The 288,358-nt window shown below is 35.1% G+C and overlaps 3 protein-coding genes and 3 long non-coding RNA genes across 26 annotated transcripts; 2 read left to right on the top strand and 4 right to left on the bottom strand.

Annotated features, from left to right (window-relative positions):
* Positions 1 to 11,012: 11,012 nt before the first annotated feature.
* aub (piwi like RNA-mediated gene silencing protein aubergine) lies at positions 11,013 to 61,932 on the top strand. Of its 4 annotated transcripts, none has more exons than XM_073968800.1 (10): positions 11,013 to 11,335; positions 11,445 to 11,560; positions 24,420 to 24,633; positions 48,169 to 48,671; positions 48,729 to 48,921; positions 51,443 to 51,570; positions 51,641 to 51,795; positions 59,640 to 60,029; positions 60,092 to 60,202; positions 60,307 to 61,932. In XM_073968800.1, exons 2-10 carry the CDS (start codon positions 11,453 to 11,455, stop codon positions 61,205 to 61,207), a joined length of 2,703 nt encoding a protein of 900 aa, XP_073824901.1. In that variant the 5' UTR covers positions 11,013 to 11,335; positions 11,445 to 11,452; the 3' UTR covers positions 61,208 to 61,932. The 4 variants fall into 4 exon arrangements, with proteins under 4 accessions (XP_073824901.1, XP_073824904.1, XP_073824903.1 ...); XM_073968803.1 differs by having other exon boundaries at positions 11,027 to 11,381; XM_073968802.1 differs by having other exon boundaries at positions 11,078 to 11,381; positions 11,448 to 11,560.
* On the bottom strand, positions 42,104 to 48,161 carry LOC141394462 (uncharacterized). Its single transcript, XM_073968845.1, has 2 exons — positions 46,451 to 48,161; positions 42,104 to 46,249 (listed from the first exon to the last, which is right to left on the bottom strand). The coding sequence occupies exon 2, from the start codon at positions 43,973 to 43,975 to the stop codon at positions 42,932 to 42,934; it is 1,044 nt and encodes a 347-aa protein (XP_073824946.1). The 5' UTR covers positions 43,976 to 46,249; positions 46,451 to 48,161; the 3' UTR covers positions 42,104 to 42,931.
* A 7,508-nt stretch (positions 61,933 to 69,440) lies between the features above and the next one.
* LOC141394466 (uncharacterized) lies at positions 69,441 to 73,797 on the bottom strand. Its single transcript, XR_012410425.1, has 2 exons — positions 73,216 to 73,797; positions 69,441 to 73,151 (listed from the first exon to the last, which is right to left on the bottom strand). It is a non-coding gene; the product is annotated as an uncharacterized lncRNA (long non-coding RNA).
* Positions 73,798 to 107,128: 33,331 nt separating this feature from the next.
* On the bottom strand, positions 107,129 to 196,889 carry TTLL4A (Tubulin tyrosine ligase-like 4A). 17 transcript variants are annotated; one of them, XR_012410416.1, is made up of 12 exons: positions 196,542 to 196,804; positions 182,823 to 183,369; positions 181,846 to 182,450; positions 181,489 to 181,785; positions 177,850 to 178,191; positions 177,583 to 177,769; positions 177,185 to 177,480; positions 176,652 to 177,091; positions 176,427 to 176,594; positions 126,422 to 126,700; positions 107,667 to 107,874; positions 107,129 to 107,606 (listed from the first exon to the last, which is right to left on the bottom strand). XR_012410416.1 is itself a non-coding variant. In XM_073968789.1 (12 exons), the coding sequence occupies exons 2-11, from the start codon at positions 183,293 to 183,295 to the stop codon at positions 107,688 to 107,690; spliced, it is 3,288 nt and encodes a 1,095-aa protein (XP_073824890.1). In that variant the 5' UTR covers positions 183,296 to 183,369; positions 196,542 to 196,802; the 3' UTR covers positions 107,256 to 107,606; positions 107,667 to 107,687. The 17 variants fall into 17 exon arrangements, 12 of the variants coding, with proteins under 12 accessions (XP_073824890.1, XP_073824898.1, XP_073824888.1 ...); XM_073968789.1 differs by having other exon boundaries at positions 107,256 to 107,606; positions 107,667 to 107,888; positions 196,542 to 196,802; XR_012410417.1 differs by having other exon boundaries at positions 107,267 to 107,606; positions 196,549 to 196,786.
* Positions 196,890 to 197,807: 918 nt separating this feature from the next.
* On the top strand, positions 197,808 to 211,812 carry LOC141394465 (uncharacterized). Of its 2 annotated transcripts, none has more exons than XR_012410423.1 (4): positions 197,808 to 198,677; positions 198,764 to 199,021; positions 199,160 to 200,412; positions 211,796 to 211,812. It is a non-coding gene; the product is annotated as an uncharacterized lncRNA (long non-coding RNA). The 2 variants fall into 2 exon arrangements; XR_012410424.1 differs by lacking the exon at positions 211,796 to 211,812 and having other exon boundaries at positions 197,817 to 198,155; positions 198,263 to 198,677; positions 199,160 to 199,440.
* Positions 211,813 to 252,521: 40,709 nt separating this feature from the next.
* Positions 252,522 to 259,938, bottom strand: LOC141393019 (uncharacterized). Its single transcript, XR_012409975.1, has 3 exons — positions 259,905 to 259,938; positions 259,592 to 259,703; positions 252,522 to 252,837 (listed from the first exon to the last, which is right to left on the bottom strand). It is a non-coding gene; the product is annotated as an uncharacterized lncRNA (long non-coding RNA).
* Positions 259,939 to 288,358: the final 28,420 nt, after the last annotated feature.

Raw genomic sequence — 288,358 nt, forward strand, 5'->3', positions numbered from 1 at the left:
TGTCACCAGGGGCACACCACAAGGAGGCGTATTATCACCACTGCTGTGGCTCCTGGTGATTAACGAAATACTTAAGGAATTTGACCAACTACGTATAAAGACTGTAGCTTATGCTGATGACGTGGTCATAATGATCACCGGGAAGTTCCCACAAACGCTATCGGAACTCATGCAAGGAGCTCTGGACAAATTATCAAGATGGGCACACAACAATGGACTTGGGGTGAACCCATCTAAGACAGAGCTGGTTCTATTTACGAACAAGAGAAAAGTCAAACCATTCACCCTACCAACGCTGGATGGAGTGGCCCTAAAGCTCTCCCTAGAGGCCAAGTACCTTGGCATTATCCTGGACCACCAACTAACGTGGAAAAGGAATGTCGAGGAACGTGCCAAGAGAGGAACTTATAACCCTTTATTCTTGCAAGAACTCTATTGGTAAGAGTTGGGGTTTGAAACCACAGGTCATACACTGGATTTTTACGGCCATAGTTCGCCCCATTCTGACTTATGGTTCATTGGTATGGTGGAATGCTTTGAGTAAGACATCCCTTCTCCGTAAGATTAATGTCGTTCAAAGAGCGGCATCTCTCCTAATTACCGGTGCCATGAAAAGCACTCCACAGGCTGCTCTCAATGTATTACTGGATCTTCATCCGATGAATCTCGTGGTACAGGAGTTGGCAGCAAAGAGTGCTCTCCGACTCAAGGAGTTAAATTCATGGCGTAACTTCGACTACGACCATGCTGCTATCTTACGACAATCTGGACTATCAGTGGGTTTGGAGGTAATCAGTGACTATATATCACCACAATTACACTTCGACGACATTGAAGTTCGGATACCTGACAGAGAAGCCTGGACCCACAACTCCCTACCTCTACCCGGTATAGAGATTTATACCGACGGATCCAAGATGGAAAAGGGAACAGGAGCGGGCGTCTACAGTGATACCCTCAACTTACGGATCTCGTACAAGCTAAGCGAAAATTGTAGCGTCTTCCAAGCCGAAATCTTTGCGGTCACGAAAGCAGCAGAATTGATTAAAAACATGGAAGGGGATATAGCCGGACCGGTGACTATCTATGTGGATAGCCAAGCGGCCCTAAAATCACTTAGATCCCATTCAATCAAATCTGCTGCGGTCTTGCACTGCAGGAAAGCTTTGGAGGCCCTACGATCAATCGTTACCTTGTGCTGGGTCCCGGGGCATTGCGACATCGAGGGAAATGGAAAGGCGGATGAACTGGCACGTCGCGGATCTGAGTCAAACGACATCGAAATCAATAACTCAATCAGGCCACCCCTGTGTCACTTCATGCGTCTCCTAGAACAAACATACAGGGAGAAGGCTGGTCAGATTTGGAATAACGAACCTGGCTGCAAGGTATCAAAGGCAATCTGGCCCAACCTCTCCAAACGGAAGACCACTTCCCTACTCTCTATGAGAAAACCCGACCTAAAACTAATGATTGGAGTTATCACGGGACACTGCAGGATAAGACCAATGACCTGCAAATGGGATAGAGATGACCCCACGGACTACTGCAGATTATGCGAAGACGAAGAAGAAACAGAGACGATTGAGCACTTATTATGCCGTTGTCCAATGCTCAGGACCAGGAGAATTCAAACAATGGGTGAACATACGTTATCATCTCTGACAACATTCTGCCAAGCCGAGCCGACAACACTGCTTCTTCTCGCCAAGGGTCTGAAGTGTCTTCAACACGAACAAACTACAGCATCTTAATACGGCAAACCTCCTTACTCGCTCTCTCTCTCTTTACAAATAATCTCTCAATCCGTAGCACTTACTTAATCATTCTCAACTATCTTCTAACTTACTTAATTATTCCTTTTTCTTACTTCTAAACTCGATATGCTATTATTTCTTTTCTTTTCTCCTACCCTTACTATAGGATGAACACAATGGACCATAAGGTCTCCGAGTGGAGTGGCTGTCCAACACGACAGCTGCGCGTCCTTTAACCTAACCTAACCTAAAATCATAAAATTGCTGTAGTGCTGAATTCGATTTAAGAACGCCTAGTTTCATGAAATTTTTTAATGACATTCACGCTAGTGTGGACCGGGACTTATGGTTTAGGAGGTGCTTGATTTCATTTTTTGTTGTTGGATTGTTGAGTATCTATGTGTTAAATTTACGGGATGTTTTCTTTTTTTCGGATTACTGCCAATTTTATTCGCATATTCATCATCAGTAAGTTGTGATCTGAGGGTACGTCCGCTCCTGGATAGGTTGAGCATTTTGTCACAGAGGATCTAAAACGTCTATTGATGATTATAAAATCGATTTGGTTCCGTACTATGTTTCCTCTATTATCTTGTGACGATTTGACGTTTAAGCTATGGAATTGACAGTTGAAATCGAGTGGATTTCGTAAATGTAAACCAAGCATTAGCATTATTCCACCATGTTAGTCCCAATTTACATTGGGCGAGTTTACTTGCGGCAATTGCCATTTTGAAGGAGAGAGAGGTGAGGCATATGGTAACCCTTTGCCTCTCAGCACCCTCTCTCACCTACAAACTTACAATTGCCGCAAGTAAACTCGCCTAATGTAAATTGGGACTTATCAACTAATTTTACTTATGCTTGGTTTACATCGGCATCATTTCGTGATTTCGAAGGTGTTTCGTGATTTCGCGCGGAATCAAGCAAAATGTATCATGATTTCGCATACAAAAATAAAAGCTGTGTTCCTTTACTTACCTGAGGTTACCATTTTTACCATTTGTTACCATTTTTAACCTGCAAAGCGTTCCTTAACCCCGAAAAGTGGCAAAACTGGAAGCAATTTTTAAGAGAGTGAGAGTGGAGAGAGAGCGAAAATGGCTTTCTCTTCTACCACAGGCTACCAGCAAAATTTCTGCAGGTAAAAAATGGCAGAACTGATTTTTCGACTTTTGTTTGACGATTATTTCACAATGAAAAAGAAAATTTACGAAAATCAGACAAAAAGTCGAACGCTGACAAAACTAAATTAAAAACTGTGAAATAAAAGACGAAAATTGATTTTTTATTTTTCTTTTTGACATTGCTGCCATTTCTACAATTTTTCCGTTCCTTTACTTTTCTGGTAAAAATGTTCATGAGAGAGTAATTTTGAGCAATTTTGACACTTTTCTCTTTTACCACTCTTACCATTAAAAAAGTAAGGAACAAAGCTAAAATCATCTCATTTCGCGATTTCAGCGAATTCACAGTACACATGATATACAACCCTGATTTTGCCTAAAAAAGTACCAAAAGTTGCAACACTTTACACGTATCACAATAAACAAGGTAGATGGTCAATTGATGCGACAAAAAATTTAGTATCAAAATTTGTAAACAATGTGAAAAAATATGAAATTACAATGGGTGTTTTCATTTATTCGACCTTTTTATTGTTAATAAAAGAAGTGTGTTTTCGAGCTTGAGGCCTTTGTTGTTGTATTTATTTAATTTCCAATATTTCGAAATTTCATCCTCAGGGGAAATGTTGTGTAAATACTAAAAAATAATAAAAACTTAAAAAACTGCTGTAGCGTTCCTACTCCGTCAAGTGCAATAATGAAACTTTTTTTTTAGTATTTACACAACATTTCCCTGAGGATGAAATTCACAGAATTTCGAAATATTGGAAATTAAATAAATACAACAACAAAGGCCTCAAGCTCGAAAACACACTTCTTTTAATATGAAATTACTTTAGTCCCAATTTGCATTAGGCGAGTTTACTTGCGGCAATTGTCAGTTTGTAGGTGAGAGAGGGGGCTCAGAGGCAAAGGGTTACCATATGCCTCACCTCTCTCTCCATCAAACTGACAATTGCCGCAAGTAAACTCGCCTAATGTAAATTGGGACTTATTACAATGCCATTTTTCATTGTGTTCCCGTACTTTTTGTCATTATGTTGGAAAAAAGAGCGAATTTTCAAAAATTGCTTCCCCATACAAATTTCTTAAAAAATACGGGAAAGAAAAATGACGGAAATGGCAAAAACTCCAGCAGAAATGTCAAAATCAACGCATCAGCTACATTATTTAGATGCCAATGAACCTGCTGCTACTTTCTCTTAGGCCAAAATTGTATGGCAGAAAACTGGAGAAGAGGGTGCTATTCGGCGCTATTTTTGTTTAAAGAGAAGTGCAAGCCTTGCTAGATTTCGGAGTATGGGAACGCATTTTTAGCACTAAACGGGAAAACTACTGCAAGTAGTAATATTTTGCAAGTTCTGAACACAACTTTTATCTACCAAAATTTATTATAATGATGTCTCAACGATAAAATGTTTTTTTTTTTTTTTGTTTTCATTTGCTGGTACTATACACAATTAATACGATATATAAATAATTTTATGATAATTTTCGAAATAAAGTTGTAAAGTTCTATATTGTCGTATCTTTTTGATGACTAATACAATTTACAACAACTTCTTTTGAAAATTCATGTTCGATTAGCTGCGCATATGCATCTACCTTGATTATTGTGACAAGTTTGAAATCAACCAAAAAATAAGTGTAAACACCGGGGTGTATTTCAGGATTTTGTGAAATCCATTGGCTTTTGAAGCGCAAGTGTAAACTTGGCAATAATTCAAAAACAAAAAACATCTTGTTTGCAAGTTTTTTAACCATTTATTTTCACTTTTGTTATGGTTTGAGCATGGTACAATTAAAAAGGTAGAAGCAACGGCGAATTGCTACAACAAAGCAACTTTTTTTGTAATGTAAAATGTCAAAATTTTCGCCAAATGATCTCTTGTTGTCTCTTTTTATCGCTTGTGTTTGTCTATAAATTGAACACATGCTATCTCTTACTTACCGAATCATATGGTTTTTTGTTTTGATTTTTCATGGCGAATTCCTAGTTTTTTGACGTTTTAGATTCGATCAGCTGGGCTGAGGCATCTACCTTTTTAATTGTATCATGGGTTTGAGTATTTTTGTTTTTCTCCATCATATAACAACAATAGCTGTGTCTGGTTACCCTAAAATTTGTAACAATTTGTACCAATTGTTGCTGGAAGCCGTCTGTTAACACAAAAAACCAGCAAAAGAGAGCGATTCGAGAGAGACATTTTGACAGTTCTTTCACTGAGAGCTTGCAAATTCTTGCTGGACAAATTTCTTCTAGCAAGCACTTGCAAGCTCTTCTTCTTCCTGAAAACAATCAATCAGCTGTTTTTAGTTTATTGTTGATTTATGTTTGTGAACATTAAAAACAATTTTATTGTGGAAATAACATAGTCTAATTGTATTGTTTTATGGAGAACAAATTTGTAAAGTGGAAAAAGACTTTTTTGTTTCATTTTTCTTTTTATTTTTAATAAAATACAACGTGTTTGCTTCCTTTGTTGGCGGACAAATTGTTCTGTTTTGGCAAGTCAGCTGATAGCTTGCTGGTTTTTGCTGGGAAGGTGTCTGTTTACTTTCTAAAATTTTCTAGCAAAAGAAAATAAAAACCCAATATAAAACAGTTTCATTTTTCGGTAGTTTATGACAAAATAGCAGAGTCGCTTAAATAGTATGGTGTTTTCGTGCGTTGTTTAGAATAAATAGTCAAATGAAATCGAATGGATTTCAGATGAGATTTCATTTGACGTTTAAGCTATGGAGTTGACAGTTGAAATCGAGTGGATTTCGTTTTTTCATTTTTCTTTTTATTTTTAATAAAATACAACGTGTTTGCTTCCTTTGTTGGCGGACAAATTGTTCAGTTTTGGCAAGTCAGCTGATAGCTTGCTGGTTTTTGCTGGGAAGGTGTCTGTTTACTTTCTAAAATTTTCTAGCAAAAGAGAATAATACCCCGGTTACACTATTGAAGGTTAACCCACTGGGTTTAATAGATCCAGTGGGTTAATCTTTGCTGGTTACTCTTAGCTTTTCGAGGATATAAACTGTCAGCTGTTGTTTGTTTACGTATACATACAAAATAACTAATAAAGTCGTGTTTTACACTTTTACGATTTCTCGTATGAGATATCGTCCCTCTTTGGTCATATTCGATTATTTTACATGCAGGGATACATTTTTTGTAACATGGTATCAAGCGTACTTTTTGTTAAAAAATTGTATAATGTAAAAAATAAATAATTTTATGATTTTCAAATAATTTTAGATTTATTAACTCCATAACATCGCATGCGACCTATCGTGAATGTGTAAAACACGACAAACTCTGTTGCAGAAACAGTTGCAACGTACTTTTTGAGTAGAGTTGGATTTTTTTGCACAAATACCGAATACAACACTGTATTTTTGGTGGATTTGTGCCGGATTTAAAATAAACCCAGCCGTCAGAGGATTTAATTTTTGTATGGCAAATCTGGTCAGATTTGACCAGATTAAGCAATAAATCCTCATGAAGTGGGTTAACCCGGCAAAAAGCTGTAGTGTAACCGTGCTATAAAAACCCAATATAAAACAGTTTCATTTTTCGGTTTATGACAAAATAGCAGAGTCGCTTAAAATAGTATGGTGTTTTCGTGCGTTGTTTAGAATAAATAGTCAAATGAAATCGAATGGATTTCAGATGAGATTTCATTTGACGTTTAAGCTATGTAATTGACAGTTGAAATCGAGTGGATTTCGTAAATGTAAACTTATGCTTGGTTTACATTCGGCGTCGTTTCGTGTAATGCCAAGTTTACATTTGCGCTCCAAAATCCACAGGATTTCACGAAATCCTGAAATACACCCCTGAGTTTACACTTATTTTTTGTTGATTTCAAACATATCACAATGATCAAGCTAGATGCATATGCGCAGCTGATCGAACATGAATTTTCAAAACAAGTTGTTGTAAATTGAATTAATCATCAAAAATATACCACAGTATAGAACTTTACAAATTTGTTTGGAAAATTATCGTAAAATTATCTATACATCGTATTAATTGTGTATAGTACTAATAAATGAAAAAATAAAAAAATGATTTTATCGTTGAGACATAATACTAAATTTTAATAGAAAAAGTTGTGCTCAGAACTTGCACAATATTAGTACTAGCAGTAGTTTTCCCGTTTAGTGCTAAAAATTAGAGCTGGCAAACTATCGATATCGGCCCCATTCGATTTTTTCGATATATCTGTTAAAAACAATCGATAAAATCGATATTATCGTGGATTTGTCACCCCTATTTATTTAGAATCCAGAATTACCAAAAACGTGTTTTGTTCACATTTCTTGTTAAATTGAAATACCGTTGTAATTTTAAAACGTCGAGGTGGAGGTTGAAAAGATTTGTTCCAGCCCAATTTGACGAAATCATTTTGGAGAATAATATTATTTCACTTTCTGTTGTTACTGACTTGCCGGCCGTGTGCGGATATAGTTAAAAATTTAATACAAAACAAAAATAATCATGGGAATTACCCCCTGTTTTTGTAATTTTTTATTCTTTTCACACGAATTGTCAAATTTTGTAGATCGATTTACTCGTATTATGGCTATATAACATCATATGCTTTTTCACATGTATGACATCAGCTAGTGTGTATATACCCAAAATGACAACATACATGTGAAAAAGCATATGGTGTAATATAGCCATTAGTAGCACTGACGAATTCTTAACTATGGTGATCCATCTGAAAGAGGTGCTGGTGTTTGCTTGTTGATCATGATTCAATTATTTTTCGCAGGTTTGATTGTGTTACTTTTGGATGAATTGTTGCAAAAAGGTTATGACTTTGGCTCTCTCTTCATCGCCACCAACATTTGCGAAACCTATTAGGCCGTTTATATATAACAAGGTTAACCCAGTGGGTCTGGGTTTCAAATGTCATTTCCATTGTATATACTTCAAACAAATCCTCATAAAGAAGGTTAACCCTGCAAAAAACTATAATATAAACGCCGTATATGTATGTGTAGAAGGTCTTCTCAAACACCACCGGTACAACTGGACGAGATACGTGAAAAGTGATACGTGAAAAGTGTTGCAACATTTGGTACTTTTTTAGGCAAAAACAGGGTTGTATATCATGTGTACTGTGATTTCGATGTTGATTTCGCTGAAATCACGAAATGAGATGATTTCATTTTTGTATGCGAAATCATGATAAATTTTGCTTGATTCCGCGCGAAATCACGAAACGCCTTCGAAATCACGAAACGACGCCGAATGTAAACCAAGCATAAACTTGGCATTAGCATTATTCCACCATAGCTTTGTTCCTTTACTTTTTTAATGGTAAGAGTGGTAAAAGAGAAAAGTGTCAAAATTGCTCAAAATTGCTCTCTCATGAACATTTTTACCAGAAAAGTAAAGGAACGGAAAAATTGTAGATCTGGCAGCAATGTCAGAAAGAATCATAAAAAATCAATTTTCGCCTTTTATTTCACAGTTTTTAATTTAGTTTTGTCAGCGTTCGACTTTTTCTTCTTCATTGTGAAATAATCGTCAAACAAAAGTCGAAAAATCAGTTCTGCCATTTTTTACCTGCAGAAATTTTGCTGGTAGCCTGTGGTAGAAGAGAAAGCCATTTTCGCTCTCTCTCCCCTCTCACTCTATTAAAAATTTCTTCCAGTTTTGCCACTTTTCGGGGTTAAGGAACGCTTTGCAGGTTAAAAATGGTAACAAATGGTAAAAATGGTTACCTCAGGTAAGTAAAGGAACACAGCTCATGTTATCAACTAATTTTACTTATGCTTGGTTTACATTCGGCATCATTTCGTCATTTCGAAGGTGTTTCGTGATATCGCGCGGAATCAAGCAAAATGTATCATGATTTCGCATACAAAAATAAAATTATCTCATTTCGCGATTTCAGCGAAATCACAGTACACATGATATACAACCCTGATTTTGCCTAAAAAAGTACCAAAAGTTGCAACACTTTACACGTATCGCAATAAACAAGGTAGATGGTTAATTGATGCGACAAAAAATTTAGTATCAAAATTTGTAAACAAATTCAAGTGCAATAATGAAACTTAACGGAGTAGGAACGATACAGTAGTTTTTTAAGTTTTTATTATTTTTTAGTATTTACACAACATTTCCCTGAGGATGAAATTCACATAATTTCGAAGTATTGGAAATTAAATAAATACATCAACAAAGGCCTCAAGCTCGAAAACACACTTTTTTAATATGAAATTACTTTTGGCCTGTTCCCGTACTTTATAAAGTGGCAAAAGTCGTAAAAATTGTAAAATTCGTAAACGATTTTCATATAAACTTTGTGTACGGGAACGCAAAATGTGTAAAAGTGGTAAAAATTGTAAAAACTTTTTAGTTCTGGAACAGAACTTTTATTACAATGCTATTTTTCATTGTATTCCCGTACTCTTTAGTGGTTATGTTAGGAAAAAGAGCGAATTATCAAAAATTGCTTTCCCATACAAATTTCTTAAAAAATACGGGAAAGAAAAATGACGGAAATGGCAAAAACTCCAGCAGAAATGTCAAAATCAACGTATCAGCTATATTATTTAGATGCCAATGAACCTGCTCTACTTTCTCCTAGGCCAAAATTGTATGGCAGAAAACTGGTGAAGAGGGTGCTAGTCGGCGTTTAAAGAGAAGTGCAAGCCTTGCTAGATTTCGGAGTATGGGAACGCATTTTTAGCACTAAACGGGAAAACTACTGCAAGTAGTAATATTTTGCAAGTTCTGAACACAACTTTTATCTATCAACATTTATTATTATAATGTCTCAACGATAAAATCGTTTTTTTTATGTTTTCATTTGCTAGTACTATACACAATTAATACGATATATAAATAATTTTATGATAATTTTCGAAATAAAGTTGTAAAGTTCTATATTGTCGTATCTTTTTGATGACTAATACAATTTACAACAACTTCTTTTGAAAATTCATGTTCGATTAGCTGCGCATATGCATCTACCTTGATTATTGTGACAAGTTTGAAATCAACCATGGCACAATTAACCAGGTAGTGGCATCGTATAATTGTGAATATGTTATGTCAAAACTTTCTTTATGTTGTTGGGGAAATTACAACAAAAATAATTTTTTTATAAAGGGATTTGACTTTTCATATTCGATCAGCTGGTGTGATACCACTACCTGGTAGTTCTGCCATGAAATCAACCAAAAAATAAGTGTAAACACCGGGGTGTATTTCAGGATTTTGTGAAATCTATTGGCTTTTGAAGCGCAAGTGTAAACTTGGCAATAATTCAAAAATAAAAAACATCTTGTTTGCAAGTTTTTTAACCATTTATTTTCACTTTTGTTATGGTTTGAGCATGGTACAATTAAAAAGGTAGAAACAACGGCGAATTGCTACAACAAAGCAACTTTTTTTGTAATGTAAAATGTCAAAATTTTCGCCAAATGATCTCTTGTTGTCTCTTTTTATCGCTTGTGTTTGTCTATAAATTGAACACATGCTATCTCTTACTTACCGAATCATATGGTTTTTTGTTTTGATTTTTCATGGCGAATTCCTAGTTTTTTGACGTTTTAGATTCGATCAGCTGGGCTGAGGCATCTACCTTTTTAATTGTATCATGGGTTTGAGTATTTTTGTTTTTCTCCATCATATAACAACAATATAAAACAAGCTCTCTTCCTTTACGTGCAAGAATCTTAAAGTTTTACCACTTTTTACTCGAAAAGCGTTCCTTTACTTCAGGCACCATACAATTCATATCGTAGCAGTTTACAACCTTTACTACTTTTGCCGGTTTTACCATTTTTAAAAGTAAAGGAACAGATCATTTTTCGGTAGTTTATGACAAAGTAGCAGAGTCGCTTAAAATAGTATGGTGTTTTCGTGCGTTGTTTAGAATAAATCGTCATTTATTTGTGTATGGTAAATGACGAAAAAATTGCCTGTTTTAACAAATAAATGACGAAACGGTCCTAAACCTGATTTTTGTTCTAATGTAAAAAGCATATTAGATTATAATGCAGCTTGATGTTTGAAATCCAGAGGATTTATTATATCCATTTATATGTAAACGCACTATAAACTTGCACATATATGCGGGAACACGTCTATTGCTTTTAACACTCAAACATAATACATTTTTTAGAGTGTATTTTCAACATATGTTTTCATCTGAACTGTTGCTACACATATTTTATTTGATTTACATGTTTATATTGAGCAACATCGTATACATATTTTATTTAAGTTGTAAATATCGTAAAATCTGAATAGCAACGTGGATTAATGTCCTTTCCCAAAAATAATTTAAAAAATACTTGGCAACAATTTGTTTTGTAGTTTTGCTAGGTAACCCTAGCGCGTCAGTCATTCAAGATTTCGCAAGCGCGTCGTCTTTGTTCAAAAATCTTTCAAGTTTTCGCGCTGACAAACGCAGTTTGTGTGAAGTAACGGTAACCTGACACCTCGAAGGCGTCATAGCATTCATTTATTAAGAAAGTGTGTAGAAAATATACAAATTCTTTAATCTTTTTTGGTAATTGTGTATATTCTGGACGCAAGAAGATAATATGGATAAGCCGTCTGGAAGTGCTGGTCGTTCCCGCGGCCGAGCCAGTGCAAGCCAAGCTCAATCTGGTGGAGAAGGAGTAGCACGCGGTAGGCGTCCCCAACAATCGGTAAGTTTTTATAAACCACGATTATCAAATCCAGCACCATAAACTAAAAAAGTGCTTAGATATAGCGTATGAACATCAATTCCTGCCACGCTTAATGTACCATTTCAGCAATTTCATTTTTGCTAATCAAGGTTATGTCTCAATTCTGAACATGAAATATTCTATTCAATTTCAGTAAGTTATATATAATATTAGGTTAGGTTGGAAGGGGGCATAGCGATCCATAGGTCCATACCTTTTAGAGAGGAACGCCCAATTCTTTTAAATTTTCATCATAGGTTAGTATCCTGGTCACAAAAATGTACATTTTGTTCGGGGAAGTTGATACTTCCCGAGATATTTACTAGGGTAGATTAAATATCAGAAGAACCGATTGAATTGTTTTCTGAAGAAACTATGGAGCAAGTTGAGTTTAAGCATTAAGCTCGGATAAAATTATTTTTTTCTATATAGCTGGCCTTCGGCCGGGGATTTAAGACTTTCTGCTAAGGACAGGAGCCAATCTAGGAAACGGGAGCAACATTTTCTTTTAAATTAAAATTTTTATCTAAGTAGCCGACATTTAACAAGGGAATTTTCGGAACTTCGGAGGCCCATATCTCGGGAAGTATGGACTTCCGCAAAAAATGTTATATATATTTTGCATCAGGGTAACAAGACCTACCTGTGGAAAAAATTTGGTCCCGATCCGAGCTTAATGCTTAAACTCATCTTAAGCTGAAACGGGTACGCGATTTTTCTATAGGTAAAAAGTCTTCTGTGAACTTGAAAAATGTCCACAGGTAGTGTTTTTTGTACTGATTCCAACTATATATTATTTTCCTTTGTGAAATGTAAACATCCCAAAAATTCCTTGTTTATAGACTAAGTAGCCGGACGAACATAATTAAAATTTAAAAGACATTGTGTTCCCTTACCCGAGTTTTGCACCTGTCCATAGGAGAAAGTCTTAATCGCGTCCAAAGGCCGGTAATGACTGTTGTCATAGTGCGTAGGTTTGGTTTACTCATATGTAGGGATTTTGTTAGTTTCGTTGATACACATAATCAATCGGTGCTTGGTTTATTGTACAACTCGCAAAGTGCCCGCTACTTCGTATGCGGAAAGGATATAAAAAACAAATAAACAATATATAATATGAAAATGGCGAACACTGAAAATTGAATTGTACTTATACCAATTTTAATCAATATTTATTGTTATTTTAGTACTGTTCGTACCGCTTTAGTTCGATTTTCAAAAAGATCAGCCGTATCTCACCCTTACATGTTAACAGCTAGACCAACATTGTACACCAGTACTCACACTAAATCCAAAAAATGCAGTTTCCAGCACTGTTCCTACACCCAATAGTACGATTTTCCAAAACTACCTCAAACCTTCAGATTTGATTCCAGCTCTATCCGTTCCCCCAAATACCCACTGTACCAAATTTAGTATCATTTAGTACTTTTCGTACCCTTAAGTACGAATTTTCAAAACTACTTCCATTCTACCCTCCAACAGTAGCCTTAATTCAAAATTTCAGGATTCCAGCTCTATCCGTTCAACCTAAATCCAAATTGTACCAAATTTAGTACCATTTTGTACTTGTCGTACCCATAAGTTCGAAACTGATTCCATTCTACTCTCTAATTCAAATTTCAGGATCCCAGCTCTATCCGCTCAACCTAAATCCAAATTGTACAAAATTTAGTACCATTTTGTACCTGTCGTACCCATAAGTACGAATTTTCAAAACTACTTCCGTTCTACTCTCCAACAGTAGCCTTAGTTCAGGATTCCAGCTCCATCCGTTCGCCCAAATCGTAATTATTCCAAATTTAGTACCATTTAGTACTTTTCGTACCCATAAGTACGAATTTTCAAAACTACTTCCATTCTACCCTTCAACTGTAGCCTTAATTCACAATTTCAGGAAACCAGGTCTATCGCTTCAACTTAAATCCAAATTGTACAAAGTTTAGTACCATTTAGTACTTGTCGTACCCATGAGTACGAATTTTCAAAACTACTTCCATTCTAATCTCTAACAGCAACCTTAATTCAAATTTCAGGATTCCAGCTCTATCCGTTCGCCCAACATCGTAATTGTACCAAATTTAGTACCATTTAGTACTTTTCGTACCCATAAGTACGAAATTTCAAAACTACTTCCATTCTACCCTCCAACTGTAGCATTAATTCAAAAATTCAGTATTCCAGCTCTATCCGTTTAACCTAAATCCAAATTGTACCAAATTTAGTACCATTTAGTACTTTTCGTACGCATAAGTACGAATTTTAAAAACTACATCCATTTTACTCTCCAACAGTAGCCTTAGTTCCAAATTTCAGGATTCCAGCTCTATCCGTTCGCCCAAATCATAATTGTACCATAGGTATTTAGTATCATTTGTTACTTTTCGTACCCATAAGTACGAATTTTCAAAACTACTTCCGTTCTACTCTCCAACAGTAGCCTTAGTTCAGGATTCCAGCTCCATCCGTTCGCCCAAATCGTAATTATTCCAAATTTAGTACCATTTAGTACTTTTCGTACCCATAAGTACGAATTTTCAAAACTACTTCCATTCTACCCTCCAACTGTAGCATTAATTCAAAATTTCAGTATTCCACCTCTATCCGTTCAACCTAAATCCAAATTGTACCAAATTTAGCAAATTTAGTACCATTTAGTACTTTTCGTACCCATAAGTACCAATTTTAAAAACTACATCCATTTTAATCTCCAACAGTAGCCCTAGTTCCAAATTTCAGGATTGCAGCTCTATCCGTTCGCCCAAATCCTAATTGTACCAAATTTAGTACCATTTAGTACTTTTCGTACCCATAAGTACGAATTTTCAAAACTACTTCCATTTTACTCTCCAACAGTAGCCTTAGTTCAAAATTTCAGGATTCCAACTCTATCCGTTCGTCCAAATCATAAGTGTACCAAATTTAGTACAATTTACTACTTTTCGTACCCATAAGTACTAATTTTCAAAAATACGTGCATTCTACTATCCAATAGTAGCCTTAATTCAAAATTTCAGGATTCCAGGTCTATCCGTTCGCAAAAATCATAATTGTACCAAATTTAGTACCATTTAGTACTTTTCGTACACATGTGTACAATTTTCCTAAGCCACCTTCTTATGTTAACCGTACCTTTTAACCTTGATTCTCACACCAAATTTCAACCTTTAACCTTTATCCGTTCACAAAATACGAATTGGCACCAAATTTAGTACACTTTAGTACTTTTCGTACACTTATAGTTCGAATTTCTAAAAACCTTTTAGCACATCTTTCCTACACTCCATCAGTGACCTTCATTCCAAATTTCAAAGTTCTAGCTCTACCGGTTCGCCAAATACAAACGGTACCATATTTAGTACCTTTTAGTACTTTTCGTACCCTTCCAGTTCGAATTTCCAAAAACCCAGCCTTATCTGACCCCTTCGGACCAAGAGTGACCCACACCCAAAATTTCAGGATTCTAGCTTCAGTCGTTTCGTCTGGGCGTTGATGAATCATTAAGTCAGTCAGTCAATCACTTTACTCTTTTATTAATATAGATGGTTATTCTACTTTTCTATCAAAGAGCGATTCAATCTAATATAGTGACAGGTAGGGGCTAGGGATAGGTAATGGAAAGCAATAATCGATTTTTCGACTTTTCGATTTTGGTCTAAAACTAAAAATGCGATTTTTCGGTCTTGCGATTATTTCAGTTGTCTTAAAACTCGACTTTCGACTTTTTCATAACCGCAGAAAATCGATTATAATCGACTATTCGTCGATTTTCGAGTTTTCTTTTGAAACTGTAAAACCGCCAAAAGTGTAAAACCGCCAAGTCCACAATCTATAGGCAAACTCGAAAATCGATCACAAGATAATCGATTATGCGATTTTCCCTCCAGACAAAAGTCGACTACGATTTTTAGATTTTTGACTGCAAAAAGTCGATTAATCGATTAACCGAAAGTCGACTTACCTATCCCTAGTAGGGGCTTGATAGGGGTGTTGATTTCTAAGCTTGTTGAGTGAGAACAATTCCTAAAAAGCTAATCTGCTTCTTTATTTCCCACGATGTCACAGTGTCCTGGTACACAGCAGAGCCAAAAAACATTTTGTAGCTTCCACAAGGCACTCCAGGACAGCATCACATGTTGTCAGGCTAGAATATGTATACGCAAATATAGGCATCGGTTCTAAGATTTCAGCATCCAGAAATTTGACCGCAATGCGGAAATAACCCAAACTCATTTTGGTCATTATGTCCGGGCACCGTTGGAAGATATTGAATAACATCAAAATGCTTTTAAAATTTACAAATATATATTGCCGCTTGAGCTGTCCTCCCAAATCCTCTCAGTTGTCTCATATTTTATAGAAATCCCTATTTTGGATCGACCCTAAGAAGATAATTTAAAAAGCAGAGAAAAACAAGAAATGAATTGGCTTAAGTTGAATGTTTTCGGTAAGCTCTAATCGGGACCAAATTTTTTCACAGGTTGGTCAATTCACTCACCATGATCACAAATATATACCTATAACAAAGTTTCGGAATTTCCTTTGTGTGTAACCTCGCAATGATAATATGGGTACCTTTATAAAGCTTATAAAGTGTATTGTATAGTTCTAGTTCAACGAAGAGTCCAAACTTTCCGAAATATGGGTCTTTGCTATTTTTTGAACGGATAATGATAATATGGGTAAATGCGTTGTATGGATTAAAGATCAAGTTATGATATAATAAAAAAATTGCTCCCGTTCTCGAGATTTGCACCTGTCCATACGAATAAATGTTAAATCACCGGCCGAATTTAAAAGAAAAGTTTGTTCCCTTCCCGAAATTTTCACTTGCCCTTAACTCTCCCAGTCCATTTGTCGAATATATTTGACATCTAACAATGTTTTTACATGGGCGGAAATTATTTTTGACACTGAAAAGGTTAAATCGAATGCCGATGGCCGGTTATTTACAGAAAAACTTATGATTTAAAAGAACATTTTGTTCCCCTTCTCTTCACATTTTTTGAGAAAAATGTATGATTTAAAACAAAATTTTGTTCCCGTTTCCGAAATTTGGACTTGTCCATAGGAGAATGTCCTAAATCCCAGGCCGAAGGCCGGCTACATAAAGCAAACAATTGTGATTTTTAGAACATTTTGCTCCCGTTCTCGAAATTTGCACTTGTCTATAGGAGAAAGTCTTAAATACCCTGCCGAAGCCCGGCTATTTAGATAGTAATTACAAATGAAAGTCTGGATAATTTCAGAGGCCCATATTTCGGAAAGTTTTTTCTCTCGATACAGCTGGGTTTCGTTATCTCTACAATATACTTCATTTCTGAGCTTAATGAAAGTATTCAACTTGCTCCAATGAATTTAAAGAATTTATAACAGTTCCAGTCTTAAACGTCAAAGAAGTAAGTCGAAAGTATAATGGTAGTAATACATTGACTAAGGAAAAGTTGTCGAGATGTCAGAGTATGCTGCCGCAGCGACGTAATAGGTGATCGATCGTCTCTCGTTCGTCTTCATCTTCATAATGTCTTGAGTAATCATCGTTCCATTTGTATTTCAATCATCGCGCATATGGTGCAGGAATCAGAAATTATAATAGGGGTCTTGTTTTTTTATAGACAGTCTTACAAAAATATACATACGCCAAATAAATCTCAGGTTTTAGGATATGTAATGATAATTATAAAATTCCAAGTAGGGCAAGTGCACCAATAGTCGACACTTTAAGGGTTTGCCTAACATACATCCTTCGCCATTCCGAGCAGATTTGGCCAATTAAAATGAAATAAAGCTTATTTGCTTCGAAATTTAGTTTACTTTTCGATATAAACAAATTTTGAATTATTTCTTTTAAAACTTGTGAAATTTGTGCTTTTTTGCTAGTAGTCGGCACCATTTTCCAATAGTCGGCACCTTGTATTTTAGTATATAAATGTTCGTTTTTATTATTTTAAATAACAAAAAGCATACTTTTACAAAAATAATACATATTTTAACCGATATTGCTTTTAAAAAGTAAATAAAATTGCTTCTAAAAGCAAATAAATAATGCGACACTGCACTCTAAACTTTGAATTTTATTAAATTGACAACTGAAATATGAAGAAATTTACATTAGTTTTGAAAAAATTTACCCTTGGACTCATATGCATGTTTCTCCCGAACGACCCGCCACTCCCCCGAGGAAGTACGTACAGTGTTGGTCACAGAATTAGCACACCCCTTTGCAGCAAAATGATTTCAGTCAGCTAAGAGTTTTGATAGGGCAAATTAAAATATTTTCGTAAAAAAATCCTTTTCTATAATGTATTTAACTGATTTAATGATATAAGTGAATAGTATTATCAGTAGTTTTTTGAAAATAAAAATTTTGTGAATACGCCCAAATTATCAAGGGGACATATAATTAGCACACCCTACGATTTTTTAATTTAATTCAATTAATATACAAAAATTAATTTACATTGAAGTTAATTCATATTCAAAACGTATTGAACAAATCATTTTTTGAAAGAAAAAATAATTTATCACTCCGGAATCTCAGAATATATCCGAATAGCGGACCATTTTTCGTAATGTACACTTAAACCTCAGAAAGTCGCCAAAACTTTAAAAACAAATGTACAATTGGATCTGAAATTATTGGAATTGTTAACCGATTACCGAAATTTAAATATAAAGTGCAAAAACTTTTCAAAAAGTGTTTAAGGCAGCGTCGCCCAACAGAATACCATCAAACTGAAGCAAGTGTTTATTTGTAGGTGAAAAAACAACAACCACTTGATGTTTATCAGTCGTGTTTTGCTCACGTACACTGTAAATGAGGGAGAATGGCAAAAGCAAAAGAACTCAGTGGGCGCCCGCAGTATACAGATGGGCGACCCTGGTTTAAGGTCAATGATTCATTCAAGAAATTTTCGACTTGGAAGAGGTTTATAGAAAGAAGATCAATAAAATGCACCCTTATGTGAAGGAGGATCAACTTATAACACCATTTGTTATTCCAAATTAAAACTGAATATGGACGAAAATATTGAAACTACCCAGCAAACCAAATGTCGGATGTCCGACATATCGGAACAATTTCGGAAGCAAAATCGTTCAGATTTCGTATCGATTTCTATACAATTTTTCGTAGAGGAATTCGTTCAGTTTTCGTTCCGATTTCGGAGAAAATGTCGGAAGTAAATTTCCCTTCGAATTTGCTAAAGTTTTTCTTCCGATTTCGTTACGAATTAGGATCGATATGTCGGAATAAAATTTCCCTTCGCACAACAACCACCTTTTGTATATATCTAACAAGCAACATTTTAGTTTGTTGGCGAAAAACAAAATGGTTGGTTATAAAATTCGCATATACATTTTTTTTAAATATTTTAAATATAAATGCAACATATAATAATTCAAGCTAGTGCTGATAGACTCAACATATTCGTACACAAAGTTTACATTGTTCTACTATAACTACAAAATAATAACAACAGTGAAAATCATAAGATATCTTTGAAATTATAATCTTCCAATAAAAACATAACAAAGAAAATTTATCAATAAACAAGTAAAAAAGCGTTAAGTTCGGCCGGGCCGAACTTTTCATACCCTCCACCATAAAATATTCTGAACTAAAATGGAATAATTAGTTCTCATTCCTGTCCCCAACTTTAAGTGGTACGTTAAAATGTCAGATAATGTACATAAAATGCTTCATTCGGGAGGCCCTTTTTTATAGTGCCTATATCTATGTATGTTGACAATTTTTGGTGGGCGAGAAATTGGGGGTACCGTTATATAGGGGTTAAAATAAAACATGGACCTATGTTGACAGTTTTTGATGGGAGCCTTTAATGTCAAATAACTCCTAATTCGGTTAAAAATTTTAGCTAGAATCCTCAAAATACCGAAAATCGGTACATAACGTGGAAACTTCAAATGTCATTAACAGCTAGTTCGGAGGTATGTGGGCTATACGAAAATATGAAATTAAATGAACAGTTTTTGTTGCAGAATTTTTGTTGGCTCTTAAATTTCAAATTAAAGAAAGTTCGTCCAAAAAATAAAGCTAAGGTACGGAAAATCGAGAGGTTTGTTTTGGGGCTATACCATGGTTAAACATTTTAAGTAAAATCCTCAAAGTACCGAAAATCGGGAAGTATCGTTATATTGGGGCTATGTTGAAAATTGTTGATGCAGATGTGTGGTGACGACTACAAACTTCAAATGTCAAATTACAGTTAGTTCGGTTAAAAATTGTAGCTAAAATTGCCAATTACTGGACCTATGTTGACAATTTTTTATGGAGAGGTGTTGTGACCACTAAGGACTTCAAATGTCAAATTACTGCTAGTTCGGTTTAATATTGTAGCTAAAATCATCAAATTACTGAAAATCGGGAGGTACTTTTATATGGGGGCTTTATCAATACATCGACCTTTCTTGACAATTTTTGGTGGAGAGGTGTGGTGACCACTAAGAATTACAAATGTCAAATGTTCAAATTACAGATAATTCGGTTAGAACTTGTAGGTAAAATTTTCAAAATACCGTAAATCCGTTATATGGGGATACCGAAATCCGTTATACCGAGGTACCGTTATATGGGGCTATACCAAAACATGGACCTACGTTCATAATTATTTCGAATATAAGTTTTTTGGTCACTAAGAACCCTAAATATCAAATTATAGCTAATTCGGTCTAGAAATGCGACTTAAATCGTCAAAATACCTGAAATCGGGCGGTAACGTTATATGGGGGCTATTCCAAAACATTGATCTACGTCCACTAGTTTTGTTATATAAGTTTATTGACACTTAAGAACCCTAAATGTCAAATTATAGCTAAATCGGTCTGAAAATGTAGCTAAAAACGGCAAAATACCGTAAATCGGGGGGTACCGTTATATGGGGGCTATACCAAAACGTGGACCTATGTCCACAACTTTTGTTATATAAGTTTATTGGCACTTAAGAACCCTGAATGTCAAATTAAAGCTAAATCGGTCTGAAAATGTAGCTAAAAACGGCAAAATACCGTAAATCGGGGGGTACTGTTATATGGGGGCTATACCAAAACGTGAACCTATGTCCACAACTTTTGTTATATAAGTTTATTGACACTTAAGAACCCTAAATGTCAAATTATAGCAACATCGGTCTGAAAATGTAGCTAAAAACATCAAAATACCGTAAATCGGGGGGTACCGTTATATGGGGGCTATACCAAAACGTGGACCTATGTCCACAACTTTTGTTATATAAGTTTATTGGCACTTAAGAACCCTGAATGTCAAATTAAAGCTAAATCGGTCTGAAAATGTAGCTAAAAACGGCAAAATACCGTAAATCGGGGGGTACTGTTATATGGGGGCTATACCAAAACGTGAACCTATGTCCACAACTTTTGTTATATAAGTTTATTGACACTTAAGAACCCTAAATGTCAAATTATAGCAACATCGGTCTGAAAATGTAGCTAAAAACATCAAAATACCGTAAATCGGGGGGTACCGTTATATGGGGGCTATACCAAAACGTGGACCGATATAGCCCATCATCGAACTTGACCTACCTGCAAACAAAAGACGCATTTTCCCAAAATTTCAGCGTTCTATCTCCATTTTTGTGGATGCTAGAGTGATTACCACAGACGGAGGGAGGGACGGACGTGCACAAATCGACTCAGAATTTTACCCTGATCAAGAATATATATACTTTATAGGGTCGCAAATGAGTATTTCAATGCGTTACAAACGGAAAAACAAACTTAATATACCCTCCATACTATGGTGGAGGGTATAAAAAGATGCATCAGAGAAAAATTTTTTGCTTCGATAATCATACGAAATTATTCCAAAATCGTTCAGAAATCATTACGAAAGTTCGGAAGGTACCTTAGATTTTCATACGACATTATTCCGAAATCGTTCAGAAATCTGTACGAAAATTCGGAGGAAAAAATTCGAATTACGAATTTCCCAAGGATTTTCTTCCGATTTCGTTGCGAATTCTGACCGAAATCGATCCGATTTCGCTCCGACATTTCGTTCCGAAATTATGTCTACCACTTCATACAACTTTCGTTAAGATATCGTTACGATTTCGGATCAGATATCGGACGTCACGTCCGAAATTTGTTCCGATTTCGTTACGATATCGGTACGATTGGTTTGCTGGGTTAGTACAAATACTTTATTAAATACTACTACTTTTGAAGGTCTATCTAGGCAAAATAAATGTAGGTAGTGGGGTGTGCTAATTGTGTGACCTACACTGTATGACTGATATCAGTTTCAAAATTTTATTCACTTTTAATCTTCCCAAAACAAATACAAATGGTTTGAATCATACAAAAAATTATATTTTACAAAATATAAATATTATGTATTTTCATATTTTTTAAATTTTGTTGTTGTATAACGTGTCAAAACTTTTTATACTCTTTTATTTTAGACATTAAATAATTGCAAAAATTACATAATTTTACTTTCATAAAAATATTTTAAGTAAAAATGTCTAAAACGTGAAATTTTGTTGCAAATGTATTGGCCACCACTGTACCTTCCTGGGTGTCGATAAATGCACGTTTTTCCTGAGATTTCTCAGGAAGTTAATAGATTCTGACAGAATTAGAGCAATCGAAACAAACAAAATAAAAAGATATGATGCGAAAACACTACAGAAGTGGGAATTGTGGAAATATTGTGTTTAATGAAAGTTTTTTGTGCGCAAAAAAGTTAATTTCCCAGCAATATGTTCGTTGACAAATCATGAGTTAAATCATGGGTGCAAATGATCTGGCATGCCATCTTTTTGTAATTTTCACTCATAAATTTTATATGAGCGTGACCCCCAAAAGATGACATTCTTTTCCGATCCTAAGCATGTCATTTTCACCAATGCTTTGACATGTCATTTTAACCAATGCTTTGACATAAAATTTTCACCAATGTTTTGACATGTCATTTTCACCAAACATTGGCATGAAATTTTCATGTCTTGTTTGGAAAATGAAAAATGCTGTATTTAAATACGATTTCCATGACAAACAAAACCCTTTAATAAATTCAAGCGAATACATGAAATAATTACAACTAATTTATCAGCAAAAAAAAAAAAAAAAAAAATATATATATATAAAAAATTTCAATTTATCACCGTCTCTGTAACGCAACAGAGTTTACGGATATTCAGTTTATCATTGTTGAGGTAGGTGAGGCGGGCATTATTGAAAGAGGTGCATCCTTCTAAAATATGTAGATCTGTGCAGATGCTATTACAATTTGGACATTTGTTGTCTACATTTTTGTTTAATAGGTTTTGATGTGTAGCTATACTATGTCCTATTCGAAGACGTGAAAATATGCGTATTTCATTTTTATGAACGTTGGATATACAGGTTTTATATTGTTGGGATTGACTTGGTTGTAGTGGATATGATTATATAACAGTTGCTCGTGTTTGCATTGTTTCTTTAGTTCATGTTTGATATAAGTTTTCAAATCAATTTTGTCGATTATGCTATCGAACATCACAGGTGCTGAGCATGCATATTTAGCAGCTTTGTCAGCAAATTCGTTTCCTTTAATACCGACGTGACCAGGTATCCAGTATAGTTTTATATTATTGTTGTCGGTAAGCATGTCACGAATTTTGTTTACTGAGGCCCAGTTGTTGTTTGATATACACGACACAGCCTTGAGAACGGATAAGCTATCAGTGAAAATAATAGTTTCATGTTTGGAAGAAGCTGCTATGTTAATGGCTTCCAAAATCCCAGCAGCTTCGGCAGTAAAGATGGATGTAAAATCAACAAGAGTTTTAACGGAAAGGATTTCTCCTTTGGAATTGACAGTAGGCCTATTCTGTAACTTTTTAACAACATTACTCATTGTTTATTTTACAACAATTTCATTTGTTTGTTTTGTAGTTGTTACAAGAATAAAAGAAATTTAAACAACTTTTCAATCGATAAAAGTTACAGAATTCCTATACTGGAATGTTCTTTCTTCAAATCAAATTATAAAACTCGCGTTACTAAAAGTGCAAAAAACGACATTTTGTCTAAAACCTGTACAAATTACCTATAGCGTACTGGTTTGTATTTAGGTTGGCTTCATCGCTGTGCTTAAAGATAGCTGGTTCATTAGTATTAGGCATCCACACTTAAAACAGCCGAATCACAATCACTTGATATCGAGGACGCATGGCTTGTGGTTTCATTATCGTTTGACGTCGGTACTGGGTTATTTAGGCCCTGCACCGTAACTTTATTCCTCCCCATCATAGTTGTTTATTTTAGGGAACTATCCCGATCCATTTGTGGCCCAAGAGGAATCGTATGGGGGTCAGCAGAGTGCAGAGGAGAGATGGGCAGACATCTATTAGAGGTTACCTCTGCTAGAAGCCATTTCTCTCATTTGGCGACATTCCTGAGTATTTCAGCCATGTAAAACATCTCTACAAAGTGGTGTCTTAAGACACAATCCGTTCGGACTCGGCGATAAACAGTAGGTCCCATATCCCATAAAAATGAATCGGGGTGCACTCATTGATACATGTGAGAGAAGTCTCCCTTGTCCCGTATGTGATGTTTGTGGAACAAACGCTAATTTACCGAAAACATATGGTAATAATACATGTTATGGACACTTAAAATTGTCCACTTATCTACAATTGTCGGCAATTCTGCCGTTAACTAGTTACAAAATCACGCAACAGTATCTTTTTCCAATAAACTGATCCATCAAAAAGTTGATTTTGATAAGATTAAATGATACATTATAATCAAAACCAAGTTTTTATTTTGTTGATTTCTGATTGAATATACCATATAATATTTTTAGGTCCATCCTCCAGGTGGCGGACAGCCCCCCATGGCAGGCGCAGGCGCCGGTCCATCTGCCTGGGGACAGCGTCCCGTAGGTGCTGCTCGTGGAAGTTCAATGATGAAAGCGACAATGCCAACTGCAAACCCTCAACAACGTCCGCCGGCACCGGCAGCATTAGGACGTGCTACAACTCATAGGGATGTTCCTGTTGCAGAAGCGCCAGCGGGCGGTAAACCAAATTTACAATATTTTTTACATACATATCAGTCTATTTTACATTTCATATTTTAATACATATTAGCGTTATTCACTTATGTTGGTAGATCTACAACTCTTGTATATGTATCACGGGTTTTACAACGAAGTGCGATCGTCTCAAGCTCATCGTCAGTTGATCTTTTAATTTCAGTTTTATTACGCCTTTTTCCCATAAATAAGCTTTTTTACAATTACATTTTTCTACCACAAAAAAAGACGTAGAACAAAAAATGCAGGAAAACAAACAGCTGCTCCACACCCTTGTAAAATTAAGTACAATGTTTACAATAATTTTTGGTAGAGGAAATTAACAACCCTATGGTAAATGTAAACGGTTGTATATTTACAATATTAACAAGATGTACTAGAATTAAGGTAGAATTAGACGTGACATAACCATAACGCCATAAGGCCATATCAATCAGCTGATTGGACCAAACCTGTGGAAATCAATGTATTCGATTAGTAGTGACATAACATAAAGCCATAGCCATAACCATAAGAAGCCAATTGCGTTTTGGCTTTCTATGGCTATGGCGTTATGGCTATGTCACGGCTAATTCTAACTTTACATTACAGCTTTATCACCATTAGTAAATACATCTATTGTTGGGATAATTGACGGAGCACGTGGATCTACAGTTATGCAAGAAATGTATTGCCATGACAAAATTATAGAAAATTTCATATTGTTCGTTTATGGCAACAAATTAAAAACTATAGGATTTTTCGTGCAAATCTCTTATTATTAGTCCTCAAAACCAGGGTTTAAAAGCCAGCAACTAAAAACATTAGCATTAGCTGTACACTTCAACTGCTACACAATATTCACGCACACGGCTAAATAAGCAACCGAACGCATATTTATTTTTGTACATTTTTGCTTATTTCGTTTTTTACGCCTAATCTTTTTTTCGTAGGCATAATCGACAACCACGCTACATATTTAGCAGTCGGCTGACCATTCGTCGCAGCGAATTAGCCAGAGAGGGTGTTTTTTGTCATTAGAGTTGCCAACGCAGTAATAAAAAAGATGTAATTTAATGTCAAAATGCTCCCATCATATGGTAGAACTTAAAGAATACCATGATACAATAAGAAGGTAGTAGCAGCAACTGCCGTTTTTGGTAACATAAGATGTCAAAATTTGACATAAATTCAATGCAATTGACACATTATGTTACCACCAGCTGGGCTGATAATGCTACCTTCTTATTGTATCATGAAGAATACTAATTATTATTGTTTAAAAATAAAAAAATATATTTTGAACGGCTTCACCAAAAATTCACATGTCATTTGAACGAAAAAGTGGAATTAATTATATCGTGATTTTGAATGCATAACCCTGATCTCAAAAAAAATGGTTTCTGAAAACATGGCTAAGCCGTTGAAACTTTGTTGCTTATTCTCTTTTCTGATATGTGTTGATCATGTGTGCTGCAAAATATGAGTATGCGTGTCCGATGCTTTTTTATTAAAGCGACAATATTCAATAGCATTAGCATCGCTAGGAATATTTTTGTGAAATTTGTTGCTACATGTTGCCGTTTTTCATTGTTGCTAAACATATTTCGAGGAAATTTAGCAGGCAAAGCTGCAAATATTCGGTGCTTTTGCTAATATGGCGTTAGCATTTTAAACCCTGCTCAAAACAATATTCCGTCAAAATATAAAAAGTTTATATTCGATTTATAACAAATACAGACGAAAATAAGAATTACCTACTACTTTGAGGTGACAAATGTATTGAAACGGGAAAAGCAGTACTATAAAACTAATAATTTTTGCAAATTTTTGTAGTCGTTATGCATTTTTATGGCTTTTGCGGCTAATCAATCTTACAGTATTGAATGTGAAGTTCATTGATAAAAAAAAACCATCATGGAGAGTCTACAGGTAGAAAAATGCATGAGGCATATTAACTATAAACAATGACGAACCGGTTAAAGACAAGTATGCAAAGAATGAATATTTAACTCAATATGTATTGTCGGAAAATGGACCAATGTATAAAACGGTCTGATTCTCGCTTTGAAAACGTCAAACTATCTCTGCAAAGTATAGGGAAAAATAGACCCTCTGTGCAGCATTTTGAAACGATAATAGTAATTATTCTGAATGTCTTACCGACTTTCACAGAATCCAGAAAGTTCAGAAAGGCATATTAATCTAATTTATGTAAATTGCTGATCTAATATAACATATATAACAAAATCCTGATTATTAACCTTTATAAAATTGTTTTAAGAAAAAAATTCGAAAAAGATCCTTCAACGAAATATCAAGACTTAGTTTTTATATAATTTGTTGGCATAAACGGACAATTAATAATATGAAATTTTCTACAATTTTGGTTTCTGCAATAAATTTTATTGCCTAACTGTATCTTTAAGATTAGAATTTTATTGTAGATAGTTTGTCGTCCATGGGCGGGTTTTATTGTAGATATATACTACTAGTCTCACTCCAACAGAATGATACAATAAAATGATTTGTGACAAACAACAACCATTACTTCGCAATATGAAATTCATAATGGATAAAAATTTTTAAAAATAAAAATTCGCCAATTTAGACGATTCTACACATCTGCACAAAATAATAGATACACCTTATTCTTGATAACTTCAAAAAAATTAGGCAATCAACAACCAACTTTGGTTTTATTTAAAATGCAGGTGATTTTTCAACTAATGGTCATAGAAATGATGCACATAATATATTCAGATATCCGGACTTTTTCTGGCATTCACCTCTGCGCCTCAAGTGTGTAGTCATGTTTGAGCCGGGTGTAGTCATGTTTTTTTTTTACAATCTAAAATCGTTATGACCGAAGTTTAAAATGTGTGCAAAAATTCAACCACAAAGAATAACAAATTCTATTTTTCTGGAAATGGCAAATTCCAACATTGAATTTGTAGTTAACTACATATTTTCTTGTTTGAATATGATGGCAGGGACACCTGCCGTTGGCCAAGGGTTCGATTATGGATACCCAGCAAAATGTTCGATGCCAAAGATGACATTCAATCATGGGTGCAAGTGATCTAGCATGTCATCTTTTTAGCATCTTCATCGATGAATTTTATATGAGCGTGGACCCCAAAAGATGACGTTCTTTTCTGGATCCTAAGCATGTCATTTTAACCAATGCGTTGACATGTCATTTCCACCAATGCTTTGGCATGTCATTTCCACCAATGATTTGACATGTCATTTTCACCAATGCTTTGACACGTCATTTTCACCCATGCTTTGACATGTCATTTTAACCAATGCTTTGGCATGTCATTTTCACCGACCCCTTGGCATGAAATTTTCATGTATTGTTTGGAAAATGGAAATGCTGTATTGAAATATGGTTTTCATGAAAAACAGAACTCTTTATTAATTCAAACGAATTCATGAAATAGCTACAATTAATTTATCAGTTTAGTTTTTCAAAAGTTTACATCCAAAATTGCAATGTAATCACCACCGCTGCAACGCAAAAGATTACTTCCTCCGTTCTCCGCAACTGATATTCTTTCATCTTACAAAAGGTTTTTTCAATTATCTTCCCATCACCAGTTCAGATTTCGACATGGACTCCAAATGCACTCCTTTAAGTATTTTTATTTCGTAAATTACTTTTATTTTATAATTTCGTTATTTTATAACAACATTTTGGTAATTTATACTCTTTTGTTTAGTGACGGAAATATGTAGGGATCTAAAACCCGGCTTGCTTTAGGGATCTTTAAGAACAAAATGTAACGAACGGGGAGGAGACACTTTTTATGGAAAATACCATTTATGCTTAATTAATTTATTTTTAATTGTTTCTTTCCAAAAGTAGTTTCTTCTTTATTTTCAGATTCTTGTTCCTTTTCCTTTCGGACTTTTTTTTTCAAATTCCAAGAAGCGAGATTTGATTGATTTCATTCTATGTCAGATTTAGAACAGACAAGGGAACTTTTAAAATAGCAATGTGTGCAGTCCGATTCTATTTTTAGCTCGATGGTTGGGACTTCATATAATACCAATTGTTTAGAAGTTTTAGTTGTTTGATATGCAGGAAATGTGAGACAACATCACGACGACAGTTCTAACAACTTTGGTCTGTTCCAGAAACTGCAAGAATCTACTTATTTTTACTACGATAACAATTTTTCCTTTATGTTATCGGAAAAAATAGTAAAAATTAGTAGATTTTTGCAGTACTGGAACATACCAAAATGAAAATAAACAGGTGTGTAAATAAAAACACAAACATCATCTCTATTGGATCGATGGAATGGGTACAAATGCTGATGAAAAGATCGGATCTTTCACGACTTCCTTTGCATTGGTTCAAATCCTAATGAAAAGATCGGATCTTCCACGACTTCCTTTGAACCAATGCAAAAGATGACATGAAATCACGTCATCGCAAAGAACCCCTTCCGTCAAATTTTGCTGGGTAACAACTCAACTGTAGTTGCGTTGAGAGTTGAGCAAATCATACAAATAAAATAACTAAAACGACAGATATGTTTGTCAAATCCATTCAATATCAGTGTATTGAACCTTACACTGGTGTGCGAAATAATATAGCCACAGAAGTTACAAAACATTAAACGTTTCTAAATCAATTTTGAAAAGTGTATTATGTTGCAATTTGCATTTTTACAGTGGAACAGTATCCCATAAATAAAATTCAGTCGACATTTGTCGAATTTGCGTGTTGACCTTGTATTAGGCAGAGCAGAACCTGTAAAGAGGAATATTACTTCCTGTGAGTAATATTACTCTTTGTAGATCCCTTGCTCCAATAAACGAGTAAATAATTATTGATTGTTATCAACTCCAACAGATCTTAGGTGTTATTTAAGAACAACCTAAAACAATTTATGGGTGCAGAAATCACGAATCTTAAACATAAAGACAGAGTATGTTTATAATTCTTCTCGAAGAATACCCATCTGTGGCAACCACCTTTATTGCTGAGTATTTCTAGCCTTATATAAAAAAACATATATAAAAAACATATATCCGCAATCAGTTCAATCGTTGGAAATATGAATGAAACCGATCGAATTTTGGTTCTGGGCGATTTTAATATGCCCTCTGTTAAATGGCTCTTATTACCAGATTCTGAAGCTCTAACACCACTAACATCCCGGGCGAATGCTAATCAAGATACATTCGAAATTGTTAGTCGATTTTGTGACCTCAATCTTCATCAAATAAACGATATACTGAATAGTTACGATAGAATCCTTGATTTAGCATTTGTAAATGTTACTCAATATTTTGAAATAATTAGAATTCCACCAATTTCTATTCCTGAAGATATTCATCATCCCTCATTATGTATAACCATGACCCATAATCATTCCTTTGGGGAAAATCAGTCCAAAGTGTTAAAAACTGTCCCTAATTATAAAAAAACAGATTTTCGGAAACTCAATTCTCTTATTTCTTCTGTTAACTGGACATCGGTATGTCTTTGCAGCAGTGATATTGATCTTGATATTATAATTAACTAATTCTATGAGATCATAAATAAATTTATGCTTGAATGTATTCCAACTATTAAAGTCACAAATTCTTATAAATTTCCATGGATTACTCCTGAGTTATCAACTATAAAAAATTCCAAAAATAAACTTTTTCGTAAATATAAAAAGTCAGGTTCTTCAATTGACTACGCCAATTATTCTGTAGCTAGGTCTAAGTATACGCTAGAATCTCGTAGATCATATAATGAGTACCTTAACAAGATTAAAGAAAATTTTAAGTCCAATCCTAAGTCCTTCTATGACTTTGTTAATTTAAAAAGAAAAACACCTTCTAAGCCCTCTTTATTGAAATTCAATAATCAAGAATTTACTAAAAACACAGATATTGCTGAATGTTTTGCAGAATTTTTTGCTACAACTTATTCAAGTGCATCTTGCCAAATTAGAGATACATATCCTTATAAATTATCTCAGATTGATGAAATTTACATGCCTTTCTTACAATACCAAGACGTTTCCAAAAGTCTGCGATGTTTAAAACCCATTAAAAGTCCAGGTCCCGATGGAATACCTAGTTTAATTCTGAAGCATTGTTCAGTTGCATTGTCAACCCCTTTAACTCTATTGTTTAACTATTCCCTTAAATTCGGTCATTTCCCCGCAATATGGAAAAAGTCTTATATTGTACCTTTACATAAGTCAGGCAGTCTGACTAATGTATCCAATTATAGAGGAATTGCAAAATTAAGTGCAATTCCTAAATTGTTCGAAAAATTAATTACTTCTGTAATTTCCCATAAAATTCAACCCATGCTAAGTCCATATCAGCATGGTTTTCGTAGTGGTCTTTCGACCATAACAAACCTTATAGAATTCACATCGAATGTAATAAAAGGATTTGTTCGGCATAATCAAATTGACACAATATATTCAGATTTCAGCAAAGCATTTGATAGGGTTAACCATAGGCTTTTGTTGTATAAATTAGATTATATGGGCTTTAATACTAATTTAGTAAGATGGATATCTTCTTATTTACAAAATAGATCACAAACAGTTTTGTTTGATGGATGTGTCTCAAAATCGATTGACGTGCCATCGGGTGTTCCGCAAGGAAGTCACCTCGGACCGGTTCTCTTTCTTTTATTTATAAATGACTTGCCAAACTCAATAATGCATTCTAGATTGCTAATGTACGCTGATGATGTCAAGCTATTCATTACTCATAAATCGGAAAAGCAGGCTGATCTTCTCCAGAGTGATTTAAATAGCCTTTTTCAATGGTGTAAAATCAACTGTATGGACTTAAACTTAAAAAAATGTAAACATATGTGTTTTTCCAGATCTTCTTCTTTAATAAGGCAATACAATATTAACGGTTCTCAATTATTAACTGTAGCATCATTTGTTGATCTTGGCCTTTTGATGGATCGAAAATTAAAATTTAATAATCATGTAATTTCTATTGTTAATAAAGCGCATGGAGTTTTAGGATTTATAAAAAGATGGGCCAAAGAATTTTCAGATCCCTATATAACAAAACAACTATTTACGTCACTTGTAAGACCCATATTAGAATATGGTTCTGTTGTATGGGACCCTCAATACGCAATGTTTTCTGATAAAATTGAATCAGTGCAGAAACAATTTTTGCTTTTTGCACTGAGAGGTTTACATTGGAATAGCGATTTTGTCTTGCCTTCATATACAAGCAGGTTAAAATTAATTCGATTACCTACATTAAAAAGTAGACGCACAATGTTAAACACTATGATGTTGCATAAAATTTTAATGGGTAATATTCCCTCGGATTTCTTAATATCATCTATTAGAATAAGTGTTCCTTGTAGAACAATTAGAAACTATCAACCCTTATTTAGAGATTTCCACCGCACGAATTACTCTATGGGAGATCCTATTAACAAAATGTGTGTAGATTTTAATTCCATGTATTGTAATGTAGACTTTGGCATGAGCCTTGACCTTATAAAATCTAACATAATTTTATTTTTAAATGAATAGTATATAAAAATGTATTAGTAAGTAACTAACTAGCTGATGAAGTAAATTCTGTAGCTGGTTTTCAATTTCCCTCTCATACCCCATCATGATGCGGATCATGGTGTGTACGCGATCCCTACGTAAAAGGGAGGTCGCCCCCTCGGTCGGCAGGGGTGGGAAAGTGAGGCGTGGGAACGTTCGAAAAAAAAAAAAAAACATCGAGGTTAGCTTTATTAAATGTCAAGGCTACCAGTGGTGAATGAAAATGATATACGAAGCTGCCCGTTCAAATTAAATAAACATGTATACCACCTGTCAAATGTTCAGCCGTAGGCCAAACCACGCGTTCGTCTACGATCACGTGTGAACGTATTATGTCTTTATGTTTAAGATTAGTGGTTTTTTTACCCATAAATTGTTTTAGGCTGTTCTTAGGTTAGGTTAGGTTAAAGGACGCGCAGCTGTCGTGTTGGACAGCCACTCCACTCGGAGACCTTGTGTTCATCCTATAGTAAGGGTAGGAGAAAAGAAAAGAACCCAGCAAAATTTATTTGAAGTTGTTCTATGTGAAGTAGTGATTGAATAGCTTTTTTAGAAGCAGTCAACGCAGAGTCATGAAAAATGCATTCCGTTCTTCACATTTTGACAATGTCCGATTTGAATCCATTTCATAAAATTTTCACATTTTAGCAATGTTTACATTTATAATAACTTTTTGCAAAAAAATTCTTAAGAATACACGAAACAATTTATTTTATGGTATTTTAATTACTCAGCAAAATGTTTGTATCCAAAAAGATAGTCATAGGTGTAAGAAATGTCAGACTGCATATTTGTTTGTAGCCAAAAAAGTAGTTGAATCATGATTGCAAGTGACTTTTGGAGTTATCATGAACGGCAATTCCCCGTGAATTTTTTCAATTTCTCCCTTCAGTTGCAACGGCGGAAGGACGAAACTCACGGGGAAATTTCATTCATGATAACCACCTATGTCTTTTTTACGTGAAAGAAGTCAGCAATCAATTTTAGATATTTATCACATATTGGCATGACTCTATGCAAGAAGCGTTTTAAGATGTTTTTGGGTATTTTTGAGTAATAAAAGCTAACTTTCTAGAATAAAAGTATTTGATTTTTATTTGCACTCAGTCGCTTTTTAAAATGATTTATTTGAGATATTCCATTGTTTTATATTCATTATATTTCAATTTTATTAAGACTATCGAACTATTATCAAACTACTGTTTTTTCAAACAAAAATTTTCTACAAAAACATGAGTTTGGTAGTAATTTGAACGAAACTAGAAAAAGAGGCCATAAATATTAATTAGAAGTTACCACAACTCTTTTAAATACCTTTTCCAAATGGCCCTGAGGTCTCAAATCAGTGAAAATCCTCGCTTAATAGATGTTAACTTCTCCCATATCCTCAAATTGCATGCTTGCGAATCAATTTTTAAATGAATCGAAAAATCAATTCAAAATACTTTCCATGGAAAGTATATTTATTCACTACAAAGAACTAATGCAAAAAGTGTGCTTAAGGGGCAAATTAGACAGTATCCTCACTGCACCATGCCCTTGTAAAAATCATGACTTCTTTCACGTAAAAGGTTAGCTGCTTAACTCGGAGACCTTTTGGTCCATTGTGTTCATCCTGAAAATATATAAGAGATTGGAAACAGAAAGATTCCCAGCAGGAGAAAAGAGTTTTTAGAGTAGGGAGATTGATACATATAAGAAAGAGGAAGAAAGGAAAATGATTTTGTTAATGTATATACATATATTGTTCGACCTCATAATAAATGAGAGAGTCAGATTTGCGGTTGTGTCGCATAGTTTTCCCATAGCCATTTACAGGCTCTGGTAAAGTTGACAATAATCACAGGATCTATTGAGGAGAGACCGGTAAGAGTAGGGATTTCGTAATCACCCAGTAGTCTCCGCCTCATGCTTCTAAGCATAGGGCAACGACATAGCAGATGTTCGATCGTCTCCAATTCCTCCTCATCCTCACAGAGTCTGCAAAAATCGACATTGGTTCCATCCCACCCACTTACAGCTTCTGGATCTGACGCGACAGTGGCCGGTTATCACCCCTGTAGCAATTCTGATCTCAGGTTTACTGACTGAGAGTAAGGATGAAGTTCTACGTCTCGAAATGGTTGGCCATATTAGTTTCGCTATCCTATATTTGGGTTCATTAGACCAAATTTTACCAGCTTTATCGGAGAAGAAGCTCGTGAGCTTACCAATAAAATGGCACAGCGGCGGTTTAACAAGGCTTTCTGCATGAATGCTATCGGACTGTGAGCCTGTACGTGCCAGTTCGTCAGCGATTTCGTTTCCTTCTATATTATAATGTCCGGGCACCCAACAGAATACGATTGCATTTTGAATGTTCTCAAGTTGGTGTCTACATTTGCTAAAGATCTCAGACTTTATTGTGTATGACGTAAGTGCCTTCAGGGCAGCCTGACTATCGACAAAGACAACTATTTGTCTGTCTGCGTCCACTTCATCGCTGCCGATCAGATCCAGAGCCTTCACTATGGCGAACATCTCCGCCTGGAAGACACTACAGTTGTTGTCCAATTTATATGCATGTCGGATGCTGAACTCTTCACAATAAATTCCGGAACCGGTTCCCTCCTCCATTTTCGAGCCATCTGTGTAAACGGCTAGCCTATCTGAGAAGGGTTGACCATTTCTCCAAACATTTCTCTCTGGTATACAAATATCCGCCCTGTTGAAATTAAGGGTAGGTGCAATATAGTCACTAACTTTAAATCCGACTTGACAATTTGTTACTTGAAGGATGCTGGCATGCCCCAGTTGTGAAGGACGCCAAGCCTGAATCTCGTTGAGCCTCGTTGCACTCCTAGAGGCTAGGAATTGTAATGCTATGTCCAGTGGTTGAAGGTTGAGTATCGCATTTAAGGCAGCCTGCGGTGTACTTCTCACAGCTCCAGTGATGAGCAGTGAAGCTGCTCGCTGCACGCCTGCTAACTTAGCCAAGTATGTTCCGTTTTCGAGTCCTTTCCACCAGACAAGACATCCATATGTTAAGATTGGACAGACTACAGTTATATACAACCAGTATATTATGTGTGGCTTGAGTCCCCAACTTTTACCTATCGAATTCTTGCAGGAGTATAGTGCGATTAAACCCTTCTTAGCCCGTTCCTCAGTGTTCCTCTTCCATCTTAGCTGCCGGTCAAGGATTACCCAAGTACTTGGCTTCCAGAGAAAGACTTATCGCAACTCCGTGTTGTACGGGAAGGGTAAATTCGGCAACCTTCCTCTTCCTGGTGAAAAGGACAAGCTCTGTTTTTGTCGGGTTTACGCCTAGACCGTTCCGATGAGCCCAAGTCGAAAGTTTAACCAGGGCCCTCTGCATTAATTCTGACAGAGTGGATGGGAATTTTCCACTGATGAGAATGACGACATCATCAGCGTAGGCAACAATCTTCGTACCGACTCTATCAAAATCTTGTAATATTCCATTTATCACCAGGAGCCATAGCAGAGGTAACAGTACACCCCCCTGGGGTGTACCCCTGTTTACAGACTTCCTGATGGAGCTCATCCCTAAATGCGAGTTGATAATTCTGCTCTCCAGCATCCTATCAATCCATTCGATGAGGAGAGAGGAGATACCCATGTAAGATAGGGAATCATGTATTGACTCGAGTTTGACATTGTTGAACGCCCCCTCGATGTCTAGGAATGATGCTAGTGTAAAATTTGAGGCATAGATGTTCTTTTCGATGTGGGCCACTACGTCATGTAGTGCCGTTTCGATAGATTTGCTCTTAATGTACGCATGCTGCCCGTTACATAATAAGTTGGGATTTAGGTTTGATCTGATTTCAAGGTCTATTAGCCTTTCCATAACTTTTAACAGAAATGAAGAGAGGCTAATTGGTCGGTAGTCCTTGGGTTGGGAGTGACTGGGTTTACCAGCCTTGATATAGGTCACCCTTACCTCCTTCCATGGTTTAGGTATGTGCGACAACAACAAACAGGCTCTATAAATGTCCCTTAGGATCGGGATTAGGATTTGAGACGCATACTGCAGCATCGCCGGGCTTATCCCATCTGGACCAGGGGATTTATAGGGCTGGAATGTGTTGATCGCCCATATAATCTTAGGTTCACTGATCAACTTGTTGACAAGATCCACTTCCTCGTCTGTGCGGGTGGGGCATCTACACCACGATTTAGTGGTATTATCCGCATCCTCACACCCGGGGAAGTGGGTTCTTGCCAGCAAGTCCAGGGTCTCAAGACCGGAGTTTGTCCATGATCCGTCACTTCGCATAATGCTCCCTATTGTTTTGGGATCTTTAGAGAGTATCTTGCGGAATCTGGATGCGGCGTTAACTCCCTCTACCGACTCACTGAAGTTAACCCAAGAATTCCTTTTAGCTTTCTTAACTTCGCTTTTATACATATTAAAACTTCCCTTATAAAAGTCCCAATCAGCGCCTAATTTGGTACTGTTTGCCTTGTTATAGGCCCGCCTGCTAATCTTCCTGAGATTAGCGAGTTCCTTATTCCACCATATTGGTTGATTTTTCTTGCCCGGATAAGTAAGTGGGCATGAATTTTCATAGCAACTCCGAAGAACGTTGGTTACATTTTCCACCGCGTTGTCAATTGCAACAGCGGAGCAAACATTAAGATGATCTGAGAGATGAGAAGTTGTTGGGGTTTTAAATTTATTCCAATCAGTCCTTCTGGGGTTCCTATGTGGTTTTTGCCGTTCACCGCTAAAAGAAACATGAAAGAGTATCGTCTTGTGGTCAGAGAAGGAGCACTCCTCCGATACTCTCCAGTCCCTAATATACGATTCATCCATATTAGTTACGGTTATGTCTATAACCTCCTCTCTAACCCTATTATGGAATGTGACCGAATTCCCCCTATTGCATATTCTAAGATTATTAGTTAAAATAAAGTTGAATATTGACTCACCCCGTGTGTTAGTGTTGCTGCTCCCCCAGTGAAAGTAATGAGCGTTTGCATCGCAACCCATAATCAGATTACAAGCGCTCGGTAGTTCCGCCATCAGGGTTCGCACACCTCGACTAGGAGGTTCAGGGTCTTCAAATAGTAAGTATACTGCGGCAAGGAGAAGTGCTCTACCCGAGCTCGACTCCAGCCTAACAGTCGTCATATCTCCATCACTAAAATTAGGTAGATAAATAAGATTTAGGTTCTTTTTGGCAACTATGCAAGACCTTACCTTCTCTCCCCTCGAGGAGGCAAAAATTTTATAGTTTTTATCACTTAGTCCAGCAACCTTATTTTGATACAGGTAAGGTTCCTGGACTAATGCAATATCAATTTCCGATCTTGAGAGAGAGAGTAAAAGTTCAGCTGCAGCAGCCCTGCAGTGGTGCAGATTAATCTGAGCCACTCGGATTGCTGATAACTAGACATCGGATTTTGCATATTTTTTAATAATAAAGATACGAAGATTCTGATTGGACCAAAATTCGTTTCAAAGAAATCTAAATTCAATGGCAGGGTCATATTTTGTATTTATTTTGCATATTTGCATATTTTGCATATGCACAAAATATGCAAAAAATATGCAAAATATGCAAAAAATATGCAAAATATGCAAAAACTATGCAAAATATGCAAAAAATATGCAAAATATGCAAAAAATATGCAAAATATGCAAAAAATATGCAGAATATGCAAAAAATATGCAAAATATGCAAACAGTTTTTGGCCGAAAATCGTCATAAAAGTCGTAAAATTGACAATTAAAGTTGGAAAAAATCATCAAAGTAACTTCAAAGTGTCCTAAATTAAGACTGTTGGCCATATAAAATCGATTTTTTTAGCAGATTCCCAGCAAAATAAATTGGAAGCAGTGCAATGTAGACTACTTCTATCACGGCATGTTTTGATGCAGTTCAAACGGAGTCATGAAAAAGGCACTCCATTCCTCACATTTTAACCGTTTTTGGATGCAATCCAAAGAATCACATCCATTTGCAGTTAAAATGCAGTGCCTAGGGTCAGTTAAAATGTAGTGCCAAAGGATTAGTTAAAATGCAGTTCTATGGAGTGCATCTTTCAGTAGTCACGCTCTTGTAAAAATCATGAGTGAAAATGCATAATTGGATGCACTTCCAGATTACTTGTACATATAATTTAACTGCATCTTTGGAGGCAAACATTTTGCTGGGTTATTATGTTATTGACACCTCTTACCACAGTGTGGATTTAAAAATATGGTTATATGTATATTGTAATACTATTTTTTTATTATTAACCTATTAAAAAATATAAAATTTGTTAAATTGTCAAATATTTTATGTAAAATTCAATATTTTCTTTGTCTTAATTTGTTGCATTAGTCTGGTTTTAACTCAAAGGGAAAACATCGATGTCGGATTTTTTATGCCGCACTCCCCTAAAGTGTTTAGTTTGGTTAGATTTTAAGATTGTTAAAGTTTGAGCACCATTGGAATATGTTAACACATGCCACTGGGGCCTCGTAATTATGAAAATCTCGATTTTTGGCTATTTGACGACTTCAGCGACCCATATCTTTGAAACGGTTAAAGTTATTTGCCCGTGTTTTGCATTAAATGCCATACTATTCTTAATAATGCTTGCCGAAAAACAAAATATGTAAGTAGTACTGAATTCAAGATAATAAAGCTAATTTCCTGAAAACGGCTTAGGTTGAAAATTGAGTCTATTGTGAAAAAACCCTTATTACGAGTACAGTGTTTTATTTAACTTGTTTTGGTGTCTGTTTAGTTCAAATCTAGTAACTTATTTTCCACACAGTTGTAGTTGACCAATCGAACTAAAACTTTGCACAGTTTTCAGACTTGGATGACAGTACATGAATATGAAACCAAAACCAATATGGATCCATTTTTGCTTAGAGCCCTCATATAGCGGTACCACCCGATTTAAAGTATTTTAAGGATTCTGTTTTAATTTTTAGGCCGAATTGGCTATAACTTGGCATTTAAGGTTCCCAAAGGTACAGAAACTTCCTCACCAAAAATGTTGGACTCAGGTCAAGGTTTCGGTATAGCCCCTATATAACGGTACAACACGATTTCAGGTATTTTAAAGTTTTTATCTACATTTTCGGCCTAAATTGACCATCATTTTGTTATGAGGTTCTCAGTGGTGGTCACAAAAAAATTAAATACTGAAAAGTTAAAAATAAAAAATAGTTAAAAAAATAAGTTACAGTGTTTTATTTATAAATGCACTTAAAACTAGAAAATAATTTTTAATGATGAAATCTCTCAAATAAAACGCTTGCATTTGAATTAAAAATTGTGGCAATATTAAACGGCAAGCGTTTTATTTGAGAGAATTATGTTCTAGTTTTAAGTGCTTTTATAAATAAAACATTTCTTCCCATATTATAAATTTTTGGGAATGAAAACAAATGCCGTTTACATTTTGTTCATATTTAAATTTATTTAAGGGACATAATGTGATTTTGGAGCCATCTGGGTAAAGATGACTACTTGCTCTGCTATGTCGTTCACAAGTTGTTTGCCATCCTTTACCCTTAATGGTAATGGATGTTCTGTGGTCAAGCTGCAGGATCTTTTTCAAGAAATTCGGAGTTAATGCTTAATCTCTTGCTTTGTTAAGATATTTGTCGCATTTGGCTCTTTACGGTGGTTTGAACTATCAGATCAAACAATGCCAGGCCAACAAGTTCAGGACTAAGATACCACAGATGATTTATCATTTTGTTATTTCTTTTATCTGATATTTGTTTGGTTTTTCAATAAATCTTCAATGCGGTTTAGGTCTTATTTTGGACCTAAAAAATATTTCTGAATTTCGTTTTCACTATTTTTTGTATTAAACTCAATCTATTGTATCTAATCCTTTTCAACCTATTGATTATGTTTACCCAATACATCCTATATTATATCTATATAAATATTATCTTGTTCATTATACGTTTTGTAAAATCAATAAGCCACACTCTCATTTATAACACTCAGTTGTTGTCGTTTAATACAAAATAAATAAACAAAATAAAAAAAACTTTCTGGGCGCATTTAACCAGGCTCGAAAGATGAAAACAGAAAGTGCTTCTACGACCTCTTGTTCTTGGGTAGTCAGCTGGGAAGTAGTTTTAAAACATTCTCGCGTACATCGAACTTGGATTTGTCAATCGCAAACTATTCTTATAGAAATCGCGTGAATATGTTTGATTGATGTCCGGATATGCTGCCAAACTTGCAGTCAAAAATCCCTCTCAACAATACTTCTAATAAGTCTGTACGCAGGTACAGAAGCTCTCGACCTAACATCTGCTCAAGCTGGTAAAACCCCATTATTCTAGGCATTCGTACTCTGCTAAGTCTTGTTTCTCCCCTGAGCTACTGTCAGTTTCAGGAACGCCCAGGAGTTGTTCTTTACCCCCATACCAGATGATACCAGAACAGCAACCCGTTCTTTCTGCACTGTTTTGGGAATACCTGGTAATAGTTTTCCATGCCAGTGCACGCAAATAGCCTTGTTTTGGGGTATCTTAACCCTTCCTTGAAGTTGTTGCGAGCATTTTTCACGGTTTATTCTCCGGAATAAACGGATAAAGCTCCTAAAGATCTCATATTTGTTGGGGTCCTCTCCGAGAGCTTCTACTGTAGATAAAATGATACGACTTACGTTCCTATAGGACACTATAAAGGGGTCCAGCAGCAATGACAATGGTTAGGTGTTATTGTTGAAGCCGCGCATGAATATTTTCGGGGCAGATGGTTCTTCAGATTCTTCGAAGCGTTTAGCATCAAAAGAAGACGTAGACCTCATTGAAAATCTATTGAAATACGAAAACATAGACAGAAAAAGGAAATAACAAAATGATAAATCACCTGTGGTCACATTAACCACAGATTACAACCAAGTAGTCGGCTGTACCCTGATAGGCTCCATTTTCGCCCTAAGGCGTACATAGTCAAGTTAATCGGGACACTGGCTTTCTATGTCGAATTCAGTAATACTTACGCATTTTGTTTTTGGATATAAAATAAACAGAATGGCCTTTAATTTAATGCATAATACGGGCAAATAGCTTTAACCGTTCCACAGATGTGGGTCGCCGAGAGAGACGAGATTTTCATAACTTCGAGGCCCCAGTAGCACGTGTTAACTTATTCCAATGGTTCTCAATTGGCAATCTTAATCTTAAATCTATCTAATATCTAACCTAAGTAAACAGCTAAGGCGGCACCCCCGCCTTAAAAATATCCGACATCGATTTCTTCCCTTTGAGTTAAAACCAGCCTAAAGCTACAAATTAAGACAAAGAAAATATTGATTTTGCATAAAATTATTGATATTTTATCAAATTTTATATTTTTGCATAGTTTAACAATGAAAATTAGTATTACAATATCATATACCCTACACCACACTGTCGTCAGAGGTGTCAATAACATAATAATCTGCTAAAAAATCGACTTTAAATGGCCAACAGTCTTAATTTAGGACACTTTAAAGTTGTTTTGATGATTTTTTCCAACTTCAATTGTAAATTTTACGACTTTTATGACGATTTTCGCCCAAAAACTGTTTGCATATTTTGCATATTTTTTGCATATTCTGCATATTTTTTGCATATTTTGCATATTTTTTGCATATTTTGCATATTTTTTGCATATTTTGCATATTTTTTGCATATTTTGCATATTTTTTGCATATTTTGCATATTTTTTGGCATATTTTTTGCATATTTTTTGCATATATTTTGCATATTTTTTGCATATTTTTTGCATATTTTTGATATGACCCCAAATATCGAAAAATTGACCCATAAAACGCCTAGATCCAAAATTTGAGTCCAATCGGATAAGAAATAAAAAACATGCAAAAATCCGATGTCTACTGATAACTTAGCTTTGTGTGCCATTACTTTGGAATACGGAAGCGCACCCATCCCGACCCAAAGTTCAGCACCCCCTCACAAGTCCGTAAGTAATCGACACTCTCCTTGTCGATAGCGAATTTTACCACCAAGCCATTCCGTTCTCGGAAAGAGCTGACTACCCGCCAGTCATCCGTCCGTAGCCCGTGATTTTGTTTTCCCAGTATCTTTCTAACCTCTCCCACCTCCATTATCGGGGGTGGGACCCAGGCTGAGACTACTTTTCTGCAGGGGATTTCCGCCAGAGTTACAGCTGCTAGAGCGGCGCCTTCCCAAGGGGGTTCAAAACCATTGACTGTCTGGGTGAGGAAATTTCTCGACTCTTCATCCCGACAGTTAATTATTTTAACCCCCTTATGAAGGCTCGCTCCGCCGAAGCACGTCTTACTTTTCTCCACGCTGTCAGTTAGGACAACTCTCCTCAGAAGACTTTCCACAAGTAGCCAGTGGTCATCGCTGATCTTTCCTTCGGGGTCGGCTTTGTCAATGACTGCCACGCGCAGGTCGGCTGGGGTCGCCGTCATAACACCTTTAGTTCTGGATTTGCCCGCACCTCCGGATGTGTCTTGCGAGGTTTGTTTACCTCTGACGACCGCATTGGCCCTTTTTTGGAAGACATGCAGTGGCGCTTTCACATGCGAAGACGATGGGTGTGCAGTCTGTTGTGCCATGGGTCTCTTGGGGGTTGGAGGGGCCTCCTCAGATGACCTACCTCTTTTCACGTTCTGTAGGTGTGAAGAGGGGTTTGGCTCAGGAGTCGACCCCATTCCCTCAAAGGGAGCTGTTTCAACCAACTGGTCCTCTACCCGGTTCTTTGCAGTGATACTGTCATCCTTGCTTTATGAAGATGGAAATACACGAGATGATGCCTTCTTGTTCCCTGACCGTGATATTAAAGATACCAGATTAGCAGACTTCGGTGGAATCGCTGCCACGGGACCAGACGGTGGCCTTTCTATGCCCGGCCCAGTCTGTACTTCGGCATGTGGTCTCTGTGTATTCGCTATATTTGGCGTTGCAGGTGCCACAATCCTAACAGCCTCTTGTTGCTGTTTTGGATTTTGTACTTCTTTCGGAATCAGGAACTCAGGTGGGTTAGGTTCACCTTCCGTCAATGTCCTCAACGGAGCGGGAGCCCGGCTCACTTGAATTCCTGGATCTATTGTGCTTGTTTTGCTCATCGGAATATCAACCCTGCTATCCGACAAGTTCGTAGCATGTTTAGAGAGAGGGATTCGATTTAATGGAAGGGTTCTCCTAGGAATATGGGGATACGTGACCTCAAACTTTCTCATAAACCCAAGTTTCAGCCTAATTTCTCTAAAATCCTTATCCGTCAACATGTTGGGATCCCTATCGACGTATCTATATAGATAGTTATAGGATCTCCTGTAGGTTCGTTTATGATTTTTCTCCTTGATTTTAGCCTCCCTTGTAGCGGTGGGCGAAGAAAGGGGGTTTTGCCTCTGCTCTTCACTCACCTCCACAATGGCGTTTTGTCTGGAGAGAGAAGGATTTCGACTGGCCGTTGCCGACGCAGTCGCTGAGGGAGTGAGTGTAGCAGTCTCTTGTGATGCAGCGGTTTTTGTGCCAACTGAGGATAAGGCCTGCCCGCCAGAGGGGGTATGAATTACGGTGTTGTCCATATCCTCATCTGACAGTGGCGTGTTGTCCCAGTATCCATCCGGATCGCTATCGTCACTGAGTCCAATAGTGTCACTTCTTTCCTCCAGAAGATTCATCAAATCGTTTTTCAGCTCCTCACTATGTCGCCTAAGTCTTGTATTTAGTTCGTCAAAAGTCGAGGCGTCCCCACCCTGAGAGTTTGAGTTTGGTGTTTTTTTTTGCTCTTTGTCCGTGTCAATAGCCTGATCCGTCAACATTTTTTTGGGGGGTGTATTGTGTGTTTGTTTGTTGGTTTTTGAGTTTTAATAATCAATCCATGAGATATAGTGTTAATGGGGGAGAAGGGGTAGATCATGGCATAGCCCTCCTTTACCATGACAAGGGCTTATTACTTCGTTGATTTGCCCAGGTATCAACGAGGCTCCGTTATACTACAGTCGGTACCCCACTGCAAACCTTTAAAAACGCCGATGGGCACGTGTTCGCTTAACACCCCGGCATTGGGGGATCTCTAAATTCTGCAGGAGATCACTGCTGGATAACCTTTAGTTCGTTCACAACTTTCCCCATGCAGTACAAGGAAAGCTGTGACCTTAAGCCCCCACATCGCGTCAAGATCCCTGGTGGGGGTTCACGTAAAAAGATGTAGTCCGAAATCACTTGCACTCATGATTCAACTACTTCTTTGGCTACAAACATTTTGCTGGGAAATAATAGCATAGGAGGTATCGAGTTTAGAAGTAAGAAAAAGGAATAGTTAAGTAATTTAGAAGATAGTTGAGAATGATTAAGTAAGTGCTACGGATTGAGAAATTATTTGTAAAGAGAGAGCGAGTAAGGAGGTTTGCCGTATTAAGATGCTGTAGTTTGTTCATGTTGAAGCCACTTCAGACCCTTGGCGAGAAGAAGCAGTGTTGTCGGCTCGGCTTGGCAGAATGTTGTCAGAGATGATAACGTATGTTCACCCATTGTTTGAATTCTCCTGGTCCTGAGCATTGGACAACGGCATAATAAGTGCTCAATCGTCTCAGTTTCTTCTTCGTCTTCGCATAATCTGCAGTAGTCCGTGGGGTCATCTCTATCCCATTTGCAGGTCATTGATCTTATCCTGCAGTGTCCCGTGATAACTCCAATCATTAGTTTTAGGTCTGGTTTTCTCATAGAGAGTAGAGAAGTGGTCTTCCGTTTGGAGAGGTTGGGCCAGATTGCCTTTGATACCTTGCAGCCAGGTTCGTTATTCCAAATCTGACCAGCCTTCTCCCTGTATGCTTGTTCTAGGAGCCGCATGAAGTGACACAAGGGTGGCCTGATTGAGTTATCGATTTCGATGTCGTTTGACTCAGATCCGCGACGTGCCAGTTCATCCGCCTTTTTATTTCCCTCTATGTCGCGATGCCCCGGGACCCAGCACAAGGTAACGATTGATCGTAGGGCCTCCAAAGCTTTCCTGCAGTGCAAGACCGCAGCAGATTTGATTGAATGGGATCTAAGTGATTTTAGGGCCGCTTGACTATCCACATAGATAGTCACCGGTCCGGCTATATCCCCTTCCATGTTTTTAATCAATTCTGCTGCTTTCGTGACCGCAAAGATTTCGGCTTGGAAGGCGCTACAATTTTCGCTTAGCTTGTACGAGATCCGTAAGTTGAGGGTATCACTGTAGGGAGTTGTGGGTCCAGGCTTCTCTGTCAGGTATCAGGTCGAATTTAAATTTCCTTAAGAAATTGTGTTATTTATTTAAAGTGGCTCTATTATTTCGCACACCTCTTTACAGGCTCTGCTCTGCCTAATACAAGGTCAACACCCAAATTCAACAAATGTTGACTGAATTTTATTTATGGGATACTGTTCCACTATAAAAATGCAAATTGTGACATAACACACTTTTCAGAAGTGATTTAGAAACGTTTAATGCGTTGTAACTTATGTGACTCTATTATTTCGCACACCAGTGTAAGCTATTAACTTAATTGTAAAAAATTATGAATTTCAATGCGGAAATGGAAATTTCTATTTTTAAATTTGCTTTCGGCAACACAGCTGGAGTTTGGTTGCTATCCATAATCGACCCCCAAGTGCAGTGCTATTTCAATGCTCGCAGCATAGCAATGCAAAAATTTTTGTTTTCGCCACAGCACACAAGGATTATACATTTTAATGTTGCTGGCTGTTAATACACGGTGTGCCTTAACAAATTTAAATGGAAGATGCTTACACCTCGGAAGTTTTTGCTGATTCTGAAACTACAATGCTCATAGATGAGAAATATCAAGAAACAAAAAAAAATCGCCGGAGGGATTTTAAAATAAATCGCGATTTAAGTTCACATTTTTAGGGGTTCTTTAGGTTTTCACGATTTAGCTTGGAAACCGCGAGTTCTATGTAAATGGGTCTAAAGAAAATGTTGTAGCAGAGAAAATTCTCCACAAGATTGGCCTTTATGATATTTTCGTAGGTTTTACCGTTTTTGAGATATAGAATTTCAAATTGAGTCAATGCATAAACGCCAATCTTGTGCAGAATTTTCTCTGCTACAACATTTTCTTCAGACCCATTTACATAGAACTCGCGGTTTCCAAGCTAAATCGTGAAAACCTAAAGAACCCCTAAAAATGTAAACTTCAATCGCGATTTATTTGAAAATCCCTCCGGCGATTTTTTTGTTTCTTGATATTTCTCATCTATGAGCATTGTAGTTTCAGAATCAGCAAAAACTTCCGAGGTGTAAGCACCTTCCATTTAAATTTGTTAAGGCACACCGTGTATATCCTATTCTTTTTCCATCACCATATACATACAGTGTACCACAAATGTCTTCGTACTCCTTGTAACAAAATATTTATTGGTGATAATCAGTAGTTTGCGAAATAGTTTTACAAAATATTTAACTGTATTTTTCCTTTTTATACATTTCTTTTATCTTTTTAAAAAGAACTGGCGAATTTTGCGATTTAGTGCAAAAGTTATTAACGAAATACTAAAAAATGTGCCCTAATTGATCCCACAAAAGTCTTCGTACTTTTCAGAATTGATTTGATTTTGTTCATATTAAAGATTCTTTTATAACGATTCCTGTTAAAATACAATAAGAGGGAGATGTGCGAATACATTCCTGTCTTGCTGCGCGAAATCTGTCATAAGATTTGTCAACTAATCTTCAAAATACATGGGAAATGTTTGTCGTACTTTGATGATCAAGTTAATCTTCAAGAATAAAGATTTCGCTCAGTGTGTTGGCTCTGCTAATCTCAAAGAACGATCTGATCATATTTTTCATATGACCACTTAAGATCTATTTATTTTTGTGTCGAATACAAGGAAACACCACTAGAAATCGCACTGGAACAACATTACTGATGTAACTGTACAAAATTCGGACATAAATGCTGTTCGAAAATATAGAAAATATACCAACCATCCTTTTGTAAATGGTGTAAAAAGTAAATAAAACCAAGAGATTATACGTTAATGCAAAAATGCGACTTTCACATTTGGGAGGGACTTCATATACTTCCTTGAAGTTAAGTACTCAATTTTGCGCTCATTGGTGGATTGAAAGTGTGAATAAATGACAATAAAACCTGATTAACTAAAAATAAGAAATTTAGTCGATAGGCATGTACTAATATTATAGTGATATTGAGCCATACCGCAGTTGGTGGTGTTTACCAATTGGAATGAATAGGTGGATCACCCTAAAATCTATGATAAATTTATATTATTGAGATAAATTTATATCCCCATTCAGAAATATTTGGATGGCTTAAGACACAACTACAAAAATAAACTGAGTAATTGAAGTAAATGACCTCTAATATTAGGTTACATCTGATGTTTATTATTTCAAAACGCCAAATACAGGAGAATGGTGTTAACTCCGCCAAATGATTAAGAAATTTAAGAAATTTGCTTGTGAAAAGTGTCTAGATTCAAGATAAGATTTAGGATTCTCTTTCAATCAATGGGCCAATATAAGATCTCTCTACGTTGAAGACACAATTAAAACCTCCAAAATATTGAGTTTGTAGGAAACACGTCGCGACAAATCAGTGACATCAATTTTAAAACATTTTAGTGTCCGTTTTGATAAATTCTGTTAGGAGTACGAAGACTTTTGTGATGTCGAAATATCAAACTTTTTGGTTTTGGCGTCATAACTTCTTTATGGTTCATTAAAATACACTCTTCTTTCGAAATTCCATTCAAGAACTGTGGTAGCGAACAGCCGCACACTATTACAATTTGCATTTTTGCTTTATCATCGTATTTTTACATAATTTAAGGAAAATGCTATAGGAGTACGAAGAGATTTGTGGGACACTGTATGTACAAGCAAGAGAATAACAATCAATTTTTATTAATTTTTTTTAATTTCTGTATTATCTTTAATGAAATACTCGATATATGTATACGCTTACATTCATTTCTATCGATAAATCATTATTTTTAGCTGTCGGCAAGGAAGATAATCGCGGCGCAGTACGTGGAAAACGCGTAATTACCGAAATTGTACATTCTCGACCACAAGGTCTTGCTACGAAATCCGGCCAAACTGGAGCAAGAGTATCCGTCCAAGCAAACTATTTCAGAGTTCTTAAGAAACCAAAATGGTCCATTCACCAATATCGTGTGGATTTTAGTCCCGATGTTGATATGGTTCGTTTGCGTCGTGCCTATTTGGCTAGTCACAAGGAACTTTTCGGTGGCTATATATTCGATGGAACTGTTCTATTTTGCACAAAACATTTCATCGAACCATCGGATAATGGACAAAAAGAACTTTTAACCAAAAATCGAGAGGGCGAGACTATTCAAATCAAATTGAAACATGTTGGCATTGTTGATTGTACGGACGTTCAGCTATTACAAGTTCTCAATTTAATATTACGGAGATCTATGGAAGGTTTAAAGTTGCAGCTAGTTTCCCGAAATTTCTTTGACCCAGCTGCAAAGGTAACATTTTAAATCTTTCTAGAAGCTTTGGCGAATTTGAAACATTCATTATTTCAGATAAATATGGAAAATTATCGCATGGAAATTTGGCCGGGATATCAGACATCTATTCGTCAACACGAACAGGACATCCTTCTCTGTTGCGAAATTACACACAAAGTAATGCGTACCGCAACGGTTTATAATATATTGACAGAATGTCTTCGAGATTGTGGAGATTTTCAAACATCCTTTAAGCAACAGGTAGTTGGTAAGTATTCCGATATTACAAATTATTGACACAAAAGTATTTTTAACGTTTTAACGTCGTTGCAATTTTTTTTTATTTATTTCCCATGGTTTTTCTCACTCTCTCCTATAAGTTGAAACTGCACGAGGAATTTACTTTCAGAATAAGACTGTATGTGAGGTTTTTGTAATTATCAAGGGTACAATAACTCAAAAAACAATAACTATATTCGTTTATTTATTTTTGATGGGCTTTTTGGTCAGATTTATTAATGAATAAAACTAATGTAAATTCATAGTTTTTTTTCAACATTTCGTCAGGTTATTTCCGACTTCTTAAGGGCATATTTATTGGAAACTTAATTAAAAACATGCTAAAATCCGATGTCTACTGATAACATAGTTCAGTTCAGTGACAGATTTTTTGCCGATAATATTGATATCGAATTTATGTAAATTTTTAGTTCTTTACTGAATTTATTATTGATCAGGCAAAAATGTTCTCTAATAAACACTTCAAGCTATTATCCCCAGCCTTAAAAACCTTTTAAAAGCATATACCATATATTTTTTTCAATAAATAGGTCATCAAATGACCCTAGCATAGTGTATGTGATTGTTTTTCTAACGTAGTAGCAGGCTTAAAATTTTGGGTGTTATTCGCGAGTTCACGTTCTACTCGACAACTATAAACCAAGTGAGTGATTCTGACATTCTCTTTCTACAAAAGACAGTACTTTCGAAATACATAAACCAAATTTACATGGAAAAGTGTACGTTTACGTGGATTACCGGTCGCATAGATTTTCGTTTCGAAGGTGTTTACATGAACAGTAAACGATTTTTTACACTTTGGAAGCGCAACAAACCGGTTCTCTAAAAAGACTGTCAACCACAGTCAGCACAGTACGATTTTCGTTGTGGTCCGGTACAGTATCACTAAAATATTTTTTAGTGTTTGTGTTCCGGACCATTGTGGAAAAATATACAAACTTAATTTTCGGTCCAAATTTTAAATTCTGTGGCCTATTCCGACAAATTAGTGCGATTATATCAATAATAATACGATTATATCAATAAACGCACCGACTGCGATTACTAAAGCCCTTTTGATATTTTTTTTTTCTATTTAAAAATTTTAAATTTGCTTTGTTTGAATAAATATTTATAGAGAACAAATACCATTCTCACAGGAAAAGTCATTAAAAACAGTCTGTAACTTTCGCGAATTCGTTGCAAATGACCACATATTATCTTGTCCGATATGTACAATAAATATAAAATTCGCGAGTTTATAAAGAAAAACTAAAAATTGCAATATTGTTAAAGGTGCATTAAGTGCTCTGAAATATCGCGATTTTATAACAAATTGGCACAGAATGGTTTGATATTGATTTTAAATAAGATTAAAACTACTAATAAGTTATTACGAAAAGCGTATATGCCATTATAACAAATAAAATTAAAAAATGCATTATTGAACTTCAATGCATTTGGTGCGGAAACTTTTTTCGCGATAGAGAAAAAATGACCGTATTTCATAGTAGTTTTTCATGCTCTACACGCCTATGCGGTGGTATTTCTGATATTTGGAAAAAAAAGTTATAACCCTAATGCACACTTAAATATATTTGATTATTATTTATCCACTTAGCGCCGACATTTTTCCGAGAAAACTTAATATTTTATATGAAAATAATATTTTGAGACTTTTTAAGCATTTAAAAAAGTTGGTTCTTCTTTTAAAATACCTAAAACTATGAGGTATATTTTTTTGTATGTAGGTATATTCTTAAATGACAATCTCTTGGTTTTTGATTGAGAGAATTATATTACTACATTCCTACAATATTCAATAAAATCCACAAAAAAACAATTTTTGTAGCTATTTTTGGTACTTTAAGTGGGTTTATTATTATTAAAATCAACTACAAATACTTGATTATTCATGTTTTACAAAATTACTTACGACTGTATTAGTAAAATAACCAAAAATCGTAATTTTTTGGGTAAAAATCGTCAAATCGTCATTTATCAAATCATACCAAAAATCGTCAAATCTGGCAGCCGTGGTGAAAATACCGGACGCTCACTTTTTTTAAATATATGTCTTGAAAACTGTGGTCATCACTACTTTCAATAATTTTTTCAAAACTATTGAACATAATTTCATAAAATTTTCAGGAATGACCCGTGGTTCTAAATACTATATATTTGTTGATGAATTTTGGGGTCTGTTGTTTTATAATCGGTATATTTGCTAAACATATGAATGCATCGGCTTGCAAATTAATTTTCGACACAACTGTGGTTGTTTTGACAAATACTACACAAAATGGCGCGCCGTGTAGCATTTATGAACTCGATGAGTTGTCTATAAAAAAATACCGCGTTTATAAACGCAACACAATGCCACACGGCGTTATTGTGTTTATTTGAGAAAAATCTTTATAATCCCGCAATAAAAATATTAATGATAAGTGATTTTGCAAATATTTTGTATTAAATAAATTAAATTGGAATATTATAAACACCAATTTTAGGTACTATTGTTTTAACTGACTATAACAATAAGACATACCGCGTTGATGACGTAGATTTTCAGTCCTCGCCAATGTCTAAATTCTCTACTAAAAATGGTGAAATTTCCTACATGGAGTACTATAAACAGGTAATTTTTTTATTCAATATATGTTTATAAATCATTATGTAACATAACAATTTCTTAAATGCATTTTTAGCGTTACAATATACAAATACGAGACCAGAAACAACCGATGCTTGTATCACGCCCAACAGAGAGAAATATACGCGGCGGTCAGGATGAATTCATTATGCTCATACCAGAAATTTGTCGTGCTACTGGAATAACTGATGCCATGCGAAACGATTTCAAGTAATTATAACAAAACCTGTTAACAATTTAAAGTGTAGTTACAAAATTAGTTGCTTTACATACCAAGATTTTTTAAAATATGTAGACCATTTAGTTCTATTCATATGTATTAACGGTTAATTTATTAGAGGTTTCCCATTGATAATTTCATTTCGAAAATGCTTCTTTCAGTATAACAATAAGCCACATTTGAAATGTATGATTTCGATTTATACAAAATCGATTCGAAATGGTTTCCATCACATATCAGAGCTAAAAAAATGAAAGAAAGCTGATCGATCATGCATAGTATTGCTGTATAATTTTTTCCAGGTTTTGCAAGTTCTCAGTTACTATTAAAAAAATTGTAAACAACACTTAAAGAATAAGCCGGTCTTCTCTTTGTGAAATACTAATGAGAACTTATTGTTTTCTACCCAGAATACCAAATTACAGCCATACCATATGGGCTATATGCTTAAAACCGTTATTTACTATGTTCTTAATGGGTACTTTACACGATATGTATTTTACATATGGGTTGTCACTTTGCGTATACATTTTGTATATAAAAAGTGACAACCCATTTGTAAAATACATATCGTGTAAAGTACCCATAACAAAACACCTATAATTACCGTTTTTCGAATAGAGCTATTGTACCCACTGATCCAATAATTCAGATGGAAAGTGTGGCTAACATTTTCAAAATACCATAAATTAGGTGCTACCTTTATAATGCGGGTTACACCAAAACATAAGTAGAGATGGACAGTGGGTAAATACCCGGTAAATTGGGTAAATACCCATTTGTGGGTATTTATTTGGGTATTTATTACTATATTGAATCGCCAATACAACATCTTACACCCTATTTCTGGGTTTAGGTTGTGAAATCGTTTCAAAATGGATAGTTTTACTATACTTTAAACAAGTGGGTAAATACCCAAATGTTGGGTAAAAATTCTTTAACTGCCGAACCACTTGACGTAGCCTGACGAAATTGGGCTTAAATCTGACTTATATCAAGAGAACATCTGGTATTGAAAATGGGGTCTCTGGGTCCATGTTTTTGTATAGCCCCCATATAGCCGTACGTCCCGATTTAAGGTATTCTTCACCTATTAACCACATTTTACAACCAAATTGTCTGTAATTGGGCACAGTGAGTCCTCCCGGAGTATAATATATCCTTGCACAAATTTGTCAACGTAGGTCCACGCTTTCTTATAGCCACCATATAAGGGTACCACGATTTCGAGTATTTACCCAAATATAGGGTAAAAACTCTTTATCAGCCGAACCACTTTGGCTCAAAACATTCTTATATCAATAGTATTAAAGGTATTGAAAATGGAGTCCTTGGGTCCATGTTTTGGTATAGCTCCCATATAGCCGTACCTCCCGATTTAAGGTATTTTTCATCAATTAACCACATTTTACAAACAAAGTGGCTGTAAATTGTAATTGGTATCCTTGCACAAATTTGTCATCGTAGGTCCACGTTTTCTTATAGCCTCCATATAGGGGTACCCCGATTTCGAGTATTTACCCAAACCTTACCCTCCCAGGGGCTCCATTTTTAGTACCTTTAATACTATTAATATAAGAAAGATTTGAGCCAAATTTTGTTATCCTACGTCAAGTGGTTTGACAGTTAAAGAGTTTTTACCCACTTTTGGGTAAATACTCGAAATCCTGGTACCCTTGTATGGGGGCTACAAGAAAACGTGGACCTACGATGACAAATTTGTGCGAGGATATATTATACTCCTTGAGGACTCACTGTGCCAATTTACATCCAATTTGTAAAATGTGGCTAATAGGTGAAAAATACCTTAAATCGGGATGACAAATTTGTGCGAGGATATATTATACTCCTTGAGGACTCACTGTGCCAATTTACATCCAATTTGTAAAATGTGGCTAATAGGTGAAAAATACATTAAATCGGGAGGTACGGCTATATGGGGGCTATACCAAAACATGGACACCGGGAACTCCATTTTCAATACCTTTAATACTATTTATATAAGAAAGTTTTGAGCCAAATTTTGTCAGCATACGTCGCGTGGTTCGGCAGATGAAGAGTTTTTACCCAACATTTGGGTAAATATTCGGGTATTTACCCAAGTATTTACCCACTTGTTTAAAGTATTAAATACTCAAATTACTAGCAAATGCCCGCTACTTCGTATGCGGAAAGGGAACAAAATATATATAAACAATATTTAATACGGGAATGGTGAATACTGGAGATTCTGTTGTACTTATACCTATTTTTATTACCAATATTTTTTCGATTTAGTAAGAATTACAAAAAAAAAAAAAAAAAAAAAAAAAAAAAAAAAAAAATCTGCCGTATCGCATCCCTACACAACTACCATATTTTTTATTTCGAATTTTCGAAACTACGTATCATATTGCAAATTTTAGATTTGACTCCTGGTTTTAACCCTTCACTAACACAGCACTCCCTTTTAGTACGAATTTCCAAACACTAAACTTTATCTCACCCCTTCACAACAACAATCACGCATATTTACAATGCAAGGTTCTAGCTTTAGCGGTTTCGCACAGAACCCGAGTAGGTCCGTTAAATTTTCGGAATTCAAAATGAAAGGTTAGAAAAACTTTTTTACAAAAAATTGTACTTAATGTGCACGGGTATGTCAACCGTATATAACGGAACATTTTTTGGAGCCATTTCAATTTAGGCTTTTTTATTATCAGGGGGTAAATAACTTCTAGTTAACAAAATTGTCGCATTGGACCACGTTTTTAAATTAACATACCAAAGCAGTCAGAACAAAAAACATTTTTTTGAAAAGATACTTCACGTTTGACTACTTAATTTCAGTACATTATTTAGAAACGCCTTGGCGTTAACATCAAATCAATGGAACAATATTCAGTAAAATTTTTCAAACTCAGAACTTTGTCTCGAATTTTAGAGTGATCTTCATAACAAATATTTTTCCATTTCGTATTTTTTGTACAAATAGCGTATTTCCAAATTATATAATCCCAGCTTTGTTCCTACACCCAACACCAAATTTAGTACCTTAATTGTTTACACAATACTAAAATGGTTTTGGTATCAACATGTTACCCAACTTTTCGTACACATACATAGGTAAACATTTCAAAAATTACTTCCTTATATTCAACATATATCCTAACCCCAATTCACTTTTCCAGCTTTATCTGTTCCCCTGAAACCCATTATAGTACTATAAATAAGTACGAATTTTCAAAACCTCCTCCCTACCTCCACTCTAAACACCAATTGCTAATCTAATACCGAATTTCGAAATTCCAGTTCTACCCTTTACAACATCACAAATTGTACAAAATTCTATACCATATAGCAAATACCAAAAGGTACCAAATTTTGTACCATTTAGCACTTTTCGTACACGATTTTCCGAAATGTACTTTCATATCTCAGCTCTATCCGTTCACCTAAACCCAATTTATTGATAATGTAGTTCCATTTAGCACTTTTCCATAAGTTTCCAAAACTACCTCAATCCTACACTCCAACAGTAATCTGTTCACGCAAATACAAATTGTAGCGAATTCCGTACCATTTAGTACTGCTTCGTGCACATTAGTACGATTTTCCAAAGCTACCTCCATATCTCGATTCTTAATCTTAATTCCAAATTTCAGGATTCCAGCTCTTCAAATCCAAATCATACTAAACTTACTACCATTTATGACTTTTCGACCTTTGGTACACCTTTCTTACTCTTCATCAGTGACCCCCATTCCAAATTTCAGGATTCCGGCCTTATTCGTTAACCCATATCCAAATTGTACTATTTAGTACTTTTCGTATACTTTTAATTCGAATTTCCAAAAACCTTTCCATTTTACTCTCCATCAGTGACCTTCATTCCAAATTTCAGGATTACAGCTCTATTCGTTCACCCAAACCCAAATTGTACTTAATTTAGTACTATTTATTACTTTTCGCACACTTATAGTTCGAATTCCAAAAACCTTTCATTTTTACTCTTCATCAATGATTCTCATTCCAAATTTCAGGATTCCAGCTCTATCCGTTCACCCAAATCCAAATTGTACTAAATTTAGTACTTTTCGTGCACTTATAGTTCGAATTTCTAAAAACCTTTCTTTGTTACTCTCCATCAGTGACCCTCATTACAAATTTCAGGATTCAAGCTCAATCCGTTCACCCAAATCCAAATTGTACTAAATTTATTACCATTTAGTACTTTTCGTACCCTTATAGTTCGAATTTAGAAGAACCTTTCATTGTTACTCTTCATCAGTGACCCTCATTCCAAATGTCTGTATTCCAGCTCAATCCGTTCACGCAAATCAAAACTGTACTAAATTTAGTACCATTTAGTACTTTTCGTTCCCTTATAGTTCGAATTTCCAAAAACCTTTCATTGTTACTCTTCATCAGTGACCCTCATTCCAAATGTTTGTAATCCAGCTCTATCCGTTCACCCAAATCTAAATTGTACTATATTTAGTACCATTTAGTACTTTTCCTATACTTTTAATTCGAATTTCCAAAAACCTTTCTTTTTTACTCTCCATCAGTGACCTTAATTCCAAATTTCAGGATTCCAGCTCTATTCGTTCAGCCAAACCCAAATTGTACTAAATTTAGTACCATTTATTACTCTTCGAACTCTTATAGTTCGAATTTCAAAAACCTTTCATTTTTACTCTTCATCAGTGATCCTCATTCCATATTTCATGATTCCAGCTCTATTCGTTCACCCAAACCCAAATTGTACTTAATTTAGTACCATTTATTACATTTCCCACACTTATAGTTCGAATTACAAAAACCTTTCATTTTTACTCTTCATAAATGATTCTCATTCCAAATTTCAGGATTCCAGCTCTATCCGTTTACCCAAATCCAAATTGTACTAAATTTAGTACCATTTAGTAATTTTCGTGCACTTATATTTCGAATTTCTAAATACCTTTCTTTGTTACACTCTATCAGTGACCCTCATTACAAATTTCAGGATTCAAGCTCAATCCGTTCACTCAAATCCAAATTGTACTAAATTTAGTGCCATTTAGAACTTTTCGTGCACTTATAGGTCGAATTTAGTTAAACCTTTCATTGTTACTCTTCATCAGTGACCCTCATTCCATTCCAGCTCTATCCGTTCACCAAAATCCAAATTGTACTATATTTAGTACCATTTAGTACTTTTCCTATACTTTTAATTCGAATTTCCAAAACCTTTCTGTTTTACTCTCCATCAGTGACCTTAATTCCAAATTTCAGGATTCCAGCTCTATTCGTTCACCCAAACCCAAATTGTACTTAATTTAGTACCATTTATTACATTTCCCACACTTATAGTTCGAATTACAAAAACCTTTCATTTTTACTCTTCATAAATGATTCTCATTCCAAATTTCAGGATTCCAGCTCTATCCGTTTACCCAAATCCAAATTGTACTAAATTTAGTACCATTTAGTAATTTTCGTGCACTTATATTTCGAATTTCCAAAAACCTTTCTTTGTTACTATCCAGGATTAACCCTAATTCCAAATTTCAGGATTACAGCTCTATCCGTTCACCCAAATACAAATTGTACTAAATTTAGTACCATTTAGTACTTTTCGTACCCTTATAGTTCGAATTTAGTTAAACATTTCATTGTTACTCTTCATCAGTGACCCTCATTCCAAATGTTTGTATTCCAGCTCTATCCGTTCACCCAAATCCAAATTGTACTATATTTAGTACCATTTAGTACTTTTCCTATACTTTTAATTCGAATTTCCAAAACCTTTCTGTTTTACTCTCCATCAGTGACCTTAATTCCAAATTTCAGGATTCCAGCTCTATTCGTTCACCCAAACCCAAATTGTACTAAATGTAGTACCATTTATTCCTTTTCGTACACTTATAGTTCGAATTTAAAAAAAACCTTTCTTTTTTACTCTCCATCAGTGACCTTAATTTCAAATTTCAGGATTCCAGCCCTATCCGTTCACCCAAATCCAAATTGTACTAAATTTAGTACCATTTAGTACTTTTCGTTCACTTATAGTTCGAATTTCTAAAAACCTTTCTTTGTTACTCTCCATCTGTGACCCTCATTACAAATTTCAGGATTCCAGCTCAATCTGTTCACCCAAATCCAAATTGTACTAAATTTAGTACCATTTATAACTTTTCGTACACTTATAGTTCGAATTTCCAAAAACCTTTCATTGTTACTCTCCACCAGTGGCCCTAATTTCAAATTTCAGGATTCCAGCTCTATCCGTGCACCCCAATCCAAATTGTACTAAATTTAGTGCCATTTAGTACTCTTATAGTTCGAATTTACAAAAACATTTCAGTGTTACTCTTCATTAGTGACCCTCATTCCAAATGTCTGTATTCAAGCTCAATCCGTTCACCCAAATCAAAATTGTACTAAATTTAGTACCATTTAGTACTTTTCGTAACCTTATAGTTCGAATTTCCAAAAACCTTTCATTGTTACTCTTCATCATTGACCCTCATTCCAAATGTTTGTATTCCAGCTCTATCCGTTCACCCAAATCCAATTTGTACTAAATTTAGTACAATTTAGTACTTTTCGTGCACTTATAGTTCGAATTTCCAAAAACCTTTTTTGTTACTCTCCACAATTGACCCTAATTTCAAATTTCAGAATTCCAGCTCTTTCCGTTCACACAAATCCAAATTGTACTAAATTTAGTGCCGTTTAGTACTTTTCGTACCCTTGTAGTTCGAATTTCCAAAAACATCCGTTCACCCAAATATAAATTGTACCAAATTTAGTACATTTAGTACTTTCCGTTCCCACAAGTATGAATTTCCAAAACTTGCTCAATCCTACACCCCAATAGTAATCTTAAATCAAAATTTCAGGATTGCAGCTTCATCCGTTCAACTAAATTTAAATTGTACCAAATTTAGTACCATTTAGTACTTTCCGTACTCATAAGTATGCATTTCCAAGACTAACTCAATCCTACACTCCAAAATTAATTAAATTCCAAATTTCAGGATTCCAGCTCTATCCGTTCAGCCAAATCCAATTTGTACCAAATTTAGTACCGTTTACTACATTTCGTACCTATAAGTAAGAATTTCCAAAACTACCTCAATCCTTCACTCCATCAGTAATCTTAATTCCAAATTTCAGGTTTCCATGTCTATCTAAATCCAAATTGTACCAAATTTGGTACCATTTAGTACTCTTCGTACACATAAGTATGAATTTCCAAAACTACCCCCATATCTCAATCGTACACTTCTACGGTAATCTAAATTCCAAACTTCGGGTTTTCAGCTCTATCCTTTCACCCAAATCCAAATTGTACCATTTAGTACTTCTCGTACACATAAGTACGAACTTCCAAAATCATTTCCTTAAATCAACACCACTTCCCTACCTTGATTCCCATACCAAATATGAAGATTGTAGCTATATCCGCTAAAAATATACAATTGGTACCAAATTTAGTAACTTTTCGTACACTTATAGGTCGAATTTCCAAAAACCCTTTGGTATATCTCTCGAACTCTCCATAAGTGACCCTCGTTCCAAATTTCAGAATTCTAGCTCTTCCCGTTTGCCTAATACAAAGGGTACCATATTTAGTACCTTTTAGTACTTTTCGTACCCTTCTAGGTCGAATTTCCAAAAACCCAGCCTTATCTCACCCCTACACACCGACAGCAACCCACAGTCAAAATTGCAGCTTTCTAGCTTCAGCGGTTTCGGGCGATGATATGTCAGTCACTCACTCACTAAGCTCTTTTATATATATAGATAATGGATATACATGTATACATAATGACAAATGTGTACTATTTTTAAAAATTTTTAGATTGATGAGAGCAATGAGCGAACACACTCGTCTAAATCCAAATCGACGCATTGATCGCTTGCGAACATTCAATACTCGTCTTCAGAATTCCAAGGAAAGTATGGACGTTCTAGCTTCATGGAATATGCAACTCGACAGGCACTTGGTAGAAATTCCAGGACGCGTTTTGCCACCCGAAAAAATTAATTTCGGAAACCAGAGGAAGTACGTTTGTGACCAAAATGCAGACTGGACACGAGAGTTTAGAAACACTTCCATGTTTTCACATGTCGACATTAAACGTTGGTATGTTATAGTAGCTAGACGTAATTTACGCGAAGTTCAAGATTTTGTAAAGATGTGTATTCGAGCTGCAGGATCAATGAAAATGCATATCTCCGAACCCAGATAGTGAGTGTATATGTATACTTAAAGATAGGTACAATATTTACCGAACTGTTTTCTCGTTTAAGCGATGAAATGCCAGATGATCGAAATGGATCGTATTCTACTGCAATAGACAGAACTACATCTCAGGATCCACAAATATTGATGTTGGTTTTACCAAACAACAATCAAGAAAAGTAAGTATAAAGTTAAAACATATAAATGGGAAAGAATAAAGTTCAAGAATGTAAACTTGTTTTTATAATACCATTTTGTAATTTTTATATTTTTTTCTTTTTAGGTATTCTTGCATTAAGAAGAAATGTTGTGTAGACAGACCGGTGCCATCACAAGTCGTCACTCTAAGAACAATCGCTCCGCGTGGTGATAAAGCATCTGGTTTGATGTCCATTGCAACTAAAGTAGTCATTCAAATGAATGCCAAATTGATGGGTGCTCCTTGGATGATAGATATGCCGCTATCCGGACTAATGACAGTTGGATTTGATGTTTGTCATTCAGCCAAAGAAAAAAATAAATCATATGGTGCTTTAGTGGCTACTATGGACATAAGATCGTCAACGAAGTATTATTCAGCTGTCACACAACATTTGAAGGGGCAAGAACTTTCCAATGAAATATCGTTAAATATGACGTGTGCTTTAAAATCATATCGCGCTGTTCATGGAACTTTACCAGATCGTATCCTTTTCTACCGCGACGGTGTTGGAGATGGACAATTACACCAAGTGTTCAACACTGAGGTACAATTTCTCAAAAAGAAGTTGGATGAAATTTACAAATCTGCTGGTGTAGAAGCTGGATGCCGACTCGCTTTTGTGGTTGTTTCTAAAAGAATAAACACTCGTTATTTCGTCAATGGTAAAAATCCCGATCCAGGCACTGTTGTAGATGATGTTATAACGCTTCCCGAACGTTACGATTTCTTCCTCGTTTCACAATCCGTCCGCCAGGGGACAGTGTCTCCAACAAGCTACAATGTAATTCATGACAATATGGGACTTAGTGCCGATAAAATGCAAATATTGACATACAAAATGACTCATTTGTACTATAATTGGTCGGGAACACTGCGTGTGCCCGCGGTATGTCAATATGCACACAAGTTAGCATTTCTTGTTGCAGAAAGTATTCATCGTGCTCCCAGTAATGGTTTGGAAAATCAATTGTATTTCCTTTAAACTACGAAGACAATGAAACACATTGCGGCCTTATACACACAATATGTACCAAATGAAAAATTCTAGGATTAAAGAATCTATCTAATTAATGTTCATGTTGATCACAATTTTTAATTAACAAATGACAAAACGTTCCTAATAGTTTTTTACCAAATGAATATACTTTTTACTAATTGAATAGTTTTAACATACAAGCGTTATTTTTTTATTACAATCTACGAAATGAATTTTTATCAATATTTCTGTTCTATACGTAAAACTAAATTAATAATCACAGACGCTGAACAATTCATAATAAAATTTTTAATCTTTTAGAAGAGAGTGACATCTCCTCCCTTTTGACCCATAACCTGAAAAAAACTTATGGATTTTTCTGTGTCTAACACAAGGCTATATTAAAGTCAAAATCAATAGTCGGAAGAACTAGAACTTGGAGAAAGATACCAAAAGTGACAAATAATAATAGTCGTTTTTCCAAATTTAAGTTTACCCTTTGTGAATATTTTTATTGACACTGAAGTAATAGTTGTTTTTGTTTCTACCTATGCACGTAAGTCGAGTGAAATTTAAGAATATTCTTAATTATTTTTTATTATATACGCAAATACAGCGATTGAATTCATTAATCAATTCATTTTTATTATATGCCTATCTTAACTCTACATATTAATATGTACTTATTGTTTAGTGTAACAAAATTGAATTAATAAAAAGTTACTTTAAAATATTGTTTTTTTTTTATGTATTTATTTGTACCTAGTAAAGAGTAATTAGTAAAGGACATGTTAGAACAATATATAAGGGGTCGATTATCGATAGCAATTATCGTTGAGTGGAGTTATCAAAATTACTTTATGTATGGCAACCTTCAACTGAAGTTGCGAATCTCAGTTGACGAACCGGCTATTTTTCAGCAACCAGTTAATCACCCTTATTAAGGGGTCGATCATCGATAACAATTGTCGTTGAGTGGCGTTGCCAGTTGTCAAAATTGATCCACGTATGGCAACTCTCAACTAAAGTTGCGAATCTCAGTTGACGAAGCGGCTGTTTTTCAGCAACCACAAATTTTCAGTTGCACTGAACATTTTCGAAGAAACAAGAAGTAAAATAGAAGGAAAAATAAACATTTTATTAACAATTATTGATTCTTTGCATCATTAATTAATTTTGTTTATCAATATGGTGGTCCATCGCAATAAGTGAATTTATCGCGTTTGGAGCGGACAGAAGCAAATCTTTTGCAAATGAATTTGGTGACAAATACAGTAGGTTCAGTTTAAGTACAAATGACGAACATCCTCCATCTATATAGCCAACTACACCAGGGAATTTCGTTTTTGAATAAAAATGGTTTTTATTTTGCCTTTTTTCCTCCTCTGTCAAGTTCGAAACGATCCAATTTTGGCACAATTTGTCCTCTATCAAGTGGACAACTTCCTTCAAAACAATGTAGATTGAGCCATGCAATTGTTGAAATCGTTGCCATGGGACTTTTGGAAACTTCCCTCCTCCAAGAATCGCAACGCTGCGCACACTTTTAAAAGTGGGGGTATTGCTGTTGATCTGTAACTTACTTTGAAGTCATCCTTTAACGTTTCCACAACGTAAACTACGGCATCCTTTGGCAATCGAAAATATTTAAGGCGTATTTTGAAATAATTTACTGATTATACAGATCTTTCCACATGATCATCAGCTTACAGTGCAGATGGCAATTCCAATGGATTCCACTTGTCCCTCAAATTTCTTCTAATAGATGCAATGTCCTGTACATTTTCTTCATCATCAAAAAATAATTCCACCGAACTTATCATTTTTTGGGACAGCAAATAAAACTTGACGATCCGAAGATTCAATGGGCAGGTTATATTCCAATCTTGGGTTGTTTTCCAAATTTGCTCGAAAACTCAGCCAAAATATTAAAATATTGTCCAGAATACACAAAAGAGTTATCCAAAGCGCACTTATTTTTAAAATGTTTTTTTTTTTTTTGAGAATAGAGGTCACAAGTTTGAAAAAACACTGATCGAAAACATGTTTATCGACCACCCAGTTGAGTTGACATTAATGGTACAACATTTCGTCTCAGTCGCGCAGACAACTGACAACGCAACTCAAGTTTAGTGGCAATACAAGATAGACCCATAAGGTTGGCGTCCCCCGCCGGGGATAACAATCTTGAAGCGATGCGGGGGCTAGACGTCACATCTTCTCATTTGACTTCTTGTAGTGTTGAACTGGGAGGCTGTGATCGACCAAAGGTTATCCACTCTCTGTCACGCACCAATTTAGTGCACTGGAATTCAAAGTGTATCTCTGGATTGAGTGACATATATTTGGTAGCGATCTCCTACCAAAGTAATTGTGAGATCCCCTAACACCGGGGTGTTATGCGACCTCGTGCTCATCGGTGTTCTCAAGGTTTGCAGTTAGGGTACCAACTGTATTCGAACGGAGCCTCGCTGATACCTGGGTACCTCAGCGAGTAGTCAGTGCCCTAGTCATGGTAGTGGAGGGCTATGCCATGTCCGTCTTCAGTTCCCCCATAAACTCATCTACTTATGGATAAAGAATTTAATATAAAAACAAACAACCCCAATTCCGATACACCCTCATCATCGACCATGGCTATGAACCCGGACAATGTTGCACCTCGTGCGAATAATCAATCCCTGGGCGGGGACGTTGATAGAACGACAGTGGACAGTGTGAACGACGCCATCAATAAGCAGAGCAGGGAATTGCTCGAGCTCCTGAGGGACAGCGATAGTCTCCGACTAAGTCAGGAGAGCCCCCCTCCATGGGACTGGGAGAGTTGGGAGGATGATGAGATGGATATTACAATTATCCCATCTCAATCATCCACCGCTACTCTCTCTCGTGCACTGGAGAGCTCCAACCTTACGGTCGGGGATCCGGCTCCCTCGGGGGCTGAAGTGTCGGTCGATTCCGATAAACCCCCCCTAAACAGGCAAGATGCCTTGGTGGAGGATGCTTTGGAGGAGGATACGACGACGGCCTCTCCAAAGTCTCCCTCAACCAAAGCCAATAAATCTCGGCAGAAAAAAGATAGATACAACTATCGTAGAGCTGTCTTCTACTGCCAGAGGTTTATTGGCAAAGACCCTTCCGAGGTGACCCAGTCGGAATTTAGGGAAATTGGCCTGAAGATCCGATTTGTGAGGCGTTTCGAACGGAAATACCCTCACATTGAAAAGATCTTCCTGCCAATCGACCAAATTCCGACCCCTGTCGAGGCTGCAGTCTCCAGCCCAGCGGCTGAGACAAAGGCAACCTCTACAGGGAAAAATGCAAATCCGGTGCTGTCAAACTGCTCGAGCCCTTTGCGGACGTCCTTGACGACCGCGGTAGGATCGAGCAGGTTGGCTCCACCGGCCCCGAAAACGACGGAACGCAAGGGAAACACTGGTGTGATCCCTTCCGTTTCGAAGTTGGCGCAGGGAAGATCGCAGCCACAAGCTAGACAGCCGCCAAAGGTACCGCCTATGTCGACTGTCTCGTCGGTGGCTGCCATCGGACCCGCCGGGGTAAAGAAAGGTGCGGATCTAGTAGGGGCGACTGTGCAGAGGACTGGGCAACAGACCACTGTTAAGCCATCGTCACCTGCTAGACCTCACCCTTCTGATGTGAAGGGCGGTGCTGGCACTGTGAAAGGCCATGGGGTGGTGGCGGGAGATGGACCATCGACCTCTAAGCAGAGCGGATACTCAAGGACATCTGCGCAGGAATGCGTTAAGAGGGTCAGGTCCTCTGAGGATCCGCATCCTGTTGCCAAGAGGGTGGTGGATCGTCGACCGACCAACCTAATGGACCCGCGCTCACAGGGGACCGGTCATATGAAGACAGTAGGGGCTCAACCTGGGAGGGCCAGTAAAGCTGACCCAAGTCCGATGCCCTCACGGTCTTCAAATGACAGGACACCGAAGCCAGCGAGCCTAGAAGGCGTGATCGCCCCGGAGAATCTCCGTGTGGCAATCATCAATAAGGCTGATCTGGATGGGAGGATCAGCGATACGCACTGGATCGCAGTGGAACGCCTTCTCCGGAAGGCCATCACCTCCGATGAGGTTGACGCCGGCAAGACCGGCTTCGGCAGGGCGGTTATCCAAAGGGGAATCAGAATCCTCTATTGCCAGGATGAGGAGTCGAGAGACTTCCTCATCCAGTTGATAGAGGGTGCTGGTGACCTCTGGGACGGCTGCATGCTGGCTGCTGTCCCTGTTGACGAGATACCCAGGAGGAGTGTAGCCACAACGTGGGTGCCTCCTCCTGACTCTGATGCAGGGGAAGTAGTCAAGATGCTGAGGAAGCAGAACCGGGGCCTTTCTGTGGATGGCTGGAGGCTCCTCAAGCACTTTAAGGAGAGAGACGGCATGGTGATGCGATTCACCATAGATGATGAGAGTGCGGACTACATCAGAGACTGTGGGGGAGTGCTGTTTTTCGGGTCCGGAGGACTTCGGTTCCGGCTCTCGAAGTCGCAGTAAGGTAGTTCAGCAGCATGGCCTTCGGGTGCTGCAGATCAATCTGCATCACTGTAAGGCTGCGGCTGCTGAACTCCTTCTCTCCCTCACAGACTCTGCAGTAGATATTGCTTTGGTCCAGGAACCCTATTTGTATAAAAATAGGGTTTCTGGACTAAACAATGAGCACTTCTCATTATTCTATACGAATAATGGAGACAAGGTAAGAACCTGTATTGTAGCTAGGAAAAGTCTAAACCTTATTCAACTCTACAATTACAGTGATGGCGATACGACTGTAGTGAGGCTAGACGAAGTTACCGGTAGGGCTTTAGTTCTGGCCTCGGTCTACATGCCGTATGAGGCTCCCGACCCACCTAGCGGATTGGTGCGCAAACTAGTGGAGGAGACGACGGGCAGATGCAGGTTGGTGATGGGCTGCGATGCAAATGCACATCACTTCCACTGGGGAAGTAGAGACACCAATGCGAGAGGTGAGTCCATATTCGATTTTATTTTAGCTAATAATCTACGAGTATGTAATAGGGGTAACACTGCCACCTTCCATAATAGGGTAAGGGAGGAGGTTATTGATCTCACCCTTACAAATATGGAAGATACAGCCATAGTGGACTGGAGGGTATCGGAGGAGTGCTCCTTTTCAGATCACAGAGCGATACACTTTCAAGTCCACCATGGAAGTAAAAGGCAACCGCCTCATAGGAATCCAAGGAGGACAAACTGGGAAATCTACAGCTCCCTCGTTTCCTCGAGGTTGTGTGAGTTCCCTGAACCACGCACAACGGAGGAAATAGATGGCCAAGTTGCAGATCTCACGCGTGTCCTCCAGGGTTGTTATGAGAAGTCTTGCCCATTATCTTATCCTGGTAGGAGAACTCAACCAGTCTGGTGGAACAACGAGCTAGCAAAGCTTAGGAAAAATAGCAGGAAAGCCTTTAATAAAGCTAACAGCACCAAATCTGATACCGATTGGAACCTCTACAGAGAGAGTTTCAATCGGTATAAAAGTGAAATCAGGAAAGCTAAGAGAGACTCGTGGAAAAGCTTTAGTGAATCCATAGAGGGGGTTAATGCAGCAGCGAGATTTCGTAAGGTGATCTCGAAGGACCCTAAACCCTTTGGGAGCATCAAACGGGATGACGGTACCTGGACTAACTCCGCTCTAGAGACTCTAGATCTGTTGACAGGAACACATTTCCCCGGAAGTGAGGATGCCAGCTCGAGTACACCTTGTGTGGACAGAAGCAGGACCCGCACTCCGGGGGAAGTGGCTCTTGTCAATAGATTAATAAGCCACCACAAAATCTCATGGGCGATTAGTACTTTTCAGCCATATAAGTCTCCTGGACCTGATGGAATCATTCCAGCGATGCTTCAGAACGCACCGACTGTTTTGATAACCATTCTTCAGAAGATTTTTAGGGCTTGTTTACTACTATCGCACATACCGGCACTGTGGAAAGAGGTAACAGTGACCTATATTCCCAAAGCTGGGAAACCAAGTCACTCACTGCCGAAGGACTACAGGCCGATTAGCCTTTCCTCCTTTCTCTTAAAGACTTTGGAAAGGTTGTTAGACTTAGAAATTAGAACTTTCTTCAGACGAGACCTTATTAGCGAATCACAACACGCTTATATTAAAGGGAAATCAACAGAAACAGCGCTACATTGTGTCGTGGGTTATATAGAGAAGAATATGGTTGAATCGAATTTCACCTTGGCTGCCTTTCTGGATATAGAGGGTGCCTTTAACAACGTGAAACTCGAATCGATCCACTCCTCTCTTGAATCGCTGGGTGTCCCCCCTATCCTAATAGATTGGATTGACAGCATGCTTAGAAGCAGGCTTATCAATTCAAATATTGGGGAGAGCTCCATTAGGAGATCTGTCACCAGAGGCACACCGCAGGGGGGAGTCCTATCGCCCTTGCTCTGGCTACTGGTGATAAATGGGATACTCAGGGAATTCGACAATCTAGGAACTAAGGTAGTTGCTTATGCGGATGATGTGGTCATCCTGATTAGCGGGAAATTTCTGTCCACATTGTCTGATTTAATGCAAAGAGCACTTGCCAAACTCTCACGCTGGGCTCACACCAATGGACTTGGCGTGAATCCGGCAAAGACAGAGCTGGTGCTCTTTACTAGAAAAAGAAAGACAGCCGAGTTCGTTCCACCAACACTAGATGGAGTGCAGCTAAATCTTTCTACGGAGGCGAAGTACCTGGGAGTGATTCTTGACCATCAACTTAGATGGAAAAGGAACACGGAGGAGCGCACTAAGAGGGGTCTAATTGCACTCTATTCTTGCAAGAACTCAATAGGTAGGAGCTGGGGTCTGAGACCACATATCATACACTGGTTGTTCTTGACAGTGGTATGCCCCATTTTGACCTATGGGTGTCTTGTTTGGTGGCAGGCCCTGAATAGCAAGTCCAATTTGTCCAGGTTAGCTACTGTGCAAAGATCTGCTTCAGTTCTTATTACAGGAGCAGTGAGAAGCACCCCTCAAGCGGCACTGAGTGCAATACTGAACATCCAGCCACTGGACATTTCTGTTCAGTATCTAGCATCCCGTAGTGCCTTGAGGCTCAAGGAGCTTAATCTTTGGCGATCCTCTGGGTCTGGACATGCTAGTATCTTACACCAGCTCAGCGGTCTGATCGGACTCAGTGACGTAGGGAGTGTAACTGACTACATTTCGCCTTCGCTGGATTTCGATGCAGCGAAGGTCTCTATCCCTGACAGAAGTGAATGGGAGCATGGCAGGCCACTACCCGATAGCCTCTCCATCTTTACTGATGGTTCTAAGATGGCTGAAGGTACTGGAGCGGGGGTGTACTGTGAGGAGTTGAACATTAGGCGTTCATATAAACTCAATACAAATTGCAGTGTTTTTCAAGCGGAAGTCTTCGCAGTATTGAAGGCCCTGGAATTGGTAGTAGGACTGACGGATCAAGTAGGTAGGACAGTCACAGTCTACGTAGATAGTCAGGCTGCCCTTAAGGCGCTTGGGTCATATACTATCAAATCTAGGATCGTTCAAAATTGTAGGTCCACCTTAAAAACATGTAATTTAAGCGTAAACCTTTGTTGGGTGCCAGGACACTGCAATGTTGAAGGAAACGAGATTGTTGACGAATTAGCAAGGCGTGGTTCCCAGTCCCCTGACCTTACGGTAGAGGAATATGTCAGGCCACCGCTCTGCTACTTCCTCGGCAAACTCAGTCAGTTCTATGCAGAGAAAACCGTAAGAATTTGGCAAGACGCACCTGGTTGCAAGGTGTCGAAGTCAATCTGGCCGGCAATCTCAGGGCGTAGAACTGCGTCCCTTCTCTCACTATGCAAGTCGGAAATCAGAATAGCTACAGGGGTCATTACTGGCCACTGTAGAATAAGATCTTTGACATGTAAGTGGGATGATAATAACATTGAGTACTGTAGGTTATGCGAGGATGAGGAGGAAACGGAGACAATCGAACACCTTTTATGTAGATGTCCTAGACTGATGGCCAAAAGGCATAGACTATTTGGTGCACATGTGATTGACTCTCTATCTTACTTCTCCTCTATTGACCCTACTATCCTGGTGGTTTACTGTAAGAGTCTAAAGTGGCTCTGGGGCGGGTCAGAACAGGCTTAACACAGTCTAGGAAAATAATCTCTTTCTCTTCTTCTTAAAACAATCTGTTACTCTCCTTTACAAATACTCACTCTTCTTATTCTTTTCTCTTTTGTCTTATCATTTTCACCTTCCCTCCTTCCCATCTTTCCACCTAATCCACAATCTCCTCCCACATAGCTCACCATATCATCATAAACAGCCTGCATCATCATCTGCAGGCCTACAGCACCGTTCAGAATATAATCTGCAGTCTCACAACATCATACAGAATCGCTCACAACAAGGAACACATCACACCATCTGCACTCACGCACCACCGTATACCGTATGCACAAATCACCATATACCCATCAGTCACACAACACCATAATCTGTAGTCACGCAACATTATGCAGTCTCGCCAATAACAAGAATCACATCACACTTTCCACTACACATCAACATCATCAGCACTCACACATCACCACATAGCAGCATCTAATATCATCTCATCCATAGTCCACATTGAATCTTCCCTTCAACACTATCCGTCATCCATCCATAAAATCCACAACCGCACACTTTATCATCATCAACAGCCTTGTATCAACATATGCACCATTCAAAACATACATCATAACTCATGACTCCTGTACACCATCATCACCACACGTAACATCAAATAACAAATCCATAATAATAAACAACATATCACACTTCTACTTCACACCATCACCTACTATGTACACTTCACCATACAGCAGCATCTATTATCACTTCATCAAATACGACATATATACTTCAATAGTCAGGATGATCACAATGGACCTCAAGGTCTCCGAGTGGAGTGGCTGCCAGCACGGCAGCTGCGCATCCTAAACCTAACCTAACCTAACCTAAGGTTGGCGTAGTCGTAAGTTACATTTTTCATGTGATGAAAAATGATATGCAACGACAATTTTTTACTTTTATAGCATGTTAAAAAATCGGAAGAAATACATTCGTAATTCCCAGAACAGATTTCTCATTTTAAATATAACATTTTTTTCGATACGACAAATCGGTATTACATATGGCGTTGAAATACGAGGAAAGAGTCGTGACCGATTTTGTAAACGCCAGCATATAAAAAGAGAAATCAATTTCAAAAGATTTTTTGGCAATGATTATTAAAATATATTGGAAAATAACTATAATAAATACAAACTTTACTACTTTTATTCATTTGCATAAGATAAATTTCGTGTTTTTATCAGATGACAAACTTTCTATTGAAAATCTGTTAGAGTCCTCATACAACGATTCATGCAATGCTAATTTCTTAGGGGTCGATTATGGATAGTAACCCAACTCCAGTTGCGTTGCCGACAACAAATTTAATAATAGAAATTTCCATTTACGCATTGATATTCATACTTTTTTACAATTAAATTGATTGCTGACGGTTCAAAACGCTGATATTCAGGTATGTGATGAATTTCGAATCGATTTGCAATGAAAACGATTTGCGCAAACGAGTGAATTGTTTTTAGATGTGATAGGATCCGCATCGAATTTCAATTCCACGTTGTTTCAATTTCATTAAATTCCCACAAACAAAAAACGGACTGTTGATCCCTAATCACCAGTCGAAAGAAGAAAAATAGAAATAAAAAACACTTTTTTAGTCTTGGCGATGGCAAAAGCCGAAAAAAATTTAATAACAAATAAAATAAATTTGTGTTCTTGTTTAAATTGCCCTATATGGAAGTTTAGTGTGGAAATTCTTGTCCAATTACATGAGGAGAACTTTACAAACAGTGCAAAAAATATTAAGCGGATGTCTAATCTAGAGGAAAGAAACATGTTCAAAGTCGATTTTTTGATCCGTGTTTTTTTTATCGAAATATCAAATATTTTCTTAAAAAAAATACTAAATATCAGCCCAATCATGAACATCATCTCACCGTGAGTTTTCTCACTCTCGCCTCCTCCCTTATTATAAACATCATAAGGGAGAACAAAACTCACGTTCGTGAGAAAAGTAGCTATCATAAATGTCAAAAAAGTGAGAATGTGAGGCAATTTTCTCTCACCACAGAAATCAAGGTGAGTTGAACAAAAAAATGTAACTATGGACATTTTTTATAGAAAAAATCGACAAGAAACGAATCTTTTGCAATGATAATCAATTGTATTTATTTGTGTTTTGCGTTAAAGGTAACAAATAAAAAACAATTAGAAATTCTTTTGGCAACTGTACATGTTCATCCGTGTATCAATGAAGCAAGGAAGACCTCAATCGAATTTGGCGTAATTTGGAGGTGGAGTTGAAGTTGGCCAAAATTTTTCAGATATGGGACGCGGTTCAGAATCATATGATGAAAACAGGAATGGAAGAGAATCCAATCAGGAGCAACACCTTTCTAAAATTTTTTGTAGGTACTTCCAAACTTTGCGGCCACTCAAGATGATAAGTGACATATCTTAAGTGCCTTTGTATTGTTCTTTGTTCGCTAAGGTTCCCAGCAAAATATTCGATGCCAAAGATTCTATTCAAGCATGAGTGCAGTTATATGTCACCTTTTTACAACCTTCGCCCATTCTTTTTACAAGACTGTAACCTCTAAAAGATCCAAATAATTTTGGATGGCATCTTCAATAACCCAGTGGAATAGTATCTTAACCACCACCTTGGCATGGCATATTCCACGAACAAGCCACAATGAAAGGGCATGTTTATATTATAGCCTTTTGCAGGGTTAACCTTCTTGAAAATTGAGAAATTGTATTTAAAATCCATGAAGTTGTTTCAAATGTTGAATCCGAATTTCACGAATTGTACTTAGCAATTATATAATTGGTCCTATTGTGGAGAAAAGATCGGATGTTTCACGTATTGTATTTATTTACAATTCTTGAAATTCCTTCCAAATGCTGAAAATGGGATCTTTCATAAATTCATTTGAACTAATACAAAAGATCCAGTGAGATATTGGCATCGCATGGAACGACTTCCACAAAATTTTGCTTGGTTTTCTTTGTATTCCTCAGCGTTTGTCGTTTCGCACATCATTCAAAATGCAATATTAAAAATTTTCATCTCTTTTTGCCATTTAATGACCTTTAAACGGTTTTTGTTCACTTTTTTGCAAATTGCAGAAATTCTTCGGGCGTAAATAAACAATTTTTACATATGTAGTATGTATCTGTCAAAACAAAAAAACAGCTGTTACAGATGTTCCCACATATCAAACATTTAATATTTTTTATCAATTACCAAGTATTTTAAAGTGGATTGTTGATAAAAATTATTTTTCGTTTTAGAAATATTAATTTAATTTAAAATAAAGTAATGTTTTATAAAAAAATTACGAATTTAGTTATTGCAGAATTATTTGTAAATAAAATAACGATATGGCAACGCAAATTATATTTTCAAGGGTTCACAAAATGCGGCACTATTTTCAATTTTCAAACTTGTGAACCCCTCTTCACTTTTTTCGCTCCTCCCTTGTCATTTGTGATAGGTCGAGACGTGAGAAGTGAGCTGCAACTCACTCGTGAGAAGCTCCCTACGTGAGTATTCATGATCGCTATGTATAAGGCAGATAAATGTAAATTTGTCTATTCTATATCCGTGTTTAAATTTCAAGCTTTTTTTCCTACAAATGTTGCGGGAGGCTCACCAAAACCTCAACAGGAAAATATGTCACGCCATCACAACAAACCCTTTGCCGGTTTTTTCGAGGAATTAAGGGTGAAAAAAATTAAGTTGAGAGATTCAAGAGATTATGGGTTGTCTGCTAACCAAAACAATAACAAATACCCCGTGGCAACATTATTTGATTGTCTGGAAATAGAATAATTGACTAAAATAAAATAATTGTTTTGTTTGGTTGTTTGTTTTTACTTACCATATCTGCATTATTGTGAATGGTCATTTGGCTGCAAAATAATATTTTCATTTATTATTCCACATATCAGTGTGGGGGTGGCGGATGGTGTAGTTTTCTACCACGAATCCATTGATGGTGCGGCTTACCATGATTTGGAGTGTCCAAATGGCAATTATATATATTTATATCGAGTTTTTAAAACAATAAATTGCTCACAGCAGGAATAGACTTAAATGTGTCTGTCTTTGTTTACATTTGGTCAGCTGTCATAGAACAGCTGTCAAAGCAATGTATGTCAGTAACCACCCGTACTAAAAAGTACTACCTCTAGCGACAAACGTTCCATCCCTGAATGTCGACGTATGGGAGAGAGGCTTTACGCCATGTTTGAAATATAAAAAAGTGCATATTTATGGAAGATGTGGAAAGAAAGAGAAAACATTTAAAATTTACACCAACATAAAATGCATTATGGGAATAATAATGCGTTTGGAAAATTCTCATATAAAATGATAGGCAGCATGGGAAAAAGTTCATAATTGTGTGAACGATTCAAAGTGCAAACGTATAAGTTATGTGTTGTTGGTTATAATTTTTAAAACTCAGACCAGAAATAAGGTTATAAATTCAAACTTATTGGCTATACACGTTAACAATCAAATTTACTTCAAGTAAACTGATAAAATAAGTTTAAAGTGAGTGTAAATCTTGCCGAAATATCAGTGTTTAAGACCAAATGGCTTAGATTAGTCTTAATTTCACTTCTTAGGCTGTTTGGTATGCGAATTATGCCCATACGTCTAGCTGCCGAAGGCACAAAGCTGTGATTGTTAGCCTGACGTAAGCAACATTTTAATCATATATGCGTAATTACCCACAACAATTGTCCTAAAATAGAGGCAGGCTTACGGGGTTAAGCTTTGTAAGCGCTAAAAAACCATAAAAAGCAGTTTAAACTCGTATTAAACCCAACATTATTTTAAAAGCTGTTACCTTACGCTCCAGCGGGATACGCTCGGCAGCTAAAAGCGTGTGGGATAGAATTAAAGATTGCGTAAAACCATGATACAATAATTCTTAGGTTGGCCACAGCTAACAGCTGATTACAATTTTTTTTTTGTTATGGCTTAATCTGTCAAAACCGTGTTGACATGCAGAGTTGATATTTATTATTGATCAACAAATTCAACTCTGTTTTGTTTTCATTTCAACATTTCGTTCTTCTTCTTCTTCTTTGTATACTCATCCGTTATCATTCATCAAAACAATTTTGACGTTTTAAGCCATAGCGACAGGGTTGTATTTTTTTGGCGATTCTCATACCTGGCCTACCTATGAATTATTGTACCATGCGTAAAACCCTGTTAGTGTGAGCAGTACATGTTCTAAAAGTCAGCTGCTGAAAAAGTGCAACTCTAGTGGAGAGTCATCATATGGTCGAAACACTCTATGGTAGTATTCCAGTTTTCTTCTGGGGACAGCTGAACTGGCATATGAGAGTGGTTCGGGAACGCAATTGGTATGCCACTAAGCAGCTAGGTGTTATAAAAATCGAACAATTTATGAACTGAAAAGTAAGTGAAGCCGGCCGTTAGGCGCATAAGAAAATTAACCAATCTTAGATCGTATTTTGTCAAATTTAAATTTTTTTGCCAACATCAACATTATTGTGATTTTTATATTTTTTTTGAGACGACTAAAACTTGATTTAATTTCATTTAATAATTTAATATTAACTTTATATATTTATTTTATTGTCTTTATAAATTTTTTTTGATCTTTTGTTCAATAATATATATTTGTAAGGGACTAAGGGTACAAGAGTGATAGGGGTCATTATTATTTGGTTCATTTGGAGACGTTAATGGTCTCTATGTTATCAGTACCACTTAATTGAGCTCGATTAGGTAGGGATCTTAGCGTAAAAGTAATTCCGGTCAAAATTCATGACCACAAATAAGCAACCCCGTTGCTAAAGTATCGTAAGTCCTATTTTGTTCAATTTTTTTGATACCTAAGTTTATAAAAAGACATGTTTCATGTTTAGGGTCATTTCGACTTTATTTGTTTTAACTTTTATTATATATTTTTTTGTTTTATAAATAAATATGTGACTATATGATAAGGTTTAATAATGAATATGGAGTGATTTGAATTATTGGAATGGGTTTGGTCATGTGAGGGGGGTGTTTAGTTGAAGGAGGTTTGTGGGGTCCATTTAAAAATGCTAAGGAGGCTATGGACCATGGTTGGGCGGGCCGAGTGGGGGTTCCATACATCAAGGAGCCTCAGTATATTCGACGAATGTCCTCCGTGTTGTGTTATCGATATCGAAAACAATTCGATGTCGGAAAATGTACATACACCACAGTCGTTTTTGACTCGTTTTGAGCTCGAAAACGTTTTCCATCACATACCTCATTGAATGGATTTGACAAATTTTTCTGTAATTTCAGTTATTTTAATTGTATGATTTTCTCATCTGGCAACGCAACTACGGTTGAGTTGCTATCCATAATCGACCCCTTAGTTTTTGGTCTAGAGATGATTTCAAATGAATTGTTTTACAATTAAAAAAAAATATATATTTTTAATTTTGTATGAGAAAAAAATTGTCGTTGTCGTAAATGTTACGTGGTACCAAAAAATATCCCTACGCCAACGACCACAAAAACGTCTTCGCCGAACACTTATTTTGATTATAAAACTGTAGGGTTAGTCGTTCTTCTGAATTAATAGTTTAAAAATGATCTACTAATAATTCTATTAATTTTTATTACCAAAAGAATTCTTTAAAAATTTAAATTTTTGCTTTTTTGTACAAATGCATACATAACACCAATTAGACGTTACGACACGTCAGTTTGCAATTTTGGATACGACAACGCCAACCGTAATAAGGGTGAATGGGTCGATTCCGTATTGCGACGCGAGTCGTGTCGCGTTGCCAGTTGCAATTTTTCCATTACGTATGGCAAAAGTCGCCCAACGACGTCAAATTCTGTCGCCATAAAGTTCATTTTCCGGCGACAACAAATTAGCTGTCGCCGTGCATTTTTGCAAACGAATAAATACGAAAAATGAAACGTAGATCACATTTTCATTTATTTTAAGTGAATTTATTTAATTTTATATACATTTTTTGGGTTTTCAGTACTTATATAGGTAAAAATTAATACAAAACAGCAATTTGAATGTAGCTCGTGGAGTCAGACTTTTTGGCGAAACTAAAGCCACTTTTGATGAGGTGAGGAAGGATGTTGTGGAGCAATTAAATAGTTGTGTGCGTACACCAGATGAATGGAACAGAGTATGAACCAATTTTAAATCAAAACAAAAGAAAAAAATTTCTTAAAATAAGAACATTACAGCTACAGGAGGTGGACCATCACATGAAATGTCTTTGTCGTCGATGGAGAAAGCGGTAGCAGACCTACTGCAAATTAATATGGTTTCAAATCGTGCAGGTGCGATCTGCGGAATTGAAGAGACATGGGATGATAATAACAGTGAAATTGGACAATCTGCTGAGGTAGAAAATGAAAAACGTGCAGGAGGTTTTGTTGGTAATGACGACAATCATGAAACGAACTTTGATGCTACAGTCTTGAATGACTTCTTTGTGCAAAATGATATTGTTGGTAGTGCAGTTGTAGTAGATTCAAGCAATGTGAATGGTAACTATTCATTTTCATTTAATTGTGTTTATGAGTTGGATGTTTTTCAAGCCTTGTCGCGGATAAAATCTCAATCCTTAGGTGTAGACGGCATACCTATAAGATTTATTAAATTGATTTTTCCATATATTTCTAGACATATCACCTATTTTTTCAATACTATATTGACAACTTCAGTCTTTCCAAAAGCATGGAAAGTGGCACGCGTAGTGCCAATACCCAAAGATAGGGAGTTAAATGGTATTGAAAACATGAGGCCTATTAGTATCTTGCCAGCCTTATCTAAAATCGCTGAGCACCTAATTAAGGAGCAAATTGAGCATTTTATTGATAACCATCGTCTTCTTAAATCATGCCAGTATGGTTTCAGACGAGGGCTTAGTACTACCTCGCTCCTGATTGATTTAACTGATGCCATTAGAGAGACAGTTGAAAGAGGTGAAAATGGAGTTCTCGTAGCATTGGATTTATCCAAAGCATTTGATCGAGTGGATATTTCGAAGATGATAAGTAAACTTCGATCCAATTATTTATTCGATTCATCTGCTTGTGCATTAATTTCATCTTTTTTATTGGGTCGCTCCCAATTCGTTACATTCAATGGTAGTGTTTCCAATATTCGTAATATATACAGTGGAGTACCCCAGGGTTCCATCCTGGGTCCCCTTCTGTTTATTTTATACATTAATGATATTGCCAACAGTGTACACAGACGTGGGTGTACTCCGTTTTTGTATGCTGATGACATTCATCTATTTTTTAATGGTAAAACTGCTGCCGAATTGCAGTCTAATATTAATTCTACATTATGCGACATATCACATTGGTTAGATAGCAACAATTTGGTGATTAATGTTTCTAAATCTAAGTCGATGATATTTGGTCCCACTAGTCGTCTAGGTGGTGGTGTAAATATACTTATTGATGGTTCCCCTATACATTTCGTGGACAAGATGAAGTGTCTAGGTGTCATTATCGATTCTAAACTTGATTTTTCCGCACATATTGATGCTTTGTTTCCTAAGATCATAAACGTTCTTCGTAAATTATATAGCACGGAGTTCTACCTGCCCCTCTTTGTTAAAAGGAATCTGGCTCACGCACTGCTAATGTCAGTTATTTCTTATGGCATTGAGGTTATATCAGGTACAACTGATGTGCAGTTGAAGAGAGTAGAAAAGCTTTTTAATATGGTTGTCAGATTTGTTTACAGTTTGCGCAGAAGGGACCACATTTCTGCTCATGCGCACAATTTCTTAGGAGTACCTTTTAAAGTTTTTATCCAACAACGTGTTGTGTCTTTTCTTTATAAATCGATATACTTGGATCTGCCAGTATTACTTCGGGAACGATTTTCGTTTTCAAGATATACTCGTAACATACAGATAATTCTGCCCATTTTTTTCCACATCTTGGTTAGAAAATTCTTTTGTGGTTCGTGCTGCTCGGCTGTGGAATCACCTACCCAATGAGCTACGTAACTTCTCTTTCCCATGTTTTGAATTTCGGCGTAAGTTTGAAGCCTTTACTATTAATAGTAATACTAATACTTAATACATATATGGTATTTTACTGAGTAGTACATTGTTCTGAATACATGCTTTTTCGATCATGTTGAATTACCAGCAATATATATTTTTTTTTCTCTCAGTTTCAGTTTTGATTCTTCTTTTAGGCTGGGGAGCCTTTTTTGCAATTTTTGTTTTAATAATTTTAAATTACATTGTGTAATATATATCTATTTTGTCTTATCTCTTTTCTGTAAGTCATTTTGTAATATGAAATAATGTTGTAGTTTCATGCTGTGTTGCGATGCCAATTGGCCAATAGGCTTCTATCGCAATGTATAAATAAATAAATAAATAAATAAATAAATAAATACCGTTTTCTTTAAAACCTCAAAATGAAGTAGAAATTGATAACGTACTTGCCAACAAAACGGTTAAACTAAAATATCCTTTTCTATTCAGATATAAATGGCGAAAATCTTCCTTTGGTCGCATTATATGTACATACGTGTGTTCCGTCAATGCAAAATATTTTGTGGTTGCATGATGAATGACAAAAATAAACGGCCACACTAGCAAGCAAACGCAAAGCTGTCATTCAAAGCTGACAATGTGTACCCAGCTTCAGGAATTAGATTTATCTCTTAAGTTTCGTCTGGTAGATGCTACGTTAACTATATCTTCTTCACTATCATCAGAAAATAGTTCCACTGAGCTTATCATTTTAGAAAACTATAACTTTTGTGTACAACTTGTTCTTATATTTTTTTCTAATTTATTGAAATCAAAACAAAAAACGCTCCGCTACATCAACTATAACTTGTTATCGACGATTATTTGCTATCGCTTTACGTAGTGCATTCCGATTCCGTACAGCGAGGCGAGTCATGTCGCGTCGTCTATCGTCTCTGCGACAAAATTTAAAAAATGCACTACGTACAGCGATAGAAAATAATCGTCGATAACAAGTTATTTTTTTTTTATTTTATTTTTATTCGTTAGTAAAAATGAACGGCGACAGCTAATTTGTTGTCGCCGGAAAATGAACATTACGGCGACAAAATTTGACGTCGTCGTGCGAATTTTGCCATACGTAATGGAAAAATTGCAACTGGCAACGCGACACGACTCGCCTCGCTGTACGGAATCGGCCCATTAAATTTTGTCACAGAGACGATAGACGACGCGACATGACTCGCCTCGCAATACGGAATCGACCCATTATACTGTAGAGGCATTAAAAAATTACTTTAAAAAACCCTACAGATCAACAGCAATACAACCACTCCTTAAAGTGTGTGCTGCTTTAAGGTTTTTTGCAGAAGGAAGTTTTCAAAAATCCCATGGCAATGACTTTAACCTCGGGATGGCTCAACCCACATTGTCAAAGGTATTAAGTGAAGTTCTGGAGTTAAAAGAGGAAAAACTGTAAAATTTGGATTGTTTCCAAATTAACAGAAGAGCAAAACGTCAAAATAAAAACTATTTTTATTCAAGAACAAATTTCCCGGGCGTTGTCGACCAAAGGAAGATGTTCGCCATTTATATCTGAATAGAAAAGGATATTTTAGTATAAAAGTTTTGTTGGCAAGTAATATTTTACCAATTCTGAAAAAAATTCTAAAGTGTTAATTGTTAGTTAGGTTTCATCTGGTGTACGCGTTGGAGGACCACAACTATTTAATTGCTCCGCAACATCCTTTCACACCTCATCAAAAGTGGCTTTAGTTTCGGCAAAAAGTCTGACTCCACGAGCTACGTTTGGCTGGGCTTCCATTTTTCAACCAGCATTTCAAATTGCTGTCTTGTAGTAACATTCACCATTATAAGTACTAAAACACCAAAAACGTATATAATATTAAATAAATTCACTTAAAATAAATGAAAATGTTACTTACGTTTCAATTTTTCGTTTTTATTCGTTAGTAAAAATGTACGGCGACAGCTAATTTCTTGTCGCCGGAAAATGAACATTACGGCGACAAAATTTGACGGCGTCAGGCGAATATTGCCGTACGGAATCGGAGTTGCATTTGGCAACGCGACATGACTCGCCTCGCAATCAGTGTTGCCGAATTTGACGATTTTTTGGCCCAAAATTTGGAAAATGACGATTTTATGCTGAAATGACGATTTTTCATGTTAGCCAAAATTGCATGAAATAACACAGTATAACTATATTTTAACCAAAATTTAACGAAAGAATTTAAAGAAAATAATGTTGCAAATTCGATTTTATGAACTTTTTAATGTTCTTAACAATTTCCCGCCAGATTGGCTATATTTAGGTACATATCTGAAATACAGGTAGTTTGAGCTTTTTTTGCCACACAGTCAATCGGGCAATATTTGAGCAAAACTGGCAGTGTATTTACCTTGCTGCATTGTTGCAAACTCGATAGCCATTGCGGGAACTATCATCTGGTGGAAGCTTTATTATGGCGGTATTTAAGTGAGATTAAGTTAGCTTTACTGCTTTGAGTCTCATTGTCATAACTCTAAGCGAAAAATTCACATTAAGCGGCAACATACCCATTTTTGGACTATGTTGACGATTTTTCAATTTTTTTGACGATTTCCGATCAAAAACTGTCGGCAACGCTTTTTCAGTTCATTATTAAGAAAACGCCTTCACGTTAGCACAAAATCAATGGAACAATATTCAATACAATTTTTCAAACTCAGAACTTTATCTTAAATTTTATACTGATTTTCATAACAAATTTTTGTCATTTGGTATTTTTTGTATAAATAGCGTATTTCCAAGTTATATAATCCCAGCTTTGTTTCTCTACCCAATACCAAAATTAGTACTTTTCGTTCCCCTATAGTGATATTTTCAATACCAAATCCATAACTCGCCCCACAGCGATCTCCATACATAATTCTAGATTTCATACGCATTTCCAAAAACTTCTTACCTAATACAAAGATTCGGAATTCCAGCCCTAACCGTTTACACACTACCAAAATGTCACCAAACTTTTCGTACACATAGGTAAACGTTTCAAAAACCTACCTATATCCCAACCGCATTTCACTTTCCAGCTTTAACTAAACTCCAACAGTAATCTTAATGCCAAATTTAGGGATCACAGCTCTATCCGTTCACTCAAATACAAATCGTACCGAATACCATTTAGTACTGCTTCGTGCACATAAGAACGAATTTCCAAAGCTACCTCCATATCTCAATTCTACATTCCAACATTAATCTTGATTCCAAATTTTAGGATTCCAGCTCTATCCGTTCACCCAAATCCAAATTTACTATCATTTCGTACTTTTCGAACATTTATAGTTTGAATTTCCGAAAATCCTTTATTGCATCTTGCTTACTCTTCATCAGTGACCCTCATTCCAAATTTCAGGATTCCATCTCTATCCGTTCACCCAAAACCTACTTGTACTAAATTTAGTACGTTTGTACCCTTTTAGTTCGAATTTTCAAAAACCTTTCATTGTTACTCTTCACCAGTGACCCTCATTCCAAATTTCAGGATTCTAGCTCTATCCGTTCACCCAAATCCAAATTATACTAAATTTAGTAATTTACGTACCCTTATAGTTCGAATTTCCAAAAACTTTTCATTGTTTCTATCCATCAGTGACCCTCATTCCAAATTGCAGGATTCGTGCTCTATCCGTTCACCAAAGACCAAATTGTACTAAATTTAGTACCATTTAGCACTTTTCGTACAGTTATAGTTCGTACAGTTATAGTGCCACCTTGGTGCAATGGAATGCACACCCGCCTTGCACACATAGGGTCGTGGGTTCGATTCCCCGGCCAGGCAACATCAAAAAAACTTTTCAACGGTGGCAAAATTCCCCTCAGTAATGTTGGCGACATTTCCTGAGTATTTCAGCCATGTAAACTTCTCTACAAAAGTGGTGTCTTAGACACGCCGCACGTTGGGGCAAGATTCCAAAAAACGGAGATTAATTCAGGGAAGCATTTGGGTGATAAAATCTTAATATTTTTCGAATGTTTACACTTCAATCAATATAACGGAACACAGTTTTGGTGCAAATTGAGGGATTGGAACTATGAAGTGTCTTTACGGTTTTGTCTACATTTCTTATTTGATTAATCTAAAATCTTCCAATATGATTAATTTTTAGTTAAGCTAATATTTGGCAAAAAAGTATAAAGTTAGGCCAATATTTTCGTGTAGCTCCCATACAAGGGTATCTCATGATTTTATGTTTTTCGGGGGTCTGATCACATTTTTTAGTATATTTATCTGTAAATTAGAATTTATAGTTCTGAATTCCTAAGAATTCATCGTGCGAAAATTTGTCAATATACACAGTCTTACATAAGTATACGTACGCCCCATAAATCTCGGGTTTTAGAAAAAGTAAGGATATTTATGAAATTCCAAGTACACAGGTTTATTTCGTCTCACTAATAAACAATATTTAATACAACAAAAGTATATTCCATAATATAAATAACGGTAAATTTTACAAAAACCAAAAAATGATACTTACAAAAGTATACATACGCCCCAAGGAAATATGATTTTTATCGTACAATTTATGGAATTAGCAGCAAAATTTATACATTTTATTGTTTTGGCGAATGTGTCTGGGTGTCCGAGATATATTTTAGAGAAAAAAAAATAATTTTTGGGTGTTAAATGCCGTTATTTAATGCCAAACTTCTTGTATAGCTCGTTAAAGCGGACCCTTGCCGATTTCTTTCCGTTTTAGGTATTTGAGTATATAAAAGCCACAATATTAGTGTCAGATTATAGATTTTGATATCCTAGAAAGCTTTTTAGTTGACCTTGTGCATAACACACCTTCCTGGGTGTCGATAAATTCACATTTTTCCTGGGATATCTCAGGAAGTTAATAGATTCCTCGGAATTCTTGGCTCAAATTACATATAGACGACCTTGAATTGTGTTTTAATATGGTGTTATATAATCCTTGGACACCAATTGAATCAGAAATGTGAACTATTCTGTTAAAAAACTGCTCCCAGAGCATCAAAATATAATCACTACCAAAAAGCATGAAATTTACACTGTGAACAACGTAGTTTTCGTATTATGACCATTACCGTCAATATAAGGTCGGAAAGTATCGGATAATTGTACATTTCTGATTCAATTGGTGTCCAAGGATTATATAAGACCATATTAAAACACAATTCAAGGTCGTCTGTATGTAATTTGAGCCAAGAATTCCGAGGAATCTATTAACTTCCTGAGATATCCCAGGAAAAATGTGAATTTATCGACACCCAGGAAGGTGTGTTATGCACAAGGTCAACTAAAAAGCTTTCTAGGATATCAAAATCTATAATCTGACACTAATATTGTGGCTTTTGTATACTCAATTACCTAAAACGGAAAGAAATCGGCAAGGGCCCGCTTTAACGAGCTATACAAGAAGTTTGGCATTAAATAACGGCATTTAACACCCAAAAATTATTTTTTTTTCTTTAAAATATATCTCGGACACACAGACACATTCGCCAAAACAATAAAATGTATAAAGTTTGCTGCTAATTCCATAAATTGTACGATAATACTCATATTTCCTTGGGGCGTATGTATACTTTTGTAAGTATCATTTTTGGTTTCTGTAAAATTTACCGTTATTTATATTATGGAATATACTTTTGTTGTATTAAATATTGTTTATTAGTGAGACGAAATAAACCTGTGTACTTGGAATTTCATAAATATCATTACTTTTTCTAAAACCCGAGATTTATGGGGCGTACGTATACTTATGTAAGACTGTGTAGGTCAAAGTGTTGGTATAGCCCCCATATAGAGGTACAGTCAAATTTGGAGGATTTCGAACATTTTAGGCATACATATATTGCAACTAAACTGGCTCAAATTGTGAATTGTGCATTTTGAAGATATTGAAAATATTTTTATCAAACATTATCTCCATATATTCTCGTTTTGGAATAAACCCCATATAAAAACCCCATACAAAAACACCAAAATGCAAAAATTTTACCCAAGGATATTTCCATCATTTTTGGCATAACTCAAAATGCGCAAGCAAGACGCAAGTTTTGTTTGCCCAATATTAAAGACAACAACCAAGAGAAAAATACAAAAAAATTCCTCACGACCTTCTCGACACTCTTTTTTTAATACTCCAATACATTTCAAAATTATGCAAAATCTGGACACATTTGACGAATTTTTTAAACCCATTTCTACAAGACTTTTTCAGAACGTTTTTTTTCCCTAAAATATTAAGAATTACCTCTGTTTGAAATATCCATTTTGAAAATGCCAAGTTTATGTAGCAAAATCAATTTTAATGTCGAAATCAATTTTAATGTACCTTCACGTAATACTCGAAACTACATACCACTTAAATTAACGTTAGCGAAATCTAATTATGAAATAAGTAATCCACTCCGATCTTTATGTGATGAATATAACAAATTATATAATAGGATGTCTTTATCGGAACCTCTGCATGCCATAAAAAACTTTATCTTACGTTCTTAGTATTGTTGTAGCAGTTGCCAGGCAATATGTTAGATTTGACCTATTTTATTTTTTGATGTGTTTGTCTTTGTCTTTCTAACCGGCTGATGTTTTGCTGTAGCTGGTTTTCCCTAGTCTACTAATCCCCCATATTCCGGAATATGAGGTGTACGCGCTCCCTACGTTAAGGGGAGGTGGCCCTCTCGGTCGGCAAGGGCGGGAAAGAGTGGCGTTGGGAACGATCGAAAAAAAAAAAAAAAAAAAAAAAAAACTACGTTACGGCTATTTAAAAGCAGCAAAAATTAACAGTATGTGATGAAAATCGATTTCGAGCTCAAAACGAGTCAAAAACGACTGCAGGTGTGATGCATGTACATTTTCCGACATCGAATTGTTTTCGATATCGGTTTCATATTCCATTTTGTTCTATGGAAAAATTGATCAAAAGGGGAGTACACACCATCACTCAAAACTGACAGTCAACGAACTTTTGCTCGAATTTTCTGGCAAATAAAAACTTTTGTTTAGGTAATACTGTTAGATATACAATATGTAAAGTATTATTTAGAAATCAGGAAAGTAATTATTCAGCTAGACTTTGACATTAACAAAATAAACCTCGTTGACTGTCAGTTTTGTTGGCTGGTGTGTACTATGCTAAAAAGACGTGTGATGCAATCCGATAATCATTTATTTTTCTCGTTTTGAAAACGGTCATATTTTTGTGGTCGATTGAAAAACGATGTAATAAATTTGGATAGATTTTTTATGAGAAAAAGTATGAAATGTAAAAACGGGAATAAAAAGATAAATTAATATTTATTTTCCTTATTTTTGGAATATTTTGTTAACAAAATATTTGATATTTTGATAAAAAAGCACAGAACAAAAAATCTACTTTTAACATCTGTGTTTTCTCCAAATTGGTGAAGACACCCGCTTAATATGTTGTTATGCGCTGTTTGTAGTTCCCATCATGTAATAGCACAAAAATTTCCTCACTAAGCTCTCATATAGGCCAATTTAAAAAAGAACACACATTTATTTTATTTTCCATTAAATTTTATTTCGGATTTTGCCTTCGCCACAACAAAAAGTCTTTTATGTCGCTTTCAGCTGGAGATTCGGGATCACTAGTCCGTTTTTGGTATGTGGGAATTTAATGAAATTGAAACAACGTGGAATTGAAATTCGATGCGGTTCCCATCACATCTAAAAACAATTCACTCGTTTTGGACAAATCGTTTTCATACCAAATCGATTCGAAATTCATCACATACCTGTTTCTTGTTGTTTCACAAGTTTCTTAAATTTTTAAAATATGTTCAACTTTAACATTGTGCTACACGAAAAGTAAACAACATACGACTTTGATATTTTGGCTAGTGAGGTAGAATTTTGTACTCGTTAACCGTCAAGACAGATTATCAAAAGTTTGTTTCAATTTTTCAATTAAGACCCGTTTTTTATACCCTACACCACTATGTGGTGAGGGGTATTATGTGTTAGTGCATTTGTATGTAACATACAAAAGGAAGCGAGATAGACCCATAGTTCCTTCTAGGGATATACATAGAATCACTTTCTGAGTCGATTTATGCATGTCCGTCCGTCCGTCCGTCCGTTCGCAACCTACAGGTCGCATTTGTTGACCGATTTCGCTGAAAATTGGGGAATACCATTTTTTTATCCGTCGGAAGATCAAGTTCGAAGATGGGCTATATCGGTCCAAGTTTTGGTATAGCCCCCATATATATTTTCGGCCGATTTCACGTATTTTCTGTAACACACACGCTATATATGTCCGATTTCGATGAAATTTGGAATGTGTGACTGAATTTGGTATAAAAATAAATGTGCCAAATTATATCGAAATCGGTTCAGATTTGGATATAGCTCCCATATATATTTTCGGCCGATTTCACGTATTTGCTGTACCAAACACGCTATATATTTCCGAATTCGATGACATTTGGAATGTTTGACTGAATTTGGTATAGAAATAAGTGTGCCAAATTATATAGAAATCGGTTCAGATTTGGATATAGCTCCCATATATATTTTCGGCCGATTTCACGTATTTGCTGTACCAAACACGCTATATATTTCCGATTTCGATGAAATTTGGAATGTGTGACTGAATTCAGTCTAGAAATAAACCTGCCAAATTATATCGAAATCGGTTCAGATTTGGATATAGCACCCATATATATTTTCGGCCGATTTCGCGTATTTGCTGCTCCAAACACGCTATATAAGTCGGATTTCAATGATATTTGGAATGTGTGACTGAATTCGGTCTGGAAACAAATGTGCCAAATTATATCAAAATCGGTTTAGATCTGGATATAGCTCCGATTTATATTTTACATATTCACAGTGGTGTAGGGTATCATATAGTCGGCCCCGCCCGACTTTGATCCTTTCCTTACTGGTTTTTTTTGCAATTCTGCCCCATATCATTGAGCTAATATGAATCGGGATGCACTCATTGATATGAGAGAAGTCTCCCTTGTCCCTTATGGGATGTTTGTGGAACAATTATATATATATATATATATATATATATATATATATACTAGCAAATGCCCGCTACTTCGTATGCGGAAAGGGAACAAAATATATATAAACAATATTTAATACGGGAATGGTGAATACTGGAGATTCTGTTGTACTAAGACCTGTTTTTATTACCAATATAATCACTACCAAAAAGCATGAAATTTACACTGTGAACAACGTAGTTTTCGTATTATGACCATTACCGTCAATATAAGGTCGGAAAGTATCGGATAATTGTACATTTCTGATTCAATTGGTGTCCAAGGATTATATAAGACCATATTAAAACACAATTCAAGGTCGTCTGTATGTAATTTGAGCGAAGAATTCCGAGGAATCTATTAACTTCCTGAGATATCCCAGGAAAAATGTGAATTTATCGACACCCAGGAAGGTGTGTTATGCACAAGGTCAACTAAAAAGCTTTCTAGGATATCAAAATCTATAATCTGACACTAATATTGTGGCTTTTGTATACTCAATTACCTAAAACGGAAAGAAATCGGCAAGGGCCCGCTTTAACGAGCTATACAAGAAGTTTGGCATTAAATAACGGCATTTAACACCCAAAAATTATTTTTTTTTCTTTAAAATATATCTCGGACACACAGACACATTCGCCAAAACAATAAAATGTATAAAGTTTGCTGCTAATTCCATAAATTGTACGATAATACTCATATTTCCTTGGGGCGTATGTATACTTTTGTAAGTATCATTTTTGGTTTCTGTAAAATTTACCGTTATTTATATTATGGAATATACTTTTGTTGTATTAAATATTGTTTATTAGTGAGACGAAATAAACCTGTGTACTTGGAATTTCATAAATATCATTACTTTTTCTAAAACCCGAGATTTATGGGGCGTACGTATACTTATGTAAGACTGTGTAGGTCAAAGTGTTGGTATAGCCCCCATATAGAGGTACAGTCAAATTTGGAGGATTTCGAACATTTTAGGCATACATATATTGCAACTAAACTGGCTCAAATTGTGAATTGTGCATTTTGAAGATATTGAAAATATTTTTATCAAACATTATCTCCATATATTCTCGTTTTGGAATAAACCCCATATAAAAACCCCATACAAAAACACCAAAATGCAAAAATTTTACCCAAGGATATTTCCATCATTTTTGGCATAACTCAAAATGCGCAAGCAAGACGCAAGTTTTGTTTGCCCAATATTAAAGACAACAACCAAGAGAAAAATACAAAAAAATTCCTCACGACCTTCTCGACACTCTTTTTTTTAATACTCCAATACATTTCAAAATTATGCAAAATCTGGACACATTTGACGAATTTTTTAAACCCATTTCTACAAGACTTTTTCAGAACGTTTTTTTTCCCTAAAATATTAAGAATTACCTCTGTTTGAAATATCCATTTTGAAAATGCCAAGTTTATGTAGCAAAATCAATTTTAATGTCGAAATCAATTTTAATGTACCTTCACGTAATACTCGAAACTACATACCACTTAAATTAACGTTAGCGAAATCTAATTATGAAATAAGTAATCCACTCCGATCTTTATGTGATGAATATAACAAATTATATAATAGGATGTCTTTATCGGAACCTCTGCATGCCATAAAAAACTTTATCTTACGTTCTTAGTATTGTTGTAGCAGTTGCCAGGCAATATGTTAGATTTGACCTATTTTATTTTTTGATGTGTTTGTCTTTGTCTTTCTAACCGGCTGATGTTTTGCTGTAGCTGGTTTTCCCTAGTCTACTAATCCCCCATATTCCGGAATATGAGGTGTACGCGCTCCCTACGTTAAGGGGAGGTGGCCCTCTCGGTCGGCAAGGGCGGGAAAGAGTGGCGTTGGGAACGATCGAAAAAAAAAAAAAAAAAAAAAAAACTACGTTACGGCTATTTAAAAGCAGCAAAAATTAACAGTATGTGATGAAAATCGATTTCGAGCTCAAAACGAGTCAAAAACGACTGCAGGTGTGATGCATGTACATTTTCCGACATCGAATTGTTTTCGATATCGGTTTCATATTCCATTTTGTTCTATGGAAAAATTGATCAAAAGGGGAGTACACACCATCACTCAAAACTGACAGTCAACGAACTTTTGCTCGAATTTTCTGGCAAATAAAAACTTTTGTTTAGGTAATACTGTTAGATATACAATATGTAAAGTATTATTTAGAAATCAGGAAAGTAATTATTCAGCTAGACTTTGACATTAACAAAATAAACCTCGTTGACTGTCAGTTTTGTTGGCTGGTGTGTACTATGCTAAAAAGACGTGTGATGCAATCCGATAATCATTTATTTTTCTCGTTTTGAAAACGGTCATATTTTTGTGGTCGATTGAAAAACGATGTAATAAATTTGGATAGATTTTTTATGAGAAAAAGTATGAAATGTAAAAACGGGAATAAAAAGATAAATTAATATTTATTTTCCTTATTTTTGGAATATTTTGTTAACAAAATATTTGATATTTTGATAAAAAAGCACAGAACAAAAAATCTACTTTTAACATCTGTGTTTTCTCCAAATTGGTGAAGACACCCGCTTAATATGTTGTTATGCGCTGTTTGTAGTTCCCATCATGTAATAGCACAAAAATTTCCTCACTAAGCTCTCATATAGGCCAATTTAAAAAAGAACACACATTTATTTTATTTTCCATTAAATTTTATTTCGGATTTTGCCTTCGCCACAACAAAAAGTCTTTTATGTCGCTTTCAGCTGGAGATTCGGGATCACTAGTCCGTTTTTGGTATGTGGGAATTTAATGAAATTGAAACAACGTGGAATTGAAATTCGATGCGGTTCCCATCACATCTAAAAACAATTCACTCGTTTTGGACAAATCGTTTTCATACCAAATCGATTCGAAATTCATCACATACCTGTTTCTTGTTGTTTCACAAGTTTCTTAAATTTTTAAAATATGTTCAACTTTAACATTGTGCTACACGAAAAGTAAACAACATACGACTTTGATATTTTGGCTAGTGAGGTAGAATTTTGTACTCGTTAACCGTCAAGACAGATTATCAAAAGTTTGTTTCAATTTTTCAATTAAGACCCGTTTTTTATACCCTACACCACTATGTGGTAAGGGGTATTATGTGTTAGTGCATTTGTATGTAACATACAAAAGGAAGCGAGATAGACCCATAGTTCCTTCTAGGGATATACATAGAATCACTTTCTGAGTCGATTTATGCATGTCCGTCCGTCCGTCCGTCCGTCCGTCCGTTCGCAACCTACAGGTCGCATTTGTTGACCGATTTCGCTGAAAATTGGGGAATACCATTTTTTTATCCGTCGGAAGATCAAGTTCGAAGATGGGCTATATCGGTCCAAGTTTTGGTATAGCCCCCATATATATTTTCGGCCGATTTCACGTATTTTCTGTAACACACACGCTATATATGTCCGATTTCGATGAAATTTGGAATGTGTGACTGAATTTGGTATAAAAATAAATGTGCCAAATTATATCGAAATCGGTTCAGATTTGGATATAGCTCCCATATATATTTTCGGCCGATTTCACGTATTTGCTGTACCAAACACGCTATATATTTCCGAATTCGATGAAATTTGGAATGTTTGACTGAATTTGGTATAGAAATAAGTGTGCCAAATTATATAGAAATCGGTTCAGATTTGGATATAGCTCCCATATATATTTTCGGCCGATTTCACGTATTTGCTGTACCAAACACGCTATATATTTCCGATTTCGATGAAATTTGGAATGTGTGACTGAATTCAGTCTAGAAATAAACCTGCCAAATTATATCGAAATCGGTTCAGATTTGGATATAGCACCCATATATATTTTCGGCCGATTTCGCGTATTTGCTGCTCCAAACACGCTATATAAGTCGGATTTCAATGATATTTGGAATGTGTGACTGAATTCGGTCTGGAAACAAATGTGCCAAATTATATCAAAATCGGTTTAGATCTGGATATAGCTCCGATTTATATTTTACATATTCACAGTGGTGTAGGGTATCATATAGTCGGCCCCGCCCGACTTTGATCCTTTCCTTACTGGTTTTTTTTGCAATTCTGCCCCATATCATTGAGCTAATATGAATCGGGATGCACTCATTGATATGAGAGAAGTCTCCCTTGTCCCTTATGGGATGTTTGTGGAACAATTATATATATATATATATATATATATATATATATATATACTAGCAAATGCCCGCTACTTCGTATGCGGAAAGGGAACAAAATATATATAAACAATATTTAATACGGGAATGGTGAATACTGGAGATTCTGTTGTACTAAGACCTGTTTTTATTACCAATATTTTTTTCGATTGTAGTCAGAATTTACAAAAAAGATCTGAAGTATCGCATCCCTACACAACTACCATATTTTTTATTTCGAATTTGCAAAACTACGTATCATATTGCAAATTTCAGATTTGACTCCTGGTTTTAACCCTTCACTAACACAGCATTCCCTTCCAGTACGAATTTCAAAACACACTTTATCTCACGCCTTCACAACAACAATCACGCACATTTACAATGCAAGGTTCTAGCTTTAGCGGTTTCGCCCAGAACGCGAGGTCCGTTAAATTTTCGGCATTCAAAATGGCCATAAAAATCCAAAATGACCATAAAAATCCACGTTTTCGTATATCCCCATATAACTGTACCTCTCGACTTAGTGTATTTTAAAAGATTACTTCCTTATATTCAACATATATCCTAATCCCAATTCACTTTTCCAGCTTTATCTGTTCTCCTGAAACCCATTATAGTACTATTTAGTACTTTTTGTATAAAGAAGTACGAATTTTCAAAACCTCCTCCCTACCTCCACTCTAAACACCAATTGCTAATCTAGTACCGAATTTCAAAATTCCAGTTCTACCCTTTACAAAGTCACAAATTGTACAAAATTCTCTACCATATAGCAAATACCAAAAGGTACCAAATTTTGTACCTTTTAGCACTTTTCGTACACGATTTTCCAAAATGTACTTTCATATCTCAGGTCTATCCGTTCACCTAACCCCAATTTATATCCAATGTAGTTCCATTTAGCACTTTTCCATAAGTATGAATTTCCAAAACTGCCTCAATCCTCACTCCAACAGTAATCTGTTCACGCAAATACAGCGAATTCCGTACCAGTTAGTACTGCTTCGTTCACATTACTACAATTTTCCAAAGCTTCCTCCATATCTCAATTCTATATTCTAACAGTTATCTTAATTCCAAATTTCAGGATTCCAGCTCTTCGAATCCAAATCCAAATCATACTAAACTCACTACCGTTTAGGTCTTTTCGACCTTTGGTACATCTTTCTTACTCTTAATCAGTGACCCCCATTCCAAATTTCAGGATTCCGGCCCTATTTGCTAACCCATATCTAAATTGTACTATATTTAGTACTATTTAGTACTTTTCGTATAAGTTTAGTTCGAATTCCAAAAACCTTTCATTTTTACTCTTCAACAGTGATTCTCATTCCAAATTTCAGGATTCCAGATCTATCCGTTCACTCTAATCCAAATTGTACTAAATTTAGTATCATTTGGTACTTTTCGTACCCTTATAGTTAGAATTTCCAAAAACCTTTCATTGTTACTCTTCATCAGTGAACCTCATTCCAAATGTTTGTATTCCCGCTCTATCCGTTCACCCAAACCCAAATTGTACTAAATTTAGTACCATTTAGTACTTTTTGTGCACTTATAGTTCGAATTTCAAAAAACCTTTCTTTGTTACTCCCCATCAGTGACCCTCATTACAAATTTCAGGATTCCAGTTCTATCCGTTCACCCAAATCCAAATTGTACTAAATTTAGTACCATTTATTACTTTTCGTACACTTATAGATCTAATTCCAAAAACCTTTCATTTTTACTCTTCATTAGTGATCCTCATTCCAAATTTCAGGATTCCAGCTCTATCCGTTCACCCAAATCCAAATTGTACTAAATTTAGTATCATTTGGTACTTTTCGTGCACTTATAGCTCGAATTTCTAAAAACCTTTCTTTGTTACTCTCCGTCAGTGACCCTCATTACAAATTTCAGTATTCAAGCTCAATCCGTTCACCCAAATCCAAATTGTACTAAATTTAGTACCATTTAGAACTTTTCGTGCACTTATAGTTCGAATTTACAAAAACCTTTCTTTGTTACTCTCCACCACTGACCCTAATTTCAAATTTCAGGATTCCAGCGCTATCCGTTCACCCAAATCCAAATTGTACTAAATTTAGTACCATTTAAAACTTTTCGTGCACTTATAGTTCGAATTTACAAAAACCTTTCTTTGTTACTCTCCACCACTGACCCTAATTTCAAATTTCAGGATTCCAGCGCTATCCGTTCATCCAAATCCAAATTGTACAAAATTTAGTACCATTTAGTACTTTTCGTACCCTTATAGTTAGAATTTCCAAAAACCTTTCATTGTTACTCTTCATCAGTGAACCTCATTCCAAATGTTTGTATTCCCGCTCTATCCGTTCACCCAAACCCAAATTGTACTAAATTTAGTACCATTTAGTACTTTTCGTGCACTTATAGTTCGAATTTCTAAAAACCTTTCTTTGTTACTCTCCATCAGTGACCCTCATTACAAATTTCAGGATTCCAGTTCTATCCGTTCACCCAAATCCAAATTGTACTGGGTAGTTACGTTGTTATCGGTCATACCGCTTAAAAGAGCATGTTATAAAATAAATAAATAATAAAAATCAAGTTGAAATGGAATAATTAAAATTTTTGAAATTACAAACTGAATAATTTATATAATATTTTTAAATTTCGAAACGTGCAAAATTTAATTTAGCTATATTTCGAATTCTTATTTTTTATGTATTTATTAAGACTTTTTTTATAATTATATTTTAATTTTGTAGCCAATTGTATAAGGTTTGACCGCTAAAATAAAATAAATCGCCTACTCATTAAATAAATCTTCAATAGGTACTCTTAAATTATTAAAGAAGTTATTCGAAATTCCATTGAAAGTTTCTAAACACATTGGATTGTTTCGGTTTGTTACGAATTCTTCGAATTAGGCCGCCATCAGACCATCTGCTTTTTCACATGTATGACATCAGCTGTTCTGTAGTATTAGTATAACCAAGGTGACAACATACATGTGAAAAAACAGATGGTCTGATGGCCGCCTTACATGCTAAAATGATGTAGATAGTATTTGATGTTTTAGGATAGCTAGAGAGATATATTTTAGGATATATTGATGTAGACATGGTCATTACATGAATTAGTTATGCAATAAAATGAAACATATGCATGTGTTAATCTATGACAAAACTTACTTATTTGAATTTGTTTGATTATACGATTTTTCATTCTCTTAATTTTTAAAAATACATGTAAAAATCCTCAGAGACTTTTAAAGAATATGTTTACTAAATAATGTAGATAAATAATTCGAACAATAAAATAGCTATAGATCTGGTAGCAATGTCAAAAAGAAACATAAAAATTCAATTTTCTTCTTTTATTTCACAGTATTTAATTTTGTTTTGTCAGCGTTCGCCTTTTTCTTCTGTTGTTCGTTCATTTTTTCTTCATTGTGAAATAATCGTCAAACAAATGTCGAAAAATCACTTCTACAATTTTTTACCTGCAAAAATTTGTATGGTAGTCTGTGGTAGAAGAGAAAGGCATATGTGCTCTCTCTCGAATTGGGAATTTGTTCCCATGGGAAAAAAGTATACATTCTCCATCTTGAATTGTGGGAGAATTTGGTGTCTTTTTGTGTGAAAAATCTCCCCAGCAAACAGTGTGGGAGTTTGAAAAAAAGTTTCAAGAAATTTTATATTTTTATAATATTTTATATTTTACGACTTCTACATGACAAAATTATTGCAAATATTTATAAACGGCTTGTGTTTGCTTAATAAAAGCATACAAAATGTACTGTAAAATATGCCATTAGCAGGGTTTAAAAGCCAGTATCTAAAAACATTAGCATTAGCTGTACACTTCAACTGCTACACAATATTGACACACACGGCTAAATAAGCAACCGAACGCATATTTATTTTTGTACATTTTTGCTTATTTCGTTTTTTACGCCTAATCTTTTTTGCGTTAGGCATAATCGACAACCACGCTACATATTTAGCAGTCTGCTGACCATTCGTAAGAACGAATTAGCATCCGAGGGTGGTTTTTTGATTAGAGTTGCCAACGCAGTAATAAAAAAGCTGTCATTTAAGCTTCGTTCCAGAACTAGAAAGTTTTTACACATTTTTGCACTTTTTTCCCCGAAATGCGTTCCCGTACACCAAAAAAGTTGCAAAATGTTCACTTCTCGTTGAACAAAAATAGCGCTGAATAGCTTTCTCTTTAGAAACTATTTACACGACAAATTTGAGCGAGCAAAAATGTGCAACATGTTTGCCGGCCTCTGATTCGCTGACACGCCGACTTTGACATTTGTTCTAGATTTTTTGACGTTTCTGCCATTTTTCCGTTCTCGTACAATTTGGAAAAATGTGTGTGTTGGACTCATTTTCAACAGTTTCCTCTTTTGACACTTTTATCATTAAAAAAGTACTGGAACGAAGCTTTAATGTCAAAATGCCTCCATCATATGGTAGAACCTAAAGAATACTAATTATTATTGTTTAAAAATAAAAAAATATATATTGAACAGCTTCACCAAAAATTCACATGTCCTTTGAACGAAAAAGTGGAATTAATTATATCGTGATTTTGAATGCATTACACTGGTAACCCTGATCTCAAAAACAATTGTTTGCTGAAAACATGGCTAAGCCGTTGAAACTTTGTTGCTTATTCTCTTTTCAGATATGTGTTGATCATGTGTGCTGCAAAATATTGGCCTGTTCCCGTACTTTATAAAGTGGTAAAAATCGTAAAAGTTGTAAAAGTCGTAAACGATTTTCATATAAATTTTGTGTACGGGAACGCAAAATGTGTAAAAGTGGTAAAAATTGTAAAAACTTTTTAGTTCTGGAACAGAGCTTATGAGTATGCGTGCTCGATGCTATTTTATTAAAGCGACAATATCAAATAGCGTCAGCATCGCTAGCAATATTTTTGTGAAATTTGTTGCTACATGTTGCCGTTGTTCATTGTTGCTAAACATATTTCGAAGAAATTTTAGCAGGCAAAGCTGCAAATATTCGGTGCTTTTGCAAATATGGCGTTAGCATTTTAAACCCTGGCCATTAGTAGACTTCGGATTTTGCATATTCTTATATTATGGAAAATTATATACTACGACAATTGTTGTAATTTTTAACGTCTTAGATCCATGAAATATCGAAACAACTTCATCATTACTAGGACGGATTTCTTGGGTTAAACAGAGCATTTGTTTTTTGATACAACAAATCGAATTTATATGCCTGTTTCAGAACCTGCAAGAATCTGAAATTATTTACTTTGATAACAAATTGTCCTTTATGTTATCGAAAAAAAGTAAAATTAGTAGTTTTTAGCAGAGAAAAAGAGTCATGGTTGATTCTATTAACGCAGCACAGCAAATAAAAACAAATCAATTTCAAACGAATTTTGGGCAATAATTATTAAAATATATTGGAAAGCAACTATATAATCTATCTATATATATAAAAGAGCAGTGAGGTGAGGTATTCACTGACTGACTGATTCATCAGCGCCCAGACGAAACCGCTGAAGCTAGAAAGTTGAAATTTTGGGTATAGGTTACTACTGTTGGTGTGTAGGGGTGAGATAAGGCTGGGTTTTTGAAAATTCGATTTAGAAGTGTACGAAAAGTACTAAAAGGTACTAAATATGGTACCCTTGGTATTAGGCAAACGGGAAGAGCTAGAATTCTGAAATTTGGAATGAGGGTCACTGATGAAGAGTTAAAAAGACGTACCAAAGGGTTTTTGGAAATTCGACCTATAAGTGTACGAAAAGTACTAAAATTACCAAAATTTAGTACCAATTGTATATTTTGAACAGATATAGTTTGAATATAGGAATTTGGTATGGAAATGAAGGTTGGGAAGTGGTGTTGATGTAATTAAATGGTTTTGGAAAATCGTACTAATGTGTTCGAAAAGTACTAAATGATACTAAATTTAGTACAATTTATATTTGGGTGAACGGATAGAGCTGGAAACCTGAAATTTGGGATTAAGATTACTGTTGAAGTTTAGGATTGAGATATATGGGTAGTTTTGAACATTCGTACTTACGGGTACGGAGAGTACTAAACGGTACTAAATTTAGTACAATTTCGATTTGGGTGAACGGATAGAGCTGGAATCCTGAAATTTGGAATTAAGATTACTATTGAAGTGTAGTATTGAGATATATGGTTAGTTTTGGAAATTCGTACTTATGTGTACGAAAAATACTAAATGGTACTAAATTTAGTACAATTTGGATTTGAGTGAACGTATAGAGCTGGAAACCTGAAATTTGGAATTAAGATTACTTTTGAAGTGTAGGATTGAGACATGAGGGTGGTTTTGGAAATTGTTACTTATGTAGACGAAAAGTACTAAATTTGGTACAACTTGGATTTGGGTGAACGGATAGAGCTGGAATCCTGAAGTTTTGAATTATGATTACTGTAGGGATATAGGATTGAGGTAGTTTAGGAAATTCGTACTTATGGGTGCGAAAAGTACTAAACGGTACTAAATTTTGTACAATGGGGATTTGGGTGAACGGATAGAGCTGGAATATCGAGATTTGGAATTGAGATTACTGGTGCAGTGTAGGATTGAGGTAATTTTGGAAATTGGTACTTATGTGTATGAAAAGTGCTATATGGTACTAAATTTGGTATAATGGGTACAATTTGGATTTGAGTGAATGGATAGAGCTGCAAAACCTGACATTTGAAATTAAGATTACTGTTGGAGTGTAAGATTGAGATATGAGGAATTTGGAATTGAGATTACTGGCAGAGTGTAGGATTGAGGTAGTTTTGGAAATTGGTACTTACAGTGGCTCCAAGCGAAAGTCGTACACCTAATGATATTTTTTAATTGACTTATATCTCCGACACAAAAAGGGATATGAAGAAAGTATTTGAGCAGCCTTGTAGTGCATTTAGTCGACAATTTAAAAACGCGATATAATAAAATAATCAACCCGTTTACATTGTTGAAAAATTAAATTAGCTAAAATACTAAGAATTTTAGCACCAAGCGAAAGTCGTACAGCAATTATAAAGACAAAGTATTTGTTAATATAATTAATTCTAGTACATGTTCTTGTTTTTTGTTAAATCCTACGATCGATTTAGTGTAACTTCAGTGCTACTTTACAATTGATAGGGTCAATTCTGGAAACTTGTAACAGATTAAATGACAAAGAAGCGTAAAAATAAAATAAAAATTATTTTTATGAAACCACATGAGAAAATGATTTATTCAACTTTACAAAAACACTTTTTTTTTTTGATTCAGCAGGTATCGAAAATTAAAACTGCAAAGCTATTCAATACTTTGATGTCTACTAATAAGAAAAAAACACATGAAATATTTTAAATAATTCAAAAATTAAATTAATAATATTTTCTTGTGGATAGTTTAATACAAGAAGTGCGAAATGAGTTGATTTTTAGTGTCCTAACACTCTGATCGATTGAGAAAAATATTTGAAAGCTTATTTTTCCAATGTGCAGTCAAAATATACAACATAAATACCTTGTCAATTGGTGATAAAAAAGGCTTAAAAAAGCTATACATAAATTTATCCAAGAGCGATGTTTAATATGCAACAAGCTCTGAGCGAAACCTGACATTACATTGTGAAAAATGACACAAATTGCTTTATGTCTAATATACGAATAATCCCCCCATACCAAGTGCGGATATTATTCGAATGTTCGGCACAACATTCGAAAACGATATCACATTCGAAGGATTGGCAAATGTTTTTCGGGTGTACACAAGCACGTTGTTCTTTTGTTCGTCAAAAGTTTAAAAACGATATCGTTTTCGAACATTTGGCGAATGTTTTTTCTTCACAAGAAAAATTGTTTCGAGAAACATTTTTTACTTTAAAAATTTTTTTCTTTCAAAAAAAAATTTATATTGTTTGTAAAAAATTCCCATTTGCTTTTTTCAAATAATTTCGATATAAATGCTACGTATAATGTAGACAATAAGTGTTGATAAAGACAACATATGGGTAGGTTGCCAAACACAAGACAACAATGTTTATCAACAGTTACATATCGAGTCGCAAACATAAAGAAATAAAAACGGAAAAGGTACATAACAGAAACATCAAGAAACTCCACAAAAAATGTTTTTCGCCACTATCGCAAAAACTATCATCTTTCATTCGCTAATAATATTATTAACGATATTCGAATTCGAAGGTTTTCCTGCCACAAACTGAGCGACGAATGAATCGTTTTTAATTCGTTCTCGTGTGTCGTTTTCGAACAAAATATCCGCAAAACTATCGAAAAACATTCGAAAACGAATCGTTTGCGATAGCAATGGTATGGGGGGATAGAACATAACGCATCAGTGTATCTGTGAGTGTGTGGGGCTTATCTTTCAGATTTGAATCTTTGTTTTATAATTTTTATTTGAAGTCTTTGGGAATCGAAAAATGAGTTCTTACTATCAGGTATGTGATGAATTTCGAATCGATTTGGTATGAAAACGATTTGTCCAAAACGAGTGAATTGTATTTAGATGTGTGTTGTTTCAATTTCATTAAATTCCCACATACAAAAAACCGACTAGTGATCCCGAATCTCCAGCTGAAAGCGACATAAAGGACTTTTTTTTTGTTGTGGCGAAGGCAAAAGACGAAATAAAATTTAATAAAAAAAATAATAAATGTGTGTTCTTAGTCCCGGTCCACACTAGCGTGAATTTCATTAAAAAATTTCATGAAATTAGGTGTTCTTAAATCGAATTCCCCACTACAGCAATTTTATGATTTTACTCTACTATGGACGTCGATCTAGAGACGCATAATTTCATATCAAAATTTCAGTGAAATTACTGTAGTGTGGCCCGGGACTTATTTAAATTGGCCTTTATGAGAGCTAAGTGAGGAAATTCTTGTGCTATTACATGATGAGAACTACAAACAGCGCATAACAACATATTAAGCGGGTGTCTTCACCAATTTGGAGAAAACACAGATGTAAAAGGTAGATTTTTTGTTCAGTGCTTTTTTATCAAAATATCAAATATTTCGTTAACAAAATATGCCAAAAATAAGAAAAATAAATTTTAATTTATATTTTTATTCCCTTTCTTACATTTCAAACTTTTTTCATAAAAAATCTATCCAAATTAATTACATCGTTTTTCAATCGACCACAAAAATATGACCGTTTTCAAAAGGAGAAAAATAAACGATTATCGGATTGCATCACACGTCTTTTTAATCAATTTTTTTATAGAACAAAATGGAATATGAAACCGATATCGAAAACAATTCGATGTCGGAAAATGTACATGCATCACACCTACAGTCGTTTTGGGCTCGAAATCGATTTCCATAACATACCTGTATATGGCGAATAATGTATTGGTCAAGGTAAGCGTTGTTCTTTCTGCCAAAACTCTGACTTCAAGCATAAATGCTTATTATTTGCGACCACTGGTATTAAATAATTGTTTCAATAACATGGGTTGGCTGGACTGTAGTCCAAACTTGAACTATAATTCGTCTATAGCGGTTTTATAAATGGAAAATGTCTCCAGGCGACTTATACTTCCAGACATCCTTATAGGAGAGATTTTCAAAACAAGCGGCGACATACACTACAGTTGTACAAAATTTGTCAATAATATTCTTAATCTATTGCAGAAATCAACTGAAACCAGAAATATGCGGAAGGATTATCTATATTAATAAATATTTTGTCTTTATAATTGCTGTACGACTTTCGCTTGGTGCTAAAATTCTTAGTATTTTAGATATTTTAATTTTATAATAATGTAAACGGGTTGATTATTTTATTATATCGTGTTTCTAAATTGTCGACTAAATGCACTATAAAGCTGCGTAAATACTTTCTTTATATCCCCTTTTGTGTCGGATATATAAGTCAATTTTAAAAAAATCATTAGGTGTACGACTTTCGCTTGGAGCCACTGTATGTGTACGAAAAGTGCTAAATGGTACTAAATTTGGTATAATGGGTATTCGGAATCTGGAATCCTGAAATTTATAATTGAAATTATTCTTGAAGTGTGGGAATGAGGTAGTTTTGGAAATTCGTACTTATGGGTACGAAAAGTACAAAATGGTACTAAATTTAGTACAATTTGGATTTGAGTGAACGAATAGATCTGGAATCCTTAAATTAGCAATTGAAATTCTGTTGGAGTGTAGGATAAAGGTAGTTTTGGAAATTCGTACTTATGGATATGAAAAGTACTAAATGTGGTACAATTTGGATTTGGGTGAACGCATAGCGCTTGAGTCCCGAAGCTTGAAATTAGAATTACTGTTGGAGTGTAGGACAGAGGTATTTTTGGAAATTCGTAGTATGGGTACGAAAATTACTAAGTGGTACTACATTTGGTACAATTTGGATTTGGGGAACGGATAGAGCTGGAATCCTGGAATTTGGTAAGACTACTGTTGGAGACATGGAGTTTTTGAAATTCGTACTTATGGGCACGAAATGTACCAAATGGTACAATTTGGATTTGAGTGCACGGATAGCGATGGAATCCTGTTATTTGGAATTATGGTTACTGTTCAAGTGAAGGATTGAAGTAGTTTTGGAAAATCGTACTTATGGGTACGAAGAGAACTTAATGGTACTAAGTTTGTTACAATTTGTTATCTGACAAACGGATAGAGGTGATATCCTAAAAATTTGGAATTAATATTACTGTTATTATTTGGTACTAATGTCAGTGTAGGGTTTATATATGTGGTTGTCGAAATACGTACGAAAATTACGAAATGACACTCAATTTGTTATTGAAGTCAGGGTGAGTGTTGGTGTGTAGCGTTGGTATATGGAGGTGGTTTAGGAAATAAGTGCATACCATAAATATATGAATAGTACTAAATACTTCTAAATTTGGTATCGGGTGTAGGAACAGAGCTGGAATTCAAAAATTTGTTCTTAGAGTCACTATTTGTTTGTGGGGTAAGATATGCAGATAGATGACTTTGGAAATACATACTATGAAAAGTACTAAATGGTATAGAATTTGGTACAATTTGTTTGTAAAGGGGTTTTTGGAACGCCGTCCTAGAAAGGTACGAAAACTACTAAAGGGTACTAAATATGGTATCCATTGTATTAGGCAAACGCGAAGAGCTAGAATTCTTAAATTATGAGTGAGGGTCACTGATGGAGAGTTATAGAGATGTACCAAAGGGTTTTTGGAAATTCGACCTATAAGTATATAGCTACAATCTTCAAATTTGGTATGGGAATCAAGGTTGGGAAGTGGCGTTGATATAGGGCCTGTTTCACTATGTCGAAAGAAAATGAATGCGAACGAAAAACACCTAAACCTAAACTTCGTTCGACATAGTGAACAAGTAATGGTTTTGGAAGTTCGTACTTATGTGTACGAGAAGTACTAAATGTTACTGAATTTGTTACAATTAGGATTTGAGTCAATGGATAGAGCTGGAAACTTGAAATTTGGAATTAAGATTACTTTTGAATTGTAGGATTGAGGTAGTGTTCGAAATTCGTACTTATAGGTACGGAAAGCACTAAATGGTACTAAATTTGGTACAACTTGGATTTGGGTGAACGAATAGAGCTGGAATCCTGAAGTTTTGAATTAAGGTTACTGTTGTATTGTGGGATTGCGGAAGTTTTTGAAATTCGTACTTATGAGTACGAACAGTACTACATTTGGTACAATTTGGATTTGAGTGAATGTATAGAGCTGGACTCCTGAATTTTGGAGCTAAGATTACTGTTGAAGTATACGACTGAGGGAGTTGTGGAAATTCATACTAGTTTTGGAAATTCGTACTTGTAAGTACGAAAAGTTCTAAATGGTACTAGTTTTTGATTTGGGTGAACGGTTAGAGCCTTAAAAGTGGAATTAAGATTATTATTAGGATGTGGGATTGAGGAAGTTTTGGAAATTCGAACTTGTGGGTACGAACATTACTAAATTATATATATATATATATATATATATATATATATATATATATATATACTAGCTGAACCCGGCGCGCTTTGCTGCCCCGTTTCAGGAGGTAATACTCCTTCGAAAGCCTTTCCGCCTATAAGTATTCCTAATGATTTTGATATATGTATCATAATAAAACATAAATCTTAAGAAGTCTCCCAAAGATATGATACTTAACAGCCTTGGTCAATTCCTTCCCAACTATAAGTACTTCTGTAAATAATGATGACTTTTACTGACTGCTAAGTCTTCAAAATTTCATTGAAATTGAACATACGTAACAAAAACATTAAATCGACCGAAAATATATATGGGTAGCTATATTCCTATATCAACCGCTCTCGATATAATCTGTCATATTTATTTTTAGACCAAATCCCGTCTTACTTTCACATTTTGTGCATAAAATACGGAAAATCAGCCGAAAATATATATGGGAGCTATATTCTAATCTGAACCGATTTCGGTATAATTTGTCCCATTTATTTCTAGAACGAATTGCGTCACGCATTCCAAATTGCAGTGAAATTGGACATATGTAGTGTGTCCAAATCTGAACCGGTCTCGATAGAATTTGGCACATTTATATTTAGAACAAATTCCGTCAGACATCCCAAATTTCAGCGACATTGGACACATATAGCGTGTTTAGAGCATCAAATACAGAAAATCGGACTAAAATATAGATAAGAGCAATATCCAAATCTGAACCGATTTCGATATGATTTGGCACATTTATGTCTAGACCAAATCCCGTTACGCATTCCAAATTTCACAGAAATTGGACATAAATAGCGAGTTTGGTTCATAAAATACAGGAAATCGGCCGAAAATATATACAGGAGCTATATCCAAATCTGAACCGATTTCGATATAATTTTACACATTTATTTCTAGACCAAGTTCTGTAACACATTCCAAATTTCAGCGAAATTGGACATATATAACGTGCTTGGTGCATAAACTACAGAAAATCGGCCGAAAATATATATGGGAGCTATATTCAAATCTGAACCGATTTCGATAAAATTCGGCACATTTATGTCTAGACCAAATTCCGTTACACATTTCAAATTTCAGCGAAATTGGACATATATAGCGTGCTTGGTGCATAAAATACAGGAAATCGGCGAAAATATATATAGGAGCTATATTCAAATCTGAACCGATATCTATATAATTTAGCACGTTTATTTCTAGAACAAATACCGTCAGACCCTCCAAATTTCAGCGAAATTGGACATATATAACGTGCTTGGTGCATAAACTACAGAAAATCGGCCGAAAATATATATGGGAGCTATATTCAAATCTGAACCGATCTCTATATAAGTTAGCACATTTATTTCTGGAACAAATTCCGTCAGACCCTCCAAATTTCAGCGAAATTGAACATATACAGCGTGTTTGGTGCATAAAATAAGGAAATCGGCCGAAAATATATGTGTATGGGAGCTATATCCAAATCTGAATCAATCTCAATATAATCTGGCACATTTATTTCTAGAACAAATTCCGTGAGGAATTCAAAATTTCAGCGTAATTGGACATATATAGCGTGTTTGGTGCATAAAATAAGGAAGTCGGCCGAAAATATATGTGTATGGGAGCTATATCCAAATCTGAACCGATTTTGATATAAATTGGCACGTTTATTTCCAGATCAAGTTCCGTCATATATTCCAAATTTCATCGAAATTGGACATAAATAGCATGTTTGGTGCATAAAATAAGAAAATCGGCCGAAAATATATGTATGTGGGAGCTATATCCAAATCTGAACCGATTTAAATATAATTTGGTAAATTTATTTCTACATTAAACTCCGTCACGCATACAAAATTTGGAGATTGTATCTGTAACAGTTCTAAAGATATTTGCATACAAAATCTAAATTTTTTGGAGGTACCTCCGGTTTTGATGCTATATCTCCAGATCAACGCGAAATTTCAAAAAATGATATAGCCTATTTTCATTCCAGGCCATGTAGCAATGTACCCTAAACATTTCAGTAAGATCTGTTCAGCGGTTTTCGAGTCTATAAGGCACAAACAAACAAACAAACAAATTTCAATTTTATATATCGTCACCTGAAATGCCCAAAGACGTAACCCTCAAAGGGTTACGTTGAGGGTTACGTCTTTGGGCATTTCAGGTGACGATATATAGATACCAAATTATTGTTTTGATTGTAAAAATGTAGGGTTGGCTTTTCTTTTGATTTAAAGGCATACAAATCAATCTGTTATCAATTCTATTAATTTTTGTTGCCAAAATAATTTTAATTTTATTTTTTTCATAATACGGATTAGGCGTAAAAAATATGTCAATATAATAAATGTGAATATGTACGCAAAAATACATATGTAATAATCGAGAATAAATATCAGAATTTATCTTTTTGAATTTTTTAAAAATATGCAATATACGAGGTCTAGTAATTATGAATAAGTAAAACTAGCGATATATTCGTTAAACCCCTACCTCAAATTATTCCGAATGGACATCAACATACAATTTTTAAATTCGCTACAAACTTAAAAAGTTCCTATTATTTTATACAGAAAAAGTATGTTTGCTCAATAATTAAAAAATTCTTACACCAGTCACGGTGCGCCTTAACTAATTTTAAATGGAAGGTGCTTATACCTGGGAAGTTTTTGCAGATTCTGAAACTACAATGCTCATAAATGAGAAGTATCAAGAAACAAAAAATCGCCGGAGGGATTTTCAAATAAATTGCGATTTAAGTTCACATTTTTAGGGGTTCTTTAGGTTTACACAAAGAAAATGTTGTAGCTGTGAAAATGCTCCACAAGATTGACCTCTATGATATTTTCGTAGGTTTTACCGTTTTTGAGACATAGAAGTTCAAATTGAGACAACGCAATGACTGTATCGCCTCCGCTTAACTTTTAAAACCTCTGTTCCCGCAAAAACGCGAGTGATGTGTCGGTTTCCTAACTGAAAAGGAAACGATCCACAGAAAATTCGAATTAATCCGCGATATTTTCAAAAACATTTTTCGCAAATTTTTCAATTTTTGCAGTAGCCGTTTTCGCCGATCTAGTGGATGGATTTTCACGATCTATGATTTATATGATCCGGGCCGCCGAAAAACTAAAATCTCGCGGGGTACCAGCACACTCAAAAGGATACTATACCCAAAATATTTTTGTTTTTTTTTTTAAGAAAAAATATCGCACAAAATTTTGGCCTTTGGCAGTAGATTACTGTGATGCTGTGTGGGCTACATATCAAATTATGTGTAATCGCGAGTACTTTAATCCTACGATTGGTTTTGTGATATACCCGAGTGCGCGTCCAAGTTAAATCAAAAATACAAAAAACTCCTAAAATCCGGCTTCAAAATGTCAGCATCCATAAAAGTTGGATGCAGTGGAAATTTTGAAAAGTGACACATTAGAAGTGTTATCTTCATTTTGTATTTTTCTACTTTTACTTTGGACAGATGTCCGTCATTTGAATGGTTTAACCAGCAATCGAATAGCAATGTAATAAACCTCTATAGCTTCAACGTGTTTTTGCCTATGTTTATTCGTGTACGCGGTCATAACATCCACGCAAATTTTTTTTTTTTTTTTTTGCTAAATGTTTGAGCTTTGTTCAAAAACACTTAATTTGATCCAGTAATAGTCATAGTTACTGGTAAATTATAATAGTTCACGTATTATAATAGTACAAAGCTTGGCTTCATGGAAACTAATTTTTTTTGTCCTTTAATCATACATTTATATTTTTTGTTTTTCAATTTTGCTTTTTCTATAACAGTTTTTATATATATATATATTTATGAATTTGCTACTACAAGTGTAAAAAACAGACGGAATAATTTATAACAAATTTGAATATGTATATTCGTATGCACATAGATGATGATACAGATATATGTACATATACGCCGCCTTCATTATTGTTCATTAAATATTTTACAATCGGCGTGGAACATATGAAATGTTAGTGTTACAGCCTTTGTATGACACAACAATTATATACAACGACTTTCTCCTTGTTAGTCAGTCTTAGCATTATGAACACCTAGAAATCTAAAAAAACAAATTCTGTATGAAAATTGAATATATGTAACATATTATAAAAGTACTTACTTGAATTGTGGATTTGTAATTTTATCTTGATACAGACACATGTTCATCGTTTTGAAGAGCTTCAGTGCTGTCATTGGTTATTGGCACCCCTGTAACCTCCGAATCAGATGAGCGTGCTATTACTCTCGATAATTTGCGTTTATTATTTATCAACGATGTTGTTAGCGATAATCTGCTGGTCCGATTTATCTTCATAATCGCTCGAGTCCTATATTTTAGTGGCTGGATTAGTAATTGGCAATAGAATAGTACAAAGTGGGAAAAGGGATATGAGGAGGATCGGGAAATGGTTAAGATGATATAAGGGAAACACAAATAATAATTTAAATATTAATAAAAAATAAAAATTTTATATTTGATAAAAAATAAAAAATGTGTACAACAATTAAATAAAAATGTATATATTTAGGTAAAATACAAATACTTATATGTATATAGTTTTCGAAATCATAGATCCATGCGTAAAACTCATTGAAACTGCGTGACAATGTTTTATTGGAGGGAAATTTGAATTACGGAAAGGTAACAGAAACTGATGACACAAAATCGTAATGAAGAAAAATCTATACTGAAGTACAACGTTTTTAAACAAATATCAATGAAAACTAAAAGTCAAAAACTGTTTCGAAATATACCATGGTGATTATGAGACATTTTCGAGTTCCATGTGTTTTCACACATATCACATAAATTTCCAATACTATTTGTTAATGCGATGTAAAATATTTTAAATCAAATTATTATATACCTACATACATATGTTACCACCATTCGTAAATACTATTTATTGCCCGTAGAAACTGATTAAGCTTGTAGAAATTTTGAAGAAATTGGCAGTGAAAAGCGTTGTTAATTGCTAAATAATGGTTTCCCATGTTAATGAATGGCATGTCATATTATTTTCTTCTATGTATTTGGCCCTAATAAGAAAAAATAAAAAAATTATGGCCACCGGATACTTGTCATGCCATATGACATAAACATTTTAAGGCATTACTAGGCGTTTACACACAAACACAAACAATTGTCTTGCAAATACTGGCAATTGTAAACGCAGGGTAAGAAAACTATACTGCCTAGCATACAATTAAACAAAATGTTACATGTTCATAATATTAAAATAGAACTATTTTATTTTTTTATATTATGTCTACAAGCAATCGGTTGCAGTGTTTCTGTGTAAATATTATAATTGAAAATATAACATCTACAATAGGGTTATAAGCAAAACGTTTTCTAAAGGTCATTGGATACTATTTTCTTTGTACGTTGTTCACATATGATTTATTAATCTATATATATAAAAAAGGATGATGTTAGTTACTACGCTTATAACTCAAGAACGGCTGAACAGATTTTGACAATTCGCACCAATTCGGAATGGTCTCATGGCAGAAAAGGATAAAACCTTAAAAATTCGCGAAAATTTTGCAAAAATATTTTTTCATGAAAGTAAATTTTTCCACAAATTTCTATCGAGATTCGCGTTTTGATTATACCTTGACGCTTATTTGGACAGTTTTTGGCGAAAATTGTATATGCACCAACTGCGAGGGTCCATTGTACGACTCTGTTTTGTCAATTTTTGAAAGTTTTATCGAATTTTTTATTCGCAATCAAATCGATTTTCATTTATTTTCAAGCGTTTTTTTAGGAAATTAACAGCGAAAAATGGTTAAAAGGAGAGGGCTTAGTTTAGAGTTTGTAAAGGTTAGTGGTGGTTTCGGTCAGATGCCGATTGAAAAGATGAAGATGATAACGCCGAAAGTGGTTTCCACAGTTTTGAGGAAAAAAGTACAAATCCACAAAATTGGTGGGTTATGTGAAAAATCAAGAGCTTCGAGGTAATTTCATTGGAACTGAGGTTGTGGGATATATGTATACTTTTAAACTGTAAGTAAAAACATCTTCGAAAGACCAACTTCCGATTTATGCCGATAAAATTTACGCTGTACCAGATATATATTGTACCGCACTGAAAAGGTGTATGAATTCAATCAGTTTAGTTCCCGCAGAGCTGGAAGGCAATTACAAATGACCAAATACATACATATGTACATTGGTACTGTTGATACACTGTATGTATGTACATCGAAAAAGGATGATATTCAAAATTGGAAAGAAAGAAAACAAGAAATCGGAGGTACTGTAGATTTTTTTGGTCTAATTATCTGACAACTATTCTTTATCGGGCAACATAAATAGGTAAATACTTATTAAACGTTAAAAAGTTTGTGATATTAATTTGACTATGTTATTTACGTCGAAATTAAATATAGGGTGACCAAGTAATCGACAACAATCACGTGTCAGTGTGACAAGACTTCAAGCATCCTAAACACACAGAGAACGGCAACTAATAGAATAGCCCTGCTAACAAGGATCAATGTACCAAGTACTGAATAGTACAGTCTCAGTCAAAATTCAATTTCCGCATTTGTCCGTGTTACCAGAGCCATTGCATCTAATTCCAATGCAAGCAGAATTCGGGAGATCACGTTAAACAGAGAAGTCAGGAAAAAAGCTGACGAAGGTGGTTACTTGATAACGATCGGATCTTTCTGCTCAAAATAGGTTAATTGATTAAAACGCAAATTTAAATAAGCACTATATTCAGCATTAAATTTAAATTCCTACGATCGCATTCCTTCCTACGAATTCAATTACTTGAATGAAATATCGTGTTCAGTGGTGAAAACAAGAATTGTAGAAAACCATCGATTATGAAACGAATACGGCGTTATGATATTATTTTGCTTCAACTATGCTACCGAATATTTTTATTTAAATCGCAAAATGTGTTATTTGCTTAAAAAAATATATCTTTGTCCCGATTTAGAGAGAGAGTCGAAGAAAACACAAAACACTTTGCCTCTCAGTACCTTCTATCTTCGTCAAACTGACAATTGTCGAAAGTACAATTATCTAATGCAGCGTCAGGCGATTAGGCGCCCGTGTGCGCTCATTTAACGTTGCTCTCACCACACACACAATTCAACCCATTGAAAAAGCATGCACTCACACAATGACACCCCGTAAAGTATGCAAAAGAAAAGTATGGTGCCTGACGCTGATCTAATGTACATCTGCTTCAAAGATCATCCTAAACAGTTCAAAACAAAGAAATATTTGCCACTGAACAAGGTGATAGCAATAATAGTGTTATAGGTTTGAATCAAAGCCATCAAGTTCTGTACCTAACAAACTGCGAGACGAAGTTCGCCGGGTCTCCTAGTTTAAAATAAACTATTAATCAGCCTTATTACGGTTGGCGTAGTCGTATCCAAAATTGCAAATTGACGTGTCGTAACGTCTAATTGGTATTATGTATGTCGTACACGACATTTTCGCAACGACTAATTGGTATTATGTATGTCGTATACGAGATATTACAACTCTGTATGCCATTCTTTTACAATTTTGCTACCACGAGAGGCGTTTTATTACGAGAAACGCTGTGAAATTAGTCGTTAGAGATTTTGTTGACGACAACAGACAAATTTCTTAAAACGTTAATAAAAACAAACAAATAAAACGGATTTAAACAAAAGGTATGTGTCTATATAACAAAAAGATTATATATTCGTATAAATTGTATAATATTGCACATGTTTTAGAACAAAAGTCACCACAAAAAAGCAGTTTGACACAATGGTCCAGATTTTGAACAACAATTAAAATTTGGCCGGAGGTTACAGCAATGGATTAAAAATTATCGTGAAAGAAGAGTGGAATAAAATTAGTACGAAACTCAACATTTTAGGACCGCCAGTACGAACAGGTGAGGGTTGGATGAAAGTCTGGGCTGACTACAAATTCAAGTTAAGGAAGAAGTTAGTTCACAATAAGGCGGAATGTCGTGCTACATGTGGAGGATCCTTCAAGCAGTACATACTAATAGACACGGAAGAAGCAGCATTAAGCTTGTTACAATTGGATACAATTGTAAACGCGGGCAATCAGTCAATTGGAATCCAGCAGCCTTCAACGCTTCGAGAAACAACCACTGAGGAAGAACTGTTTGAAGCATGTATAATCCATGAAGATTTAGAAAATCACGATCCCTGCACAGTTACTCCCCAAAGCGTAAGCAGGTCTCATGCAAAAGAGCCGCAGGTCGTAGTGAATCAGGATCCCCGCACAATAACCCCTGTAAGCATAGGTATCACTCATGGAAATGAGCAACAGGTCCAAGTGAACCAGGATCCCTGCACACTAGTCACAAATACCCCTCACAGAAATGGATTTCAGCAACAACAACTGAGTATCAGTCATGGAAAATATGTTTGATTCTTGTCGTAACTGTTTTCGTCTTACGTTTAAATCGTTCGGAGTATATTCATCCTCATCGTCAGATATAAAATAACCCACCCTTAAGATTTTTATGGTTTATTAATAAATAATTGTTTTATTATTTTAACTGACTCTATTTTTTGTTTTCTTTTTTATAACAGGGTGGCGCGTAATAGTCGAAAATGTTAATAATCTTCAACACCCTGTATTTTTGCAATCTATTACAAAACAGGCGTAGTCGAAAATTTTACATAACAGCTATACCTAATTTAAGTCGTGACGTACAAAAAATATTCACCTACCTACTACAACAACGCTCTCTGAGCGTCCGTATTACCCAAATACGTTTAATCCGAAATCCCATTTAAAACACAAAAACCGCGACTGAAATTTTATTAAAACAAACATTTTTCCTTGCAATAAATTGTACTTCATGTTTTGTTGGGCTTTTGTTTTCAAAATACAAAACACACACATACATACATACAATAACATATCGTACGTTCTGTCAAAGTTGAAAATGTTCAACTTACAAAAAGTATACGCTCGACGTATTTCGGTATTCCTCATAAGAATACATGTGCTCTACTTTTTTCACCACACACGCCCTGGGAATACGGTCGTATTTAGGCATAGCAGTAATACCAAAAATTATTGACTACGACAACGCCTACGACTACGTCTACGACACTTGAACGCCTACGACAACGCCAACCGTAATAAGGGTGAATATATTCCGATTTGGCTCGAATTCTGTATTATATTCAATTTCAACCAAAGATTATATTCAATTTCAACAACAAAAAAAAAAAATGGTATTATATTCAATTTCAACCAAAGATTATATTCAATTTCAACAAAAAAAATGGCTTATTTAAGAACGATTTTCTGGCGTAACAGAGAAATAAAAGAAATAACAACAATTGAAAACTTGAATTCAATCGAAAGGGGAACTTTTTTAAATTGATAACGTATTTCTTAAATATTTTTCCATGCTCTACACATCTACATGGTGGTATTTTTGATATTTGCAAACAGTTATAACAATGAACCAACAAATTATTTCTACACGCCTTATTTTTATAAAATAATCGTATATGTACTAAATAACAAGTGAATTAACTTTTGCCTAATTATGTCATTCGATCGAGAAAAAACGGCATGATGGGATTCGATCGATATCGTTGAAGCAAAGTTCGTGAAGTAGATGCCAAAAAAATTGTTTTTTAACCCATTTATTGCCACTGGTTGTTTTAACGCCACTGAAATTGTGCAGGTGATGGCAATACCATGACTTGGCTGAATATATCTTGTTATTTTAACAAGAATAAAAGAAACGAATAATATTAAAAAAAAATACAATTCGTTATTTTTTATTGTTGATAAAAATTGCAAAATAGGCCAGCAACGTAACGTAAGTGTTTTGGAAGTGTTAGCGAAAATTTGTTATTTAACAATGGTACAAATGTAAGACCTAGAATTTTGTTATTATTGTTAGTACATATATAAACCAAATTTGCAAATTTTCAGGAGAGCAAAAATAAGAATTTTAATAATTTCTGAAAGATAATCGATTTTGTGCTTCTTTTTTTAAATACAAATGGAGCATAATTAACAAATGCATTATGCGAAGAAAATTGTAAAATTGTATATCCTCAGCATTTAGGCTAAAGACCAACATGTGCCTCATCGAAATGATAATGGTTTTAAACCCCAAGTATGTTTGGACGAAATCTCTTTCAGACAATTTTGAGTCGATTTAGCCATGTAAGTCCGCCTGTCTGGCAGTCGTGCTGATTATTGCGTACCTATAATGCATTTTGATCAGCCTTTTGTAATCAAATTTCCAAGCAGAAGAGAATGGAGTAATGGATCACCATTGATAGCATATGACACTAAGGTATACACGGATGGCTCCAAGATGAAATGTGGAGTCCGATCCGGTGTGTTTTCAGAAGAAGCAAACATATACACATCTTCAAAGCTATCCGAGTACTGTAGTGTCTTTCAAGCGGAGATACTGGTAATAAAGGAGGCCTGTACTGAACTTTTACAGCATCACACAGTAAACTCAATAGGAATCTTCGTCGACAGTCAAGCGGCGCTCCTTGCACTAAAATCCAGCGCTGTCACATCAAAGCTAGTGAAAGATTGTAAAGAAGAACTTGCCAAACTAGGGCGTCTGTCAAGAGTAGTTCTCACTTGGATCCCGGGCCACAAGGGACTTGCTGGGAACGAAAAAGCAGACGAGTTAGCTAGAGCAGGATCCGCCTCTAACGAACTCAACTCATGGCCTCAATAACAACAACAACAACAACATGCAACAACGATATAGCAATCTCTGAACGAGTGGTGTGGTTTTTCAAAACGGTATCTCTTACATACTAATTGAGGCTATAAAGTATAACCAACCAACCAAACCCCAAGTATGTTTGGACGAAATCCATTTCAGATTTAGCCATGTAAGTCCGCCTGTCAATAATATTCCAATTTACAAAATAAAAAAATATGTCTTCCAATTGAATTTTATGCACAATAAGTGTGGAAATTAATTTGATTTGCTATTAAATATATTTTACAATAGTTTGTGAACGAACGTGTATAAGAAAAAGTTATCTAAATCAGCAAATTTTTGGAAGGGAAAAAATTGTTCGTTTCGTACTGCCATTGCCATTTGTAACATTATTTTGGTTTTACTTTTAGTCTTTTACCTAACCTCGTCTTCCGGTGGCAGAAACACAAATTGTTCGTACGTCAAAACAAATTGTGTCAATTTACAAAATAAAAAGATATTTCTTCCAATTGAATTTTATGAACAAAAAGTGTGGAAATTAATTTGATTTGCTATTAATTTCCACATGATGGCAGTCGTAATATTTTGTCAAAACTTAGATCAAATTTAAATATGGGCTATAGTTCAACATTTTTCGCTAAAAGGGTGCGCCGCTAACTCTGGAAGGGAGTAACCGAATGCGAACTATATCGGTCCACAGCAACGTGTACCTCCCACACAAAATTTTGGACAGCCTTAAAAGCCTGCTCTCGATTCTGATAGCAAATAATACTGTGCAACACTAAAAATGCAAGCAACTTCTCTGTCTCTTTAGATGGCGTTTGGGTTCTATGGCAATCTCTAAATCGGGCTAAATGTGATGGGGGCTTTAGAATTTTGCTTTGCATTTTTCAGCAATATTGTATTAGAACTTATTAGAATATAGAAAACTTTACATAATTTCGGGAAATATTGTATTTAATATCATACCTTCTACAATACTTCTTTCAAACCCAGTAAACACGGGCAGTTTATTATCATATTAGGGATTTCTCTATTCTCTCTATCTAACAAATTGTCGTTGAAAATATACTAGAAACAAAATATACCAGAAACAACAACATACACAATTACTTTGGAAAATTAATACTGGTCAATAGTAGTCATCTCTGTCAGAATTGAAAAAAAGAATCAAAATGAACACAAAACGACTTTAAACATCCCACCGTACTAGTTGCTGATATTTTTCGAATGTTCGCAACAAATTTCAAAAACGGCTATCACTGTTTTTTTTTTCTTGTGTTCGCTATCATCTTCGAACATTTGGCAGTTTTTTTCAAAAGAAAAATTTATTCGAGATACATTTTTACTTTGTTTTAAAAATAATTTTATGTAGTTTGTATAAAATTCCCATATGCATTTTTTAATAAGAATGTTTTGATATTCAAACAAAAATTGCTACCAAGTACCAAAAAAGTTAGCATCTTTTAAACAGAAAATTTATTTTTTATTTTACTCTTTATTTATTGATATTAACTTAACTTAATAAAAATAAAATACGAATTGATACAAAACGTATTTTATTGCATAAGAGAAATTATAGAATTTGAATCCAAATATATTTCGATATCAACGTAATGCAACCGTTGTATTTTCTACATATGTAATTCGAAAAAATATTAAAATTTTGATTATCACTTAACTTCGATAGCTACAATTAAACAAATACTTTTGGAGTTAACACAACCAGATGTACCCTTAATGAAAAGACAATATTAATTGATATACCTTGGTTTATGAATGTAGTAAATACATTTGTTATGCACTTTTAAAAACAACTCGTATCCGTTGTTGGCATTTTCCTTCATTGTAGCATTTGCTGAATCAAGTCATCGTTATCAATAATATTCCAATATTTTTTTTTACAATGTCCACTTTCCATACGGATCAAGCCTTAAACCTGTAAGAATGTGTGACGCACTTTTTTGTATGCCTCATCATTAGTTGAGTGGGTGCATTAGGAACAAACAAATGCTGTCATAAGTGACTGACGCCATTATGACTTCAATATCCATCTCAGAAATTTTACGAAAAAATCCTGCAAAAGTTTATTTTTATATAATATTTCAAAAAGTATTTAGCACTTTGTGTAGTTTGAGTGAGAAAGAAGGGGGAAGCCAATTTATATACTGAACATTTAAATGTTTGAGGTTTATGTATATTTTCGTAAAGAAGCAAATCTTTTCGTTTGGAAATTAAAAACAATAATCAATAAAAGAGTTTTATTTTCATATTTAATCTGCTCATGTACTTTTAAAAGAGAATAAATACAGTATAGTCTCGATAATCTAAGATTGTCCGGATTATCGTGATTTTTTTCTTTTCGATACACGCAGATCACACACATAATTTTTTACTTCTACATTTCTTTTAAGTGTTCGATTTTAGCAATTACAATTAAAAATATATTATTATGCACCTAACACAAGTGGTTAATTCATAAAAACAATGTTTTTCATTGCTGATCGGTAATCCGTACAATTCGATAATTCGGACACTTCAATATTAATGAGTTACCAATATAATTTATGGGTCGATTCCGTATTGCGACACGAGTCGTGTCGTGCTGCCAGATGCTATTTTTACATTACGTATGGCAATTTTCTCCTGACGCCGTCAAATTTTTGTCTCATTTTCCGGCGATAACAAATTAGCTGGCGCCGCACGGTGACTAGAAATGGATTTTCCTGGCCAAAAATCAAAATTTTGTTTTGTCAAAGATATTTAATTTCTATATGGGATTCGATAGTAAACATATTGAAATTAAGGTCAAAATATTTTCCCCATTTTTGGGAAATACGGAATTTTTGCAAATATCTGGAGAAAGAAGTAGCTATTTTTCGGAATCTATTACAGATATTGTGTTCATTGTTTATTTGTAAGTGGTAGGATTGTAGCCTTTAAAAATAGTTTTAACAAATTACCGTAGCGTTTACACAACATCAGCTATTTTACTTTTCCTCCGGTACTAAATTTTATGAAATTCCAAATTTAGTGGACTAGAACTTTTGTGGAATAATGTTCTGTTTTTACAGAAAGATACCGGAGAGTCTCCTCTTTTAGCCCATCCGTCCGTTTTTTTTTTCTTGAGTATATGAGTTTTTATACGAGTTATATAAGTTTTATCAAAACCCAAGAGTATTTTTGTTTTTAATTTTTGAAAAAAATTAAATTTGTTGGAAACTTAAAAAAAAATTGAAAAAAATGTTGAAACATTTTTTTTTAGTTTTTTTTTGGTATTATTATAGTTTAATTATTGGTGTTTGTAAAAAACACAAAAGCAGTCATATTTTGATGAAAAATAGTAAAAAAAAACTCAAAATTTTAACTTTGACCTTGAATTTCTCTGCAACTAGCTGAAAGCTGATTGTTGTGTTATTTACTTTGAAAATATCTCTATCCGTTCAAAAGTTAAAGAATTTCGACCAGGAAAAAACGATTCTGAACCACTGTGCGCCGTGCATTTTTAAAAATGAATAAAAACGAGAAATTGAAACGTAAGTAATATTTTCATTTATTTTAAGTGAATTTATTTAATATTATATACGTTTTTTGGTGTTTCAGTTATTATAATGGTAAAAATTACTACAAAACAGCAATTTGAAATGCTGGTTGAAAATATGGAAGCCCACCCAAACGTAGCTCGTGGAGTCAGACTTTTTGGCGAAAGTAAAGCCACTTTTCATTAGGTGTCGAAGGATGTTGCGGAGCAATTAAATAGTTGTGGTCCACCAACCCGTACACCAGATGAATGGCACAGAGTGTGGACTCATTTTAAATCCAAACTAAAGAATTAAATGTCTCAAAATAAGAAGAACATTACAACTACAGGAGGTGGACCATCACAAGAAATAGTTCCACTGAGCTTATCATTTTAGAAATTACAACTTTTTCTGATATTTGTTTCTCATTTATTCAAATCAAAACAAAAAACGCTCCGCTACATAACAAGTTATCGGCAATTATTTTCTATCGCTTTACGAAATACAAATTTTAAATTTTGTAGCAGAGACGATTGACAACGCGACACGACTCGTGCCGCAATACGGAATCGATCCATTAACTGAATGAAATGATTTTTTGATTGAAATGATTTTGGGCGGACATGAGTCCGTGAGGCAAAGCGGATATAACTGCAGACGATTTTTTTCTTAATTTCTAACATATTTTTTGTTTAATTTTGAAATTCATATTTTTTTCTATTGATCCGGCAAAGAACCTTTATTACTTTAGATAAGAAGTTAGAATTTAAGCGGAATTGTACATTTGAGTGCCAAACAATGCCGAATTTTCCGCAAAATCCTCCCGAATTCATAAAATTAACATTAAGCACAAAATTATGTCAGTAAGAATTATGTCGGAGAAGTTTTACCAGACTACGGTACTCGAGGAAGACATTTCGTATACCTATTAATTATTTAAATTTTTTTAATATAGACATGTAAATATAATTTTTCTTAATTGGGAATATTAAGAAAAAATCGTTATTTTAATCTAGCAATTTTTAAAGTAATATACTAATTCTTCCAAAAATTGTGTATTTTCATAAATTGTGAAAATATTTTTCAAGAAAATCGCGCGATTTTTTAGAAATGTTTTCGCCTGCGGCTTTCTTTTTGCCGTATTTTTAAAAAAAAAATTTATTTTATTAAATTGTAAAAATATTTTTTTAAATAATTTAAAAAAATGTTTGCCCGCGGTGCTTTCCGTTTTCAGAAAGAATTTGCATATTTTTACAAAAACTTTTTATTTTCTTAAATAGTGAAAATATTTTTGTAAAGAATGGAGCGATTTTAAAAAATGTTCTCTTGCGTTGCTTTCCTTTTTTAGAAATGGTAATTGCATACATATTTACATATTATTAAAATAAATGTACATTTTCTTAAAATGAGCAAATATTTTTGTAAAAATCGCGCAATGTTTTTAAATTTTCGCCAGCGGCACTTTTCCACTTCCCGACACATCACCAATTAGCTTCAAAAGCTCGCATTGTTTTATTTTACGCCAACAACAATTTCGAGTGTAGGTTATAGGAAATTTTTACTGGAAGGAAACCAAAAGGGTTGAGATTTGGCGGCGTTTTTGAAAATTCGAACTAAAAGGTTACGAGCTGGTCGAGATTAAGAGTTGATTTTGGTGTAGAGTTGAGAGCACTAAATTATTAAGGTCAATATTGGCTTATAGGTTTGAAATGAATAGATAGGTTTTGAAATTGGAACTATCAGCGTACGATATATACAAAAATGGACTAAATTTGGTATTAGGTGAAAGCATGTAGCGGAAATTTTGAAAGTACTAAATGATACTAAATTTGATATTAGGTGGAAGGATAAAGCTGGAATACTGAATTTTTTTGTTAGGGTCACCGATGTGGTTTGAGAAAAGGATGTCGCTTTGGAAATGCGTACTTTAAGTGCACCAAAAGTACTAAATGGTTACTAAATACCAAATGAAGGTCAGTGACCTTAATTTCAAGGTTAACATGTTAAGATAAGAACATGGTTTTGAAATTAAATTTGCAATTTTTACTTTTTGACTACTAAATATTCTAAATATGGACATAATGTGAACTAATTTCAGTTTATCCTTTTTTTCTTAATTTGGACTTTTCACTGAGCAAGTAGCGGATACATGCTAGTATTTAATAAGACTCGAACACTTAAAAAATGGAATTGTGTCAGTAGAAAAATAAGAAATAATACAACGCCTCTGACTCGAACGGAACCCTTTCATGCAATAAACTACAGAGATACACTTTTTGCCCTAATGAATAGAGGTGGGGGTGTTGGCCTCCTTATCTCAAACAAATCCAAAAAGGTGTTTCAGACAAAAAATGGCAATGTTTGAAAAATTGAGAAAATGAGAAATTCATGCTTATCCAAGCCTCAATTTATGCATAACAATAAAGAAATGCAAGATCGCAATTGAATTAGGTAGTACCTGGCCTTTATTCATTTACATGAAATTGAGCGTGAAGCAAGCAAAAAAAGTCCTTGTGTTTCTACCTTATGATATTGGTGAAGTGGTGTAGTGGGTTTCTCTAACTCATTTTTTGTTACCGACAAAAATCGGTAAAACTACAATGCCTGTTTAATGTTTGCCTCTTAGGGCGATTATGATCATTCATATTCAGTCATTTTTTGTTTTTCTCTTTATCTGACATTCTTTTTCATTTTGATCATTCAGCTCATCTTGAAAGGGGAAAAAAAAAACAAAATCATATGAACCAAAATCGCTTTAAGAGGCAAACATAAAATAAATGGGAGTACTCACTATCAGGTTAGAAAGACTGTCAACGTATTTTTAGGTCAATTTTCTGGTGAAAGAAAACTTTTGTTTAGCAAAAAATGATTGAAATACAATATGTAAATTGTTATTTAGAGGTTAGAAAAGTAAATGCACAGCTAGACTTTGTATAACGAAATCGACCTCGATGACTGTCATTTAATTATGTATTTTTGGTCAATTTGTACTATGCCTAAAACTAGCAAGACCCAGGTTTAACAAAAGTACCAACATAAAATTAGCAACCAAATAGCTGTTGTTGTTGCGTTCTAAAAAATAAACATCCTCTCATCTAGCTAGTACAGTTACCCACAACTTCTAGAGCTACATTGATCATTCCAAATAAACGGATCAAAGTCAAGACCACATTTTGTCTTTTCCCTATTTTTTTATACCCTCAGCATTTATGCTAACGAGGGTATATACACTTTCATACGGACAAAATGTGCCTCATCGAAATAATGGTTTTAGACCCCAAGTATGTTTGGACGAAATGTGTTTCAGACAATTTGGAGTCGATTGAGCAATGTCCGTCCGTCTGTCTGTCTGGCTGGCTGGAGCGCACGATAACTCTCGAACGGATGAACCGATTCGGTTCAAATTTTGGCTTTCGTAATATTTTGCCCAAACTTAGTTTAAGTTCGAAGATGAGCTATATCGGTCCACTCCTTCCGGTACCTCCCCCACAAAAGTTCGAAAATGTTCGGAAAATTTGTACGCACGATAACTCTTGAAGGGAGTAACCGATTTTGTCCATACTTTGCCCATCGTGGAGCGTGTACCAGACCTAGATCAGGTTTTAATATTGACTCAATCGGTCCACTCCGTCGGGTACCTCCAACACAAAATTTTGGAAATGTTCAGTTTAGGAACATCTCTCGAATCACTTTGATTTTTGCTTTAGCAACTTGTATTCACTGCCCTCCATACGACGGTATAAGTTTCATCAGGGGCAAGTCCATACTTCCTGAGAAAATAGCCTGAAAGTTGCAAAAAACCCCTATGACACCGTGTGAGGAGGTTGGAGGGCAAAATAACTCTCGAACAGGTCTGCTGATTCGGTCCATAGTTTGGCCTTAGTAATATATTGTCCAAACATAGTTTAGGTTTGAAGATAAGCCATATCGGTCCACTCCTTCAGGTACCTCCCCCACAAAAGTTCAAAAATGTTCGGAAAAATTGTGCGCACGATAACTCTTGAAGGGAGCGGCCGAATTGGTCCATACTTTACACGTCCTAATATATCTACCAGATATAGATCAGGTTCAAATATGGACTATATTTGTCCACTCCATCCGGTACCTCCCACACAAAATTTCGGATAAGTTCACTTTAAGACGTGACATCGAATCACTCTGATTTTTGTTGAAGCAACTTGCATTCGCTGCCTCAATTGCGATGGTAAAAATTGTTTCAGGGGCAAGTCCATACTTTTTGAGCAAACATCCCTGAAGTTCTAAAAAACCCCTATGGTACCATATGTAGTGGCTGGAGATCCATTCTTTTTAGTATCTCCTCCGCAAAACTTTTGATATTTTACCCTAATCAACATTTTTGTCAGTTCAAACGCCCAAGATTTTTAAAACTCCCTAAATACATGCGTTTTTTGAAAAAAAAAAAAACTGTTTCAATATACACAGGCTGAGGGTATATCTCTGTCGGCAAAGCCGACTGATACTTTCTTACTTGTTTTTTTTTTTTTTTTGTTCGAAAGTAACAATTAATTGTCTCATCTTTTGAGAATTGCCTCGTCTTTTTACATAACCTAACCTTAATATTTAGACGCGGTTGGTATAGAAACGGAACGTATTTTTAAATGAACACTGTGCGTTCAAAACTCAATATATTGCGTAAATCTGATAATTGAAGAAAAACTACTTTTTAATAAGTAAGGTAGGCGATTTCTTGCAAGTTAATACATTATAAATTCCAAAAACGTATTATATCAACATTGGTATCTATCATTTGCTTTCTGTTCATCGTAACATCAACAGATATAATATATGTATAACATCAATTGTTTAAAAAAAAGTTGCTATTATCTCTAACTCTATGCATTCAAGTGAATCGATAAAATAATTGTATTGGTACAAACAATAATCCTACATCATTTTCATATGTAATTCAAAAAATTTGGTAATTTCTTGTTGTATTTAATTTGTTTATTTGAATGAATTGAATACAAGGTAAAGTAAATACTACAAGTACAACTCAACAACAACCACATAGAAATGCGTTTTTGTTTGTAGTGTTAGTGTCACCAATATATCACCATAAATGCCCGCAGACGTAACCCACAAAATCGAAAGTTTACAGGAGAGGCAAAAAAACGTTATAAAATGAAAAACTGTTTTATGGAATATAATTCTTATGAGGGCGAGTATTCGGGATATTATCAATCCTATACGAATGGGAGTAATAAATGAAACTAAATCAGCGGAAACGCTTGGTTTTGGGATTCATCAAAATCTGCAATATTATCCCATTTTCCGAAATGCCATTTCTTGAAAAGGATCGTTGTTTTTGAACGTTGAAGCCTGAAATTTTGCCAGAGCATGTATTTTAACTTTATGTATAAGATCCCATCAAAAAACGAATTTCGATTTGCGTGTGGATTTCGTCTTCGGGCATTTTTGGTGACGATATGTAAACTAGAAAGAATCTATAATTTATGTAGTTTAAAATATATAATATATCTAAAATATATAATATAAAATATCGTACGGAATTTGAGACTAAAATTACAGACCAATTCAATTTGTATTATTCCATTCGTAATTTGAATTTTTATTTAAATGATACAAATCCATTTAATGCAAATCCATAATTGGAATTACAAATGAAATAATTCAACATTTTAAGGAGCAAATTACAATAACAAATATTTTTTTTAAATTACAAATACAAAACTTTACATATTGAATAAATAATAAAAAAAATAAAAAAAATAATAATAAAAATCAAGCTATAAATATAATAATACAAATGAGAAAACTGAAACTACTCAGCTTTACAACTGAAAATCAAAATGTACCAATATTTATGCATTCCCTACATCAAAAAATCTAAAAGGCAGTTTTACCAGTTAGATCTTTTTAGATTTTGTCTTTCTCAATTATCCGATGTTTTGTATAATATACATATATCATAGGCGTATTTTTAAGATAAAACTTTTATAATTAGCATTGTTCCTTTACTTTTTTAATAGTAAAACTGGTAAAAGAGAAAATTGTCAAAATTGCTCTCTCATGACCAGTTTTACCAGAAAAGTAAAGGAACGAAAAAATTGAAGATCTGGTAGCAATGTCAAAAAGAAACATAGCAATTCAATTTTCTTCTTTTATTTCACAGTTTTTAATTTTGTTTTGTCAGCGTTCGCCTTTTTCTTCAGTTTTTCGTTCATTTTTTCTTCATTGTGAAATAATCGTCAAACAAATGTTGAAAAATCAGTTATACCATGGTTTAATAAGAAAGGTTAGCCAAAGCTTTATGTCAATTTAATTTTTTTCATTGGAGTATGCCTAAAACTTCAAAACAATATAAACAAACTGTGTATGTGTGTGTGATGTTTGAGTAATATGCCAAACAAATTTAAAAACAATCGAATTCATTGATTTTTAAAATTGTTTTTAGACCATTTGTATGGAAGAAATCGGTGAGATTTGCATTGAAACAATCAGTTTATCATATTCACATCTCGATTATGTGGAGAAAACTTAACTCTTCATTCATTTTTCGCGTTTTTTATAAAATGCCCAAAAAATGCATTGTAAACAAACCCACTTGTTGCTTTTATTTTGAAGTTTTAGGAATTCAAGAAAAACAAGGGTTCTATAGATTTTTTTCATTTAAATCTACCTCTTTACTTATACCATGAGTTATACAATTTTTTACCTGCAAAAATTTGTCTGGTAGCCTGTGGTAGAAGAGAAAGGCATATGCGCTCTCTCCTCTCTCACTCTCTTAAAAATTGCTGCCAGTTTTACCACTTTTTGGGGTTAAGGAACGCTTTGCAGGTTAAAAATAAGTAAGTAAAGGAACACAGCTATTGTAATTACCCTAAAGTAGTTACGTTTGCAATTTCATTGTTATCAGTCATACCGCTTAAAAGTACATGTTATGAAATAATTAAATAATAAAAATCAAGTTTTAAATGGAATAATTCAAATTTTTGAAATTACAAACTGAATAATTTATATAATATTTTTGAATTTCGAAACGTGAAAAATTTAATGTATGTAGCTATATTACGAATTCTTAATTTTTTTATATATTTATTAAGACTTTTATATTTATATTTAAATTTTGTACCCAATTGTATAAGGTTTGACCGCTAGGTTTAATACAAAATAAATCGCCTAATCATTAAATAAATCTTTAGTAGGTACTCTTAAATTATTAAAGAAGTTATTCGAAATTCCATTGAAAGCTTCACATTGGATTATTTTGGTTTGTTACGAATTCTTCGAATTACATGCTAAAATGATGTAGATAGCATTTGATGTTTAAGGATAGCTAGAGAGATATATTTTAGGATATATTGATGTAGACAAGATCATTACATGAATTAGTTATGCAATAGAATGAAACATATGTATGTGTTAATCTATGACAAAACTTACGTATTTGAATCTGTTTGATTATACGATTTTTCATTCTCTTAATTTTTAAAAATACATGTAAAAATCCTCAGAGGCTTCTAAAGAATATGTTTCCTACATAATGTAGATAAATAATTCGAAAAATAAAATAGCTATATCGTGAAATAAACATCAAGATTATGTAATATTACTGGCTACTTATTCAATTTGTACTCATTATAGAAATATATATACCGCATATGCACATCCAATTGTAAAAATATTCCCGAAAATCGAATACAAAATTGAAATCTATGAATTTCATTGACAATTACATTTATATATTTATTTGCAATTGGATTGCATTCGAATTTAGTTTGAAAAAGTATGCGACTTTTTTTAGACTTTAGACTGTGCTAAAGTATTGACATTTTGCTCTAATAATAGATCAATATAACAGACTAGTGGCGTTTCAAACATATAAAACGGTCTGTTCTAATTTGCCTAATTCAAAAGTGTTGAGAATTTTTAGCCTCTATTAGAAAATGTTCAGTTTTATCTAAGTTAGGTAATACTCTCAGTCAGTGTACCATACCATGTTGGTAGTCACATAGCTCAAAGGATTTCCTAGTCAATTACGATTAAAGTCGGAAACTAATCATTAAAGAAAAGTTTAAACTATAGTGTTTCCGGCAATTTCCGGAAGATAAATTATAAATTATATAAATTTTAAATTAATCTGTTCTTATTAATGCCCTGAAGGCTGTATAGGCATTTTATAATTCATATAGAGCTGTCTATACAGATCTTTTAATCTACCTACAGCTGTCAGATTAGCAAAAACTATCATGCCTTTAAATAATTCCTTTTAAAACATTCTTAATCCTCTGTATACTGTACATACAAATTTTTCTGAGTTTGGAAGTATCGCATCAATGTTCTTACATTGGACGTGTGCATACGCTTTCATTGCATAAATCATCTATCCTTTGCAACACTACCGACTCTACCGAGAAATGATAAACTTACGAGAATATAAAGCACGACAGCGCCAATACAGAGCCACGATTGCTCTCCAACATCCCTCAATAATTTAAGATTTTAATACAATATTTGAACACATGTACCAGTGAGTGTGTATGGGGATAATATTTAAAATATTTTTTTGTAATTAATGAATTTAATGACAAATTTTAACGATAGAAATCCTCAGAGCGAGGTGTAGTTTGTGTGTTTTGAATTTTGTATTTAGTAGAAATATTTACCTTCTTGGTGGGTATTTGCGGTACTTGAAGATGATATTTTTCTTCGCAGTATTGTCGTAATAAATTAATACCCTCAATGCGATTGTAACTGTAGCGAGTTTCCCATGCATCCAATAGGCGATTATAATAACGTGGAGTTTCAGTATATTTTAAGTATTTGTGAGTTTCTGATGTTGGAAAGATACGTTCCAGAGGTGAACTGCGGGCCAATTCATCTTCAGCTACTATAAGACAACGAACATCGTCAGGAGTCAGATTTTCCAATATTGCATCAAGGTACTAAAAAAAGAAAACAAATAATTTTAAAAATTGCGATATTTATTTATTTCATTTTGTGCAATATAAGCCTATAGGTCGATTAAAGTTCAATTGCATTTTGAACTACTATATGGTAATTACAATTCATATATGTTAAAGTTTAAAACTAATATACAGTATTCAAATTTCATATTCGTACACCCCTAAAAAATGAATAAAATCGTTATTAATTCCATATTTTATGTGCAAATATAAAATAATTGATAACGAAGAAAGAATTAAAGGGGTGTTTACACTATCTATGAATGTCATATGAGATGTCAAATTTGCTACCTGTAAATGTTGTACACAGAGTGTGACCACAATGAACATTTTCATCTATCAAAATGATGTGGCAAGTCATATGTAAATTTTTCGTTTAGGGAGCGCTCTATTCGGCTATGTATTTTCGTATGTAGTTGAGAAATAAATTGTTGGAAGAAAACAATTTTACCAAAATATGAAGAAAGTAGGTAAAGGAAACGAAAATGTTAGTGCGATTATAGTTTTTAACAAAATAAATTGTGTTTGTTGCATGATTTATATTATGTGGTCATACGAAATTGTATGCTAGTGTGAACGCAGAAACTAAAAGTGGTATGGACTTTGACAAACATAAGCTTTGTTCCTTTACTTTTTTAATGGTAAGAGTGGTAAAAGAGAAAAAAATATTGCTCAAAATTGCTTTCTCATGAACATTTTTACCAGAAAAGTAAAGGAACGGAAAAATGGTAGATCTGGCAGCAATGTCAAAAAGAAACATAAAAAATCAATTTTCGTCTTTTATTTCACAGTTTTTAATTTAGTTTTGTCAGCGTTCGACTATTTTATTCTGTTTTTCGTCCATTTTCTTATTCATTGTGAAATAATCGTCACACAAAAGTCGAAACATCAGTTCTGCCATTTTTTACCTCTCTCTCCTCTCTCACTCTCTTAAAAATTGCTTCCAGTTTTGCCACTTTTCGGGGTTAAGGAACGCTTTGCAGGTTAAAAATGGTAACAGGTAAGTAAATGAACACAGCTATAGAGAATGTCAAATGGATAACCCGGCGTTTACAAATTCCAGTATTGGCAAGACAATAGCAAAAATACAAACCTTCTTCGCAACTACATTTATAAATTTTTAAATATGTATAGAGAAAAGTATGAATGGATTGGTGAAAATGGTTTGTAACTTTGCTATTATCTTGCCAATACTGTCTGTGTGTAAACGCCTAGTAAAGGAAGTGATAGCTCTTATGACATTGATAGATAGTGTAAACACCCTCTAAGAATAACAAAATAAATGTTTAATTTATTCCGTCATTTAGGTATAGATGGCGTTCGTATTCGTACACCTATAAACACTATATATTTGGAGTTTTTAAGGATTTTCAAAGCAAAATACCGCAAATTTTTGTTCTTTTCTTCTTTTGGAATGCCTCTGCTATAGAAATATGTAAAAATAACGGTAATTTTATTAAAAATTTTGCATGAATAAAAAGTCGGACGAATATTTGAAATACTTAAGAAAAATGTGCTATATATGATTAACTATTGCAATTTATTCCCGAATTTTGGACGAAAATAGCTAATAGCAGTCCTTCTGTAACAATATTCGAGGCCTAATATGAAAATAAATGTTGTCAGCGTTTGGAAATGCGAAGAAACGTAATCCGGGCTTATGCCAAATTTACACTTGCGCTCTAAAATCCACTGGAAATACACCCCGGTGTTTACACTTATTTTTTTTGTTGGTTTCGAACATATCACAATAATCAAGGTAGATGCATATGCGCAGCTGATCGAACATGAATTTTCAAAACAAGTCGTTGTAAATTGAATTAATCATCAAAAATATACGACAATATAGAACTTTACAACTTTATTTCGAAAATTATCGTAAAATTATCTATATATCGAGAGAAGTCTCCCTTGTCCCATATGGGATGTTGTGGAACAATGTTTTTGTTTTTTGTTTATCTATATATCGTACAAATTGTGTATAGTACTAACAAATGAAAAAATACAAAAAGGTTTTATCGTTGAGACATTATAATAATAAATTTTGATAGATAAAATTTGTGTTCAGAACTTGCAAAATATGAATACTTGCAGCAGTTTTCCCGCTTAGTGCTAAAAATGCGTTCCCGTACTCCGAAATCTAGCAAGATTTGCACTACTCTTTAAACAAAAGTAGCGCCAAATAACACCCTATTCTCCTATTTTCTGTCACACAATTTTGGCATAGTAGACACTAGCAACATGTTCACTATCATCCAAATACGATAGCTGATACGTTGATTTTGACATTTCTGCTGCAGTTTTTGCAATTTCCGTCATTTTTTCGTTCCCGTATTTTTTTAAGAAATTTGTATGGGGAAGCAATTTTTGACAATTCGCTCTTTTTTCTAACATTACCATTAAAAAAGTACGAGAACACAATGAAAAATAGCATTGTAACAAAGCAATTTAATATTTTTTTTCACATTGTTTACAAATTTTGATACTATTTTTTTTTTGTTGCAGCAATTTACCATCTACCTTGTTTATTGTGATACGTGAAAAGTGTTGCAACTTTTGGTACTTTTTTAGGAAAAAACAGGGTTGTATATCATGTGTAAATCACGAAATGAGATGATTTCATTTTTGTATGCGAAATCATGATAAATTTTGCATGATTCCGCGCGAAATCACGAAACGCCTTCGAAATTACGAAAAGACGCCGAATGTAAACCAAACATTAGGTAAAGTAAACACATTTTTGGTTTTTACTTGGTGAAAATCGCAAGATTCGTTTTATATTTGACACTAAATGTATTGAAGTTTTAGAATATGGTTTCGAAAATCATTGTATGTCAAGACATATCGGAAATTACTAGGAATAATAAATTTTTAAGGGAGAAAATTTGCCCGAAAATAATGCAGTTCTTCAAAAGGTTACCCACGTCCTTTCCTGGACAATTTACTTCATTCTTTGCATATTTTTGTACTCATTTTGAATCCTTCGGTAAAGAAGTATAATTTTCAAGAAGTAGAAATCATTATTTTGGCAATTTTGGTGGCCATAACCATCGTTCATAGTAAGCGTGGAATTTCAGTCGTACGCAGACAGTATGAAAACTTGTCCAGCTTCATTTTCCTTGATAATTTCTCACATTTTTCGATATAAAATGATTTTCGAAACCGTATTCTAAAACTTCAATGCATTTATGTCAAATATAAAACGAAACTTGCGATTTTAACTAAGTAAAAACCAAAAACGTGTTTACTTTACCTAAGCCCGTATTACGTTTCTTTGCATTTCCAAACGCTGGCAACATTTATTTTCATATTAGACCTATTTTCGTCCAAAATTCGGGAATAAATTGCAATAGTTAATCATATCTAGCACATTTTTCTTAAGTATTTCAAATATTCGTCCGAATTTTTATTCATTCAAAATTTTTAACAAAATTGCCTTTATTTTTACATTTTTCTATAGTAGAGGCATTCAAAAAGAAGAAAAGAACAAAAATGTGCGGTATTTTGCTTTGAAAATTCTTAAGAACTCCAAATATATAGTGCTTATATATACGAATACGAACTTTGCCACCCACACAGGCACCACCCAGCAAAATTTGAAGGAAGGGGTTCCATGCGATGACGTGATTTCATGGCATGTTTTGCATTGGTCCAAACGAAGTCGTGAAAGATCCGATCTTTTCATTAGCATTTGAACCAATGCAAAGGAAGTCGTGAAAAATCCGATCTTTTCATCAGCATTTGAACCCATGCAAAGGAAGTCGTGAAAGATCCGATCTTTTCATCAGCATTTGAACCCATGCAAAGGAAGTCGTGAAAGATCCGATCTTTTCATCAGCATTTGAACCCATTCCATCGATCCAATAGAGGTGAATTTTGTGTTTTTATTTATACAATTTTTCTTAATATATAAGATTAATTATTTACAATAGGCTTGATGTTGTCGGAGACTCGAAATCACAACCAACGTTGTTAAAACGCTCGTCGTAATGATAATGTCATTGCAAAGGGTTGGTGAAAATGACATGTCAAAGCATTGGTGGAAATGACATGCCAAAGCATTGGTGAATATGACATGTCAAAGCATTGGTGTAAATGACATGCTTTGGATCCAAAAGTGAATAACATCTTTTGGGGTCCACGCTCATATAAAATTCATCGATGAAGATGCTAAAAAGATGACATGCCAGCTTACTTGCACCCATGATTGAATGGCATCTTTGGCATCGAACATTTTGCTGGGCATCTATACCTTACCCAGCAAAATTTGAAGGAAGGGGTTCTTTGCGATGACGTGATTTCATGTCATCTTTTGCATTGGTTCAAAGGAAGTCGTGAAAGATCCGATCTTTTCATCAGGATTTGAACCAATGCAAAGGAAGTCGTGAAAGATCCGATCTTTTCATCAGCATTTGTACCTATTCCATCGATCCAATAGAGATGATGTTTGTGTTTTTATTTACACACCTGTTTATTTTCATTTTGGTATGTTCCAGTACTGCAAAAATCTACTAATTTTTACTATTTTTTCCGATAACATAAGGAAAAATTGTCATCTCAGTAAAAATTAGTAGAATCTTGCTGGTTCTGGAACAGACCAAAGTCGTTAGAACTGTCGTCGTGATGTTGTCTTACATTTCCTGCATATCAGACAACTAAAACTTCTAAACAATTGGTATTGTATGAAGCTCGAAATGTCTGCAATAAAAATTAAGTCCCAATCAACGAGCTAAAAATAGAATCGGACTGCACACATCGTTTTTTTAAAGTTCCCTTGTCTGTTCTAAATCTGACATAGAACGAAATCAATCAAATCTTGCTTCTTGGAATTCGAAAAAGTCCGAAACGGAAAGGAACAAGAATCTGAAAATAAAGAAGGAACGACTTTTGGAAAGATACAATTAAAAATAAATTAATTAAGCATAAATGGTATTTTCCAGAAAAAGTCTCTCCTCCCCGTTCGTTACATTTTGTTCTTATGGGTTTTCTACACGGTATGTTTTTTTACATATTCATGCATAGCAACTGTCACTTTTTTTCGCCCATATGTGATTCCTTCTGCACCGTGAAATTTTATGTTTTCATTTCTTTTCTGTAGTTTTCTTTATTTATTCCGCGTACAAACAAAACAGCTGTTTATCTTTGGTTGTACAGACGAGAATAGAGTGTGTTCTATTCGAAAAATATACATATGTATGCACATAACACTTTCATGCATTGAAATTTCTGTATGGTTCACACCATGTGTACAAAATTCAGATTTGTAAAAAGTGACAGTAGGTATGCACAAATATGTAAAAAACATACCGTGTAGAACAGCTTTTAGAGGTCCCTAAAGCAAGCCGGGTTGTAGATCCCTACATATTTTCGTCACTAAACAAAAGAGTATAAGTTTCCAAAATCTATATATATAAAATAGAAAAATGTTTGTATGTTTGTTTGTTTGTTTGAAATTTATAGACTCAAAAACCGCTGAACCTATCTTGCTGAAATTTTCAGGGTATATTACTACATCGCCTGAAAGTAACATAGGCTATACAAAGTTTCGAAATTCCGCTCTGATCCGGATATATAGCATCAGAATCGGAGGTACCTCCAAAAAATTTTAACTTTGTATGCAAATATCTATAGAACGGTTACAGATACAGACTCCAAATTTGAAATATGTGATGGATTTTAGCCTAAAACTAAATGTGCCAAAATATATCGAAATCGGTCCAGATTTGGATATAGCTCCCATATATATTTTCGTCCGATTTCAAGTATTTGATGTACCAAACACGCTATATATGTCCGATTTCCATGAAATTTGGAATGCGTGACGGAACGTGGCTTATAACAAAATGTACCAAACTATATCGAAATCGGTTCACATTTGGATATAGATCCCATATATATTTTCGTCCGATTTCAAGTATTTGATGTACCAAACACGCTATATATGTCCGATTCTAATGAAATTTGGAATGTGTGACGGAATTTGGCCTATAAGTAAATGTACCCAACTATATCGAAATCGGTTCAGATTTGGATATAGCTCCCATACATATTTTCGTCCGATTTCAAGTATTTGGTGTACCAAACACGCTATACATACATGTCCGATTTCAATGAAATTTGGAATGTGTGACGGAATTTGGTCTATAACTATTTGTTCCATTATACATCGAAATCGGTTCAGATTTGGATATAGCTCCCACATATATTTTCGTCTGATTTCAAGTATTTGATGTACCAAACACGCTATATATGTCCGATTTCAATGACATTTGGAATGTGTGATAGAATTGGCCTATCTATATATCGACACCTCCATATAATAGTATGCTAAGTCTAAAAAGTGAGTTTTGAAGGAGAAGCTCTCAAAGTTTGGCAATTTCTTTGAACTTCAGTACTATGCTAAGTCAATATTTGTTTATAACTTCTGTTCGGATTGACCAAGATCTATTTATAAGGTCACGTAAGTAGCACAACAACAACTCTATTTTGGCCGAAAATTCTTCAATATGTCAAAATGTTTGTTTACGTTTTCATACAAATTATTCACAATAACAAAAAAATTGACAGATTGAAACCAATCAGCTGGCCATTTTACGCCACCTTATCATTTCATCATGGGATTGACCGATCATTACCAAAATTAGACAGAATTTAAGTTAAAGAACGTTCGACACCTCCAAATAATAGTTTGTTAATTCTGAAAAGCGAGTTTTGCAGGACAAGCTCTAAAAGTTTGGAAATTTCTTTGACCTTCAGTACTATGCTAAGTAAATATTTGTATATAACTTCTGTTCGGATTGTCCGATCATTACCAAAATTTGACAGAATTGAAGTTAAAGGACGTTAAATATAAAAATGTAAAGAACTTGAAAACATGCTAAGTCGACTTAGCATACTATTGTTTGGAGGCGTCGATATATAAAATTGAAATTTGTTTGTACGTTTGTTTGTTTGTGCCTTATAGACTCGAAAACCGCTGAACAGATCTTACTGAAATTTTTAGGGTACATTGCTACATGGCCAGGAATGAAAATAGGCTATATCATTTTTTGAAATTTCGCGTTGATCTGGAGATATAGCATCAAAACCGGAGGTACCTCCAGAAAATGTAGAATTTGTATGCAAATATCTTTAGAACTATTACAGATACAATCTCCAAATTTTGTATGTGTGACAGAATTTGATGTAGAAATAAATTTACCAAATTATATCCAAATCGGTTCAGATTTGGATATAGCTCCCACATACATATATTTTCGGCCGATTTCCTTATTTTAGGTACCAAAAATGCTATTTATGTCCAACTTCAATGAAATTTGAAATGTGTGACGGAACTTGGTCTGGAAATAAACGTGCCAAATTATATCAAAATCGGTTCATATTTGGATATAGCTCCCATACACATATATTTTCTGCCGACTTCCTTATTTTATGTACCAAACGCGCTATATATGTCCAATTTCGCTGAAATTTTGAATGTCTGACGCAATTTGTTGTAGAAATAAATATGCCAAATTATATGGAGATTGGTTCAGATTTGGATATAGCCCCCATATACATATATTTTCGGCCGATTTCCTTATTTTATGCACCAAACACGCTATATATGTATATGTAAAATGTGTGATGGATATTGGCCTAGAAATATATGTGCCAATTTATATCGAAATCGGTTCAGATTTGGATATATCTCCTACGTATATTTTCTGCCGATTTCATGTGTTTGAGGCACCAAACACGCTATTGATATCCAATTTCAATAAAATTTGGAAAGTGAGACTGAACTTGGTCTAGAAATACATGTGCCAAATTATATCGAAATCGGTTCAGATTTGGATGTAGCTCCCATATATATTTTCGGTCGATTTTCCGCATTGGATGGACCAAACACGCTGTATATGTCCAATTTCGCTGAAATTTGGAATGTGTAACGGAATTTGGTCTAGAAACAAATGTGCCAATTATATCGAAATCGGTTCATATTTGGATATTGCCCTTATATATATTTTTGACCGATTTCCTGTAATTTATGCATCAAACACTGTATGTATGTCCAATTTCGCTGAAATTTGGAATGTCTGACGGAATTCGGTCTATATGTATATCAATGTGCAAAATTATATCGAAATCGGTTATAATTTGGATATAGCTCCCTTACATATTTTCGGCCGATTTGCTATATTTTATGCACCTAACACGCTATTTATGTCCAATTTCAATATAATTTGGAATGTGTGACGGAATTTGGTATAGAAATGAATGTGCCAAATTATATCGAAATCGGTTCATATTTGGATATTGCCCCTATATATATTTTCGGCCGATTTCCTGTAATTTGTGCACCAAACACGCTATGTGTGTCCAATTTCGCTGAAATTTGGAATGTGTGACGGAATTTGGTCTAGAAACAAATGTTCCAAATTATATCAAAATCGGTTCAGGTTTGAATATAGCTCCCATATATATTTTCGGCCGATTTCTTGCATTTTGTGCACCAAACACGTTATGTATGTTTAATTTCATTGCAATTTGGAATGCGAGACTGGATTTGGTGTAAAAATAAATGTGCAAAATGATATCTAGATCTGTTCAGATCGGAATATAGCTCCCATATATATTTTCATGTTTTTGTTACATATGTCTAATTTGAATGAAATTTTGAAGATTTAGAAGTCATCATTATATACACATGTACGAGTACTTATAGTTGAGAAGGAATTGACCAAGGCTACAGCATTAAATATTATATGTTTGAGAGACTTCTTAAGAATAATGTTTTAATATGATATAACTAATCATTATTTGAGTAAAAATTTTGAATACGAGTGGGAGTTATCCTAAGAGTAATTTCAGATATCACAATATGTTAATATGTATATGACCTGGAAATAATAAGTCCCATTTATAAAATAAATTACAACTATCCTCAAACCTAAGGTTCTCAAACCTGGTTCTATTCTTAATTTTATTCACTCCAAATCCAATCTGTACAAATAAAGAGAAATTAATATTGTAAGAGTATATAACTACCGTAGGAATACTTGTAGTCGAAAAGGCTTTAGGAGTAGTGTTACCTCCTGAAACATACAAAAATACCATAGTAGCTCCAAAACAGCCCTGAGTGGGTAGAGAACGCCTTCATATCTCCTATATTTATACGTTAAAATATTAAAAACGCATTGCATTATATTTTATTTAAGTCGGGGTAGCAAAGCGCACCGGGTTCAGCTAGTGTTGTTATAAAATAACAAAATTATAAAATAAAAGTAATTTACCAAATAAAGAAGTGCATTTGGAGTCCATGTCGAAATCTGAACTGGTGATGGGAAGATAATATAAAAAACCTTTTGTAAGATGAAAGAATATCAGTTGCGGAGAACGGAGGAAGTAATCTTTTGCGTTGCAGCGGTGGTGATTACATTGCAATTTTGGATGTAAACTTTTTGCTGATCAATTAATTGTAGTTATTTCGTGAATTCGTTTGAATTAACAAAGAGTTTTGTTTGTCCATATTTCAATTGAGCATTTTCGTTTTCCAAACAAGACATGAAAATGTCATGCCAAGGGGTTGGTGAAAATTACATGTCAAAGCATTGGTTAAAATGACATGTCAAAGAATGGGTGAAAATGACGTGTCAATGCATTGGTTAAAATGACATGCCAAAGCATTGGTGAAAATGACATGTCAATGCATTGGTTAAAATGACATGCATAGGATCCAAAAAGAACGTCATCTTTTGGTGGCCACGCTCATATAAAATTCATGAGTGAAAATGACAAAAAGGTGGCATGCCAGATCACTTGCACCCATGATTCAACTCATGATTTTTCATTGAAGATTTTACTGGGTAATTTCTATCAATTATTTCATATTTACACATAAAATATGGAATTAATAACGATTTTATTAATTTTTTAGGGGTGTACGAATATGCACTTTGCATACTGTATGTATACACAGTCTGTTTAAAAAAGTAATGTACTACTCCTATGCATAAATATAGCAATGTGTATGTGATAGATTGAGAACTACTCCAATAACATTTTTTATAGATAATACTCTCTGGATATGTATATGACAGATTGAGAACTACACCAATAAATTTATAAATTTTACATTTGGTTTTTTCTGAGATTGATATATAGATATTGAAAGTTGACCTAATTTTTCGTAGACGCGTTCCATATTTAGTAGAGAATTCCTCATTTAAAAATCTAAATTTGACAATTCGTGTGAGAAGAATAAAGTTTTTTTTTACAAAAACTGGGGGTAAATATGAAAAAATTTAATAAAATAATGTAGGTGATCTAAAGTCTCTCAGAGTGCCAAATTAGAGAAACTGTCTGTTATGTCCGCACCATGATTAATAAAACTGTGATACAAAAGTTGACAAAAAAATTTGCAGGGGTTCTGATGCATAAATTCGTTTTTGTGGGAGTCCATGGAAGATGAAAGTAACTTTGCTTTCTTTGGGTCACTTTGTTTTTTGATTTTATAACGGTAAATGTAGTGAAAAACGGGTTTTCTTGGATTTTCAACTTTAAACGAGAATAACTTATATTTTCCACAACGGATTTCTACACCTTATTTTTTTGAAAAGGGAGAATGTCTTTCGAACAAGACATCTATTTTTAAAATCGGTTAATAAATGGCTAACTTATAGTGGTTTAAGTGTGACAAAAACGCATTACAAAAAAAGAAATTATTTACTTTTGGCAAGAAGCAAATTTATTTGGCTTTCTAAAATGCGAAAAATCAATAAAATCGGTTGAAAAATTGATGAGTTCTGCCATTTTTTGTGTTTTCACTTTTTTGTTTTTGTATGCTTTCCTTTATAAAAGAGGGGTACCTTGTGCATAATTACACTGTGTGTAATTTTTTGAGTCATGTTTTATTAACCATATTCTGACTCCACAGTGTGATAAAACACCAAAAATGAGAAGACACGTGTCTCGCCGTTTTTGCCTATCTCATCAACTTTCGCGGTTATAGGCCTCCAAAGGTTTGAGGCTTTGATGTAAAAAGGGTCATTTAGTCAGGACTATATCTTCCAAACTGTTAGGAAATTTGAATTTATATCAGAGGCAAAGTTGTAGCTCTTGTCTTAAAGAACAAAAATTGTGAACACATATAACCCGTCAAACTTCATCTGCAAGATCAAAATCGCCATTGTCAAATTTCTTTTAAATTTTTTCTCAAGTTTTATTATACAGCTTTCAAACCGATCAAATTCGAAGCAAACAACCAACTACAAACATGTACCTCAGATCTCAATAAACATCTTTCTAGAATATACGAACTCTGTAGAAACGAATCTTAATGGTCAAAATAGCAAAACAATTGGGATTTTTATCCTCTTTTCTAGGATTCTGCTCCATAGATACTAAACCGTTCAAAATTCAAGAAAACAATCAACCACAATAGTGTAGCAAAGGCTTCAATAAACAATTTTCTGGAATATGCGATTTGTCTATGAACGGTTCTTAATGGTGAAAATAGCAAATATCTTTTGAAAATATCCAATTTTTATACTTTTTTCTCCGACTCTGGTCCAAAGATACGCAAAGATACGCCCAAAAATTAAGGATACCGTCAACAACAAAAATGTACCTAAGATTTCAGTAAACAAATTTTTAGAACATATGAAGATTCTAGGAATGATTCTTAGGGCTGAAATTCACGAACAATTAAATTTTTAACATTCCCTTTAAAAAACTCAAGGAAATTTGAAAGGTTTGTTATTTACGGACCTGAACCGGAAAGAATGATCTAAAATAATCGAATTTTGAGCTTGAAGAATCTTTCCTAGAATCTTCGTTTGTTCTAGAAACTTGTTTGTTGAAATCTAGGGTACATTTTTGTAGTTGCCTGTATCCTTAATTTTTGGGCGGTTGCGTATCTTTGGACCAGAGTCGGAGATAAAAGTATAAAAATTGGATATTTTGGATCGGTTGCGTATCTTTGGACCAGAGTCGGAGATAAAAGTATAAAAATTGGATATTTTCAAAAGATATTTGCTATTTTCACCATTAAGAACCGTTCATAGACAAATCGCATATGCCAGAAAGTTGTTTATTGAACCCTTTGCTACATTATTGTGGTTGATTGTTTTCTTGAATTTTGAACGGTTTAGTATCTATGGAGCAGAATCCTAGAAAAGAGGATAAAAATCCCAATTGTTTTGCTATTTTGACCATTAAGATCCGTTTCTACAGAGTTCGTATATTCTAGAAAGATGTTTATTGAGATCTGAGGTACATTTTTGTAGTTTGTTGTTTGCTTCAAATTTGATCGGTTTGAAAGCTGCATGACAAAACTTGAGAAAAAATTTTAAAAGAAATTTTACCATGGCGATTTTGACCTTGCAGATGAAGCTTGATGGATTATATGTGTTCACAATTTTTGTTCTTTAAGACAAGAGCTACAACTTTGCCTCTGAGATAAACTCATATTTCCTAACGGTTTGGATGATATAGTCCTGACTAAATGACTCTATCTACATCAAAGCCTCAAACCTTTGGAGGCCTTTAACCGCGAAAGTTGATGAGATTGGGAAAAACGGCGAGACACGTGTCTTCTCATTTTTGGTATTCTATCACACTGCGGTGTCAGAATATGGTTAATAATTTTCGTGTTGCACAGTGTTATTAACCCTTTGAAACCCAACTTTTGCCGTAGAGATAAAAATATTTTTCGTATTTATTATGATTAGTAGTCTCAAAAATAAGACCTCTGCGAAAAAATTCTTATCAACTCCTCTGGGTTAGGTTGCCTGTGGGCAACATTAGGCCATTGCGGTTTTAAAAATTATGAAAGTTTGTTTCTTAAGTCTTTGTATTATCATTGTATTTTTTATTATTCATGATGTGGAAGCATCAACTGATGAGTTCGTTTAATTCTAGAGGAAAATTGATGGAAATGGAATGGAAAATTTGTCTACATTTATCATATATAGTTCACAAATTAGACAATTTTGAAGTATATGGTGGTGTTCATATAATTTGAAATGCTCACATTGACATTTTTCATAGTAGAAGTGTTTGAAAAATATTTTCTATTGTGTATGCAGACTCTAAACCTAATAATATTGCCATTCATCCAAAACATAACATCATCATCGATATTTGAACAGATATCCGCTTGTTATCTTAAAAATCCCTAATATTTAATATGTATATTGTACGAAAACATGTGTCAATCTCCTTTTAAGTCAAGCCCAATCTTCGAATAATAACATAAATACAATATTTTTCACAAGCCCGAATGACCCAATGACCCTTTATATTTCATTGAATACCACTAACCAGCATTTTCGACTTCCACTAATGTAACCACTTTATTACCACAATGGCCCAATGTTGTCTTTTCATTTTATTAGATCAACATCTCAGTAAGAGTTTTGAAAAAGTGTTGGCTGCAACTATTCAGTTCATTTGACATTTAACGGCATTTTATAAAATCACTAAAATATTTCATGCAAACATACTCAAACATGCAAAATTGCCCACAGGCAACGTCGGGCCTCAAAGGGTTAGGTAGAAAAATTCAACAATCATACGCACTACGTTTCCAATCTTTTATAAAGGAACCCAGCAAAATTTTAAGGAAGGTGTTCCATGTGATGGCGTGATTTCATGGCATCTTTTGCATTGGTTCAAACGAAGTCGTGAATGATCCGATCTTTTCATCAGCATTTGAACCCACGCAAAGGAAGTCGTGAAAGATCCGATCTTTTCATCAGCATTTGAACCCATTCCATCGATCCAATAGAGATTTATTTTGTGTTTTTATTTATACACATTTTCTAAATATATAAGATTAATTATTTACAATAGGCTTGATGTTGTCGGAGACTCGAAATCACAACCAACGTTGTTAAAATTCTCGTCGTAATGATAATGTCATTGCAAAGGGTTGGTGAAAATGACATGCCAAAGCATTGGAAATGACGTGACAAAGCATTGGTGAAAATGACATGTCAAAGCATTGGTGTAAATGACATGCTTTGGATCCAAAAATGAATAGCATCTTTTGGGGTCCACGCTCATATAAAATTCATCGATGAAGATGCTAAAAAGATGACATGTCAGATCACTTTTACCCATGATTGAATGGCATCTTTGGCATCGAACATTTTGCTGGGAAAGTATATAAATACCAACAAGTTAAAACGTTTATTTATTTATTTTTGTTTATATGTTGCGAAGAAGCCATCCGGCCTATTAATGTCACAACATGCAAAAAACTACAATTATGTTCTTCGAATTAGGAAATGTATATTAAAATATTATAATTTAAATCTTATAATTACATATATGTATTTAATTAAATGTACATATGGGTAAATCCTGCGTGACGAACGCTACATTTGTACGCGTTTTCGGGCATAAATATTAAAATTTTTTGAACTTTCCAGATAAATGCATTGAACCTATACATGGTATTTAATAGAATTTGAGAGCACTTTCGAATGCTATAAAAAAAATTTGTTTAACAAGTATAATTTGCGAAAAAATTTACTATAAGTTATTGTGACGCACGCTACAAAAAGTGGAAGTAGCTTTCTGCGTTGTGGTATGTTTTCACAATTTTTAGCAAATTTTGCATAATAAAGCACACAAAATGAAAATTTTAAAAGAAAGATGAGTATAAGGTAATTCTAAAACAAGTTATTTTTGGACAAAAAATTTTGTATTTATTTTGCAAAATCAGCGAACCTAATGTGACGCACGTTACGTGATGCACGCTACATTTTTTCCAGTATATAGTAAATAAAAAACAGTGTATTTATTTTAACGAAACAATTTATATTTCTTGTAAATAACGTTATGTAATTCATATTTTATGTTCATAAATAAGTTTATCAATGCGTATATGTTTATAAATAAATTTTATGTTTTAATGAATCTGCCGTTAGTGCGATTTCGAGCGCATTTTCGATATATGACGAAAAATAATGTTTGCTTTTAATTCCGGGAATGCTCTTAATGTTAGCCCATCTCTCCGAAAGAATTCCAGCTGATTTTTGTATATAACTACTGCTTACATATAAAATCAAAATACCATTTATATTCATTTTTGCCAATTTAAAAAAATCATGGGCATTATTAAGAACAATATTCTGAGCTTTCACCATTTGCCAAATTTTTCTCTTTACGACAGCTCCGATTCCGTCTACAGCACCCTTTCCGTGAGCAGTTGCAAAAATATTCCACTCAAAGTGGGACAAATCAAATTCTTCTTTAAAAAGGGTATACTACTTAGAATGAACTTATTTTTAAATTGAGTTTCTAACTTAAAGTTTCTTTACAATTAACTGAAGAAAACAGTAAACATCATATTTACTGCGTGATAGTTCATCGCTCGTAATAGCAAATGATCTTGTACAATTGTACAACCAGGCAACGCAAGTAAATATGGTTACTTGGGAGTAGCTAAAATGAGCTGATTGAATTTCATTTTGGGTGAGGAGCCTATAGTTTTCCGCAAAATCGACTTGCAGAATGACTTCATCTTGTTTAATAGAAAATTTTCGGTCTTGGAAGTATTTTTGTTGAGTGTTTTTAACATACGTATGTAGTTTGAAGGAAGGTAACTGAAATTCCAATTCATTTATCAAATCAGTTATTGATCCTTTCGTATGACAAAGGACCATGCGTTTATCAACAATTCTCCAATGCTTCCATTCAGTAAGCTCTTCGAGCCGATTAATGTAAATTAAGGGGACAAAAGCATCTGTAATGTCTTTAATGCACTTGTTGCAATTATTCGTCATACAAACTTCATTAGTTTCGCAACAACAAACTGTTTTTAAAAAATTGCCAAAGTTAGATGGGAACGCAGGAAAAATGCGAAGCATAGCTTCCAATAAAAATGAAAAATTTGCGTGATACTGGCAAACACACATGTTATGTGGAAGCTTGCTAGATAATTCCACGTGTTTTGATATAAGCGTGGACTTTCTTCCGGCAGTTTCCGTAGAAATGTCATCATTAGTGTAAAACTCATAAATCTTTTTAACATTTTCCTCAACAGGTATTTTTGCTTCTTCTTCCTCTGTCAAGTATTTTTTTGTAAGCATTCGAAGAATTTCCTTTTTTTGTTAATGTTTTTTGGTAAAGCTAATTCCACTTTTTTAACGGCCTTGTATAAGGTACATTTGGACTTATATGCTTGATCCAACGATGTTGTTTGCTTTTGCAGCTTTAGTTTATTTCTATATCTTTGCATACGGTTTCTGTTGTCAGCTTTCACTTTTTTAGATAAAGAACTATTATTTTTAAGTATTTCTTTGCGTTTTTGTCTAAACTATTTCATTCTTGTAGCATTTTTCAAACGTTCTATTTGTGATAATGTTTCACTTGATCGTATTTTTTTTCGGTAATTTCGAGCACGCTCTGCACACGTCTTCATTTTGTCAATATTCAGCCTTATTACGGTTGGCGTAGTCGTATCCAAAATTGCAAATTGACGTGTCGTAACGTCTAATTGGTATTATGTATGTCGTACACGACATTTTCGCAACGACTAATTGGTATTATGTATGTCGTATACGAGATATTACAACTCTGTATGCCATTCTTTTACAATTTTGCTACCACGGGAGGCGTTTTATTACGAGAAACGCTGTGAAATTAGTCGTTAGAGATTTTGTTGACGACAACAGACAAATTTCTTAAAACGTTAATAAAAACGAACAAATAAAATGGATTTAAACAAAAGGTATGTGTCTATATTACAAAAAGATTATATATTCGTATAAATTTTATAATATTGCACATGTTTTATAACAAAAGTCACCACCAAAAAGCAGTTTGACACAATGGTCCAAATTTTGCAGAACAATACAAATTTGGTCAGAGGTTACAGCAATGGAATAAAAAAAATTAACGTGAAAGAAGAGTGGAATAAAATTAGTACGCAACTCAACATTTTAGGACCGCCAGTACGAACAGGTGAGGGTTGGATGAAAGTCTGGGCTGACTACAAATTCATGTTAAGGAAGAAGTTAGTTCACAATAAGGCGGAATGTCGTGCTACAGGTGGAGGATCCTTCAAGCAGTACATACTAACAGACACGGAAGAAGCAGCATCTTTTTTGGTAACTGCCTTCAGCAAGTATCCGCATTGTTGCTGAGAGTTTCACTACATTTGGTTACACACGTCGCCCTTATCTGATCATAAAAATCGGGATCAATTTGCTCGAGAACATATTTGAATGCATCCTTAGTAAGCCTGAAGTAACTAACAAATATAAAAAAAACATGAACATTTTTCCTTTTTCATTTAAGTGTTTACTTACTGAGTATCAGTCATGGAAAATATGTTTGATTCTTGCGTAACTGTTTTCGTCTTACGTTTAAATCGTTCGGAGTATATTCATCCTCATCGTCAGATATAAAATAACCCACACTTAACATTTTTATGGTTTATTAATAAATAATTGTTTTTTATTTTAACTGGCGCTATTTTTTGTTTTCTTTTTTATAGCAGGGTGGCGTGTAATAGTCGAAAATGGTAATAATCTTCAACACCCTGTATTTTTGCAATCTATTACAAAACAGACGTAGTCGAAAATTTTACATAATACCAAAAATTATTGACTACGACAACGCCTACGACTACGTCTACGACACTTGAACGCCTACGACAACGACAACCGTAATAAGGGTGATTATACGGTAAGCAAACAATGTTGTGCAAATATGTCGATGATTTAAACTGACAAAAACACTGTGATAGTTTTACAAATGGAAAAGAAAACAGAATAAAACAGAAATAGAATAAAAGAGAAAGTGAAAACAGAATTAAAAGTGCAAAGTTTTTTTTTGGGAGAACTGAAGTCGTGACGAAAAGAGAATAAAACAAGAATAGAATACAAGATAAAGTGAAAACAGAATAAAAACTGCAAGTTTTTTTTTTTTTTTTTTTTTTTTTTTTTGTGAGAACTCAAATCATGACGAACGCTACAGAAATTAATGCACTGTATTTTTTTTTTTTGTTATTATTGACGATTTTTTTCTATTTCCTTAAAAGCAGGATATTAATTTAATTTAAATTTATAGATGAATTTAAAAAAAAATAAATTTATGCCCACAGTATAAAAAAAACATTATTTTTCGTGACGAACGCTACACCACTTGGATCTGTCTTTTCATACCTGATTTCACTTTTTCCAAAATAGTAAAAGATTATCAGGTACAGTGACACAGAAAAGTATACATACACCCTACAAAAATGCAGTTTTGGCTAAATCGTTGGGCTTTTTACAGCAACAACTGCACTGTGTGGCTCCTTGGTGACAAAATAACCATAATTACACAAATTTATTTTAATCTAATGCGTATATTAATACAATTGAAGAAATTCAGTTTTCACAACACAGAAAAGTATACATACACCCCAAGGAAATACGAGTATTATCGTAAAATTTATGGAATTCGTAGCAAAATTTATACATTTTTTAGTTTTGGCGAGTGTCTCTGCGTATCTGCCTATCAAATGCCGTTATTTAGGGTCAAATTTCTTATATACCTCGTTAAAGCTTACCCTTGCTTATTTTTTTGCGTTTTTAGGTATTGTACCTTACAAAAAGCACAAAATTCGTATCACATGGCAAATCTTGAGACCCTAGAAAGCTTTGAAGTTGTTTTTGTGCGTAATATACCTTCCTGAACGTCGATAAATGCACGTTTTCCCTCAGATTTCTCAAGAAGTGAATAGATTCCGCGGAATTCTTGGTGCAAATTACATATAGATGGCCTTGAATTGCCTTGTAATATTGTCGGATACAATCCTTGGGCATCAATTGACTCAGAAATGTACAATTATACGAAACGTTTCGCGCCTGTAGGATCGGTAATGATCATAATACGAAAACGACGTTGTTCATAGTACAAATTTCATGCTTTTTTGGTAGTGCTTATATTTTGTTGCTTTAGAAGCTTTGGGAACAGGTTTGTAACGAAATATGTCTCATTTCTGATTCAATTAATGCCCAAGGATTGTATCAGACCATATTACAAGGCAATTCAATGCATTTTGTATGTAATTTGCGCCAGGAATTCAGCGGAATCTATTCACTTCCTGAGAAATCTGAGGGAAAACGTGCATTTATCGACGTTCAGGAAGGTATATTATGCACAAAAACAACTTCAAAGCTTTCTAGGGTCTCAAGATTTGCCATCTGATACGAATTTTGTGCTTTTTGTAAGGTACAATACCTAAAAACGCAAAAAAAATAAGCAAGGGTCAGCTTTAACGAGGTATATAAGAAATTTGACCCTAAATAACGGCATTTGACCCCCCAAAATTGTTTTCTTTTCTCTAAAATATATCTCAGACACCCAGAGACACTCGCCAAAACTAAAAAAATTTATAAATTTTGCTACTAATTCCATAAATTTTACGATAATACTCGTATTTCCTTGGGGTGTATGTATACTTTTCTGTGTTGTGAAAATTGAATTTCTTCAATTGTATTGAATATACGCATTAGATTAAAATAAATTTGTGTAATTATGGTTATTTTGTCACCAAAGAGTAGAGTTTCTGGTCGGGAATTCCCGGCCCGGGATTTCCCGGGAATTCCCGAAATTTTTTGAACGGAATTTCCCGGGAAAATTTTTTGAAATTCCCGGGAATACGGGTATTTGTATATTCATGTATAAGTCATATTAATATTTGCCTTATAGTTGTTTAATATTGGAAATATAGTACCGTGCACCGATTATTCGTAATTGCGGGTCCACTGGAAAAATCGCCATAATTCGTATAAAATATGTATGTATTGGTCCTCTCGATAATTGGTGTTTTTGTCTGGAATTCGAAGTCTGTATAACCTCACATAGTTCTTAATTTTTAGGTTATCACGGTTGTTCTAGTCTTAATTTTTATTGGTGGCATTCTTGAAGGATATTTATTTGGTAAGATATAAAAGCTGTGATCCATTCGAATTGTTGTTTTCTCCAAAATTATTATTTGAAATATAAAACACTGTATAATGTGTAAGTGGCAAATAGATCATATTAGGATTGCAAACCAGTAATAACAATGGTATGTATGTTCACATAAGTACGACTCTATATCATTGGTGCCACCGTGTACTCAAAAGCCGTGTAAAAATTCGTTATAAACGGATTTGTTATGTGATCAACACGCATTTCGAACCATAAGAAGAACATACGATATCGTTGATTTTAAAAATATTATCGGACAGCACTCTTAGATATCAAGGAAGCTTTACTAGGATGGTAGTTAGAAAAATATATTTTATATAACCTCCGCTAATTAGTCACGAATAATTGGATTTTGACCGCATACATACATACATACAGACGTCGTTTAAGATGTTTGCTATTGCTTTTTGACCCTATTGCTATTTTACCTTAATATTGTTCCAAAGAGAAAACTAATGACACAACTACACATAATGTTTGCTTACTCTCTGTCAGGTCTATGCCCCACGATTTACCACAGTCCCGGGAATTCCCGATTTCCCGGGAATGAAAAAAAGTCGGGAATTCCCAAACTCTACCAAAGAGCCACACAGTGCAGTTGTTGCTGTAAAAAACCCAACGATTTAGCCAAAACTGCATTTTTGTAGGGTGTATGTATACTTTTCTGTGCCACTGTATGTGATGAATTTCGAATCGATTTGCAATGAAAACGATTTGCCCAAAACGACTGAATTGTTTTTAGATGTGATGGGATCCGCATCGAATTTCAATTCCACGTTGTTTCAATTTCATTAAATTCCCACAAACAAAAAACGGACTGTTGATCCCTAATCACCAGTCGAAAGAAGAAAAATAGAAATAAAAAACACTTTTTTAGTCTTGGCGATGGCAAAAGCCGAAAAAAATTTAATAACAAATAAAATAAATTTGTGTTCTTGTTTAAATTGCCCTATATGGAAGTTTAGTGTGGAAATTCTTGTCCAATTACATGAGGAGAACTTTACAAACAGTGCAAAAAATATTAAGCGGATGTCTTCACTAATCTAGAGGAAAGAAACATGTTCAAAGTAGATTTTTTGATCCGTGTTTTTATTATCGAAATATCAAATATTTTCTTAACAAAATATACTAAATATATGGCAGATAAATGTAAATTTATCTATTCTATATCCGTGTTTAAATTTCAAGCTTTTTTCCTAAAAAATTTCAAAATTCATTACATCGTTTATAAATCGACCACAAAAATATGACCTTTTTCAAAACGAGAAAAATAATAAATAATAAATCAATTTTGCCATAGAACAAAATGGAATATGAAACCGATATCGAAAACAATTCGATGTCGGAAAATGTACATGCATCACACCTACAGTCGTTTTTGACTCGTTTTGAATAACAATATGGCTTTCGAGTGTACCACTTATGTTAACACGAAAGTAATAATATGAACATGTAAAAAATGTACAATTTTTGTATAAAATTAAAAAACCTGAGGTAGGGTAGAAATTTGTAATAATTTTTGTGTTAATAATGATAGAAAAAAAGTTAACATATTTCTAAAATTAGATATCCAGTCTAATCTTCTGTGAGAAAAAAAAATAATTTGGATAAAGTAAAAAAATTTTTGGCTGGTAGACTGTTTCTGGGATTTGCCCATATGTGTGTGCGTAAAGGCAAAAATAAGGCCCCCAGGTAATATACAAAATGAAGCAATGCATCAGTAATTCCAATACAGTAGAATCTACAAAACAAATTACAAGTTATGTTCGCGACTATAACATCACGTCAGTCCATCGTATTATTAACTGCAAAGCTTTCAAACCTTCGTCAAAAATACACTTCTGGAAAACGAAAACTGTCGTAGCTCTGTAGGAAGTTGATTCCAGAAACGTGCAGAGCGAATAATGAAAGATCTTCGTATAGAGATATGGAAATCGTGCATGATGAATGACAAAAATGAACGGCCACACTAGCAAGCAACAACAAAGCTGTCATTCAAAACTGACAATGTGTACCCAGCTTTAGCAATTTGTTACAACAAAGTCAAAAAGTTTTACAAAAATAAATAATTTTGTACAGTTTTCTAGCACAACTTCATTCCGAAATTATTACCCAAAGTATTATCCAACGATTTCAACAAATATTAAAATTGTTTCGTTAATTTTGTTTTTTAGTTTTTGCTTTTAAATAAACACATTTTTTACCACCTACCTTCTTAATGTTCTTTGGAGCAAAGATGTAAATATACTAAGATAGGAAAAGTCTGTGGGGATAAATGGGAATTAAAAGCGATTGAAATTGCTGTTATCAATTCCAGTAAGTTGTTTAGCCATCTGTTACCAAAATGTGGAACTATTGTCATATGTTGTTGGAAAATGCATTTGTTCAAGTCTTAATTTCTATACGTCTTTGTTTGGAGAACACATAGGTTTTCATAGTTCAATTTTTTCATTCATGAGCAAATTCTCGATCGAATCGAATGTCGTAATTAGGCACATGTTCCGAAATATGGTCAGATCGGCGCATGTTATAAACATATCTTACAATCATGTTGAACAGTTTTACTACTTTTACAAAATGTTCATGCGTTGTACCCGATATCACTTCCATACCATAAGAAATGATCGATATTAACATAGAATAAGCAAGATTTTTCTTGAATAGAATTCAGTAGAATACAATTTCCGAATCATATTAACTACTACCTATTATTAACTGTTGCGAATGCCATCAGGGACGCTAAATGATCTAAAGCGTTGGGCCCTGATGGAATCTCGATGGTAATGCTGAAGCAGCTGGATGAGCCGGGAGTGGAGTATCTCACTAAAGTGCTCAACTTGTCGCTAGCCACCCTCATTGTTCCCGAAGTCTGCAAAATGGGAGGGTGGTCCCGCTACGGAAACCAGGTAAGGATGCTAGTAAAAGTGAGTCGTATAGGCCGATTTCGCTCTTGTCGCCCGTAGCAAAGACCCTTGAGGCCTTAGTCCTCCCCAGTATCAAGAATAGCTATCAAGTTACCAATCATCAGCATCGATTCCATAAGCAGCACAGCACGACAACAGCGCTGCACGCCATCTCCACATATACTTGTCAAGGACTCAACCAGAGACCGCCGTGTGATAGGACAGTGATGGTGGCGCTTGACTTATCAAAAGCCTTTGAGGACATTGAGCAGACAACCCTCCGGCTAAGCCTGAAAAGTTGGATAGTCAACTATATGTGTGGACGCTAGTCGTACGTGAAATTCAGGAACAAGGAGTCCAAATCCCGTAGGGTGAAACAGGGAGTTCTCCAAGGTGGGGTGATATCTGCGGAACTGTTTAACCTCTATCGTAAGAATTCCGACCACAAACTGCCACAAAATTTGGGGTCACATTCGACTCTACTTTCAAGCCTTGCGCGCACGCTACTGCTATCTCCGACAAACTGAAAAGTAGGAACAAGGTCCTCAAGTCCCTAGCCGGCAGCACTTGGGGTGCAGATAAAGAAACCTTGTTGACCACATATAGCGCGATAGGTCGGCCTGTGGTGAGCTATGCGGCTCCAGTTTGGTCCCCGGGATTATGTGATACGAATTGGAAAAAGATTCAAACCTGTCAGAATGCCGACCTGAGAACAGCAACAGGATGCCTTCTCAAGTCTTCAGTGGACCATCTACATGAGGAGGCAAAGATTCTTCCAGTAAAGCAACACAATGAGATGCTTTCGTTGCAGTACTTGCTTGGATATTACCGTGAGAGCCATCCCAATCACAATCTGCTGGCTAGGCCCGACATATTCAGGCATATCAAGAAGGATGTTCATTCTCTAGAGAGGGAGGTCCAACAATATAGGAGAGAACCCCTAGATCAACAGGTATATCAAGCAGGCTTAAATAACATTCACACGGACGCAGTTACTAAGGCCATAAGCAAATATAGTGTGAATAAAGTCATCGGAGTACATCCCCCATCTATCGCAGCTCAGGAGCGTCAGCTGCCACGACAAAGCAGAGTAGTTTTGACACGACACAAAACACCTTTTCAAATGTCCCGCCAAACGTACTCATCTAACTCCAGTGGATCTCTGGTTACATCCCATCGAAGCACCCACTTTCCTGGAACTGGAGATAGAGCCAGATTGAACAGAAGAACGAACATACAAACATAATAAACACTGTTACAACAACAACAGAAATACCTCTTTTAGATTATATTTCAGAGTAAATTTAAAGTTTATTTTTTTAGCATTTGAAGAATACACATTTTTGTGTTTTTAAATCGAAAATAAGCACGAGTTGAAAAATGTTTAAATAGATATTGCTTTATTTAATAAATAGTAACAACAAATATATAAAAAAGATGAATTCGAGCGCATTGATCTGTTTGATGGTTGAAATCGAAGTGAACAAGTTAATCACAACTGGTAACCAACATGGCAGTTACTAAATATGTTCGGAATGCTAATTAGTACAAAAGATACATTAATATGTACTATACATAATATATACCCAAAAATTACTTTTTTGAAAGACTCCCCCATATTTGTATGGGAGACAAAGAGGAATTTTCACGAAATTGCTGTAAAGGGCGCAATTATTTACAGGACAGCAAATTTTTTGTAAAAGTTAACAGGTGATTAGGTACCAAATTGACAGAAAGATACAAAGAGGAAGTAGTGAAAGAAAATAGAATTTCTACAGTAATAACTGAAAGTGGACGAGTCGTCCTCAAAAGTCACATCAGAAATTAATCGCTATTTACTTATTACATTGTGGAGTACCATTACTGCTGCTATTATGCCGAAATGCAAATACTGGATTATTCTAACCCTAAATTAATGACCATGTACGCAGGTCTAGCAAAAATCCAATACCATTTTTAGAAACAGCAGCCGTCATCCCTTAATCCCATACCTTTCCTTTACCATATCCCAAATCAAATCCCATATCTCAAGAATCAAACCTAGAATAAGATCCAAAAGATCATTGGATTTTATTGGAACAGCTTGGAAATGGCTGGCTGGTAGTCCAGACCGCCATGACTTTGAAATAGTTCAGAAAAAATTTATAATACCCTAATTAATAGTAAAAATCAAATTATAATTAACAAATTGTCAATAGAAAAAATTAATCAACTTACTACGAGTAATATGTATGTTTTCCACTAATAAACTACAGTCGAAATCGCTTATAACGTCGTCGTTTATAACGTCATATCGATTATAACGACGATATCCAAAAGTCCCAAATCTCTGGGGCCCTTTATAGCCCTATCGCTTATAACGACATATCGGTTATAGCGACAAATTCCGTCGGTCCCTTGACCGACGTTATAAGAGATTTCGACTGTAGTTGTTTTAAAATATTAAAACAACAACAATGGGATTAAGCCAGACTATTTGGAAAAAAACAAAATTGCAAACGCTATCCCAATTAAAAAAACGCCACAATGCTTCAAATTGAAGACACTGGCACGACGTGTGTTGTTTTTGCTGTAAAGCAGACCAACCAAATTTTGGTGTGTGCATTCGTCCAAATTTGACGACACATACAAGTGGAAGAGGTTTGAATTGTTTTCGCAGACACTTTCGTCGGAGTTGTGTGAGGTTGCCAAGGAAAAACTTCTCATTGAACTTTTCGAGCTGACGATTGATGTTTGGGTATAAAAAGCTTCTTGTTGAAGAAGTTATTGAAAAATAACTTCGGTGGAGAATATCCACAAACAAGAAACAAGGGAACTGATGAGATCCAGGGTCGTGGATCGAAACTATAGTATTCCCTGCCTTACCCCTTGGCGAACAATGCCAAATCTTTTCCACTAATAAACTAGTTGTTTTAAAATATTAAAACAACAATGGGATTAAGCCAGACTATTTTGAAAAAACAAAATTGTCAAATGAAATAATTAAAATTATAAAATCGGAAGACTATCAAGAAAATGAAAAACTAATCGAATTCAAATACAAGCTTGAAATATTAAAGGATGAAATTGTAAATGTTGAATTGGCAATCCATTTGGCCAAAGTTAATGTCGTAAATTTCTTTATCTTATCGTCCATTGAAATAGAAACAATAAATAACATATTCGATAAAGAAAATATCCCATTTAGTAGTATTGATGAATTATTACATTTCTCTAAAGTTAAAATTGCCTCAGAAGGACTAAATGTAATTTATATCATAAGTATTCCAACGACCAATGAAGAAAATTGTAAGAAGAAACTAATTAAAGGTTTAACAAGTAAGAAAAGCGTTAAGTTCGGTCGGGCCGAACTTTTTATACCCTCCACCACCAATTTCAGCCATTTCGGTGGATTAAGGTGGCCACAACCTTCAAAATACCGAAATTCGGAAGGTACCGTTCTATGGGGGCTATATGATGTAGGTCCACGCCATCACCTACAAACCTACCTACCTACAAATTTCTGGGAGAAAGTTTTATACGACTAAAGAAGACTAAATACCAAATTTCAGCCATATCGGTGTGATAATAAGGCTAAAACGTTCAAAATATCGAAAATCGGGAGATATTGTATTATGGGGGCTATATCAACACGTGCACCTATATAAACATTTTATGGTAGAAATGTTTATTAGCCTGTGGAAACACAAAATACAAAGTTACAACCGATTCTTTGGTCAAATGGGTCTTATACATTCAAAATATATTAAAATGACGCGTACTTCATAAGGGGTCTTATGTGGGGACTATACCAAAACGTGGACCTATATAACCCAACTTTGGTAGGAATGTTTTCTGGCCTCTGAAGACACAAAATACCAAATTACAACCAATTCTGTGGTCAAATGGGTCTAATACATTCAAAATATATTAAAATGACGCGTACTTTATATGGGACCTTATATGGGGGCTATACCAAAACGTGGACCTATATAACCCAACTTTGGTAGGAATATTTGTTGGCCTCTGGAGACACAAAGTACCAAATTACAACCAATTCGGTGGTAAAATGGGCCAAATATCTTAAAAATTCCTTTAAAACGACGACGCGTCACGCGTCATTTTGTATGGGGGCTATACGAAAGCGTGGACCTACATTGCCCGCTTTCAATACCAAAAGTCCTACGTAAATATAACATATTTTCCCAAAATTTCATCAACCTACGTCAATCCGTTCGGACGCTAGAGTGATTTCCACAGACGGACAGACGGACAGACAGACAGACGGACAGACGGACAGACGGACGGACATGGCTATATCGATGTAGAATTGCACGCTGATCAAGAATATATATACTTTGTGGGGTCTACAATGATTATTTCGAGTAGTTACAAACGTAGTGACAAACTTAATATACCCCCATCCTATGGTGGAGGGTATAAAAAAAATGGAGAAAAATTTTTGAAAATAGATTTCGATTATATTGTCGAATGCAAACAAAGAATTTTTTTACTTAAAGAAAATTGTAAAACTTATAATTCTCTATATATTTGCGAAACAAAAGTTATTGATGTCACTAACTCTAATTGCATTCCAAAGCTGCTCAATAGCCAACATCCAACTTGTACTAATGGACAAGTCGAATCCATTGGAATTGCCATCTGCACTGCTGTAAGTTGATGTGCATGTGGAAAGATCTGCATAATCAGTAAATTATTTCAGGTTTAAGGCGTATTTTCGATTGCCAAAGGATGCCGTAGTTTACATTGTGGATGACTTCAAAGTAAGTTACAGATCAACAGCAATACCCCCACATTTAAAAGTGTGTGGTGTGTGCCCAAATGTCCCATGGCAATGATTACAACAATTGCATGGCTCAATCTACATTGTCGAACGTATTGAAGGAAGTTGTCCACTTGATAGAGGACAAATTGTGCTAAAATTGGATCGTTTCGAAATTGTCGGAGGTGGAAAAAAAGACAAAACAAAAATCATTTTTATTCAAAAACGAAATTCCCTGGCGTTGTCGGCTGTATAGATGGAACCCATGTGCACATTGGATTTGCACTCAATTTATCAATTAATATTTCAAACTGTTGTTTTGTTGTCATTTTCACCATATTTTTGATACACTAAATTAATTAATCATGAAAATAATCAACAATTTTTAAGAAAATGTTTTTTCCTTTCAATTGTTGTAATCATTGCCATGGGACTTTTGGAAACTTCCCCCACAAAAAATCTGAACGCAGCGCACACTTTTAAAAGTGGTGGTATTGCTGTTGATCTGTAACTTACTTTCAAGTCATCCTTTAACGTTTCCACAATGTAAACTACGGCATCCTTTGGCAATCGAAAATACGCATTAAACCTAAAATAATTTACTGATTATACAGATCTTTCCAACATGAGCTTCAACTTACAATACAGATGGCAATTCCAATGGATTCGACCTATCCCTCAAATTTCTTCTAATAGATGTCATGTCCTGTAGATTTTCTTAATCATCAAAAAATAATACCACTGAACTTATCATTTTAAAAAAGTTTTTTTTGGCGAATTGTGCCTTTTGGATTTAATAGAGTGAAAAAACACCAATAATACAACATTTCATCTCAGTTGTGCTGACAATTGACAACGCAACTCAAGTTTAGTGGCAATGCATAATCGACCGCTTAGTTTAGTTGCAAATTGGTACGAATAAAGACAGTCGGCCTTAAAACCGCTCCGGTAATCTTTAAAAAAAAATTATTAAAAGAATTTTTAATTTAATTTTGAATATTAATTTAAATGTTGTCTATGAAAATCATATTTATTTATATTTATATCCTTCCTAGTTGGATGGCTATCTAGGAATTTGTTTCTTTCTATGACCACTTAAAATAGTTTAATATTAAACAAGCACTATGCCTGAGTAGCACGCGTTTTTTGTTTGACTGATCGAACTCTTGATAATTATACATTTATTGATGAAGATTTGGATGATTATTGTTGTAAATTGTGGAATTATTGATTTATAACTACGATTTCAACGGGCGATATAAAATTGTTGGAAGTTCTACTGTGTTTTACTTGAATATAATTGTTGATCTTCGAATGCTGCTCACTCTTTTGTTTACACTTGTTGTTTACACGATCAATCGTTTAATATAACTTAATCGACAATGACGTCAGCAGACAAGTGTTCTGTGTGTTCTGCAAATCGAAGGGAGGGGCTCAATGTTGCCGCTGTGAACTTTGGGTTCATCCAGTATGTGTTGGGTTATCTAATGACCTACTGGATGCCTTGTCTACCAATAAGTCGCTTTGTCATACCTGCGTAAATAATTGCCCATATGCTTCTACGTCGTCATTCCGCAGTGATTTTAACCCGCTTAATGAAACAATTGATAGTTTACTGCGAGTGCATGGTGAAGAAAGGAGTGAGGTTAAAAAGGCTCTGGATGCTGTTGTGCAAATGAAGAATGATATGTCTATGTTCTTTAAGAATGTTGAATCTCAAATCTTGAAATGCCATGATGTAATCAAAAAAGTTGATTCTAATACTGATGCAAAATTGTGTCAACTTCGACTTGAGAACAATCTTTTGCATAGGAAAATTAATAGAGCTGACAATGTCATCAGTGGTTTCCCGAGGGGTTGGATAATTTTATAGAGCCAGTTGTCAAGCTTGGAGAGTTTTATGACATATGTACCAATTATTCGTCATATATTAATTATGCGTGCTACATCAATCGAAAGAAATCCCTTTTAATAAAATTCAACGATGTCTTTATACGTGATAACATCATGAGGAAATATTTTAGTGGTCTTAAAACAAGAACTCCAATGGTGTCCGATCTTGTAAATGCTGGTATGCCAGCTGAAGTTTCTGTTAACAAACAAAATTATTTCAACGATCACTGCTCGCCGGCTCTTAGTAAATTGCATGCTGACTGCAGAAAGCTTCTTAGAAACAAGATTATTTCAAGGTTTGTTAGGGATTTGTTTTGACGATAAAAAAAAACGCCAAAACTATAAAAAAAAAAACGCTGTGTGTGCAAAGAGATCGTATTCTCCGTTCGCTGTGATTGGCTATTTTCCCGTTGTTTTTTTTTTGCTCACTATCCGTTATCCCAGGGACATAAGAGATCCGCTGGCAGAGACAACAGTTGATTTTCTAAAAAAAATGTACAGGCAATTGATTCCTGAACGTTGACATAAGTAGTCAAGTAGTCTGGTCGTTCCGTTGTCGTGCTCGGAAAGATTTTTAAGTGGAAGTCTTTGAGACTTAATGGAAGAGAATGAGACAATACATGTGATTTTGCTGCCAATAAATTAAAATGTTGTACATTTTTTTAAATGCAGTACACTTTTTACTATCAATCGTCTAAGTGCAATTCACATTGAAAACCAACAATAAAAAAAAATAACTAATTTTTACAAAATTTTTTTAATGTTACCTGAAAAGAAAACACAAAGAGAAAAGAAAGCAAAAATTGAAAAACACATGCGAAGAACTTTGTGCAAAACTGAAAGAAATAAAATTCTAATTGAAACAAAATGAAATTAATGCATTGGAATGAAAGAAGAAAACTGAAAATTTTCCCAACTCAATCATAATTACAACTGAAGGAAAAACAAAGAAAAACTGAAAATTTTCCTAACTCAATAATTAGTCTCTCAACCCATTCTCTCGTACTGAATATTTGTGGAAAAAAAATTAATAAAAACAACATTCAGTAATAATTTGTGATAATTATTACAAATTATCGAGTACGCAGGCACACTTATTGTAATTACCACTGAAAAAAACTAAAAAACTGAAATTTTTCCAACCTCAACCTTAAGAAAAAAAAATAAATAATTCTCAACAAAAATATAATGACAACCACTGGACACCCCAGGACTGGGTCAACAACAACACCAACGGCAGAATTATTATTAATACTTAGTTTGTAAGTAGTTTATAAGTAACCCAGCAAAATTTGACGGAAGGGGTTCTTTGCGATGACGTGATTTCATGTCATCTTTTGCATTGGTTCAAAGGAAGTCGTGAAAGATCCGATCTTTTCATTAGGATTTGAACCAATGCCAAGGAAGTCGATCGATCCAATAGAGATGATATTTGTGTTTTTATTTACACACCTGTTTATTTTCATTTTGGTATGTTCCAGTACTGCAAAAATCTACTAATTTTTACTATTTTTTCCGATAACATAAAGGAAAAATTGTTATCGTAGTAAAAATAAGTAGATTCTTGCAGTTTCTGGAACAGACCAAAGTTGTTAGAACTGTCGTCGTGATGTTGTCTTACATTTCCTGCATATCAAACAACTAAAATTTCTAAACAATTGGTATTATATGAAGTCCCAATCATCGAGCTAAAAATAGAATCGGACTGCACACATTGCTATTTTAAAAGTTCCCTTGTCTTTTCTAAATCTGACATAGAATGAAATCAATCAAATCTCGCTTCTTGGAATTTGAAAAAAAGTCCGAAACGAAAAGGAACAAGAATCTGAAAATAAAGAAGAAACTACTTTTGAAAAGAAACAATTAAAAATAAATTAATTAAGCATAAATGGTATTTTCCATAAAAAGTCTCTCCTCCCCGTTCGTTACATTTTGTTCTTAGAGATCCCTAAAGCAAGCCGGGTTGTAGATCCCTACATATTTCCGTCACTAAACAAAAGAGTATAAATTACCAAAAAGTTGTTATGAAATAACAAAATTATAAAATAAAAGTAATTTACGAAATAAAAATACTTAAAGGAGTGCATTTGGAGTCCATGTTGAAATCTGAACTGGTGATGGGAAGATAATTGAAAAAACCTTTTGTAAGATGAAAGAATATCAGTTGCGGAGAACGGAGGAAGTAATCTTTTGCGTTGCAGCGGTGGTGATTACATTGCAATTTTGGATGTAAACTTTTGAAAAACTAAACTGATAAATTAATTGTAGCTATTTCATGAATTCGTTTGAATTAATAAAGAGTTTTGTTTTTCATGAAAACCATATTTCAATACAGCATTTCCATTTTCCAAACAAGACATGAAAATCTCATGCCAAGGGGTTGGTGAAAATGACATGCCAAAGCATTGGTTAAAATGACATGTCAAAGCATGGGTGAAAATGACGTGTCAAAGCATTGGTGAAAATGACATGTCAAGTCATTGGTGGAAATGACATGCCAAAGCATTGGTGGAAATGACATGTCAACGCATTGGTTAAAATGACATGCTTAGGATCCAGAAAAGAACGTCATCTTTTGGGGTCCACGCTCATATAAAATTCATCGATGAAGATGCTAAAAAGATGATATGCTAGATCACTTGCACCCATGATTGAATGTCATCTTTGGCATCGAACATTTTGCTGGGAATGTATTATATAATAAATATACCTGCTTGAATTAAATATGAAAAATTAAATTTATTTTATTTTGGGAGAGAGTAGCTGGACCATGGGCATTGCTGACTAACGGTGAGCAGTATTCAGGGGTAACACAATTAAATTTAGAGTGCTCATGTTACCATAGGCGTATAATCAGGGGGGGAGAAGTGCACTCTCGTGTCAAATACACCAGACATCAGTAATGTTGTTTGTATTTAGCTCATGGAAAAAACGCAAGTTTCCTTTGTTTATTTTTTTTTAATATGTGGTTATGTTTACTGGCATGAGAAACTCTAATGTTGCGAGTCGGCAACCCGGGTCAAGTAACCTCACCACGGCGGAGCTAGTCCAGAAAATATTCATTCATGCCCTTGACTTTAGATTGTTGATAAGGCGAATTGGTAGTACCACGCTCGTAACATAGATGGCGCCCAACGTGGGGCCTTATTGATTAATTCGATGCAAAAGTTTACCCTATATTTTAAAATGACTGACGTCAAAGTCAAATATTAAGTATATATTATTGCTTTTAGGGTAAGCTTGGACCGAGAATTATCAAGAAAAAATTCATGAGAACGAATTGAATCAACGTACATTCCATTTTTTAACACGGTTGAGGATAGATGTTTCCATTTTAGAATAGGATCATCTAAATCCAGCCGTCACATTTCCGATTTTTTTTTAATCTTCAACACACTTGATTTGGCCTACTGGCGGTTTGCCAGTCAGTACTTTTGATGAAGCAAAAGATTAAGAGTGCTCTGCGGCAGATACGGCCGTGGGCAGGGTTGAGTGACAAATCTTGCTTCACTGATCAGTCTGAGCCCGGTGAATCCTAGTTCACTTAGTATTATTGCGGCCAGTGATGCGAGATTTCAAAAATAATTGGGGATCTATTACATAGCTTCTAGGTTGACCAAAAGATCAATTGTATATATTTGAAAAGGATCGGAAAATGCTTTATTCCAATACTATAGACATCATTTTTTTTTTTTGCATCTAAGAAATAAAATGAATGATCATAGTATATTGTTCAAGGATCAAGTTATCAACTATTTTGTTAAAAACAGATTTTTTTGAACAAATTCACGAAATATCCTCATCACTGTCAGATGAATGGACAGCTGCTCTCTCTCTCAAAAATAAAACATATGTATTTTGCCACCAACTATTGTAAATATATCAGAAAAAAAATAATATCAGTGTAGAACATAAAAAAAAACAAAAAAAAAAAACTTAAAAGAATACTACACGATACTGTACACATGTTTTAAATAATAAATTTACATGAATTATATAATTGAGAACAAAACAAAGAAAGAAAAACTATTGTATATATATCCACTATAAGTGAAGGGCGGTTGCTCTACAATAACATACTGAATTAATTATAAAAATTTATTAACTTTAATGTCATAAGAATTAATCATATCTCTATTTTGCGAATCAACACAATAGCTTTTGCCAGAATAACACTTCTCACATTCCAATTAACATTACATTTCGATCTCTTTCTGTGGTCTAGTCATTGCTAAAGATTCATATAAAAGCAACGATTCCAGCTTTTATGTTATGTACCTTCGTAGTGCTGCGAATCTGTCTCCTAACAAATTAAACACGTCAAGAGGTCGTGGTAAACGACCAAGTACTCCAAGCCATTCATTACTAAATACATTTGATTCTACCGCACGTAGACCATTGGTAGTTCATTCTCCACCGGGTTCTTATACTGTACCGTCATCTAAGTCTATACTAGACGAACCAGTACCTCAATTCGGGAAATCCTTTTTACAAACGGCTGAAGATTCCGATTCGTCTTCCACTAGTTCAAGGTCACATATATTAGACTCAGATAATCCTAATACGAATCAGGGTCATCAACTGGATAACTCCATAAGCCAAACTTCCACTTTACTAGGATTTGACGCTAGCACAACCAATACATCGATAGGCCCGATTATGAACTTAGAATCAAGTAACGATAATACAAGCAGTCAGGGAGCGGGTGAACAAGAGATGAATCTCAATAGTTTGTTGTCTGTAGTGGAAAGTATAAGAGATGAACAGCGTTCTTTAGCAGCCGAATTAGGTTCATTGAAGACAACTGTATCAGATCTGTCTCAGCGACCATCAAGTTCGAATATGGCTGCTGGTCCTAACAATCAGTCTAACCAGGAACCAACTGATTCTATTCAGGCTTTTCTCGCTTCTCAAGGTACAAATAGGCAGAAATTAGATTTAGAGAAGTGGAAAAAAAATTTTGATGGCTCGGGAAATGTGGATGATTTTATTTTCAAACTTGATACCCTCGTCGAAAGAACGCGCTGTACTCATGAACAACTAGAGTCAAAATTCCAAATTTTCCTTAGTGGAAAAGCAGAGAAGTGGTATTGGGAATTTGTTAAGAGGAATAATGATCCACCTTATCGCCTTATTAAGAATGGGTTGCTCAAGGAATTCGCGGTTGTGGAAACCGATGACCAACTTTTAATGCAATTAAATTCCAGAAAGCCACAACCTCGCGAATCCTATGACGACTTCCACACTGCCCTATTGGCTATAAGCTACAAAATGAAGGAACCTATGTCAGAAGAGCGCTTGGTAAACATTATAAAGAAGAATGTAAGTACTGAGCTGAAATTCATGCTATTTACTTCAGAAACAACAGATTTACATGCTCTTAGGGAAGTAGCACGAAAGGCTGAAAAAATTATAAAAGAAACCAAGCAGACGCACCCAATAAAAACCCTTAGCCGGCAGGTACATGAATTGGAGTTAGAATCGTCCCAAGGTAATAGTTTAGACAGTGAAGAGGATCCTCAGATAGAAGCAATACAATTTTCGGCACGTTCCAATAAAACTGATTATTCCCACATTAAATGTTGGAATTGCTTATCCTTTGGCCACTCTTATATCTATTGTCCTGAGGAAACCCGTGCTCTCTTTTGCTACAAGTGTGGTGAGCGTGATGTTGCAACAGTTCGTTGCAAGAACCCTCATCCGGGAAACCGGAAACGGAGCGAGATGGCTACCGGGGACTCTCGTTCCCATCCGTCTCCCCCGAGTTCACACTAAGGCTAAAGACTAGTCTTCCACAGGAAGACAAATCTGCATTGCCACTACCAAGTGATGATGCTTTACTAACTATTCAACAACCTACTCAAATTGTACCCCAACTTACCAAACGCATTCTAAACTGCCGCGAGCGTTACAAAAAGCGTAGAAAATATCGTCGCTTAATTGAATCTTCAATTTTATGTGGTGTAGAAGATGAAAGACCTTTTGCTAAAATTTTGATACTGAATGAAACTTTTTTCGGCTTGTTAGATTCAGGAGCCAGTGTATCGGTTCTAGGCATGAATAGTAGAGAGTTTATAGACCGCCATGACATAAAAATTAGTCCCTTTAAATCTACAATCTCCACTGCAGATGGTTCAAAAAACTCAGTATTAGGGCACTGTAAACTACCTGTAACATATAAAGGAGTCACTAAGGACATAGATTTTTATATTGTGCCATCGTTGCGTCAAGAAATATATCTTGGCCTGGATTTTTGGCGAAGTTTTTCTATAGCTCCCGGGATTATACCACCCATCGAGTCGGTCGAATTAGAACCTGTTGAAGCAAACCCATCGTTATGTTTTCATGAATTGTCTCCCGAACAGAGTTTGCAACTCCAAGCCGTAATGGCAGAATTTCCGTCTTTTGAAAAACTTGGTCTGGGCAGAACCACACTTTTAAGCCACCATATTGACACCGGCGAAGCTGTGCCAATAAAGTGTAAACATTACCCGCTGTCACCTCCCAGACAGGCAGAAGTATATGGAGAACTCGATCGGTTGCTACAATTAGGTATAATTGAGGAGTCAAATTCACCCTGGTGTTTCCCCATTGTGAATGTTCGGAAACCAGGTAAAATTCGACTTTGTTTAGACTCAAGGAAGCTAAACGCCATAACCAAGAAAGATTCATATCCCCTGCCCCACATTAATGGTCTTTTGTCGAGATTACAGGATACGCAGTTTATCAGTGGGATAGATTTGAAGGACGCATTTTTCCAAATACCTCTCACGGAAGCATCAAAGGAAAAAACGGCTTTCGCTGTACCGGGTAGACCCCTCTACCAATACACCGTTATGCCGTTCGGACTTTGTAACGGTCCTCAGTCAATGAGCCGTTTAATGGATAAATGCATTCCCTCTCGGTTAAGAGAGAAAGTATTTATCTATTTGGATGACCTCCTTGTTTGTAGCGCCACATTTTCTGACCATCTTCAAGTCCTTCGTGAGGTAGCCCAACTGTTAAAGTCTGCTGGACTGACCATTAATGTCTCAAAAAGTAAGTTTTGTCAGGCCGAGATAAAGTATTTAGGGTATCGAATAGGGAGAGGTTGCCTTAAGGTTGATCCAGACAAAGTTTCAGCAATTGTTGATTTCCCATTGCCAAAAACCCCCAGACAGGTACGTCGTTTTATTGGTATGGCAAATTGGTACCGTACCTTTATCAACAACTTCGCTGATATGTCCGGCCCACTAACTGATTGTTTGCGTGGTGGAAAAGGGAAATTTAATTTAACGTCTGAGGCAATAAAAAGTTTTGAATTGATTAAAAGGGCACTTAGTGAAGCCCCAGTACTCGCTCAACCCGATTTTTCTAAGGAGTTCATCATCCAGTGTGATGCCTCCCGTGTTGGAGTAGGAGGAGTTTTATATCAGGTCGACGAAAATGAAAGGGAAAAGCCAATAGCATTCGTATCACAAAAAATTAAATCGCGCTCAGCGAAATTACACAGTCACAGAACTGGAGTGTCTGGCGGCAATTGTCTGTGTAAATCGTTTTAGACCTTACGTGGAAGGCTTACCTTTTAGGATAATAACGGACCATTCGAGTCTCAAGTGGCTCATGGGCCAAAAAGACCTGAGCGGAAGATTGGCCCGTTGGAGCCTAAAACTCAAGGGATTTGACTTCCGCATAGAGCATCGTAAGGGATCTTTAAACGTTGTTCCAGATGCGCTATCGCGTTTTGATGATGTAGATGCTCTAAACATTGATTTTAGCTTCCCTGAAATAAACTTATCGTCCAGCCATTTTGATAGCCCTGACTATCAGGCCCTCAAAAATACCGTTAAGGAAAATCAAGATTCTTTGCCAGATGTTCAGATTCAAGACGACAGGGTATTTAAAAGAGTCAAGTTCCGCATGGGTGTTTGTAATGAAGAAGATAGTTTATGGAAGCTTTGGCTCCCACAATCTTTAAGAGAGACTGCAACTAAGCTTGGTCACGAAGTAAGTTGTCACGGTGGTTTCTTGAAGACATTGAGTCGTATACGTGAGAAATATTATTGGCCCTCAATGACCAAAGATGTCAAACAGTACGTTGAATCCTGCGATGATTGCAAAATCATTAAACCATCCAATCAGATACTCCGTCCCCCTATGGGCTATTCTTTCAAAACCGTACGACCAATGCAAAGGTTATATTGCGATTTTTTAGGTCCTTATCCTTCAACGAAGAACAGAAGCACATACCTGTTTATTATTCTAGATCACTTCACTAAGTACATATTCCTCAAGCCCATGCCATCAGCCACTTCCATCAATGTAATTGACTACTTTCAAAATTATATATTCAATACTTTTGGGGTCCCACAATTTATACATTCGGACAACGCCAAACAATTCATTTCTAAAGAACTGCAAAATTTTTTTGAACTCTACGGCGTAACCCATATTCGCACAGGTCTGTACTCACCGCAGGCAAATGCGGCCGAAAGGGTAAACAGGGAGATAATTTCTAAGATCCGTTTTCATTTAAAAAACCAGCCTGATCACTGTAGTTGGGACAAATGTATTCCTCGTATTTTGGGAACTCTACGTAGCGATTTTCATTCGTCAATCGAATGCTCACCATATTACGCCATGTTCGGCCAGAACATGTGCATGTATGGTTCCACTTATACCCTGTTAGATAAACTAAATATACTGGTGGATGACACTATAGTGACCCGAACAGACAAGCTATCCGACATCAGAAATAAAATTTCTGACAAATTGGAAAAGGCACATGAAAAGGCTTCTAAAATTTACAACACCAGGGTAAGGCCCATAACGTATCGAGAGGGACAAGAAGTTTTCCGAAAATCTCACAATCTTAGCAACTTTGGAAAGGGCGTTAACGCGAAATTTACTCCAAAATATGTTAAATGCCTAATAAGAGCAAAAGTCGGTAATGCTTCATATGACGTAGAAGACCTTCAAGGAAGGCTAATTTGTAGATTTCATGCGGCAGATCTCAAGCCGTAGATCATTTAATGGGCATACCCCATCAAATCAAACCCCTCTACAACCCGAACATTTTTCTTTTCGCAATTACACCAACCAAATTTCTGAAAAACACTTTTATAATTGTTTTGCCCGGCTTGTCGTGGGTCGAGCCACACGTGTTTTTTGAAAAAAAAAAAAAAAAAAAAAAAAACAAATCCTTTTTTCTGTTCGTTTCTCAATTGGAAATTTTCATAACGAAGCAGTTTTGTTAGGGATTTGTTTTGACGATAAAAAAAGCCAAAACTATAAAAAAAAACGCTGTGTGTGCAAAGAGATCGTATTCTCCGTTCGCTGTGATTGGCTAATTTCCTGTTTTTTTTTTTTTTTTTTTTTTTTTGCTCACTATCCGTTATCCCAGGGACATAAGAGATCCGCTGGCAGAGACAACAGTTGATTTTCTAAAAAAATGTACAGGCAATTGATTCCTGAACGTTGACATAAGTAGTCAAGTAGTCTGGTCGTTCCGTTGTCGTGCTCGGAAAGATTTTTAAGTGGAAGTCTTTGAGACTTAATGGAAGAGAATGAGACAATACATGTGATTTTGCTGCCAATAAATTAAAATGTTGTACATTTTTATTAAATGCAGTACACTTTTTACTATCAATCGTCTAAGTGCAATTCACATTAAAAACCAACAATAAAAAAAATAACTAATTTTTACAAAATTTTTTTAATGTTACCTGAAAAGAAAACACAAAGAGAAAAGAAAGCAAAAATTGAAAAACACATGCGAAGAACTTTGTGCAAAACTGAAAGAAATAAAATTCTAATTGAAACAAAATGAAATTAATGCATTGGAATGAAAGAAGAAAACTGAAAATTTTCCCAACTCAATCATAATTACAACTGAAGGAAAAACAAAGAAAAACTGAAAATTTTCCTAACTCAATAATTAGTCTCTCAACCCATTCTCTCGTACTGAATATTTGTGGAAAAAAAATTAATAAAAACAACATTCAGTAATAATTTGTGATAATTATTACAAATTATCGAGTACGCAGACACACTTAATGTAATTACCACTGAAAAAAAAACTAAAAAACTGAAATTTTTCCAACCTCAACCTTAAGAAAAAAAAAGAAAAAAAAAAATAAATAATTCTCAACAAAAATATAATGACAACCACTGGACACCCCAGGACTGGGTCAACACCAACGGCAGAATTATTAATACTTAGTTTGTAAGTAGTTTATAAGTAATGTATTATATAATAAATATACCTGCTTGAATTAAATATGAAAAATTAAATTTATTTTATTTTGGGAGAGAGTAGCTGGACCATGGGCATTGCTGACTAACGGTGAGCAGTATTCAGGGGTAACACAATTAAATTTAGAGTGCTCATGTTACCATAGACGTATAATCAGGGGGGGAGAAGTGCACTCTCGTGTCAAATACACCAGACATCAGTAATGTTGTTTGTATTTAGCTCATGGAAAAAACGCAAGTTTCCTTTGTTTATTTTTTTTTAATATGTGGTTATGTTTACTGACATGAGAAACTCTAATGTTGCGAGTCGGCAACCCGGGTCAAGTAACCTCACCACGGCGGAGCTAGTCCAGAAAATATTCATTCATGCCCTTGACTTTAGATTGTTGATAAGGCGAATTGGTAGTACCACGCTCGTAACAGGTTTAAGGTCACTAATTCTGATAAACTCATTGTGGAGTTTACAATATCTGATGGAACTAAGATTACCAATGATGCTGCTGCTTGTGAAGAATTTCCTAATGGAACTCATTCCGGTGCACTATAGGTAATTTGCCCTGTTTTTGAGGCAAAAGATCGATTTTGCAACTTTTAATAATAATAATTTTTTAGTTGGCATTGAAAAAAGAACATGTCAAAATTTATTAATATGAATGACATTTTTCAAAATAGCGTCATTATCGCGGTTTTAATTGCAGCCAAAATGAGAATTTCGAAGAAGAACTAAAAAAATATATGTTGTAAGGTATATTTCAATGTACTTAAAACCGCGGAAAAATAGACCAATTATAAATATATGTACAATGGAATATATTGGCAACTGCGAGAGGAATTTATTTCATATATAATATAGCTTAAACATTTTGGGTAGCGACCAAAAAACACAAAAAGTCAGAAATAAATATTTTATTTTTCTTAAACTCACTTCATATAGACTTATACTAAATTGGCCGTGTATGGCCGTGATTTCGCCACCTAGAACAAATTACTGAAAGTCTTCTGCGTTGGTATTACTAGGTTTCAAAACCCGATTTTGCCCGTTTTTTGATATTTATGAGATTTTATTAGGCTACTTCTCAATAAAAAGTCTTAAAATTGTGGAAGTTTGGTTTGAGGAAATAAATAATAAATGTAAAAAATATTGTTGTTCACAACTACATTGCAAGTAAAATAAGTAATGGCGACAAATTGTTCGGTATATCCGGGTTTTCTATAAACGGTGCGGCAGTAGTAAGTTTTATTTTATCTCTCTATTACATATTAATCATTGATACGGTTTAAAGGAATACTAAACTCGTCTTTATTAACGTATATTCAAGAAATATACAAAACAGTAGTAACAATTCGTTGGAAAATCTACTCGCGGGGACAAAATTTGTGTTACTTACTACCGCGGTCGTTTTCATCAGTTTGTTGTGTATAAGAAAACTAATAAAAATTGCATTGGAAAAATAGCCTTGTTCGTTATATACGTAGTTGCTTATAACCGTTGTTCCTTATATCCGAATTTATCTGTAAAAATCTTTGTTTTATCTCACTTTTACACATAAATAATTTAAAAATTTAAAAAATCCTTTAATTCCGCTGTTATTAATTTTTGTCTCAAAAACAGGGCAAATTACCTATAGTGCGGTGTATCAGTTCTATAGTATTTATTACAATTTGTGATTTGTGTCCGTTTTATAAATACTGCCCTTATCCGTCCGAGTATGAACTGTGCATTTGACTCTTGATAATAGTATAGTCCGCCCATTTTTGTTGCCAGTTCTCGTAGTCATAACGCTTACAATTCCGGTTTAAATATATTGGTTCCTCCGTTTGTATATAATATTGAAATTCTATAATTTGTTCCTTTCACCTAATTTAGTAATTCTCTTGTACGTATACACTTATATATAATTTTGTACATTACTTACTGGCTTTTGGTTATTATGATCCAAAATTCTTTCTCAAATATGAACCACCGACGTAGTCAGGACCCACCGAAATGATTTTGGTTTTCATATGATATTAGCCTATTATAAAATTTTTTTTCATTTCTAAGTAAATATTTAATTTTTTTTTTAATTTGTAAAGAAATATGTAAATTATTGGAGAAAGTATTTCAGAGGATATAATTTAACTACATATGTATATTATCAAAAAATATTGGAAAGTATAAAAACTATGAACAATTTATACTTTTTAAATATTTTTGCCATTGTTTATAACAAACTTAAAGTTGGTTTGAAGGGTATAATAGTAATTTTAGACTGGCAGTAGTGTTTCTGACTAAAAGCAATACGTCTATTTGTGTTTATTGGACGTGCAACACTATGGCTTATGAATAACATTTAGAAAAACATTTTTTTTTTTATTTTTTGTCTTTGAAATCTTTGCTTAATTTTTGTGGTTTTTAATTTTTGTATATTTTCTCTAATATGTTTTTGTAATGAACTATTTTGAATATCATAATTACAAATTCTTTATTGTGTTTAAAATTTGCAAAACAAAAAATATTTCAACCATTTTTAATTATATAATTTCTGTTCCACCGCAGTGATGTCTGTTAAGATTATTTTTAACTGGTCAAACAACTAATTTCCATTACTTCGAATAAGTTTCCGAGATATAGTCTTTAGAAAGTAAGCCGTATTACGCACTATCTCTACTAAAATATCTATTGGGCAAAAAAGAATTTTTCTTCCGATTATTCTTTGAACAAAAGCAGAAGAGACCAATTTAAAACGACTGCATCTCGCATTGAAACCCACAGCAACTGCATTTTGGATAAAATAGGACGCTATCGAACGAACAAATACTTCTAATAGATGCATATATTTAGAAAAATTTCGTTTTTCCGTTTTCCGTAAAGGACTTTGCGAACAAGTAAAAAGAATATACGGAGATATACCCTTGGCCTGTGTGAATTCAAGCGTGCATCTGTTGACAGATCGAATACCGGCTAAACAACCAAAATCCCCTTTCCCAAAAATTATGTATTTAGGGGATTTTCAGAAGTATGTGGCCCTTTTCGGACGTATGAACCTGTCGACAAATATGGATTTGGATTAATGATCACAAGTGCTGCGGAGGAGTTACATGAAGAAATTGGCCGGATCGACGTAGGCCACTTCGGAAGCTGAACTTATTTTGGGAATTATTGCTTTCAAAAGATATTGCGCCCACCAGTCATTTCAGTTGGTCACCGCATAATTTAGAGCTTTCGACCATAATGTCGGAAAATATAGACTTGCCCACGAAAACATAATATCGCTGTAAACAGGACCAGAAAGAGTACCTTCGGTACAAATTTCCAAAGGATCCTCGAACAGACATCAAACAGCACATAACCAAAAATGTTGACCTTTTGTGGGGAAGGTATCCTAAGGAGCTTAAATTAAGTTTGGGGAAAATTGCGTTTCTACAATGCTTTATTTACTTTATTACAATTATTCTGAACCGACTGTAATTACTAAGCACACAGCTTCTCTCTAGTTAGCACGCAGCTATTCTTTCACCAACTGTTCTCTTTAACGACTAATGGGTCTATCTTGTATTGCCACTTAACTTTAGTTGCGTTGTCAGTTGTCTGCGCGACTGAGACGAAATGTTGTACCATTAATGTCAACTCAACTGGGTGGTCGATAAACATGTTATCGATCAGTGTTTTTTCAAACTTGTGACCTCTATTCGCAAAAAAAAAAAAATAAAACATTTTAAAAATAATTGCGCTTTGGATAACTCTTTTGTGTATTCTGGACAATATTTTAATATTTTGGCTGAGTTTTCGAGCAAATTTGGAAAACTACCCAAGATTGGAATATAACCTGCCCATTGAATCTTCGGATCGTCAAGTTTTATTTGCTGTCCCAAAAAATGATAAGTTCAGTGGAATTATTTTTTGATGATGAAGAAAATATACAGGACATTGCATCTATTAGAAGACAAGTCGAATCCATTTGAATTGCCATCTGCACTGTAAGCTGATGATCATGTGCAAAGATCTGTATAACCAGTAAATTATCTCAGGTTTAAGGCGTATTTTGGATTGCCAAAGGATGCCGTAGTTTAAGTTGTGGAAACGTTAAAGGATGACTTCAAAGAAAGTTACAGATCAACAGGAATACCCCCACTTTTAAAAGTGTGCGCAGCGTTGCGATTCTTGGAGGACGGAAGTTTCCAAAAGTCCCATGGCAATGATGTTGAGGCCTTTTCTTTTTCAACTTTGCTTTAAAGTGAATCCAGACTCTGCCACTCTTCAGGTGTTCGTGTTAGAGGTTCATGGCTGTTTAAACTGTCCGAAATGGACCTCCACGCTTCATCCGCTGTGGCTTCGGTTTCACCAAAACTCCCGAACTCCTCGGGCTAAGTTTGGATTTTCACTCAGTTTATCAATTAATATGTCGAACTGCTGCTTTGTCGTTATTTTCACCATATTGATACACAAAATTAATTAATGATGCAAAGAATCAATAATTGTTAACAAAATGTTTATTTTTCCTTCTATTTTACTTCTTGTTTCTTCGAAAATGTTCACTGCAACTGAAAATTTGTGGTTGCTGAAAAACAGCCGCTTCGTCAACTGAGATTCGCAACTTCAGTTGAGAGTTGCCATACGTGAATCAATTTTGACAACTGGCAACGCCACTCAACGATAATTGTTATCGACGATCGACCCCTAAAACACAACTAACCCGCTGTTGCTGATCCCACATGTATTTATCCCAAAATGATGTGATTAAGAAAATTCTACATGGTAGTTGTTGTTGCTTAAATAAAGTAACTGCGTAATAAAACTTTACGTTACACTTCAAAATTTTAAATTTACGCAAATTCAACTAAATTAACTTAAAACTATCTATCAGTTACATTCGTAACAATATTATGATACTGTACCAACGTAGTATCCGGTTCGAAAGTTGTCGTGCGCACTAACCAAAACACATGGTGTAAGTATGAACTTGGATTGGGCGCCAGACTTTCATTTTAAAGAATTCAAGTCTGGTTGTCAGAGGTTTGCAATTTATGAGATAGGAAACCAGAAATTCTCCAAGGGAAGGCCTCGTATGTCTAGAACGACAAAGTTCTATTGCACATGCACGATTGGACGAAACAATTTGTCATTAACAAACCCACGATTGTGTGCCAGAATTTCAGGTTGTGAATCAATTTTCCTGGAGATTACTTATGGCGATCCTACATTTTTATTTGGTACTGTTTACCTTCCTAGTGGTGATTTGCAGATATTTGAAAATAACTGCAATCTTTTCAACTCCAGTAAGGCTAACATGGTGCGTTCACTTTGTGCAAGACTTGATTTGTCAGTAGGTCATAATTGTCAGCCAACACATTTCGATTTATGTTCTCGGTCCACATCTCTTATTGACTTTCGGCTTGTCAGTGATATTAATTTGTTTTGCGTTGTGGGCCAGTTTCAGTGCCCTTCTATATCTGACCATGTCATGATTTTTTCTAGCTTGAGTTTTAATTTTTGTCGATTAGAGTGGATTACGTGCGTTCATGTATGAATTTGACCAGCGTTCTTTTTTTCCAAAATGTTCATGCTAAATGTGCGGCACTTGATTGTCTTTTTAAAAGCTTATTCACTTTCGTTCCTATTGTTAGGAAGAGTATCTCTTACTATGATGACCCTTGGATGAAATGTAGGAAGGTTGTATTTTATAGATCTTTAAGGGACCAGGCATATTCTGCGTATTTATCTAACCAGTCTACTGACAACTGGAATTCTTACTGCGAAAAGTACAATACATAAAGAGAGAAGAATGCATTTCACTAATTTTTTTTTCCAGATTAAATTCTACGGGTTTGTGGAAGGTCCTTAAGGCTTCTGGTTGTATGAATTTTTACGATGTTTCTTTTGATGAAGATGTGAAAGCTATCAATGAATCTTTTGCCATGTCTACACAGAATGATAAGACTATTGATTTTGATGGAATTTTTGATTCCGATCATTCTCGATCTTTGTGCATTGGTGAACAAGAATTATTAGAGGCTCTTTTAAAGGTCATATCCAGATCCATCAGTATTGAAGAAATCCCAATTCACTTCATTAAGCAAACTTTTCCCTTCATCGCGTCATTTGTACTAAATTTGGTGAATTCTATTTTATTGCAATCTACTTTCCATAAAATCTGGAAAACTGCCCGAGTGGTTCCCATACCCAAAACTAAAGTCGTTCATGGACCTGATGACCTTGTCTAAGGTAATTGAACAGCTAATCAAAAAGCAATAGCTAGAGTTCACTACCCATAGTCCAATGATTTTTCATTCTCAGTATGCTTTTCGCTATAGGCATAACACTTCTTCCTTATTCCTACATCTTACTGATTCGATCCGTTTGAATATTAACTGTAACAAGATTAATGTTTTGGGATCGCTTGATATGTCTAATGCATTCAACAGCATTTGTTATAAAACTATGGTCAGTAAACTTAACAGGGATTACTGCTTTTCTAGGTCTGCTTGTAGGCACATATATTCCTATCTAGTTGGAAGAAGGCAATTTGTTGTTTGGAATGGTGTAGAGTCCAATTTGATTGAATTGTTTTCTGGGGTCCCACAAGGATCAGTTCTTGGGCCGTTGTTGTTTGTTCTTCATATTAATGACCTTCCAGACATGTTTAACCCTCGTACATGCGCCACCTTCCTTTTTGCCGATGATGTGCTACTTTTTTCTGGTACTACGTCTAGTGTTGACATTTTGAAAAGTTCGATAAACTCCTATTTGGAACGTTTTTTGAACTGGACCCACTTAAATTCTTTAAAGGTCAATGTCTCTAAAACGAAAGCCATGATCTTTTGTGAATTTGAATCTTTTTCTTGGTAGTGTTCAAATGGAATGTGTTAATAGACATAAATGTCTGGGTGTAGTTCTGGACTTACTTACTTAGCTGGCCCATTACAGAACAATTCCCTATGTTTACTGCTTCGCTTTCTGGAATACCGCGCCTTTTAATCTCCTCATCCACTTGTTTGCTTTATCTAAGATTGACCTGCCAATTCTGCGTGCCATGTGGCACGTATTTATATGCCTTTTTAGCGGGTTCATCATCGCTCATTCTTATGATATGGCCTAGCCAACGCAATCGTTGCATCTCGATACGTTTATCTATACTGATGACGTTTTATAGCAGATACAGCTCGTGGTTCATACGACGTCGATGTCGATATTCACCGCCAACGCAGATTAGTCCATAGATCTTTCGAAGAATTTTTCTCTCAAAAACACCAGGCACTGCCTCGTCTGCTTGCGCAAGTACCCAGGCTTCGGAACCATACATCAGCACGGGTAGTATGTAAAGCGCTGTTTTTGTTTGACGAGATGTGTCTTTATTCCTAAGCTGCTTACTCAGACCGAAGTAGCATCTTTTGGCCAACACTATTCTTTTTCGTATTTCACAACTGATGTTGTGGTTGTGTTTAAGGCGGTGCAGAGGTAGACGAAGTCCTTTACTACCTCAAAATTATAGGAACCAACGTCAACAGTTGGCCCGATCTCTATGGACGCGTTGCGCGTCGACACCATCAACTTGGTCTTCTCGCCGTTTACCGCCAGACCCACTTTAGCAGATTCCCTTTCGACTATTGCAAAGGTGTCAGTTACTTCCTTTACCGATCGACCCATGATGTCAATGTCGTCGGCATAAGCAAGTAACATATGGCTGTTTGTGTATATTGTTCCACTTCTTTTGACCTTCGCGTCTCGTATGACCTTTTCCAGCAAAATGTTGAAAAGATCACACGAAAGGCCGTGTCCTTGTCTGAAACCTCTTTTGGTAATAAACTCTTCGGAGAGGTTCTTTCCTATTTTAACCGAGGACCGAGTATCAGTTAATGTCATTCTACAAAGCCGAATGAGCTTTGCAGGGATACCAAATTCAGACATGGCTTGGAATACCTTTGAACGTAGGGGGCTGTCGAAGGCTGCTTTGTAATCGACAAAAAGGTGGTAAAGTGTCGATCTGCATCTCTTGGGTCTTCTCCAGGATTTGTCGCAGGGTAAATATCTGGTCAGTGGTGGATTTGCCGGTCTAAAGTCGCATTGGTCGTTCGCACATTATCCCTGACACTATCTTGTATGCAATAGGGAGAGTACTTATGCCCCTATAGTTAGAGCATAAGAGATAAGACTTCCTTTCATGTGGACAGGACACAGGATGCTCCGGTTCCAATAGTCGGATACTAGTTCTTCCTGCCGTATGGTCCTAACTAGCTGATGAATACACCTTGTCAGCGTGTCGCCTCCGGTTTTGAACACCTCGGCTGATAAGCCATCGGCTCCTGCTGCCTTATTATTCTTCAGCCGGTTTATTGCTGTCTTTATCTCGTCTTGGCTGGGCGGTATATACCATCTTTTGGGATTGTATCTGTGGTATCTTCGCCGTCTTCGCTACTATCGGATACCAACAGTTTGGAGAAATGTTCTTTCCATATCCTGAGCACACTATCTGTATCAGTTACCAAATTACCTTGCTGGTCTCTACAGGAGGATGTGCCTGTACCAAAGCCATCAGTTTGATGTTTCACTCTTTGGCAGAATTTACGGACTTCATTCTGGCTCCTGTACATCTCGATTTTTTCACACTCCCGCCTTTCCATTTCTCTCTTTTTCCTGCGGAAAAGACGTTTCTCCTCTTTCCTTTTCTCCCGATACCTTTCGCGCTACGCGTTGCTACTGATTGTAGAGTAGCCCTATATGCCGCATTTTTCTCTTCGGTAGCAGCACGACCACTCCTGGCCATACCATGGATTCCTTGGTTGAGGTCTCTGGTATCCAAGTATGGATTTTTGCGGCTGTTTGCATGGAGTGCTGCAACAAGGTAGTGGTCCTAATCTATGTTTGCTCCTCGGAACGATCGTACATCCAACACACTCGATGAATGTCTTCCGTCTATCACAACATGATCAATTTGACAATTTCTGAACACCAAATTAAATTTTAAACCTCATATTGATGGCATCCACTAATATGTTCTTACCGCTTCGTGATAGGAACATAATAGCAGACTCGCTTTTAATGTCCCAAGTTTTGTATGGCTTAGAGGTTGTTTCGGGCACTTGTTGGAATAATATTCTGAAGTTGAGGCGTGTAGTAAATACTATAGTACGATTTGTTTATAACATACCTAAGAGAAACCACATATCTAGTCATGTAGAAAACTTTCTGGGCTGTTCATTCAAAGATTTTCTAAAATATCGTAATTTGATTTTGTTCTACAACGTTGTGAAGACTGGTACGCCTTGCGTTCTATGTTAATTTTTTCTAGATCCACCAGAAATCCTCAAGTTGTCATACCACGCCTTGCTAGATCCGTGTATGCTAGATCTTTTGTTGTTAGAATAGCTCGCATATGTAATGGTTTACCGTATGACTTGAACATTTTTCCCACTCTAACAACGTATTTCGTCTTAAATTGATGTCATTTCTTAACTGATCTTTTGTCCCTTTGATTTGAATGTTGGCAATATCTATCACTGGCATGACTTATAATATTACCTGTAGTTTGCACATTGTTTCCTTTTTATGGCTGGGGAGCCAACATGTATTTTGAGATCATTTTTATTCTGTATTTAATTAAAATGAATATATTATTATATAAGTACCAGGCGTATTTTTACCTTTTTAATATATTATTGCAATGGCCATGGCCACCTAGGTTTCTTTATTGCTGAATATATAAAAATGAAATGAAATAAGTCGTACGATATCAAACCGTAGCTTATAGGTGGTATATAAAACCATTTTGTGAGGAAATTTTTTTATTTACTAAGAATGTTATAGAAATGTGTTTGAACTATTTCTGGCCATTTCATGGCTAGTACACACAACATGGTCCGTTTTACGAAAATGAAATGAAACAGTCACAGTGTAACAAGAAATTCGGCCCATTTTTGGTAAATTTACATAAAGGTTCGGGTGACTGTTGGTTGCTAACTATCAGATCATTCTTACCTCATTTCGATCCTCTATCGTTTTACGCGTAAAAGTACTGTGCTTTATTTTCTCCGTGCGAGACAAATAGTTAATGTACAGTCGTTTGTCGTGGCAAATAGGACCTGGTTGTAGGGACATTTCAGCAGCAATTTCTTTTTGACGTTCAATAGCAAGCTTGGGTGGAACCTTAAATGTGAAAATGTGTTATAATAGCATTTAATAATAATTTAAATATATATTTACATTATAAAGCGCAGTATTTAATACACTTTGAACAAGGGGTGCTTTTACATGCGCATCTAATGGCAATTCCGAATGCAATGATGGTGATATGTTGACTTCCAATAACCATGGAATTAAATCCGCATCTAATAAAACATCAAATCCAAACAACTCGAAACAACTATACTTTGATTCCACATTTGTTCTAATCATGTTGTTAATAGAATTCTCTCCGGCTAATATAGTTCGTAGAACTAAGCTCCTTAAGGCATCCCATAAAAGCTCTGTATGTACACCACGGCTTGCGAGATAATTCCACAAAGATTTAATTGTCCATTTGTGGCCATGGCACGCATTGACGTCCTCATTTTTAGCATAATTCGATGAAAATTTATTGATACTATAGTTTGTCAAATGCATACAGCGATCACTTAATGTATCCGATTTATCACTGTATTTAACTACGAATAAAAATGAAACAAGAATGTTGCATATATTATATCACTAAATAAATACAGCTATTAATATCAGCTTGATTAAAATATATTATTTACCTGAAGCAAATCGAGCTAAACCATTGTGATACATATAAACCCTTAAAGGATGTATTGACGTTACTAGTACATATAGGCGCAAATCAAATTTACTGCCATTTATTAGTAAAGGACGTTCAATATACTTCTGAACAATAAGCGATTTTCTTTTGGGTATTTGAGCCCATCTATCAACAACCCTTATACCCGATCCTCTGGCACTGGCTGGAGGCTTTATAATCCATTTGACATTCTTCTGAGAGTATTTGGGCCAACTTTTACGCAATTGTTTTAAGTCATTCGGTATTATGTAAGTTCTAATAAATTAAGCGATAACAAAATAATGTAGTTTGAATCCAGCTTCCAATAATTAAAACCGTGAGTATCTTAAGATATAATAAATCGGAATTCTTACTTACTTCGGCATAAAACCAAATTCCTTTTTTCCGTGCTTTGACATTTGTTTAACTAGATTCTTCCAACAGGAATCTTTACGGCCAATTTTAAATGAACCTGGTAGATGATTTATTTTCTGATAGGGTCGTACTGTTTTAAAGCACGGTGACTTCATGTGTTTCCCCCAAACCCCCATCCAGTCATTAGTTTCTATTGAATAAGGAACGATGCCAGAGTTAAATGAATTTTATTACATTTCATTAGCATATGTTTGAAATGATAAAACTTACTTTTGAGCAAACGCATTCCGCTATTAGACAAAATTGTCCGTACTACTCTCGGCATTACACTAGTAACTCTCCATTTTAATATACGGTACAAATCGGCAGGAACGTCTGGACCTTTTTTAGTGTTTGAAGAAAATGCTATATACGGTGGTACATTAGGAAATAAACTTGGCACTAGAAGACTATCCGGATTAGTTAAACTATCCTCGGAATTCGGGGAAGACAGGACAGACGCAGTGCTTGATATCGCATCAAATGCGTGTGTTAATTTGTAGGCATGAGATCGGTAGCATTCTTCTGAGTCGGAAGATATATCCGAATCATCACACTCTTCAAAATCGGAAACTAAAATAAATTAAGATATAATATTAAAAAATTATGATTACTACATAGAAATAGGAGTTGGATATTTTTTATTTTACTATTATTCACACATATAAATCCATGGCGCGAAGCAGTTTAATCATGTTTGAAGGTGAACACGTATAATTTTAAGAAGAAGTTGAACCGGTAGTTGTAACATTTCATCATTTTTTCCAAAGTACATATTTGGCGTGAGTATAACGAAATTTAATTTTTACGACTTCCACTGTACTTAAATGTTTCCTTGTGATACTTCCAAGAATAAACAAGCATATTATTTCGGCAGAGTGTTGATCTTATCAACAAAAATACATTAAGTTCTTCCATATAACATTTCAGACTTTAGCAGAATGTGTTTTTTGCATACAAACTTGCAAACAGACCTGGAAGTAGTCTTTTCGAACCAAGAAAAAGATTCGTAGTTGCAATTTAGTAATAAGTTCGAGATAACTGTCTCCACTTAATACATCTGATACCAAGTGCGAATCATTTCGTGCAGTGGTTAGTGTGACAATTTCATCATTCAACTCATCTCGGAAGATATAAAAACTGAAATTGAATTTCACAGGCAAACATGAGTTAAAGATAGCATGAGAGAAAGGTTAAGGACCCTGTACATAAGCAGCATGACATTCATGGTTAAGACATTTCAGTTAATAGAATAAAAAAACGGGAAAAATCTTATAGTCTTTAACCAGAAATAACTTAAGCAAGAAAGGCAGCCCCTTATATACTGAGGACTTAACAGGCCTTAATTTTTTCTAAATCGTTTTGTACAAAAATCAAAACCACAAACTTTTTAGAGCAAGGGGGACGTAAAAGTTTTGTTTTCTATTCGAAATGAATAAAGAAACATTTCGAGTTTCCGCTTTTACGAATTTAAATTGCAGAACTCATTTCACGTTTCAGCAAGGCGATGGAAGAACAATGATATATATGTTAATTAGCTGAGTCTAAGAATGCATTAACTTCTCCATAAACCTTCACAAATTTATGAATTCTGTTGTGCGTTATATGTTGGCCTACGGCGTCATTATAGGACTACGAAACTTCAATTGTTGTAGGTAAGTGAGCGGTCGTTGGTTGTGAGTGTCGCGAGATTCTGGTATCAGTTGGCTCTGATCCTGCGTAATTTTGATTATTACCACCTTTCTTTTCGAGAGGAGGTTTTCGAGCATTTGTAAATTTTAGAATATAGGTTCCAATATGCTACGTTGCTAATTGTTGCCTAACAAAATTAAATGGACATTGTTCCATGTTAGTAATGGTTAATTTTTGGTGGATATTTTGCTCGAGTTAAAATTAAGTCCTAAAAGATATAATCTGTTCATCTCATTTGCATGAGTTCAAGAGGGAATTGCATGAGTTTAAATGCTGTCGTGAAAAATTCGATATTTTTCATCACATTTGCAATGAATAAATTTGATAAAAATATTCGTATAATAAATTATCAAACAATCATGTATTTGCTCACAAAATAATTGCTAAGAATAAAATATAATAAAGATGTACTCGGTCAAATTTTATGTAATTACTAGCGGACCCGGCGAACTTCGTCTCGCTATTAAGGAATAAAATTTCATACAAAAACTCAATTTTCGATTTTTCCAATTTTCCGACTTTTCCAGAGAGATTTTCCAAAATTTTCTTCCGTAAAGACCTTCTCCTCGAAAATACGAATAACTGACAAAAAATTTTACAGAAATCGGCCTAGCCGTTCTCATTTTATGAATTACTATACATTTTTTACACCATTTTTATATATATAGATTTAAAAACACAATGTAGATTGTTAACAAGAGTTTGGTCGCTAAAACACTTGTAAAATAAGTTGTATAAACAAATTTTATATGTACAAATTTTAATATACACATAAACATATAATGATAAATTTTTTTCAAATCTTATTAATTTGTCACCTGGTAAAAATAAGGCACAAGAAATTGGAAACTTTGTACCATAAAATTCGAAAATAGTAATTCCGGAACTGAGGAAATATATAATAAGTCCCAATTTACATTGGGCGAGTTTACTTGCGGCAATTGTCATTTTGTAGGAGAGAGAGGTGAGGCATATGGTAACCCTTTGCCTCTCAGCACCCTCTCTCACCTACAAAATGACAATTGCCGCAAGTAAACTCGCCTAATGTAAATTGGGACTAAGTAAAAACATGTCAATTAAGGAATAAACATCAGGGATGTCAACAATTAAAAAAATAAACAATAAGCCGATATTTAGTAGTAAAAATGCTTATTTAAACATTTCCATTTTTTGTATGGGTACAAGTGTTTTTTCACCTCAACTACCCTGCAAACATTTGGAAGATTTTTTGATAAGATTATTCTTCTGCGCTTCTTTCCGGCGTTCTTTTAGCGAATTTTTATATAAAATTCACCCACGCGAGTAATTTGCCATTCGTAGACGATTCTCTACAATTATTGTTTATTATCAATCGCTACAACGAATCTTCTGCTATGCATCTCGGCGATCTTTCCGCGAATTTGTATTATGTTTCGCTTGTTGTTAGTACAGGCGAATAATATATTATTCTTCCGAACCCCGATCACGCGATTGTTACTAAAATTTTTGATTTGGTTCCATATACATAATTCTCATATACACATTCTACATAACTTTGATATAAATGGCTCGTATAATATTATGGGTATTGACAAACACAACATGTGAAAGGAAGAAAGTGAACGGAACCAGTGTACAACCATTACAACATAAGGTGTAATTAAAAATTATAACAAATCAGAAAAGAAAACAAAAAGGGTTAAAATAAAAGACAACAAATGAAAGAAACAAAAAACAAAGAAGAATGAGAAACAAATTTCCTTTAATTTTTTTTTTATATTTGTTTCTTCTTAAGATCTTCCATATGATTCGTCAGCGAATCTTGGTCGCGATTCGCATTGCATAAACACTTACTTTAGGTTGGTGATACGCGGAAGATTTTTAGGCGATATCGGCTGCGACAAATTTATCGCCCAGAAGAATCGCGAATTATTCTTAGGCGAGAGAAAATGTTTTGCAGGGTATACTCGTATCAAGGCTAATTGAATAGGTAGTGGTGTCAACAAGTTTTGAATAAGTTATGTCAACAATTTTTTAGTTGTTGGGGAAATTACAACAAAAATAACTTCGTTACAAAGGCATTTGACAGTTCATATTCGAACAGCTGGTGTGACACCACTACCTGTTCAATATGCCTTGACTCGTATGTAACACTTGTTAGTTTGTATATATACTGTCACACATTTACAATGTACGTACTGTTATCCAAATCATTTTCACTGTCACTTTCTTCCGATGAAAATTCTTTGCAATCAAATGTTGGCTTAGTTTGCTTTGAAAAATTCGCGCTTCTATAAGAATAAGCTGATTTTGTATCTGCAGAATGGCAAGCCTTTATTATCTTAGGCACTGCATCCAGTTTGCATTCTACCAGTGCCTTTGTTTTCAATCGCTGATTTCTTTTATTCGAAACTAAGTGGGATAATCGAGGACTTTGATTGCTATAAATTAAAACACGTCGGTTTTTCGATTGAGGTGATGTTTTCTTATGAGAAGCTGTAAAAGAAAAGTTACGCATAAATACTACTCTCAGTAGTCATATTATATACAATTTACCTGTACATTTATCAGGACTATCTAGTAAGCCAGGTGAATGCTTCCCGTTTTCATCACGTGGTTCTTTACTGAGCGGCTCATCGTCGGGTCTCTCGTAATTATTTAAATAATCTTTGGTTCTTTGGCATTGATGAAATTCTTGATTTTTTCTAGCACTAGATTTTTGTGAACTAATATATTTTTCTTCTATATAATATTTTGATTTTTTGTACTCATGATTATCGATATCTTTTGAATCCGTAAAATCATGCACATTTTCAATGGCAGTGAGGTTAAATGAATCATAGGGCCAACTACTATATGCGGGGTCGTCATTATTGTTGGCAGCTTTTTCTTTAAGTACATGCTTTTCATATTGACCTGTCCTGTGCTTTTCATCTAAATTCTCATTAAAGTTATTTTGATCTGGCAGCAATTCGTAATTGTCAATTGTCAAATCCTCATTGGACTGTAAGATATTTTTGGACGATGGCATGTTACGAGTAGATGGTAGGTTTCGACGTCTAGATGTCTTCTGTGGTGTATTTGTATTTTGATTGTAAAGACAGGTATGATATTGTTGATAAACACCCTCACTACGAGAATCGCAACAATAAAAATCGTAGCTGCAATATACCAAAATATTTGTATTATAAGAATAATCACACATTTTTATTCGATGAAACTTTTTATTCATAGCGAGAAATGTAGAATGCCTATAAAATGCATGTCGTAATAAATATGATTTTCTTTAACCAAATAATACATTGTTTTGATTTATTTGTAGAATTTTGCAATTCAATTTCTCTTATGCTAAAAGTTTCATCTTCTTAGAGGATGTATCAAAAATAATATATAATATATGTAAAGAGGAATGTGTTATTTGTACAAATCAAACAAAAAAGTGTGTTGGTTTGGAATAGGTATTAAGTGATTTAAAAGTCTTCAAAAAAAAGCATGATAAAAACTCAAGATATTAAAACAGAATGTATTATTACTGTCGGCAACGATGTCGCAGCGCATGTGATTCTGATTCTTCGTTGAATCGTTGATTCAGAGATCGCTGACAATTGTTGTTTGCATTATTGCCATGATGTAACTGAACACTTTTTGGTGGTGCGCCATTCTTACAAGAGACATGCGGACTGTTATTAAGCTTATCGACAATGGTATAATTAAAAGGCTGACGACTGTTTGGAAACGGTGGTTCCTGGTGTGGCAGATTGTAGTAGGAGTTTTGTTCATGCAATATATCGCGTTGGTTGAATTCACGATTATATTGATATGCTTTCAATAGTGAATTTGGTAAATTTCCAATCCCGCTATTAAAATCTTCATATACCATGCTCATATCCTCCTGCATTTTTTGTAGAGTTGTTTTTACGTTGCATAATTTTATTCCACCAACAAAATATTCATATTCGTCGTCGGCGTTGTTTTTAGAGTTTCCAAAGTGGTAATTTGAAGACATTGTTGCATAAATTATTTAATTACTTCTAATAAGATACATATTTCTGATTAAAGGAACGTCCAAAATAGAAGATACTGAAAGTAAAATTATGCAAAAATTTAAATATGTTACACATTCGAAAAATGTTGCAATAATATACTTTTAGAATGCTAATGCTAGTACGTAGTTTAGGTAGAAGACAGGCTGTAAAATCCATACGCAATTTTCTTAAAAAAATATTTTCACAATTAAAGAAAATAAAATATTTTTGTAAATGTATGCTAATAGTTTAAAAATCGCTCGATTAAAAAAAAAACATTTTTTCTTACTACTCCAAATTAAGAAATTTAAATTTATATTGAGAAATTTAAATAATAAATATGTATGCGATATGTACTCGTCGAATTCCGTAGTCTGTAGCATGGTTTAATTAGAAAGGTTGGGTAACGCATTGTGTCAATTTATTTATTTCTTTCGAGTGTTCCTAACACTTCACAACAATATACACAATTTGAGCATTGGTCTGTAGTAAAAGTTGTGAACTGCTCTTATAGCAATTGTACGTCAAATAAAGCGACGCTAAGTATGATCACAATGGACCTCAAGGTCTCCGAGTAAAGTAGCTGCCAACAACGGTAGCTGCGCGTCCTAAAACCTAACCAAACCAAGGGACGCTTTTCGAGTAAAAAGTGGTAAAACTTGAAGATTCTTGCATGTAAAGGAACAGGCCTTATGTGTGTGTACTGTTTGAAAAATATCCAAACAATTTTAATAAAACACTGTAAAAACAATCGAATTCTACGATTTTTAAAATTATTTTTAGACATTTATATGGAAGAAATTCGTCAGTTTTGCATTGAAACAAACGTTTAATCATATCCACAATTTGATTATGTGAAGAAACGTTGACACTTCATTCCCTTTCCGCGTTTTTGTATAAAATATCCAAAAAGTTATATGAATTGAGGAAAAGCCAGGGTTCTATACTTAGAACTGGTCTGTAGAATTTCTCCGAATTATGCTACTGACATAATTTCAGACATAATTTATTTTTTAAAAAAATTTATGATATCAGGAGGATTTAGTGGATAATTCTTCATTGTTTGGCACTTAAGGCTTCCCAAATATAAAATTTCGCATAAACACTAAAAATGTGTTAGAGAATCGCACTACTGGTGATAGAAATCATCTGAGGATTGAATTTTTATTAGTCTAACAAACTCCACAATTGGACTGAAAATTTTATTCCTGATTGGTGAAAATCCATATTCAAAGCAATGCACTATAGGTAATTTGCCCAGTTGTTGAGGCAAAAAGTCGATTTTGCAACTTTTAATAATAATAATTTTTTAGTGGGCATTGAAAAAAGACCTTCCCAAAAAAAATTAATATGAATGACATTTTTCAAAATAGTGGTTTAAATTGCAGTCAAATTGAGAATTTCGAAGAAAAAGTAAAAAAATATAAATAAGAAGGCCTATTTCAATGCGTTTAAAACCGTGGAAAAATAAATCAAATATAAATATACATATGTAGAATGGAATAGATTGGCCATTGCGAGTGAAATTTATTTAATATATAATACAACTTAATCATTTTGTGTAGCGACCAAAAAACACAAAAAAAAACACAAAAAGTCGGAAACAAATATTATATTTTTCCTTAACTCACTTCATATAGACTTATACTAAATTGGCCGTGTTTGGCCGTGATTTTTCCACCTAGAACACATTACTGAAAGTCTTTTGCATTGGTATTACTGCATTTCAAAACCCGATTTTGTCCGTTTGTTGATATTTATCTGATTTTGTTAGGCTACTTCTCAATAAGAACTATTAAAATTGTGGAATTTTGGTTTGGGAAAATAAATAACAAATATAAAAATATTCACCCTTATTACGGTTGGCGTAGTCATAGACGTTCAATTGACGTAGACGTTGTCGTAGGCGTAGTCGTAAGTTAAATTTTTATGTGATGAAAAATTATATACAACGACAATTTTTGACTTTTATAGCATGTAATATCCTTAAAAAATCGAAAGAAATACATTAGTAATTGCCAGAACGGATTTCTCGTTTTAAATATATTTTTTTTTAATTGTTTCACAAACATCCCATACGGGACAAGGGAGACTTATCTCATATCAATGAGTGCACCCCGATTCATAGTAGCTCAATGATATGGGACCTACAGTTTATAGCCGAGTCCGAACGGCGTGTCCTAAGACACCACATGTAGAGAATTTTTACATGGCTGAAATACTCAGAAAATGTCGCCAACATTACTGAGGGGTATTTTGCCAACGTTGAAAATTTTGATGTTTGCCTGGCCGGGGAATCGAACCCACGACCTTCAGCGTGCAAGGCGCGTGTGCATACCATTGCACCACGTTGGCACCCGTGACCGATTTTGTAAACGACAGCATATAAAAATAGAAACAAATCAATTTTAAAAGATTTTTTGGCAATGATTATTAAAATATATTGGAAACTAACTATAATAAATACAAACTTTACTACTTTTATTCATTTGCATAAGATAAATTTCGTGTTTTTATCAGATGACAAACTTTCTATTGAAAATCTGTTAGAGTCCTCCTATAACGATGCATGCAATGCATTATTAACGTATATTTAAATATATCCATAATTGTAATAGCAATTCCTTTGAAAATGTACCCGCGGGGTCAAAATTTTTGTAACTTACTACCGAGATCGTTTTCAACAGTTTGTTGTGTATAAGAAAACTAATGAAAATTGCATTGGAAGGAGTAGCTTTGTTCGTTATATACGTAGTTGATTATAACCGTTGTTCTTTAGGAAATCCTTTATTTTCGTCGTTATTAATTTTTGCCTCAAAAACAGGCAAATTACCTATAGGAGATCCCTTTCCACAGTGACAGAATCCTTAATTGGCGACTAAGTATCGGTAAGTATTGAAATAATCATTATTTCTACTATTAATATTTATTAAAACTGTTTATCTTTATTCCCTTTACTTTTCAGGCAACATTTTTTATAATCTTCCTCTTTAATCTTATTCGAATTATGTGTTATGTTTGTTATTATTATTAAAATATCCTTCCTATGTACCTACCTACCGAAAGATTGTTATGTTAAAAGAAATATAGATATTTTTCCATTATTTAATAAATTTAATTATTCTTCCATAACTAATTATTAAGTATTATATTTATGGCCGTTTTTGACCATAATTACTTATGGCCATTAATTATGGACGTTTTTGACCATAATTAATTATGGCCGTTTTTGACCATAAACAATTATGGCCGCGTTTTTGACATAAATTCATAAATTGTTAATCGCATAAATGACATAATCGTTAATGTGTACTTGCAGAACAGGCGCTGTAAAAGAATATGTCGCTATGGGTTTCTCATTTTCATTATACCACTTTCCCTGATACAAATAACCATCAACACTGCTAGCCACGAGCAAGGCAAAACCAATGCAGCTTTGGTGTCGGGGTGACTTCAATGTTCGCCTATTTATATGTTTAGATGTCGAAATGGCACCGGGTATTTGTTGATTGCCCATATCATATTCGGGATCATCGGATTCATTATCGGTACGTTGATATATGGCTTTTAGATCCATGCAGCGTAAAATATCAACAACGCGTCCACCGCCCGTCTCTGATGTCATCATGCAATTTGCAACAATTTACGTATGTCGTATTGCACTGAACTTTCTTCGCTATATGCCTATATGCAAAATGCCTCGCAAAATGTCATGACAATGAACTCGTGCAAAATGCCATGACGCCATGACAATGAATTCGTGAAAGCGTGTGCTACCCCCTTGTAAATGTCATCGGTGATTCACCTAAATTTCCATTGATGACTTCACTTCCTCGTCGAACATTTTGCTGGGTTTATACTCAAAATTATACTTTTTTTAGAAAAAGTTTTATTGAAAAACCCAGCATCACGCCCAATGGGCATTATGGCTGGCAGGTAGTCATAACGCACAAAATTAAAAAGGAAATGCTATTAAACGTTTTTATTTCACTACAAGACACATAATTGTCTTCTATTTTAACGTTAACACCTGTAATTTTGTATTTTCTTAAAATTAAAATTAACAAAATACATGTATGTATTTTGTTTTTGTATTTTTGAACGCACACGCAGAGCTATAGGTTTCGCCCTGAAAAAAATTGGTAAACAACTCCAGCGTCTCTGCCCATTTTGATTTAGACGCTTACCAACACTGAAAATCTTTTTACGATAAAAAACACGAATTTTAGTATAAAATCACATTAAATTATAATAAAAAGTAAACAAAATCAATGCAAAAATGCTTTATTAATAATATTACATAAAATATGTCAACATTTTATTAATATTTAAGCAGATATTTGAGTGTGAATAATTATTCCGCCTCAAGTATCCCACGCAACATGTACCATACGATAGGTAATAAAAATACCTATACGACAGTACCCGATATATATCCCAAAACGTGCCACTTATATATATCTATATCTACCGAAGGGCCCATATAGTTTCTAAACGTTTTGGGACCCGAGATATCGGCTATTTTATATATACCGAAGGGCCCGTTTGGTAAATGGTCTATTTCTCCGGAACGGTTCCACGTGTCATATAGCAACATATACCATACGATAGGTAATAAAAATACCTATCCGACAGTACCCGATATATATATATCAAAACGTCCGAGACATCGGCCATTTTACATATATGCCGAAGGGCCCCATATTGTAAATGGTCCGTTTCTCAGGAACGGCTCCACGTGCCATGTAGCCATATATACCATACAATAGGTAATCAAAATACCTATCCGATAGTACCAATACGTTTTGGAACCCGAGATATCGGCCATTTTATATATTCCGACGGAGGGCCCATATAATAAATGAGCCGGCACTCGGGAAGGGCTCCGCGTGCCATATAGCTACATACATATACAATTCTAAAGGTAATAAAAATACCTTTCCGACAATACGATATGTGTATGCCAAAACGTTTTGGAAGCCCAGATTTCGGCTATTTTATTTATGTCGAATGGTTGAAGAACAAAAATCTTTGAAAAGAGGGAAAGTGTGCGTCGACCTGCAATTGCGCCAATTTACACATGGTCACATTGTACATGCATCGTTGCATTTCTATCACTTTGTAAAAAGCGCGCGTTTTTCGAAGAAGAATCAACATGTTTGCAGGCATCTACAATGGAATTCTGTAAAAAGGCATTTTTTGTTACTGAAAAAATAAATACAATTAAAATTGAAAATTATAAATGAAAACTTTAAATAAATGTTTCCAGCGCTGTTGTTATCGGTAGATCTAGCCTACCACCTTACTTTGGTAGCTAACTTACCGAAACATTTCGTAAAATATCGAAACTATGAACATTTTAATGTTAGCAATTTTTGTAGGTACAGATTCCCATTTTTAAGAATATTTTCAAGAACATATTCGTGGATCTTTTAAAAATATATTCGAGGAAATATTCGTGGATTTTTTAAAAAGATTTTCGATGAAATTTTCGTGGATTTTTTAAAAAGATTTTCGATTAAAATTTCGAAAATTTTTTTAAAAGATTTTCGAGGAAATGTTCCTAATTTTTTTAAAAAGATTTTCGATGAAATTTTAGTTTATTTTTTAAAAAGTTTTTCGAGGAAATGTTACTAATTTTTTGAAAAAGATTTTCGAGGACATATTTTGTGGATTTTTTTAAACGATTTTTGGATTTTTTAAAAAGATTTTCGAGGAAATATACGTGAATTTTTTAAAAAGATTTTCGAGGAAATGTTCCTAATTTTTTTAAAAAGATTTTCGAGGACATATTTTGTGGATTTTTTTAAAAGATTTTTTGATTTTTTAAAAATATTTTCGAGGAAATTGTCGTGGATTTTTAAAAAGATTTTCGAGGAAATATTTGTTGACTTTTTAAAAAGATTTTCGAGGAAATATCTTTTAAAAATTCCTCGAATCTTTTAAAAAATCCATGAATATTTCCTCGAAAATATTAAAAAAGGGGGAAAATTCCCTCGAAAATCTTTTTAAAAAATTCACGAAAATTTCATCGAAAATGTTTTTAAAAAATCCACGAATATTTCCTCGAAAATCTTTTTAAAAATCCACGCATTCAAACATTCGGCCGAAATCTGGGCTTCCAAAACGTATTGGCATACAAATATCGTATTGTCGGAAAGGTATTTTTATTACCTTTAGAAAGGTATATGTAGCTATATGGCACGCGGAGCCTTTCCCGAGTGACGGATCATTTATTATAAGGGCCCTCCGTCGGCATATATAAAATGGCCGATATCTCGGGTTCCAAAACGTATTGGTACTATTGGATAGGTATTTTGATTACCTATTGTATGGTATATATGGCTACATGGCACGTGGAGCCGTTCCTGAGAAACGGACCATTTACTATATAGGGCCCTTCGGCATATATGTAAAATGGCCGATGTCTCGGGTTCCAAAAAGTTTTTGGAAATATAATGAGCACTGTCGGATAGGTATTTTGATTACCTATCGTATGGTATATGGCAGGCGGAACCGTTCCGGAGAAATATTCCTCGGGAACCAAAACGTTTTGGGATATACACATATGGCCAAAATAATAAGTACATCATAGTTTATGTTTGATTGTGTGCTCCACAATCAGTTTTTTTCTCAAAAAAGATGTGAACTGCTTTACATTTCGAAACTTCTATTCGTAATCAATGATGCAACAAGCATAAAAACGCAAAAAATTGGTAATATTTTGTTTTTGTGCCACTTTTTTCTAAAAGTTCAAAATTTTGTTGGCCAAAAAAATAAGTAAATTTTGGTTTTTTTATTATTTACCAATAACCGAGTAAATTTTATTAAAGGTTGGTTAGTAATTTAGCTGTGCTAATAATATTAGACAAAAATAAAATAAAAATTAATTAGTGGATGGGATGAAATGAGCACTATTACACTGGAGAGGGAAGATTGGCGTCAAAATTAAGAAATGAGGGAAAAAATTTTCGATACTAGCCAAATCCCTGGAAAAGCCGGTGGGTTTTTTCTAAAACACATTGAAACCAAAATGAAACTGAAGAAACACGGTGTAGGACTAAAAAGGCAACAATAAACAGTTGATAGACCCATTGTTGCTCTCGCTTTAGAGACCTATTAAACTCATCTTGGGTAATTACTGTTGGCATAGGTAATGTTATATTCACCCGAATAGCTCGGAGAATACTAGGGGCTACCAAATTACCAGAATAATTAACAAAAGGCGTTCAAATGTTTCGGAAAAAAAATTTTGTTGACGAGGTCTTCCTTAGCTAACAATGATATGGGTTGGTCGGGAAAAACTTACATGGACAAAATTGGCGAAATTTTCTCTAGAGCATTGAAATAAATATGAATAAAATAAATTTATTCGGTAACAATTACGGCAAGATGAATTTCAATCTCAAGGGAGAGGAATTTCAATCTCAAGGGAGAGGATGGGTTCCAGGACAATATAATGAAGTAACTTGACTCGCCTATGCAGTAATCGGACATGAATGCAATAGTAAACCTTTGCGGACACTGAAAATAGCGCATTGGTACACAATCGTTCCAAAATAAACATCAAATTTGGAATTTTATTCAAAAAGTTTGGTATTAAATAACTTTTGAAAATTACAGCAAACTTCTAAGCAATATGCCAAAAAGAATACAAAATGTAGGTCAAAATAAAGGTGGAAGCAACAAATATTAATAATATAAACATCCCTAATTACAATCTATCCTAAAACAATTGAATATACTAATATTAATTAATGATTTCCAAAATTTAGTTATTATTTTGTCCATCAATTTTTATGACATTTTTCTTAATATCGCATTTAGAAGTTTGTTTATCTTGAAGATCTACGCAAAATTTATTTTTTAAGTGTCATTTATATTGCAAAACTTAAAATTAAACTGAACATTGTCTTACAGTGAATACATTTTCTGAATTGAACGAAAAATATGCATACTTATGTTTGTACTTATTATTTTGGCCATATCTGTATATCGGGTACTGTCGGATAGGTATTTTTATTATCTTTCGTATGGTACATGTTTCTATATGGCACGTGGGATACTTGAGGCGGAATAATTATTCACACTCAAATATCTGCTTTAATATTAATAAAATGTTGACATATTTTATGTAATATTATTAATAAAGCATTTTTGCATTGATTTTGTTTACTTTTTATTATAATTTAATGTGATTTTGTACTTAAATTCGTGTTTCGCAGAGACGCTGGAGTTGTTTACGAATTTATTTTCACAATTTCAAAACAATACAGTATAGATGGAAGAACAAGAGCCTTAACTATACGCTCTTTGACAAAAGATGGCAAAGACAAATCAGTGCTGCAAAGAGATCTTAGGGCCCAATTTACTCTCGAAACCACACGAGTTGTATGCTGCGTAAAGGATAGCTACAGTATAGTATAACACCGAGGCATTCAAGCTGCCCAACATATTCAATAAGCGCACCAGCATACATTACATGAACATTTACCCCCAGTTTATGTATTTCGAAACGAAAATGTGTGCGCATGAAAGACACCCAAACTTTAGTTTTTGAAATATTATTTCCTTTGCTTTTGCTTCAAAACAAAAAACAAATTTGAAATACACACTCAAATTTGGTAGTTTTTCTTCCGCATTCGTTTTCTTATCGACATACATAAACAGGCCCTTATACTAGAAAACAAAAGAGCTTTACTTTCTAACGGATTAACCTTAAGCTTGCTGTCATGTATCTTCTTTTGCAACAAATACATAACTAGATATACCTGAGATTGCAACACAGAGGAAAACCTCGAATCTCCTTTAAACACTAATTGAAGATCATCAGCAAAAGCGAACGGGACACACCAACTCTCCAACTTGGCAAAAAGATTATTCATGTAAATAACAAATAGGTGAGGTCCCAAAACAGAACCTTGGGGCACTCCACTACTCACAGCAAGCTGGCTTATATACAGTCTGTCGCAAAAGTTAGTATACACCGTTGAAACCAAAATGTATTAGGGATAAAAAGCACAATAACTTATCGAAAACAACAAACAATTAGTTTTATTTGAAAGACACGAAGGTCGTCTTCGGTAATAACAATTAAAAGTGCACAATATTTGCATACATTAGCAAATGTACGGTTCGAATCCAAAAAAGACCAAAATGTATGTCGCAAAAGTTAGTATACAACGGAGAATCCTCGTGGAACTGTGTAAAAAATTCTTGATATTTTTGAACAAAATGAAACTAAATCTGTACCTAAGATCATAAAGAGTATATTAATTGGTTTTAATGGCAGTTATAATGCTTATAGTGACAAGTCCAATGTACACTGGATCGTAAAATCCACAAAAATGGGTCATCTACAAATGCAACAACTGTAGCGAGAAAATTCCTAGTGTTATGTCCTGTTTATGATTTCTAAAGCCATGAAATGGTCAGAAAGCTCTAAAGTTTCAATATGGGGTGATCTTGATCGAGTTTCGACTTGTCCTTTTTGAAGAAACGGGAATTTCTTGAAGGACACCCAGACTTTTGGGGCCGTTGTCCTTTTGAAACATGTAATAATCCTTAATCCTTACACATAAGGACTTTCCTTTTCAGTTAATTTTCTTACAAATTATGTCCTTTTCACATTCCCACCAAAAATAAATAGTAGGAGAACCTCAAGTTCTGGTGTAAGCTCTACAGTGATACTCCACCACCACAGAAGAATATGATAGCTAATTTAAAATTTTAATACAGAGCTTTCTCTGGTGTTATAACGCATGGATTGTGCAAAAACGTTCTGTAAAGCTGTGTTCGCTTCACTTAGGACCAAAATACAACTAAATGGATCAGTTAGAAGTAGTTCATTAGACATTAGTAGTACATTAGACACTAGGAACACGAGAAGAATGTCCGATACTGCTAAAAGGCCGGTAGGACAGTATAACTGTAGGACTTACAACGGACCTTGAGGTTCTCCTACTATTTATTTTTGGTGGGAATGTGAAATAGGACATAATTTGTAAGAAAATTAACTCAAAAGGAAAGTCCTTATGTGTAAGGATTAAGGATTATTACATGTTTCAAAAGGACAATGGCCTCAAAAGTATGGGTTTCCTTCAAGAAATTCCCGTTTTGTCAAACAGGACAAGTCGAAACTCGATCAAATCACTCCATATTGAAACTTTAGAGCATTTCATGGCTTTAGAATTCATAAACAGGACAAAACACTCGGAATTTTGTCGCTACAATTGTTGTATTTGTAGATGTCCAATTTTTGTGGATTTTGTGATCCAGTGTACGTTGGACTTGTCACTATAAGTACTATAACTGCCATTATAACCAATTAATATACTCTTTATGGTCTTAGGTACAGATTTAGTTTCATTTTGTTCCAAAATATCAAGAATTTTTTACACCGTTCCACGAGGATTCTCCGTTGTATACTAACTTTTGCGACATAAATTTTGGTCTTTTTTGGGATTCGAACCGTACATTTGCTAATGTATGCAAATATTGCGCACTTTTAATTGTTATTACGGCAGACAACCTTCTTGTCTATCAAATAAAACGAATTGTTTGTTGTTTTCGATAAGTTATAGTGATATTTATCCCTAATACATTTTGGTTTCAACGGTGTATACTAACTTTTGCGACAGACTGTAGCTCTAATCTAGTTTCTGAATTCTTGCGCACACTTTGGCCATTTTTTTTTTGATAGAAGAGTCAAATATCTGTTTCTCGTAGATTTCTTTAATAATTCTTCTTGACCGTGTCAGGTGACGTCTTTAGTTTTTAGTCCTTCCTCCTTTTAGTATATCTACGATGGTGTACACAGTTGCTTACTAAATAGATGAGATTTCAGCGATTCCCAGATCGAATTATAATTTATAATCCTAATTGGAATAGAGCAAATACATATATCATATTTTTAAGAAGCGCATTGATCGGGCATTGTTTTTTCTGTATTGTTAACATTAGAAACAAGTGAGAAAAGGCTATAGTCGGTTCGGGGCCGACTATGTGATACCCTACACCACTACCTCTGTGCATAATCTCTTCACCCGAAAACTATTCTTTTAGGGAGATACGAAAGTTTTCACCTATCTGGCTTTTATACCAAATGACTTAAGGCGAACTGAACCAAAATAATTAATATTTAATTTTATATTTGACTACTATCGACATCCCCAACATCAATATGCTCCTATCTCTATGAGAAAATTTCGTGATGATCCGATAAAAATTCCGACCTGTAGTGTGATTGCAGAAAAAGTGGAAAAAAGGATGTATTACGGACTACTGCGATATCTCTATTATTTGACCACCTACGCCAACCTATTTTGCATAATTCTAAAGATGGGATTTTTCTACTTTCTTAGTCAGGCTTTGCTTTTAGATGGTCCCCAACCAAAGGTGTGATTGATATTCGTCATTATTATTAAAATCGCAAAATTGAAAAGTTGGGTTCTATTAGCGACTAGTGCGATATCTTCGTTTTTTGACCACCTACGACAACCTACGTTACATCATTTTAAAGGTGATATTTTCTTCTTTCCTAGCCAGGTTTTGCTTTTTATATACCCTTATAGACGCTGAGATATTTGCTTTGGAATAAAATGTTGACTTTTTCTCCAAATAAATTTTTTGCTCATTCCGACCCTTAAATATTATCCGACCATCACCAAAATCAATAGGCTTCTTTTTCTGCGAGGCCCCCATTAACCCTCAAAACTTCGTGACGATCCGATCAAAATTGCGACCAGTAGCGTGATTTCCCAAAAAAAATGGAAAAATGGGATGTATTACCGACTATTGTGATATCTCCGTTATTTGGTCACCTACGCCGACCTAGTTTGCATCATTGTAAAGATGGGATCTTCTACTTTTATAATCAGGCTTTGCTTTTTGAAAGTCCTCAACCAAATTTGTGACATTCGTCATTATAATTAAAATCGCAAAAATTAAAAGTTGGGTTTTATTTGCGACCATTGTGATATCTTCGTTATTTGATCACCTACGAGAACCTACTTTACATCATTAGAAAAGTGATATTTTCTACTTTCATTGTCAGTTTTTGCTTTTTGTATACCCCATACAGAAGCTGAGATATTTGCTTTGGAAAAAAACGTTGTCATTTTATCCACATACGTTTTTTGCCCATTCCGACCCCTAAATATTATCCGACCATCACCAAAATCAATAGGATTCTTCCCCTCCGGGACCCCCATCAAACCCAAAATTTCGTGACGATCCGATCAAAATTGCGACCTGTAGCGTGATTACAAGGTTTAGATGGACAGACGGACGGACGGACGGAAACACATAACCAGATCGACTCAGCTCGTCGAGACATTCATTTTGGTATATATAAGTATGGGTCTACGACCATTATTTCGATGCGTTACAAACTTTTTGGCCAAAACCAACTTATAATACCCTCCCCACATAGTGGTGTAGGGTATAAAAATGCAATAAAATAAGCATTTTATGGCTTAGATTCAATTCCCAGCTGAATTGCTGATTACAAAAATATAAAGTTCGTTTGGGGGATGATCCGAAAATTCCCTTCTCTAAAGGTTTGCGATTTAAAAGAAAATATTGGTCCCGTGCGTGAAATTTATCAGGCCTAATCCCATAGTAGTTGTTGTAATATTTTAATATAACAACTTAAATTTAAATCCCCCATTTAATTCCATACTTCCCGAGATATGGGCCTCTGAAGTTCCGAAAAGTTCCTTTGTTAAAGTAAGAACAAAATTTAAATTAAAAAAATGTTGTTCCTGTGCCCTAAATTGTCTCCTGTCCAATTGGTTCCCAATTGCTTTTCTATTTGCGTTATGGAGTCAGAAGGTCACAAACTTTCTGCATTAACTTCTCCTTTACTATTTATTTCAATTTACTGCTGCTGGGATCACAATGTATTTTTATAAACAAAATTACAAGAGTACTTATTTTTCATACGGCTGTTCTGTTTACAGGCCCTTGACCTTATTATTTCATATTACCACTAATTGATATACTCAAGAATTGTAATTCTTGAACTGTATACCCCACATTCTTTGCTGACCTTTCAGAAGTATTGATTAACCAAAAACCTAAAAACTTGCACAACTGAGGGTTTTCGAAAATACACTATCGCGAACAAGGACTCTTGATAAACCTATTTTTGTAACACACATAAACTTAACCCAGTTTCAAAGGATTTAAAGGGGATATACATACATACATAAATACAATACATACTACATACGATAACAAGGATACAGCAATATACAGTATAACAACTAAATCTTCAATCGGCAGGAAGAGTTACTATTATCACAATCTCGAATTTTAACTCGTTTATCTTTTTAGAATCGTTTCACAGAAGAATCGATTAAACAAAATTAAAAACATATACATATGTAAATTAATTTTAAACTTTAAATGTGTTTGGGAAAAACGTGCTGAAGTTTGTTTTCGTTTTGTTTGACGTTTTCTTGAGATTCTCACCTCTTTCGTACTATAGTTTCCTAATTCCCTTGGATTGTCATAAGTTTCGTAACTGGTTCTGATTCTCTTTTAATATTCACCACACAGATTTATAAAACCATGGCACAATTACCAGGTAGATGCATCAGCAAACAACTACAACAAAAACCAGTTCAGTACTGTGAACTGTCAAAAATGTTTTCCAAAAATAAAGCGATTCACACAATTTTTTCAACAAAATGTTGTTAGGCAGATATTAATAAACGAACTATTACAAAAATCCACCAAAAATTCACAATTTTTCGTTTAAATTTTTGTTTTCTAATTTTATGTTTTCAATTACAACAACTTTTTTGACAGCTTGCAGTACATCAGCTGGGCTGATGCCGGTACCTGTATGATTGTGCCATGTATAAAACCCAGCAAGATGTTTGTATCTAATACTACGTTTACATTTACGAAATCCACTCGATTTCAACTGTCTACTAGAGTTGTATAGTTCATGAACGAACTAGCTCAATTGAACGATTCATTGAATAGAGCGTATGAACTAGATCAGTCGATATAGTTCATTATAGTTCAATAATTCACTGAACTATAATCAGTCGGCGACCGTACGATCAACCGTACAATTACTTAGGTAGATGCCTCAGCCCAGCTGATCGAATCTAAAACGTCAAAAAACTAGGAACTCGCTATGAAAAATCAAAATAAAAAACCATATGATTCGGTAAGTAAGAGATAGCATGTGTTCACTTCACTGTACAAACACAAGCGATAAAAAGAGACAACAAGAAACCATTTGGCGAAAATTTTGACAGTTTACATTACAAAAAAAGTTGCTTTGTTGTAGCAATTCGCCGATGTTTCTACCTAAGTAATTGTACCATGGGTTGTTGTTTTCAACGCGCAACGCGTCACACAAGGATCGTATGTCCCGGGGCCTTAATGGGTTAATACGTTTTCACTAAACGCCTTGGTTGTGTTCAAATTTTCCAAACGTCGTTGGCTACGAAATTCAATGAAAACATCGGCGTTGTTAAAAAATTTACTTGGCTTCGTTTTTCCTTGTCTAAAATAAAAAAATTAAGTGCGAAATAATTTAAGCGTTCAGGGTAGAAAGCAAAAATATTCTGCATGAAATTAACTTATATTTTTCACGCTTAAAAAAACCAATGTCGTTCGAGATGAAAATAATTAAAACAAATGTTTGGAACAACCAGAAGCATTTGTTACGGAAGAAGCATTTGTTTATTTCCTCTCACACACAACCAGAGGAAGAAGAAGCATTTGTTTATTTCCTCTCACACACAACCAGTGGAAGAAGAAGCAACACAACCAGAGGAAGAAGAAGTTACATTTTCATTCACAATATAATTGTACCCTGTATGAGTTCCTTTGAATATTGTCGTTTTCAAATGTCAAATTGCACTTAGTCCAAGTTATTGCTCATTCAGTTTACAAACATAATAATTAATTTATATTTATTTTAGCCGGCTTGGACCACACATTATCTGTGGCATTCCACCGTTTATCTTTTATGCATATCTGTCACTGGATGTGACTGGACGTTTTGGTGTAAAGGACCTTGTGCCTTCGGTTATATTCCATTTGAACTAGGTTTTAATATTGTTATTTTTAAGATTATAATGGTTTCTACCAGATTCCCTGTCTGAATTTGTTCAGAAAATCAAAGACTATGCTCTTTGGCATCATTGGCTTTCAAGACGTACTTTCCGTGGCACAATGAAGTGCGCCGGGAGAAACTGGCTACTATATATTACCTCAGGAGGACTTATTCAGTTAAGAAAGCAATTTGATTAGTCTCGATATCCAAAGAATGTGGCTAAACCAATTATGGATGATTGTGATGTTATGTGGGTTACCTCTGTACAAGCATAAATCAAGGTGGGTTCCGATATACATATTAAAAAATGGCTACTAACCTAAAACTTATGATTTCTTATTTGATTGTTTCTTTTATTATTCTACAGAGCTTCTGGATACCTGGGCCAGATCCTGCATTCGATAGTATGCCTGATGTTACTTCTAAAAACCAAATAAGTAAAACAAAAATACGTTATGATTTTGAATTGACTGGACCCATGGATATCTTCATAAGACCATGGAGGTAAAGTAAAAGAATTGTATTTCCATTGGACACCTTTGCGCATGACTGGGAGCCACCATACTTTATTTATTTCTCTTATGGCATCAATGGAGATCCTTTAAAGTTTTGGTTGGAAATTGAAGTGAGTTGAAATTATTAATGCTTAAGAAATAGTTAAAACTCATTACCAAGAAATTACTTGTTATGTTCCTTCGTATTGTGGAGAATACAAAGGGAATCTTGACGAATATTTTTCATTTGCTTGTTTGTTTAATTACAGAAAAAGGATGGTGATTGTAAACCCGAAATTGGAATTGGTGGCCATTGGAAGAATTTAAGAGATTCCTTGCCAGCTTCCCTCAATATGTTGACCCCCTTGGCCCGCTTCCTATGATACATGGTTATTCTAGGAAATTTTCAGTGTCGATACCATTTCCTGATCGGGTGTTGAATATTCTAAAAATATATTAATAAGTTTTGGAGTATTATCTACTAACGTCTTCAAACTAACGTTTACCAAACCTAATCTTACAAATAAATTGTTGATGTTTCAAATTCCTATATGATCTCATACTATCGATCTTAACAGATATGAAATAGCCAACAATATACTTTGGGCAACAACCCAATTAGGCAACTTTTCATAATGAATGTTACATTTCGAATCGGTAACTGTGAAAAATCATTGCCATCGTCTTGAAAAAATTGATATTTTCACGTAAAATAAAATTCGGTAAATTATATACAAATTTACTTTTACAGAAACATTAGAGCTTTTAGCTCTATTTATCATGGCATTGACAATTCAAGATGAATTGGTGGTAGGTGGCTAGATGATTTTTTTTTTCATTTGCTAGGATACAGTGCTCGGGGCGAATACGTTCCGTGCCTAAAATTAAAGGCATTGAGATTTAAGTACTTCAGACAAGGGAGCAATGGAAGGTAAGTTACAAGTGGTGGTTTAACATACTCCAGATCACCGATTTCCTCTTCAGTCCCATGGTATTGATGATGGTTGTTCCCCTACTGTATTACCCAAAATGATAAATGATCCCGAAACCAAAAAGGAATTGGAAAACATGCAATTCCCAATGAAATGCCTAATGCCTATATAAATGCCTATATATATATATATATATAGTCCACGGCATAATTATTTTGACAAAATCTACATTTGCCTTAAAAGGCATGTAATTATTGCCAGATTTCTTAGATCAACGAACGAACGATTCACAATCTAGTTCAACATGTTCACATATGCATAAAGTTACGCCGTCGTCAGTGTTAAGTGATGCCTTCGTAATGTGATGAGTTTGTTTACGTTTTGGATCAAGGTACAATGAATAGCTGTTCGAAAGTGAAGATTTCTTCAAAAACACAACAAATTCCACATATTCCCATATTAAATGTGCCTTGTTCTGGATAGAAAAAAAAAAAATAATAAAAAGAAACACACGCGTATAAAGCTTTTTCGCATTGACAGTTTCTACACACACAACATAAGATTTTTGCTATTGTTTGTTTCTATTTGGTGTATGTATGCGTTTGATTGAACGATTATGATCCGAATGATTGAACTGGATAGTGAACTATGAACTAGATTACTGAACTAGTTCAGTTAAAAGAGCTGAACTATTGAACTAGATCTTTCAAATGAACTAGATTGTACAACTCTACTGTCTAGCCCTATACACATCAAACTTTTGTTGTGTGTCGTCCGTTGTCGTCGATTTACGTAGGGCGTTGGTACCCAGCAAAAAATTTTGGAAGTTGTGCAATTGGAGTTATGATTTCACAACATCTTTCGATGTAGTCCAACAGAGTTATGACAAATGCTACAGAAAAAAAAACAGTTGGTTGATCCCTACACATTTCTTCAAAAGGCAAACAAGAGTGTATACATTTCGGAGAGTTTGTTATAAAATAAAGAAATATTATATAATATAAATTTTTGCTGTAATTCACGAGACGGAAATTGTTAATGGAGTGAAGTGCAGCAAATGTACTGTACACTTGTAGTGTTTCAAGTGCATCCGCGGATGCAAACTTTTTGATGGGTAATAGTACCCAGCAAAAAGTTTGCATCCGCGGATGCAGTTGAATCACTACAAGTGTACAGTACATTTGCCGTTGGAGTACATCTTTTCCTATGAATTCACTTATGAATTTTACAAGAGAGCGCGCACCTAGGATGCGCTCTATTTTGCTTCCACAGCACACAGCTAGGATGCACTCCGTTTTCGATCCAAATCACAGCTTTCGATGTAATCGTTTGGATTGAATTTAAAGGCACTCTTCGGATTGTGTTTTTAATCAATCTAAAGATGCAGTAAAAATGCAAGCTTTTGCGAAATATCCCAGAATAAATAAAATGCATTTATAATTTGTGTAAAACAAGAACACAAAGAACTTTATTATATAAACACAAATTAAAAAAAGTTTCCATTGAATTCAATCACATTTGAGCTTACTTCCTCCGTTCCCGATTTAATCCAAGCGCATCTGATTTTCTTTCATCATCCTAAATTTTTTATATTGCCTTCCCATCACTAGTTCAGCTTTCGACATGGACTCCAACTCCACTCCATTAAAAATTTCCGTCTCGTGAATTACCGCAAAAATGTTCGCAACTTATAGCACGGTTACACTACAGCTTTTTGCCGGGTTAACCCACTTCATGAGGATTTATTGCTTAATCTGGTCAAATTTGACCAGATTTGCCATACAAAAATTAAAGCTGTGTTCCAGAACTAAAAAGTTTTTACAATTTTTACGACTTTTACACATTTTACTCGAAAAAGCGTTCCCGTACACAAAAAAGTTGTAAAATGTTCACTTCTCTTTAAACAAAATGGCGCTGAATGACGCTCTCTTTAAAAACTTTTTACACGACAAATTTGGGCGAGTAAAAAAATAGTAACATGGTTGCCAGCGTCTGATTGGCTGATACGCCGACTTTGACATTTGTTCCAGTTTTTTTGATGTATTTTCCATTTTTCCGTTCCCGAACTATTTCAGAAAACTTGTGTGTGACAACAAATTTTTCGCAGTTCTCTCTTTTACGAGTTTTAATATTAAAAAGTACGGGAACGAAGCTTAAATCCTCTCACGACTGGGTTTATTTTAAATCCGGCACAAATCCACCAAAAATACAGTGTTGTATTCGGTATTTGTGCAAAAAAATCCAACTCTACTCAAAAAGTACCAAAAGTTGCAACTGTTTTTGCAACAGAGTTAGTCGTGTTTTACACGTTTACGATTGGTCACATGAGATTTTATGGAGTTAATAAATCTAAAGTTATTTGAAAATCATGAAATTATTTATTTTTTTACATTAGACACTTTTTTAGCAAAAAGTACAAAAATGTATCCCTGTGTGTAAAATATACCAATATGAGCAAAGAGGGTACGATATCTCATACGAGAAATTGTAAAAGTGTAAAACACGACTTTATTAGTTATTTTGTATGTATACGTAAACAAACATCAGCTGACAGTTTATATCCTCGAAAAGCAAAGTGTAACCAGCAAAGATTAACCCACTGGATCTATTAAACCAGTGGGTTAACCTTCAATAGTGTAACCGGGGTATTAAGTTGTTATTTCTTTATTTTATAACTAATTCTTCGAAATGTATACACTCTTGTTTATCTTTTGAAGAAATGTGTAGGGATTATAAAATGTATCGAACGGAGTGCATTTTTCATAACTCTGTTGGACTACATCGAAAGATGTTGTGAAATCATAACTCCAATTGCACAACTTCCAAAATTTTTTGCTGGGTACGTATACGTCAAATAAATCGTAGTTCTAAATCCACTGGATTTTATTTGACGTATTGGTCTGTCCCTTTACTTTTAAAAATGGTAACAGTGGCAAAAAATGGTAAAAGTGGTGAACTGCATAAAACTTTTGATAACGCCGTCGTCCGCCATTTGTTTTAAGCCATGGTATAAGTAAAGAGATAGATTTAAATGAAAATAATCTATAGAACCCTTGTTTTTCCTGAATTTCTAAAACGCCAAAATTAGTAAGGCGGCCATCAGACCATCTGCTTTTTCACATGTATGTTGTCACTTTGGGTATACTAATATACAGAACAGCTGATGTCATACATGTGAAAAAGCAGATGGTCTGATGGCGGCCTAAACACAAAAGCAATAAGTGGGTTTGTTTACAAAACCATTTTTGAGCATTTTATAAAAAACGCGAAAAACGAATGAAGTGTCAAGTTTTCTCCACATAATCAAATTGTGGATATGATAAAATGTTTGTTTCAATGCAAAGCTGCCGAATTTCTTCCATACAAATGTTCTAATAACAAATTTAAAAATCATTGAATTCGATTGTTTTTAAAAATGTTTGGCATATTATTCAAACAGCACACACATAGATTGTGTATGTTGTTTTGACTTTTTAGGAACAGTCGAAAGAAAAAATTTAAATTGACAGAAAGCTTAAGCTAACCTTTCTTATTAAATCATGCTTTAAGCTGCAAAAAAACACATCCAGCGTTTGGGTCACCCTGCGTTTACAAATGACAGGACAGTTGACTTCATGTATTGATTCTCAAAATCCCACAACTTGCCTGTGTGACGACAACTGCATAAACAGTTGTAAACTCTTGAATGAAAATCGTCGATTTCTTTTTGTTTTCCGATCACATATTTTGTTCATGTTCTTTTGTTTTCAACACATTTCAATTGTTATCTCACTTATTTTTACAAAAAATGTCAAAAATTTGTCTTCCCTACTGTCTGTGAAAAAATGATAGACAGCTAGGAGACAAATGTATGTATGTGTTAGTAAATTAGAGTTGTATTTGAAGACAAACTGTCTGGTGTAAACGCCTAGTAAAGTTTTGTGTCGTTTTGGCCGTTTTTACACTGTTGGGCACGATGCCGAAAAATTCAAATTTATTTGAAATATATGCCGGCAAACAGATCAACTCTGTGCTTTGGTGTCGGCGTCGCCCTGTTGTTGGTTTTTCCTCAACGCCCAACAAAAAACTTTACTCAAACGTTGGATGTGTTTTCAGCTTTATGTAAACAATAACTATAAATAAGAGATGTAAAAATATATTATAATTCCTCCCCAAACATTGTTATTATATACTTTTTATTATAAAATGAGAAACAAACCATGGTACAATCATTACAAGGTAGGCCATAGCAAACAGCTGATTACAATTTTTTCTTGTGGTCCGCCTATTGTGTCAAAACAATTTTGAAGTTGTTTGTTTGTATACATTGATTTTTAACAAGGTTGACAAGTAATTCAAAAAATCAAATAAAAAAGAAAAAAGTAAAACACACAAGAAATGTTATTGTGCCTGAAATGGACACTTCTTGGAAGTATACCAGAAGCCTTACGACACTCCAATGATTCCTAGTTGATTGGTAAGGCCAAATATTTGTTTTCTGTTTTATTTTTAACCGATTTATATATTTTGCAGATAGTTTGAACTGATGGATAGATGGATGGATCTTACGGATGGATTTCTCCAGGTACAGGTTAGGCCCTTAAGGACATTATGACGTTGGTGGCGGTGTAGTTGATGAAGACTATCGCGGCAATTATGGTGTGGTGCTCTTTAATCATGATGTAGGATTTGAAGTGAAACATTGTGATCGAATTGGGCTGTTAATATGTGGGTGAAGATTTTTCCCTGAACTGGAACAAATGGACAAATTGGAAGAGACTAAGAATTTGCGCTTATCAACAGGGCAGTACATGAAAAAATATAATAACAAAAAAATATAGAAACGGGATATGTCTATTTCCATCCTGAACACAAATTGTAAATTGTTCTTATACTAAAATGGTGAACTTTTGTGGGGGAGGGGCCGGAAGTAGTGGATCGTTAGTGCACCATCTTCAAACTAGAAATTTTATGATATGCAAAGTTTGGACCAACGCAGTTTTCGGTTCGAGAGTTGTCGTCCTCACCAGCCACTACACATGATGGCCGTAGGAGTTTTTTGCAGCTTTCGTGCAATTTTCTTAGGACTATGGACTTGCTCCTGTACCGTCATAATATGGAATACAACGTGTTCCAAGAAATCGATTTGACCCAATTTGAGGAGTGATCTATGTTTGGGCAAATTTTGGACCGATTCAGTCTATTCGTTCGAGAGTTGTCGTGCGCTCCAGACAGACAGACGTCCGGGCATGGCTAACTCGACTCCAAATTGTCTGATACGGATTTCGTCCACACATACTGAAGGTCTAAAAACATTATTTCGATGAGACACATTTTGGTTGTTTAATAAATGAAAAAGAAGAATTTGAAATTAAATGAAAACAAAAGAAACATTGACAAATAAACAAAACTTGTTGCATTTGTTATTAGTCATTTTGAAGTTATAAGCAAACCGGCATCAGAGTTGTTTTTTTATAATTTCATGAACCTGCCCAACCTTCTAATAATTGAACCATGAAACAAACAAACAAGAATAACTTCAAAAATGAGTCAATGTGTTTGTATAATACCACGGTTACACTTAACCGGATTAACCCAGTGGGGTTGGATTTCAAATGTCAATTCCATAGCGCAAACGTCAAATAAATCCTCTCGAAGTGGGTTAACCCGGCAAAAAACTCTAGTGTAACCGTACTATAAGATATAATAGATATATAGATATAATGAAAAGTGAATAACGAATCAAAATTTTTTGACTTTGAAGTCCATACATACGGTCGCATTACAACAACCACAGCTCTGTTCCAGAACAAAAAAGTTTTTACAATTTTTACCACTTTTACACATTTTGCGTTCCCGTACACATAATTTATATGAAAATCTTTTTAATTAATCGAGCTAACATGGCCTAAGGAGTTTTGTATTGATAAATTAATTCTAGCGAAATACCACGCACTCAACCATTACGCTACGATCGTTTCGCTAGTGGTTTTTATTATGCTTGGTTTACATCATCTCATTCTCATTTCGTGATTTCAGCCAAATCAACATCGAAATCACAGTACTCATGATATACTCATATCACAATTAACAAGGTAGATGGTCATTTGGTGCAACAAAAAATTTTAGTATCAACATTTGTATACAATGTAAAAAAAATATTAAATTACTTTGCTACAATGCTTTTCATTGTATTCCCGTACTTTTTAATGGTAATGTTAGCAAAAAGAGCTAATTGTCAAAAATTGTTTTCCAATACAAATTTCTTAAAAAATTCGGGAACGGAAAAATGACAGAAATTGCGAAAATCAGCGTATTAGCCATCGTATGCCAATAAACATGCTTCTAGTTTCTACTAGGCCAATTTTTTTTAGCAAAAAATAGGAGAAAATTTTGTTATTTAAAAAGAAGTGCAAGTCTTGCTAGATTTCGGAGTACTGGAACGCATTTCTAGCACTAAACGGGAAAACTACTGCAAGTAGTAATATTTTGCAGGTATAAATGACTATTATATGTCTCAACGATAAAATTATTTTTTAGTTTTTCATTTGTTAGTATTATACACAATTAATACGATATATAGATAATTTTACTATATATTTCGAAATAAAGCAGTAAAGTTCTATATTGTCGTCTATTTTTGATGACAAATTCATGGCCTGTTCCCGTACTTTATAAAGTGGTAAAAGTTGTAAAAGTCGTAAACGATTTTCATATAAATTTTGTGTACGGGAACGCAAATGTTCTGGAACAGAGCTTCAATTTACAAAAACTTGTTTGAAGATTCATGTTCGATCAGCTGACATATGCATCTACCTTGATTATTGTGATATGTTTGAAATCAAGAAATAAATAAGTGTAAACACCGGGATGTATTTTAGGATTTCGCGAAATTCTGTGGATTTTGGAGCGTAAATGTAAGCCATCTCATCAGGCGTATTTAAGTGTTAATGGCTAGAAGACAAAGGCTGATTTTGATAACTTCTATTTATACAACCATTTTTACAATTTTGAAGATATGAAGTATTTTTTGAAGTCTTTTTCTTTATCAAGTCACCCTAGTGTCTTGTCTGGGAATCATTTTCTCAATACATACACATGCACAATCGAAGGGGGGTTTCCTTCATGAATTGTAATGCCTTCAGTTTCTGAAGTTTTTGTTGATATCATGTCGACAAGTTTGTTGATATTGTTACGGAATTAGATTTAACTAATCTCCGTGTAGACGTTGTTTTATTCCCCGATACGATTTGTACCAAATAAAACAGGGTTCGTTTTAGATTACGTTTCTACAATGCTTTATTTACTTAATTACACTTATTCGTAACCGACTTTAATTACTAAGCACACAGCTTGTATCTAGTTAGCACGCAGCACTTCTTTTACCGATCTGTTCAGCTCAACGCATAAAACACAACTAACTCGTCATTCCCAGTTCCCCTGTATTTATACCCCAAAGTCTCCCTGTTCGAGAAATATCTAGAACATGTGGCAACACCTCGAATCTGTACAACGAACACACAGACGCACATTCGCACTAATGGAACAACCAGACTCACATACATAGGGAAAGAGCAATACAGTGGACAAACACAGTAATGACGTAATTACAACAACAAACAAATGCAAGAAATAAAGATGTAACAAACTAAACGATAATTACATGATTATGGCAAAACAAACAAAAGAACATTAACAAAAGGTAATGTAACGACTAGAATGATGAAGAGAGTTCTACATGGTAGTTGTTGTTGCTTAAATAAAATAACTGCGTAATAAAACGTTACGTTACAATTCAAATTTTTAAATTAACGGAAATTAAACTAAATTAACTTAAACCTATCAGTTACATTCGTAACATTGCCTCCCGCTTAAGCCTGTTCGTCCCGAATAGGCACAGTTCCCTCTCTGTGGTATGGGCGTTGGTAACACTGCCTCCCGCTTAAGCCTGCTCCTCTTGACTAGACACAGTTCTCTTTCCGTAGTGGTAGCAACTGATTTAGATGTACCCTCTACGCCATTAGCTTTGGACTTTCGCTCTTTTCTCTCCAGGTATCGTGACGTTATATCTTCTTTCTCGGTCACCCTCCTAAGTGCCACCTGGTCGTCATCGGACTTGTCCTTCCTTGTTGTACGGCCGCTTTTCGATGGACCTTTCCTCGACGTACATCTTCGCTTTCTCGTCCTCGTTGCTGGATTTTTCCGCTTTCCTACGGGCCAATTGTCGGCGGCTTCCACCTTCAGCGTACGGACATCGACAGCGATTTCGCCGGATTCTGCCTTTGGGCGATGTTTGCTTTTCTCGTTGTAGCCCACACTTATCGGTATTTCCACATTGGACCATGTTATCACACGGTGCTTTATGTCCAGGTTGATATCGAAGGCAATCATGAAGTCTACACCAAGTATAACTTCGTCCACAATATCGGCCACTATAAAATCGAAATTTACCGATTTTCTACCCATACTTAGCCTTTGGTAGGCCTTTCCATGTACCGTTGTAGTCTCGCCTGTGGCCGTCCGCAATTTGACTCCATTTAACGGCAATACCTTCCCTTTTACCAAATCCGGTCTAATAATGGACTTTGTTGCACCGGTGTCCAATGTCAAGGTACGCAAAACACCATTGATGAAGCCTTTAACCGTTAGGTTGTGATTCTCCTGCTGTACTATGGCTATAGAAATTGTGGGACCATCGTTTTCATCCTCTGCCAGCGGCGCCTCGTGATTGACGGAATTCACTTTATTGGATTCACCTAATGTCTCTCTTTCCAGATTCTTGGCCACCGGTTGTTCGTCGCTTTTTGAAGGCGGTGAGGGGGATTTGGGTCTTGCTTGCCGCAATCTGCACTCTCGGGCCATGTGTCCAGTTTTCCGACAGTTATAACAAGTCTTTCTCGTTTTACCAGCCCCTCGTTTCACATGCATTAGTGCATCCTTTAGCGGATCGACAACGGTCTGGGAATGGTCGTCCTCAACTTGCAGCCTCCTCACGTTGTAAGCTTTAGGTTTCACCAGCATCCTCGCGGTTTCTTGGGCCAGGGCAAATGACACGGTTTCTGCAAATGTTCCTATCGGTGCCGCATACGTCGCAAATTTTATCTCTGGATCACGAATACCACTTGCAAATGTCTCAATCTTTATGCGGTCCACCAATGGATGTGTCTCTCCTGGATATGCCAACTGCGCCAACCGCTCTATATCAGCCGCAAAGTCTTGTAAGGTCTCATTTAGCTTCTGGACTCTTCCCCTCAGTTCCATTCGGTAGATCTCTTGCTTGTGTTCACTACCGTACCTACGTTCAAGAGCAGCCATTATATCTCCATAGTTGTTCCTAGAAGCGGCGGGAATACTCTGTAATACGTCAGCAGCATCACCCTTCAATGCCATCAGGAGTGATACCGCCTTGTCGTTGTCGTTCCAAGAATCTCTAGCAGCCACTGTCTCGAACTGTAATTTGAACACATTGAAAGAGGTAGAGCCGTCGAACACTGGAGGCTTAATTTTTAACGCGTTATGGATAGCTCTCACTGGACCGCCTTTAATTTCCAGTTCCGACATTTTCTTTTCTATGCCCAGAATCTTCTCATCTTGAGCCAGAAATTTCTCGTCAACAGACAAAATCTTTTTATCCAACTCTTTAATTTGTACCTCCACGTTTTCTACTCTCTTTTCAATCACCATCGTGATGTTCTCGAGTTTCTCGTTAATTGTTCTAGAATTTACTTCTAATTTTTCCTCTAATTTTCTGGAATATTCTTCACTCTTTCTGGAATTTTCTTCCATTTTAGCATCTAATTTCTCCATCATTTTACTGAAATTTTCTTCAACCATTCTACAATTTTCTCTTTCATTTCCATCATAAGTCTGGAAGTTTCTTCATTCTTTCTAGACATCTCTTCTAACATCTTACAGTTGTCAGATTTCATTTCCGCCATAAGTCTGGAAGTTTCTTCATTTTTCTTATTCATTTCCATGGAGCTACCTTCTATTTTCTTAATTTCCAGCATCATCATAGCCAGCATTGATTTCAAATCGTCACCCCTGGCAGCTACCGACGAAACTTCCTCAACGCTGGATTCTCCCTTTGCCGGTAAATCGACTTCCTCCTTACCGTCGAACTCATATTCATCGATGTTCATTCCACGGCGCTCGAACTCTTCCAACAAGCGTTTTTGTAGTTCGGCCTTGTTGCCAGTAGAACACAACTCCAACTTACTTAGCTCCTTCTTCAAGTCTTCCACTCGTAGATCCTTAAACTTCATTGTAGGATGATCGTAATCTCACTTCCTGACACCAATTGTTACGGAATTAGATTTAACTAATCTCCGTGTAGACGTTGTTTTATTCCCCGATACGATTTGTACCAAATAAAACAGGGTTCGTTTTAGATTACGTTTCTACAATGCTTTATTTACTTAATTACACTTATTCGTAACCGACTTTAATTACTAAGCACACAGCTTGTATCTAGTTAGCACGCAGCAATTCTTTTACCGATCTGTTCAGCTCAACGCTTAAAACACAACTAACTCGTCATTCCCAGTTCCCCTGTATTTATACCCCAAAGTCTCCCTGTTCGAGAAATATCTAGAACATGTGGCAACACCTCGAATCTGTACAACGAACACACAGACGCACATTCGCACTAATGGAACAACCAGACTCACATACATAGGGAAAGAGCAATACAGTGGACAAACACAGTAATGACGTAATTACAACAACAAACAAATGCAAGAAATAAAGATGTAACAAACTAAACGATAATTACATGATTATGGCAAAACAAACAAAAGAACATTAACAAAAGGTAATGTAACGACTAGAATGATGAAGAGAGTTCTACATGGTAGTTGTTGTTGCTTAAATAAAATAACTGCGTAATAAAACGTTACGTTACAATTCAAATTTTTAAATTAACGGAAATTAAACTAAATTAACTTAAACCTATCAGTTACATTCGTAAGTCTTATGTTACACGCTGAAACTTTCATACGAAACTTTCCCATTATTTTGGCGTTCTTAGGTCGAGTTCCCCATTATAGTAATTTCATAAAATTACTTTTGCATGGAACTCGATCTATGAACGCCAAAATAATGGGAAAGTTTCACATGAAAGTTTTAACGTGTAACATAAGAGTACCAATATGATAGATTGGCAGTGGCTTAGAACGCTAAGACCTCGACAACATTGTCTGTTTGTTGTAAAGGACCCAGGTTCAAACCTCAGCCGGGGCAGCCGTGCTCTGTTATGAATTTTATTTATATTGTCTTTTTAGGAGGGAGGCCATTATTTATGAAGTTTTTAATTAATTGAATTAATCGAGCTTATATGAAAATCGTTTACGACTTTTACCACTTTATAAAGTACGGGAACAGGCCACACATAATTAGAAAAAGATAATTAGAAAAAGAGAAATACTCGGACGTCAATGCCAAACGCAAAATGTTACCAAAACGTTAGATGAGTTCAAAGCTTCAATTCCCAGCAAAAAAAAAAAATGAACTTTTGCAATGTGGAGTTATAGTACGTTAAATTTACGAAATTTACTCGATTTCAAGTGTCAGTTCTATTGCTTAAACGTCAAATGAAATCCAATCTAGCAGATTTCATTGAAAAAATTTCATGAAATTATGCGTTCTTAGATAGAGTTCCATACTAATACCAAGTTTGCACTTACGCTCCAAAATCCACTGGATTTCGCGAAATCCTGAAATACACCCCGGTATTTACACTTATTTTTTTTGTTGATTTCAAACATATCACAATAATCAAGGTAGATGCATATGCGCAGCTGATCGTACATGAATTTTGAAAACAAGTTGTTGTAAACTGAATTAGTCATCAAAAATATATTTTACAACTTTATTTCGAAAATTATCGTAAAATTATCTATATATCGTATTAATTGTGTATGGTTCTAACAAATGAAAAAATAAAAAATGATTTTATCGTTGAGACATTATAATAATAATTTTTTTTTAAACAAGTAACTCTACAAGAACAACTATAGAGACGAAAACACAACAGAGGTTCTTATCGTGAGAGTAAATGAGAAGTGACAATACAAACGTCATCATAAATTGTGAAAGTGCCAAGAAACTGAAGTGTTGTTAACAGCCGTCAAGAGCTTTACATAAACTGTTACCGTTAATAACATTAACCACCTTAAGTAATTGAGCCTAAAAGTAGGCTATACATTATCAACCTTAGTGGAAAGTAAAACTGTGAACATATTCACACACACATTTGTCTACCATTTCTGGCACCTTCTGGCACAGAAAAGAAAAAATAAGGGGGAAAACTGGGGAAAACTGGTTTTAATAAGGGGGAAAGCAGGGTTTGTGAATTCACTTTTGTAATTAAAAGAAAATAAAGACGAACAGAACGAAGATAGATAAGATAGATGGCGTTAGTAGTTTGATTTAGTAACATCACAATCCACTACAATCCACAATCCATTCAATCCATTCCCAACATTCTTCCAATCAACACATACGTATTTATAATATTTATAACGTATTTATACGTATTTATCATATTTGTTTTTTAGTTTTGTTTTTATACGTATTTATCATATTTGTTTTTTAGTTTTGTATATTTATATTTTTTTATTTATATTTACCCGTCAGAAAGTCGCCAAAACATTAAAAATAAAGGTGCAATTGGATCTGGTTGGTGACTACACCTCACTGTTCATAAAACTAAGATAAACAAGATTATGATGTTTTTCAAACATCATTATGACCATTATTCCTTAATCAATTTGTTTACATTTGGAAAGATCGACAAAAACAATAAAAAAAAATCTGAAAATTCCACCAGTCCTAGTTATGTATACCCTATATAATTCTATGTAATTCCCTTCAGACTGGTTGAGGGTATAAAAAGCAAACTGGAACTGGAGCTACAATTTTGTTCAAACTGAAATATATTTTGTGATTTTTTAAAACAAAAATGTATTTTGACAGCAAGAGAATACATCAGCTGGGCTTATAGGGTCACCTAGTCATTGCATCATGTTTGAAACTGAATATGGACGAAAATATTCACAAAATTTGTGATTTTTTGAAGGTGTGCTGTGTATATGTATATGCTATATACAGTGTTGGTCACACAATTAGCACACCCCACTACCAACATTTATTTTGCCTAAAAAGACCTTCAAAAATAGTTGTATTTAATAAAGTATTTGTACTAATATATTCTCAGTAGTATGTTTAAAGAATACCTTCATCGAGAGACTTTGTTGATGATAACAAAGTGAGTTTTCTTGTACTCTTAGACCATTCAAAAGCTTTTGATTGCGTTCATCATCAACATACTCTTAAGGCAAGAAAATACACCTGTGGCTTGCGAAATAAGAGTGAATGGTATTCCATTTCAACGCGATGAAAATGTGTCTGAGATCTTCTTCGGAATTTGCAGTTCCATGAAAATAGCTCCACCCCGTATAAAAACAATATACCGCCTGCAAAATCGAAATAACACTAAAAAGCTAAATTCGCCGGACGGTGTCATTATAACAAAATTTATGTCACCATACGACAAAAACTTTTTTCTGAAGTCTGTATCAGGCTTCAAGAAACAAAATAACAACAGATTATTGCTGAGTAGTATTGGTTTTCAATCAAATTCTCAATACTACATCAATGAAAACCTTTCGAGTTATTCCAAGAAGCTACTCATATAAAAAAGAAAGGTCTCTTAAAGTCAGCATATACATTTCGTGGTCTGGTTTATGTTAAACCCATCAATGGTAATGAACCGGTCTGCGTATACCACCTCAAAATCCTGGATGAATTTCGAAAAACGCAACACAACCCTGTCACGGAATAAAAGATCCATTAACATCTTATATTTTTTCCTTTTATTAAATAATTTTATAATTTTTCTAAACTACAATAATAATGTAAACATTCCTTCTGAATATATTTGTCATTGTTCTTATTATACTTGCCATTTTAAACAAAAAATTTCCTATTTGCATTATATAATGGTACAAATAAATTGTGATAATAGAGGATCCAAAGACGCTACCAAAAACTTAGTTAATATACTTACAAAACAAAAACATGGATTAAAAGTTTTCCACATAAATTCTCAGAGCCTAGTGAAGAAAATTGATGAATTTAAGCATATATTTGATCAATCAGGTATTGATATAATATGCGTTTCGGAGACATGGCTACATTCCAGCATACCTGACGGTTTGATTAACTTAAATGGATATGAACTGTTCAGATCTGACAGGGAAGGGAGAGGAGGTGGTGTAGCAATTGCTTAAATCCAACTATGGAGACAAGTTTGAATATGTGTTTGTTGACATTGTTTCAAACTGTAAAAAAATGTTAATTGGTTGCATCTATCGCCCAAACAACACAATTGATATAAACCTGCTTCATAATGTTCTAGAAACTGCAACACTCGGTTATAACGAAGTCATAATAGCAGGAGACTTTAATGCAAACATCCTTGTCGACTCCATACTTACCGATAGTATGCTTACTCTTGATCTTTTCTCTGTCAATAATTTAAATCCCACTCATTTTTCATCGACAGTTAATACTCTGCTAGACTTGTTCTTTGTAAATAATACAGCAAATATACTACTGTACGATCAGATCTCTGCTCCGTGTTTTTCGAGACATGACCTGATTTTTCTTATATATAATTTTAGTATACGTGAAGAAGAAACAAATTTTTCCTATCGCGATTTCAAACACCTGAATCACGCAGATTTAGATGATATGGTCTGTGAAGTAAATTGGGAAGAAATATTTTTACTGCCAACCGTTGATCAGCAAATTGATTTCATACAAAATAATATTTTACGTTTGTATAATTCAACGATTCCTTTAAGAAATAGAAAGGTAAACACAAATACAAAACCTTGGTTTAACATAACAATTAAAAAGTTTATCAGTGAAAGAGATCTGGCTTACAATAGATGGAAACGCTTCAAAACTCCAGAGCTTAAGGAAGAATTTCGCGAAGCAAGAAGGAAAGTAAACAGTCTAATCAACGCAGCTAAAACAGATTTCTATTCTAGAAAATTCAACTCAGCAATTGACTCAAAGAGCAAGTGGAAAATAATTCGCGACATCGGTGTTGTAAAATCAAAGTCCTCCTCTGCATACCAAGGAGATTTAAATGAACTTAATAGTTCCTTTTTCAATATACCAAGGATGCAAGTAGACACGAGCTTTTACGATAATAATAATATTGCGTATAATTTTGATGACCATCGTTCCTTTGAGTTCAGATGTGTTACCAGTGATGAGGTATTTAGTATTTTTTACGTGTCAAATCGAATGCAGTTGGCATAGATGGCATTGATCCCAAATTTATAAGGATATTACTACCACGCCTCTTGCCTTACTTTACATACCTTTTTAATACAATCTTGTGTACAAGTGTGTACCCTACGATTTGGAAACATGCAAAAATCATACCTATCCCGAAATCAAATGTAGAATATCGACCGATTTCAATTCTTTGCTACCTGTCAAAGGTTTTCGAGAAAATTTTGCATTACCAAATGACGGAATACCTTCATCGAGAGACTTTGTTGTCAGATCGACAGTCAGGTTTCCGTGCTAACAATAGCTGCACTACCGCGTTAGTTGAAGTGGTTGAATCTATTAGAAATGAAATTGATGATAACAAAGTGAGTTTTCTTGTACTCTTAGACCATTCAAAAGCTTTTGATTGCGTTCATCATCAACATTTATGTATGAAACTTCGAAAGTTGTTTAATTTTTCTTCTTCAGCAAGTAATTTAATTGAGTCATACCTGTACAACCGACAGCAATCAGTTTATACTGGAGACAATAGATCTATACCTTTATTGGTACCTACGGGAGTTCCTCAAGGTTCAATAATAGGTCCTCTTTTATTTTCCCTTTACGCCAACGACTTACCTAGCCAATTATCATTCAGCCAAACCATCATGTATGCAAATGACGTACAAGTCTTTTTAAGCTGTCCCATAAACAGCATTAGTGAATGTATTAACATACTTAATGCAGAACTGTCTCGGGTGTATAATTGGGCCACTGCAAATGGTCTATTATTAAACCCAAAAAAATCAAAATGTTTAATTATTCACAAGAACAAAAACTTTACCATGCCAAACCCAAACATCTATATTAACCATAACAAAATTGAAATAGTAACAAACGCGAAGAACTTAGGCGTAGTATTTAACAAATCTTTGAATTGGTCAGATCACGTAAATACTGTTGCTGGGCAGACATATGCAAAACTAAGAGCCTTATGGATTACGCATTCCTTTACACCTCAAAAAATTAGGTTACTCTTATCAAAAACATTTCTTGTGCCTCGTTTAATTTATGGATGCGAACTTTTCGCCAACTGTGATTCTTTGTCTTTGCGGAAGTTAAATGTTGCATTCAATAACATAACTCGATATGTGTTTGGCTTGAACAGGAGAAAGCATGTTTCATGTTTCATTCTTTGGAGTTAATTTCGACAATTTTCTTCACATTAGGTCCTTAATACTTCTACATAAAATTATAGTAACTCAAAAACCTTCATACCTGTTTGCTAAACTAATGTTTGCTCAATCTAATAGAGGAAGAATGTTAATACCTTTCAGAAGACGAAGTCTCGTTTCTGAACGACAATTTTACATCAGTAGCATACGTCTTTGGAATTCTCTACCACACGAAATCCAATGCATCAACAACACAAACATGTTTAAAAAACGGCTTTTCCAATATTTCTCTTAGTTATTAAATGTTCAAGATATTACTCTTTATATTGAAAATGTTTGCTCCCCCATTTATTTATTTTATCCCCCATTTACTTTTATCCCATTTATTTTTATCCCCCATTTACTTTCATTGTGACCTTATTATTTAAGCTGGATATTTCATTAATTCATATATATTAATTTATTTTATCCCCCATTTACTTTTATCCCATTTATTTTTATCCCCCCATTTACTTTCATTGTGACCTTATTATTTAAGCTGGATATTTCATTAGTTCATATAAATCTACACTGTAATTATAAGATTGTTATCTTGTTGTGTAGACAATAATAAATAAATAAATAAATAAAAGTTGTGTTCCCGTACTCCGAAATCTAGCAAGATTTGCACTTCTCTTTAAACAAAAATAGCGCCGAATAATGCTTGGTTTACATTTACGAAATCCACTCGATTTCAACTGTCAAATCCATAGGTTAAACGTCATATGAAATACAGATGAGATTTCATTTGACGTTTGAGCTATGGAATTGACAGTTGAAATCGATTGGATTTCGTAAATGTAAACTTAGCATAACACCCTATTCTCCTGTTTTCTGCCATACAATTTTGGACTAGTAGAAACTAGAATCATGTTCATTGGCACTAAATACAATAGCTGATACGTTAATTTTGACAATCTGCTGGAGTTTTTGCAAATTCCGTAAATTTTTCCGTTCTCTTATTTTTTAAGAAATTTGTATGGGAAGCAATTTTTGACAATTCGCTCTTTTTTCTAACATTATTATTAAAAAGGTACGGGGACACATTGAAAATCTCAGCAAAAAGTTTGCACCCGCGGATGCAGTTGAATCACTAAAAGTGTACGGTACATTCGCCGTTGGAGTTCATATTTTCCTATGAATTCACTTATGAATTTTACAAGAGAGCGCGCAGCTAGGATGCATTCCATTTTGCTTCCACAGCACACAGCTAGGAAGCACTCCATTTTCGATCCAAATAAAAGCTTTTGATGTAGTGTTTTGAATTGAATTTAAAGGCACTTTTCGGATTGCATTTTTAATCAGTCTAAAGATGCAATTAAAATGCAAGCCATTGCGAAATATCCCAAAATAAATAAAACGCATGTATTATTTGTGTAAAACAAGAACACAAAGAACTTTATTAAATAAACACAAATTAAAAAAATTCCATTAAATTCAATCACATTTGAGCTTACTTCCTCCGTTCTCGATTTAATCCAAGCGCAACTGATTTTCTTTCATCATCCTAATGTTTTTTATGTTGCCTTCAAATCACTAGTTCAGCTTTCGACATGGACTCCAACTCCATTCCATTAAAATTTCCGTCTCGTGAATTACCGCAAAAATGTTCTCAACTTCAGTTGTTATTTCTTTATTTTATAACTAATTCTTCGAAATGTAGTCACTCTTGCTTATCTTTTGAAGAAATGTGTAGGGATCAACCAACTGTTTTTTCTGTAGGGATCTCTACAGCAACTGCTTATAAAATGTATCGAACGGAGTGCATTATTTATAACTCTGTTGGACTACATCAAAAGATGTTGTGAAATCATAACTCCAATTGCACAACTTCCAAAATTTTTTGCTGGGATAGCATTGTAACAAAGTAATTTAATATTTTTTTCACATTGCTTACAAATTTTGATACATACTAAATTTTTTGTTGCAGCAATTGACCATCTTCCTTGTTTATTCTGATACGTGAAAAGTGATGCAACTTTTGGTACTTTTTAGGCAAAAACAGGGTTGTATATCATGTGTACTGTGATTTCGATGTTGATTTCGCTGAAATCACGAAATAAGATGATTTCGTTTTTGTATGCAAAATCATGATAAATTTTGCTTGATTCCGCGCGAAATCACGAAACGCCTTCGAAATCACGAAAAGACGCCAAATTTAAACCAAACATAAAGTAATTTTATGAAATTGCTTTGTATGTCCCGGTCCACACTAGAGTGATTTCAATGAAAAAATTTCATGAAATTATGCGCCTCTAGATCGAATTCCATAGTAGAGTAAAATCATAAAAATGCTGTAGTGGGGAATTCGATTTAAAAACGCCTAATTTCATTAAAAAAAATTCATGAAATTAGGCGTTCTTAAATCGAATTCCTCTCTGCAGCATAATTTCTTGAAATTTTTAATGAAATTCACGCTAGTGTGGACCCGGACTATGAGCGCATAATTTCATGAAATATTTTCAATGAAATCACTATATTGTGGACCGGGACATATACTAAATTTACATTCACGATCCAAAATCCTGTGGATTTCATGAAATCCTGGGGCGTATGGTGTTTACACTTATTTTTTGTTGATTTCAAACATACCACAATAAAATATGTATATGCAAGTTATTGTAAATTTATGGTCTGTACCAGAACAGCAAGAATGAACTAATAACTATTTTTAACTATTTTTTTATAACATAAAGGAAAATTTGTAGATTTTTGCAGGTTCTGGACAGGCATTTAATTTATCGTTAATTATATACGACAATATAGAACTTTACTGCTTTACCTCGAAAATTATGGAAAAATTGTTAATATAACGTATTAATTGTGTATAATACTAACAAATAAAAATAATTTTTATCGTTGAGACATCATGATTAATAAAAATTGTGTTCCAGAACCCGTAAAATAGTACTACTTGCACTATTTTTCTCGTTTTGCGCTTGAAAAAAATGGCGCTGAATAACACTTGGTCTGTTCTCTAACTTTTGAAAATGGTAAAAACGACAAAAGTAGTAAAAGTTGTTAACTGCTCCCATTTGAATTGTATGATGCCTGAAGTAAAGGAATTCAAATTATACAAATTCTCCGTTAAATTTAATAGTGACTTAGTTTACTTCCTCTGCTCCGCATTTTATGCCATCGCAATTGATTTTGCTTCATCATCCGAAGGGGTTTATACATATTTTCCTCCCACTCCAGCTCAGATTTCGAAAATAACTCCAACGCCACTCCAAAACTAATTTCCGTCTCGTGAATTACCGCAATGTTCGCAACTTTAGTCTGTATTTCTTTATTTTTTTGAACAAATTCTTAGAATTTTATACACTCTTTTCTTTATTTGGAAAAAAGACATGCGACATTTTTTGTAGGGATCAACAAATTGGCTTGTACATGTAGGGATCTTTAAGCGAGTGCTTCTAAAGTATATCAAATGGAGTGCATTTTTCATAAATACGTGTGGACTGCGTCGAAAGATGTTGTGAAATCATAACTCTGCATTGCACTACTTCCAAACTTTTTTGCTGGGTGGGTACATATGAAGTGTTAAGATTGTACATCTTCCGTTTCACTCTATATACGATCGAAAAATATCCCTCCACATCATGGTAGAACAAAGAAGGTAAAGTAAATTCTACAACAAATACAACTCAACAACAACCACATAGAAATTTGTTTTTGTTTGAAATGTTAGTGTCACCGGTATATGTAAACAATATAAGGAAATGTGTATAAATTAATGGAAATTAAAAAATAATAATTTTTCACATTTGATTTAACATTTTGAGAAACATGAATGAAAATTTGTTAAATTTTTAATTTGAATCTTTTCATATAATTCCACTTAATGTTAATATCTCACAGAAGGTAGAATTCTTGCAAAACTGTTTGGTGTCGCTGGAAATTCATTGAAAAATGAGAAGCTGTTTCAATCTTTTGTTTTTGAAATCAAAAAGCACACATTTATTAGGACTTTATTTTTTCAAATTAACAAAATGCCACACATATTAGGTCTGTTCGATAATTTCGCAAGTAAAAAGTACTTGTTAGTTCTTGCAAGTACTTGTAACTACTTCTCATTTCTCGTATACTGAACAAGTTGGTTATTGAACAGCATTTTGTAGAAGATTCTACAAATTTGTACAAACTATTGGGTTATCGAACAGTCCTCCTAACAAATGTTGTACCTCCTTTATAACCGGTGGTTTATGCCTTGTGCATACTAAGGCTAATTCGATCTCAATTCGTTGTTCGAACTCAAATTTTGAGAGCGAACAACGATTTTTGTACATTGTTTAATTTAAAATACTCTCAGAACGAAGATAAAATATGTCCCATCTCTAACAAATGAGATAATTTATCGAAATAAATTAATTATGACAGGAAAAATAAAAAAATTAAAAATTAAAAACCCAAACATACCCAGCAAAAAATGTTGGAAGTTGTGCAAATGGAGTTATGATTTCACAACATCCTTCGATGCAGTCCACACCGAGTTATGAAAAATGCACTCCGTTGGATACAATTTATAAGCAGTTATTTTAGAGATCCCTACAAAAAAAACAATTGGTTGATCCCTACCCATCGCTGACGAAATAATTTATTCTAGAAATAAGAGATAGTAAATAAATAAATACTTAAGTTGCGAACATTTTTGCGGCAATTCACGAGACGGAAATTTTTAATGGAGTGGAGTCCAGTTGGAATTCGAAAGCTGAACTAATGATGGGAAGGCAAAATAAAAAAACCTTTCGGATGATAAAGCAAAATCAGATGCGCTTGGATTAAATGGAGAATGGAGGAAGTAAACACAAATATGATTGAACTCTTCTTCTTCTTTATTTGCCTATTCGTCATAAGAATGTTGGCGACCATTACAATTACAAAGAACAATGGGTTTTAAATAAAAAAAATCAAATAAATTCACAGATTTTTCACAATATCGTCAAATATGTCTCTGTTTCTGGCAGCACTAAGTAGGTGTCCCACGTCTCGTATTCCAGTCCATTCTTGAATATTCGCAATCCAACTCAATTCCTTTCGGCCTTTAGGAGTTTTTCTTTCTATTCTTAATTTTATGATATCCTGCAAGAGCTTGTATTTTGAATTCCTCATGATATGTCCAAGGTAGGCAGTTTTTCTTCTTTTGATGTTTATCATTATCTCTCTATTTCGATTCATTTTTCGAAGCACTTCATTGTTTGAAACTAAGGCAGTCCATGGTATTTTTAAAATTCGGCGGTAGATCCACATTTCGAAGGATTCTAATTTCTTCACGTCTAATGATTTTATGGTCCATGCCTCCATAGCGTATAGTAAGGTTGACCATATATATGCATTTATAAATTTACATTTAGTTTCAAGATTTATATCATGGCTGGACAGAACTCTCTTGTATTTGAAAAACGAGTCTCTAGCAATTTCAATACGCCTTCTTATTTCCTTGGAGCAATCCCATTCGTCATTTAAAGTTATTCCGAGATATTTAATGTTTCGGACTCTTTCGATTGAGAAATTTTGTATTTTAAGGGAAATATTGCTGTGGCTATTCTTCCTGCTTACAACCATATATTTTGTTTTTCTTGTGTTTATATTTAGTCCATATTGGTTGCTGCATGTCTCCAATTTGTCCATTAATTCTTGCAGATTTGAGATACTATTAGCTAGTATTGTAGTATCATCGGCGTATCGTATGTTATTGATGTATCTACCACCAATGAGTATACCTTTTGAAGTTTTATTGATTGATTCTTCGAAAATTTTTTCAGAGTATATATTAAACAGCAAAGGAGACAATATACATCCTTGTCTGACGCCTCTTGATATTAGGATAGGTTCTGTGTTGTCTCCGTCAATAGTAACTTGTGCGGATTGATACCAGTACAGATTTTTGATACATCGGACTTCTTTACTGTCAATCCCAATTGAGATAAGGATATCAATTAGTTTGTCGTGTTGCACTGTATCAAATGCTTTCTCATAGTCGACAAAGCATATGAAAACATCTTTCTGTACTTCTCGGCATTTGTGAATTATAATTTGCAAGGAAAGTAAGGCTTCACGAGTACCCATACCTTCTTTAAACCCAAATTGTGATATGCCCATGTATTTTTCGCATTTTGGATAAATTCTCTTGTGTATTATCCTAAGAAATATTTTTAAAGCATGACTCATTAGACTTATTAGTCTGTAGTCATTGCATGATTTGGCGTAGCTTTTCTTGGGTATGGTTACAAATGTTGATTTTAGCCAATCTTGAGGATATATTCCTGTTTCATAAATCGTATTAAAAAGTATTGTTAGTAGCTCAATATTGTTAGAGTCTATAAGTTTAAATATTTCTGATGGAATCTCATCAGGTGGAATGGAATCTCATCAGATTGAACTCAATGGAAACTTTTTTAATTTGTGTATATACAATAAAGTTATTTGTATTATTGTTTTATTCTGGGATATTTTGTTCTGGGATCTGATCTGACTAAAAGCAATCCGAAGAGTGCCTTTAAATTCAATCCAAAACACTACATCAAAAGCTGTGATTTGGGTCGAAAATGGAGTGCATCCTAGCTGTGTGCTGTGGAAGCAAAACGGACTGCATCCTAGCTGCGCGCTCCCTTTTAAAATTCATAAGTGAATTCATAGAAATAGATGTACTCCAACGGCACTTGTACTGTACACTTGTAGTGATTCAATACCTTTTGCTGGGATTTTTAGAAAAACTGCAAAACATGAATGAGAACAAAACGGTTTAACGTTTCAAACCATAGCAAATTTTGTATTCCCTTACATTCAGTTGCATTGTCCAACGTTTCAAATACGCGTACAAATTTAGAAACAAAAATCAAATGCCTGCCAGAAAGTCTGTATACCAATAAGTTATTTTCGTTAATTTTTGAAATATAAAAATTAAAAAATTTACTGAAAACACCAAAAATGTGAGAAAAAAATAGAAAACATGAATGAAAATAATATAATTTAGTGTTAAATATATATCTGAAAGAAGGACAACTATTTTTTCATTTCATATTTATTAATTTTACTCATCTTTTGGCTGAAACTTTCTTTAAAATCAGTAAAAAAGTATGAAAATATGATTCATGTTGCTATGAATTGTGTACCATGTCGTATGAACAGGTTAATTCGTGTACGTAATTATGAGAGCGAACATGGCATTAATGTGCGGCTCGTTGTTCGGGTACTTCGCAAGTAAAAAGTACTAGTCCGGTCAAAATAGACATGCGTATAAGGGGGAAATAGCAAAAATTCCCACAAAGCTGAATTTTGGTGGAGAGCTAGGGTTAGCCATTAGAAGCAACGTCCTAAAAGTACCCATCGATCCCATGTGTGCAAAACAAGTTATTCGGGGTCAAATGACATTTTTGGAAGCATTATTCAGTTTTTTTAATTTTTCTCAAAAACGGCAAGACTTAGCAAAAGCCGGCTAAAGTAAAAGTTGTAGATTTAATAATTGTCTACAAGAGTGCTCATTATGATTCTTAAAAAAGACTTACCATTTTCGAGATGTCGAGATCTAAAGGTCAAATAAAGAATTAGCCGCGTAAGTACATTATGAGGCGAACCGAATAAAGTAACGACACTATGTGTTAGATACTTCCGTAACTTTCAAACGATATCCACTTTGCAGTAATCGGTTCAGTAAAACCGGGTCTAACCCGGTTTTTAAATTTGGCCTTTCGGGCCGAATAACCGGCGAACCGGATCCGCAACCGTTGAAAATTATACATTTCCGTAATCAGCGCAACAAACCCTACCTTCCGACAAAACTTGAAAAAAATCGGAATGTTTTCGTTGGGGTCGTTCCCGTTGGGCTTTCGATTATACATGTGGGCTAAATGGGCTATTTTTGCATAAAATGACTCTAACATTGAATAACTCTACTAAACACGCTCCGATTTTGTTGGATTTTTTTTAGAAGATAGCTATAATTTTGCTCTTCAAGAAAATATATATTTTTTTTGGGGACAGACCCGATTACTTCGTTTATTTTAGTCGGTTCGTCTGAATATGTGCATATTTCCCTTATAAGTGCATAAAAATCATGTGTTTTTTAGAACAGCTACATCTCAAGAATGGTTCCTCCTAGGAAAAAAATTTTAAATGTCAAACTTGTAGATAATTTTCCTGTCTACAAAATTTACTTTAGTCACTTTTTGATTAGATCAACCGTTTTCAAAAAATAAATCCGAAAATCTAAAAAACCCTTAAGATTTGACCTTTGACACCGAATATTTTTTTTTTGCACACATGGGATCGATGGGGTCTTTTAGGACGTTGCTTCTAATGGCAAACCCTAGCTCTCCACCAAAATTCAGCTCTGTGGGAATTTTTGCTATTTCAATGTCTATTTTGACCGGACTATACTTGTAAGTTCATGCAAGTACTTGTAACTGCTTCTCATTTCTCGTTTACTGGACAAGTTTGTTATCGAACAGCATTTTGTAAAAGTGTGTACAAATTTGTACAAACTTTTGGGTTATCGAACAGTCCTATTAACAAATGTTGTACCTCCTTTATAAGCGGTAATTTAGTGTGCGGCACGTCGTTCGGACTTCGAGGAAGTTACATGACATTGATATGAAGAAATCATTATAGGAAATATATTTTTTCAATGATATTGTTACGAATGTAACTGATAGGTTTAAGTTAATTTAGCTTATTTTCCGTTAATTTAAAAATTTGAATTGTAACGTAAAGTTTTATTACGCAGTTACTTTATTTAAGCAGCAACTACCATGTAGAAATCTCTTCATCATTCTAGTTCTTTACCTTTCATTAATGTGCTTTTGTTTTGTTTTGCCATAATCATGTAATTATAGTTTAGTTTGTTACTTCTTTATTTCTTGCATTTGTTTGTTGTTGTAATTACGTCATTAGTGTGTTTGTCCATTTGTATTGATCTTCCCCCATGTATGTGAGTCTGGTTGTTCGCTTAGAGGTAGTTTACACTATCTATCAATGTCATATGACACGAAATAAAAACATTCCATATTTACCCACGGAGGCAATGTGGAGACGTAGTTTTTTTACATTTTTGCTGGTGTGGACGCACAGAGTAAATGGCGTAAGGAAAATCTCCAATATTACACGTATTAGCGAATATAAAACGATGGAAAATTTCATGTCATATGACATTTACATATAGTGTAACCAACCCCTTAGTTCGAATGTGCGTCTGTGTGTTCGTTGTACAGATTCGAGGTGTTGCCAGACGTGTTTAGAGCAGTATCCGGCACTAATACAAACGCATTGTATGTGGTCTCACGCATACGACTCTCTCTCGCTCTCTCCACAAACAGCGTGTGCGTTAATGCACTGCTAAAATTAAAAATCATTGAAACAACCGACTACAGAACCTTCTTCTTTGACTTCTGAACGAAGACTGAGTGGTGGTTGTTCTGTTGTTATTCTCATCAAGGGCACGTGTGCCCCTTTTTGCCGGATAATGTTCTAGAGGACTCTCGAACAGGGAGACTTTGGGGTATAAATACAGGGGAACTGGCAATGACGAGTTAGTTGTGTTTTAAGCGTTGAACAGAACAGATCGGTTAAAGAAGTGCTGCGTGCTAATGGCTATGATGTCATACATGTGAAAAACATATCGTGTGATATAACCAAAACTAGAGACAAGCTGTGTGCTAAGTAATTAAAGTCGGTTCCGAATAAGTGTAATAAAGTAAATAAATAAATAAATAAAGCATTGTAGAAACGAACCCTGTTTTACTAAATATTGAATAACTCCCAACCAATAGGAAAAGAGTTCAATATCGATACAATTACATATGTATGTGTACTTGTAATATTCCACATATGTTGTCATGCATTTGAGTCTTTCACTCATATTCATATTTTACAACTTTACTCAATGAATCTACTATTGGGATATTCTTCAATCCCATTGGCCAACTTCTGACTCATTACAATAGTTTAGAATTCCAATTGGAACTCTAAACCATTGTCCCATATATGAGTGAGTAATGAACTCTCTGTGGCGCTGTGAAACAAAAGAAAAACAAAGCATGAAAGCAATGAACTCGTTGTGGCGCTTGATCAGCATAACAAAACAAAATATAGAACATCAAAATGCATGGCAACATAATGTGATGGTGACACACTACACCCTCACTAGAGTTGCGTCGTTCATGAACGAACCGGCTCAAAGGAACGATTCCGTGAAAAGAACGAACGGATCCGTATCCAGCTCACTCCTTTATATCGTTCATTTAGATCCCCGATGGACGAGTCATTGCTGCTTACAAAATTAGCAGCATTGATTTTGCAGTCAAACTCTAAACAAACGCTGCATTAGCGTAAGCAGCACAAATTTCCACACAAAACAAACAGTGATCCAGAGCTCTCTGAGAGCTACTCTCGCTCAGTAACTCACTTCATTCAGTAGCACATCTCGGTCATATCTTTCTTTTGCATCATTCGTTCATCTGGTTCTTTCATATCAAAACCACCACCACTACGTTCAGAAACAAAACCACCCCCTTAGCACACAAACAAACAAACAAGCAAGTAACACAATAGTTGTGTCATTCGTGACCGAACATTATCAAAAGAACGATTAGGTGAAAAGAACGACGGAGTCATATGCAGCAGAGAACGAATGACTTCATAAGAAAATAAAACATTCAAATGTATTGTTGAACGAAAAAGAGCCAACGAACGAAGTAAACGACCCGGATCTTTTTGGTGAACGGAATGAAAAAGATCGATCCGCTCAATGAACGAGATTGCCCAACACTAACCCTCACCCTTAAAAGTAATATATACAATTTTTGTGTGGGCATAAACAAATTGTATGCATTTTACGACAATTCTTTTTGGTGGTGTCAAGTATTCTCTTTGTGATTCACTTAAAATTATAAAATTGTTCTTTGTTTTAACATATGATCTTAAGTGGTCTAAATATTTGTTTTCTATTTTGGTTTTTTTGTTAGGAAATAAAATATTTTTTGTTTACATACATACTTATAGTAAAATTCTTAAAATAAAAATATTTTGGTTTACATTACTTGTTATATTTTTTTAACAAATTCTTATGAAATACTTTTTCTTTGTTATTAATTGTTACTGTAACATTTAAATTATCAATATTTATTACTTCATATGGACCATGATAAGGTGATTCATTCTTTCTTCTATTTTCCTTTCTAACTAAAACTAAATCTCCTATTTTAATGTCTATTCTAATCGTATTATCTATTGAATTTAAACTTCTCTTAATTTTAGTTTGTTCAATGATATTTCTAGCATTCTCTAATGAAATTTTTAACCTAAGTTTTAATTCCTTAGCATAATTCTCTGTATCATACACTTTTTCACTATTCATTACTTTCTCGCCTGGCATTGTCGGTAATTTTCCAAAAATTAACTCGAATGGTGAATACCCTGTGTCAACATGTGGTGTGATGCTGTATGCAAAAGCATAATACGGTATCCATTCTTTCCAGTTATCATTATTCACAAAAGAAAGAAAATATTCGTTTAGAACTCGATGATTTCTTTCAACTGAACCTACTGTCTCATGATGGTAAGGTGTAGAGAACTTTTGTTCTATATCTAAGAGTTTACACATTTCATCCATCAGTTCATTTACGAATTCAGTACCTCTGTCAGATTTTAGAGTCTTGAATATTCCATACTTCAATATTAAATGTTCATTTAAACTCCTAGCTATTGATTTGGCTTCCTTTGTCTCCATAGGTACAGCTATTATATATTTAGTTAATTCACATTGCATAGTTAGTATATATCTATAATTATCTGAGGGTCTTAAGGGTCCTACAGTGTAAATTACTACTGTATCAAAGCTATTTACCGGTGTATCAGTTTTCATTAATGGTTCTTTGGTATGTTTTATTTGTTTATTTCTTTGGCACAAATCACATGTAGATACGTATTTCTTCACCATCTTGCACATATTCTTCCATATATATTTTTGTTTTAGTTTTAATAATGTTTTTCTTACTCCAAAATGACCTCCGCATGGTGTATCATGATATAATTTTATCAATTCATATTTTTCTTTCTCATTAAATATTTTTCGAGGATTTTCGTATAAAAGAATTCTGACGTCACTATTTTTCAAATATTTATTCATTTTTTCTTTAAATTTCCCATGGGTTATTATTTCAAATATATCGTCACTTTTACTAAGCGCGATATTCTTAATACTCAATCTGCTTAACTCAGATGATAGCTTCTCCAAAATATTATCTAGATAATAAGGATTATCACTACATCTTATGGCCAATTCGTTCACAGAATGATTATCAAGAAAAGTGAATTCTTTTGTCGACTCATCAATTATAAATTTTAATTTTTTAGCTAGCTTTATATCTTTAATGGATGTACATTCCAATACTTTGAGTTGATCAGGCTCATCGGGATATGTCATCTCATTTTCTTTATTCATATTATTGCGCAACTTATTTTTCATTCCTCGTGTTATCACCAGCGATTTCTTAACTTTTTCGTCAATATTCTGAGGTATCATTGTTTTTAATATATTGGAGTCTATTTTTATACGTGAAAGTGCATCAGCATTAGTATTAATTCCTTTCTTATACACAATTTAAAAATCATAGTCTGATAGTTCTAATCTAATTCTTGTCAATTTGGAACTTGGATTCTTATGAGAAAACAATGAGACTAGTGGACGATGATCCGTAACCACTATAAATTTCCTACCATAAAGATAAGGATGGAAAAACTGAATTCCCCAATGTATACCCAATAATTCCTTTTCAATGACCGGCTTATTTTTCTCATGTTTATTCAAAGAGCGGCTTGCATAAGATATTGGTCTATCATTTCCTATTTCCCCTTTGCGATAGTATTGCACCTAGAGCAAAATCAGAAGCATCTGTAGTTAGTATAAAAGGTTTATCAAAATCTGGATACTGTAAAATTGGTGGTGTTATTAATTTATTCTTAAGTGTCTCAAATGACTTTTGGCATTGTTCCGTCCATTCAAATTTAGTGTTCTTCTTGGATAACGAGTTCAAACATGTAGTTATTTCCGCAAAATTTTTAATGAATCGTCTATAGTAATTACAAAATGCTACGAATCTTCTAACGTCATCTGCGTTTTTTGGAACTGGATATTTAGTTATCGCATCGTATTTTGAAGGATCTGGCTTAATTCCATTAGGAGTTATTAAATGACCTAAATAAACTACCTCTGGTTTCAAGAAACAACATTTATTAGGGTTGAGTTTCAAATTGTACCTATTCAGTCTATCTAGTACCTTAATGAGATTCTCATTGTGGTGTTTGAAACTACATCCAAAAACTATTATGTCATCCACATAAAGAAATGCTTCAGACTCTAAACCAGATAAAGCTATTGTCAACATGCGTTGAAAACTGTTAGATGATATTTTAAGACCAAAGGGTAATCTCGTATACTGATAATGTCCATTAGATGTTGAAAATGCTGTCAGTGGTCTTGACTTAGGATCAAGTTCAATCTGATGAAAAGAACTAGTCATATCTAACGTCGAAAAATATTTCGCTCTACCCAATCTATCCAAAATATCGTCCAAACGAGTTAATGGAAACTTGTCATTAACAATCTTATCATTAAGTTTCCTAAAATCTACAACTAATCTCCATTTCTTCAAATCCGTCTGCCCTTTCTTTGGAACTAAAAGCAATGGTGCATTATAAGGACTAACTGATGGTTCAATTACTCTACTTTTCAAAAGATCTTGTCCTTGAGCATTTATTTCTTCCTTATGTGCTTGTGGTAGTCTATAATCTAATATATAAAAGGCAATGTGTGTATGTTAGTATGTTTGTTTGTTTGTATGTTCCGAATAGACTCAAAAACGGCTGAATAGATTTTCTTGAAAATTTCAGATAATGTACTGGGAACACCGGTGGTGAAAATAGGCTATATATTTTTTTGAATGGTCGTCGCGGAAGTGAAATATCGCGGTCATCCCAAATTATTCAAAAATGTATTATTTCAGATAATATACCTAATTTTAGTAAGCGTGACTACAAAACCGCTAAAACACTGGCTTCAATATGTGGGATAACGCGGTCAACGCCATATTTTGGAATACAGTAAAATCCCGATGACTTGAGATGTCACTATATAGAAATTCCGAAAAATCGATTGGGAAATCTTATGAAATTTTGTATGTGGAGTTTTTAGGTCTGAGAATAGGTCGTAATCTATTTTTTTATCCCGCTAAGTGTAGTGACCAGTGGTCCTCCCCACATTTTTTTAAGAAAACCGCGAAATTCAACATACTTTTTAATATATTGTTTACAAATTGTTTGCATTGCTATGGTAATTAGAGTCTTGACCCTGAATGGTCGTCGCGGAAGTGAAAATCGCGTTCATCCCAAAATTTTCAAAAATGTATTATTTCAATTAATTAGAACTGTCGTAAGCTGTTTTTATAGTGACCGGTGGTCCTCCCCCACAATGTTTTTAAGAAAATCTGAAATCTTTGATATTTTTGAACGTATTGTTTACAGATTGTTTTCCTCTGAATGATCGCGGTCATCACAAAGTTTTCAAAAATGTATTATTTCAATTAATATACATAATTTTAGTAAGCGTGACACAAAAATGATATAAACACTAGCTTGAACAAGTGGGATAGCGCGGTCGTGAGCTATTTTAATACGGCTAAGTGTAGTGACCGTAGGTTCTCCTTCAATTTTTTTTTTTAAATCTGAAGTCCGTGATATTTTTGAACGTATTGTTTACAGATTGTTTGCAATACTACTGTAATTACTGTCTTGACCCTGAATGGTCTTCGCGGAAGTGAAATATCGCGAAAAGTGAAATATCGCGGTCATCACAAAATTTGCAAACATTTATTATTTCAGATAATATACATAATTTTGTAAGCATGCCTAAAAAACGCTATAAACGCTGAACACTAAACAATAAGTGGGACAGCGCGATCAACTCCACATTTTGGAATACAGTAAAATCCGGATAACTTGAGATGTCACAAGATCGAAATTCCAGAAAGATCCATTGGAAATCAGACAAAGTTATTGATATACAATACAATATCATCTATGGAATCAGAATACCGCGATCGTGTTCGATTTTTGAAAATATTATAATTACGGATAAAATCTCAAAATGTGGGAAGTGAAACTTCATGAGCATTGATTTCAGTCCTTGGAATAGCTAGGTAAAGATACATTTTTTAAATACAGCAAAATCTCGATAATAACAGCTACAATTTATAGAAGTAATTTTTTTATGAATTATATAAATGTTGCTATACATATCCCGAAGGAACATACATTTCGCTGAGGAGTATTTTACCACTATTGCATATAGAGCGCGAAGAAAAAAAGCGTGTCTTTCGGTCGATACGAATATTTATGCTCTCCTCTTTAAAATATATTAAAACCAGATTTCAGCCATTTCGGTGTGATAATGATGTTAAATCCTCAAAAATAGCGAAAATCAGCCGGTACCGTTCTATGGGAGCTATATCAAAACGTGGACCTATACCAACAATTCTTTGCAGTAATAATTACGACCCCAACCGAGACCAACAATGCAATATATAGCAATGTCAATTGACGTGCACCGACCATTATATGTGGGTCACAAAGTGCTTTAAACTGTCGATTTATGGTGAAGGGTATAATAAAAAAGATTTTATATCTTAAATTTGGGGGATACCATTATATGGAATTTATGTCAAAACATTGATTTATATTATGAAGTTTCTAGAGGGATGCCTAATTATGGGTGTATCATTACTGGATAGATAACTAAAGTTTACACGGAGAACCCAAACAACGGGCCAGCAACGCGGACCGGGTCAGCTAGTTCTTTATATAATTTTCTGCTTATAAAAATTGTTTGTCGTTAAATCTTCATCTTCAAGATGGAATGTCGACTGATATTTCTTTAATATACCTTCAATTTCTTTCCTATGACTTTCGCTCAAATCATCCAAATTAATTTTGCTTATTAACCTCTCAAAACGTTCATCCGTATAATTACTGTGTGAGTAAGAATGGTTAACTGTAAGTATATCATAATTGCTTAAAGGAACTGTTTCTAATTTCATATGATCTATCGTCATGTCTTGGTCAGTAACGTTTAGTAACTTGATATGCTTATTTCCATTTTTCGGAATTATAGAATTAGCCAAAAACACACCTTTCGTAATTTCCCTATTTAATACTACTGCGTCTTCTACCAAATTGATGGTAAAAGGTAGAATGATTTCACTCCTCTTCGTTACAACTACCTGATTAATTTTGAAAGAACTATCATGTATAGGAATTGTGATGCTTTCACCATTTAAATTAAATGTTAGGATATACCTGTCATAATCAACATTACATTTATACTTTGATAGAAAATCTCTACCTAAAATCCCATCTGTACTAAGTGGAATATCATTTGATACTAGCTGAACACTATGTTCAATTACCATATCATTTATATCTATTTTAACACTAGTTGACCCAAAAGATTTAATTATTTCCCTCGAAATGCCTGTTAGATTGCAGTATTCATCTAGATTTTCCTCATAACGGTACAAAAACTTTTCTTTACATAAAGGAATATCTGCACCTGTATCAATCAAGAACGTGAGTGGAAAATCTACATCTATTATATTCAATCTCACATAATTTTTGAGGTTAGATGATATACTGAAAATGTTTCTGTTTTTTATTGTGTGCTCTCCGAAGACGAAGGTCTTGGGGTCTCCGGAACTTGAAAGATTCCCTGATCTTGTACCTGGTTAACATTATAATCCCTATTATTGTAGTTATTGTTGTTTCTGTTATAGTTACCATTATTATGATTATTATATTTTTATTCCAGTTGTTATTGTTGTTCCTATTATCATTCCTATTATAATTATTGTTATTATTATTGTTGTTATTACGTCCATTCCTGTTATAATTTTTTTTTTATTTTTGTTACCTTTATTTCGGTTGTAGCCATTATTATTGTTATTGTCACCGTTATTGTTGTTATATCGTTTGTTATTATTACCGTTATTGTAATATTTCTTTTTACCATTTTTATTATCCCTATTAGTTTGTGCATTATGGTACATCACGTCTTTCTGTTTTGTACGAGATACGTATCTTTCTGCAATTCGCAAAGCATCGGCAAATGTCGATACACGACTAGCCTCAATAGTTGAAACAATTTGCTGATCCTGAAGCCCATTCAAGAATGTATTGAATGCTGTCGGGTTGTTAGTAGCTATTATTGCTTCCCTACATTGCTCACCCAAGTCAGAAATCTGAATCTCGTTGAGCTCAGAAACAAGACTTTCTATTTTATTAGCGAGACCTTGCAGGTTATTATTTCTTTGAGTTAAACCAGTCAACTCGTTCAAAATAGCATTGGATGACTTTACGGGCTTATAGGCCGTCTTCAAAGCAGATAATAAATCATTGATATTCTTTGGTATTCCTTTCTGTTTAATCCTACTCTGGACCCGACTATCTAATCTTGAGCAAAAAACATACTTAAAGAAGAATTCCTTCTTTTCATTAGGAATTGTTTCGTATACTAACTCTAGGTTAGCAGTGAAACTTTCCAAATCTTCTTTTTTTCCTGTAAACACCGGTACTAAAGCAACGATAGTTTTCAGATCACTAGTCTCCATCTTGTTTTCTTGCTTTACTGTATCCTTTTCCTTAACCTGCTGAGCTAACTCTGAGTGTTCTAACAACAAACTTAAAACTTCCGCTTTTAACTCACTAAATCTTGTCTTATATTTAGCTGAATCTTCTAATTTTTCCCTTTCAATTAATTCGTCGAAATCGGTCTGCAGGTTTGCAATTTCTAATTTCTTTTTCTCTATTGTTTCCCTCGTATAAGGCTTGCCTAATGATTTCTTAGCATTCGACAACAAAATCCCTATCGACTGCAAAACCTTATCCATGGTACCAAATCAGTGATGTGTGAGTGGACTTATTGCTATTACAATTTTATTACAATTTTACAGTATTAGTTATTCTTATTAACTAGCGTTAATAACAATCTTTGAAATTATTGCAACGCGCTTAATCGGGCTTGTTGCTTGCGTGTCTGCTTCTTTACATATTTTTTTAAGTACTTAATAATAACCACTTAAGTTATTATTATGCAAACTAATATTAGTACTTCAACGCTAACACTAATGGCTGTTGGTGCATTGGCCGTAGCCTGTATCACCTCGCTTATTTTTGTTTGGGTACTTCCCATTATTCATAAAATATTGTCCTATTTTCCTTTTATTTATTTATTTTATACATATTCATAGCTTTTCGTTCATAAAATAAAAACTGTTGACCACGAGCGCAACGCGCTTTCTGGTCCTAACGTCTGCAGATTGATGCAGCGTTTTATTCTTTCTAATTCCTGGTACTGAGATAATTCCTTAAGAGGAATTCAATCTCATCTATACGAACCCAAAGCTTGGAAGCACGTTCCCAGGGAGGTGGTGGATCAGCATTCACTTCTCTTATTAGGAGAGCTCTCTCCTTTTTCAGTCGCCAGGTGTATCCTCATCTTGTTCTTGGTTTTTTCACCTTCGGGATCTTTACCTCAGCCTCCTTGGCACTACTCGGCCGGTTTCTCCTTCTGTATTCCTCAATTGTAATCGGCTGTGGTCCCGACATCTGTTCCTCCACGATCCTCGGCTCGGATCGGACTGACCGGACAGTATCGGCAGTGTCTTCAAAAAAAAATTTTTGCAAGGATCTCTTCTGCGGCTTGACGCAGGATCTGCTTTTTTTTTAACTGCGGATAGAACGCAGGAACTGCGGATGGAACGCAGGATACTTGCTGATTAGAGAGCAAGATTTGGCAGGGTCGCCATGTAATAAGCAAAGAAACTCGAGGGTTTTTCTTTAGCTTTGCTGATAGAGCAAAGTGAAAGTTCAGAACAAGTCTGACTTCTTTATTTTTTCTTTCCGTTTTTATATAAAAATTCTTAAATCTAAGATTGAGTTCTTAATCTCTAAAATCACAAAAATACTCAATATTGAATAACTCCGAACCAATATTCCACATATGTTGTCATGCATTTGAGTCTTTCACTCATATTCATATTTTACAACTTTACTCAATGAATCTACTATTGGGATATTCTTCAATCCCATTGGCCAACTTCTGACTCATTACAATAGTTTAGAATTCCAATTGGAACTCTAAACCATTGTCCCATATATGAGTGAGTAATGAACTCTCTGTGGCGCTGTGAAACAAAAGAAAAACAAAGCATGAAAGCAATGAACTCGTTGTGGCGCTTGATCAGCATAACAAAACAAAATATAGAACATCAAAATGCATGGCAACATAATGTGATGGTGACACACTACAAATGGTTGAAGAAAATTCCAGTAAAATGTTGGAAGAGATATCCAGAAAGAGTGAAGAAAATTCCAGGAAATTAGAAGAAAAATTAGAAGAGAACTCTAGAAAAATCGCTAAGGGCATGGAAGAGAAATTAGAGGAAAATTCTAGAACAATTAACGAGAAACTCGAGAACATCACGATGGTGATTGTAAAGAGAGTAGAAAACGTAGAGGTACAAATTAAAGAGGTGGATAAAAAGATTTTGTCTGTTGACGAGAAATTTTATGGCCCATGACGAGAAATTTGTGAACCTGGAGAAGAAAATGTCCGAACTGGAAATCAAAGATGGGCCAGGGAGAGCTATCCATAACACGTTAAAAATTAAGCCTCCAGTGTTCGACGGCTCTACCTCTTTAAATGTGCTCAAATTACAGTTCGAGACATTGACTGCTAGAGATTCTTGGAACGACAACGACAAGGCGGTATCACTCCTTATGGTATTGAAGGGTGATGCTGCTGACGTATTACAAAGTATTCCCGCCGCTTCTAGGAACAACTATGGAGATATAATGGCTGCTCTTGAACGTAAGTACGGTAGTGAACACAAGCAAGAGATCTACCGAATGGAACTGAGGGGAAGAGTCCAGAAGCCAAATGAGACCTTACAAGACTCTGCGGCTGATATAGAGCGGTTGGCGTAGTTGGCATATCCAGGAGAGACACATCCATTGGTGGACCGCATAAAGATTGAGACATTTGCAAGTGGTGTTCGTGATCCAGAGATAAAATTTGCGACGTATGCGGCACCGATATGAACATTTGCAGAAACCGTGTCATTGGCCCTGGCCCAAGAAACCGCGAGGATGCTGGTGAAACCTAAATCTTACAACGTGAGGAGGCTGGAAGTTGAGGACAACAATTCACAGACCGTTGTCGATCCGCTGAAGGATGCATTAATGCGTGTGAAACGAGGGGCTGGCAAAACGAGAAAGACTTGCTACAACTGTCGTAAAGCTGGACACATTGCACGAGAATGCAGATTGCAAAGACCAAGGCCCAGATCGACCTCATCGCCTTCAAAAAGCGACGACCAACCTGTGGCCAAGAATCTGGAAAGAGAGACATCAGGTGAATCAAATAAAATGAATTCCGTCAATCACGAGGCGCTGCTGGCAGAGGATGAAAACGATGGTCCCACAACTTCTATAGCCATAGTCCAGCAGGAGAATCACAACCTAACGGTTAAAGCCTTCATCAATGGTGTTTTGCGTACCTTGACATTGGACACCGGTGCAACAAAGTCCATTATTAGACCGGATTTGGTAAAAGGAAAGGTATTGCCGTTAAATGGAGTCAAATTGCGGACGGCCACAGGCGAGACTGCAACAGTAACTGGAAAGGCCTACCAAAGGCTGAGCATGGGTAGAAAATCGGTAAATTTAGATTTTATAGTGGCCGATATTGTGGACGAAGTTATACTTGGCGTAGACTTCATGATTGCTTTCGATATCAACCTGGACATAAAGCACCGTGTGATGACTTGGTCCAATGTGGAAATACCGATAAATGTGGGCTACAACAAGAAGAATAGCATGCATCGCCCAAAGGCAGAATCCGGCGAGATCACTGTCGATGTCCGTACGCTGAACGTGGAAGCCGCCGACAATTGGCCCGTAGGAAAGAGGAAAAATCCCGCAACGAGGGGAAAAAGCGAATATGTACGTCAAGGAAAGGTCCATCGAAAAACAGCCGTACAGCAAGGAAGGAAAGGTCCGATGAAGACCAGGGGGCACTTAGGAGGGTGACCACGAAGAAAGAAGACATAACGTTGCGATAGCTGGAATGAAAACAGCGACGTCCGGAGGAGCGAAAGTCCAAATCAGATGGCGTAGAAGGTACATCTAAATCGGTTGCCACCACTAAGGAACGAGAACTACGTCTAGTCAAGAGGAACAGGCTTAAGCGGGAGGCAGTGTTACCAATGCCCATACCACCGAGAGGGAACTGTGCCTATTCGGGACGAACAGGCTTAAGCGGGAGACAATGTTATGCTATGTTTACATTTACGAAATCCACTCGATTTCAACTGTCAATTCCATAGCTCAAACGTCAAATGAAATCTCATCTGAAATCCATTGGATTTCATTTGACGTTTAACCTATGGATTTGACAGTTGAAATCGAGTGGATTTCGTAAATGTAAACCAATCATTACGAATGTAATAGTACGTTTATATATAACCGGATTTAACAAACCCACTAGGTTTTAAATGTCAATTGCATTACATATACGTCAAACAAATCCTGATAATGAAGGTTAACCTCCAAAAAGCTCTAATATAAACAGCATATAACTGATAGGTTTAAGTTAATTTAGTTTAATTTCCGTTAATTTAAAAATTTGAATTTTAATGTAAAGTTTCATTACGCAGTTACTTTATTTAAGCAACAACAACAACTACCATGTAGAAATCTCTTCATCATTCTAGTTCTTTACCTTTCATTAATGTGCTTTTGTTTTGTTTTGCCATAATCATGTAATTATCGTTTAGTTTGTTACTTCTTTATTTCTTGCATTTGTTTGTTGTTGTAATTACGTCATTAGTGTGTTTGTCCATTTGTATTGATCTTCCCCCATGTATGTGAGTCTGGTTGTTCGCTTAGTGCATGGCACAATTACCAGGTAGATGCATCAGCCAACAACTACAACAAAAACGAGTTCAGTACTGTGAAATGTCAAAAATGTTTTCCAAAAATAAAGCGATTCACACAATTTTTTCAACAAAATTGTGTTAGGCAGTTATTAATAAACACATTATTACAAAAATCCGTCAAAAATTCACAGTTTTTCTTTTAAATTTTTGTTTTTTAATTTTGTGTTTTCAATTACAACAACTTTTTTGACAGCTCACAGTACATCAGCTGGGCTGATGCGGGTACCTGTATGATTGTGCCATGGCTTAGTGCGAATGTGCGTCTGTGTGTTCGTTGTACAGATTCGAGGTGTTGCCAGACGTGTTTAGAGCAGTATCCGGTACTAATCAAACGCATTGTTTGTGGTCTCACGCATACGACTCTCTCTCGCTCTCTCCACAAACAGCGTGTGCGTTAATGCATTGCTAAAATTAAAAATCATTGAAACAACCGACAACAGAACCTTCTTCTTTGACTTCTGAACGAAGACTGAGTGGTGGTTGTTCTGTTGTTATTCTCATCAAGGGCACGTGTGCCCCTTTTTGCCGGATAATGTTCTAGAGGACTCTCGAACAGGGAGACTTTGGTGTATAAATACAGGGGAACTGGCTATGACGAGTTAGTTGTGTTTTAAGCGTTGAACAGAACAGATCGGTTAAAGAAGTGCTGCGTGCTAACTAGAGACAAGCTGTGTGCTAAGTAATTAAAGTCGGTTCCGAATAAGTGTAATAAAGTAAATAAAGCATTGCAGAAACGTAATCTAAAACGAACCCAGTTTTATTTGGTACAAATCGTACTGGGGAATAAAACAACGTCTACACTGAAATTAGTTAAATCTAATTCCGTAACAATATATTTTTTCCACAATAAATATACAGTATAGTCTCGATAATCCGGACACTCGTTAATCCGGACAACGCGGTAATCCGGACACCAAAATTTTTTACATTGTAGACTCTGTAATCCGGACATCACATATTTTTCTTACCTCGATAATCCGGACATCAATATTTTTTTCTTATATAGCACATTCGATTCCTATTATTTCATTGGCATTTTCGTTCTTAGCAATAGCGATTGGTGTACAAATAAAAAATAAGTTTTTCATGGTTTTTGGTCCAAATCTCGACTTTCTAGATAGTCACTGTTAACTCATTTATAGAGTCAATATGGAATTAACTATTTGAATCTGTCAAATGATTTTCGTACAGTTGAAGCATTGATGACTGGCTATGATAAACAACAATATTTAAAACATAGTGTTGGGAAAACCAGTAGTGGAATTTTGTAACGTGTTTTTCGAGATACGGACAAAAATCAGTAAAATTAAAATGCTTTAATTTCGGTAATTAACAATTTTTTGGTAAGTTAACAACCAAAATAAAACTGCCGCTAAGTCCTACCGATAGCAAAAGAGTTGTTAACTTTTAATGATACTTTTCATTCATAATTTTGCGTTTTAATTTTTACCAATTTTTGTCGGTAACTCAAAAAATGATTACGAGAATTCCACTACTGTTCCCTGAAAATTCGATGTGGCGTATTCCTTTTCGCTAAAGGAATTACAGTATAGTCTCGATAATCCGGACACCACATGTTTCGGCGGTGTCCGGATTATCGAATTGTCCGGATTACCGAGTAGCAACAAAAATATATAATTTTGTACGTTATAATCATTAATAAGGGACTTTTACTATGTAAAGAACTGACATATAAGGGAAACAAATTCATATTAAGTAAATATCACGGGTTGTGACAATTTTATGTATAACCCGGAACAACTTCCCTGGCCACCAAATTTACTTCTTATATTCATCCAGCATAATTTAAGTGGCTTTTGGTGAGTATTTTTTCATCTAAAACTTCTCTACAACTGGAGTATATTTATTCATAGTTTTTTAAGTGTAAACACCGGGTTGAATTTCAGTATTTCGCGAAATCCAGTGGATTTTGGGGCGTAAGTGTAAACTTGGTATAAGTTTACATTTACGAAATCCACTCGATGTTAACTGCTAATTCCATTGCTTAAACGTCAAATGAAATCGGATGGATTTTAGATGAGTTTTCATTTGACGTATACGCAAAGGAATTGACAGTTGAAATCGAGTAGATTTCGTAAATGTAAACCTATGTTTGGTTTACATTCGGCGTCTTTTCGTGATTTCGAAGGCGTTTCGTGATTTCGCGCGGAATCAAGCAAAATTTATCATGATTTTGCATACAAAAACGAAATCATCTCACTTCGTGATTTCAGCGAAATCAACATCGAAATCACAGTACACATGATATACAACCCTGTTTTTGGTTAAAAAAGTACCAAAAGTTGCAACACTTTTCACGTATCAGAATAAACAAGGAAGATGGTCAATTGCGAAAAAAAATATTAAGGCCATGTTTATATTATAGCCATTTGCAGAGTTAACCTTCTTAATGAAGATTTATTTGACATTTGAGTGGGTTTGTTAGTTAAATCCGGTTAAATATAAACGTACTATAAATTACTTTGTTACAATGCTATTTTCCTTTGTGTTCCCGTCATTTTTTAATGGTAATGTTAGAAAAAAGAGCGAATTGTCAAAAATTGCTTCCCCATACAAATTTCTTAAAAAATATCGGAACGGAAAATTACGGAAATTGCAAAAACTCCAGCAGAAATGTTACAATATCAGCTATCGTATTTAAATGCCAGTGAACATGGTTCTAGTTTCCAATAGGCCAAAATTGTATGGCAGAGAAGAGGGTATTATTCGGCTCTATTTTTGTTTAAAGAGAAGTGCAGGTCTTGCTAGACGGAGTATGGGAACGCATTTTTAGCACTAAACGGGAAAACTGCTTTATCGATCAAAATTTATTATTGGGATGTCTCAACAATAAAAATCATTTTTTTAATTTTTTCATTTGTTACAATTAGTACACAATTAGTACAATATATAGATAATTTTACGATAAATTTGGAAATAAAGTTGTAACCCAGCAAAAACTTTGCATCCGCGGATGCAGTTGAATCACTACAAGTGCCGTTGGAGTACATCTTCTTCTATGAATTCACTTATGAATTTTACAAGGGAGCGCGCAGCTAGGATGCACTCCATTTTGCTTCCACAGCACACAGCTAGGATGCACTCCATTTTCGATCCATACCACAGCTTTTGATGTAGTGTTTTGAATTGAATTTAAAAGCACTCTTCGGATTGCATTTTTGGTCAGTCTAAAGATGTAATAAAAATGAAAGCCATTGCGAAATATCCCACAATAAATAAAATGCATTTATTATTTGTGTAAAACAATAATACAAAAAACTTTATTATATAAACACAAATTAAGAAAAGTTTCCATTAAATTCCATCACATTTGAGTTTACTTCCTCCGTTCTCCTTTTAATCCATGCGCATCCGATTTTGCATCATCATCCTAAAGGTTTTTTTGTTGCCTTCCCATCACTAGTTCAGCTTTCGACATGGACTCTAACTAGACTCCACTCCATTAAAAATTTCCGCCTAGTGAATTAACCCGCAAAATGTTCGCAACCTAAGTTTTTATTTCTCAACAAATTCTTAGAAAAGTATACACTCTCTCTTATTTTTAGAATAAATAATTTCGCCAGCAGCGTTTAGGGATCAACCAACTGTTTTTTTTTTTGTAGGGATCTCTAAAGCATCTGCTTATAAATTGTATACAACGGAGTGCATTTTTCATGGACTGCATCGAAGGATGTTGTGAAATCATAACTCCACATGCACAACTTCTAAAATTTTTTCCTGGGAAAGTTCTATATTGTCGTATATTTTTGATGACTAATTCAATTTACAACAATTTGTTTTGAAAATTCATGTTCGATCAGCTGCACATATGCATCTACCTTGATTATTGTGATATGTTTGAAATCAACAAAAAATAAGTGTAAACACCGGGTTGTATTTCAGGATTTCGTGAAATCCAGTGGATTTTAGAGCGCAAGTGTAAACTTGGCATAAGCATAACATTACAGCCCAGGGGCCGGATTCTTGTTCTATGAAAACTTGAAATGAAAAATATTTCCTTTATAGTTTTTTTCATTTGACAGTTTTCTCCTTTATAAAAGTTTTCATTTCACATTTTCATAGAAACAGAATTGAGCCCCAGTTCCGTCAGCTGGGTATTGCTTTTACCATGGTGTTGGCGTGATACCACTGGCCGTCGATAGCTCAGGGATGAAAAGAGAAGAAAATAAAAGACAAACACGAGTGTATCTTCTTCTTCTTTATTTGCGGATCCGTTTTTCGGATATTAAGCGACCGTACAATGTTATATACAATGTTATCTGAATATGTTTTAATATTTTATACACGCAGAGAAAAAATATTTTTTTAACTGGTGGTGGGCAACATTTTATTTTAGCTGGCACCAAATAATTTTTGTGGAGTACATATTATTTTAAAGGCGATAATGTATATTGTCAATTTTGATTCTTTTCACCATATAAAACAACAACAAATCACAAAATCTTGATATATGGTAACATTTTCATAATTATCTGATGGGCAATCCAACCACAATCTGCTTAACTTTCTCATTTTGACATATGAAATGTCAAAAACTAGGAACAGCTGTTCCCTGCCAAAAGCAAATACACATTTGCTCTGTTCCAGAACCTGCAAGAAGCTACTATTTTTTACTACGATAGCATTTTTTCCTTTATGTTATCGGAAAAAATAGTAAAAATTAGTAGATTCTTGCAGTTCTGGAACAGACCAATGATCTCATTAGTTGTTCTGTCGCTGAGTAAAAAGGTTGTAAATTTTGTTCAATTTTCCTTTTAAAGAATGGTATAAAATTAGTAAAAGCAGATTCCAAACAAAAAATGAAATAATTCGAGTATTTGTTGACGGTATTAATGACAATTTATTTGTGAATGAAGATATGAAAATGTGTAGAAAGAAAAATCAAAAAGTGACAAAAGATATCAGTGCCTGAGTTGTGTTTCATTTTCTTTCACTTGTTAAATAAAAAGAATCTCCGAATGATTCGTGCAAATTTTGTGCATTATTTCATTTTGTAATTAATAATTAATAAAAATCGTATGCAAGTGATCGAAATAACAAGAAAAAGAATGTATGTATAACATAAACATCTGTTGTTGTTTCGTAATGTTCTCCAACATAAACATGGAACAAACGTAGAGACAACCGAGAGAACTGCATAGTGTTTTTTAATGTTATAAAATAGAAGTGTATCCTGTATTATACTTATTTATTCTATTATATCCAAAGTGTTCTTAAATAAATAAAACTTTTATTTAAAATATATGGACAAATCTTTTAATGGGCAATTAATCACAAAGGTACAGTATAATTCCAACAAAAATACTACTTATTACAGGCAACCACAACATGTTTCGGCGGCTACCACATCATTTTAAAATATTTCAAAAATTGTATTATTAAAATATGATAGAGGTTACCATATATCTATAATATATATTATTGTTTCAAAATATGGTGGCATGAATCATATTTTTTCTCTGCGTGTATTATGAAATTATTGACAGCTCTCGGTTTTTAGCAGCATGTAGCAGATTTGTTTCACATCTGTATCCTGTCCACTCTTGGATGTTACTTAGCCAGTATATCTCTCTTCTGCCTCTTGGTCGTTGTCCTTCTATAAACTTGTATTTATCATTCCTCATCAAGTGTCCAAGGTATGCGGTTTTTCTTGATTTGACAGTGTGCAAGAGTTGTCTGTCGAGATGCATTCGTCTTAGAATTTCTTGGTTTGAAGTGTGCGATGTATAGGGCACCTTTAGAATTCTTCGGTAGACCCATATTTCAAATGCTTCAATTTTTTTTTTTGATCTGCACTTTTGATGGTCCAAGTTTCTACAGCATATAGTAATACAGACCAAATATAGCATTTTACAAATCTAATCTTGGTTGCGAGACTTATTTCGTGGTTGGTAAGTGTGTTTTTGTATTTAAAAAAGGCGTTTCTGGTCATCTCCACTCGACGCTTAATTTCGTTTGATATGTTCCATTGATCGTTAATTAAAACGCCAAGGTATATAAAAGATTTTACACGTTCGATATTTTCGTTCTTAATAATTAGTGGCGTTTCACAACTTACATCTTTTCGACTTACAACCATGTATTTTGTCTTTTTTATATTTATTTTGATGCCATATTTTTCGCTTACGAGAGTGAGCTTGTCTAGGAGCTGTTGTAGTCCAGTTATACTGCTAGCAATAATTGTGGTATCATCAGCGTAACGTATGTTATTTATAATTTTACCCTGAACTCTTATCCCAATCCGTTCTCCTTCAATTGACTCTTGAAATATTTTTTGGGAGTATATATTAAAGAGGAGCGGGGATAATATGCACCCTTGCCTGACTCCTTTTGATATGGGAATTTCGTCTGTCAGATCTCCATTTACTTCAATTCTTGCCTTTTGGTGCCAGTATAAATTTCATATACATCTGATCTCTTTTTCCGGTATTTCTATTCCCCTCAGTATATCGATTAATTTGTCGTGTTGGACGGTATCAAATGCCTTTGCATAATCGATGAAACATATATAAACATCTTTTTGGACTTCCCGGCATTTCTGTACCAGTACTTGAAGGGATAATAGGGCTTCTCTGGTATCCATACCTTCCTTGAAGCCGAACTGTGACTCTCCCATAGCGCTTTCACATTTGGCGTATATTCTTTTGTGAATTATTCTCAAAAACATTTTTAATATGTGGCACATAAGGCTAATAAGCCTGTAGTCAGAACACTTTTTTGCGTTCGATTTCTTCGGTATCGCAAAGAAAGTTGAGGTCAACCAATCGTTTGGATATTGACCAGTATCATACACATGATTGAAAAGTTGTACAATGAGTGATATGTTGTCTTCATCTATAAGTTTTAAGATTTCAGAAGGAATTTCATCAGGTCCGGTTGATTTCTTGTCCTTTAGTGATTGAATCGCATATTCCACTTCGGATTTAGTGATTGGATTTCCTGTTATAAAAGTATTTATGTCCTAGTCATATCTTGATCGTTGGTCGTCAGTGAATTATTGTTCAATATAGTTTTTCCATTGATCATTAATGTGTGATGTCTCGAAAATGGGCTGGTTGTTGTCATCCGTTAGTACTGCTGGTGATGCCTTCCTATACACTCCTGCGGATTCTTTTAGTTTTTTATGTAGGTTATAATCGTCATGAATGTTTTGCAGATATTCAATTTCTCTACATTTTTGATTTAGTAGTGCATTTTTTGCTGCTCGGGTAGCGGTACGGATTTCCTTGTTGATTTCCCAGTAACGTTCGTAGTCAACGTTTTTATATTTCCTTCGTTCCACACGAAGCTCCATAATTTCGTCGTTCATCCATTCTTGCTGTGTTCTTCTCGTACATTTTCCAAGATAATTTTTTGTTATTTCGTACATCGTATCCTTGATATTATTCCATATATTTTCTACATTGTTTGCATCGATAGCTTCGAGTTTATTATTCATTTGCACCTTCACTTCGTTTCTGGTTGATGGGTTATTGAGTACCTCAGTATTTATCTTGTTACATTTCTTCTTCCCTTTTTTAATTCGTGCAATTTTCAATCGTATATTCAGCATCAGCAGATTGTGGTCGGATGGTACATCAGCTCCTGGGTACGTTAAGCATTTGGTCACACAAGATCTAAATCGGCTGTTAATCAAAGTGTAGTCAATTTGATTTCGAATGATATTCCTTCTGCTATCTAATGGTGATCTCCATGAATAAAGCCTTCTGGGATGTAATCGAAATGTTGTATTGGTGATGGTCATCTTAAACTCTTGACAGAATTGAATTAACCTGTCTCCTCTCTCATTTCTTTCGCCAAGTCCATATCTTCCAGTTATACCATTTACTTCATCATTCCCCACTTTGGCATTGAAGTCGCCTTGAACTATTGTTATTTCATGTGATTTCGTCATTTTTAATAATTGACTTATTTCTTCATAGAAATGTTCAACCTCGTCATTATTTCCATCACATGTAGGGGCATATACTTGGATTATATTTAAATTCAAGGGTTTTGCTGAAATTTTTATCATCATAGTCCTTTCAGACATTGGGATAGATCAAATTACACAGTCTGCAATGTTTCTTTTGACAATAATGCCTACACCTCTCCTGGGATCCCATGTTTGGGACTGAAAATCACCGCATTCTGTCCACAAGGTTTCACTCACACCTAGTATATCAATATCAAGTCGATTCATTTCATTGATTGTGTTGTTTAATTTACCGACTTCGTATAAACTTCGGACGTTCCACGTTCCAATGTTTAGTTTTTGGTTGTTTTTACTTCCGGGGATTCTTAGCACCCTCGTTTGGCCGGAGACTGAGGGCCGTGTGTTTTGGTTTGTGTTGTTCATATTGTATGGTTTTCAAGGGAAAATTACTTCAGTGGTTTCCCGTTGCCTTCTGAAGGGTTTATAGTTTTCCATCCATTTTTCAGCCGCTCCTCATGGAGTTCAGACGCTGTTTGCTGCCGCTTCACCTGAAGACAGACGCAGCCACCTGTTGGTCCACGAGACGTATTTGATTTCCGTTTTACCACCCATATCTGGGAAGCATTCCCCTATCCGCCACCTGGGGACGCGCCCTATAGGGGTTACAGGTTCCCCGTAGGGACGAGTGTATCAGTTTCAAATATATATTCGGTTTATTGGTGGTAAAAGCGAGTTTCTTGGTACAAGAAACAGTTACCTTTGGTATGTGAAGCTACGAACGATTGCAATAGGAGGGTGACTCCTTCGAAAGTTAAATAGCAAGTGTCGTTGCCAGTGAGCATAATAGCGCTAACAAGGTCGTGATCAACAACGACGACCGCAGCATTGGAAAGCGCCCCTCCGCATCCGAACTGAGCGAATGTGACCTTTAGGAGAGAGTGTGGGAAAGAATGAATATTCTCTCCCAGCATCAGGCGAATATGACTCCTAAAAGAAAGGCAGAGAAGATTTCCCCATTGAGCGGCCAATTAATGCGGTTAATTGTAATGCTGCGGAAGGGGAAAACAATGTATCGAACATATACATTGGCGCAACCGATGTATCGAACTTAAACATTTGCCGCCCACCTTGACGTGCTATCAGCAAGGCAACAGGGTTAGACTAATTCGCGAGCAAACTTAGACTAGAGTTAGTAGTGATGATTTCAAGTTAGGGATACGCAAATCTAGTTTCTGTTGAGCATGGTTAAATAATGTGCAAGAATTTCAAAATACAATTAAACTACGATTTAGTTAAAAGTGTTCGCTTTGATCGACTATGTGCTATATAATTTTACTACGAGGTATTGGGCCTGTGAGAATATAACCGAATATAGTTTTCTGAGCCACCAACGAATTCAAAACAAGGTGCGCCCAATAACATATCCATTGGCTTGTCTTCGGAAGTATCTGCTAGATCGAGATGAGGCAAATTAGAACACAGATTCGATATGGAAGACAAAATAAAATTAAAGCATCTGTTGGTAAAGTAAGAGATGGATCTTTAGGAGACGATAACTTCAGAGAACAAATTTGTTTTGAAGTGCAATTACTAGTTATGCCAGAAAGAGTGGCATTAGCAGGACGAGCACATCACACAAGAATGGTTCACCAACGATTTCTGAGAACGAAAGGACGACGAGTTAGTTTTAGAATTTGAACGACTAATAGGTGAAGATTTTGGTGGATATCGACAACTTTGAGAAGTTTCCATAGCTGTGAAGTTTTCAATGCACGACAATGTTTGTATTCTATCTGTTAGGAACGAATCTAGTTGTTTCCATGTCGAAAGAGACGACTTCTCTTTGACACTTTGTTCCCACAGAGCGATTGTATGTTTAGGAAGACGTTGAAAGCAAAGATGAACAAGAATTGGATCCCAATGATCCGTTACAACGTCGTAATCAGACATAGCGGAAATACAACTATTTATTCCGCGCTGGAGAGCTTTTAGCCCAGAGATCGATTCTTTTTCTATTGTTGGAAGGCCGAAAAGAAGATTGAGGTGATTATGTACGAGGATACGTTTGTTATCATACACATCCTCCAACGCCTTCCAAGCTAATTCAAAACTACGATGGGTGAGTGGAAATTTCGAAACAATTTCTCGAGCCTCACCGCTGGTTTTTTGAACTAAGTGACATAATTTCTCAATGTCACTCAAGCGAGAATTTTTGATAAAAATTGTACTAAAAAGATCTCGAAAGGTTGGCCATGAAATGAAATCTCCACTAAAGACTTCGATGTCGATAGGAGGCAAAACTAAATTGTGAGAAGGTGGATCGACATGAGGGAGACGACTAATGCAGTGGGGTTGGGCTGAAATCGATGCGAGTGATTCGCTGGTATTCAAATGAGGCGTTTGGCTTTGTTTACAAATATTGGAAACAGAAGGTATTGTGTTCGAACTAGTGGATGGTGGAGCAGACATACTTACTGGGAGTTCCTCCGAAGGTGATACAATTTGAGGAACCGTTGGTGGATTGTTGAGTGGGATTGGTCCATTCAAAGATGGAGAAGACTTGGACGATTTTAGTCCGTCTAGCTTCTGATTTATTGCCGAAAAGCAATGTTGGTAAGCCCGAAAGGAGCTGTCGTATTTACCCTCGACGACATTTTTGTCAGAGGGTTGAGGACTCTGTGATGTCGCCAGATGGTCAAGACACTTCTGATGAGTGCTTTTGAATGTTGTCCATAATTGACTAAGCTCGGAACCGTATATTTCGAGATTAAATACGGTGTGCTTATCAGGATTTAGTCGTTTGAAATACGCATCAAATTTAATAAGAGCGTCGGCAGCTCGAATGAAACGCACGAGGGGAGTTATGGACATGATTGCAACAAATTTAGAGAATGGGGACGAAAGAGGGAAACGAATCAGTTCCAAAAAGGTATGTGGGCTCAGAAGTTTAGGACAAGACTAACGAGTCCAAGTGTCGCAAATTTAGAAAAGCGATAACTATGGAAATACTTGAAAAAACCAAGGAAGTACAAACGAATGTGAATACTCAACCAATAAAAGGGTCGAAAACTATTCTAATTTGCGACAGTGAAATATAAAATGCACAATTCCACCAGTAGTGTACGTGAGTAGACAGCAAAGTTGCAGGAAGGATAAGAAATTTAACACAAGTACCGAACTGGGACAATTTACCGACTAGAGAATATAGAAATTATCAATATTGTTTCTAAACGAATTGATGAATAACGACAGATATGTAATTCGAAAGGAGAATTTAGAGCAACAAACAAAAAACAAAAAGAAAATTTCCAAAAAATTTAAATTTTTTTCAAACCTAGCTTGCAGGGTGTAGGGTACAATGAGCAAGACGTCAAAAAAGTCAAACAAATTTCGAAAACGAGATTTCTAAACGAAAGCAGCGGGTAAAAATCGAAGAATGATTAAATTGGTGGATTTTTTAAAGTTATTTGCTTTGACCAATGATAAAATGTACCAGTACCGACTGTAGGGTACACGATTTTTGGATGCAAGATTTTTTTCAAAAATGACCAATTTGTATAAACAATATCGATATTATTTGCAATTCAATTCAACCAAATTTAATATAATTATTTTTATAAAGTGCAAAAATGCCGAAAGTAGGGTGCCTTAACCGAAGATAAACAACAACAAATGGTATTGTAGCACCACACGAAGTAAAAAGCAAAAAAATCGAATTGAAAATATTCAACAAAAAATATAAGAAAAAATAAATATTTTGAGACGATATGTCCCACTGTGCGAGTGTCGACTACGAATACCACACAAAAAGTAATAAAACACAAGCAGAGGAATGGCAGCAAAGCTCCCACTTAAGAACTGACGCTACAAACGACCAAGCAGTGATCGACAGAATTTTGTTGGTATGTTTACAATGTAATCTAACCGACGCTTTATAATTGTGCGTGGAAAGATGTACGTTGTTATTGCAATAAGAATGCAAATTCTCAAATAGGAATATCAATACTTCCAGGAGAATAAAAACGAATGCGTTTGGTTGGTGAAGAACGATCTATACAACAAATAAACCAAACGACCTTATGACTGTAGCAATGTGTGTTGTTATTGCAAATTTGCCAATGCAAATTCTCAACTAAAGGGCTTCGTTAGAAAAGACCTTGGGGAAGAACAACAACAATAACAACTAATAAAAGAGATCGATAGTGTAAATTGGGTTAGAAACGAGATTTCAAAAATAGCAAAGTATGTACATACTTGGGATGCGATGTTATTTCTCACTGCTGGCTGGGGATATCAACAAGAAAGCGGGGGTGTCTATGAAGTCTTTGAGTGAGAAATAAAACCAACGAAACGTATAGCGGATAATTGTAGTGAAATTGTTGTAATTATTTCTCTAAAAGGGTTCTTAGAAAACAGAACCAAACGAGAAAAGTAGAAAACAACAAATTCGAAGGAACAGCACTGCTAGAACTGATCTTTGAAAAGATCAACGACGTAGGAAGTTTGTTGTTGTGTTTATTATTAAAGTGTTTTATTTTCGAAAATAGAACCGAAATAATAAAGGGACAACAACAAATTGAAATAAGCAGCACTGTTGGCGAGGATCACTACAATTACTGCTATGACTAAGTGAACTGTATGAAATGTGTGAAATGCGAGACAATAATATGGATACACTAGCGAAATTGTAATTAACAAGGCGACCCATGCGCGATGTAACAAACAATTTTAAACCGAAAAAATGTATTTTTTCGTGCGACTTGGAATTCAAAAACAACTACCCTCGCGGGTTTGCTCAATTTTTGCACAGAAACTGATTTACGTACCTGTGTTTTGATGATGGTAATGAGAGATGATGTTGTGATGACTATAGCAAATTGTTGTAAGGACAACAACAACGAATTTAAGTATCCAAGATTCTTCTCTCCTTAAACAAATGCAATTTGTTCAGCGGGCAACAACAAATGGCTTCGACTGGAACAGATCCGGCTCGATTGGATCAAAATGTTGGCGTGATACCACTGGCCGTCGATAGCTCAGGGATGAAAAGAGAAGAAAATAAAAGACAAACACGAGTGTATCAGTTTCAAATATATTTTCGGTTTATTGGTGGTAAAAGTGAGTTTCTTGGTACAAGCAACAGTTACCTTTGGTATGTGAAGCTACGAACGATTGCAATAGGAGTGTGACTCCTTCGAAAGTTAAATAGCAAGTGTCGTTGCCAGTGAGCATAATAGCGCTAACAAGGTCGTGATCAACAACGACGACCGCAGCATTGGAAAGCGCCCCTCCGCATCCGAACTGAGCGAATGTGACCTTTAGGAGAGAGTGTGGGAAAGAATGAATATTCTCTCCCAGCATCCGAACCAGGCGAATATGACTCCTAAAAGAAAGGCAGAGAAGATTTCCCCATTGAGCTCGAAAGAGCGGCCAATTAATGCGGTTAATTGTAATGCTGCGGAAGGGGAAAACAATGTATCGAACATATACATTGGCGCAACCGATGTATCGAACTTAAACACATGGTATAAAAAAGTAGAGGTAGGTAGGCCAGGTATGAAAATCGCTGAAAAATACAACCCTGTAGCCATGGCTTAAAACGTCAAATGACATGGAGCAATAATAAAGGTAGATGTATATGCATAGTTAGTCGGTTTTACAAAAACATATGAAATTTAGAACTTCACTTTTTCCTTTAAAATTACCTAATAGAGTAAAAATAAAAATCACTTCAGTTATGCTCCAGAATATTATTGCTAGATAAGTGTTCCAAAAATAGCAAAAGTTGCACCCAAAACATAAGTCAGCGAAAACAAAAATGCCATTCTCTTATCTTCTACTTGAAAAGCTTGGCAGATCTAACATCGTGATTGCTGGCATCCGATTTGCAGATACGGCGCATTTCAGCTAGAAATTTTACAATATTTGTAATTTTTCTGTTCCCGTATGAAAATTCCAGATATGGGTACTTCTGGAGGAAAGAAAAGCTGGATATACTGCTGTGGTCTTGATAGAAAAATATTTCTAGGAATTCGAAATATTTTCCTCTCGGTTGCAGTTATGGCAGGATGGGAAGAAAAGAAATAAAACAAGCGTATAAGTTGCTTGGAAAAGAACAGTAGTGGTTCTTTATTTTGTATTCAAATTTGGAGATTTAAATAGCAGCGCTTACCGAATTTAACAACAGTATTGGTTGATAGTTTGGTAACAAGTGAATTTATTATAAAGGAAATTACAAAGGCAATTATAAATTGCAAAGAGAGTAAGAGAGCGTACATTTAGTTAGAAAATTCAGATGGAGATCATACAAGAGACAGCTCTGAACAGAATTAGGGATGTCGAATGCAAACAATAAAATATGCTGTTATTGTATCTTGTATTTTCTCCTTGCGTAATATAAATTGAAAGAATTTTAAATAATACAATAAATTATTAAAATCTTAAAACTAAAGAATTTTAAGTTGGACCGCCCTGTCATGGTGCTAGCAGGGTGGGAAGATCCATCGCGGAGTTGATTGACAGCTCTCGTGCGGAATATTGTGTACGTGGATGCATCTGGAAAGGAAGTTTGTGATTTGTAGGAAAGAAAATAAAATAGTGCTTTCGAAGTGTTGAATGAACAGAAAAGAATTTGGAACATGAGCTTGAACTTGTACTTCGGAAAGAGTACAACAGTATAGGAAAACCTTGTTCAAAGCGGATACTTGAATTTGTACGCTGGAAATAGTACAAAAATATGGAGAATATTTCTCTGGAGTAGAATTTTTAAGTTGAACTTTGGAAGCAGTACAACAAACGGGACAAATGGAACTTGCATTTGGTTGGAATCAATGCGTGAATAATATTTGAAATGTACAACGTTTCCACTGGCGCAACACTTACTTTGGAAAAACCCAGGTAATTGGATACGGACGTACATGTGGCTATTCGCAGGTAGAAAGGAATAATCAGCGAGGTTCTCGGACTTTGAATGAAGCCAACAAACTGGATATCAGAGTGTGGAGAATAACTGCAATGGTTACGATCTTTGATCCAATCTGGAGTCGGTGGAGGTACTCGAAATGAACACCGAGCTGATAATAACACACTTTTTGCAAGTGTTTCGAACCGGATTGAAGCTTCATATGAATGTGTACAACAAAGTACATCACGCCGTGTTCTGCTTGCATTAGGAATTGGAAATCGACCTCGTTTATGGAAAGTCAGAATAGCGCAGTACGAGTTACAAACGACAAGCAATGTGCCGCTTTGTAACTGGAATTCTTGGATTATTTCACCTGGGTGGTTGCTAAAATGAATTATCTGCGATGGAGTATGGCTGGAATGACGAGTATTGGATAAATGGATGATGAAGTTGTTTCGTAGGAACCTTAATTTTGGAGGATGGCTTGGAAATCTCGAAACCCGCAATAGACTCAAATTTGGAGTCTGATTGTCGAAAAGGAACCAATTCAACTTGGGAATCAGTTGGAAAATCTTTGACGCATTAGTGGCTTCTGGCAGCAAGGAGTAATTTTGATTCCAACGCAGAGGCAGAAAGAATTTATCTTTAATTGGAATAAATTCTCGAAATAGGTGATCACATTCCCAATACTGGAGAATATGAATCGTATCTTTGAAATATATGTGTATCGGAATGGAGTTGTGATACCCACGAATTAAAATGTCATCTTGCGGACCAATGCATTTGGAAATGGTCTTATCATACTCCATCAAGCCAGAAAAATTCACGTTGTGGAACGGAATAATGGAAACACAGGAGACCTCTCTGAAGTGGAGGGCTCCTTCGGATTGTAACCATGGGGTGCAAGAACTGGATAACGAACACCAACATGGAAGTCATTCAGGAACGGAATAATGGATACACTGGGGGACCCCTCGGAAATGGAGGGCCCCTCTGGATTTGAACCATGGATTACAGGAACTGGATGAGTAACATCGGAATGAAACTCCCCCTGGAATGGAACAATTGATGCACAAGAAGACCTCTCGGAAGTGGATGACTTCTCTGGATTAGAAGTATGGAGTACAGGAACAAGACGAGTAACAATGGAAGGAAACTCGTCTCGTAGTGGAAGAATGGATGTATTAGGAAGCTTCTCGGAAATGGAGGGCTCCTTTGGATAGGAACTAGTATGTGGAAGAACTGGATATGTAACACCGCCAGGACAATAATTCAACAAATCAGAATCTAACAGAGTAAGCCGCTCTCGTTGCTGATAAATTGAGAGACCGCGCTTGGACGGGATTGTCTTAGGAGAATTGCATCTGGAAAGCCTTCCTGGAAGGGAAGGCGAACGACATACCTGCCATCTTTGTTCTTCGTCGTAGTAGATACAACCAATTCCTTACAGAATTGATCAGAATTGGAAGTAAACTTTGGAGAAACCTCGCAGAAGTTGGAGACTACAGTGGACGATGGAGGAGAGATGGGAATTGGACCTGTGAGAATCCATCCAAAGATGGTCTCTTGGCCTATCAGGGATTCGCACAAATTATGCATCACCCCGGATCGCATGATTTCAGGAATAAAATCACCTCCTACTAGCAGATCAATAGTGGAACTTTTATGGAAATGTGGATCTGCCAGCTTGATGTAAGGAAGACGACAGAACATAAACGTCGGCAGAGTCTGCGAAGGGAGATTTCCAGAAAATTGCGGCACTACAAATGCCTGAACTTCAACTTGAACGGACTTCTCAAATCTGGAGCATAAAAGCATGGAGCAAAGTTTTCGAACGGAAGCTGCAGTGGTATTGTTGAGACCGGAAATCTGCACGTTCGTACTCTGGTACGGAAGCTTCAATTGGCTGAAGAACTTCTCAGAAACAAAGGTTCCTTGTGAACCGGAATCGAGAAGCACACGAGCTGGATATAAACACCTGAGTGAATCACGTTCACCAGAGCAGTCCCCAATAAAACTCCTCTTGAGCTTGTTGTGAAGCAGGATTGGATAACTCCGTTCCCCGGACTAGTGGACTGTACTGAATTAGGAGTGAAAGGAACAGAGCTAGCACTCAGAGCTGAGTTATTATTGGGGTTGGAAGAATAATTGAAGGGACGACTATGCACGGAACTGTCATGGAGCATAGTATTGTGTCTCTTCTGACACTCGAAACAATTGTTCTTGCTGGAACAATTACGCACATGATGCGTCTTTGAGAAGCAATTTAGGCAGAGCCCTTGCTTCTTAACCTCGAATAAGCGTTGTTTGATGTCCATTGCGATGAACTTTGGACATTTTCGAAGGATATGCGCGGAATTGGCGCACAGAGGACATTTTGGAACAGAAACATTAGTCTGAAATGAACTAAACTTTGGAATTTTGGGATTGGAATGGGGTTTCCCTTTGTTGTCCTCCGACTTTGAATTATTGCGCATCTCGGAAACGGACTCACGAGTACGATACCGGTTTGTGAGAAAGGAATCGAGGTCTTCCCACTTTGGAATGGCAGTTTTATCGGTAAGACCTTGCTCCCACAACGTCAGAGTTGAATCTGGAAGACGGTTGGAACACAGGAATACGAATATTGGATCCCAACTCTTGACATCGATATCGTACAATGAAAGCGCAGATATACAGGAATTAATATCTCGCTGCATTGACTTTAAGGCAGAGGCAGATTCGGATTGTATAAAAGGAAGATTGAAAATAACCTTGAGCTGACCATTCACAAGAATTCTTTTATTTTCGAACCTAGCGCTTAAGTTCTGCCAGGCTAATTGGAAACCTTGATTAGTCAAAGGCGATCTTTGGACTATGTCACGGGCTTCACCTCTTGTCTTCTGCGTTAAGTGGAATAAACGCTCGACTGGACTGAGACTGGAGTTTTTAATGTACACAGCCGTGAACATGTCTCGGAATGTAGGCCATGACATATAATCTCCGTTGAAGACTTCAGTGTCGCACGGAGGAAGGCGGAAGGAGTGACCATGATCTTGAACGGGACTACTGGAGGGTAAAGATGGGGATTCGGAAGTTTTTGGAACAGAAGGTGGCTGAAAACCTTCCAAAAGTTCAGACAACTTAGCTAGACAGGCACAATAAGTCACGTACGTGCTATTGTACTTAGCCTGGAACGTGTCCCTCTCGGACGCTACCTCTTCATCGCCATCCTCTTCTTCACCCTCTTCACTAGCTCGCTCGGTCATGAATTGCTCAAAGGATGATTTTGCGCGCTTTAAATTCGGAAATATGAATTTTTAGCAGCTGGGCGGAGGTTAACGGAATAGCGCCGTCAGCGACTCTAGCACTGAATGCAACCAACTGGTCAGCATTGCGAATAAATGAATCCAACGACATTATGAATTGGAAATAATTGACAAAGAGTGACGGAAAATTTAACTTTTATTTGAGAAACTCTAAATGAGATCAGGAAAATCTACCTTGTGAGCGCAAAATCAGCTTAATTTTATCTTACAGTACGACAGAGTACTATTCTCTGGTTGGAAGAAGAAGTTCTCGTAAAAAGGGCGATACAATTCAACAGGATTTCGAAAAAGTCGAGGAAAATATGGAAAGATCGTGGGTTTGGCAGAGATTTCTTTACGGAAAAGACGACCTCTAGCGTCGATAGGTAGCACTACACCACGAAACAGCACAAAAGTATCACCCTTATGGAAAAGTATTCCGAAAATGATGGAAAATTTCGGAATTATTCGGAAAAGTAGGCCAAAATTCCTAATATATGTAAAAATTGCTTTATTTAAAAGCGACCTCTAGTGGTGGAATGCAGCACTATGTTCCGAGACAACAACTGAATCGCCAATAGCGAAGAACTTCTCAAAGAATTAGAAAAATCCCCGAAAAAATGGGAAAAATCCGGAAAAAATACGGTTTTTGTGGTAATTTCTTATTTGCGGTGAGTTATAGAAATAATACACAATACAACGGAATAATACACAAAATCACAAAATAATAGGAATAAATATTGGAAATATTAAGATTTTGCGTATATAAGCAACACCCTCTAGCGGCGGTATGGAGAATTATAAGTCGGTACGAATAAGGTATCTTGACACCTCTCCTCAATATATACGATAATATAAAAAGTATTTATACGTCGCACACAAGTTGTAAACCGACCATATAAACGGGCTTGCTGTAGGGCAGGGGTGCTCACATTGAAAATGTGTTTCTCCGTTGCAGGCCAAACAACGACTGAAGCTTACTCTCAATTTACGCTACCGTGAAGAAATGAGCAGCCCTACTGTAGCGTGCCTGTATATTCAAGAGCACAACGAGGAGAATAACAATAAAGAGTTCGATCACTGTTGAGTGGAAATCACCAACAAACACTGTGTTGTCTGAGTGGACGAACATAGGGATACGCAGTGAAATGCAATAATCGGTTTTTCAATTATACGGTTTTCGTGAAAAACCTAAAACTCGATTTTCGGTTAGTTGATTATTTGAGAGTGCACTAAAAGTCGAGTTTCGATTATTATTTAACCGCGGAAACCCGATCATAATCGACCATTTTCGTTGATGCAATCTGTGATGTACATATGTACAAAAAAATACCGTCCATTACGCGGTTTTAGCACACCCAATAGTCAACTACGACTAATAGTCGTCCACGATTAATAGTCGACTACGAATAATAACACTGTGCTACAGTGAAAATTTGCAGGGGTTCTAATGCATAAATTCGGTTTTGTAGTAGTCCACAAAAGACGAAAATACCTTTGGTTTCTTTGGGTCACTTCGGTTTTTCATTTTATAACGGTAAATGTAGTGAAAAATGAGCTTTCTTGGATTTTCAACTTTAAACGGACATTACTTTTTTTTCCACAACCGATTTGCACACACTGTTTTTCATTATAAAGGGGAGAGTAATGCCTTTCGAACAAGCCATAGATTTTTAAAATTGGTTAACAAATTGCTAATTAATAGTGGTTTAAGTGTGACAAAAACGCATTAAAAACAAAAAAATGTTTTTCCTTGTGCTCTAGGCTGCGTAAACGATACCTAACAGTACAATTATTTACTGTTAGCAAGTAGAAAATTTAGTTGGCTTTCCAAAATGGGAAAAACCAACGAAATCGGTTGAAAAATGAATGCGTTATGGCATTTATTGTGTTTCAACTTTTTGGTTTTTTTCATATTTTCCTTTAGCATGTATGATTCTCATTTTGGAAAGCCAACTAAATTTCCTACTTGTTAATAGTAAATAATTGTACTGTTAGGTGTCGTTTACGCAGCCTAGAGCACAAGGAAAAACATTTTACTGTTTTTTAATGCGTTTTTGTCACACTTAAACCACTATTACTTAGCCATTTGTTAACCGATTTTAAAAACCTATGTCTTGTTCGAAAGGCAATACTCTCCCCTTTATAACGAAAAACAGTGTGTGCAAATCGGTTGTGGAAAAAAGAAGTAATGTCTATTTAAATTTGAAAATCCAAGAAAGCCAATTTTTCACTACATTTACCGTTATAAAATCAAAACCCGAAGTGACCCAAAGAAACCAAAGGTATTTTCGTCTTCTATGGACTCCCACAAAATCGAATTTGTGCATCAGAAATCCTGCAAAAAAATTTTGTCCACTTTTGTATCACAGTGTAATAGACTACGACAAATGGTCGACTACGAATAATAGTTTACTCCGACTTTCGAAAGTCGATTAAGAATAATCGATTATGCGGTTTTCGCACAGTCAATAGTCGACTACGATTTTTAGGAATTTTACGACTAATAACCGATTAATCCATTAACCGAAATCGGTTTTACGTATCCCTAGACGAACAGCGACCAACAAGAAATAGTATGTATGTGTGTTTATGTAGATCAGTTCTTATGTTGTTGATGAGACTAGTCGCCAGTAGATATTTCTCTAACAACAACAACAACTGCAGTGGAATAAAGCGGTGGTGGATAATAGGAATAAACACACAAACCAATAGAAATGGATAAGAATATTTTCGCGGTAAGAAAATAATAGAAAGGTATGCAGAGAAGCACACTGTCGCGAATAGGAAAAATAAAAGAAATAATATAATTGCAAACAAAGGAATGAAAATGAAATATAAGATGCAATTATTTGGAATTATAAAATTAATAAACAATATGAATTAAATTATTTTAATTTATTCACTCGATATTATGGAAAAAATTGGAAATTAATTTACGTTAATTAGCACAAAGAAACAAGTGAAACTAATTAAGCAAATTGGAACACTGTGCATTTAATAAACGAAAAAGGAAAGAATCAATTTGCCGACGGCAAAACGCACTTGGACTTTGACACTTTGGAATTGAAATGCACTATTTTATTCTCACTTTTGGATAATAAAAGCACAAACTTACCTTGATTTTGATGAAAAATGGATGAAATGATATGAGGATGAATGGGAAAAAATCGCACAACAATAAAATCCGGTTCGATAAGGACCAATGAAAATTCCAGATATGGGTACTTCTGGAGGAAAGAAAAGCTGGATATACTGGTGTGGTCTTGATAGAAAAATATTTCTAGGAATTCGAAATATTTTCCTCTCGGTTGCAGTTATGGCAGGATGGGAAGAAAAGAAATAAAACAAGCGTATAAGTTGGTTGGAAAAGAACAGTAGTGGTTCTTTATTTTGTATTCAAATTTGGAGATTTGAATAGCATCGCTTACCGAATTTAACAACAGTATTGGTTGATAGTTTGGTAACAAGTGAATTTATTATAAAGGAAATTACAAAGGCAATTAGAAATTGCAAAGAGAGTAAGAGAGCGTACATTTAGTTAGAAAATTCTGATGGAGATCATACAAAGACAACTCTGAACAGAATTAGGGATGTCGAATGCAAATATAGAAAAATAGCATTAGGTTTGCCAGTTGGGGAAATCCGGCGTGAACACCGTATTTTTAGAACAAATTTCAACAAATATCAATACTTGACAAATCGTTCATTCGCAGGTATTACTGCATATTAAAAAATCAGCAATTTTATTTAGCCACGCGAATAAAATTTCTTGTCCTTGTTTTCAATTTTAAGAAGAATTTTAAGCAGTGCTTTGTTGGAACAATTCACCGATGCATCTACCTTTATAATTACACAATGTCAACAGCAGTAAAAAATGTCAACCCTGTTTTTGACAGAATAGGCCATAACAAGAAAAAAATTGTAATCAGCTGTTAGCTGTGGCCTACCTTATACATTATTGTACTATGGCTGTTACCTTATATCGTTCTACCATGCCTCCACATCATAAAAAATTTTGAAAAAAAATCAACCAATGCACATTTATAGAAGGTAGATGTGACAATCAGCTGTATTTTTACTTTTTTGTAAATTTGGTTTTCAAAATGTAATAGGGAATAGGGTCTACTTATGAAATTTGAAACTTCCAAATTTGCTACGATAAAATACTTATTTTCATCCTAAATGTGTAACAAAAAGGACATACGACAGTTCTGGATGCTTTATATTTACACTTTGATTCAAATTTGTTCTATTTTAGAGGATTTTCAAAATGTATTTATGTTTTCCTGAACAAAAAATTGGAACGACCCTATTATTCAATATTTTCTTTGACATATAATTTCCTATAACCACAATGTTGTTTTTGTAAATTTGTTAGTTGTTGTAATTCATGTATATATTTAATATAAATTTGCCTTGAATTCAACCAATTTGTCGAATATCATTACACCATATTTACATTAGAGGGTTTACGAGCTTGTGTATACGCAATGGATTTGACAATGAAAATCCACTGGATTTACTTAATATAGTTATATGTAAACGTACATGTATAGTTTTAACTACGATTTTTTAGGTTGAATTCTCTACATGTTATTTGAAACATAATCATCATTTTATATACAATAGTAATATAAATAATTTCATTAGAAATTTGATTTATGTTAACTTTGAATGCGCATTATAAAAAATACACTTTAAACGAAATAAAGCTAACATAATTCAAATTTCTAATGAAATTATTTAAATTACTATTGTATATAAAGTGATTATATTTCAAATTAGTACATGTAGAAAAGTTCAACCTAAAAATTAAAAAAATCGTAGTTAAAACTATAAATGTACGTTTACATGTAACTATATTTAGTAAATCCATTTTCATTGTCAAATCCATTGCGTATACGTATAAATTCTCATAAAGTATGTTAATCCGACAAGCTTTAAAAGGATCTAATGTAAACAAGTTGTAATATTCCACAAATTACTGCCTGTTTCTAGCTGTGTTCCTTTACTTACCTGAGGTTACCATTTTAACCATTTGTTACCATTTTTAACCTGCAAAGCGTTCCTTAACTCCGAAAAGTGGCAAAACTGGAAGCAATTTTTAAGAGAGTGAGAGTGGAGAGAGAACGAAAATGGCTTTCTCCTCACCCACGGGCTACCAGCAAAATTTCTGCAGGTAAAAAATGGCAGAACTGATTTTTCGACTTTTGTTTGACGATTAACGACGAAACTGGACGAAAAACAGAAGAAAAAGTCGAACGCTGACAAAACTAAATTAAAAACTGTGAAATAAAAGACGAAAATTGATTTTTTATGTTTCTTTTTGACATTGCTGCCAGATCTACCATTTTTCCGTTCCTTTACTTTTCTGGTAAAAATGTTCATAGAGAGCAATTTTGACACTTCTCTCTTTTACCACCCTTACCATTAAAAAAGTAAAGGAACAAAGCTTCTGTATGTCGAAAGAAGAATGTGTGCGAAAGAAATACGCACGCTTTAGTTTTCGAAATAATTTTACCTTTGCTTTTGCTTCAAAACAAAAACAAAAAAATTGAAAAACACACAAGAGTTTGGACGTGTTTCATTCGCACACATTCTTCTTTCGACATACAGAAACTGGCTGTTAGTTAATTTTTTTTCAGAATTATTATGCATGTTTGTAATATTCCACAAATTCGTTGATTTTTTTTTTTAGAATTTTTATGATACCCCTCCACGTATTTTTAATTGGATCGAATATAGAGTGAAACAAATATACATTAAATATTTAAATCGTGTGTATTGATCAGTTATTTCAGAATATTTTGACCTATCCTTGGGTTCTTATGTTTTTCGGGTCGCTGGTTTCATTTTTCAGATTTTTTAACCCTCAGTCGGTCATTAATGGGGTCTTTTTGGTCCCTTCTTCTATAAAATGCGATCGTATCAGATCAAAATATGCTACAAATTTGTTCGCCATCAATTTTTATTATAGGTTCTAGAATACACCAAAACACTATATCTTACTTAAACTCCAGAAATATGCAAAATTAAAAACACATTTCAGGGTTAAGGTCGTACTTAAGTGAGTTTTGGCAAAATTTTAATAGAAAACATAATTTTATAAGCCACCAATTCACTATTCATTTCACTATATGCCACTAAAGAAATTAAATCTCTATTTGCATAATATAACTAGGAATTATCGGTATCAATTTTGCCAAAAAACCAAGAAAAAAATAGTGTGCAAGCTTCTACCATTTCTACAGTCTTGGAAATATTTGAGTTAAGATTGCTTGGAATCCTTGCACTTAAAGTATATGGTGTCATTGGCAACTTTACTGACAAGAATACGAGGAATATATTTCTTAAAAAATAAACGTCGTGCGAGTCAAAAAAGTGGTCTTTTTGGTCCTTTTTTCCACAAATCGTTAAAATCTCCTATAAAATTTGATCGTATCAGACCAAAATATTCTAGAAATTTGTTCGCCATAAAATTTTACTATAGGTCCGAGAAAACATCAAAATTTTAAATTATACCCAAACGTCAGAAAGTGACCCTATACTATATTCTGACGTTCTGAATCAAAGAAAATATATATATCTGCAAGACCAAATGTCACATAAAAACAAAAGTGGAAATATGTACAGGATGTTTCGATGGAGATTGCTATAAAACTATTCCCTTTTTATGAAATGATAAGGTACACAGCCCAACTCGATCTTACTCACAAATATTTTTATCATTTATTGTTACAATTGACCCTAAAAAATCAGCACCACCCAGCACAAAAAGGTTTGGAAGTAGTGCAATGCAGAGTTATAATTTCACAACATCTTTGAATGCAGTCCACACGGAGTTATGAGAAATGCACTCCTTTCGATAAATTATAGAAGCACTCGCTTAAAGATACCTACATGCACAGGTCAATTTGTTGATCCCGACAAAATCGATTAGTTGTCAATGAGAGCCGTAAATAAAATTTTCTGAGCAACATTTTTGCAGAACATTTCGAAGCTGAAAAACGTCATCGTGTGGTACTTTTATAGCGGCTCTGAAAATAAAGGACGAAAAGGACATTGAAGGAAGCGAGTTAGAAGGTCGAAATGCTCTACGAAAATCATCCTCATTCGATTTGACTGAAGACATGTCATCTCAAAAATAAGCTAAAGCAACAGTGAACAAAGATATAACGCTAATTCCTGATGGCTTACAGGGTCTCCAGTAAAAATTTCATCACGCGTTTAACAATATTTTGGTTTAGAGCAAGATCTATTAAAGCGGGACTTTAACTTCCACACTAGAGTGATTTCATTGAAAAATTTTCATAAAATTAGGCGTTCTTAGATCGACTTCCCCACTACAGCAATTTCATAATATCACTCCACTATGGAACCCGATCAAGGGACGCATAATTTCATGACATTTTGGAATAAACAACCTGTTAACGTCAAAGTTAACTGCTCTGGTCACCCTATTTCCAATTTCTAATTTTTAGCTTTTTACTCCTAAATTGCGTCTCTCTCTCTGTACTAAAATGCATAATTCTCTTTTCTATTGGTCTGTCCTTTTTCCTTTATTGTAAATAAAATCACTTCTTGTTTAACCAACAAACGCATTGTTCGTGGTAAGAATTGTTTCAAAGCCTTCTAATTTGCTTCAATAAAATCCAATATTGTTCACTTCCTTCGCTGAAAAAATCTTGTGTTTTTCTTTTTATTTTCTTTTTCATGCGAGTTCAAGTGGAAAACCTTTCTAATCCAAAGAAAGTTTTCCCACCATCTGCAACAACTAACCATCCCAGCTATTCTAGGAAAATCCAGAGATTGGCATTTTCATTTTGGTCCTTCGAGCCGGATATTTCCATAAAACATCAAAAACAAGGTAAGTTTGTGCTTTATATTCAAAAAAGTGAACAATAGTGCATAAATTCAGTGTTGTGTTCAAGTGCGTTTTGCCGACGGCAATTGGTTCTTTCATTTTTTCAACGCACAGTGTTCTATATTCAAAGTGTAAATTTCTGCAATTTATTTTTTCAAAGAACACAACACTTTTCAATTCAAATTCAACAATAATTTTTGGTGGAATATTCTTTTATTTTATTTCAAATTATTATTTTCATTCTTTAAATTTATTTATAATTTTTTCTTATTTATATTACGATTATCATAAATTTATTTCTTTCCAATCCGCGACAGTGTGTTTGCTTCTTTTATTCTTTTCGTTCCTCTTTTTTGCCGAGAATATTAGTACTAAGTCCCTTTGTACTAGTTGTTTGTGTGTTATTTTCTTATTTTTCGATCTTCGATCACAATTCCATTAGTGTTGTTGCTGTTAGAAAAATGAATGCGTTATGGCATTTATTGTGTTTCAACTTTTTGGTTTTTTTCATATTTTCCTTTATAAAAGATGGGTATCTTAGCTTGTATGTTTCTCATTTTGGAAAGCCAACTAAATTTCCTACTTGTTAATAGTAAATAATTGTACTGTTAGGTGTCGTTTACGCACCCTAGAGCACAAGGAAAAACATTTTACTGTTTTTTAATGCGTTTTTGTCACACTTAAACCACTATTACTTAGCCATTTGTTAACCGATTTTAAAAACCTATGTCTTGTTCGAAAGGCAATACTCTCCCCTTTATAACGAAAAACAGTGTGTGCAAATCGGTTGTGGAAAAAAGAAGTAATGTCTATTTAAATTTGAAAATCCAAGAAAGCCAATTTTTCACTACATTTACCGTTATAAAATCAAAACCCGAAGTGACCCAAAGAAACCAAAGGTATTTTCGTCTTCTATGGACTCCCACAAAATCGAATTTGTGCATCAGAAATCCTGCAAAAAAATTTTGTCCACTTTTGTATCACAGTGTAATAGACTACGACAAATGGTCGACTACGAATAATAGTTTACTCCGACTTTCGAAAGTCGATTAAGAATAATCGATTATGCGGTTTTCGCACAGTCAATAGTCGACTACGATTTTTAGGAATTTTACGACTAATAACCGATTAATCCATTAACCGAAATCGGTTTTACGTATCCCTAGACGAACAGCGACCAACAAGAAATAGTATGTATGTGTGTTTATGTAGATCAGTTCTTATGTTGTTGATGAGACTAGTCGCCAGTAGATATTTCTCTAACAACAACAACAACTGCAGTGGAATAAAGCGGTGGTGGATAATAGGAATAAACACACAAACCAATAGAAATGGATAAGAATATTTTCGCGGTAAGAAAATAATAGAAAGGTATGCAGAGAAGCACACTGTCGCGAATAGGAAAAATAAAAGAAATAATATAATTGCAAACAAAGGAATGAAAATGAAATATAAGATGCAATTATTTGGAATTATAAAATTAATAAACAATATGAATTAAATTATTTTAATTTATTCACTCGATATTATGGAAAAAATTGGAAATTAATTTACGTTAATTAGCACAAAGAAACAAGTGAAACTAATTAAGCAAATTGGAACACTGTGCATTTAATAAACGAAAAAGGAAAGAATCAATTTGCTGACGGCAAAACGCACTTGGACTTTGACACTTTGGAATTGAAATGCACTATTTTATTCTCACTTTTGGATAATAAAAGCACAAACTTACCTTGATTTTGATGAAAAATGGATGAAATGATATGAGGATGAATGGGAAAAAATCGCACAACAATAAAATCCGGTTCGATAAGGACCAATGAAAATTCCAGATATGGGTACTTCTGGAGGAAAGAAAAGCTGGATATACTGGTGTGGTCTTGATAGAAAAATATTTCTAGGAATTCGAAATATTTTCCTCTCGGTTGCAGTTATGGCAGGATGGGAAGAAAAGAAATAAAACAAGCGTATAAGTTGGTTGGAAAAGAACAGTAGTGGTTCTTTATTTTGTATTCAAATTTGGAGATTTGAATAGCATCGCTTACCGAATTTAACAACAGTATTGGTTGATAGTTTGGTAACAAGTGAATTTATTATAAAGGAAATTACAAAGGCAATTAGAAATTGCAAAGAGAGTAAGAGAGCGTACATTTAGTTAGAAAATTCTGATGGAGATCATACAAAGACAACTCTGAACAGAATTAGGGATGTCGAATGCAAATATAGAAAAATAGCATTAGGTTTGCCAGTTGGGGAAATCCGGCGTGAACACCGTATTTTTAGAACAAATTTCAACAAATATCAATACTTGACAAATCGTTCATTCGCAGGTATTACTGCATATTAAAAAATCAGCAATTTTATTTAGCCACGCGAATAAAATTTCTTGTCCTTGTTTTCAATTTTAAGAAGAATTTTAAGCAGTGCTTTGTTGGAACAATTCACCGATGCATCTACCTTTATAATTACACAATGTCAACAGCAGTAAAAAATGTCAACCCTGTTTTTGACAGAATAGGCCATAACAAGAAAAAAATTGTAATCAGCTGTTAGCTGTGGCCTACCTTATACATTATTGTACTATGGCTGTTACCTTATATCGTTCTACCATGCCTCCACATCATAAAAAATTTTGAAAAAAAATCAACCAATGCACATTTATAGAAGGTAGATGTGACAATCAGCTGTATTTTTACTTTTTTGTAAATTTGGTTTTCAAAATGTAATAGGGAATAGGGTCTACTTATGAAATTTGAAACTTCCAAATTTGCTACGATAAAATACTTATTTTCATCCTAAATGTGTAACAAAAAGGACATACGACAGTTCTGGATGCTTTATATTTACACTTTGATTCAAATTTGTTCTATTTTAGAGGATTTTCAAAATGTATTTATGTTTTCCTGAACAAAAAATTGGAACGACCCTATTATTCAATATTTTCTTTGACATATAATTTCCTATAACCACAATGTTGTTTTTGTAAATTTGTTAGTTGTTGTAATTCATGTATATATTTAATATAAATTTGCCTTGAATTCAACCAATTTGTCGAATATCATTACACCATATTTACATTAGAGGGTTTACGAGCTTGTGTATACGCAATGGATTTGACAATGAAAATCCACTGGATTTACTTAATATAGTTATATGTAAACGTACATGTATAGTTTTAACTACGATTTTTTAGGTTGAATTCTCTACATGTTATTTGAAACATAATCATCATTTTATATACAATAGTAATATAAATAATTTCATTAGAAATTTGATTTATGTTAACTTTGAATGCGCATTATAAAAAATACACTTTAAACGAAATAAAGCTAACATAATTCAAATTTCTAATGAAATTATTTAAATTACTATTGTATATAAAGTGATTATATTTCAAATTAGTACATGTAGAAAAGTTCAACCTAAAAATTAAAAAAATCGTAGTTAAAACTATAAATGTACGTTTACATGTAACTATATTTAGTAAATCCATTTTCATTGTCAAATCCATTGCGTATACGTATATATTCTCATGAAGTATGTTAATCCGACAAGCTTTAAAAGGATCTAATGTAAACAAGTTGTAATATTCCACAAATTACTGCCTGTTTCTAGCTGTGTTCCTTTACTTACCTGAGGTTACCATTTTAACCATTTGTTACCATTTTTAACCTGCAAAGCGTTCCTTAACTCCGAAAAGTGGCAAAACTGGAAGCAATTTTTAAGAGAGTGAGAGTGGAGAGAGAACGAAAATGGCTTTCTCCTCCTCCTCCTCCTACCAGCAAAATTTCTGCAGGTAAAAAAATGGCAGAACTGATTTTTCGACTTTTGTTTGACGATTAACGACGAAACTGGACGAAAAACAGAAGAAAAAGTCGAACGCTGACAAAACTAAATTAAAAACTGTGAAATAAAAGACGAAAATTGATTTTTTATGTTTCTTTTTGACATTGCTGCCAGATCTACCATTTTTCCGTTCCTTTACTTTTCTGGTAAAAATGTTCATAGAGAGCAATTTTGAGCAATTTTGACACTTCTCTCTTTTACCACCCTTACCATTAAAAAAGTAAAGGAACAAAGCTTCTGTATGTCGAAAGAAGAATGTGTGCGAAAGAAATACGCACGCTTTAGTTTTCGAAATAATTTTACCTTTGCTTTTGCTTCAAAACAAAAACAAAAAAATTGAAAAACACACAAGAGTTTGGACGTGTTTCATTCGCACACATTCTTCTTTCGACATACAGAAACTGGCTGTTAGTTAATTTTTTTTTCAGAATTATTATGCATGTTTGTAATATTCCACAAATTCGTTGATTTTTTTTTAGAATTTTTATGATACCCCTCCACGTATTTTTAATTGGATCGAATATAGAGTGAAACAAATATACATTAAATATTTAAATCGTGTGTATTGATCAGTTATTTCAGAATATTTTGACCTATCCTTGGGTTCTTATGTTTTTTCGGGTCGCTGGTTTCATTTTTCAGATTTTTTAACCCTCAGTCGGTCATTAATGGGGTCTTTTTGGTCCCTTCTTCTATAAAATGCGATCGTATCAGATCAAAATATGCTACAAATTTGTTCGCCATCAATTTTTATTATAGGTTCTAGAATACACCAAAACACTATATCTTACTTAAACTCCAGAAATATGCAAAATTAAAAACACATTTCAGGGTTAAGGTCGTACTTAAGTGAGTTTTGGCAAAATTTTAATAGAAAACATAATTTTATAAGCCACCAATTCACTATTCATTTCACTATATGCCACTAAAGAAATTAAATCTCTATTTGCATAATATAACTAGGAATTATCGGTATCAATTTTGCCAAAAAACCAAGAAAAAAATAGTGTGCAAGCTTCTACCATTTCTACAGTCTTGGAAATATTTGAGTTAAGATTGCTTGGAATCCTTGCACTTAAAGTATATGGTGTCATTGGCAACTTTACTGACAAGAATACGAGGAATATATTTCTTAAAAAATAAACGTCGTGCGAGTCAAAAAAGTGGTCTTTTTGGTCCTTTTTTCCACAAATCGTTAAAATCTCCTATAAAATTTGATCGTATCAGACCAAAATATTCTAGAAATTTGTTCGCCATAAAATTTTACTATAGGTCCGAGAAAACATCAAAATTTCAAATTATACCCAAACGTCAGAAAGTGACCCTATACTATATTCTGACGTTCTGAATCAAAGAAAATATATATATCTGCAAGACCAAATGTCACATAAAAACAAAAGTGGAAATATGTACAGGATGTTTCGATGGAGATTGCTATAAAACTATTCCCTTTTTATGAAATGATAAGGTACACAGCCCAACTCGATCTTACTCACAAATATTTTTATCATTTATTGTTACAATTGACCCTAAAAAATCAGCACCACCCAGCACAAAAAGGTTTGGAAGTAGTGCAATGCAGAGTTATGATTTCACAACATCTTTGAATGCAGTCCACACGGAGTTATGAAAAATGCACTCCTTTCGATAAATTATAGAAGCACTCGCTTAAAGATACCTACATGCACAGGTCAATTTGTTGATCCCGACAAAATCGATTAGTTGTCAATGAGAGCCGTAAATAAAATTTTCTGAGCAACATTTTTGCAAAACATTTCGAAGCTGAAAAACGTCATCGTGTGGTACTTTTATAGCGGCTCTGAAAATAAAGGACGAAAAGGACATTGAAGGAAGCGAGTTAGAAGGTCGAAATGCTCTACGAAAATCATCCTCATTCGATTTGACTGAAGACATGTCATCTCAAAAATAAGCTAAAGCAACAGTGAACAAAGATATAACGCTAATTCCTGATGGCTTACAGGGTCTCCAGTAAAAATTTCATCACGCGTTTAACAATATTTTGGTTTAGAGCAAGATCTATTAAAGCGGGACTTTAACTTCCACACTAGAGTGATTTCATTGAAAAATTTTCATAAAATTAGGCGTTCTTAGATCGACTTCCCCACTACAGCAATTTCATAATATCACTCCACTATGGAACCCGATCAAGGGACGCATAATTTCATGACATTTTGGAATAAACAACCTGTTAACGTCAAAGTTAACTGCTCTGGTCACCCTATTTCCAATTTCTAATTTTTAGCTTTTTACTCCTAAATTGCGTCTCTCTCTCTGTACTAAAATGCATAATTCTCTTTTCTATTGGTCTGTCCTTTTTCCTTTATTGTAAATAAAATCACTTCTTGTTTAACCAACAAACGCATTGTTCGTGGTAAGAATTGTTTCAAAGCCTTCTAATTTGCTTCAATAAAATCCAATATTGTTCACTTCCTTCGCTGAAAAAATCTTGTGTTTTTCTTTTTATTTTCTTTTTCATGCGAGTTCAAGTGGAAAACCTTTCTAATCCAAAGAAAGTTTTCCCACCATCTGCAACAACTAACCATCCCAGCTATTCTAGGAAAATCCAGAGATTGGCATTTTCATTTTGGTCCTTCGAGCCGGATATTTCCATAAAACATCAAAAACAAGGTAAGTTTGTGCTTTATATTCAAAAAAGTGAACAATAGTGCATAAATTCAGTGTTGTGTTCAAGTGCGTTTTGCCGACGGCAATTGGTTCTTTCATTTTTTCAACGCACAGTGTTCTATATTCAAAGTGTAAATTTCTGCAATTTATTTTTTCAAAGAACACAACACTTTTCAATTCAAATTCAACAATAATTTTTGGTGGAATATTCTTTTATTTTATTTCAAATTATTATTTTCATTCTTTAAATTTATTTATAATTTTTTCTTATTTATATTACGATTATCATAAATTTATTTCTTTCCAATCCGCGACAGTGTGTTTGCTTCTTTTATTCTTTTCGTTCCTCTTTTTTGCCGAGAATATTAGTACTAAGTCCCTTTGTACTAGTTGTTTGTGTGTTATTTTCTTATTTTTCGATCTTCGATCACAATTCCATTAGTGTTGTTGCTGTTAGAGTTCTAATTTCAATAGTCTCCTAACAGCAGAACCATTCGTTCTCACATAACACACATTCGTACATACATACATTCATTTCACTGTTTGCTTGTTGGTCTCTGTTCGTTCGTTCGGCCAACCAACCAACGAGTGTCTCTTGGTGTTCTCTTTACTTGTGCGTACACCCTACAGCAAGCCCGTTGGTATGGTCGGACTACAATTTGTGTGTGACATCTATATATATTATTACGTATTAACGTGTATATATACGAGGTGTCGAGACACTTATTTCTTTGTGGTTCGCCATATTACCGCTAGGGGGCGCTGTATACATACAAGAATATACAGGAAAACTGAATTTCTTCATTATTTTTTTCGAATATTTCGGAGTTTTCTTGGTTCTTTTTGGACATTCGTATACAGTGTATTATTCTTTCCGTGTGCTTATCAATAGTTCGCCTTATAACCAGTAGAGGGCGCTCTTCAAATACGAAAATCCATAAAAACCTTGATCTTTTTGATAATTTTTCAAATATTTCCAGTTTTTCTTGGCACGTTTTGGATATTCCTATACCATACATCTTTCTTCGTGTGTGCTTACTAATAATTCATCCGACCGCCGCTAGGGGGCGTTCTGTAAATAATAAAATACATAGAAAAACTTAGGTTTTTCTTCCTTTAAGCCAAACATTTCACATTTGTCGTAGTCTTTGGGACAGTCACCCTCTGTATTTATTATCTACGTGTGAATTGATCAGTGGTTCATTCTATTACCACTAGGTGGCGCTCTGCAAATACCAAAATACAGAGGAAACCTTAAATTTTCCAATATTTTTCATATTTCTTCGGTAGTTTTATTGTTTTTCGGATAAAAAGCAACTTTGTTCACCTGCTTTGCTGTTGTTTCTGCATAGTTCTGCTCTCTACAACTAGGTGTCGCCCCTGAAAGCGAGGAAATAGGTTAAAATCTTAATTATTTCTGCATTTTTCCAAACTTCTTCCAGATTTTTTGTTACATCTTCAGCAATTTCATTTGAATTCTGTAACTCCAGATGTTTTTATAGTAGAAAAGCGGGAAAATCTGTTTATTTCCTTGGAAAGAATATCCTTCTTTCTACCGTTTTCCCTAAAATCTACATAAATTCGTTATTTCTTCGTTCTATTTCATCCTAGTTTCACTATTCCTCATTTTCCGACAAGTACTTCCGGATTTTCTGGTATTTTTTGGTTACCTTTCCTCATTCTTTTCTGAAAAATCATGTCTTTGGAAGCCTTTATTCGTCAGGCTGACCGTTTGGTCACCTTTAACGCCGATGTGGTCGGTGGTAATATTCCCTTAACGTCTTCCCACTTCATAAAGATCCACATTTCTGAAGTGAAGTCCATGTGGGCAGAGATCAAGTCGGCATATGAGCGATTCATGTCCGATCGTGCTAGCAAGGAACAGAATGTGGAAGATGAAGAGGAGGGAGAAGGTGAAGAAGCTGCTTCCGAGCTTGAGACTTTCAAGGTGAAATACAATAGCGCCTATATAACTTATTGTGAGTGCTTGGGCCGCCTGTCTCAGCTGTCTGAAGAATTTCAGAGTCAGACAGTTCCCAAAGAGCCTTCAGTTTCTCCTCCGAATCCGTCGCCCCAGACTCCCAATTTTAGTGTATCTCACGATCACTGTTCCAATTATTCTTTCAAGCTCCCTCCATGCGATACCGAAGTCTTCAATGGGGATTATATGTCATGGCCGACTTTTCGAGACATGTTCACGGCCGTGTACATTAAGAATTCCGGGCTCAGTCCAGTTGAGCGATTGTTCCATTTAACCCAGAAGACTAAAGGTGAAGCGAGGGATATAGTTCAACGTGCACCTTTAACCAATCAAGGTTTTCAGCTTGCTTGGAAAAATTTGTGCGATCGTTTCGAAAATAAACGAATTCTGGTTAATGGCCAATTAGAGGTCCTATTCAGTCTTCCGTCTATCAAATCCGAGTCTGCGGATGCAATTAATCATTGCAACGCGACATAAATTCTTGCATTGCTGCGCTATCTTTGTACGATATTGACGTCAAAAGTTGGGATCTTCTTCCTGACTCAACTTTGACGCTTTGGGAACAAGGTTTGGCAGATAAAACCGCCATTCCAAAGTGGGCGCACCTTGATTCTTTCCTTACGAATCGATATCGTACACTTGAAGCCGTTTCCGAGATGCGCAGTCATTCGAGGTCAGATGGTCATAAACCTACTTCCAGTTCAAATTCTAAAAGTTCGAAGCTCAGTTCATTTCAGACAAAAGTTACGGTTCCTAAATGTCCTCTATGCACTAATTCTGCTCATATAATTCGAAAGTGTCCCAGATTCATTGCGATGGACGTAAAACAACGTGTGGCTGAGATAAAGAAACAAGGTCTTTGTCTAAATTGCTTTTCAAAGAGTCATCACGTCAAAAACTGCACCAGCAAGAATAATTGTCTTCAGTGCCAGAGGCGGCACAACACTATGCTGCATGGTCTTTCTTCCAATCCATCCGCGAGTTCTACAAATTTGAATGCAAACTCCACTCCATTTTCTCCGAATCCTGTACAGTCCACTAGTTCTGGGGGTGGAGTCATTCAAACCTGTTTCGCTTCAAGTTCTCGGAGTGTTTTATTGGGAACCGCATTGGTAAATGTATTGCACTTAGGGGTATCGTATCACGCTCGTGTACTCCTAGATTCCGGTTCTCAAGGCACATTCATATCTGAACGATTCTTCAATAAATTAAAGCTTCCTTATCAGAGTACAAACGTTCAGATTTCTGGCCTCAATAGTTCAACTGCGGCTTCCGTTCGGAAGATATGTTCTGTTGTATTGTTCTCTCGATTCGATAGTTCAGTACAGCTCTCCGTGCAAGCACTTGTGGTTCCGCAATTGTCTGGAAACCTTCCTTCACACACATTACCAGCATCTTTATTCTCTCGACTTCCTTCAATCGAGTTAGCTGATCCACACTTCTTTAAAAGTTCAAACATCGACCTTTTGATAGGCGGTGACTTCCTTCCTGACATTATCCGCGCTGGGGTAATGCGAAATGTTTGCGAAACGTTGATGGGTCAAGAAACCATCTTTGGATGGATTCTCACTGGCCCCATTCCTACTTCTTCTCCTTCGTCTACTCTAATTTCGAATTTTTGTGAGATCTCCTTAGACAAAGTGATTTGTCGTTTCTGGGAGGTGGAGAGCCTTCCTAAAAGAAAGTTCCCTTCAGATTCCGACAAATTCTGTGAGGAGCTTTATGTTTCTACTACCAAGAGGAATAAAGATGGTCGTTATGTTGTGCGTCTTCCATTCAAGCAAGGAGTTCCAGAAAAAATTAGCCTTGGTCAGTCTCGTTCAAAAGCCGTAACACAATTCCTCCGTAATGAGATTCGCTTACTCCGAAATTCAGATTTAAAACCAAAGTACGTTCAATTGAAACACATGGTTCCAGTTCCGGCTCCGTGTACTGATAGTGATTCTTGCCATTATTATTTACCGCATCACGCGGTCATTAAACCAGAGCGTTCGACCACTAAAGTTCGCGTGGTCTTTAATGCTTCTTCCGTTACGTCTAATGGTCAAAGTCTCAATGACGTTTTGCACACTGGTCCGGTGTTGCAATCTGACTTGACCACTTTACTTCTCAAATGGCGTCTCTTCCGATATGTGTTCAATGCGGACATTGAGAAAATGTACCGTCAGATTCTTGTTCATCCAGATCATACTCCATTTCAACGAATCATATTCCGCAACCACCCAGGTGAGACCATTCATGATTTCGAGTTGCAAACTGTCACCTTTGGTGTCAATTGTGCTCCGTACTTGGCTATTCGCACCCTTCTCCAACTTGCTGACGATGTTCAAGATATATATCCAACTGCAAGTGAGATTATTCGTGATTTCATGTACGTCGACGATGTGCTTCTTGGAGCACATTTAATTCCTTCCGCAATCAAGTCCCGTAATGAGCTCAAGTCTGCTCTAGAATCCGCAGGCTTTTCTCTTCGGAAGTGGACAACGAACTCAAGAGATATTCTTGCAGATCTTCCCAAGGATCATTTGCTTAATGACGGATTTCTAAACTTTGATGATCACAGCACAGCCAAAACATTGGGAATTCGGTGGGACGCTAGTTCTGATTCCTTTTTCTTTTCCACAACACCGTTTCCTTCTTCATGTTCATATACAAAAAGGGAGATCCTGTCTCAGATCTCCAAGTTGTTCGATCCTGCTGGCTGGCTTTCGCCATGCATCGTCGTGGCAAAGATTCTCATGCAAAGAATATGGTCCGATGGTACTGGTTGGGATGAAGTCATTAGTCCCGCCATTTTGTCCGAATGGAAAGTGTTCCAATCTAATTATTCGAGTCTTAATGAAGTCCGTATTCCGAGGTGGCACAATTTTACTCCGTCTGCTGAGATTCAGTTTCATGGCTTTTGCGATGCATCCGAGAAGGCATACGCAGCCGCTTTATACGTGCGAATAGTTAGAGGTGCGTCCGTATTTACTCACCTGGTGTATTCCAAGACAAGGGTTGCTCCAGTGAAAACACTGTCCATTCCAAGGTTAGAGCTATGTGGGGCTGTTCTTCTGGCAGAAATGATCGATGCCTTACTTTCTACTCTTAAAGGTTCTAAATATTCCTTATTCTGCTGGACAGACTCCACTATAGTTCTTTCTTGGCTTTCCAAACCTCCTAGTCATTGGCAAACATTCGTAGCCAATCGAATTTCAAATATCATTCAAGTAGTGGATCCTTCAAGGTTTTACCATGTTCCTTCTGAAACCAATCCAGCTGATATGGCGAGCCGTGGTGTGTTGCCGCAGGGCATCATTGATAATGATCTCTGGTGGTACGGACCATTGTGGCTTCGTGAGACTTCCGATCAATGGCCAGAGTTTACTCATTCTCCAGAAACAGACGTGGAGCGAAAGTCTGTTCGTGTTCATTTTTCATACTTCAATGCGACGGATGACCCTTTGGGAAATATTTCATCCTACCAACGAGGACTTAGAGTGTTTTCCTATGTATATCGATTCATTCACCGTACACATCCACGATATCGTTCTGCTTCTCCGCAAGATTCCCAACCTCTGTGTAGCTCCGAAATGATCGGAGGTCGTAATATCCTGGTTAAGTGGTATCAAAAGTTCTGTTACCCAGAGGAGTACAAAGCATTGTACCTCAAAAAGACGATCTCTTCATCCAGTCCGCTTTGGAGTTTGAATCCATTCCTGGATTCTGATGGACTGATCCGTTCTTGTGGACGTTTAGATTCGTCACCTGGTATTCCTCTCGATGAAAGGCGTCCGATCATTCTCCCTTACAATTGTAAATTCACTCGGTTCTACGTTCAGTTTGTTCATCAGATCACAATTCACGGTGGTAACCAACTTGTTCTTCGGGTGGTAAGATCCCAGTACTGGATCTCTAAGGTGAAGAACATGATAAAGGCTGTTATCAGGGACTGCAAAATTTGTGTTCTGTGTAAGAAACATTGTCAGAAGCAGATAATGGCTGCTCTTCCTCCTGAGCGAACGGCTATTTCTCGTCCATTTTCCTGTACCGGTCTTGATTTTGCGGGACCGTTCGACATAAAGAGTTATTGCGGACGTGGTTGTCGCATCACGAAAGGGTACGTGTGCGTATTCGTATGTTTTTCCACTAAGGCAATACATCTTGAGCCTACTTCCGACCTTTCTGCTCCCACGTTCTTGGCGGCTTTTCAACGTTTCGTTTCTAGAAGAGGATGCCCAGCTCATCTATATTCAGATAACGGTACCACTTTTGTAGGTGCATCCAAGATCCTTGCGAGAGAATTCATTCAAGCCTCTCGTTCGGCTGTCGTTTCAAACTATTCTGTTCAGAACCTGAATTGGCACTTTATTCCGCCTGGAGCACCTCATATGGGTGGTCTCTGGGAAGCCGGAGTCAAGAGCTTCAAGATTCACTTTCGTAAGTTCGCCGGCTCATCCAAGTTTACATTCGAGGAGTTTTCGACGCTTCTGTCCAGAATTGAGGCGTGTTTAAATTCTTTTTTTTTTCGTTTCCTTCTATCTATATCTATTTTTCTCTAAGAACCATGCCTAAACATACAAAAAGCACCCAAGACCGCGAAGCCCGTGCGAACACAGCGCCTTTTAGGACAGGCCGCTTCATCTGCCGCTTATGTCAACGTCCCCACCCTCTTCGCTTGTGCAACAAGTTTTTAAATATGACCATGGCTGAGCGCATGGATGCGGTTCGAAAGCACAAATACTGTGTAAATTGCCTCGCTCATGGTCACTCCCATGGCACCTGTTTCAGCGATCGCGGATGTCACCATTGCCACAAGTTCCACCACACTCTCCTTCATGTAAACCCCAAGCTTCGCGACCAGATCCTGCCAGGAAGTTCCTCGTCCCGTTCGGCGTCTCGATCGGTATCTACGCAGCCGTCTACGTCAAGAGCATCATCCTATCGCGCTATTGAACCCACCAGGCCCTCCGTCACTTCTCGGGGCTCTCTTTCGGCCCTTATTCAAAAGAATAGGTTGATTTTGTTGCCCACCGCCCTGGTTCGGATAGACGCGAAGGTGCTTGCCCGGTGTCTGCTGGACTCTGGTTCATTGGTGAGCCGCATATCCCGGAGTTTCGCCGATAAACACAAACTTTCCCGGTTGACTTTGAAGGAATAAACCATTTGCCCGCTGACTCTTTTTTCGATGCATGATTCGTCCGTCCAGATTGAGGGTACTTTTCGTGTCGACAATCGAATCGCAATGACGACTCCGGCCGAATCGCTGCCGAATGACTTCCCTAAACACTTCCCACATTTACTGTTTGCCGACCCCGATTTCCACAAATCTACAGGTATCGACATCGTGATCGGGGTAGATATCTATCCGAAGTTATGTCAGAGGGGGTGTATTCGCGTAGCGGCCTGCCTACTGCCCAGAGTACCATATTCGGGTGGGCGATTTATGGTTCTTGATCAAACTGAGCCCTTTCGCCTTTTTTTTGTTTTAATTTCTCCCCAAATGAATTTCATCAATAAATGAATTACCATATAAATGCACTATTGTTTCTTATTCTCCCCAAAAGCACAAACTTCCCTTTTTCAGCAAGTTCACTATCCTGTGGCTACGGAACGAGTATACAAATCCGAAGGTTCTATCTTGAAGGAAGATTACAACCTGGTACCACAATGCTGCTATATTTTTGTCCCATACTTTATTTTTTTCACTTTTTGTAAACAAGAGAGAGTGCAAGTCTGGTTTTTTCATTTTCTTTAGTTGCAGTTACTGCAAGGGGCCCGGTAATGTTAACGTCAAAGTTAACTGCTCTGGTCACCCTATTTCCAATTTCTCATTTTTAGCTTTTTACTCCTAAATTGCGTCTCTCTCTGTACTAAAATGCATAATTCTATTTTCTATTGGTCTGTCCTTTTTCCTTTATTGTAAATAAAATCACTTCTTGTTTAACCAACAAACGCATTGTTCGTGGTAAGAATTGTTTCAAAGCCTTCTAATTTGCTTCAATAAAATCCAATATTGTTCACTTCCTTCGCTGAAAAAATCTTGTGTTTTTCTTTTTATTTTCTTTTTCATGCGAGTTCAAGTGGAAAACCTTTCTAATCCAAAGAAAGTTTTCCCACCATCTGCAACAACTAACCATCCCAGCTATTCTAGGAAAATCCAGAGATTGGCATTTTCACAACCCAAATTTTGTCCATGACATCTTTCAGACAAAATATGAACATATTTGTAAATTAATTGCCGTTATTTAAGGTTAGACTTCGCTGATAGCTCGTTAAAGCGGACCCTTGCAGATTTCTTTAAGTTTTCACTCTAATACTTTACAAAACAAAAAAAAAAAAACAGTGGAACTCATGGTAGAACAAAGAAGGTAGAGTAAATACTACAACAAATACAACTCAACAACAACCACATAGAAATTTGTTTTTGTTTGTAATGTTATTGTCACCGGTACATGTAAACAAAACAAGGAAATGTCTATAAATTATTGGAATTTATTAAACTAATATTTTTTCACATTTGATTGAATATTTGGAAAAACATCATGGTATAAGTAAAGAGGTGGGTTTAAATGAAAACAATCTATATAACCCTTGTTTTTCCTGAATTCCTAAAACTTCAAAGTTAAGCTCTGTTCCTTTACGTTCAAGAATCTTCAAGTTTTACAACTTTTTACTCGAAAAGCGTTCCTTTACGTCTGACACCATACAATTCATATGAGAGCAGTTTACAACTTTTACTATTTTTGCCGGTTTTACCATTTTCAAAAGTAAAGGAACAGACCATTAGTAAACACAAAAGAAACAAGGGGGTTTGTTTACAATAAATTTTTGAGCACTTTATAAAAAACGCAAAAAAATGAATGAAGTGTCATGGTTTCTCCACATAATCGAGTTGTGGATATGATAAAATAATTGTTTCAATGCAAAGCTGATGGTTTTTCTCCATACAAATGTTTTAAAAAGAATTTAAAAATCATTGAATTCGATTGTTTTTAAAATTGTTTGGCATATTATTCAAACAGAACACACACATACACAGGATGGGTATATTGTTTTGAAGTTTTAGGAACGCTCGAAAGAAACAAATTAAATTAACACAAAGCTTTAAACCATGGAAAACATGAATGAAAATTCGTTACATTTTCAATTTGAAAGTATCCATATCATTTCACTAAATGGATAATTTCTCACAGAAACTATAATTCTTTCAAAAATGTTTGGGGTCGTTAAAAATTCAATGAAAAAGGAGAAGCAGTTTCAAACTTTCTTTTTTGAAATCAAAAAGCACATATTTATTAGGGCTTTAATTTTTTCAAATTTATTAAAATACCACGCATATTCACAAATGTTGTACCGCCTCTATAAGCGGTGTTATAGTGTGCGGCACGTTTTTCGAACATGGAAGAGGTTACATATTGTTACGGAATTAGGTTTAACTAATCTCCGTGTAGACGTTGTTTAATTCCCCGACCAAATAAAACAGGGTTCGTTTCAGATTACGTTTCTACAATGCTTTATTTACTTTATTAGACTTATTCGGAACCGACTTTAATTACTAAGCACATAGCTTGTCCCTAGTTAGCACGCAGCTATTCTTTAACCGATCTGTTCAGTTCAACGCTTAAAATACAACTAACTAGACTTGTGTCGTTCATGAACGAACCGGTTCAAAGGAACGATTCCGTGAAAAGAACGAACGGATCCGTATCCAGCACATTCTTTTATATCGTTCATTTAAATCCCTGATGGCCATTGCTGTTTACAAAATTAGCTGCAGAGCCATCACCTTTAGTTTTACAAAGATTTAAGATTAAATTTATTGAGCCTTTCATTTACAAACGTTATAATTAGATAGAGTTGTTATGATATTATGTAAAACGTAAGAATATAATTAGTTTTACAAACACACTCACGCAATCAACTCACAAATTTGCACACACAAAACAATCAAAGATTCAGTTAGCTACAATCGTTCAGTAAATCAATGGCTCATATGATTCATCTAGTTCTTTTAGCTCCTCTGTTTCTTTTTGCTTCTTTCGTTCATATTCAAAACAGTAACCACCACCATTTTTTGCGCACAGACAAACTCACACAAGCTGCGTCAGCGCTAGCATCACAAATTTGCAAACATACATGGCTCATATCGTTACGTTGAACGAAAAAGAGCCAACGAACGATGTGAAGGACACGGATCTTTTTGGTGAACGGAATGAAAAAGATCGATCCGCTCAATGAACGGGATTGCCCAACACTACAACTAAATCGCCGTTGCGGCTTCCACCTGTATTTACATCAAAATCCCCTCGTTCAAGAATCCTCTAGAACACGTCTGGGAACACCTCGAATCTGTGCAATGAACACACAGACGCACATTCGCACTAATGGGTACTTTACACGATATGTATTTTACATATGGGTTGTCACTTTTTTATACAAAATGTATACGCAAAGTGACAACACATATGTAAAATAACATATCGTGTAAAGTACCCATAAGCGAACAACCAGACTCACATACATGGGCGAAGATCAATACAAGTGGACAAGCACACTAATGACGTAATTACAACAACAAACAAATGCAAGAAATACAAGAGTAGCAAACTAAACGATACTTACATGATTATGGCAAAACAAACAAAAGCACATTAATGAAAGGTAAAGTAAGAACTAGAATGATGAAGAGAATTCTACATGGTAGTTGTTGTTGCTTAAATAAAGTAACTGCGTAATAAAAACTTTACGTTACAATTCAATTTTTTAAATTAACGAAAATCAAACTAAATTAACTTAAACCTATCAGTTACATTCGTAATATTGCCTCCCGCTTAAGCCTGTTCGTCCCGAATAGGCACAGTTCCCTCTCTGTGGTATGGTTATTGGTAACACTGCCTCCCGCTTAAGGCTGTTCCTCTTGACTAGACACAGTTCTTGTTCCGTAGTGGTGGCAACCGATTTAGATGTACCCTCTACGCCGTCAGGTTTGGACTTTTGCTCTTCTGGACGACGTTGCTTTCTCTCCAGGAATCGCGACGTTATACCTTCTTTCTTCTTGGTCACCCTCCTAAGTGCCACCTGTTCTTCATCGGACTTGTCCTTGCTGCACGGCTGCTTTTCGATGGACCTTTCTTCGACGTACATCTTCGCTTTTTGCCCCCGTTGCGGGATTTTCCGCTTTCCTACGGGCCAATTGTCGGCGGCTGAATTAATCGGTATTTCCACATTGGACCAAGTCATCACACGGTGCTTTATGTCCAGGTTGATGTCGAAGGCAATCATGAAGTCCACGCCAACTATAACTTCGTCCACAATATCGGCCACTATAAAATCGAAATTTACCGATTTTGTACCCATGCTCAGCCTTTGGTAGGCCTTTCCATGTACTGTTGCAGTCTCGCCTGTGGCCGTCCGCAATTTGACTCCTTTTAACGGCAATACCTTCCCTTTTACCAAATCCGGTCTAATAATGGACTTTGTTGAACCGGTGTCCAATATCAAGGTACGCAATACACCATTGATAAAGCCTTTAACCGTTAAGTTCCGTCTTTTTCGTTCTGCCAGCACCTCGTTTCATTTTATCTATTACCCGCATTATTGCATTCTTCATCAGGTCGACAACGTTCTGGGAATTGTCCTCAACTTCCAGCCTCCGCACGTTGTAAGCTAGAGGTTTCACCAGCATCCTCGCGGTTTCTTGGGCCAGGGCAAATGACACGGTTTCTGCAAATGTTCCTATCGGTGCCGCATACGTCGCAAATTTTATCTCTGTATCACGAATACCACTTGCAAATGTCTCAATCTTTATGCGGTCCACCAATGGATGTGTCTCTCCTGGATAAGCCAACTGCGCCAACCGCTCTACTTCAGCCGCAAAGTCTTGTAAGGTCTCATTTGGCTTCTGGACTCTTCCCCTCAGTTCCATTCGGTAGATCTCTTGCTTGTGTTCACTACCGTACTTACGTTCAAGAGCAGCCATTATATCTCCATAGTTGTTGCTTGAAGCGGCGGGAATACTCTGTAATACGTCAGCAGCATCACCCTTCAATGCCATAAGGAGTGATACCGCCTTGTCGTTGTCGTTCCATGAGTCTCTAGCAGCCACTGCCTCGAACTGTAATTTGAACAAATTGAAAGAGGTAGAGCCGTCGAACACAGGAGGCTTTATGTTTAACGTTTTATGAATAGCTCTCACTGGACCGCCTCTGATTTCCAGTTCCGACATTTTCTTCTCCAGGTTCACAAATTTCTCGTCATGGGCCAGAAATTTCTCGTCAACAGACAAAATCTTTTTATCCAACTCTATAATTTGTACCTCTACGTTATCTACTCTCTTTTCAATCACTAACGTGATGTTCTCGAGATTCTCGTTAATTTTTCTAGAATTCTCTTCCAACTTTTAAGTTTCTTGAATTATCTTCAAACATCCTAGAATTTTCTAGAATTGTCATCCTAGAATTGTCTGAATGTTTCTTCGCTCATTCCACAATTTTCTGCTTTCATTTCCATCATAAGTCTAAAAGTTTCTTCATTCTTTCTAGGCATGTCTTCTAACATCTTATAGTTGTCAGATATCATTTCCGCTATAAGTCTTCTTGAATTTTCTTCATTTTTCTTATTCATTTCCAGCATCATCATAGCCAGCATTGAGTTCAAATCGTCACCCCTGGCAGCTACCGATGAAACTTCCTCCACGCTGGATTCGCCCTTTGCCGATAACTCGACTTCCTCCTTACTGTCGAACTCATATGCGTCGATGTCTATTCCACGGCGCTCGAACTCTTCCAACAAGCGTTTTTGTAGTTCTGCCTTGTTGCCAGTAGAAGACAACTACAACTTACTTAGCTCCTTCTTCAAGTCTTCTTCTCGTAGATCCTTAAACTTCATTGTAGGATGATCGTAATTTCACTCCTGACACCAATTGTTACGGAATTAGGTTTAACTAATCTTCGTGTAGACGTTGTTTTATTAAATAAAGAAAAATAAACATCAACAACAGACCTCAAGCTCGAATAATCTTTTATTTATTAAAAATTAAAAGGTCGAAACAAGAAAAACAATAAAAACATTTAAATCAATAATAATAATAATAATGTTACAGGGCTGCCGCGACGCAGAATCAAATGGACAACAGACATGAACGTGTCAGTCCTAAAGGCTTACTATATAGCTACACGCGACGGAAACCTTACAGGTTATAAGCAGCAAATGCATTCAATCTTTCTTATGGAGTACCCTGAATTATCATATCTTACACAACAAAATATCGCAGATAGACGAGCTGCAATAATTAGGAATAACCTGGTACCAAACACCGTGCAACAGACCATACAAAGCATCGAACAAGAGGAACAACGCGACAACACAACTCAGCATCAACCAGAAAACCTAGAAATAAACTCGCTGCGCCCACGCCATTTTGCAAACAATAACCAACAAACAATAGACGAACAAATACCTGCACCAACCCCGGCACAATCTATTGATGTACCAACAACTCACAACCTAACCACAAAAATGGCAGAAACCCTTGCCGAAGCAAGAATAAAATTTTCTGAAACAAATCCCGTAAATAGACCATTCATTCGAAAGCCACACCAATCAAAAATATTAAGCAAAATCACCTCAATCCTTAATAATCAAATCCTGCCGCATGAAATAGTGCAAGAACCAAACTACAGCCAACTAAACGATTTAATTTATTGCAGTGCATTCACAATATCACACCTAACTAAAGATATTCAAAAGCCGAATGCAGAAAGACGGCCAAGAACGCATAACAGAGAAAACACAACAGGCACAGTACAAAACAGAAACACAATACCCAAGAAACAATTCTCAAAAATTCCACAGTGGCAGAGAAGGATACAAGGAAAAATAGATGAGTACCGTCGAGATATAGGCGTGATCACAAGCCATATTAACGGAAAAACTGGTAGAAGATGTAACAATAAAATCAATAACATAAAAAGAAAATACAGGAACCACACACAATAGGAACCGCCAAATTCCTCAATAGAACAAATTCGCGACACTATAAAACAAAAACTAATTAAATACACAAGTAGACTCAGAACCTACAAGAAAAGCCATCAAAGAAAAACACAAAATAAACTGTTTCAAATAAACCAGAAACAATTCTACAATTCTCTACAAGCCAATACGGCTATAAACTTAGACAATCCGATTCGTACAGAGTATCACACTGTTTCTACATGAATGATCTCAAGATATACGCAAGTACTAAGCCCAATCTTAATCATCTACTACAAATAGTAGAAACGTTCTCCAAAGATATAAAGATGTCATTTGGAATCGATAAATGCAGGACCCAGAATATAACAAAGGGTAAATACAACGCCGGAGAAACTTTTAGTACGTCCGATGGTGAACAAATTACACCACTTCTTAGAGGTGAGCACTACAAATATCTGGGTATTAAACAAAATATCACAATCGATCACATCGCCCACAAGGAGGCAATAAACAAGGAATTAACCAACAGGTTATACACAATCTGCAAAACCAAATTAAATGGCAGAAATCTAATCAAAGCCATCAACACGTATGCAATACCACTATTAACATACACATTTGGCACAATAGCCTGGACCCCACGGACCTAGCTGATCTAGACAGAACAGTCAGAAAAACCCTCACAAAATTCAACCACCACCATCCCAAAGCTTGTATGGAAAGGCTGACAATACCCCGAAAATTAGGAGGAAGGGGACTTTTACATATTCAAACCCTACACAATAGGCAAATACTAAATTTAACAAAATATTTCAACACGAAAGCCACAACATCAACTCTCTATAATGCCATCGTAAGCGCCGACGACAACCTCACACCACTAAACCTGAAAAATAATACCAATACAAACCGAACATATATACAACCACCAATAGAAAACTGGAAATCTAAACCGCTCCACGGGAAATACCCCAACCAACTATACCAACCCCACATAGATCTAGAAAATACAGTGAACTGGCTAAAATATAGCAATATATTCTCAGAAACGGAGGGATTCATGTTGGCGATACAAGACGGTGTAATACCAACAAAAAATTACAGGAAATACATTATGCACGACAGAAACATCACAGATGACAAATGTAGAAGATGTGGAGAAGTCACAGAAACGACCGCACATTTACTTAACAGCTGCAAATCATTAACACATAGCCAATATACAACAAGACACAATAACATGGGAAAAATAGTACACCTAAACATAATAAAATCTTTACAAATCCACGAAACCACCACGTATTACTACAAATACCACAATAAATACAGACAGATACACCATATATTGGGATAGATCTATCCTGGTCAATAATCCACCCGATATCACAATACCCAACAGACCGGACATGATAATAATAGACAAAACATCAAATACAGCCAAAATCATAGATTTCGCAGTTCCACTAGATAACAATATCGTGGACACCATAAATACAAAGAAGCAAAAATACCAACCTCTATCTCTATATTTAAGGAACACACACAATCTACACGAAATTAAGATCCTACCAATAGTAATAAGCTCCCTTGGAACCATACCCAAGGAAACTACGAAGAATATGAAGGAATTAAACCTACAAAACAAAGTCCTAACAGAGATGCAGAAATCAATCATCATAAAAGCAACATCAATAATTAGAGAAACGATTGGATGAATAAAGGATACAAATTATCCCAACTGAGCGCAACCTTTGGTTATAGACCCGGTGCGTAAATTCCAGCATATGCTGAGAATGTAGTAACTCAGATAAAATAAAAAAAAAAATAATAATAATTATAATAAAAATAATAATAATAATAATAATAATAATAATAATAATAATAATAATAATAATAATAATAATAATAAATGATCTTAAAAATTTACATGTTTTTAGCATTTATATTAAAAATGTTTCTTTTATTGAACATAAATATTTGGTCTGTTCCAGTACTGCAAGAATCTACTAATTTTTACTATTTTTTTCGATAACATAAAGGAAAAAATGTTATCGTAGTAAAAAATAGTAGCTTCTTGCAGGTTCTGGAACAGAGCTATTGTTTCATAGGTAGGTTGTTAGTCCCGATTTACATTAGGCAAGTTTACTTGCGGGAATTTTTCTCGTTCCTTTTTAAACTTGCCTCTTGCGTTTATAAAAGGCAATTCTGTTCCGACAAGTTTTGTTTTCAAAACAATGAAAATAATGTCAAATACGAAAAATATAAAAAAGGAATTGCCTGAAAATTACGTGTCTCTCCTACAAACTGAGACTTGCCGCAAGTAAACTCGCCTAATGTAAATTGGGACTTATATTTGGTCTGTTTCAGTACTGCAAGAATCTACTAATAGCTTTGTTCCTTTACTTTTTTAATGGTAAAGTGGTAAAAGAGAAAAGTGTCAAAATTGCTCTCTCATGAACATTTTTACCAGAAAAGTAAAGGAACGGGAAAATGGTAGATCTGGTAGCAGTGTCAAAAAGAAACATAAAAAATCTTTTATTTCACAGTTTTTAATTTATGGTCTGTTGCTTTACTTTTGAAAGTGGTAAAACCGGCAAAAGTAGTATAAGTTGTAAACCGTTCCCATATGAATTGTTTGGTGCCTGAAGTAAAGGAACGCTTTTCGAGTAAAAAGTAGTAAAACTTGATGATTCTTGCACGTAAAGGAATAGAGCTTTAGTTTTGTAAGCGTTCGACTTTTTCTTCTGTTTTTCGTCCATTTTTTCTCCATTGTGAAATAATCGTCATACGAAAGTCGAAAAATCAGTTCTACCATTTTTTACCTGCAGAAATTTGTCTGGTAGCCTGTGGTAGAAGAGAAAGGCGTATGTGCTATCTCTCCTCTCTCACTCTCCTAAAAATTGCTGCCAGTTTTACCACTTTTTGGGGTAACAAATGGTAACCTCAGGTAAGTAAAGGAACACAGCTAATATGTGTCGATTGGAAAAAAGTTACTGGACTTGTACAAATTGTTGAGTAAACGAACACACACACACACCTAATGTTTACTATTTTTTCGACAACATAAATGGCCTGTTCCCGTACTTTATAAAGTGGTAAAAGTCGTAAACAATTTCCATATAAATTTTGCATACGGGAACTCAAAATGTGTAAAAGTGGTAAAAATTGTAAAAACTTTTTAGTTCTGGAACAGAGCTAAAGGAAAAAATTTTATCGTAATAAAAAGTAGTAGCTTCTTGCAAATGTCTACTACCATTGCAATCAATTCTTTGCTTCGTTTTCTCTAATCTGCACCTAGCAATTCGCAGATTACTTTGATTCCGAGTATAAAAATTATTTTGATTTTGATATATATTTATTGTTTGATGGTAAATTTGTTTAATATTTTCGAAAACATATAAAAGGGCTTGCTAAACATGTTGTCCATATATTGGTAACACTTCCGTGGCAATGTCTTTAATTAACGATATTGTTGGATGTCGAAGTGGCAACTTATACATAATTATTAAGGCTCTATTCTGCAAACATTGCACGATGGGGCCGATGATATGTTTTTGAGGCAAAAAATCACAGGGGCAAGCTAG

Source organism: Musca autumnalis, unplaced genomic scaffold, assembly GCF_047663935.1.
Source record: "Musca autumnalis isolate F117 unplaced genomic scaffold, ASM4766393v1 scaffold_2, whole genome shotgun sequence".
Lineage (NCBI taxonomy): Eukaryota > Metazoa > Arthropoda > Insecta > Diptera > Muscidae > Musca > Musca autumnalis.

Coding starts and splice junctions, on each gene's coding strand:
- aub (XM_073968800.1), top strand. CDS start 11,453: ATGGATAAGCCGTCTGGAAGTGCTGGTCGTTCCCGCGGCCGAGCCAGT. Junction 48,922..51,442: donor CTTTAAGCAACAGGTAGTTG/GTAAGTATTCCG, acceptor CACCAATTTTAG/GTACTATTGTTTTAACTGAC. Junction 51,571..51,640: donor ACATGGAGTACTATAAACAG/GTAATTTTTTTA, acceptor ATGCATTTTTAG/CGTTACAATATACAAATACG.
- LOC141394462 (XM_073968845.1), bottom strand. CDS start 43,975: ATGTTGACGGATCAGGCTATTGACACGGACAAAGAGCAAAAAAAAACA.
- TTLL4A (XM_073968789.1), bottom strand. CDS start 183,295: ATGTCTTCAAATTACCACTTTGGAAACTCTAAAAACAACGCCGACGAC. Junction 182,451..182,822: donor CTGCGACATCGTTGCCGACA/GTAATAATACAT, acceptor GGTATATTGCAG/CTACGATTTTTATTGTTGCG. Junction 177,092..177,184: donor TTTAGCTCGATTTGCTTCAG/GTAAATAATATA, acceptor TTTTATTCGTAG/TTAAATACAGTGATAAATCG.